At 38.9% G+C, this 288358-nt stretch overlaps 2 protein-coding genes, 2 long non-coding RNA genes, 1 other non-coding gene and 1 pseudogene across 6 annotated transcripts; 4 read left to right on the top strand and 2 right to left on the bottom strand.

Moving 5' to 3' along the window:
- Window positions 1-7418: 7418 nt before the first annotated feature.
- On the top strand, window positions 7419-7490 carry TRNAC-GCA (transfer RNA cysteine (anticodon GCA)). The gene has a single exon. It is a non-coding gene; the product is annotated as a tRNA-Cys (tRNA).
- A 70615-nt stretch (window positions 7491-78105) lies between these two features.
- On the bottom strand, window positions 78106-235311 carry MORC1 (MORC family CW-type zinc finger 1). The gene is made up of 27 exons (XM_081573662.1): window positions 235111-235311; window positions 230808-230861; window positions 227199-227233; window positions 220306-220374; window positions 217234-217324; window positions 216475-216583; window positions 211564-211723; window positions 209669-209774; window positions 193111-193236; window positions 183000-183079; window positions 180791-180864; window positions 176802-176866; window positions 173361-173504; window positions 170977-171131; window positions 149922-150050; window positions 146131-146236; window positions 140583-140721; window positions 129490-129555; window positions 128324-128569; window positions 122525-122626; window positions 106913-106982; window positions 104751-104817; window positions 101422-101583; window positions 91936-92023; window positions 90385-90438; window positions 84056-84250; window positions 78106-78852 (listed from the first exon to the last, which is right to left on the bottom strand). The coding sequence occupies exons 1-27, from the start codon at window positions 235173-235175 to the stop codon at window positions 78694-78696; spliced, it is 2916 nt and encodes a 971-aa protein (XP_081429788.1). The 5' UTR covers window positions 235176-235311; the 3' UTR covers window positions 78106-78693.
- On the top strand, window positions 208057-208713 carry LOC145539012 (dnaJ homolog subfamily C member 15 pseudogene; annotated as a pseudogene). The gene has a single exon (XR_014077503.1). The product of XR_014077503.1 is annotated as a dnaJ homolog subfamily C member 15 pseudogene (transcript).
- Window positions 235312-235315: 4 nt separating the features above from the next.
- On the top strand, window positions 235316-236459 carry LOC145539015 (uncharacterized). Its single transcript, XR_014077505.1, has 2 exons — window positions 235316-235456; window positions 235734-236459. It is a non-coding gene; the product is annotated as an uncharacterized LOC145539015 (long non-coding RNA).
- Window positions 236460-249645: 13186 nt separating this feature from the next.
- C2H3orf85 (chromosome 2 C3orf85 homolog) lies at window positions 249646-268990 on the top strand. The gene is made up of 4 exons (XM_081572249.1): window positions 249646-249722; window positions 250799-250851; window positions 267035-267168; window positions 268688-268990. Exons 2-4 carry the CDS (start codon window positions 250803-250805, stop codon window positions 268775-268777), a joined length of 273 nt encoding a protein of 90 aa, XP_081428375.1. The 5' UTR covers window positions 249646-249722; window positions 250799-250802; the 3' UTR covers window positions 268778-268990.
- Window positions 268991-278076: 9086 nt separating this feature from the next.
- Window positions 278077-287174, bottom strand: LOC145539017 (uncharacterized). The gene is made up of 2 exons (XR_014077507.1): window positions 287092-287174; window positions 278077-278266 (listed from the first exon to the last, which is right to left on the bottom strand). It is a non-coding gene; the product is annotated as an uncharacterized LOC145539017 (long non-coding RNA).
- Window positions 287175-288358: the final 1184 nt, after the last annotated feature.

Below are 288358 nucleotides of genomic sequence, written 5' to 3'. Positions count from 1 at the left end.
AATGTTGAGCTTTTAAGCCAACTTTTTCACTGTCCTCTCTCACTTTCATCAAGAAGCTTTTTAGTTCTTCTTCACTTTCTGCCATAAGGGTGGTGTCATCTGCATATCTGAGGTTATTGATATTTCTCCTGGCAATCTTGATTCCAGCTTGTGTTTCTTCCAGACCAGCGTTTCTTATGATGTACTCTGCATTGAAGTTAAATAAGCAGGGTGACATTATACAGCCTTGACGTACTCCTTTTCCTATTTGGAACCAGTCTGTTATTCCATGTCCGGTTCTAACTGTTGCTTCCTGACCTACATACAGGTTTCTCAACAGGCAGGTCAGGTGGTCTGGTATTCGCATCTTTTTCAGAATTTTCCACAGTTTATTGTGATCCACACAGTCAAAGGCTTTGGCTTTGACTTTGTTGCAAGAGGGCATCAGAGGACAGACACACTGAAACCATAATCACAGAAAACTAGCCAGTCTAATCACACGGACCATAACCTTGTCTAACTCAATGAAACTAAGCCATGCCGTGTGTGGCCACCCAAGACGGACGGGTCATGGTGGAGAGGTCTGACAGAATGTGGTCTGTCCCTGACAGAAGGGAATGGCAAACCACTTCAGTATTCTTGCCTTGAGAACCCCATGAACAGTATGAAAAGGCAAAATGATAGGATACTGAAAGAGGAACTCCCCAGGTCAGTAGGTGCCCAATATGCTACTGGAGATCAGTGGAGAAACAACTCCAGAAAGAATGAAGGGATGAAGCCAAAGCAAAAACAACACCCAGTTATAGATGTGACTGGTAATAGAAGCAAGGTCCGATGCTGTAAAGAGCAATATTGCATAGGAACCTGGGATGTTAGGTCCATGAATCAAGGTAAATTGGAAGTGGTCAAACAGCGTGCACTAGGACCCAGAGACCCCACAGAGACTGAGCTAGAACTGTGTTTCAGTGTCTCCTGTGAAGGTATGGGTCAGCAGTGGCCTGCCACAGGGGCGGGGGTAGGGGCTCTGGGTGCAGCAGAAATGGGTATGGCACAAGCCCTCTTGAAGGAGGTCACCATTAACCCCACTATAGAGCTGCCAGAACTTACAAAGGACTGGGAAAACCCTTAGAGGGCATAAATAGAACCTTGTGTACACCAGGACCCAGGAGAAAGGAGCAGTGACCACACAAGAGACTGACCAAGACTTGCCCATGAGTGTCCAGGAGTCTCTGGCAGAGGTCAACAGTGGCTAGCTGCAGGGTCAGGGACACTGAGAGCAGCAGTGCCTGCATGGGACCTTTTGAAGGAGGTCTCCATTATCTTCCTTACCTTCACCATAGTTTGGCCTCAAGTCAAATAACAGGGAGGGAACACAGCCCTGCCCATCAACAGAAAATTGGATTAAAGATTTACTGAGTATGGCCCCGCCCATCAGAACAAGACCCAGTTTCCCCCTCAGTCAGTCTCTCCAATCAGGAAGCTTCCAAAAACCTCATCCTTATTCATCAGAGGGCAGACAGAATGAAAACTACAATCACAGAAAACTAAACAAACTGATCACATGGACCACAGGCTTGTCTAACTTAGTGAAACTATGAGCCATGCCGTGTAGGGCCACCCAAGATGATGGTCATGGTGGAGAGTTCTGACAAAACGTGGTCCACTGGAGAAGGGAATGGCAAACCACTTCAGTATTCTTGTCTTGAGAACCCCATGAACAGTATGAAAAGGAAAAATGATAGGATACTGAAAGAGGAACTCCCCAGGTCAGTAGGTGCCAAATATGCTACTAGAGATTGGTGGAGAAACAACTCTAGAAAGAATGAAGAGATGGAGCCAAAGCAAAAGCAACACCCAATTGTGGATGTGACTGGTGATAGAAGCAAGGTCTGATGCTGTAAAGAGCAATATTGCATAGGAACCTGGAATGTTAGGTCCATGAATCAAGGCAAATTGGAAGGGATCAAAGAAGAGATGACAACAGTGAACATCGATATTTTAGGAATCAGTGAACTAAAATGGATTGGAATGGGTGAATTTAACTCAGATGACCATTATATCTACTACTGTGGGCAAGAATCCCTTAGAAGAAATGGAGTAGCCATCGTAAGAGTCCGAAGTACAGTACTTGGATGCAATCTCAAAAACGACAGGATGATTTCTGTTCGTTTCCAAGGCAAACCATTCAATATCACAGTAATCTAAGTCTATGCCCCAACCAGTAATGCTGAAGAAGCTGAAGTTGAACAGTCTAACACCCAAAAAAGATGTCCTTTTCATTACAGGGGAGTGGAATGCAAAAGCAGGAAGTCAAGAGATACCTGGAGTAATCTGCAAATTTGGCTTTGGAGTACAAAACGAAGCAGGTCAAAGGCTAACAGTTTTGCCAAGAGAACACACTGGTCATAGCAAACACCCTCTTCCAACAACACAAGAGAAGACTCTACATATGGACATCAACAGATGGTCAACACTGAAATCAGATTAATGATATTCTTTGCAGCCAAAGATGGAGAAGCTCTATACAGTCAGCAAAAACAAGACTGGGAGCTGACTGTGGCTCAGATCATGAACTCCTTATTGCCAAATTCAGACTGAAATTGAAGAAAGAAAGGAAAACCACTAGACCATTCAGGTATGACCTATATCAAATCCCTTAAGATTATACAGTGGAAGTGACAAATAGATTCAAGGGATTAGATCTGATAGACAGAGTGCCTGAAGAACTATGGACAGAGGTTTGTGACGTTGTACCAGAGGCAGAGATCAAGACCATCCCCAAGAAAAAGAAAGGCAAAAAGACAAAATGGTTGTCTGAGGAAGCCATACAAATACCTGAGAAAAGAAGACAAGCTAAAGGCAAAGGAGAAAAGGAAAGATACACCCATTTGAATGCAGAGTTCCAAAGAATAACAAGGAGAGATAAGAAAGCCTTTCTCAGTGATCAATGCAAAGAAATAGAGGAAAACAATAAAATGGGAAAGACTAGAGATCTCTTCAAGAAAATTAGAGATACCAAGGGAACATTTTATGCAAAGATGGACACAATAAAGGAGAGAAAGAGTATGGACCTAACAGAAGCAGAAGATACTAAGAGGTGGCAGGAATACACAAAAGAACTGTACAAAAAAGATCTTCCTGACCCAGATAATCACGATGGTGTGATCACTCACCTAGAGCCAGACATCCTGGAATGTGAAGTCAAGTGGGCCTTAGAAAGCATCACTATGAACAAAGCTAGTGGAGGTAATGGAATTCCTGATGAGCTATTTCAAATCCTAAAAGATGATGCTGTGAAAGTGCTGCACTGAATATGCCAGCAGATTTGAAAAACTCAGCAGTGGCCACAGGACTGCAAAAGGTCAGTTTTCATTCCAATCCCAAAGAAAGGCAATGCCAAAGAATCTTCAAGTTCAGTTCAGTTGCTCAGTTGTGTCCAACTCTGTGAACCCACAGACTGCAGTACGCCAGGCTTCCCTGTCCATCACCAACTCCTGGAGCCTACTCAAACTAATGTCCATTGCGTCAGTGATGCCATCCAACCATCTCAACATCTAGCATCCCCTTCTCCTCCCGCCTTCAATCTTTCCCAGCATCTTGGGCTTTTCCAATGAGTCAGCTCTTTGCATCAGGTAGCCAACGTACTGGAGTTTCAGTTTCAGCATCAGTCCTTCCAATGAATACTCAGGACTGATTTCCTTTAGGATGAACTGGTTGCATCTCCTTGCAGTCCAACGGACTCTCAAGAGTCTTCTCCAACACCACAGTTCAAATTACCGCACAATTGCACTCACTCACATGCTAGTAAAGTAATGCTCAAAATTCTCCAAGCCAGGCTTCAACAGTATGTAAACTGTGAACTTCCAGCTGTTCAAGCTGGATTTAGAAAAGGCAGAGGAACCAGAGATCAACTTGCCAACATCCGTTGGATCAACGAAAAAGCAAGAGAGTTCCCGAAAAATATCTACTTCTTCTTTATTGACTATGCTAAAGCCTTTGACTGTGTATATCACAACAAACAGTGGATAATTCTGAAAGAGATGGGAATACCAGACCACCTTATCTGCCCCGAGAAACCTGTATGCAGATCAGGAAGCAACAGTTAGAACTGGACATGGAACAACAGACTGGTTTCAAATCGGGAAAGGACTAAGTCAAGGCTGTATATTGTCACCCTGCTTATTTAACTTATATGCAGAATACATCATGCAAATTGCCAGGCTGGATGAAGCACAAGCTGGAATCAGGATTGCTAGGAGAAATATCAATAACCTCAGATATGCAGATGACACCACCTTTATGGCAGAAAGTGAAGAAGTACTCAAGAGCCTCTTGATGAAAGTGAGAGGAGAGTAGAAAAAGTTGGCTTAAAACTGAACATTCAGAAAACTAAAATCATGGAACCTGTTCCCATCCCTTCATGGCAAATAGATGTGGAAACAGTGTCAGACTTCATTTTTGGGGGCTCCAAAATCACTGAAGATGGTGACTGCAGCTATGAAATTGAAAGATGCTTGCTCCTTGGAAGAAAAGCTATGACCCATCTAGACAGAATATTAAAAAGCAGAGACATTAGTTTGCCCACAAAGGTCTGTCTAGTCAAAGCCATGGTTTCTCCAGTAGTCATGTATAGATGTGAGAGTTGGACTATAAAGAAAGCTGAGCACTGAAGAACTGATGCTTTTGAACTGTGGTGCTGGAGAAGACTCTTGAGAGTCCCTTGGATTGCAAGGAGATCCAACCAGTCCATCCTAAAGGAAATCAGTCCTGAATATTCATTGGAAGGACTGATGCTGAAGCTCCAATACTTTGGCCACTTGATGCAAAGAACTGACTCATTGGAAAAGACCTTGATACTGGGAAAGATTGAAGATGGGAGGAGAATAGGATGACAGAGGATGAGACTTTTGGATGGCATCAGTGACTCGATGAACATGAGTTTGAGTAAGCTCCGGGAGCTGCTGATGGACAGTGAAGTCTGGCATGCTGCAGTCCATGGGGTCGCAAAAAGTCGGACATGACTGAGCAAGTGAACTGAACTGAATTAGAATCTTACTAACAAATGTATACAGAAATGAATAGACATTTAGACAAAATGCGTAAATTTCTAGAAAAATACAAATTTACCAAAACTAAAGAAAAAAGAGAAAAACTAAATTATTCTATAACTGTTACAAAATTTACCTCAATAGTTTACAATCTTCCTAGTGGAAACAGATATTCTCTTGTATATGTGTTAGTCACTCTGTTGTGTCTGACTCTGTGCAATCTCATGGACTGTAGCCCACATGGCTCCTCTGTCCGTGATATTCTTCAAGCAAGAATACTGGAGTGGGTAGCCATTCCCTGCTCCAGGGGATCTTTCTGACCCAGGAATCAAACTCGGGTAACCCTCTTTGCAGCCAGATTCTTTACCACCTGAGCCACCAGGGAAGACCAGGTACTCTCATACTCTACTGGTAAAGAATATAATACAGTAAACAATGGAGGGCAATTTGGCAATATATTTAAAAATTACAAATTCATTTGCTCCTTGCTATATCACTACATTTTAAGGCATTCATTCTACAGGTACATTAGGACATATTAGGATATCTTTGAAATTATATTTCTACACAAAATTTATTGAAGAATTTGCAATAGCAAAAGTCTGAAAGCAATATGAATCTTTTAAATGAATTCTGATATAGTCACTAAATGGAATACTACGCAACTATAAAGAAGAATGAAGACACATTATGCATTGATATAAAAAGCTTTCAGGGTATAGTTTAAAAAAATTTTTTTAAAGTCTGTAATAGTGTAATCTGACTTGGCTCAGATCATGAACTCCTTATTGCCAAATTCAGACTGAAATTGAAGAAAGTGGAGAAAACCACTAGACCATTCAGGTATAACCTAAATCAAATCCCTTAAGATTATACAGTGGAAATGAGAAATAGATTAAAAAGACTAGATCTGATAGACAGAGTGCCTGATGAACTATGGACGGAGGTTCGCGACATTGTACAGAACAGAGATCAAGACCATCCCCAAGAAAAAGAAATGCAAAAAAGAAAATGGCTGTCTGAGGAGGCCTTACAAATAGCTGTGAAAAGAAGGGAAGCAAAAGCAATGGAGAAAAGGAAAGATATACCCATTTGAATGCAGAGTTCCAAAGAATAGCAAGGAGAGATAAGAAAGCCTTCCTCAGCGATCAATGCAAAGAAATAGAGGAAAACAATAGAATGGGAAAGACTAGATATCTCTTCACGAAAATTAGAGATACCAAGGGAACATTTCATGCAAAGATGGGCTCAATAAAGGACAGAAATGGTAGGGACCTAACAGAAGCAGAAGATATTAAGAAGAGGTGGCAAGAATACACAGAAGAACTGTACAAAAAAGATTTTCATGACCCAGATAATCACGAAGGTGTGATCACTCACCTAGAGCCAGACATCCTGGAATGTGAAGTCAAGTGGGCCTTAGGAAGCATTACTACGAACAAAGCTAGTGGAGGTGATGGAATTCCAGTTGAGCTATTTCAAATCCTAAAAGATGATGCTGTGAAAGTGCTGCACTGTATATGCCAGCAAATTTGGAAAACTCAGCAGTGGCCACAGGACTGGAAAAGGTCAGTTTTCATTCCAATCCCAAAGAAAGGCAATGCCAAAGAATGCTCAAACTACCGCACAACTGCACTCATCTCACATGCGAGTAAAGTAATGTTCAAAATTCTCTAAGCCAGACTTTCTCAGCAATATGTGAACCGTGAACTTCCAGATGTTCAAGCTGGTTTTAGAAAAGGCAAAGCAACCCGAGATCAAATTGCCAACATCCGATGGATCATCAAAAAAGCAAGAGAGTTCCAGAGAAACATCTATTTCTGCTTCATTGACTATGCCAAAGCCTTTGACTGTATGGATCACAATAAACTGTGGAAAATTCTGAAAGAGATGGGAATACCATACCTCCTGACCTGCCTCTTGAGAAACCTGTATGCAGGTCAGGAAGCAACAGTTAGAACTGGACATGGAACAACAGACTGGTTCCAAATAGGAAAAGGAGTACGTCAAGGCTGTATAATGTCACCCTGCTTATTTAACTTCTATGCAGAGTACATCATGAGAAATGCTGGGCTGGAGGAAACACAAGCTGGAATCAAGATTGCCAGGAGAAATATCAATAACCTCAGATATGCAGATGACACCACCCTTATGGCAGAAAGTGAAGAAGAACTAAAGAGCCTCTTGATGAAAGTGAAAGAGGAGAGTGAAAAGGTTGGCTTAAAGCTCAACATTCAGAAAACTAAGATCATGGCATCCGGTCCCATCACTTCATGGGAAATTGATGGGGAAACAGTGGAAACAGTGGCTGACTTTATTTTTGAGGGCTCCAAAATCACTGCAGATGGTGGTTGCAGCCATGAAATTAAAAGATGCTTACTCCTTGGGGCTTCCCTGGTGGCTCAGATGGTAAAGCGTCTGCCTGCAATGCAGGAGACCCGGGTTCAATCCCTGGGTTGGGAAGATACCTTGGAGAAGGAAATGGCAACCCACTCCAGTACTCTTGCCTGGAAAATTCCATGGACATAGGAGCCTGGTAGGCTACTGTCCATGGGGTCACAAAGAGTCAGACATGACTGAGTGACTTCACTTTCATTTTACTCCTTGGAAGGAAAGTTATGACCAACCTAGACAGCATATTGAAAAGCAGAGACATTACTTTGTCAACAAAGTCCATCTAGTCAAGGCTATGGTTTTTCCAGTGGTCATGTATGGATGTGAGAGTTGGACTATAAAGAAAGCTGAGCACACAAGAATTGATGCTTTTGAACTGTGGTATTGGAAAAGACTCGTGAGAGTCCCTTGGACTGCAAGGAGATCCAACCAGTCCATCCTAAAGGAAATCAGTCCTGAATATTCATTGGAAGGACTGATGCTGAAGCTTAAACTCCAATCCTTTGGCCACCTGACACAAAGAGCTAATTCATTTGAAATGACCCTGATGCTGGGAAAGATGAGGGCAGGAGGAGAAGGGGATGACAGAGGATGAGATGGTTGGATGGCATCACTGACTCAATGGACATGAGTTTGGGTGGACTTTGGGAGTTGGTGATGGACAGGGAGACCTGGTGTGCTGCGGTTCATGGGGTCGCAAAGAGTTGGACATGACTGAGCAACTGAACTGAACTGAATAGTGTATAATGTATGCTGCCTTTTGTGTAAGTCAAGGCTGAAGGAATAAAAATATGCATATTTTACATTTACTTATATTTGTATAAATAGAGATCTATTAGTGTTAGTTGCTCAATCATGTCCTATTCTTTTGTGACCCCATGGACTGGAGTCTGTTAGACTCCTCTGTCCATGAAATTCTCCAGGCAAATCTACTGGAGTGGGTTGCCATTTCCTACTCCAGAAGATCTTCCTGTCACATGGACTAAACCCTGTCTCCTGCATTGCAGGCAGATTCTTTACTGTTTGAGCCACAGTGTAATTCCATCCAAATCCCAACAGGCTCTTTTATGAAATTTAAAGGCTGATTCTAATATTTATATAGCAATGTAGATGCCAAGAATAGCCAAAATATTTTTGAAGGAGAATCAAGTTGGGGAGAGAAGTTGTTTCTGGGACATGAGACACATCAAAAAATGAGGTGGGTGGTCAAGGAGAAGGAGGAAGGAAGGAGGTGAGAGAGAGAGGAGAAAAAGACAGAGGGCTTTTGCAGGCATGTGGGAGATGGTGGGTGTTTAGGGGGTATGTTCAAAGGGCAGATATATATGTCTTACTTACTCTTGGGGCCCCATATTTGGTGTTGGCTGTGAAATGTCCCTGGAAGCAGGCTCTGAATCAGACATACTTGAGAGTGGTGTTAAAGATTTCTGAAACAGAACAGGGAGAGGACTCTAATGAGAAACAGGTCAACAGCAACAGGCAGCAGGAGCAAAGATGGTAGTAGGACCTCTTGTTCAGACAATATGAAAGACTCCCTCTAGAGAAGTGGAGGGGCTTCCAAAAACACTCCAGACTGAATTTCACACAATCTTAACAACTAAAGGAATGAAGCCAGAATTAATTTGATTCTCACAATAAAAGCAATTAAACTTTTGTTTCAGAGTCTGATCTACTTAGACACACCAACCCAAATGAACAGGGTTTCTCTTGCAGAAATAAATCACACCACTACAGCCATAGAAAAGGCAGAAAGGCAAAAATATGGAGCACAACTTCTTTCAAGGCTTTTGTTTAATTATTGTCCTTGCCTCAGATGGCCCCGACAGTAAGCGTACTAAATGCTAACAAAGCAATATCATAAAATTGACTTTTTAAATGTTAACATTTGTGTCCTGATCATTTTATTTGGTTGCTGTTTATTAGTATAAAGCTGTACAAAAGTGATACAAATTTGTCTTGAAAATTTTATTGGCCTTACTTTCCAACTAGGATAATTAAACAACGATAATTGAGCAAATGAAGATGAAAAAAGCATGGTAATTACTTGTCATTCTAATGTCATCAGAAGGTAATTCATGTAAGCTCAGACATGCTACTATTTATTCTGCCTCCTTTCAATTTGGGTAATGTTGCATTCTAATCAGGGGAACTAAAGCTTACTCAATTATAAAGGAGTGTTCCATAAGGTAGGAGAGCAGAAGCAGCTATCTGTATGTGCATTTTGCTTAATAGCACCTGCTTTGTGTCACCAACAAAAGGCAAACTCTGAGTTTACTTTCAAAGTCAACTGGTTGTTGAGTGAAAAATAAATAAATGTTTGCTTAATAATCAGTATCTTGTGTTCAATAAGGAAAAGGAAAAGATGTGAAGTGAAAACAAAAGTCTCTGTTAAAATTTGAAACTAGCCCCATTTTTCCAAAACTAAAATATACTCATCAAGTCATTCCATTGGTTCGTTGAGCTTTAATAATTTTATCATAATTTATTCATAATAGCTTTTTCCTTTCATCATTAGGTATGGCGGTGGGGAAGAAACCCACTAAACAGCATACTAACCAACAGCTGTTGGAGGTGATAGAAATTTCCTGGGAAAGAAAATATGTTTAATATTTTTTCTTATCTTTTTGTTGTGTTTTGAAAGCTGCTTGTCAGAGAACAGTTTGTATATGAAGTATTTTTATATTACATAAAGTGTGAGAGATTTTACACTGAGCCTAATTATGCCCTGTGTGTTGGAAACAGTTTTTGCCCGAGTAGAGCCAGAAAAGAATTCTTAACCAAAAATTCCAAATCCACACTGACTTCAGACTGCCGTCCCTGACCTATCATGCTTCTCAGTACGTAGTTCTGACATTTCTACTTTATTTATGTATGCTTCCAAAGAGCTCAGAGAGCTCAAAAAAGCACTGTAGTGGAGCCATAAGATCCGAAACATGGCCCCCCCTCCCCCAATAACTCTCAAGGGTTTTGTGGGATCCCTCCAGGATATACTGCAAAGCGAAGAGTGTTGTCACTTTTCTGACAATGCATAAACTCAAGAGGAAAGCCTTCTTCTGTTTGCTTTGTATTGAAATTCAATTTCCTTTCAAAAATAAAAGTTGAGTTAAATCAAACTATTTGTGATTTCTTGCACATAGATTCTTAAATTCTTCAAGGGGCAAAGTCCTCTACCAGGCAGAATATTGAGAAGGTCAGAGAGTTCTTTGATAAATGCAGAATCATAATCTGGTTTCCTTTTCTCTAATGTGTGGGCTAACCTGTAAACAGGTATAATAGTCAAGGAAAGAACTTAAGGATTTTAAACTTGTACAAGTTTTTGCAAATCGACAGAGTGGTTCAGCATATGAGAAAAGAATCTACTCCTCTCCGGGCCTCTGCCTTGCTCACTTGCTGCTTTTGAGAGAACTGCCCAAAGCAATTTATCCAGCTGAGGTGGTCACATACTATACCACTTGACCCACAACTGACCCAAGGGTAGGCCCTGGCCACTAACCTATAATGTGATCTGTTATAAGGATTTTTTCAAGCTAAGGTGTGATGATAATATCACTGGACCGAAAGCAATCTTGTTATTCTTTTAGGCTTGTAATTACTGAAAAATATTTGTAGTGGGTCTAGAATGAGGCAGATAGTAAGAAACAGAGGGAGGGTCTGAGAGACATAGTGGTAGAACACTAGAACGTGGATCTATGTATAAGTGCTCTAAAGGAAGATTTACTAGAATTCCTTTTGTATCACCAGAGCTCCCATCAATCGGATCATTAGAGCAATTTGCTGTGTCATGAAGATATCTGTCTCACTGAAACTTGGACACATAGGTCATTTATCCATTCAGCAGCTATTTATCAAGCACTTAGTATATGCAGGCACTGTTCTTGATGTGGACAACGCGGCAGTCAAATAGCAGACAAGACACCATGTCCCTTGTGGGGAGGGATATAACGGGGAGAGGAAGTGATGGGTAATTATAGTTTTAGGTGTGGTAGTCAAGAAAGGCCTAAGAAGGTAATATCTGGGATTTGCAGGAGGTGAAAGAGCTACTCATGAGGATAGCTGGGGCAAGAATGTTCCCAATGAAAGAAACTGTGTCCACCATGTGAGCAGTCTAGCTCTGATGGCCACTGTGGCAGCAACAGGGTGAGTAAGGGGAGAACAGGAGGAAAGGAGTCAGAGGTAAATGGAGGGGGAGGGAAGGAGAATGCACGGGACCATATAGGCCATTGGAATTTGGTTTTGGTGACAGGGAACCCTTGAAAGATTTTGAGCACACAATGATTAGTCTATGTTTTAATAGAGTCTCCCCAGTTTCTATATTAGATTTAATAGTAGGCAGTCAAGGGGAGAGTAACCTTGAGATAATTGCAACAGTTCTGATGGGAGATGTTGGTTTGAACCACAGCAGTAGCAGCAATGAAGAGTGCTTGGATTCTGGGTGTGTATTTTGAGAGTGTTCATGTTCCTGAGTTTTTTAGATCTTTCTATGTATGAAACTCAAGAAAACATTTGTTGAACGAAAATGCACTAATTGAAAAAAATGACATCTGCTTCCAGGAAGATGGATTATAAATAATTTTCCTATTTTTCCCATTAAGTACAACTAAAACCCCTGAGCATTATATAAGACAAACAGAAGAACTTGAGAGACTGAGGGAAGCAGCAAACCAGCTAAAAACCTAGCATCCCAAGAAACAGAGTAATGAGTTCTCTGGGTTTTCTTTTTATCTCATATGTCCCATGTTATTGATCAGTTGCCAAGTTGTGTTCAACTCTTTGCTACCCCATGGACTGCAACACTCCAGGCCTTCCTGTCCCTCACCATCTCCTGGAATTTGCCTATTTGGAACTAAAGAAGCCAAGCAACCTGAAAATGCCAATGAGCTCAAAACAAAAAACCTTACTCTCTTTAGCTAAAGGGCCAGGAAAGAGGCCACCTAACAAAACAAAAAACTTTTAGACAATAAGGGCTCAGCTCCAGTCAAATACCACAGAGGAAACTGCAGCCCCACCTCCAATCATGCAAGCGAAGACTGAGTGAGAAGCCTAGACTTCCACACTCGTGATGCTGTAAGACATATTCCCAAATCCCTACTAGGGTGGTGTCAAAGAAGCCAGTAGAGACCCAGGATTTTCATCCCCCTTCCACCCGCTACACTGTGAGGGCTCCATCCTGCAGTGTCAGTGGAAGTCATGGAGAACCTGGACTTCCACCTTTCATCCAGCCATTTTAAGGGAGCCCTTCTCATCACTTGGTAGAGGTAAGGGCATCAGAGGAGGCTTAGTGGAGAGTCAGGACCCTCAGCATTGCCCAGCTGTAATGAGACCACTCAAATAAACAAGACAAACAATAGGGGCCAACACTGAGATGACAGGTGTTACAATGAAAAGATTTTAGAACAGCCATGATTTTAAAAAAGCTTCAGTAAGAAATTATGAGCAGGCTTAAAGCAAATGAAAACACAGTCTTAGTAAAGAAATAGAAGACAAAGAACCAAAGAGAAATTTTAGAATTGAGGAATACAAACCTTAAAATGAAGCCTCAGCAGAGGGGTTCAACAGTAGAATGGATAGGACAGGAAAAAGAATCAGTGAACTAAAGACTGAAGAATAGAAATTACCCAGTACTTTTTGAACAAAAAAGAGAAAATAAACGAAAAAAAATAGAGTATCAGGGATCTGTAGGGTTATAACAGAATCTAACATTAATATCATTGGTGTTCCACAGAAAAGGAGGAAAAAGCCAGAGCCAAAAAAGTATACTTGGAAGAAAATTTCCCAAATTTAGCAAGACACAAATCTACATGATCAAAAAATGGACCAAACCTCAAACAGGATAAACCCAAAGATATTCATGTCATTAATGTGTGTTGAATTTTGTCAAATGTCTTCTCTGCATCAACTGATACTATCATGTGATCATATAATCGTTTTTCTTCAGTCCCTTAATAGGGAGAATTATATTGATTTTTTTTGAACACTGGACAAATGTCACCGCTGAAGTAAACTATGCTTGGTCATGGTTTATAATTTTTTTACTATATTGCCAAAACTCTATTGGTTAATATTTTACCAAGGTTTTTGTTTCTATATTCATGAGGGAAATAAAGACCTCTGCAATATTATTAGATATAAAAAAGTATATTCTAAAATTTATACAAAATTAAATATTTCTACAGCTATGAATATAGTTGGAACAATTTTGGAAAAGATAAAGGGATTATAATCAGTTTACTTAATTTCAAGACATATAGGTTACTCAAAATAGACTCACGTAAAGGGAACCCAAAATATATCCAACTATTTTTTTGACAAAGTTGTAAAAGCAATTCAATACAGGAAACACAGCCATTTCAATTAAACATGCCAGAGCAAATAGACATCTGTAGGCACAAAGACGAACTTTGACTCAAATCTCATCGTACGTAAAATTAATTCTAAACAGATAAGACTTAAATGTTAAATACTATAAACCATTAGGAAAAAAAATCATAGGAGAAAATGTTTAGGCTCTAGAGTTAGTCAAAGAATTCTTCAATGACACCAAAAGTACTGATCATAAAAGGAAAAATTGATAAATTAGTTTTATTAAATTAAAAACTTTGGACTATGAAAGATCCTATTAAAAAGAAATAGTCTACAAAGTGTTTGTAAAATATACATGACAAAAGATGAGTATCTAGAATACATAAAGGATGCTCAAAATTCAACTATTAAAAAAATCCAGTTGGAAAATAGGCAGAAGACATTCCACTAAATAGAATATACGGATGACAAATAAGCACATGAAAAGATGTTCAACCATTAACCATTAGGGAAATGCAAAACTATAAGTCAGTCAGTCCTCTCACAGGACTATTGCTTTGTCCCTTAAAGCAGTAACTGACATTGCTTTGTATTCCTCCTGGTGGGTGATAAGGAATGGGGTCCCCTCTGTATTCCAAGCACTACATTTTGGTCCCTGCCGCCTCTGGCGGGGCGCAGTGATGTTGTTGCTAGTGATTTTAGGACTTTGTTACTTACTCATGGTGCCGGCTTGGTCCTTACCAGGGCTACACCACTCCCTCTGTGCGCCAGACCTGATGTAGATCATGTGTAGACCTCAGTGTCCAAGTCCGGGCCAGCCTCTCGGGTCCAGCCCCGGGAAGACGGGAGACCGGAGGATGGAGCCTTGCTCCTCCTGGGCCTCTTGGGGAGAGGCACGCGCCCACGTGACTGGGCTGGGGCGTGTCAGGAGGGGCTGTTTTTCACTGCCTGTTTTCTCTTTTTGGTGTCATGTTTTACAAATCCTTTGGCTAGAGAACTAATATGCTAATTGCCTTAAATAAATTAATAAATCTAGCCCATTAGAAAAGGAAAAAATATATAATGAGTGGCTTAATAAAAAATAGTGGCAAACTACAAACTGGTGAGAATGTGGGAAAACTGGATTATTCACGTGTTGCTGGTGGGAATGTAAAATGGAACAGCTACTCTGGAAAACAACACGACAATTCCTTAAAAAAAAAAAACTAAGACAATTACTGTATGACCCAACAATAATTTTTGGATATTTATCCTAGACCTGTACGTAAACGTTTATAGCTAGCAGCTTTATTACATAATCTTTAAGAACCAGAAACAACTCAGATGGTTAAACAAACTGTAATATAGCCATACTCTAGAATGTCCATGCTCAGTCTCTTCAGTACTGTCTAACTCTTTGCAATCCCATGGCCTGTAGCCTGTCAGGTTCCTCTGTCCATGGGATTTCCCAGGCAAGAATACTGGAGTGGGTTGTCATTTCCTTCTCCAGGAGATCTTCCTGACCCAGGGATTGAACCTGGGTCTCCTGCATTGCAGGCAGATTTTTTATCACTGAGCCACCAGGATAGTCCTCAGCAATAGAAAGCAAACAGCTATTGACACACACAACAACCTGAATGCATCTCCAGAGAATTATGCTGAGCTTAAAAAGCCAGCTCAAAAGTGTTACATATACGGTTCCATTTGTATTATTCTTGAAATACCAAACTTAAAGAAATTAATGTTAGTGGTTACCAGAGTTTGGGGGGATGGAGGGAGGAGGAAAGAAGATGGGGCTATGAAAGTGCAAGGTGAGAGAGCCCATGGTCAGGCAAATATTCTGTACCTTGACTCTGTCAGTGTCAATGTCCTGGTGTGATATTACACTACAGTTTTACAAGATGTTACCATTAAGGAAACTGAGTAATGGTACAGAAAAAGTTACATCTTTTTCTTACAACTGCATGTGAATCTACAATTATCTAGAAATAAAAGTTTAACCAAAAACAAGTTGCTATGTGAAAATCAATATGGAAACATAAAATATGGTATCCAATCTGATTCCAAGGTTTGAGAAGTTATGCTGTGCCCGCACAAGTAGTGACTGATGTAATTTAAAATAAAATTAAAATATTTCTTTCCAGAGAATTTTATTTTCTTCCAGATAACATTAATAGCGAATCTACATAATTTCACCTCCTTGTACTTTTACAGCAATTCAACCACACGTGCTTCAAAGAAACAAGGAAAGGCAATGACATAACCCCCTTCCAAGATCTCAAAAGTTATTCTGATAGTGTAATGAAAACCCTTCACATCCACTGAATAATTGAATTACCATTGTTTGTAAAATGTTGAGTTGACTTGTCCTTGCTTTCTTTCACAGTGCTTCTCAAGACTTGCGGCTTTATATTCCTAATGTAATTTATTTGGTTAATAACTCCTACTGGCATGGAAACTCAAAGAAGCCATGGTCCATATCTGGTTTTATTGCCTCTTATCTCTGTAGTCTCTCTGAGTCCAACAAACAAGGGGTCTATAATAGATATTTTATGAATTAACCAAACTAATGAATATCTCTTTCTGTTTATGCCCATTTCATCAGTTCTACTCTCCTAGCAGCAAAGAGCCTCATGGACTTATCTTTCTATCCGGAGAATTCACTGGGCAGTAGGCTCGGGGGGGCCATGGTTAGATAAATGTAGATGCAACTTCATTTCAGCTGGTACATGGAAGGGATATCCAGCCCTACCTGGGGTGATGGCTGCTGCTCCTGCCTTCTAAAGAAGTGGTTGAAAAATGAAACAAAGGGAATGTGTAGAAAAGGTAACTCTCTGACTGGTGTGAAATGATACCTCATTGTGGTTTTGATTTGCATTTCTCTAATAATGAGTGATGTTGAGCATCTTTTCATGTGTTTGTTAGCCATCTGTATGTCTTCTTTGGAGAAATGTCTGTTTAGTTCTTTGGCCCATTTTTTGATTGGGTCATTTATTTTTCGGGAATTCAGCTGCAGGAGTTGCTTGTATATTTTTGACATTAATTGTTTGTCTGTTGCTTCATTTGCTATTATTTTCTCCCATTCTGAAGGCTGTCTTTTCACCTTGTTTATAGTTTCCTTTGTTGTGCAAAAGCTTTTAATTTTAATTAGGTCCCATTTGTTTATTTTTGCTTTTATTTCCAATATTCTGGGAGGTGGGTCATGGAGGATCCTGCTGTGATTTATGTCGGAGAGTGTTTTGCCTATGTTTTCCTCTAGGAGTTTTATTGTTTCTGGTCTTACATTTAGATCTTTAATCCATTTTGAGTTTATTTTTGTGTACGGTGTTAGGAAATGTTCTAGTTTCATTCTTTTACAAGTGGTTGACCAGTTTTCCCAGCACCACTTGTTAAAGAGATTGTCTTTTCTCCATTGAATATTCTTGCCTCCTTTGTCGAAGATAAGGTGTCCATAGGTGCGTGGGTTTATCTCTGGGCTTTCTATTTTGTTCCATTGATCTATATTTCTATCTTTGTGCCACTGCTGGGCATATACACCGAGGAAACCAGAATTGAAAGAGACGCGTGTACCCCAATGTTCATCGCAGCACTGTTTACAATAGCCAGGACATGGAAGCAACCTAGATGTCCATCAGCAGACGAATGGATAAGGAAGCTGTGGTACATATACAGAATGGAATATTACTCAGCCATTAAAAAAAAATACATTTGAATCGGTTCTACTGAGATGGATGAAACTGGAGCCCATTATACAGAGTGAAGTAAGCCAGAAAGAAAAACAACAATACAGTATACTAATGCATATATATGGAATTTGAAAGATGGTAACGAGAACCCTATATGCGAGACAGAATAAGAGACACAGATGCATGGAACAATTTTATGGACTCTGAGGGAGAAGGTGAGGGTGGGACGTTCTGGGAGAATAGCATTGAAACATGTATATTATCACATGTAAACCCATGGCTGATTCATGTCAATGTATGGCAAAAACTATTGCAATGTTGTGAAGTGATTGGCCCCCAACTAAAATAAATAAATTTATAAAAAAAAAAAAAAAAAAAGGTAACTCTCATGCACTGTTGGTGGGATTGTAAATTAGTACAGCCACTATGAGAAACAGTATGGAGGTTCCTCAAAATTAAAAATACTATATGATTCAGCCTTCAATTCTGTATGTTTGCTTATAATAAAAAACTAATTTGAAAAGATATATACACCCCAATGTTCATTGCTATATTATTAACAATAACCAAGATAAGCAAGCAACCTGTGTCCACTGATATTAATAAAAAATATGGTGTGTATGTATATATACATATACATACATACACACACACAGCTGATTCTAGAACAACATGAAGGTTAAGGGTGCTGACCCTAACTTCAGTTGTCCCTCAGTATTCTTGGTTCTATAGCCACATATTTAGTCAACCATAGATTGTGTAGTACTGAAGTATGCCTTTAGCAATGAAAAAAGTGTATAAGTGGATTTGCACAGTTCTAACCCATATTGTTCAAGGATCCATATACAATGGAGTATTACCCAGCCGTTAAAAACAGATATCTTGCCATTTGTGACAACATGGTAGATCAAGAGGGTTTTATACTAAGCGAAATAAGTCAAAGACAAATACCATGTGATTTCACTTAAGCAGAATCTAAAAAACAAAACGAAAAACAGACTCACAGACACAGAGAACAAATAGGTTCTTCCCAGAGGGGAGGGTGGTGGGGGTTTGGGAGAAATAGGTGAAGGAGATTAAGAGGCACAGACCTTCAGTTATGAAATAGATAAGCCATGGGGATGCAATTATTAATGTAATAAGGAATGTGGTCAATAATACTATAACAATTTCATATGGAACAGATGTTTACTAGACTTGTGGTGGTCATTTTGCAATGCATGCAAATGTACACAGCAATTTGACATCTGAAATTAACATAATATTGTACATCAACTACATAAATAAAGGAAAAACCCTTGGTTTCCACTCAGTTGAGAATAATACACTTGTGCATAATCACTTTGAGTCCTAGTTCATGTAATCTAGATTTGGTTAGGGACTTTTTCTTTGAGCTACATGACCATTGGTCTGGTTTTCCTCATGACTTCTTCAGTCTAAAGGTCATCCTAACAAATGGGAGAAAAATAATTGATCTTGTACTATAGTATCTGCATTTTAATGTTTCATGATCCAAAATAAACCACACATTTTTAATTACTTGATATGACCTTAGCATTTTAATCTCTTCAGTCAGTATAAAAAGGTATACTAGCTGTTATCACACTAGCTTTGTGGAAATATATTTCTGCCTAGAAGAATGTAGTTGGAAAATACTGAATAATTTTCAAATTAGGAAAACAAGCTGAGAGTGTGTATTTAATGGATAGTCTTAGCCTACATAGAAAAAAATACATTTCCTAACTTGAATCAGAACAGAGCACAGTGTAGAGAGCGACTAATTTTCATTTGTATAGACACCAATTATTTTACACCAAGAGGTCACTGCATTATCCATGTTATGTTAATTATGCTGGACATTCAATGGTACTGCACGAATTTCACATTTTTCACAACAGGGACTCGAGGGGTTGCCTAGAGAGAAACAGCAATTTAGAGCTTATGTAGGTATTGCATTTCCAATGCAACTATCTTCATTCTCTGTCTACTCTCCAGCTCCCTGTTTTCCCTTACTTCCAAAAACACACTTTCTTACTACTGGTTATAACTTTGCACACCTTTCCTAGCCCATCTCATATTAAATTGGAGGATGGATTTCAAAATGATGCAGTACAGTTAAGCCCCCCAAATTCATGGCTGGATCACAGACTATCTTTCATAGATTACTTCAGGAAAAATCCAATATTTTGAAATCAAACTATCTTACTTTCAACAGTGTCTTATCACTGAAAAAATTGCCATATCTTCTTTATGTAAGTTTAATACATTTTTTGCTAAGCATAAATATAAACCAAAGAAGTCTCTCCCCCAAATGAACAGTACTGGAAAAATTAAAGTGACCAGTGCTTCAGGTGGTGATTTTATGTCTTTACTCTTTTTTGTGTAATTGAATTATTTGCAGAAGAGTTTTCCATATCTAAACTTGTATGGATTCTTGGTAATGCAACTGATCTGCATGTCTGCATCATACATAAAATATCTGCCTCATTTTTTGTTATTCAGTTCCAAATAAGCTACTTTTAACTTACTTGAAGCCATCTTCCTGTAAACGTATATCTTATTTCTGAGTTTATCAACTTTAATTATAACTGTAGAAAATGAAGCTTGGATTGGCTTGACAGTAAACTGTTCATATTCAAATTGCCATCACTTATCAGGCTTAATTATTTTTGAGACCAATATGCAAGATTATCATTCAAAATTATGTCAACAGAATGTCTAATACCATCTTTCTAAGGAAACAAATGGTCAGAATAATATTGCCTGAATATTGTGCCTGGTAGGTTTCTAAAACTGTTGTTGGAAAGAAAGCATATGGAGAAAACATTACTAGTGATAAAAATGTAATCAAGAATTTGTTTAGGACTACTTTAAATGTTCAAATTAACATATCTGATTTCTGTGAAAAATGATATATTTCAGTAATATTTTGTGTAACCTGGTGGGCTACATCTGAAGGGAAATTATATGTCAAAGGATTTATAATGACATCCAAAGATATGTTACATTTTGGATAGGAAATATGAAAAAGAGTAGAGTTTTGTTACATCAACTTTGAGAGGATTCTGCCATTTCACCCTTTAATAGGCAGAATTCTTAACACGATATACTGCAAATAATACAAAGCAACATAAATGACATTTGAAAAATTTTTTTCACCATTTTCTTTTTCCAGCCTCTCTGCAATATTCAACTCAAACCCTGGGAAAAACTGTTTATCTATAGAATCATGTTGCTCATTGAGCGAGGTCTGGGTGACTCCATAGGATAATCATCACCATAGCCTGTGGTTAGCCTTAAGGAAAAAAACTACACACATTTCCCCATCTATTACATTCTATTCCATTTCATTTTTTCAGTGAAATAGGCACTGCAGTCAAAGAGAGAAAGGAAACATTTAGGGATAAAAAGAGCAGAGAGTGGCATGCGAGTTAGTGGCCTCAGGTTTAGCTTCACATATAGGTATGAACTTTTTGTTTATTCATTCAAGAACTATTTTGCAGCTCCTGCCATTTGCCAGCTGAATGATAACCCTGAGGGTAGAATGGGGGAAATCAATGATTATACAAATAAGTATAAATCAATGACTCTGAAAAAAGACAAACAAGGATTCTTGTTAGGGAATTTGGGGACATTTACTCAAGGATGTATCATTTGAAATGCTGAAGGAGAGTAGTACTGGATAAATAGGAAAAAAAAAAAACAAAAAACAAACAACATCTTTTCTGAGAGTAGTCACAGCAAAGCAAAGGCTGTGTAAGTCAAGAGGAAGCATGGTCTGAAGAGAAACTGAAAAATGACCAAAGTCCCAGTATGGAGAAAGCACAGAGGCAGAACAGTGTGAACTGTGAACTAAGACTCACAGACAAAGCCAGAAAAAGCAGAGCATTATAAAGCCTCATATGAATGACCTGTGGAGGTTTTGAATTCCAAGGATGGAAAAATTACCTCCCCTACACACAGGCCAACTAGGCTTGGAATTCTTTTCACTGGACAATAAGGAATGCTGATAAAGAACTGATAGCCCATACTGCTAATCAGGAAGCAGAGATCTGGAGCAGGAATTTAGATGGTAGAAAAGCCACACAAAACAGTGTGGTTGCAAAAAGTCAATTTTCCATCTCTGTGCTGGTGTTGGGATCTGCCCTCGGGTCATTAAAGTGGTGAACAGAACTGGTTATCTAAAGAGAGATCAAGAGAAAAGTGATAATGCCAAAGTGACTGGTTGTTTTCTCCTAAATAATTTGCAAAGTTATATACAGACAGATTTCCGACCGTTACAACAAATAACTTCCTAATATAGTGACCCAAAGGCTGGGTGGGCTGTCAAGGAGGAAGCCTGTTGCCATGCATGAGATGTAGAGACTTGACAGATGGATCAGATGCTTGAAGCTGATATGGTGGATTGGTATGCAGTAGCTGATCAGTTTTACCACTATGAGTTTTTTTTATTATGCTGTGAACATTTATTCTGTTTAATGGACAACATTTGTTGTCTCAGTAGGTGGGAAACAGAACAGAAAAATGACCCTTGTTTGCCAAAAGTCAAGGCAAAGAATTGTGAAGGACTCAGACCATAAAATTTTTGTCCTAAACAAAATTTTGGGTATATTTGAATATACATGAGGAGCCAGGCTACACTGTTTACTATTAAAGATTCTTTAGAAAGAACTTAATATGAAACAAAGTTAGAAATTGAGGATTTCTAAAAATTATCTTTGCCCAATTTCAAGTACCTGATCCCTGCCTCTAACCTGGTCCAAACCCAACTCAAATCCTGTCAAGGAAGGGGAAAGCAAGAGCAGGGTAACCCTCTGACACCAGCCTCCTCCAATTCTTGAGTAGAATTCATGAAGATGCAAGGCCCATAATTCCAAGAAGCAGTAAAGAAGGCACTTTCTATGACCAAAAGTGAGATGGGTATAGTATAATACATTTACTGCTCCCAAGAAGCACTTGAGTATGGCACAGAATCTTCTATGGGGACAAAATGATGAGCTTGGGTGAATCAGTAGTTGGAGACCAAAAAGGCAAGGGCATCAGTACATGCAGTTCATTTGTACTAATTAGTTACTATAGGCATCCATTTTGATTGTCTGTGCCTGTGACATTTTATTTGAAATATTTCTAATGTATTTATAATTATCCTTGATCAGTACAGAAGTCAGTTGGACATACGGCATCACACACCAGATTCCACACTCCCATACATCAGTGTCACCAGCAAAGCCCATTAACAAATCCTGAGAAATAAAAATAAAATCTGGGTGATAAAATCTAACCTTTTTCTTTCCTTTACTCTTAGTCTAGTTTCACTCGCTCACAGGGAGCCCTGTGTGGAGGCCTCAAAGCCAGCCCTTCAGATCAGGGTTCCTCCTGTAAAATGGCTGCTGTGCCCCACATAGCTCGCAGGGCAAGCGCAGATTCAAGATGGCAGCAGCCAGCCTTGTACAGAGACGCTGTAATCACACTGCTACCCGGAGCCTGAGCAGCACAGCTGCGCCAGCCCCATGAGAACCCCATTCTCTCCTTCCTCACTGATGGGATCCCTGCTTTATAAAGTAGACCCCAAGGGCCTTTCTCTGGGCAGGTGTGTCCTCTGGAGCTCAAGTCTGTCCGTACCTCTCCAGTCTTTTATCAAAACTTTCTTTGCTCCTGAGCCAAACTCTTGTTTCGCTTGCTTGAGTGATACTGCCCAGAAGGACCCTTGTAGAGTACCAGCTGGAAGGGTTGGTGATGTTAGTGTAAATTCACCTACTACAGGTGAAAGAATGGAAGAGTCTTTAAAATGAGACGACATGTCCATTACTAAGAATGGTAATCTTAAGTCCAGTTACAGAAAATTTATTACATTCTCCACATAGCTGACTCTGTGGACTAACTTCATGCATACATCAACATGTCACACACAGGAGAGTGTGCATGTGTAATATCATGTTGTTATTTCATTAGTGACTGTTTTTGTGTAGATTCACTTTCTGTGACATCTATCAATGAGACAGGCAGTGCTAATTCAAGACTCTGTTTACTATGTCTACTATCTAAAACAAAAATCTTTCCTCTTAGGAGAGGAAAAATTATCTGAGAAAAAAATTCAAAATGTAAACATATAAGCCAGAGACAACAAAAATGCTGAATCCAAATCAACTTAAGAATTCTCACTGTAAACTATTTAGATGTCAAGACTCAGCAAGGATGTTGTTTTTACAAACTTTCCACCAACAGCTCAAGTCTCACAGGCATTTCAAACCTAATAAACTGCTCACTAGAGTAGAACAGCCTAACCATCATCCTTTCCAAAACTGACTGTAGTCACTGTAAGTCAGCCAGAATTGGCAAGTTGTTCCCTGCTTCTAAGCCTGGCTGTCAGAACCATTTCAACTAAAACACAAAGTAGGTACACGCATCTTTTTAACCACATCAAGTTGGTCCTTACTACATACTTCCACGGTTTTTAACTTTGTCTTTCAGTTAAATGCTAGGGAAGTAAGTGTGGAAACAAGCTGTAGAAGTCAAAATTGGAAGCTATGTGGTGTGGTTGGTGTTTTAGAAGTAAGGGTGGTAGGTGATCAGGGGAGCACAGAAAGTTGCATCCATCAATCTTGCTAATTTTGTATCCATTCCTTATTCCACCTTTGAAGCCACATTGTTGGGGGCAGACCTAGGAAGAGAATCCAAGTCTTTTGACATCAAATCAAGGTTATTTCTATTGCACTAAACTACCTTCAGTCATGTTCAGCAATGTGGGATGTGGAAGCAACTTCGGGAAGCCTAAGAGAACGGAATCCTCACTCTGCCTGGTACCTTTTTCACCAAATGAACTGAAAATGCAAGAACAGTGTGTAAGACTAACTCAGCTGGTGACAGATCAGTAAACCTACAAGTAACAAATGCACAGTGAAGAACAGTTCTTATTAGAGGGATTAATGTCCAAAGAGGCAGGAGAAGTTGGAAAAAAATCACGTTGTATGTCTGTTTTATTACTCTTATTCTATACCAAAGTATCACTCATGTTTAGTTTCCCTTTCTCCAGAATGCCTCTTTCATATAGATACATGTAAAATTTTAATAGAGATAATATGTAATTAGAGTCTCTTTTTTCGAAATCTGACACAGTCTTATCTCTTTCTAGTCTTGAATTTGAAATGAGTCAGGGATTGATGTCAGTATAACACAGAAACTGCTTTGGTTCCTACATGAAATTTTCCATCTTATTAGTGTTTTGAAATGATCAAGGCAAGTTGTTTCACAATTTGAGAAAAAACCTTAACAATATATGAAAACTTAACCGAAAAAAACAAAAATTAAACATCTTGTAAGAGTGTCTTCTTTTAGTCAAATAGTGGCTGAACTGCCTCAGTTTCCATATCGTTAAGCTATCTGGTGAGGCTGTGAGTGCAGATAATCTGTGAAAGATGTATACTCCCCTTGGTTAAAAAAAGGTGATTGATAAAAGCTACCCTTTCATTTTAATTTTGATGAAGTTGGCCTCTACGAGAAGCAAATGCCGTCAGGGGTGCACATACTGATGGAGGAAGCCTGAGCTGGGGTTTAAGGTCTTTGGGGTCTACTGACTGTGACTGGAGATTTAACTGGTTAGTATTTCCTTACAATTTTTATTGGTTTTTATGCATGTGTGTGTTCTACTTAGATACTCACGTTGTTTAATACTTTCTGTCTAGCTCTATACTTTCCAAAAGCCTGGTAGTTTTTCAAGCACAATTTTTGCAGAATACGTGGCTTCTCGCTATTATATACTTTTATAATAGAAAGACTACACAGTCAAAGGCTTTGGTATAGTCTATAAAACAGAGGTAGATGTTTTCTGAATTCCCTAGCTTATTCTATGATCCAGCAAATGTTGGTAATTTGATATTTGGTTCCTCTTCCTTTTCTAAATCCAGCTGGGACATCTGGAAGTTGCTGATTCACAAAATGCTGAAGCCTAGCATGCAAGAATTTAAGCATGACACTACTCTCATGGGAGATGAGTGCAAGAGTCTCAGACTGAGTGGACCATAATAAGCTGTGGAAAGTTCTTTAAAAGATGGGAATACCAGACCATCTTACCTGTCTCCTGAGAAACCTGTATGTTGATCAAGAAGCAACAGTTAGAATCCTGTATGGAACAACTGATTGGTTTAAGATTGAGAAAAGAGTGTGACGAGGCTGCCTGTTACCCTGTTTATTCAATCTATATGCTGAGCACATCATGAGAAATGCTGGGCTGGAATCATGATAGGTGGGAGAAACATCAACAACCTCAGATATGCGGAGGATACCACCCTAACAACAGAAAGTGAAGAGAACTAATGGGCCTCTTGAGGGTGAAGCAGGAGAGTGAAAGCGCCGGCTTAAAACTAAATATTAAAAAAACTAAGATCACGGCATCCTGCCCCATTACTTCATGGCAAATAGAGGGGGGAAAAGGTGGAAGTAGTGACAGATTCGGAGAAGGCAATGGCAACCCACTCCAATACTATTGCCTGGAGAATCCCATGGACGGAGGAGCCTGGTGGGCTGCAGTCCATGGGGTCGTGAAGAGTTGGACACGACTAAACGACTTCACTTTCACTTTTCACTTTCATGCACTGGAGAAGGAAATGGCAACCCACTCCAGTGTTCTTGCCTGGAGAATCCCAGGGATGGCAGAGCCTGGTGGGCTGCCGTCTATGGGGTTGCACAGAGTTGGACACGACTGAAGCGACTTAGCAGCAGCAGTGGCCATGACAGATTTCCTCTTCTTGGGCTCTAAAATCGCTGTGAATGGTGACTAGAGCCATGAATCAGAAGACATTTTCTTCTTGGCAGGAAAGCTGTGATAAACTTAAGCAGTGTGTTGAACAGCAGATATATTACTCTGCCGATCAAGATCCGTTATAGTCAAGACTATGATTATCCCAGTGGTCATGAACAGTTGTGAGAGTCGGACCATAAAGAAGGCGGAGCTCTGAAGAATTGATTTCTTCGAAATATGTTGCTGGAGAAGACTCCTAAGAGTCCTTTGACAGCAAGATCATCAAACCAGTCAATCTTAAGGGAAATCAACCCTGAATACTTGTTGGAAGGACAGTTCTGAAGCTGAAACTTCAGTATTTTGGTCATCTGACGTGAACAGCTGACTCATTGGAAAAGTCCGTGATGCTGGGAAAGATTGAGGGTAGAAGGAGAAGAGGGCATCAGAGGATGCAATGGCTGGATGGCATCACCAGTGCAATGGACATGAACTCAGGCAAACTTCGGGAGATGGTGAGGGTCAGAGAGGCCTGACCTGCTACAGTCCATGGGGTTGCAAAGAGTTGGAGACAACTGGGCAACTGAAAAAACAATAGAAAGACCACTGTTGCAGGTTAGGCTGTCTGGAAAGCAGACTCTGAGATGGGATAGTGTGCAGAATGTTTATTATGGAGCACCTGTGAACAACACCGATGGAAAGCGAGGGAAAAGTCAGCTGTGATGCAGGCTGAACAGCCTCGTCTGACCCCACTGAGTCTCTCTGGAGCATAAGTGATCCTAGAGTGCTTATGCTTGGTCTGAAATGGCTGGGGCTTTCTCCCCTGCCCTTTATCAATTATTCTGTGTGGGACATCCCCTCCTACCACCAAGGGTATGACCTTGAATGAGGCTGCTCTCTGCAGCTGGCACAATTTCAGAAGACACTGACAGCTGGAGGTTGTCTAATGATAATACGCTCAGTGACTGGATCAATAAGTCTTTCCTTGAGAAGGAACCTGGGCAACATCATCATGTCCACCACACCCTGAATTTTAAATAAAACTGGAGACTCTCACTCCCTACACCCCCATAATTACTGATTCTTTGGAATTTTGTCTTAGTGGCGAAGCATTGAGATCTGCGTCCACCTCTTTTACGGCTCTTTGATAGTCATGGAAATTCTTGTTAAAGGCAAGATATCTCCAAGTACATACATGCATGCAAGATGTTTCAACATTAGCATTTGGGGTTTAGGAAACCTTTAGGGCTTCCCAGGTGGCACTAGTGGTAAAGAACTCACCTACCAATGCAAGAGATGTAAGAGACACGGGTTCAATCCTTGGGTTGGGAAGATCCCCTGGAGGAGGGCATGGAAACCCACTCCAGTATCTTGCCTGGAGAATCTCATGGACAGAGAAGCCTGGCAGGCCCCAGTTCATAGGGTTGCAAAGAGTCAGACATGACTGAAGTGACTAAGCACACACACAAGAACATGTGCATTGATATATCTCTATATATGGAACCTAGCATATCTCTATGACCTATAAAACACACCTTGTTACTGTGAGGCCTTTATTCCAGTGGGGAACCCAACTCTAGTGAGTTAGGTTGTCTTACATAAATAATTCCTTTTGCCCAGGTTATAGTGAGGACTTAGCATCTGGAAGTAGCCCTGAACTTAAATGCCCAGAAAGGCAACGCAGATCATTTTAACTTGTGAAGCTCTCTTTCTTTGGAATGGAGAGTTGTAAAAATAATTCAGGTTAGGTTCATTTGTGGCCTGAGGGGAGAATGAGGCCAAGTACAGAGACAAGTGGACATGAGATCCAGAGAACTGATATGTTCTTTGAGCCTTGTATTCAGCTGTCTGAATGTTTGTTGTGTGGGTAGATTCCCTTTTCTATTAAACACTTGAGCTATTTTGAGCTAGGTTTCTACTGCTGACTACTGCTTTGGAATTAATTAGCATCCTCTCCTCCTAAGGTGGTGTAGGTAGGGTCATCTATTTACTCTAAATTGGAGAAGGCAATGGTACCCCACTCCAGTATTCTTGCCTGGAAAATCCCATGGATGGAGGAGCCTGGTAGGCTACAGTCCATGGGGTCGCTAAGAGTCGGACACGACTGAGCGACTTCACTTTCACTTTTCCCTTTCATGCACTGGAGAAGGAAATGGCAACCCACTCCAGTATTCTTGCCTGGAGAAACCCAGGGAAGGCGGAGCCTGGTGGGCTGCCGTCTATGGGGTCGCACAGAGTCGGACACGACTGAAGCGACTTAGCAGCAGCAGCATGATACACATACCTGCTAAAACAGGACTTAGTTTAGAAAACAGAAAGAATATGCTTTATTTTCTATACCAGATTAAAATTTTATCAGAAGGGAATAATCCAGGTGGAAAAATATACCTATCAGACCAGCCAGTAAATCTGGAGAGATCTAAGCTCTGATCACGCTTCCCCAATGGCTCAGTGGTAAAGATGCCAGCAATGCAGGAGATCTGGTTTCGATCCCTGGGTTGGGAAGATCCCCTGGAGGGGAAAATGGCAACCCACTCCAGCATTCTTACCTGGAGAATAACATGGACTGAGGAGCCTGGCAGGGTATAACCTGAAGGGTCATAAAGAGTTGGACATGACTGAAGCAACTGAGCAACGCATGCAAGCTCTGATCAGATTCAGTTTTATTCCACATGCAGGACCTGGGAAAGGAGCTCAGGGAGCATTGATAGAGGAAGACATACATATCTTCTATCTTTCAGTTCATTCTCCCCAAATTGACCTGTAAGTTCAATGTAATTCTAGTGGAAAATCCCAACAGTGATTTTACACTGACCAGCTGATTTTGTGCTGTATATGGGAAAGGGTGAAGAATGCTGAGACAGCTGCAAAGAAGAAAGCAGATACCACATAAAGACTTATTACAACATTGTAGTAATTGAGAGTAAATCATTGCAGGGATAGAGACAGAGCAGAGCCATCTACTCTCTTTATAAACTTTGAGCTAATTTTAGATTTACAGAAAAGTTGCAAAATAGTACAAAAGGAATTACCTTATATCTAGTAGCCCACATCCCCAAATACTACCATTTCGTGATTGACTTTTAAAATAAACTTTAAGTTTGACACGTTAAATTGTTTTGTTCAAATCTGTGGTGCTTTTTCCTATTATCTGTGACCTTAAAAACTTTTCTTTGTGTTTGTTGATCAGTAATCAGTTGTATTTTCTCCTTTGCAGATTTTTTTTTGATAGCTTTCAAACTTCAGAGTTTGTGTTTTACCTATAAATGTCTGAACTTTTATATTTTAAATATGTTGTCACACTAGTACAAATACATTGTTTATCTTTTAATTTTTGATCTAATAGTTTAAATTTTTAACTGTTTAAAAATCTGTTCACATTTTGAGAGCCATTTTGCTCTCAATGATGACATATTCTACTCTTTGAGAATATATTTTTAATTCTAAAAAGAGCCAGAAACCATTCATAGCTAATTCAGGTAACCAGAGTACAGATACACGAATATCATTTTGGTAAGAAAATGAACTGAAAAACAAAAGCATTAGCCAGCTGTGATAATATGATAACATAATGATTTTCTTGTGTGATCAAGAAACTGCTTAAAAGCCTATTTCAAAAGCATTTTTTAAATGGCAGCAGCAGTTGGATTATATGAGCTCATACAGAAGTTAATTTGAAGGATGAAGGAAGAAGTTATTCCCTATTTTGGCTTCCATGACATAATGAAAGGACACATGGAGTGGAAGAAAGGCTCTGTAGAGAGATTCAGAAGAGCTCTGTTAGCACCAGTCACCGTTAAGATGCATAACCATTGGCAAGTTTCACATTCCTCCACTCATTCAACAAATACTTGTTGAGTGGTTACTATGTGTTGGGCTATGTCTTAAGTGCTGGAGATATGTTATAAACCAAACAACTGACAATCTCTGCCTTGTAGAATTTGTTTTAATGGGGTGAGGCCAAGAAACAAAATAAGCAATGAGATAGTAGGTTAGAAGATAAATTTATTCCATGTACTAGTTAAGTAGAGAAGGGGCCTAGGAAGTGTGGGGGTGGAGAGAAAAGATATTTGCAATTTTAGGTAGGTGGTCAAGGAAGACCTTATGGAGAAGGTGACAGTCAAGCATAAAGTTTGAAGCAGGTGAGAGAAAAAGCCATGTTGCTATCTGGGGAAAAGCATACCAGTCAGAGAGAAGAACGTCCCTGGGGATGGCTTGTGCCTGAGATGCGTTAGGAAGAGAAAGTGGCTACTGTGGCTGAGCAGAGGATGAAAGAGAGGAAGAGTAGCAGCAGAGGAGCTGAGAAAGGTGACAGGAGAGAGGAGGGCAGATTACGTAAAGGCCTGAAGGCCACTCCGAGAAGAGAACTGTGACTTTCATTTTAAGAGAAAGTAAAGAATCTGCCTGCAATGCAGGAGTCACAGGTTAGATTCCTGGGTCAGGAAAAACTTCCCCCATGGAGGAGGGCATAGCAACTTACTCCAGTATTCTTACCTGGAGAATCCCAAGGACAGAGGAGCCTGGCAGGCTACTGCTTATGGGGTCACAGAATTGGACATGACTGAAGTGGCTCAGCATGCAGCAGAAGCCACACTACATCTGAATTGACATGTTTTGCGTTTTGCTATAGTTGGAGCACTCTGGCTACTCTGTTAAGAAAAGATTTTGGAGGGTCGAGGGCGGGAGCAGAGAGTCTACTCAGGAGGTTCCTCTCATAATCCAGGGATGATGTAGCCTAGAGCAGCTGGTGATATGGGAGGTGGGAGCTTGGTAGCAAAGGGGGGGTCAAGTTCTGGACATTTTTACTCAGTATTCTCATACTATTGCCCACAAAATAATTTTAATATCTAAGTTATTAAACTTCTATTTATATTTCTTAAAATTTTCATAAAAGTATAGTGTTACAGAAATGTAAATTGCATGATCAGAAGGAATGAACATAAGTGTTAGAACAGGGACCAAGAGTACAGTCTAACTGTAAGACTCTTGTCTGAAAATGTACATGAGGGTTCATTGTCATCTGAAGAGCTTGGGCAAAATATTAAAGGTCTGCAGCTGACAGACAACCCATTCCATGTGGGTGTGTTAAAAGTTTTGCCTACCCAAATACTGAATAGTTGCTAGATGACGATTTTCTCAGACTTTATTAGAAGGGCCAATTAAATATAGCTAGAGAGGCGGCTTTCCTTATAGCTCAGTCAGTAAAGAATCCACCTGCAATGCAGGAGATGTGGGTTCCATCCCTGGGTCAGGAAGATTGGCAACCCACTCCAGTATTCTTGCCTGGAAAATCCCAAGGACAGAGGAGCCTGGTGGACTGTCAGCTGCATACCTTTAATAGCTAGAGAAGCAAGGGATTAAAATGTCTGGGAAAAGCATATAGTGTCCCTCTAGGCCAGAACGGAATCTATTACCTAAAAGGTAGCCTTAACTCCATATATCTAAGGCCTTAAATACTCTAGAAGTTAGAGGAACAAGCACATACTAAGCATATAGTAGGCCAGGCACTTTGCTAGGTGCTTACATATGGCCTCTCATGTCATCTTCATAACTCATTGGAGTGTTTTTAATCTCATTTCATGAGTGTGGAAACAGACTCACTGAGGGAAATACCCTGTATTGACAAGGGTAATACAGTTAGTGATGGAGGCAGTAGGTTTAAATTCGTCTGCATGCATGCATACAAGACTGATCTTTTTTGCTGTATGTATCATATAAATGAATTATGCAGGACTCCATGGCTCCAAAGAACTTAAAGGTCAATGCTGGGAGACAATGTGGATGGATGACCCTGGGGGTGGGTCTCTCAGATGTGAGCAGTTGTGGTTTCCATACCTGGTCATGCATTAGAATCACCAAGGATATAAAAACATTTATTTTGGAAAAGGCATTCAGGTGACGTCTATGTAGGCAGCCTGTCACTGGCCCTCCCTTCCATTCATGGAGAGGATCTTAGAATGAGAGACAGGACAAAAAGTAACAGCTGGAAACAGAGCCCATGGGTAGCAACCTGAAACTCACTGGCCATTGAGCCTAAAATGATCTGGGCTTCCTGAGATTTGTGTCAAACAAGTCTTCTTAAATTGTGTTTCTAAACAGCTAATCATTTTGAAGGACTGAGGTATCATTCCCTGCATTATGAAAGCTTCATGGAATCACAGAAAACTAGAGGTGGGACTTCAGAGATTTGCCCCCCACCCACACCCCTTTGTGAGCAGAGGGGACTGAGACGCTGAGGGATAAATGACTCGTCCAATGTCATAAGAACCCAGGTCTGAGTCTTAGTCCGGCGCTGTTTCTGCCAAGCAATTCTGCCTCCCGAAATGTTTTTCTCAATGTTGTCAATCATCCTACTGATAAACATGGCATTCCCTGGGTTTCATATGAATGTCCCTGAGTTTCATATGAATGTCCAAGTTTTGCCTACCTACGACTGTCCTCACAGACTCTCAATATTGAGACAGATATTCCCTGGCCACACTGTTTTAATGATTCAGGTTTCTGAAAGCATAAGACCCTAGCTTGGTTTTAAATGTCAGGACTTTCCTGTATTTCATTTTCATTTTTAAAGGTTATTTTAATATGAATTTGTTGGCGGTGGGGGGTGGGCAGGAAGAGAGTAGAGAAAGCAGGCTCTTTCCTGTCGGTTTCTTTAATGCAGTAATCCTTCCTTTAGGCCTCTTCATTTGCCTCTCAGACATAAATTTTAAACAAACCATATTTTCTCATTTATTCCATTACATTTATTCCAAAACATTTTGGAAAGAAAAATGAAGGGAATATTTGCCTCACCTAAAGGAGCCTGGCGGGCTACAGCCTAAGGGGTTGCCAAGGAGCTGGACATGACTTAGCAACTAAACAACAACAATCCAGTCTCCTGAGCCCTCCAGAGCCTACTCTTGTATTTTAAACCTCAGTTCCAGGTCAGTAGCTGCTCCTCTAGGGAGAATGTCCTCTCTCTGCCAGAAATAACCAAAACAAGGAACAGTAGACACAAGCCACTGACAAGGAGAAAGAAATTGCATTCGAGCCTGTCGTCACCCTGGACCAGCTGCCACTCAATCTGTTTTCCCTTTTCACTTCCTTTCTTTGTTGATATTGAGCCAAAGAATCAGGCCATCTTCCTTCTGGTGAGTCTTCAACTATGTAGGGAGATGTGAGTTATAGGATTTCTGCCTTCTTTAAAGGGGAGGGGTCCTTTTTATAAGGTAAATATTAGATCTTTTAATGCCTTTCATCTTTCTTAAAATAGTGTTCCTTTCCTTCAAAATGCCAAGGAATTATCTTTTTAAGAGGAAAATATATTGGAAGATCTAGGATCTCGTTAGATGGCTGTAATTCTGGTTGGGCTACTGCCTCTTGATTTCTGAGGCTGTCACTCCCATTTAATTAAAAGTTATTGAGGTTCTTCACAAACCAGGCCCTACTTGTCATGGGATTCTTTGCTTGAAATTTTACTGTAAAAACCACTGGGGGTGGGGAGCAGGAACTGAGAAATTCTGATATATACAGTAAAAATTCAAAATTAAAATCATTAGGCAGAAGTCTCCAATTAAAGCTTATCTAAAGGATGAATATAAATTTAATGAATGAGATATATTTTAAAGTAAAGTAATATGACTTCATATTTCAGTTAGGACTATTTCCTTGGACTCAGCATCACAATGCTAAGTTGCAGAAGAAATGATGAAGAATAAGACTTTGGAGGAATGTGGTATTAAGAGACAGAGTCCCAAAGGAAATAATATGGTTCTGTTTTTCCAGCCTCTTTTTCTACCTCACCTTTGTGTACCTAGATTTCATCTCATCTCCTTAGGACCACCCTCAGCAAACCTATGAAGTAGACATTACTTTATGATGTGTTCACTTATGACAAGCAACTAGCATTTTCACATCCTTCAACTGCACCCGCAAACCCATTTTCCTAAGAATCTGACAAGCGTGTGCTCTGTCTGCTATTCTCACATATGAGCAAAGCTATACTTTGGAAAGAGAATGGAGTACTGCTCTCACCTTTTGCATAAGCTGTGGGTCAACTTGAGAAGAGGTAGACCTGGAGTGAGTGTTGGGTATAGTGATGAAATCTAACAGGCAGCATCCAAGGAAAAAATTGAAAGCAAGCCTGGTAAACCATACAAAGCAGTCATGATTCCAAAGAGGGTGATGAGTGGAAGATCATCACCCAGGTAGGAGGCAACAGGGAGGCTGGAGCCTGGGAAGCCACCTGAGAACTATAGGGTTCAAAACAAAGTGGGAGATGAGACCTGAGATAAAGCAGGGCACGGATGTTCTTAGGGTCTCTATGGGTAGGGAGGTGTCCTTAAGTGTCTACTTGGCTCATCCTATCTATTACATCTGTGTTGATAATTAGGCTATAAACCCTCAGCTCCAAAACCCGTCTTTCCATATTTTACTCTGATGCCGGGCTGGGGTCCTACTGACTACATTGCTCTGTTGCCAGTTGTTTCCCTGTTATGCTCAACCTGGATCATATAATACTACCAGGCAGCTATCTGGGAAAATGATACCACTTCTTTGAGTCTCAGCTACCAGGCATAAAGCAGGGATAACAGCCACATCACTGGGCTGTCAGTATTAAATGATCCCACACAGACAATTCCATAGTAAGGACTTAGTAAATAGAGAGAAAAGGGCTTCCCAGGTGTCACAGTAGAAAAGAATCCACCTGGCAATGCAGGAGATGCAAGTTTGATTCCCTGGGTTGGGAAGATGCCCTGGGGGAGGAAATGGCAACCCACTCCAGTATTCTTGCCTGGGAAATCCCATGGACGGAGGAGCCTGGGAAGCTCCAGTCTGTGGGGTCACAGAGTTGGACATGACTGAGCATGCATGCATACACACACACAAAATATTTTAAATTCTCTGTTTAATACAAAGAATTGGTTAAGAGGACATTGGAGGACTGGAAAAGTCAAGCAAGACACTGAAGTAACACAGAAATGGCAAGGAGCAGCTCCCATCCTAGGCAAGGGAAATAAAAAGGAAGAGGCTGAGGTTATTAGAACATAGAAGCTTGGAAGCGGGAGCTGGGAGCCAGCTTTATGTGGAAAGGACACTAGGTGCCTCAGAGGAATGTGGTAGAAAAAATGAAATCAACTGCCACTGCTGGGATGGGGCTGCTGCTGGGGTAAGACTGTAATGATGTTTTCCTTTTCAATTCTACTGCTAGGAAGCTCAGAGTCTAGCAGGTAGCTAACCATTGGCAAATGAGCAGGACTTTGTGGCGTTACAGCTGCAATGATTTTTCTTGCCTTACTTTGTCCTTGATCATTTCATTTCAACATATTTCACATTACATTATGTATTTTGTAAATCTCAATCTTTTGAAGATCCTAGAAAACCTACTCCAGTGTTCTTGCCTGAAGAATTCCATGGAAAGAGGAGCCTGACAGGCTACAGTCCATGGGGTCACAAAGAGTCAGACACAACTGAGCAACTATCACTCACTCAGAATATTTCTACCTGCACCTATATGACCTTCAACTGCATCTTCATCAACTTGTTTACCTAAGTCTTCCTACCTCCGTTTATACTTCATTTCCATCGCCGTGTGCACCTCGTCTATCCCTCTCTATACTTGATCCACATCTGTAACTACAGGGAGACAGGGACAGTCCACTCTTTGTAGTTTGTGTGTTTTTAACCCAAATTTGAATATGAAAGAGTAATTAGGAAGCTTTTAACATAAAGACAGCTCACATCTGCTCTTCAACCTCCACTGTTTGCATAGCCTGGCATTGACAGAGGTACTAACAGGCCTGTGATATAGAACCCAAAACTTTAAAAGTTCTAACCCATCAAGAAATCCCATTCATCATTTCATTTTTGGGAAAAGGATATAAAAAATGAAATGTCAGAGCTATAATGTCAGGACCATTTAAAATGTCAAGTGCTTGTTGTTGCATAGCCTAGCTGTCTGCTGTTCTGATCAAACACCCAACTGGCATAATAATTACAGATGATGCATTGAATTTTCATGCACAACTGGACCCAGATTTATAACAAATCAGATGGAAACATTCTCATTGCCCAGTCAGAAATTTTCTCCTTTTACTACATAGTTTAAGACTTTTCCTTTGGAGCAGAACATTATTACTGATTCAAGACTGTTCAGGGTAAGGAATAAGAAAGAAGGGCAGAAAAAAAAGTTTTTTCAACAGACCAGAACTCAGTCATTTATAATATAGAGATGCAACAAGAGCCAAGAGGCAGCAAATACATTTGTCAAATGCGTGTTTAATCTAAGAATGTTAAATTGTTGAGACACTGTCTGAATAATCCAGTTTTATAAGATGCAGACTAATTTAGGTGGGCAGGAAAACATACATGCAAGCTTTAGTTTGCACTGATAGCCATGGAGGCAATCCTTCAGTTTACTCACGTTCTAATATGTGGACAGAGGACTGGTGTATACACAGAAGCAACAGTGCTTCTTTTTAGGATCTTTATGAGACTTCTCTGTGGAACTTAAGTGAGATATTCATAAGCGGATACCAATGATAATAAAAACATGTAATCAATAGCAGGTACATGCAGAAAATCACATTTCTTCTCCACTGAAGGTTTTCAATCCACCGAAACCCGAGTGCTTTGCTTTGCATCCATTCCACAGCTTCTCGACTTTCACTGTCCCTACACTATTCTTGCCAGTTGGTTTAGAAGAAGCCTTTCTCCGGTGTCTGGCTATTTCCCGCCACAGATTACTTTTAGTACATTGGAAAAGCCGAAGCTCTTGGAAACAATTTCCAGAAGGCCCTGATCTTTTTCTGTGCCATTGATAAATCCTTCTAAAGTCAATTCTTTCAGAAAATAAGAACAATTAGCAAAAGGATTTGTCTACACCACTCATTAACATACAATATATTCACTGGCATTTTTATTGGTATTCTTAGATCCTTTCATCTCAGACTCTTAATTCCTTGAATACCCTTCCATAGAAAAGCATTCAGTGCTAGGGATGTTCGGTGAAAATACAAGTGACAATCTCTTTTCAAGTGAGAACATCAGGTAATATATAATACTTGTGTTCACACAAATTTTTAACATCTCTATACAGTATTGATTATTTGACCTTCAATGCCGAAGAAAGGCAATGCCAAAGAATGCTCAAACTACTGCAAAATTGCACTCATCTCACACGTTAGCAAAGCAATGCTCAAAATTATCAAAGCCAGGCTTCGGTAATACGTGAACTGTGAACTTCTAGATGTTCAAGCTGGTTTTAGAAAAGATAGGGGAACCAGAGATCAAATTGCCAATATCCAATGGATCATCGAAAAAGCAAGAGTTCCAGAAAAACATCTATTTCTGCTTTATTGACTATGCCAAAGCCTTTGACTGTGTGGATCACAATAAACTGTGGAAAATTCTGAAAGAGATGGGAATACCAGACCTCCTGACCTGCCTCTTGAGAAATCTGTATGCAGGTCGGGAAGCGACAGTTGGAACTGGACATGGAACAGACTGGTTCCAAATATAGGAAAAAGAGTATGTCAAGGCTGTATATTGTCACCCTGCTTATTTAACTTATATGCAGAGTACATCATGAGAAATGCTGGGCTGGAGGAAGCACAAGATGTAATCAAGATTGCTGGCAGAAATATCAATAATCTCAGATATGCAGATGACACCACCCTTATAGCAGAAAGTGAAGAAGAACTAAAGAGCCTCTTGATGAAAGTGAAAGAGGAGAGTGAAAAAGTTGGCTTAAAGCTCAACATTCAGAAAACTAAGATGATGGCATCTGGTCCCATCACTTCATGGCAAATAGATGGGCAAACAGTGTAAACAGTGGCTGACTTTATTTTGGGGGGCTCCAAAATCACTGCAGATGGTGACTGCAGCTATGAAATTAAGAAACGCTTACTCCGTAGAAGGAAAATTATGACCAACCTAGACAGCATATTTAAAAGCAGAGACGTTACTTTGCCAACAAAGGTCTGTCTAGTCAAGGCTATGGTTTTTCCAGTAGGCATGTATGGATGTGAGAGTTAGACTGTGAAGAAAGCCGGGCACTGAAGAATTCCTTTTGAACTGTGGTGTTGGAGAAGACTCTTAAGAGTCCCTTGGACTGCAAGGAGATCCAACCAGTCCATCCTAAAGGAGACCAGTCCTGGGTGTTCATTGGAAGGACTGATGTTGAAGCTGAAACTCCAATATTTTGGCCACCTGATGTGAAGAGCTGACTCATTGGAAAAGACTCTGATGCTGGGAAAGGTTGAGGGCAGGAGGAGAAGGGGATGACAGAGGATGAGATGGTTGGATGGCATCACTGACTCAACAGACATGAGTTTGGGTGGACTCTGAGAGTTGGTGATGGACAGAGAGGTATGGCGTGCTGCAGTCCAGGGGGTCACAAAGAGTCAGACACGACTGAGCGACTAAAGTGAACTGAACTGAATCTTGAAGATATGGCCAAGTCATAGGGGCATGAAAACTTCTGATTTCTAATATTAGAAGGAAATGACTGTTTGCAAGGCTGTTTTTAATGTTCTTCTCCCTGAGGAAATGATTTCAAGGACTATCCAAAGCTGTACAGAAGGGTAAACATTTATTCATTCACTAGTTCTCTAATTCTCTCCTTTTCTGATTTTATATTCTCATTGTGTCACCTTGACTTAAGCCTTTGGTCTATGCTGACCAGCTTTTCCAGTTTAGCTATAAAACTATTGATATACCCGTGTGTACCAGCTCCCGTGTTTTCCACCACCCTCAGCCTACAAGACAAACTTTTCAACATTGGGCGGTGGGGGGTGGAGGAGGGGTTCTCTGTCAACTTAAGTCATTTGGATTATACCAATGGGTATACTCAGGTTGAAAAGCACAGATGAATTTCCAAATCTCAAGGAGATTGTACTTAATAGAGTGTGTGCCTTGGTGGGAGGTCAGTCAAAGTCAAGTGAAGTCACACTGAGTAACTTACTAGGGAATATGCACCTGAGGCAGAAAGCCAGCAGGAATTGAAAGCAAGTGTTTAACTGTTCAGTTCAGTTGCTCAGTCGTGTCGACTCTTTGCGACCCCCTGGACTGCAGCACGCCAGGCCTCTCTGTCCATCACCAACTGTACCTGTCCTTTAATGGATGAAGATAAATATCTAATGACCACAATTGTGGCTCAAATACAAACAAGCATAAATCACATTCTTATAAGATCCTTTCCTTTTGGTTTCCATGGTAAAATGAGATTTTTTTAAAGAGAGAAATCTAATCTTTGTTCCTTTATGTTTTCTTATGCCAAAGAAGTCTGTGCAAAATCCCAGTAACAGCAGGTTGGATCAGAATTCCCTATGCATCCCAGGAAAGTGCAACTGTGGAACAAACCAAAGAAAAGGAGGGAAATCTGAAACTCAAAAGGAGAAGTAAGTGTGCAGTGGGGAAGGTCACATGCTGTAGTGGTCATAGGGCAGGGGGCCATAAATAAGAATAAGTCTCCTTTGCAAAGGGAAAACACAGCCGCTAGGTTTACAACCCAAAAGACTTTTCAGATTTCTAGGGGCTCAGTATGACCGCAAGAGAGGTGGGAGTGAAGATAAAGGAGCTGAAATCTGTTTTGACCACTCAGTTGTAATAACACTTCTCCATTATCACTGTAGGCGATAGAAGAAGCCATGAGGTCGCAAAGTCGAACAAGACTGAGTGACTAAACACAGGATATAGTAGCATGTGTTTAAAAGCCATGCAAGTTATTGATGTGGAAATGAGAAAAAAAGATGAAACACTTATGGAATTTTAAAGATTTGCAATGTAACTGACATAATATATTACTTTAAGGGCTACAACTTGATGTAACACGGTAAGTTTAGTCAATATCTATCAACTTACATAGTTACAATTTTTCTTGTCACAACTTTTAAGACTTACTCTTAAGAATTTTTCACTGCTGTTATGCTTTTCAAAATACCTATGAATTCTGCATATTTGCTTTTTTCATGTTATCTAACCCACTTACCAAAAACATTCTCCCTTCCAAATTAAACCAACTTCTACCAAAAGAAACTTAAAATAGTATTTACTATTTCTAACATACTTACTTTGAAGTTTTCCTCACTCTTTTCCTCCCAAGACTGACCATTCAAACATTCATCAAGCCTTACTACAGTTCCCATTTCCTCTATTGCATGGCTCCACCAGCATGGCCAACCAGGGCTGCAAAGATGGGAGATGCTCTGAAAACCTCAGCTGATGAATTTCTTTTCTTTATCTGGTATTCTTAAACATTACTTCCTGGTCCTGTTTGATTTGTCTGTGGATTTATGCCCAAACAAAGTAAAAGGATGGTTCTGTGTCTCCCTGGAAAGAATTGTCTGTGCAGGTCCAGAAATTTCCTATCAAAAGATCAACCAGTCAAGAGTCTAAGTTGATGAGAAATGACCAAGCCAGAGCTCATGGGACTCAGGACCTAAAATAAAGCTTTGAGCTTTTATTTTTTTGTTTTCTACTTAGAAACACATTAATCTTTGTGGTGTATAATTCAGAAATTGCACAATTTTTATATATTGAAATATACATAATACACATTATATAGGGCTGCTTGGGACTCTGAAGGTGAGTGTTACAGGTGCTTTTCCATCATCACTTATGACCAGGTTCAGTGGTTTTATTGGCGATAGGACAATGACCCATGAATATTTAGTCTTGTTTCTGGAATCTGGTTGTTTTGCTGATATTTTGGATCATGTCTTTCTTCCCATTAATATTTTAACTGTCTATAAGCCCAAAATTGCCTCTTCCTTCCAAAATATCAAAATGTACTGAGTATGCCCCCATTAGTATTTTTTTCCCTCTAAAGAAGTCGGGTTGGTTAAGAAAAGAAATCAACCAGTGTCAAGGAACTGCTTTTCAATTCTTTCTAATAAGAACATGAAATTTTGTGCTGGGGCTGAGAAATTAGCAAAGATGGAATTGCAGAGTCTCAAGAGATGAAAATGACCAGATTTTCAAGGGAGGACGCAGGATTTTAAGTGACACAAGTTCTGTATTCGTTAGCAAGGTGGCACTAGAAACATTTAGTAGTATTTTATAGCTGAGTGTTATAAAAAAAAAGCTGCAATTTTTTGTCTCATGTAAAGAAACTTGATTTCCCTGTTCTTTCCTGGTAGTTCCCAGTTTCCCAGTTTGATTCCAGTGTTCCAGTCTAGAAACTGGTCTTTCTGGTTAGTCACTCAATAAAAGGTCTTCATGTTCCGTCTCTGTTTTCTTTTACCCCAAATTACCTCCTTAATAACCACCCTCTCATTTTCTCTTTGGCTTCGTTCTGTTTCTTTTCACTTTCACAGTTTATTATTAGCCACTTAAGTCTCCTTTATCCCTGGGATATTTGGTACTTTGTTGTCTGGACAGTTTCTGCACTTCTAGTTGTGAACAAGTGTCTATAAATCTTCCTAAATCATGTCAAGAATGAGTCCTAAGAGGCACGTGGTAGCATGCCGATTGCTATTCTTCCCGAAGTAAAGGCTGCAGAATTCCATGCTTGATCATTATCCTGACTTGTCTTGCTGTCCCTTCAGTTTTCATTCTTCAGTGATATTGAATGTTGAGCTTCAATTTTTCTGTCTTTGTGATTCTCTTCAAAATCTCCTTTCCTTGATGCTTTTGTTCATAATATAAGAATAAGCTAACTTGTTGAGTAATAGCAATGATACATACTCATGGTAAAAACAAAAAACAAAAAACAAAAAACACTACAGAGAAGTGTAATGAAAGAAAGAATCCACCTTTAACCTCTCTCTGTGCCTCATGTCTATTAATACTTTCCATTGGCAATTAAGGTCTGCTAATAGATATGTATTTATATCTTATGACATTTGTAATGCATGTTTGGGCTTCCCAGGTGGCTCAACTGTAAAGAATCTGCCTGCCATGCAGGAGACTCTGGTTCAATTCCTGGGTTGGGAAGATCCCCTGGGGAAGAAAATGGCAACCCATTCCAATATTCTTGCCTGGAAAATTCCATGGACAGAGGAGCCTGACGGGCTACAGTCCATGGGGCCACAAAAGAGTTGGATACAACTTAGTGACTAAACAAACCCATTTTCATATACGTTCATTTCCAAACTTGTCTCTTAGATGCCTTTCTTCCTACAGATAGCAATGCATACTGTGCTTACTCATTATTTCTTCCTTTGTTTTCCATGACATCTTATCAGATATTCATTATACAACTATTTACGGAGAACCTATTATGCGCCAGAAAGTGAGAGCATAAGAAACATCAAAGTACATTAAAAAACCAGAAATAGCTCTTGCCCTCATGGAGCTTATAGCTCTTTGTTGCTTTATTTTCTTAGCACTAAACCTATACCTCTCTTTTGATCTAACTTTGATTTGCTAACTACCATGATAATCATGTCTGGAATTAAAAATAGCCATTCTGTATTTTTCTGTTTCAGCATAATTGATGTTGGTCATCCTTTTGCAATTTTCAGTCAAATGGGGGTTTTTCGTATACATCCCTGAAGTTTTCTCTTTTTGTTTTTTTGTTTGTATCTGGGTGTGCTGGAGTCTTATCTTTGGCCTCAATATTCATTGGATCAGATACAAATACTGTGTTTGTTGCTTTTTATTTTGAGAAATCAGAAAAACATGTGTTGGCACATGGTCAACACTATTCTGCTACATTTAAACATCTCCATTTCTACCAACACCAATGTTTTTATAACAGTGATAATAAAAGTCTTATTCGATATATATATAACTTATAAAAATACGAATAGATATTTTCATCTGTGACACTCATTTCCCCCTTAGGTGTGAGTGAAGCACTGTATCCTCCTGTCAAATCCTGGCAAAATCCCTTTATACTTCCACAAATATCAACCATCTATGTCTTCATTACTTTCTCTTCCTTGTCCTTTGGTGCACTGGGCTGTCATTGTACAACAATTTTAATGCTTTATCTTGATACATGGAATGGCCCAGCTGTCCCTTGAGATGATATAACCACCTCCAATAATTTCCAAATAAAAGCAAATTCTATCAGTTTTAATTCTGTATATGCATTTGCCAAGAAAGAGTGGTTCATTGTTATTACAAAGTGTGACTAGTTTGGTATCTTCATTTTATAAAAGCCAATGATATTTAAGATGTGAGTTTTTATATCAGAGTAAATGATGTTATTAATTCTATAAGCTGTTCCAGAAACCATAAAGTATCCCCTTTCTTCTGAGTTATTACTACAGGTCAAAAATCCCAGTTCCCTAGTTGCAGGGGAACTCAGTTATTCCCTGAGCCCAACAACTTCTCTCTTCTAGATTTACATTGTTTTTCAACTCAACTCTATTTCTAGGCCCTTTCCAACCACACTCCCCATTTTACTGGTTTCTTTGTTCTTGAGGAGACTACATAAATAGTAAATGACTTCTGCATAATTTTCTGTTTTGTGGAACATGTTATCTGTCTCTTCAAACTGAGCCTCTTCTTAAGGATACCACCATCCTCTCATATTTCTCTATGGGGAGTCACTTTTTCCTATACCCCCTCCACCTATCACCAGCACTACAAGCAGGAGTCATGGATATTTTCAAACATTCTTGACCTGTCCTTTTGAAATTCACTTATGATGCTAAGTCTTAAGTATTCATGATGTTCCATCTACTTTCAGAACACTCACCCTTTGATCAACAATTTTGACTCTAAGTTGAACGGTTTATCCCTCTCTACTCCAATCCCTGTCACCCTGCAGTACCTCTAGGATTAAAGTCTAAAACAAAACACAATCTCCAGCATTTCTCCTGCTTGATGATTACCATTTCAGGTACATATTTCAAATCGTTTTTCACTGGCCTCATCAGGTCCTCCTCTTTCCATTTTTCTGGTTCTTTTCTAACTTCACTTAGCCTCCTTAGCGACTCTGGGCAATCTGAATCTGTTCCTTGCAGCTTTCACATGTACTGACTTACTTTCCTCTCCATCCATGTAGACTTATATAAAGTGATGACACCAAGTGGCTTTGATATTAGTTAACCAGTAAGTCAGCACACTGACTTGAGACTAAGAGGTAGATGCAGGACTTGGTCCTTAAGAGGAAGATCTTTGCTCTTGATACATTTTCAAGTTGTTTTTCCGAGAATTATTACTCTTGCCCAAATGTTTGGTTTGCTCATAGCAGTGCTTTCATTGGAACTCTCTCCCAGCCTCTTTCCCCTCATGTTCTGCAGAGTAAGCAGCCACGTTTGACTAAGCAAACTGCTACATTCAACATGAGCCTCTACTGCCCTCTAGTGTTCACTACAAGTGATCCACGGTGGGTAGGTTGATTCTGTGCAATGATGACAAACATGGCTCTCAATCCCTTATATCTATTCCCTTCCCCGACCCCCTTTTAAAATCTCTTACTAACATATTTTCCACAATTCCAAACTTACTTTTTCAAGATCATCCCTTGATTGAATCCATTTGGTGTAAGCCCCCTCCCTTTTCTCTTGGAATGTCTGTGTTGTGTCTTCTTGTTCCTGCCTCTGAAGAAATGCACCTTTTCTGAGATAAAGAGGAAACCAGGTTTTAAGGGTAGAAAGAATAGATGAACACGTGAACAGACAGTAGAAATACGGAAAGAGCAGAAATGGAGGCAAGTGTGGACAACTCTTTCCAGAAGTGTGTCATTAAGGAGAAGGAAAAATCTGATAGAAGATGGCATAATTGAAGTTAGGGAAAACTTAAGTTTATTCGTAATTTGATGAGAAGACTCCAGTAAGAAGAAATTCAGCCCTAAAACATATTCTAAAACAAACAGCAGAGAGTCCTGCATCCCCTACTCTCCCACCTTTTCCCCTTTTTATCTCCCTTCACTGTGTATATATACAGTGTCAGTCACTGTGCACTGAATATAAGTATGGTCAGTATGGGTTTCCCTGGTGGCTCAGATGGTAAAGAATCTGCCTGCAAAGTGGGAGACCCGGGTCCAGTCCTTGGGTTGGGAAGATCCCCTGGAGAGGAGCATGGCAACCCACTTCAGTATTCTTGCCTGAAGAATCCCATGGACAGAGGAGCCTGGCGAGCTACAGTCCATGGGGTCAGTAAATATTCAATCAAATTGTATCAGCTGCAGAACATTGAGCTGGTCAAATTATGAAGCCCAAGTGTTGAAGCTGAAACTCCAATACTTTGGCCACCTGATGTGAAGAGCTGACTCATTTGAAAAGACCCTGATGCTGGGAAAGATTGAGGGCAGGAGAAAGGGATGACAGAGGATGAGATGGTTGGATGGCATCACCGACTCAATGGACATAGGTTTGGGTAGACTCCGGCAGTTGGTGATGGATAGGGAGGCCTGGAGTGCTGCAGTTCATGGGGTCACAAAGAGTCGGATGCGATTGAGTGACTGAACTGAACTGATATCACAAGTATGTTTTCCTGAAAGGTTCATGCTTTTGTCTAAATCATCTATATCCTACACAATAAGGAAAGTGAGCCTGAGGTGAAGGGCTACTTTATCACTGTTTACATCTCTTACAAAACACCAGTGTGTTAAAAACTCTTCAGGACTCAGTTTGCTGGCCATTGAAGGCTTGCACCTTCTGCAAACTAAATCTAAGTTCAACTCTTCTGGAAGCAAATTCATTTTGCAACATTTCTTACCTCAGTGTGACAAAATTGAGGGAATTGTTTATTTCAGATTTGCTATCCAACCTGTTTCCAGTTCAAAAATAAATTAAAAGATTGTATGTCAGTTCTGGGTAATGAGACTTGGAAATTAAATGAACTGAGTTTAGTCTAAGGTATTATTTTACACAGAACAAAGGGATCCACTCAACATACTAAGTAACAAAAGATACTAACAGCTCACTGGAGAAAATATCAGTGGTTCTGGACCCAGAAAAGACAGCTTTCTCAAGTTTTCGAACTTATCTTTGATCTTATGATGAACATAAAAGGATGTTCTGTAAGCACCTAATGCTTTCTCGCTGACTTCTGCCACTGGTATGTTTGGTTTTTTTGTGCCCTTTTGCAGAGCCATCAACTGGAAAGACAGATATGCATGCCTTGGAAGGATCCTGAATTTCTCTCAGTCTGCCAGCATCTTTTCATCCATCATAATAGCTGTCAGGGGACATAAGGAAAAAGACATTTCCAGATTTCCTAGGGGGATGATTTAACCACTCTCCCTCCCCTGACTCTTGCGCCAGGTGACCCATATTGGATGTAGAAATTAATAAAATGAGAGAATGGATTAGCCATCTGGGAATTTGAATGTAACTATCTTGATTGAACCGGAGAAGGCAATGGCACCCCACTCCAGTACTCTTGCCTGGAAAATCCCATGGACGGAGGAGCCTGGTAGGCTACAGTCCATGGGGTCGCTAAGAGTCGGACACAACTGAGCAACTTCACTTTCACTTTCCCTTTCATGCACTGGAGAAGGAAATGGCAACCCACTCTAGTGTTCTTGCCTGGAGAATCCCAGGGACGGGGGAGCCTGGTGGGCTGCCGTCTATGGGGTCGCACAGAGTCGGACACGACTGAAGCGACTTAGCAGCAGCAGCAGCATCTTGATTGAACAGGAGAATCTTTAGAAAAACTGTTGGCAACATTTCAGTTAGAGGTATGTCAAATAGGATTCTCTCTTGCTGCTTCCCAAACATTACTAATCTCAAATCCTAGGATTAATCACAGTTAACAGTGGCAAAGCACCACTCTTGGCCTTAGCAAGTCGAGATCTCAGTTAGATAATACTTAATGCAATGATTAAGATACATGTAGTCAGTCTCCTATTAGATGAAAGTTTAAGATTTCTCAGTTGTCTTGACAGAGACCCCAGAAGCCTCAAAACTTTGGCGAGGCATCCGGCATTTCCACATCCTGAAGTGATACTCAACTGCATCATGTGTAAGTCACAGTAAGAGATTATGAGACTTTTAGAATTTGTCCATCACCCAACTCCAGGCAACATAAGTGGGAATGAAGGATTGACTGGAAGATTAAGGCCTAAGGGGATAGTAATTTGGAGGGAGTTGTCGGGTGCCTTGTGTTTTCCCTTTTCTTCGAGGAGAAGAATGGGGGGGGCAGCAAAGAGGCATAATTTGTTTTCTTTCCTTCCTCTTTTAGTACATATGTTTCTCCCCCACCTTGCAAAGCCCTTCTCTGACCTCTCTGAGTGTGAGCAGGAGGAAGGAGGAGAGCATGAGAGCCTTGACTTGGTAGATACCATCATGATCACTGTTGCAGAGCTCTCTGGATAGCAGCCGTTTAAAGCTCCCTCTTTCTCGGAAGCCTCAGTCTCATTACTGAGACTCTCCTGCAATTCCCTAGACAAGAAATCATGCACTTTGATCCCAGCCCTTGAGGCTCCTTCTTTAGAAACCCAAATCTGGATTTCTAAACATCTGCACCACTGACATTTTGGACTCAACAATTCTTTCTTGTCCTGTGTTGTGCTATGCATGGTAGAATGCTTAGCAGCATCCCTGGTCTCTAAACAATAGACAGTAGTAGCACCACACCCTCCCCCATTCTCCAGTTGAGAACCAATTGTCTCCAGACTTTGCCAGCCGTCCCTTGAGAGAGGAGTGTAAAATCACTCCTGGCTGAGAACCACTCTCCAACTCTCTTCTCAGGAGGATTCCTCGCTTCTCCAAGTGACTCAGCCGGACAAGATCCAAGAAAGCTCTCCACCAGCTTCCTCTCTCAGTGGCCCATATCTGATCCAAGGAAAAACCCAAACATCCTTGGTCCCAGCAGATTCCAGGGATGCAGACAGTACTTTACACCCCAATACTCTGTTGCCATGGTCTGCTTCTTTAGATTTCTCAGGTATGACTGGAGCAGTGTGTTCCCTAAACTCCACGGCACATCCACACCTTAACTGGTCTCCTTAAAACCTCATACAATTGATTTGAGGGCTCTTACATGAGAAATCCTCTCCAATAATCCTTCTCCCAAGCCCTCATCTTGACCGTTTTATACCCTTGAAGTGTGATTAAGATGTAACTACTTTCTTTGTAACTAATTCCTTAACTACTAGTAAATTCTGCCTATATTAGTACTTCCTTCAAATCTTGATGATACTTGGGCTGAATTTCATTTTAACATCCTGTTACGTATTGACAAAAATTATGCAGTATGTATTACTCCTTACCTTTGTGTTTTTCTTCCTTTGTCATTATGTAGAACGTATGTTTGTAGACCACCGATTTTTTATAATTATATATTTCATGGCATTAAAAGTTTTCCTCCTTTAGGTTTTTTTAATGTGTACTATTTTAAATGATTCTGTGGTGTAAATCAGAACTTTTATCTTTGGCAACATTGTTTTTTCTGATGAAAAGTAACTGTAAAACTGAAGAGAAATTTTAGTCTGTTACGCAGACCACATTTCCAAGAATGTTCTATCAATTTATGCTCCCTCCACAGTGCCTTTACCAGAATTATATCTTAATGTTTTTAATGCTTTATGAGAGACAAATAGCATCTAATTATTAATTTCTGCTCTGTGCTAATTATTTCAGTTTCCCTATTTTCATTTTTTTCTTTCTAAACATTTTAGGGAAAAACTCAAATTAGCTAGTTTTCTTTCCTTGGCTCACTAACTTAAGTTATACATTTTAAACTAAAACCTATGTAAACTTTCCTGTAAGATTTAGAACAACAACAAGTTAATCCTTTTATTCTTTTGCTCTTCCTAGCTCTTTTGCAAATCTGACCCCCCACCTCCCCTGGAAAAAAAAGTGGATCATGTACAAAATTTTGCACTTGATTCTAAGAGGGGCTAAGGATTCCTGAAGGCCATAGATCCATAGACCCCAGGATATAAACCTCATGACCAGAGCATTACTTTGAGGCACCTCTAGTATTTGTATGCCGTATTATATACTTAGTGTTTTTTAAAAATAGGTATATTTAAGATGTTATTTAAAAATTTATATTGTGTTGGGCACTCTATAGAACATTTTAGATTCCCAGTTTTGTACTGCAACATGTAATAAGTATGCAGAATTTCTGAATTTTAATGTTACAAAGTTCAATTATAAAATATCTTGGTACTCTTTTTGATGAGATTAAAGTAAAGCAATATTAGTATTATCATACTCTTGAATTCTTCCCATGTATTAATATTTACTAAATAGTGTAACAGCTTGTTGAAATAGTCATTATAGCCTTACCCATTGATTTTTTCCTCACAATTTTCCTCTTATACCATGCATTATGTGACTCATCTTCATCTATAAATGAGAGAATTTGGACCATATCATCTCTGTGACATTTGATCCTAGTTCTGACCGTTACAAACTCAGTGTATAATATTCATAATGTTTATTTTGCTTCATATCTTTATTCAGGCACAATGCCCCACTTAGTCACTTTTACTTGGGATACATTTCATCTCATACCATTATAATCACTATCCTCACTCCATTAGCAGAAAGTGGGGGGTTAAGACTTATAAAGGGAGTCTTTGAACTTCAGAGATGGAAAGGATCTGAGCTCCCTGAGCGATCTATTAGAAAACACTTTAGTCAAGTTCCCAGAAAGATTCATACCTTAGGACCTTTATTCTTCATCCATGTCTCTTGCTATATAAACCGTCTTATATTTCAGCTGCTCTCCACGAGACTTTCTGCACCAAGGCAGAGAAAAGATAACTTAAATTGTTGTCGTTCAGTCACTAAATTGTGTCCGACTCTCTGCGACCACATGGACTGCAACACGCCAGGCTCCCTTGATCTTCATTATCTCCCAGAGTTTGCTCAGATTCATGCTCATTGAGTCAGTGATGCCATCTAACCATTTTATCCCTCTGCTGCCCCCTTCTATTGCCTTCAATCTTTCCCAATGTCATTTCCCAATGACAAGTTGGCCCCTTGCATCAGGTGGCCAACCTATGTTTACTTTTCATTCTCAATACCCTTCTAAATTTGTAAACTTCAGAGTGGACTGCACCTAGAAGAAAATGCTCATATGCAGTTGCATATTCAGTAACCAACAGGATAGAGACTGACATTGCTTCAGCCATTCCAAATACATGTCCCAAGAATAGCCAACCACATAGGGAACTGTCACTGACTCCACAGGGAGGAAGATGGAGTTAACTCTAGAATGTCCTGCAAAGGATGCCTTACTACTTCACTTACCACAAAGATATTCCCTTTAGTCAACAGAACCATTTCCAACTACATCATATTGCTCAAAATACCACTTTAATTTTTGCTTCATTTTTCTTGTACTACTGGATTTACAACAGCAATAAACTCTTAAGTCAATAAATCTATCCTATGGAAAGCAAGGTGGAAAGGGAAATAAATATTTAAGACCACCAATTATGTTTTATTTGTGAAGTCATCATTCACGAGCAGGACCTTCAGAACAATTTAATACAACTGACAGGATTTTGGCATGAGACTTTTCCCTGGCACTTCATTAAAAAGAACTGGTGTAAGGTGAATAGAGACAAGTAATTATAAATAAGTGAGTACATTTTCAGAGAAAAGGTATACTTTTTCTTTTCTTTGGCCAAGCGCAGCAGGTGGGATCTTAGTTCCCTAATCAGATATCAAACCTATACCCCCCTTGCAGTGGAAGCATGGAGTCTTAACCACCGGAACACCAGGAAATTTCTGAAAATGTTTACTTCCTATGACAAAACAGTCTGAAATGCCACAATGGAAGGCTGAGTTCTCACAGTGAACACCCGACAGTGGTTTCTCCTGAACACATTCAGGTTTTGTCCTCCACTCAGAGAGAAGCCAGGTACCAATTTTCAATTACAGGGAAACATCCAGTATGTAGCTAAATTCCATACTGTTTTAGAGAAACTGGTTGAAATTTTTGAACTGCTAATCTGCAGGATTCCTTTTAATCTCATCATTTTTAGTATGAATCAAATTTTTTTTTTTTTTTAAAGATTTTGTTGTGTTCAATCTTAGAAAAGATTAAGGGTTGCAAGTTTAGGTAGTTCCCCTCATCCTGTTTTAATTTGGTAAAACATTCTCAGTTGAAAAGTAGCCTGTGCCATTCTTAGAATCATATACTTCAAACATCACTCAGCCAAATGCTCGACTATTTTAAGAAAGGTGGCCAGCTCTAGGGGAGGTGTCTGACCATTCTGTTTTCCTATGTGCTTTCAGCCTAGGAAAAGATGCTATCCGCTGATTCTATTTGGAATATTTGGGATGTCAAATTCTATTTACAAAAACAGGATGTGACAAAGTACCCTTTTTCCTTGGAAATAAATGACTTTAGGCTTACTGGTCTATAAAGTGATGTGTTTGAGTCTTTAAGACTTGAGACTTAATTCTACCAAGTCTAAGAAAAGTGAGAACCCACCAGTATTTATGGATATATCTATCACAAAGCCTGTTTGGCTGGTTAATGGCTTTTTTGAGATTCCCATGTTTAAATATTTTTTTCAAGTTAATTCAGTCATTTTTATTATTGATTTTACAATGTTGTTTTAGTTTCTGCTGTACAACTTGAATCAACCATAAGTATACATATATTCCCTCCCTCTTGAGCCTCCCTTCCACCTCCCGTCTTACCTCACCAGGTTGTCACAGAGTGCCAGGTTGGGCACCCTATGTTATTTAGCAGCTTCCCACTAGAAAAAAATGGTATTGATGAACGTATTTGCAGGGAAGGAATGGAGACAGATGTAGAGAACAGACTTAGGAACAGAGTCAGGGAAGGGGAGGATAAGACAAATTGAGAAAGCAGCACTGACATATATACACTATCATGGTTAGTGGCTTTTAAGTTTTGTTTTTTTAAAGACATCTCAGATATTGTAAGCTAGTGTGTTAATCACTATAGCATTTCTTCAAAATGTATTATACTTTAAATTTTTACTGATAGTCAGAAAAATATTTAAAAATCATTTCATTACCTTTAGGTTATTAGTTTTTTGTTTTTTTTTAATGACAGGCATCTTTATCCCATCAATAGTGAATGTCTTATAAGAGAGAAGACTTCTGCTAACAGATGGGTGTGGTAGAAGTGTCCTAAAGGAAGTCAGCTCAAATGTACCCAAAACATTAAGTGGTTTTACCTTTCCTCCACCTGCTTTTCCTACTGCTCACTTCCACTTCACTTGTTAATCCCTAGCAGAGCTATGGCTGAGACAAGGGAAATTATTAGAGAGTTGAAATGTAAGGTGACATCAAGGTATCATCTCCAGACTTGGTGGGACACAACCATTAGTTTTCAGAAGCAGGGCTGGCAGGTGTAGAGGATAGAAGGTGGGTGATACAGTGTGTAACCACAGGTGCATCTGCTTCTAGGTCTTGTTCCTGTGTCTCCAGGGCTGACCAATCAATAGTCATTTCTTGGGTAGTTATTGTGTATATTTACCAAAGGTCACAGAAGCATCTTCCCTGTGAAGACTGAGCTGGTTTGGTATAAGGCAGATAATCCAGTATTTCCATAAAACTTTATATTTTATGACATTTCATGAAGATTCGTTTTACGAGTCTTGCTTCAGTGATCACAATTTTCCGTGTCACCTGGGCATGATGGATGACAACAAGGTAGACTGAACAATGTTGTCTTTAGAACATTTGGTATTTTATGATAAGGCACAGTGGGTGGGTGGTCCTAACATATTTTCTTAACCAGGCTTCTAAAGCTCTAGGCAACCTCTACCAGGAGACAAACAAACGTATTTTCATTGTGTGGTTTTAAAATGGGCAACCTGGCTAATCTACAGCCAAAGTCAATGGTTATGGGTGAGGAGACCTTGTTACTTAAACAAGTACAGCCTCTTTCAAAGGCTCCTGCAAGCAAAACATCTCCTGTTTTCATTGGAGCATTCTGTTATGTAGTCAGGCAAATTAATCCTCACAATCTGAAGTCAGATCTCCCTTTCCAATTTTCATCCCATTAAAGATTTTGTATAAATTTGCATTGGTGAGACAATTCTGGTGAATGTAATTTAATAGTTTGTGTTCATCTTGGAGAGAGTTTTAAGTAAATGCTTGTTCTGCAAAAAAGAACAAATCTTGTCTTCAATTGATCTATAGAGAGAGGGGAAAAAGGAACTACAGAAAAGGCAAGATATTTCTCCAAATGTGACTAGGAGGCATGCAATGGAGAATGTCCAAACCAGCTTTTCTTTGGGGCAATCCAAAGGAAAACTTGTATTTCTGTGGTTGAACTATGGGAGCCCCCAAGGCACATAGAACTGTCTTAAGAAGTCTGACATTGGCCTTGAGCCAGAATGGGGTTCATAAATTCTATGTCAGAATCAAGTGTGGACATCAAAATACAGATTCCTAGACACCAACCTGAACAACAGCATCAAAAACTACTTGGGATGGAGTCCAAGAAGCTGCAGTTTAAGATGTTCCTCAGGTGATGTCTTAAATATCCTAAGATTTGGGAATCATGGACCTACACTATTTTTCTTATCCATGTCTATCTTTGTAGACAATGTTAACATCTAACAACTCTCCAAGTGGCTCTGCAATTGTGGCTTACTCTCAGATGAATTTATAAACTTTTATTCAGACTAATTAGAAAAATTATGACCCACCAGGTTCAGTCTCAGAATGAGTCATGAGTACAGTCTAGCCAAAAATTAATTTCAAAATAACAGCAAGCCTTTCATTTCTGGAACATGACTTACAAGACATTTATAGGTTTTGGCACAACACCCCCTTCCTCTCCCATCTGTTCCTCCACGTGCATCCTGATGCTCCATCTTCGGTCTCCACTGCCCCATTCCTTCACGTGCCTGTCCTACCATGAGAACATTTCATTCTTTTATTCCAATTTCTCATAATTTTGAATCACAAAACTCTAAAAAGTTTGCTAAGGGAAGGATCTTCCTTTGAGGTTGAAGTGTGGGGTGGAAATTGGATGAAGACAAAGCCATCTGGTGAGCCTCAGGAGAGTTTGAGAGCCTGTACAGTTTTACTCCCAAAACGTTTATAGATTTATATATCATGTTCTTAGGATGGAGTAGATTACAGGGAAGAGTTAAATGGGGGTCAAGATATGGCAGCATAAATTTCTGTTTCCTTAAGGGAGTTTGGTTCCATTACTATGTTGTTTTGTAGAGGGTGTTCAAATGAGGGGAAGAGAAATACATGGAAACTTAAGCTTTCTCATGGTCTCTCTCAAATGTGTGTGCCTCAGAAACTGAGGCACGCTTTTTACATCTATAAAGAAAGTTTAAGAAAAAAATTTTCCCTCAGGAGGTGAAATTTTAGAAGTATATGATAAAAACAAGGGAAACAAAGTCGTGTAGTACAAGTTCTGCTCAACAGAAAATACGCAGATGGAATATGATCTTCAGGTGATATTCATGACCTGCCATAAATCAGTTGTTTTAAAAGTAGGATCAGTTTGAAATGAAGGTAGAAAGTTAAAGCTGATATGCACACGAAAATAACTGATTTATTATTAATTAAAAGAACAACCGTTAGTGTATTTTAGGAAACGGTATGGGGGAGGCCCTCATCCCAAGCCCCGTGCTGGTCGCTCTCCATGCATTCTCTCTCATTCTAACAACAGCCTTACAGGTAGCATTATTCTTATTTTACCGAAGAGAAAACGGATTTTCAGAGTTTAAATAAACCAGCTAAAGCAGCAAAACTGGGATGTGGGTGGATCCAAGATTTAAGATCTAGTCAACCCTACTCGGGTTTCCCCAGTGGCTCAGTGGTAAAGAATCCACTGCAATGTAGGAGACGCAGGAGATGTGGGTTTGATCCCTGCGCTGGGAAGATCCCCTGGAGAAGGAAATGGCAACCCACTCCAGTATTCTTGCCTGGAGAATCCCATGGACAGAGGAGCCTGGTGGGCGACAGCTGTGGACTCGCAGAGTCAGACACGACTGAAGTAACTGAGCACGAGCTTACTCTGAGACTTTCCTTCATATCATGCAATATTGCCCTCAATTTATTCAAATTGAATTCTCTTTCTGGAACAGATGGAACAGGTTCAATGCAGTGGCTTGTTGTGGACTTCTATGTGTGAACAACTTGGCAGTGCAAGTGTGTAAGGTAAGGTAACTCAGTGTCTAAAGAGGCTGTGCCTGGGAGCCTGTGTTTCCTTCAGACCTGGTACTGCCCAAGGTAAAGCTGGCCATGGCCTCTAAGCCATTTAACCTCAGGAGACTTGAGCCTCTACTGTGGGCCCTCCCTCACTCTGCCACCATAGCCACCTGGCTAAGCAGGACAGGTGTTCATCCTCCTCTCAGCCCCTTCCTGCATCCAGGTGTGATGAACACTTCTGTCCATTCTGGAATCCTTGGTCCCTCCCTCCTGGCCCACAGTTTAGCCTCCAGCCCCCTATAGACAACAGGGCCTTCCCAGGTGGCTCAGTGTAAAGAATCTGCCTGCCAATGCAGGAGACGCAGGTTCAATCCCTGGGTCAGGAAGATCCCTGGAGAAAGAAATGGCAACTCACTCCAGTATTCTTGCCTGGAGAATTCCATGGACAGAGGAGCCTGGCAGGCTACAGTCGATGGGGTCGCAGAGAATCACACATGACTGAGTGAGCAAGCACACATATGTACCCCCATAGACAACAGCCTCTCACTGCTTATGGCTTCCCCCAGGGATATTCTCCTTCCAGGAGGGCCAATGAGATGAATCAGTACACACACTAGTTCTCTTCCAGCTGACCCTGTTATAGTCCTCACCCACGGTCTTGGCTAGGAAACTAGAGCCTTCCTTTATGACTGCTGTGGAGTTGGTCCTTGCTTTGGCTCATCATTTCCCCCTCTTCAGGGCCTCCCGCCTGCATTAAAACTCTCACTCCTCCATTTTCCCCACCTTTGAAAGTGAAAGTGAAGTCGCTCAGTTGTCTCCAACTCTTTGTGACCCCATGGACTGTAGCCTGCACCAGGCTTACTCCATCCATGGGATTTTCCAGGCAAGAATACTGGAGTGGATTGCCATTTCCTTCTCCAGGGGATCTTCCTTACCCAGGGATCAAACCCAGGTCTTCCGCCTTGCAGGCAGACGCTTTACCCTCTGAGCCACCAGGGAAGCTTCTAAAGCCTTTGGGTAAAATCTCACTGTCAGTATCATCCGAGAGGCTCAATATGGTCCCGTCACTCTGTTTGCTTGAGTGATCTTGAGATACAGATATTGAGATTTATCTTAGTGTATTTCAGAGACATCCTCTTCAGGGTTTTGTCCCAATGACAGAACCATGAATTTATGAACTGGGTAATATTACAAAAACTTGGCTTCATTTCATTGATTCAAAATCATGAAATTTCAGCTCTGGAAACAGTCCTTCATTTCAAATGATAAATGAGTTGGACTAGTAATAATAACCATGACAGCAGTGACAATTGTTGGTGTGATGCAATCCTTGTTATACATTTAGGGCTAGGATTGTGCTTTACACATATGGGCTCATTTAACCCTAACAAGGCCCTAAGAGTATTAACCAAGAAGCACAACATCTGAGTTCTAGTAACATTATCATGGAAATAGAAACGACTTGTTACAACTAGCTGTAAAGCCGCATTTGTTCGTGCTGAGTGGGCTTCCCAGGTGGCACCAGTGGTAAAGAACCCACTTACAAAAGCACAAGATGCAAGAGATTCAGGTTCAATCCCTGGGTCAGGAAGTTCCCCTGGAGAAAGGCATGGCAACCCACTCCAGTATTCTTGCCTGGAGAATCCCATGTACCCTGGTGGGCTACAGTCCATGGGGTTGCAAAGAGTCAGACCCAGCTAAAGCAACTCAGTATGGCACACACATCCTCATAGTCAGGAAAATAATCCAGATCCAGCAAAAAATCCAAACTTTTAGCCCAGATTAAGACTTATTTCCTCCCACAGTAATGACTTTCTACTATTTTTCACAGAATCACTGAGAAATTCATGAATGTCACAGTCCCTAACTTGGAGACATTGAGATGTTTTCATTCTTTTACATGTGACACTTCAGTGACATTTTGCCAGCTGTGGCAGGTCAGTAGCAACATATGAATTGAAATTTCTGCCTGAAAATGGTTCCTCAGATGGTCAGAAATAAACCCAAAGAGAAAGTGATAAGCACATTATATAGTGAATCAACAACTGGCAGTGATACTTAATTTGCATTTTAGGAACTGAAAAGAAAGTAGGTAATAAATGCTATCTCTTGTCACATCAAGTACCTGTGAATGCTTTAAAAAAATACTTTTGTGAATTTTTTAAATCTGTAAGGGAAACGATGTTCAGCATTTATAACCTAGCTCATTTTCACCTACTGACTTCCAACAGCAAACAAAACCTCTTTCAGCCATGAAATTGCTGGAACATCCTGAGGAGGCTTGCCTCTCTAAGATGAAAATATGCTGCTGGCCTGGGAAATGGATTCTATAATGTGATTGTTATGCAGATCAGATTCGGTTGTTCTTGACTCGGCCACAACTATACAAGATTCGAGGATTCTGGGACAAAGGTCTTCTCAAACTAGCTCCTGGTGTTCATAGGCTTCCTGGATATCTGGGAGCTGACCATCTGCCCCTAGAAAGCCGCCAACTCAGTGTGCCCTGCCCACCATAACTTGGAAGCCAGTCTCATATGCATTTCACAGAAGGCAAGACCATTGTCCAGGTTTGGTCACTTCTGGAGCTAAGTATGGGAGACCCATGCCAGACTATAATAGCTGCCTTTTGCAAGGAACTTCAAGTAGCTAATGTGGGTTTCTTATCAGCATCAGTCTCCTTAAACCAATATTACAATAGATAAAAATCTAGACTCACCCTAATTCAGTCAGCCTGTCTCCCAAGACTGCATTATTTCTTCTGGAAGAGTTGGATGCTTGCTCTTTAATTCTAGGAGAGGTGATGGGGGATGTGGACAATAGCAGACTAGATGGTGGAAAGTATGTAGTATATTCCGGGCATGTTTTATGCTTACTATAATTGTAACTAAAAGGTCAGAGGAATTGCTTCTGAATTATTAGTTTGGGACCCAGACTCCGCTTTTTATGTGTGTCCATTGTACACAGTTCTTTGGTGGGGGCAGAAATTGGCCGAGAAACCAGTTTTCTGTCACTTTGTGGTTTTTCTGGTGTAACAGTGCTGGCTACACATTTGAATCATCTGACAGCATAAACCAATTTTTGATTTAGTTGGACTGAGGTGGAGACTCAGTCCCTGGTATTAATATCCCCAGGTGCTTCTGTTCCGAATCAAGCTTGTGTCTACTCGCCTGCACACAGTAGGGCTGATCTACTGATGCCAGGCTGTGGTGAAGGCAAGTGCAGCGCTTGTTTGCGAGGCTGATCAGGGAGTATTAGCCTCTAATGCTCAAAAGACTCCAACTCCCCCGTGGTTTCAGGGAAAGGTTTATTAAAGACAGGGTGAGTGAGAGGTTTGCTGGGTGAGTGATCAGCTCATGGACAGTCTAATCAGTCAGGAGTCAACATCAACCTTCTGGTTCCAACCAATTTGGGATCTGCGTGCTTGTGGTCAGCATGCAGTTTAACTTCTTCCACCTGGTGGGGGTTACAGTATCTGCAAACAGCTCAAGGGTATGAGACTCAGGAAGAACTAAAGGTCCTTGATTGTATTTAACGGCTAAGCTATTGTTACTGTCTTACTTGATTGGTTTCCTTTGTTTCTGCATTTTCTCACTTTTCTGATTAAATTCGCTCTTTGGAATTTGGGGAAGGCCTCAGAAGCTAAGTTTTCTATAAGCAGAGGCCATGAGGTGGCCTTTCCTGGGAAGGTCCCATAGGGTCCTACTCAGTCACTTTAGCCAGAATTGAGATTCAGCAGGTTTTGTTAAAATATGAGTTACAACAGCTTAAATGTACAGCAGGTATAGTTTAACGGGTGAAAGTCTGAGAGGCTCAGCCAAAATGTTGACAATTGGCGGTATATGTGAAAATGCTTTGTAAATTATGAAGTGCTAAACAAATGAGATTTTTTATTAATCCCCAGCAAATGCTTCCTAAGAATGCCCATGCTCGTAGTTCTGAGGTTAGTAGCCTTGGTCTTTTCACCCTTAAGAGACTGTGGCCTAATTGTTTACAATCTAATAGATGGTCATGTTTCAATAAGTTTGTCTTATGAATAGTGGCAAGTAATTGCGGTCACCTTATTATAGGCCAGACAACCAGATACAGTGTTATAGCCTGCAGGGCAGCCAGGGGAGTAATGATGAGCAGCAATTATGACACGAGTTAAAAGGCAGGTTGCTTGCTGCAATTTTTAAGAGCTCTCACATGAAGAGAGACTAAGAAATCAGACAGCCAAAGGTCACTTCTGAATTTCGAGTAGAGCTAGGGCTTCCTTTCAGGTGTCGTGGGTTAGACAAGACAGTAAAACCTCAGATGATTCCCATGTAATTAATTGCATTCTGTGACTGGCAATCATTGCATGGAGCCAGTGTTGCCCCAAACAGCACAAATGAATGTCTGATGCACTCAGATCAATAAAAGACAAAAAACTGCAGGAAAGCAGCCCTGGTACTTCTAGGCATGTCTCATTTGGAAATATAATTTGAGCTCTGTAACAAGGAGAGAATCTCTGTGGAGGCTGAGGTCAGTGTTAACTACATTTTACCGGCTTCCCAGGTGGTGCTAGTGGAGAGTGGGGTCAGAGCCCAGAAATCCCACCCTTTCCCAGGTGCTGCCCCCACTGTTTCCATGGTGAACAGCTGGCGATGGAAGAGATTCACAGAAGGACTTATTGAGAATAGTCAGGACTTTTTGATATTAAAGCAAAGATTTGAATTGTATATATATTATTGGTAAACTCTCACGTTGTGATCATTCAGTCCCACAGCTTGCCCTTTTTCCTCAGTTTTCTTCCTGTAGACAGATTAATCACTCATATTTCTCAGAATTCCTCACCATTCCCCCACTCTTGAGTCCCAGGATTTGTCTGAGGTTGCATAATCTTAGAACTTGTGTTGGCTGTTTTGTTTTATCCTAGTGTTCCGATTATCTTTGCTGATGACTGTTTATCTGGCTCAAACCACCACTCTGGTTTTCGAAGAGACAAAACAGAATACACACCACACTGAAATGGTTTCCCTCATTCTTTAGCTTATGGATTTGACTACTTTAGCCCTGCATGTCAGGAGTTAAGCATTAGAGAAAAGATGTTTTCCTGTGCCCAAATAGCTCATTAAGTTCCCTTAAGAAAGTTCCCATCCCATAGTCCTTACTTTTAAGATACGATTCACTTCTAGCCTAGAAAGCTTTCATGTAAACAGAGGTGAGAGGTAAAGTAAAAGTAACTGCTAACAACTTGAATTTTTGCCAGAGCTGTGATCCAGCTCTTCTGAGTAAGAGGAGAAAGAAAGGTGATGCTTTCCTTCGAGGAGCGGGTGGTGCTCCAAGAGGTCTGCAGTCCCCTTCCTCCCTTTGCTGGGAGCCCTTCCCACTCCCCCTGTTTCCTTAGAAGAGAAGCCTGAATTAGGATAGTTCTTTAGGATATTAGCTCACCCTTTTCTTCATCTGTTGGCTTTTTGAAATCTCACCATTCCTTGCCTCAACATCTTATCTCCTAACTTCTTGCAGTGGGAAAGGCCTACGAACTTTGACTCGGTAACAGTTTGAATTCCAAATTCAAAGAAACTCTTCTATCTTCCTTGTAAGACCTTGGTCTTATGGGAGACAAAGCTTCTGACAAGTCTTTTAGGCCCATTTCCGCCCCTCCCCCATTCCTTCTGTACCAGCAGTCAGGCTTCTGTTACCCCACTTCCATTACCCTATTAGAAAACGGCCCCATCCCTGCCCTCAAGAAGGTATCTGACAAAAGATCATTTTCAGAGAAACTTAGATTCAGTTTGAGAGCTGAAAATGGCACTCCGCTTGGAGGACACCTCTATGGTTTGTTTTGCCCTAAGCACAGCAAGCCAAGATGCCGAGATTTGAGGCAAACAGAATTATTTGCAGCAAGAGAGCAGAACAAAGAGACAGAAAAACAGCTCAAATCTTTCTTTCGAAGGCCAGGGGCAGGGGTATTTATGGGATGAGGACTAGAGAAGCACGTCATTGGTCTGGGATGTGAGGGGCGTGGGGAAGTAGGGACAGGTGAGTGGGGAAAAGTGCGTCATCATCATTCTGCGCAGGTGTAGCTAGGCTATGGGCCTCTGTACCTTCAAAAGGTCACTGAGCGGACACTTACGCATGCCTAGTTGGAGGGTCAGTGGTCCTAGCTAGTCTTAATGGGCTCAGCTTGAACCAGGCACATCTGACTCCAAGAACCTGGACAACAACTCAGGCAAACATCTTATTGTTGAGGCTACATGCACCTTGGAGGACATGCAAGTTTTAAAATGATCTTGATTAGAGAAGGCAGGTGAAGTGGATTTAGCCCACAGTTTCATACACAGATGCCTAGGTGTGGCCCTGAGGGCTATTCATTGCCCTTCACACGTGTTACAGCAGGAGCAAAAATGTGGACCAGGAGCCACAGGGGACTGAGGGCTAGCTTTCTGCTTTGAGATTCTCCGGGCAAATCACTCCTGGCATCTAGGTGCTTTGAGTGCCTCATTTTTCAGCCATGATGTTATAATCAGTGTAGTCCCAGAAATTGACTGACTGTCTGCATGGAGCACAAGGTATAGGTGAGGCGCCTGGAGTGTGTGCTCCCCAGTCATGCTCCCACAGTAACCCTCTGTTTTAGCAAGAGCCTCATTGACCCTTCTCTCTTCTACCTTACACTTTAAGTTGAACTGTTTTCTTTGTAGAAATACTCAACTATTTTGTAAAAGGTGGGAAATACCAGAATAATTTAGAGTGCAACCTTTGGAGTCAGACTGTCAGCGTTCCAATTCTGCTGTGTAGTTTTAGGCAAGTTATTTAGCCCCTCTGTGCTTCAGTGTCCTGATCTGTAAAATGAGAAGGATAAAAATAGTATATACTCTTGTGTTACTGTTGTGAGAATTCTATAAAATAATAAAGTGTTTTAAGATAGTAACTGGTATGGAAATGTTCAGTAAGCGTTAGCTTTTATTAGCATAATTTAATCTCTTCATTTCTTTGAAGATCTCAAAATGCCTCCACAAAATTTTTCCTAGCTAACTCTACAATTTGGTTTTCAATGCATTTTCTGATCCCAGTAAATGTACCTTGAATAGCACAGCCCTGCTATAGTTTGCTGTATTATACTGACTTATTTTCAACTTAAGGCATTTCATTTCGACATGACTTTTATCCACTAGATTATCAACTCTTTCAGGGCACAGAAATCATGTCTTCTACTACTTACTCACCCCCACCTCCACAACCCTCCAAAACTTGAGTGTGATTTTTCTCCTGTTACTTGCCCTGCTGGGATGGAATTGAAGAGCTCCCTGGCCCTCCCAGTCAGATTGCCTAAGATTAGGCTGGACAAGTTTTAAAAGCAGCCCTGTGGTCCCAAGACCCATCATGAGCCTTGAAGCTAGAGAGTAAGTATAATGCTTTTCTTTCAGTCTTTGACTCTTTATTCACTTTTATTTTTATGAGGATGCATTTGTCATCTGGCTAGATTGTAAACACCTTTGAGGACAGGAATCAATTCCTATTCATCTTTGTGCCTACCTTCCTTACATCATGCCTCTCAGGAGCTCAATAAAATATTTGCAAATAGAGTGAGATAATAATATGGTGTATTAAGGATGTGACTTTGCTCTGGGTAATCCCTTCCATCATTTAGCCCTCCCACGTTCAGTAAAGACATTCACTGCCTGAGAGATAACACAGTGCAGCAGAAAAGCAGAAATCAAGAGGTCATTCTTAGCTCTTGAGTTTCAACTTTTTAAGCCATTTGGGATTCAAAGCATAAAATTTATGCCATAAACAAAAGATTTGGAAGAACGCATAATTAGAGTGAGTTTCTCTAGTTTCTCCTGGCTACTCTCAAGTTAAATAAGAATTCCATAGGCTGGGGAAGTGACAAATAGAGAAGGAAAGGAGAGTTGCAAGACAGTGGGAAGAAAGGCACTGCTCTGTGAGGGTCCAGACTAGTTGCAAGGGTACAGGAGAGACACATCAGGTGCAGTTGGCAGATGTAAGGGTAGAAGCAACAGGAATAGAGTAAAGGAACAAAGTAGGTGATTAAATATTGGTGATTAAATAGTTAATCCCACTAGTGGATTGTAAATAGAAAATGTATGAGTTGTTGTTTAGTCACTAAGTTGTGTCCAACTCTTTGCAACGCCATGGGCTGCAGCACGCCAGGCTTTCTTGTTCGCTATCTCTCTGAGTTTGCTCAAACTCATGTCTATTGAGTCAGTAATGCCATCTAACCATCTTATCCTCTGTCACCTCCTTCTCCTCTTGCCCTCAATCTTTCCCAGCATCAGGGTCTTTTCCAATGAGTTGGCTTTTCGCATCAGGGTGGCCAAAGCATTGGAGTTTCAGCTCTATCCCCAGTTCTTCCAATATCCAATAATAAATATTCAGGTTGATTTCTTTTAGGATTGACTAGTTTGATCTCCTTGCTATCCAAGGGACTCTCAAGAGTCTTCCCCAGCACTACAGTTCAAAAGCATCAATTCTTCGGTGCTTAGCTTTTTTTTATGGTCCAACTCTCACATCCATACATGACTCCTGGAAGGACCTTTGTCGGCAAAGTGATGTCTCTGCTTTTTAATACCTGTAAGTTAACAATCATTCAAGAAAGAAAGTTTGCTTAACCACAAAACCAAGCAGGCTTGCTCAGCAACAGAACCATGTAACAGAACCAAGAGACATGCCCCCAAACAATAAAACATTTGTAGCATGAGCCCCACCTCCTGCCCAGTGAGCTCAGTAAATTAGGACATGCTGTCAGCACACACAAAAAACAATAATTTGTGAACCTAGCTTGACCATATGGGGACAAGAAAACTCCCCTGCTCAGGAGAAGCTGATGAGGAAAGCATAATGTCCACTCAAGAATGATGAAGAAGGTCTTCTCCCTTCCTCGCTTGCTTTGATTACAAACATGTAACTCACTAAGTACTCAAGACAGCACCCTCTCACTTTATTCTAATAAATCATTTGTCTATGACTTTTCTTCCAGTTAAATTCTTTCTGTGCTGAGACACAAATGACCAGAGCTCTTCAGAGCCCCTGAAATGCTACCTAATAGTTTCAGAAGCACCTGTGATTTACTGGGTAGAACATATTGAGCTTGGGAGGAAAGGCTGTGAGGAGTGTCTGGCCAGACAATCCTGAGCCAGCCTAATAAGCTTCTGTGGCTAAGAGTAGAGACAAGCCAAGGGAGAGAATCCGACACAGCAGGCCTAGCCATGTGGAGACAGCGACGTTCTACGTGAAGCAGGAGATGAGGAGAGATTCTGTCTCAGCAAACACAAGGGTGGGACAGATGCTCCTCTGCCCTCTGTTAACTCCTTGAGTTTTAGAGGCACCCCTGGGGTTCATAGGCAACCCTGAAAAGTTGAGGGAGAAATCTCCTAGGTAAAATGGGGACTGAAAATAGAACTTAATTATGGAAAACTAAAGCAACATGTTTTAAATGCCTGAGTGTGTGAGCTGAAATTCTTACCAGCTACACAAATGAAAATATATTTAAAATTTGTGAGATAATTGAGATAATCACTCCAGTTGATCACTAGGTTAAAATTTGAAAGACACAGTAACCCTCCTTGGTGTAAATATGGGGAAAAGGAGGGAGGGTGAAGGAGAGAGAGGAATGGAAAGAAGTCCAGGTATAAAAGGCTACTAGAGTTGTCACTTCCCTTGTTATTTTATTCAATGACTCAGTAAATGTTTGTTCAACATCCATCTTATGCCACCTGGGCTTGGTGCCTCATCTTGGGAAACATGTGGGCCTTAAAGGGGATGATTAATTTTTCATTTTTATTGTTCATATTTCTGCACTTTTGTTTCATTAGGATGAATACATGCATCACTTGCATTTAAAAAGAGAACAGTGAAATGAAGTAGAGAAAACTGAAGGTGTAGCATGAAGAAAGCAGTGCAGCTGGAATGAAAGGAGTACAGGAGGAATAGCAGTGCAAGCTCTCTTCATTGCCAGGCTCTGCCTGCTAAGTCACCTCAGTTGTGTCCGACTCTGTGCGACCCCATAGACGGCAGCCCAGCAGGCTCTGCCGTCCCTGGGATTCTCCAGGCAAGAACACTGGAGTGGGTTGCCATTTCCTTCTCCAATGCATGAAAGTGAAAAGTGAAAGTGAAGTTGCTCAGTCGTGTCCGACTCTTAGCGACCCCATTGACTATAGCCTACCAGGCTCCTCCATCCATGGGATTTTCCAGGCAAGAGTACTGGAGTGGGGTTCCATTGCCTGGACCTCAGCCAGGCAGAAGTATTAAGAAGTTCAGTATCACCCACGCTGGATGCTTAGATCCCAGAGTGCAGGTTCATGTCTAGTTTAGGAAGTAGTTTCCAGGGAACTGGGTGTTTTGCATCCATCTCCAGGTGAAGCATGTGGATACTCAGGTAAGAACAGTGCAGCCATGTCCATTTTCACAGCCTCTTAGGAACTGATAGCCAGCAATAACATTTTTCATAATGGTTTTGGAATACTGGTGCTGGCCCAGACCCAGCTCAAATGCTCATCAGCCTTCCAACATCTTTTGCTTTGGCAAGGAGTTGTTAGATAAAGACTCATTCTCCCTAGCAAATCAATGGTGTACATGTGGGGAAGGAGGTGGCCCTGGTCAGTCCTTGGAGCCCACTTAACTTCAAGTCCTGCTGTCTCACCCTATGTGGGTTTATTACATGATTTCACTGTGTTGTATATTTTAATGGAGACTTCATGTTTTGATGAAGTTACTCACTACCAAGTTTGGGTCAGGCTGAAGCTAAAGCTCTACTAGTTTGGCCACCTGATGGGAAGAGCCAACTCATTGGAAAAGACCCTGATGCTGGAGAAAATTGAAGGCAAAAGGAGAAAGGGGGTGGCAGAGGATAGATGGCTTGATTGTATCACTGACTCAATAGACATCAATTTGAGCAAACTCCAGGAGATAGTGAAGGATAGAGGAGCCTGGTGTGCTGCAGTCCATGGGGTTGCAAAGAGTCTGACATGACTTAGCAACTGAACACCACTACCCTCAGCTTCGAGTCTATAGGATTTCCATAATGGAAGGGACAATTCCTAGTGGTAGAAATGAAGGAATCTATGTTGTGCCTTGCACAGAGACAGACTTTAGTTTGGAGGAGAGCAATTTCCATCACTGACCTCACCTACAAAGATTGGCTAATATAATAATACCTTTATTCCATTTCTTTTTGTTATAAAATTTTAAAAATCAGTTTTTATTTTTATCATATATATCATGCATGTACATATCTAAAATTAAAAGACTTATAGTTTAAAACTTTGAACTTTTTGTTTTTTTCCTAGCCTTTTATTTCCATGTTTACAATTGAGATGCTTATTCTGCTTATGTCTTGATTTATCAATTTTAGACTTTATCTACTTCCTGTTATAGCAAATGACAAGGATTTAACTCTATGACTCTTCTATCCATCCCAGTGGTGTGCTAGAGCTTATTCTACTTGCTGGTAGGGGCTAACAGTTAAATTTTCAGAAAATTTGCAAGCCAAGTATTAAATGATTGTTAGCTTGAAATTGGCCAGGGTGGACACATTTATACCATGGAAACCAGCAAATGTTACCAGGGCTATTTCCCCCCAGAACACTAGTTGTTATAAATTTCCCAGTATACCACTAGTCTTCCTCCTTACTCTCACAATTAGAGACTAATACAAAAATCAGAAGTTTCATTTTAGTGACTCTGGTAAATTTTGTTCTCTGCACAGCCCATTGGTATACTAAAATTCAATCCCTGGGTTGGGGAAAATCCCCTGGAGGAGAAAATGGCAACCCAATCCAGTATTCTTGCTGGGAAATCCCATGGACAGAGAAGCCTGGTGGGCTACAAGTCATGGGGCTGCAGAGTCGGACACAACTTAGCGACTGAACAACAAAATTTTTATTGAGTGTCAAATATTAGCTTACAAGGGAGTGTGATTAGCCAAAGGAATAAACCTGATACTCTAAATTTTGGAATCTATTTACTCTAAGCACTATTCTAATAGGCTTGAGTACAAGCCAAAGCCAGTCAGAAATGGCAGGGGAGAAAGAGATTGGAAGCTTTTTAGTGTAACAATCAGAAAGCTGGGTAAGGTATGTTTGACAGCAGGGAAAGGGACAGAAAAACAAACTCAACAAAAGCATGTACTTTCAGGATTTCTAACATTATGAAACTCAGCCACAGTAACTTCAGTAGGCATACGTACTTCTTGGCATTTCATAAATGTAACAATCAATGTTCATGTTGCTGCTGCTGCTAAGTCGCTTCAGTCATGTCTGACTCTGTGCGACCCCATAGACAGCAGCCCACCAGGCTCCCCTGTCCCTGGGATTCTCCAGGCAAGAACACTGGAGTGGGTTGCTATTTCCTTCTCCAATGCATGAAAGTGAAAAGTGAAAGTGAAGTTGCTCAGTCGTGTCCAACTCTTAGCGACCCCATGGACTGCAGCCTACCAGGCTCCTCCATCCATGGGATTTTCCAAGCAAGAGTACTGGAGTGGGGTGCCATTACCTTCTCTCAATGTTCATAATAATGGCTAATATCAAGAAAATGTTTACTGGCACTTTGAGGAAGTAGAAAAGTGTTCTAGAATGATTTCCATCCAGAACAGTAAAACTGCAGAGGAGCTCCAGTGAAAGAATAAATCCTTTGGGTTTCTGAACAGGTGATAGTTTTATTGATCTATTAAATATATGGCTTTTTTTGTTTTCCTGTGCATAACTGCATATCATTTCTTGCTATCACCTGAAAATGAGCAATTCTTACTCTTCTCATTTTATGACTTGATTTTATGTTGAGATCCTCACACCTTTTGTGGCATTAATCATCACGGCCTAGGTTTACTTGCTTCCTAAGCAAAATGGTATCTTTATGATAAATCATAAAAAGAGACAGAAATCATAAATATCTTTATGATAAATCAATAAAGGACAGAAATGGTATGGATCTAACAGAAGCAGAAGATATTAAGAAGAGGTGGCAAGAATACACAGAAGAACTGAACAAAAAATATCTTCATGACCCACATAACCATGTTGGTGTGATCACTCACCTAGAGCCAGACATCCTGAAATGTGAAGTCAAGTGGGCCTTAGGAAGCATCACTAACAAACAAAGGTAGTGGAGGTAATGGAATTCAAGTTGAGCTATTTCAGATACTAAAAGATGATGCTGTGAAAGTGCTGCACTCAATATGCTAATTTGGAAAACTTAGCAGTGGCCACAGGACTGGAAAAGGTCAGTTTTCATTCCAATCCCAAAGAAAGGCAATGCCAAAGAATGTTCAAACGACTGCACAATTGCACTCATCTCACATGCTAGCAAAGTAATGCTCAAAATTCTCCAAGACAGGCTTCAACAATATGTGAACTGTGAACTTCCAGATGTTCAAGCTGGATTTAGAAAAGGCAGAGGAACCAGAGATCAAATTGCCATCATCCACTGGATAATCAAAAAAGCAAGAGAGTTCCAGAAAGACATCTGCTTTATTGACTACACCAAAGCCTTTGGCTGTGTGGATCTAAACAAACTATGGGAATTTCTTTAAGAGATGGGAATACCAGACCACCTGACCTGCCTCTTGAGAAATCTGTATGCAGGTCAAGAAGCCACAGTTAGAACTGGACATGGAACAACATGGTTCCAAATTGGGAAAGGAGTATATCAAGGCTTATTTAACTTGTCACCTTGCTTATTTAACTTATATGCAGAGTACATCATGTGAAATGCCAGACTGGATGAAGCATAAGCTGGAATCAAGATTGCCAGGAGAAATATCAATAATCTCAGATATGCAGATGGCACCACCCTTATGGCACATAGTGAAGAACTAAAGAGCCTCTTGATGAAAGTGAAAGAGGAGAGTGAAAAAGTTGGCTTAAAGCTCAACATTCAGAAAACTGAGATCATGGCATCTGGTCCCATCACTTCATGGCAAATAGATGGGGAAACAATGGAAAGATTATTTTCTTGGGCTCCAAAATCACTGAAGATGGTGACTGCAGCCATGAAATTAAAAGACGCTTACTCCTTGGAAGAAAAGTTATGACCAATCTAGACAGCATATTAAAAAGCAGAGACATTACTTTGCCGACAAAGGTCTGTCTAATCAAAGCTATGGTTTTTCCAGTATTCATGTATGAATGTGAGAGTTGGACTATAATGAAAGCTGAGCGCTGAAGAATTGATGCTTTTGAACTGTGGTGTTGGAGAAGACTCTTGAGATTCCCTTGGACTGCAAGGAGATCCAACCAGTCCATCCTAAAGGGGATCAGTCCTGGGTGTTCATTGGAAGGACTGATGTTGAAGCTGAAACTCCAATACTTTGGCCACCTCATGTGAAGAGTTGACTCATTGGAAAAGACCCTAATGCTGGGAAGGATTGGGGGCAGGAGGAGAAGGGGACGACAGAGGATGAGATGGTTGGATGGCATCACTGACTCGATGGACACGGGTTTGGGTAAATTCCGGGAGTTGGTGATGGACAGGGAGGCCTGGCGTGCTGCGATTCATGGGGTCGCAAAGAGTTGGACACGACTGAGCAACTGAACTGAACTGAGGATAAATCACGAAGAGCAGAACTTCCAAGCCACTTCAGTTGAGCTCTGATATGGCCACCCCACAACTGTCACTGAGAGAATTCTCACTCCAATGGCACACACATCCCAGACAGTTTGGCCACTGTCCGCCTCCGCTTCCTTGACACCATGTTCCTGTTCTTGCATAGAAACCAATGACACCCACAGTGCTTTCACAAACACAGGGCTGACAACAAAACTGCTGGTCTGGGACATAACATCAACATCTTTGAAAAAAAACTAAAGTACTTGATAGCTTATTTTCTAAACTCTCAGGAATACCATCGTCAGAGTCTGAAAAGCTAGTCTATAGCAGCAGACATCCATTGGGAAGCTCACAGCAGGCACAGGGAGTAAGTCAGCAACAGCCACGTGAGTCAGACACAGCGAGTTATGAGGGGTGAGCGCATGAAGAAGCATGCAGAGAGAGGCAGAACACAGGCAGAGGCAAAGAGACACAACACGACAGTGTGCACAACAGGCTGCTACAACAAAAACACCAGACAGGAAGGTCTAAACAAACATTTATTCCTCCCAGTTCTTAGGCTGGGAAGTCCAAGATCAAAGGCACTGGCAGATTCAGTGTCTGGTGAGGGCCCACTTCCTGGTTTGCAGACAACCGTCTTCTCATCATGTCCACCCATGGACAAACGGGCTGGGAGCTCTCTGAGGTCTCTCTGTAAGGGTACTGATCCCATTCATGAAGCCTTTGCCCTCATGAGCTAATCACCCCCAAGATCCCTCACCTCCAAATACCATCACATTGGGGTCTGGGGTTTCAACATATGATTTGAGAAGGGATCATAAACATTTGGTCTATAGCATATCAAAACCCTTTTTCATAGTTAAGAACAAAAGCAGAATCTGCCTCATTTTCCTACTGACTTGTAAGCTCCTTGGGGGTAGAGCTGGGTTTGCTTGCATCTACACTAAGTTAAATTAATGAGGAAGAAAACACTGTCATGATAAGAAGCATGCAGTCCTTAATGCATATTTGAAAACAAAGAACAAAGGACAATAATGTCCTAAAAAAACTCTATTTCTGTCATTGCTACAAGGATTAAAATAGCTGTTAATTTTACTCAGGTTTAAAACTCCCCAATTCCTGGCTGTTACATCCAAGTCATCTGTGTTTTGTTTTTTGTTTTGGCTTGAAGGCTCTAAAAGCTGTATTTGATTCCATACATCCTAATGGACAGACAGTAGCTTTAACTGTACCGAGTTAATTATCTCTTCTTTATCTTCTATTATCATGCACAGTCTTCTAAAGTCATCTATTTTTCTACAAGTAGTATTTCCCTTGCCTTTTAGTCTAGATGGAATCAGTACATTTTGAAATATACAAATCTATCGGTAAAACAACTGAAATGTACAAGGAAAAGCAGATAGGAAGAACTTAGCCCAGTATTTCAGATTGTTACTTTTTTGTCTTATTTTTCCTATCCTATGCTTTTCTTTCCTCATTTTTCTATTTTTAAGACGTGTAATTAAATATGCAGTATCTCCTCAGGAATGAGTAAATTTGAGACAATAGTTGAGTAACAATCTTTAGAAACTAACATTTATCTGAATTTAAAACAGTACTTTTTTGGCTTTCCCCAAACTAACTTGGTCAGACATGAAAATAAGGTAAGGATTATGAAGCATTCTAACTTTTGATTTGAGTATGAACAACATGTTGGCTAATTTGTATTGATTTTATCTGCCAATCCAGATGCAATCACTCTTTTAAAAGTAGGTTCCTGTAATTTGCTTTTCTAGAAAATGTCACCAATGCATTAAATACTTTGAAAACAGTCTTTGTAAATCAATCTGTGCTTATTAGATTTGTTTAAACGATAGCATTAGAATTCCATGCTGAGATTTAATTTGGTTTTAAAATAACTCCCTACATGCAGAACATTTCCAAGGGTGGAGAGGCTAGTTCCCAATTATTTTCATGCCGGCAGTGCTAATGTGTTTAATGACTCACTTACCTACAAGCTGCGGGTTCTCTGAAGACCTCACAATTTGGTGGAACACACACATTTTACCTCAGGCTATTTTATTTATTGAAAAAAGGAGGAAATGCAGAACCATACCCAAATGATAAGTAAAAGTTTTTACCTTGTTCTTGTCCATGGTATTACAGACTTGATCAACATGTCGACTGGCTTTTTGATTCAGACCTTGCAGACCCAAGCATGTCAAACTCAGGCAGCGTTTGCAGACTGTTTGGCTATTCCATTGTAAGTTTTCTGTACCACAGGTCTCATTAGCAGGAACTGCTGTCTCACCACCAGCTACAGATTTGCTAGTCCCCATCCTGATTTACAGTCTACAGCTTTTTCTCTATTTTCATGTAAGGTCTTTCTGAATTTAGTCTCTCACTCTTCACTAAAACTTGAGGTTAACATGCCCTCAGAAAGCTCCTCTAAACCTCTTACAGGTATAGGCTAAATAAGAATAGAAAGCCAGTGAGAATAATTTATCTGTACAATTTTAAGACCAAGGTCATCAGTTAGTATCTGATAGGACTGTCGCTTACTACCATTCAGATAAATACTTATCTTTAAAGGACAGAGACAATATTTTCAAGGGTAATCCTTGCCATATTGTTAGCCATAAATTACACCTATATTTGGAGAAAGAAATGGCAACCTACTCGAGTATTCTTGTGTGGAAAATTCCATGGACAGAGGAGCCTAGAGGGCACAGTCCATGGGGTCACAAAGAGTCAGACACGATTGAGTATGTACACACACACACACACACACGCCTACATTATTGAGTAGTACAGTAGGGCTTAATGGAAGGAACTTATAATCAGGAAATGTGGGTTCTAGGCTTTATTCACCACTTATTAACTACACAGAACTATTACTTCGGTAAGACTCAAGTATCTCATCGGTAAAATCGTATCAAGAGTATTTTCCTTCTCAACTGTGAGAGAGACTGCTGAGGGCCCACCGAGGCCTGGCACAGGCTGGGGAGTCACTTTCAGTTTTCTACCAGTGCTCAGGTGGTACTAGTGGTAAAAGAGCCCAGGTGCCAACGCAGGAGATGTAAGAGACTCGGGTTTGATCCCTGGGTCAGGAAGATCCCTTGGAGGAGAAATTAGCAACCCACTCCAGTATTCTTGTCTGGAGAATCTCACGGGCAGAGGAACCTGGTGGATTACAGTCCACAGGGTCACAAGGAGTTAGACCCAACTGAGCGACTTAGCACACAGCACATTTTCCTTCTCACATCTGAATATTGTGAAGATAAATTTAGATGAAGAATGTGTTTTAAGCCATGGAAAAATGAAACATTCTGAGTATTGTTAAAATGAAAGGAATTCTATGTACAAGAGAGGGAAATAAGTAAATAATAAGTAGTAAGAAGAGTTGTAGATGTGATAGCTGTATAGTGTGGTCTGCAGAAAAAGGAAGATATTGAGCTGTGTCTTCTGGCGTTGTACTTGCCACTGCCTCTACCCCCTTTTCTGTTCTTGTCTCTTTTGTCTCTCAAATCTGCATCTACCATACTCTCTGCTGCTAGTTTTATCCCACTCTGGTCCCTGAGCTTATCTGGTCCCAGCCAAGCCCAAATTGCCAGTGGACTTCAAACCTGAGCCAATGGGGCTAAAAACTGTACCTAAGGTCTAACAATGGAAATGAATTGTCTGTGTGGTCCCCAAGCCATCTTGCTACAATCCATATTTACGAGTAACAGAATTACATTATTTCCTCCTAGAGTCATCTGGTCCCAAGATGAATCTCCTCTCCTAAACTTACTCCACTTTATTTCCCCAATTCCCATGTTGACTCAGTTCATAAGTCTAGTCACTGCTTTAGTCCCTATTCCTTAATCTTCACTATAAAACCCCACTGGAGCCTAAATGAACTGCCTTGACAGGAAGGGGGAGGTTATGATTAATTTTCTTTCAAACACATCAATGTAGACTTTCAACAGAAAATTTCGAGTTTATAATTAGAGTTAGATAACAGGTGTTCAATAAAGTCATAGAAATTTAGGACTTATTCATTTGGAAGTATTACTTGAACCATTAGAGTAGATGAGATTTCTTATGCTGAGTAAAAAGAGAAGGTGAGATACTGAGGACTCAGCCCTGAGGATTATTCAGTTAGGAAATATGAGGAATACTCTGTTAAAATTTTTAAAAACCATTCTCTAAGGAAGTCACATTTCCGAACCTTTCTAAATGTCTGCCAGAAAAATGATCAGAGGCACTGACTTCTTCTCACCATTAAAATTTATTAATCACCAATGCTTAGATTAAAGGAAGAATGGACACTGATGATGGCAGAGGAAGATAATGAAAGTTTTTAAGGGGCCAAGAATATCCCTTGTGGAAGGAAAATTTTGGATAGATCAAGAATGTAAGGACCTGAGATCCAGAAACTGTGTTTAGTCATACCAATTATGCTTTAGAAAATCTGTATAATGATTACTTGAGATAAAAAGAATTCTTACACAATGTTATATATAACATTTATATCTAAAAATCAGAAATCTTGCTATGTAAAACATTAACCAGTCAAAAGATAGTGGGGAAAAAACATTTCATTTATAATAGGTCATATAATAAATCTAATTAATTACAATAAATTAACTATAATATGCTAGATGTGTAGTTGAAGAAATTTAAAATTCTAATACAGGTTACTAGTGAAGAAGACTTGAACATAATAGAAAAGCCTATTTGGTCTTGAGTAGAAAGATATATATATATATGCTGCTGCTAAGTTGCTTCAGTCGTGTCCGACTCTGTGCGACCCCATAGACAGCAGCCCACCAGGCTCCCCCGTCCCTGGGATTCTCCAGGCAAGAACACTGGAGTGGGTTGTCATTTCCTTCTCCAATGCATGAAAGTGAAAAGTGAAAGTGAAGTCGCTCAGTTGTGTCTGACTCTTAGCGACCCCATGGACTGCAGCCTACCAAGCTCCTCCATCCATGGGATTTTCCAGGCAAGAGTACTGGAGTGGGGTGCCATTGCCTTCTCCCTATATTAAACCATAATATTACTACAAACCCAACAAAATACCAATAAAATTTGAGGGATATGTACTGAATGAAAACTTAATTCTCATTCTAAGTTTGAATGAGAATTGCACATGCAAGGATACAAAGGAATATTTCAAAAAATAAAATTATTAACTAGCCCTAGCAAAACAACATGGATCCAACAAGAAAATAAAAGATGAAATGATCAGTAGAGAAAATAGAAAATTTTTGTTTTTTATACCTCAGCACAAATACAAATAGGAAATTAACATGCAATAATATGGTATTGCAGATCACTGGGGAAAAGATTGATTATTCATTTGTTAATTCTGGTTCATTATTATGGCTATCTTGAAACATATACAACAAAGTCAGATTTCTAACTTACCCCTTACATCAAAATAAACTCTAGATTAATCAAAGATTTAGCAATATGATTATCAAAATTATTAGAGAAAGCAAGGTAAACTTTCTTTATAATTTTAGCATTGAAAAGTACTCTCTAAATATGACTAAAAACCCAGAAGCCATAAATGAAATTAAACCAAAAATTTCACGTGACTCAAAACACCATAAAAAATTAAAAAGTGAAAAACTGTGAGAAAATATTTGTGATACACATCATATAAAAAAAGATAAAAATATAAAATATTTAATATAAATATAAAAATAGCTCCTATAAATTAGCAGGGAAATATAGCCAAGTTGAGAAATGAACAAAGGACAAATTCTAAAATTCAAATGAATTCTAACCATGAAAAAGTGTTCAGTTTTACTTATAAGAAATGTGCATTAAAGCTACAAGTATATATCACTTTCAGCTATTTGATTAACAATATAAGAGAGTTTGATAATTCACGATTTTGGTGAAGGTGGGAGGAAATAGGCATTCATATATTGTTGGGGTGTTTATTAATACAATTTGCTATCAGGCAATATAGAAAATGTACATACACTCTGACCCAACAATTCATCTTCTGAAATTTTATTTAACAAGTACAATTGCACACACGTGAAATGAACCTATTTATAAGAATGTTCACTGTTGTGTGCATGTAAATCCAAAAGGATGAGAAAATATGAATGTGGAAAAAAGAATGAATACTAACAATGAGATATCAGAAAGGGAATATAAAAAAACAATCCCTTTTAAAATTGCATCAAAAAATATTTAGGAATAAACTTGATCAAGGAGGTGAAAGATTTATATGTTGAGAACTCTAAAATGTTAATAAGGGAAACAAAAGATGATTCAAAGAAATGGAAAGATATTCCACGCACTTGGACTGGAAGAATCAACATTGTTAAAATGGCCACACTACCCAAAGCAATCTACAGATTTAACACAATCCCTATCAAATTACCCATTACATTTTTCACAGAACTAGAATAATCCTAAAATTTATATGGAACCATAAAAGACCCAGAATTGGCAAAGCAATCCTAAGGAAAAAGAAGAAAGTAGGAGGCATAACCTCACAGATTCACACAATACTACAAGCTACAGTAATCAAAACAGTGTGTGACTGGCACGAAAACAGACATATGGATCAATGGAACAGAATAGATAGTGCAGAAATAAGCCCAAACATTTACAGTCAATTAACCTTTGACAAAGGAGGTAAGAATATACAATGGAGAAGAGACAGTCTCTTCAGAAAGTCATGCTGGGAAAGTCAATAAATGTAGTTAGAACACACCCTCACACCATACACAAAAATAATTCAAAATGGCTTAAAGACTTAAATATAAGACATGAGACAATACAACTTCTAGAAGAAAACATAAGCAAAACATTCTCTGACACAAATCTTACCAATGTTTTCTGAGGTCAGAATCCAGATGCAATAGAAATAAAAGGAAAAGTAAACAAATGGGACCTAATCATACTTATAAGCTTTTGCAGAGGAAAGTCAAGTGAAGTCGCTCAGTCGTGTCTGACTCTTTGCAACCCCATGGACTGTAGCCCACCACGCTCCTCCATTCATGGGATTTTCCAGGCAGGAGTATTGGAGTGGGTTGTCATTTCCTTCCCCAGGGGATCTTCCAGACCCAGGGATCGAACCCCGGTGTCCTGCATTGTAGGCAGACGCTTTACCGTCTGAGCCACCAGGGAAGTCCTTTGCAGAGCAAAGGAAACCATAAACAAAACAAAAAGAAAACCTATGGACTGGGAGAAAATATCTGCAAATGATGTGACCAACAATGGCTTAATTTCCAAAATATACAAACAGCTCATACAACTCAACAACAACAAAACTAAACAACCAATCAAAAAACGGGCAGAAGACCTAAATAGACATTTATCCAAAGAAGAAATACAGATGGCAATAGGCACATGAAAAGATACTCAACATCACTGATTATTAGAGATATGCAAATCAAAACTACAATGAAGTACCACCTCACACCAGTCAGAACAGCCATTACTAAAGAACAAATGCCAGAGAGGGTGTGGAGAAAAGGGAATCCTCCTACACTGCTGGAGGGAATGTAAATTGGTGCAGCCATTATGGAAAAACAGAATGGAGATTCCTCAAAAAACTAAAAATAGAATTGCCATATGGTCCAACAATCGCATTCCTGGGCATATATTCAGACACAACTATAATTCAAAAAGATACGCACACCTCCGTGTTCACAGCAGCACTATTTACAGTAACCAAGACATGGAATCAACCTAACTGTTTATCAACAGATGAATGGATAAAGAAGGTGTGCTACAAATATACACAATACTACTCAGCCATAAAAGAGTGCAATAAGGCCAACTGCAGCAACATGGATGGGCCTAGAGATTATTATACTAAGCAAAGTAAGTGAGAAAGAGAAGGACAGATATCATGTATCACTTATATGTGGAATCTGAAATATGAATTTACCTATGAAACAGAAACAGACATACAGACATACAGAACAGATCTATGGTTGCCAAGGGAGGAGAGAGGTGGGGAAGGAATGAATTGGGATTTGGGATTAACAAATGTTAACTATTATATATATGTATAACTGAATCACTTTGCTGTACACCAGAAACTAATAAAACTGTAAATCAACTATACTTTTAATAAAATTAATTAAAAAAAGAATGAAAAGCACAAGCCTTATAAAAGAGAAAAGAAGAAAAATGTAAATGTCCCTCATAAAATGTATATTTACATAAAATAAATTTTGGTGTGCCTGTAGAATGGAATAATAAGGAGCAGTTTAAAGATGAGATAGTCCTACATGTACTGATTCTGATACGGAATGATCTTGAAGATAAATTAAGTGGGAAAAAAACAACAGCATTTTTGGATGCTATTACATCCATATTTATATCCATATAATAATTTATAAAGTTTTATATACATTGACTGATTTTGGATGATAACTGTTAAAAGCATGCCTCTTAAGAAGAGTAATTAAGTAGCTAAAGACAAGAATGCAGTAAAAACTTTCACCATATTCCATTTCACCTGTTTTCAATTTTTTACTACATGCACGTACATAAAAATAAAATTATACAACTACACAAACTATTAAATGTTTTATTGCTTTTATCCAAAGTTGCAAACATTTCTAAACAAATAAAAGTCATCAAGGCAAACGTACAATTCTTACATATATGTGTAATATGTATTCACATTATACCTAGAAGATTGGTTCTTCCTGTAACTCAATAATAAAATTATCATATAAAATATATCTCAAAGTTGTTTTGGGAATGTATATTACTGCTTTACTGAGTGCTGGCTGTAGTGGAGAAGGGGTATAATGTCTTTCTTTTTCAACTGAAGTTTCATAAGGAGGTGATTCTGCAGTCCTTTGCGTATTGCTCTTAAGAACCATTGTTTTTACAATCTTTTTAGTGAAAACAAAATATAAGCCTAAACGACATATCTATCTTTCTTAGTATGGTTTTTGAAAGAACAGGAAGAGTTACAGAACAGAACTGGGAAATATGCAAATTGTAACTCAGTCTCCATTTTTAAAATACAAAATTTTCTTACCATTAAACAAGATGAACTTTACAATAACAAGAACAGAGGAGATTTCTCTTTTAGAGAATCTTCCTTTTTTTTCTTATTAGCATTTTAAAAAGGGGAATGCCTTTTCTGACTTCTAATTTTGAGAAAGACTTTCCTTTTCTTCTAAAGGGAGAGGATGCCGTGCATCTGTAGTCACTTTATTTATAAAAGCCTTCTGAAAAAGGAGATTATCTTCTTTCAGCAAAGCTTCTAAGTAAGTGTCAATCTGCTCCAGGTCTCCAGCTGGACCACCCTGGAAAAGAGAAGCAGCAGTCATAATAGGAGCAGAAGCTACGGGGTTGAGTCCGGTTGTCTGGGTGACCTTGGACCAGTCTTCCCTACAAATCATGTAGAGACAAAACCCAGTTTGCATCTGAATAATGCTTTTAACCTTTTGAAATGATTTTGCATTTAATCTCATTTTATGTTCACAAGTGGTTAGGACCTTGGATCTTTTTCTTTTTCTTCTTCTTCTTTACTGGAGGTTGTTTAACTGTGGTCTTTTTTTTTTTTTCCCTTTGATTTAATTACTTGTCATATTCCTAAAGCCCTCACTCATCTCTTTGTGTGTGTGTGTGTGTGTGTGTGTGTGTGTGTGTGTGGGTTAAGGCTCTCCTCTTCCATCTTAAAATTCATGAATTTTGAGCCTTAGAGGCAAAACAGATGGGTAGGCAAATTCTGACTTCTCTGTTTCTCCTTTTTCCCCTGCAGCATCTTTCCCCATTGCCTGGGGCTTGCTGCTGTGATCTGACCCCCTTTCCCTTTCTCTGTTTCTTTCTCTCAGTACTCTATTGGGGTAATATCAAGCTCTCCTTCCCTGAGTTTCTTGATACATGAACAGTTGGACAAATGCTCCCTCTTTCCCTAAATCTCAGTCCCCCAGGCCCAACCACAGGATCAACTTGCTCTCCAACTGAGCTCATGGATAGGAGAATTTTTAGGAAGGACCTTTCAGGAATAGTTTAGTTCAGTTCAGTTGCTCAGTCGTGTCCGACTCTTTACAACCCCATGAACCATAGCACGCCAGGCCTCCCTGTCCATCACCAACTCTCAGAGCCTACCCAAACCCATGTCCATCGAGTCGGTGATGCCACCCAACCATCTCATCCTCTGTCGTCCCCTTCTCCTCCTGCCCTCAATCTTCCCCAGCATCTGGGTCTTTTCAAATGAGTCAGCTCTTCGCATCAGGTGGCCAAAGTACTGGAGTTTCAGCTTTAATATCAGTCCTTCCAATGAACATCCAGGACTGATTTCCTTTAGGATGGACTGGTTGGATGTCCTTGCAGTCCAAAGGACTCTCAAGAGTCTTCTCCAACACCACAGTTCAAAAGCATCAATTCTTTGGTGTTCAACCTTTTTTGTAGTCCAATTCTCACATCCATACATGACCACTGGAAAAACCAAAGCCTTGACTAGATGGACCTTTGTTGACAAAGTAATGTCTCTGCTTTTCAATATGCTGTCTAGGTTGGTCATAACTTTCCTTCCAAGGAGTAAGCATCTTTTAATTTTATGGCTGCAGTCACCATCTGCAGTGATTTTGGAGCCCCCCAAAATAAAGTCAGCCACTGTTTTCACTGTTTCCCCATCTATTTCCCATGAAGTGATGGGACCAGATGCCATGATCTTAGTTTTCTGAATGTTGAGCTTTAAGCCAACATTTTCATTCTCCTCTTTCACTTTCATCAAGAGGCTCTTTAGTTCTTCTTCACTTTCTGCCATAATGGTGGTGTCATCTGCATATCTGAGATTATTGATATTTCTCCTGACAATCTTGATTCCAGCTTGTGCTTCATCCAGCCCAGCGTTTCTCATGATGTACTCTGCATATAAGTTAAATAAGCAGGGTGACAATATACAGCCTTGATGTACTCCTTTTCCTATTTGGAACCAGTCTGTTGTTCCATGTCTGGTTCTAACTGTTGCTTCCTGACCTGCATACAGGTTTCTCAAGAGGCAGGTCAGGTGGTCTGGTATTCCCATCTCTTTAAGAATTTTCCATAGTTTATTGTGATCCACACAGTCAAAGGCTTTGGCATAGTCAATAAAGCAGAAATATGGGTGAATTTAACTCAGATGAACATTATATATACTACTGTGGGCAGGAATCCCTTAGAAGAAATGGAGTAGCCTTCATAGTCAACAAAAAAGAGTCTGAAATGCAGTACTTGGATGCAATCTCAAAAATGACAGAATGATCACTGTTCATTTCCAGGGCAAACCATTCAATATCATGGTAATCCAAGTCTATGCCCCAACCAGTAACACCGAAGAAGCTGAAGTTGAATGGTTCTATGAAGACCTACAAGACCTTTTAGAACTAATACCCAAAAAAGATGTCCTTTTCATCATAGGGGACTGGAATGCAAAAGTAGGAAGTCAAGAAATACCTGGCATAACAGGCAAATTTGGCCTTGGAGTACAGAATGAAGCAGGGCAAAGGCTAATAGAGTTTTGCCAAGAGAACGCACTGGTCATAGCAAACACCCTCTTCCAACAATAGAAGAGAAGACTCTACACATGCACATCACCAGATGGTCAACACCGAGATCAGATTGATAATATTCTTTGCAGCCAAAGATGGAGAAGCTCTATACAGTCAAAACAAGACTGGGAGCGGACTGTGGCTCAGCTCATGAACTCCTTATTGCCAAATTCAGACTTAAATTGAAGAAAGTCGGGAAAACCACTAGACCATTGAGGTATGACCTAAATCAAATCCCTTATGATTATACAGTGGAAATGAGAAATAGATTTAAGGGACTAGGTCTGATAGAGTGCCTGATGAACTATGGATGGAGGTTCGTGACATTGTACAGGAGACAGGGATCAAGACTATCCCCAAGGAAAAGAAATGCAAAAAAGCAAAATGGCTGTCTGAGGAGGCCTTACAAATAGCTGTGAAAAGAAGAGAAGGGAAAAACAAAGGTTAAAAGGAAAGATACACCCATTTGCATGCAGAGTTCCAAAGAATAGCAAGGAGAGAAAAGAAAGCCTTCCTCAATGATCAATGCAAAGAAACAGAGGAAAACAATAGAATGGGAAAGACCAGAGATCTCTTCAAGAAAATTAGAGATACCAAGGGACCATTTCATGCAAAGATGGGCTCAATATAGGACAGAAATGGTATGGACATAACAGAAGCAGAAGATATTAAGAAGAGGTGGTAAGAATACACAGAAGAACTATACAAAAAAGATCTTCATGACCCAGATAATCACGATGGTGTGATCACTCACCTAGAGCCAGACATCCTGGAATGTGAAGTCAAGTGGGCCTTAGGAAGTATCACTACGAACAAAGCTAGTGGAGGTGATGGAATTCCAGTTGAGCTATTTCAAATCCTAAAAGATGATGCTGTGAAAGTGCTGCACTGTATATGCCAGCAAATTTGGAAAACTCAGCAGTGGCCACAGGACTGGAGAAGGTCAGTTTTCATTTCAATCCCAAAGAAAGGCAATGCCAAAGAATGCTCAAACTACCGCACAATTCAGGAATAATCTCGATGTTATTACTGTTTCTAAGTATCTGGCACTACTGTAGTTTCTCCATCCCTCATCTGGTTCCATTAAATGTGTTGTCTGCTTTTCTCCCTGTGCCCTAGATTTGTTCAGTCCTCTAACAAGTCTGCACTGTACTGCATCCCAGCTTTGTAACTAGGACCCTGTTTCTGCAGATGGGTTTCCATGATAGTGATATTCACTAGGATTTCAAACTATTCACAGACCCTGAGGCAAGCCCTGTGTGACCCTTTCTGACACTAACAGCTCTCAACCTGTTCAGTCTGGTCTAATTCTCTGGCTCCTGCTTTCTACCCAGCAGGCGAAACTTCCTCCTAGGACTCCAGGTTGGTTCTTGTCCTCAGCTTCTTCATAAGTCACCCCAACAGATTGCTCTAGGTCCATCTACCCTCTTGTCTCTGCACTATTCCATAGTAGTTGCTCAGGCAGAGGCAGTGAAAATGGAAATTTCAAGTAGGGAAAGCAGGAGCCCTTTGAGCACCTCTCCAATGATATTGGATAAAGCATTTCACATTATGTGGCTAAAGCCCTTCAACTCTTTACTAAAGTTTGTGAATAAAACAAATTAAGTTAGTGCTGATATAATTACTTTGGTTACTCTGAGGAAACCCAGGGTCTGACACAGAAAGAAGGGTAAACTTCTATTCTTTCATTTACTTTTTCCTAGCTGAACAGATTTGCTATTATGAGAACCAATAATTTTTATGAACTTTCTTGATAGAGAGTGGCATTCTATTACTGTGATAAAGAACTTCTTTGGCCTCTATAGTTTTTCTTGTTAGTGAAACAACAGGCATCACTGAAACCCTACCATGTGTGGACTCCGTTCACCAGTAAGGCCGTTTTCCAGGCCAAACTCTCTGTGGGAGACAGCTCCTGCCTTCTCACCCTGCATGGCCCAGGAAGGACCCATCTCCTGTCCCAGACTCAGGGCCTATGTCTGAATTTTCTGTGCATACCAAGACAATTTTCTCCCCCTTCAGACCCTGTTCTGTATATTTTTAAAAAGCAGGTTCGATGATATCTAAGGATCTTCCAGGTTACCATGACAATGAACTGAGCCAAAGTCTGGCTGTGAAGCAGCCCCGAGAGCACGCAGGTGTCTGCCCACAGTGCTGGGGAATCAACACAACGTGTGGGTGCTGAGTGTATGATGCCAAGTTGCTCCATACACAGACCTGCCCCTGAGGGCCTCCACAAAGCTCTCTGAACCCCTCTTAGGGATCTTTCCTAGGAGTTCCACTCAACAACTTTTGTTTATACCCCAAGAAAAGCTGAGCAACACAGACATAGTTCCTGGGCTCACTGTTGATCTCTCAAGTTATTTTTAGCATTTACAGAGAGACTTTTCAACATTGGCTATATATATTTGAATTTCTGATATATTCTCCCCAGCATTTCTATATACTGTAATAAAAGACAGACGGTTCCTTACTGACCCAATCTATCACAGAAGCCCAATTCTTTATGTATTTAAATATATAAAAAACAAGAGGAACAGTAATTCATACTTACATGATATTTCCTGATTTCTCTAACCTCGCTTCTAAGATTAGAAAAGTCTATTTTTTAACCTATATATTAGGATAAAAATTAAAATGTTTTGTTGTCTGGAATTTTTTTTTTTAAATTCCTACTAGAAATATGCTTTTGAGAAGACAGAATAATCGAAATACATCAACAGCCCAAAGCTTCTGATTTTTTTTTTTTAAGGGAAAAAATAATAGGCCTTTTAACAATGTTCTAACTTATACTTTGGAAGCTCATTTATTTGCGATTTCCAGGTCTTCTTAGGGAGAGAGAGGGACCCGTCCACTAAGCAAGTGGACGACGATGTCCGGAGAGGAACTCAGCTCAGGGCTCTCTCCACAATGAAGCCAGCCCAGGGCTCCACAACATGTGTTCCTACTACTCAAACAACACTTTATTACTTACCAGCTGAAGCTTCTGCATTAATACTGCCAATTTTACACGAAGCTTATTCAGTTTATCTTCAGTAAGTTTTCTTTTTTTTTCACATTGTGCCAGAGATACTTTGTTAGCCATTTCTCTTCTTTTTGCATCGCAGATAGCAGACTGTATCTTTCTCTTCAGTTTTTTTTCATACTGGACCATGTAAACATCACGGATCTGGGAACATTTTTAAAACAGTTTTAGCATATTTTAAAAATATTACTTTCCCCTTCATATCACAATCCTACACAGCTGTCCCTATATGTATATACTCTGGATAGTCTACGTTTAAGATACACTGATCCCTTAAGGAACTGACAATCTGATGGAAGAGGAAGAGAAAGGAGGAAAAATGTACAACAGTCTAGTAACTATTATATAAGCAGGCACACCAAGGTCGGCTCAGAAACCCTTGCTTTGAAATGAAGTAATGGGAGTTTGAATCCTGACAGTGGTGGTGGTTACACAAATTCACACACATGATAAAATGAGACACACATTCTACCAATATCAATTTCCTGATTTTGATATTGTACTATAATTATATAATTATGAAAGATATAAGCATTGGGAAAAATTGGATGAAGGGTACATGAGACCTCTCCACTATTCTATAATTTGCTGTGTATCTGTAATTAATTTTTTTAAGTTCAAAAGATAGCACTGTTAATAAAGTATAGCTTTAAGAATGTTTATATAGCACACTATATTCAAAATCATATTCAGTCTCTCAAAGTTCACTATTTTGTAACCAGCGAACTATATTTCCTTCAAACACTACTGGCCAACTTAGCCAGTTTCTTGATTTATGCTTCTTCCTTTCTCAGGCTAACATCTCCACAAGATTTCTATAAAAGGTGACAATTTTGACAACTTTTAAAGCTCAATGTAAAAGGACTTCTGGTTGTTTTAACATTTTAATTAAGGTAAGTAGAGAATTGTAATAAGATGAGAGGCTTAGTTCTGCTGGTTAAACTCATTCTTGTAGGGGTATTTGTGGTGGATCAAAAATGGAATTCTTCCAAACCCTATTAATTCAGGATGGAATTAGGATTTGAAAGAAAGGATATTCAACTGAGATTTAATTTTCTGCCTTGACTTTAAAAAGTCAAAGCTCTGGCAGCTCTGGAGCTCCAGAATCCTAACAAGTTTGCACAAAGTAAGGCAGGCCTACAAGAGCTATAGAATTTTGCCCTCTATTTATAAGAATATGCATGTGTTTGTGCAGGCAAGCACTACAGCAAAAATAATCAACTTTGATTTAATGCATGATAGTAAGGTCCAGATGCATCAAAGGTTCTTATTGATGTCTCTAGGATATAAGAGGATTGCTAATTTCAAGGATTCTATAATCTAATTCGGAGAAGGCGATGGCAACCCACTCCAGTACTCTCGCCTGGAAAATCCCATGGACGGAGGAGCCTGGTAGGCTGCAGTCCATGGGGTCGCAAAGAGTCGGGCACGACTGAGTGACTTCACTTTTCACTTTTATGCATTGGAGAAGGAAATGGCAACCCACTCCAGTATTCTTGCCTGGAGAATCCCAGGGATGGGAGAGCCTGGTGGGCTGCCGTCTACGGCACAGAGTCGGACACGACTGAAGCGACTTAGCAGCAGTATAATCTAATTGGGGAAAAAATGAAATACAAGAAACTACTGTAATATAAGGCAGAAATTTTAATTAATTAAATAGAGTTTTAAGGTTCTCTCAGAACACAGAAGTCAAGATTAGTTAGTTTCACGTGGAGAGACTAAGGTAGGCTTGAGATAGAAGGCAGCATTGGCTAAGCTCTACAAAGAGTGGGTAGGATTTCAGCAGGCCACATGTGGACTGGAGAAGTGGGAAAGAGTATTTGGGGGGATAGCATGGGCAAAGGCTCAGAGGCTGGCCAGTGGAGTAGGCTGGGGCAACTCCATTTTGGATGGAGCAGATGGCTTGCAAAAGGAAAGAATGAAAGATGGTAGTTCAAGTTAGGTTACACAGGACCACCAATGCTGTTATGAATCATCTGCTGTTCTAGTAGTTATGGAAATTGCTGATGCAGTTAGAGCAAGGTGACCAAAGAAGTTTGTAACTACCAGGGGTCCTCTCTTCATTAAACATACATACCTTAAAGCAAGGTGCATAGTTATCCCCTAATAGATTTCAACAAATGATTTTAATATTAATAGTTTTTATAGCCACGCACTTAAGATTACCAGACATTAACAAAGTCCCTAAGATCAGTTTCATGTGAGGAAACTCATGATTTCAATTGTTCTGTATTTTGCTTGTAATCTCAGTTTCAAAAGGAACTCGTGGTCTCCTGGCTCTTTATTTGCTTGGATTGTTTGAATCCCACTTGCCCTGAACATTAAGAGGATTCTACTCATCCTCTGTTACTACCTTGAATAAACACTTGTTCAGTCTGGCCTCCAAGACCCAACAACTTGGCTCCACTACCAAGTGTAGACACTGAAAAAATATCATTTAGAACAGACATGAAGGACACGTATAAACCTGGATATGCTGAGATGTATGACCAACTAATTCTTAGCAAATTTCTAAGTTTTACAGTGTAAATATTTAACACAGAGTTCCCTAACCAATAGATAAAGATCTGTTGAGAGATCCAGGAGCCTTACTGGCAATTTGTCAAGCTGGCTACCACAGAGTTGGGACAGTTCCTGGTGGGACACTGAACAACCTGCCTACCACACGCCCTTCCCACACCATATCTTATTGTCAGTATCTCCCCATGTACAACTCATCCTGTAATATCAAGGTGGCTAGTAAGTAAATAAGAATCTTTCATACCAATAGGCTGAGAAGCTGTAGTATACCTGTTATTGTTGCTGTTTAGTCACTAAGTCATATCCAACTCTTTGCAACCACATGGACTGTAGAGCCCATCAGGCTCCTCTGTCCATGGGATTTCCCAGGCAAGAATACTGGAGTGGGTTACCATTTCCTTCTCCAGGGGATCCTCCGGACTAGGGATTGAACCCATGTCTCCTACATAACAGGAGGATTCTTAACCACTGAGTCACCTGAGAAGCCGGTAATATACCCACTACAAGTAATACATGAAAGTTCTATAAGGATGAACTGTTACAGTCTGGATAAGAATGAGATGGAAGAAAGTGGGGTTGTGAAAAGAGCTCTGGAGTGGGACAAATCTGGGTTCCAACCCTGAATCTACTGCTTACTTGCATCATGACATTGGAATGTTATCTGATTCTCCATTTCCTTATTACTAACATGAAGACAGTGGCACCTACCTTCCAGGTGTTGTGAGAGTTAAATGAGGCAACATAAATAAAAGCCTAGTTTAGTGCCTGGCACTAGTGACTCTCAGTCAATCACAGTGTTAGATTCACTGATGAAAATATTAGTACTAGTGCTAGAATAAGATCAAAAATATGTTGGAAAAAAGACTTTTATTCTAATTAGGAAACGCTGACAGCTAAGTCTTCATACTGAAAATGTTCAATTGCAGCTTTCTCAAAAAAACATTATCCAGAAAATAAATTCATTTTTCAGTTGAACAATGATGAGAAATTAAGAGCTACAATATTCCTCCATTTCCAGTTGCTTATCACAGGCCAGCAGACACTCAGGGAGAGACATCAGAGGCAAATATATCAACAGGGGTATTACATTTAGATACACCCTAAAATTCAAACACTTTGTGACACAGCCTTTTTAGAAGAAATCTAGATTAGGTTCTAATTTTCACTTCAAGTCTGCCTAGTTACATGCTTCAGGGAACTTGCTTCCCAATTCTATTTCATTTATAAAACATGAATATTCAAATGTACTCCATTCCCTACAAAAGGGATAAGGAGATGCCTCTGCTTATAGTTATACTGAACGCAACTTCAGGGAGCATGATTCACCTCCCAATCTTTATAGATTTGCATGTTATTATGAGAGCTTTCCAGAAGATGGCTGTAAACATAAGCTCTTGGAAGAAGATGCTAGTATGTGTGCTATTGATGGAGCTGGCACAACTGTCGGAGCAAACACAGGTGAACTGTCAGTGGAGATCAAACAGCTCAACATTGATCCTGGTGCCATGAAAAGTTCTAGACTATTGTGGCCTCCATGAAGTATCTGGGAACTTCTGGGGTGGCACTGGCTCCAATGCTAACCCCTTGTATTGGCTGGGCCAAGTTCACACCTTGCAATCTCAGTTCCCTTGAGTGTGAATTAGGAAGTTGAGGGTATATGATTTTGAGATTTTTCTTCAGCAGAGCCAAAGGAATCTATGGACTCTCTTCCCCTGACCCACCAAGGGAATCTTTAAGAACTAGATACACAGTACTATAAGAAAACTTTAAAAAAAAGCATCTGCTGAGAGAAAGATTATAATGAAATACACCAAAAAATACCAGTGATCTCTGAATGGTTTGGGGCTATGGATGAATTTTTAAGATTTCTTTTAATTTCTTTTATTGCCATTAACTATTGAGCTATTTCAAATCCTAAAAGATGATGCTCTGAAAGTGCTGCACTCAATATGTCAGCAAATTTGGAAAACTCAGCAGTGGCCACAGGACTGGAAAAGGTCAGTTTTCATTCCAATCCCAAAGAAAGGCAATGCCAAAGAATGCTCAAACTACTGCACAATTGCACCCATCTCGCACACTAATAAAGTAATGCTCAAAATTCTCCAAGCCAGGCTTCAGCAATACATGAACTGTGAAATTCCAGATGTTCAAGCTGGTTTTAGAAAAGGCAGAGGAACCAGAGATCAAATTGCCAACATCCACTGGATCATCGAAAAAGCAAGAGAGTTCCAGAAAAACATCTATTTCTGCTTTATTGACTATGCCAAAGCCTTTGAATGTGTGGATCACAATAAACTATGGAAAATTCTGAAAGAGATGGGAATACCAGGCCACCTGACCTGCCTCTTGAGAAACCTGTATGCAGGTCAGGAAGCAACAGTTAGAACTGGCCATAGGACAGACTGGTTCCAAATAGGAAAAGGAGTACATCAAGGCTGTATATTGTCACCCTGCTTATTTAACTTATATGCAGTGTACATCATGAGAAATGCTGGGCTGAAAGAGACACAAACTGGAACCAAGATTGCTGGGAGAAATATCAATAATCTCAGATATGCAGATGACACCACCCTTATGGCAGAAAGTGAAGAACTAAAGAGCCTCTTGATGAAAGTGAAAGAGGAGAGTGAAAAAGTTGGCTTAAAGCTCAACATTCAGAAAACTAAGATCATGGCATCTGGTCCCATCACTTCATGGGAAATAGATGGGGAAACAGTGGAAACAGTGGCTGACTTTATTTTGGGGGGCTCAAAAATCGCTGCAGATGGTGATTGCAGCCATGAAATTAAAAGATGCTTACTCCGTGGAAGGAAAGTTATGGCCAACCTAGATAGCATATTAAAAAGCAGAGACATTACTTCGTCAACAAAGGTCCATCTAGCCAAGGCTGTGGTTTTTCCAGTAGTCATGTGTGGATGTGCGAGTTGGACTACAAAAAAGATTGAACACCAAAGAATTGATGCTTTTGAACTGTGGTGTTGGAGAAGACTCTTGAGAGTCCTTTGGACTGCAAGGAGATCCAACCAGTCCATCCTAAAGGAGATCAGTCCTGGGTATTCATTGGAAGGACTGATGTTGAAGCTGAAACTCCAATACTTTGGCCACCTGATGCGAACAGCTGACTCATTTGAAAAGATCCTGATGCTGGGAAAGATTAAGGGCAGGAGAAGAAGGGGACGACAGAGGATGACATGGTTGGATGGCATCACCGACTCAATGGACATGAGTTAGGGTAAACTCTGGGAGTTGGTGATGGACAGAGAGGCCTGGCGTGCTGCGGTTTATGGGGTTGCAAAGAGTCGGACATGACTGAGCGACTGAACTGAGCTGAACTGATAGCCACTTTTAAAATAGAAAAATCATAAATTTAAAAAACTGTTGATCGAATTTTAAAAACCCAGAGAGATATCATATTGTCCAAAATAAAGATGTTAACGTACAAATGATTTCTGATTTAGCACAGTGTATCAAAGATTCAATGACTCTATTTCTTAAAGACTCCGAATGTCATAGTTTTGTTCAAAATATAGTCCAATTCCAAGTGTTTCATTGCTTTATGGTTTGGAAACATTTGCATCTTCAAAATTCAAAAAGATGTTGCTTTGTGACATCTGATATGCTACACATTAATCTAAGTCTTGATAAGTGAATGCAAATTTGATTTTCTTTCAAATGTAACATTTAGAAATGTGTATTATTTCTCCTTTGGAATACAGGATCATTTAGAATATAAATGACTACACTGAAAGGAAGCTTACCTGGTTGAAACACATTTTCAGCTTTTTGTTTGTCTGTTCTGGGCACTGCTCCAGCTGTTTTCATAAATGATAACAGAACAGGATATTAACTTTTAGAGAATGAGTTGTCTACAGTAGAGTTATAGCATGTAAGTATCTAGTATAAACAAAGCATCAAAGTCTAGAACTTGCCAATATTGGTACTGTGGGTCTTTTAACTCCAAGTCTCATTAAATTAATTACCTACAGTAGACCTCACCTCATTCTAAAAAACGATTAAGGTGGCTTACATTATACAATATGGTTTACAAAATTTGCAGATGAAAAAGAAAATCAAGGTGAGGGAAAAGTAAATGATAAATAATAAAGAAGTTGGAGTTAGGATATCATGAATGGGGACACAACAGAAATAATCTGGGGAGAGACACTGACATATGGGTCAGTATTTAAAGTTAGAGACTAGTTGAGGTCACCTAGAAACATCTAGTAGAAGAAAGTGGTATAGGAACAAGCCCTCAGACATGCCAACGCCTAGCAAACAAATAGAGAATAAGTTGCCAGCACAGAGGATTAGAGGGAGGGAAGCAGGAAAATGAAAATTCTGTGCTGTCATGGAAGTTACACAAAGAAAGTGCTCCAAGAAAGAAAGAGTGGTCAACTGCACTGATGTCTCCAAGAGGTCAGGTAAGATAAGTGACTACTGCATTGGTCAGGAGAGTGGTCACTGGTGGCCTGACAAGACAGTCCCAGGGAAGTCGTGGTGTCAAGCTCCATGGGAGAGAATGAGGTGAGAGGAAATGGTGAAGAAACAGAAACAATGATGCAGGACTTCATCCAGGATCAGATGAAGGCATATGGCACCTCTGCAAATTATCATGTGCTGCTCTTTTCACTGATACCTTTTCATGTGCATCTATCCTTTCCACAAGCAACAGCAGGCATGAGATTAGAGATGGAGCCCCCTAACCTCGTGTACCCGGTGGGCCTCCTCCAGCCCCATGAGCAGCTCTGGTGGCCTCGGGCCCGCACCCCTCACTCAGCTTCAGCCCAGCCTGCCGGGACTCAGCAGCTCAGGGACTGCCTCCTGTGAGCCAGTGCCACGCTCATCCCGTATGACCCAGGAAGCTGCTGGTCAAAGTTTTCCTTCTCATCATATATAGTATTGCCCCTGAGAGGAGACTGTGTAAATATGGATACAATTTTCTTCATCCTTCCCTGTGATGTCTTAGTGATTCTAAACCAATCTTCTCCTTGGTTCCTCATAAAAGGTGGCTGAGGGAGAGTATCTAAGGAACAGGGACTATTTCTGGTGCAGGGAGGGAAGTCAAGGACTATGTCCTGTCTCTTTCCATCTCAGTGTCCAACTACTCTCAGTCTGTACAATCTTCCCAGAGTTTAATTAAACTTTGGCCACATTTGTTTGCAATGCAGCTTTAATTCTCAGCCACCCACTTGGTATAAAGTTTCTCATTCACTGAATCTATTCTAGGTAACCCTTTACATTTCTCTTCCCTGAAGATTCAATTCAGGGTATTATGTCATCTCCTCAAAGTTTAAACAAAGCCAGCTTACCTCAGAACTTGCTGTAAGTTCCTCCAGAGATGTGTGGCCAAACTCTGTTGGTAGCTGATACTCAGGAAGAAAATACAGAAGAATCTCCCTAGGAATGTAAGCACAGTAGAGACGGGAATGTACCAAGAAAAGAGACGCAGCACTCACCGGTCAGAAATAGATCTGTCTCCTCGGTTCTGTGAAATTATCTTGGCAAAGATAAACACTTATAACTGGAAAATAGTTAGTTTTTATCACTGGCGTCAAAGTGTTCTACAAAAGGCACCGACTGGGGAGAGGGAAGAGGCTGTGCTGTCAAAGGGCAGCAGGAGGAATCCTCTTGGGGATGGAAGTGTTGTGTATCTTGACTGTGTCAGTGCCAATATCCTAATTGTTATATTGTTCTATAGCTTTGCAAGATGTTACAAAACCAGATAAAGGGTACAGGGGACACCTCTGTACTATTTCTTATAATAGCACGTGAATCTGCATTTATCTTAAAATGAGAGTTGACTAAAGCAAGCGAGCATGGGCTCACAATGCCCATCACTAACCAAGCAGTCCAGGAGACCCTTGCACCTACTTGAATGTTCTCCCTGGCAGAGGTCCAAGCCAACACTGCAAATTTCCTGGAGGAAAAGAGGCTGACTACAGGCTGACTGATTTTTTTCCCCCTAAGAAAACCAAGGAACTTAACTCTCTGGAGTAATTTTTTCATCCAGGACTATTTCAAGAACTCATACATGGACTCAGCTCTTTCTAGACAGCAATGGTCATTGTTCTGACAGGTGCTTCATTTTGTCAAAAGGCAGTAGAATTCTGTCCTTCTAGTGTGATGACTTTTCTAGGATTAATCACATAGATGATACATATTTCATTCCTGGGAGAATGAAACAGGAAATCTAGAAATTTACAGCTACCACATCTTAAAAGTGAATAATATTTTATGTTGAAGTGTTCCAAGAACTTCCAAGGGATTTACAAATTTTTTCCATTATAAAATAACTTGGCACACAAAGCATCAAACAGCTCTTTCTTACATAATTTACACTCCCAGTATTTTAAGTATATTATTGGTGGCTATATTCATTTGTAATTTTAAGGAGACTTAATCTAAAAAATTAAAACTCCTCAGGATTCCACAGTAGTGAAATTAATACACACATATACAACACCTCAGAATTATTTGCCTGGCTAGTAAAAAGCTGAGTGGGTAGGAGGCAGGATGAAATGGAGTTTCTGGGTATCTGAGCTGAGCAGAAATCAGATGGCATAGAAAGAAAAGCTTCAACTGGACTCCCTGGGAAAGGGGGCCTGTGGTCAAGTTTATAGTGGGTTTGGTGGAGCAGAAGTGGTGAGAGGTTTTTAAATACAAACCACCCCTTTCCTTCCCTAAATCTAGCCTCCTTCCCTCCAATACGAACACAGGGTTGAAACCTTATCTAAGCATTGGTCCTTTTCATGGTGGGTATAAATTCTTTTGGGTTTAGATTTAGAGCTAATCAGCAATCTTCCAAGGAAATATTTCTAGCTAAACAAATATGTGGAGGTGGTGTCATGTGGTGAGGAGTGGGAGAGGGTAAAGGGGCAGGTTGGGGAGAGACAAAGTTCTGAATCAGTTTTGGATTATTCTCAATCTGTAAAATCTCTGCATCAAAATTTACATGAAACATCATTATAGTCTGAATAATGTCTCACACATGTGTACTATTATTTCTAAAGACAGAGAGGTAAAGAGACAGACAGACACACACACAGAAAGGTTATTTTTAAGTAAAACACTTTATATAAAGGTTTTATGGAATAATCGTTACAAATAGCTCTTGTCATGGTTGTATTTTCTCAATATCCTCAAGCTCATTCCTTCCACAGACATTTCCCAAACCTCTACTAAAACCCAGCCTTTATCTAGTGGCACTTTCCAGAGCCTGGCATCATGCCCCCATGCTAGGAACCCAATACAATCTTATTACACTGAATTCAGCCTAGTAGAGAATGCAGACATTCTCTGTGGAGGCAAACTATCCAATACAGTGTCACAGAGGCTAAAATGAGAATGCAGCCTCATGGTTACCTAAAGGAGGGGCCCAAACTTATGCTTGCGAAGTCCCAAAGGAAGAGCTGGAATTAGCCAGCTGGAGGGGCAGGGGGTTCAGCCTGTGAAAAAAGAATTGTAGGCCAAGTGCACTATATGCTGGAGAACTGAGTATTTTCTGATGGCATTGAAAGACTTGGTCAGATTCAACCATTCTTTCTAAAGTGCTAAAAATGTGCTAAATGTTGCTATAGGCTTTATATAAAAAACTTCATATAATACTTATAGAAGCTCTTTGATTGAGGACTTATTCCTACTTCAATCTCTCTGGTTCTCTAATTGTTAAGGACCCTCATCCCTACCCTGGGACTTCCCAGATGGATCAGTGGTAAAGAATCTGTCTGCCAGTGAAGGAGATGTAGGTGACGTGGGTTCAATCCCTGGGTAGGGATGATCCCCTGGAAGCAGAAATGGAAACCCACTCCAGCATTCTTGCCAGGAAAATCCCACGGACAGAGGAGCCTGGTGGGCTACAGTCCATGGGACCAGTAAGAGTCAGACACACCTGAGAAACTGAGCACATCCCCACCCCGACCTTTTAGTCTCTTTCTCTGCCCCTCTCCCTCTGGGACCTCAGTATCTAGCTTTGTGCCCTCTTCTTCGTATGGCTTCTGCTAAACAGTTCTTCCCTTGGGGATTCTGTCCTATGAGACTGACAAAGAAAACAAATTATTAATATCCTGCTCCTGCAGTTTGCAAGTACAAACACACAGATCTTCACATTTTCCTTTTCCTGAAAAATTAATTCAGGAAAACTGTTAGATACTACTGAAAAGAGGGTAAGCTACCAAAAATCACAAAGGTAGTGTCTGAATGTAGATGCTTAAGAGCTCTATAAAAATTCCTTTATTTATTGTCCTGAGTCCCTTTCTTCAATGATAATCTTCAATGACACCTCCTTTTGTTCCTGAGGATATGTCATCAAACCTCTCTCCACCCTCAAACTTTAGGTTCCCTTTAAGACAGAGATAGTGATCCTCTAATCCACAGAAGGGCCCACAAGGAGGTGCTCAGCACAAAACAATAGGAATAAACTGGTGTCTGGAGTATCCAGGTGGATGCTGTGTATTTTGAGGGGACTCATGAACTAAGTGGGCTTCCCTAGTAGCTCAGGCGGTAAAGCATCTGCCTGCAATGCAGGAGATCCGGGTTCGATCCTGGGTCGGGAAGATCCCCTGGAGAAGGAAATGGCAACCTACTCCAGTATCCTTGCCTGGAAAATCCCATGGACAGAGGAGCCTGGCAGGCTAGAGTCCATGGGGTCACAAAGAGTCGGACACAACTGAGTGACTAATACACGCACACATATGACCCAAGTGCCGCCATTCACGGGGAGTCTTTTTGCACCAGGAACATCCCTTCTTCCCTTGGAGCATTTACTCATAGTTCTACCCCCAAACTTGATAATAAAATCAGGAATTTGTCTTTAATAACATTATCTCTCTTCTTGGGAGCTCAAGAAATAAGTATCCTAAAGATCCTTCAGAGCTATTGTTTGCATCCAGGACTGTGATAGTTCTTGGCTATGATGCCCGTTTCTGCAGAAACCATATCTGTATCTGCAAGTTTGAGCTGCAAATTTTTATCGAGTTCAACTAGTTGAGCTACAACACTGAATTGGCTTTGTCTCCATATATATGATGACCACGCTTTGAAAAGCTCCAGCTTATGGCCATTTCCTTTTCTGTCCACGGTCATATCCTTTCTCAACAGAGTACTTTTTCCTTAAGAAAAATCTTTCTTGCATTAACACAGCTCCACTCTTTCTATATATGAGCAGAGATACATAGAGTTTCCACATTAGCTTGTTGTTCTCTTTGAAGTGTAAATTAGTTAATAATAAGCTTGGCCTTGGCTAAGCAGAAGAGCAAGCCTCCTACTTGAGGAAGAGTGAAACTCCCTTCTTCACCTCAGTGATAAGGCTACAGAAATGACATGGCTCCACTTTTCAAACCCAGGAGTCAAATCCTGATTTTTGACAGACCTCAATTGCTAATTAAAAAAAAAAAAAATTGTGATCTTTTCTTTTGCTTCCATTACTGGTAGGCGTACATGCTCAATTGCTCAGTCGTGTCTGACTCTATGCGACCCTATGGACTATAGCTTGTCAGGCTCCTCTGTCCATGGAGTTCTCCAGGCAAAAATACTGGAGGGGGTTGCCATAACTGGCAGCAACCTGTAAAAAGTGACTTTCTTTTTAAATTTTTTTTTGGTATCTTTATTTTATTTTATTTTTATTTATTTATTTATTTTTGGTATTTTTAAAAGTTAAGGTAACATAAAGCATATTTGTACTTTTGTACAGGTGAAATCAATGAAGTCTGACTTATTATCAAGTTTCCATAAACAATGATAAACTAAAAAGGCATTACAGGTTAGCATTTATGAGTAAAAACTGTGAGACCAGATTACCAAGATTTAAATCCCAGCTCTGCCACTTAAGAGTTATGTAATACTGGGCAAATTACTTAACCTCTGCATACCTCAATTTTCTCATCTGTAAAATAGGGATAATGAAAGTATCTATTTATAGGGTGGTTGTAACGTTTAAATGAGTTAACATAGGCAGACCCATTAGGACAATGCCTGGCACATAGTAAGTGGATAATAAATATTACTGTTGTCACTGAAAGTGATCTGAGATTTGATACTGCTTTAGGACCATTTGACAAAATTCAGCAATCTGGATCTCAGTTTACCTTATTTACCTCTTACTGACTAACACAACTCAGATGCACCCCATTATTTGAAAATACTTTAACATCCAGCAATATTATTCACTGCTTTTTACATTAATCCCTTTCAATTTAATTAAAAGCATTCTTTCAAAATCTACTAATATATGTTAGACACAGTGTGGAAGATTCAAACTGTTTTCAAAGGAGTTACTATATTTGCAGATTAAACAAATTAATACACATAAAACAAAAATAATGCAAGATAGGAAACTGCTAAACTGAGCATAATTGAGTGATAAAATGGACAATAAGAACTACCGTTTTTATTAATTTATAAAATGAACCTAATGGAAGAGGCCCACTTAGCAGTGTTGAAAAGGATAAAGATGATGTCACATTCAAAGTGACCCAAGTGGAGGGAACACTCCACACACTGCAAAGGAACTGACTGCTCTCTTATCTGTGACAAGCAAGGCAAGTCTGGTGGACAATCATGATTATAAAGAATATGGTGCCATCCACACTGTAGACAGGCCACCAAAACCTTCATGCCTGGAAGAATTTAAAGTATAGTTAACACAAGGACTAACATGTGGACCAAACAATAGAACAGTGCAGTATAAGGAGAAAAAAAAATTATAACACAGAAGACAAGAAATCTTTCCTTACTGGTGAAATGTAAGAAAACACACTACATTTTGCTAAAGGCAAAAGAGAAAATCAGTAAATGAGGAGCTTCTTTTATTCCAGTTAAAACCTTGTGTTGTGTACAATTCTTTTCCCAGTGAATATTTTTATAAAATAATCACCACAAAAAAATTCAAGCCAGTAGAGAAAGGAGCTTATTTGTTAATTCATTTGGCTTTCAGAGAATTCAGTTGACAGTAGTATGATGATTTTAAGTACTAAAGATTCTGCATGTTCATTAGGGAGATGGTTTCTGGGAAATTTTAATTTTCTACTGATGCCTAATTATAGAAGTGGATGCACCTTACAGTCTTAGTACTCTCAATCAGATCATCTCCTTTTTGATCACATGTAACTCATTAAAATGAACAGTAATGATACACTTAGATGCAGAACAAAAATTAGACAAGTAAAAAAATAAAATGATAATGTATAGTTGTACATCCAAACTCTGCTACAATACAACCAGGCAAGTCTCTCCAGGCTTACAGTGTAGAAATAGTAAAGCATGTGTGGTATCTGTATGTGTGTATGTATGTATTACAAAAAGTGTGTGTGTATATATGTAAGTGTATACATCTATATGTGTGTGTGTGTGTATGTGTGTGTGTGTGTATGTATACACTGTGATTAAGAAGATGAAATTCCAAATCAGGGAGCCTAGACTCAAACATAGCCCTGTCCTTGGTAGCTGTGTAATTATATCTATGACTTCAAGTGTTACTTAGTTTCTATCTCTCTTTTTTTTTTGGCCATACCACATACTGTGTGGGACTTTGGTTTCCTGACCAGGGATTGAGACCAGGCTCCCTGCACTGGAAGCTCAGTGTCTTAACTACTGAACCACTAGGGAATTCCCTAGTTTCTCTTTTTCAGTTTAACTTTTTAAAAAAAAAGTTAAAAATAATTCAGCTTTCTTGTGTAATGAGCTAATGTATACAAACCACTTGAGTGACTGAATAAAATATAATAATGATTTTTATTTTATATTTTTTTAACAGTCATATATATGTTTATTATTTGTGCAACATGCTCTCCTTAAATATCATATTGCCTAATTTATCAACGTTTTAAATTTAGGGATTTTATTTTAAATCAGAGAGAGCTGAAGATTTTCTTCTTTTTTTTAAATTAATTTATTTATTTTAGTTGGAGGCTAATTACTTTACAATAGTGTAGTGGTTTTTGCCATACACTGATATGAATCAGCCACGCGTTTACATGTGTTCCCCATCCTGAGCCCCCCTCCCACCTCCCTCCCCATCCCATCCCTCTGGGTCATCCCATTGCAACAGTCCTGAGCACTTGTCTCATGCATCGAACCTGGACTGGCAATCTGTTTCACATATGATAATATACATGTTTCAATGCTATTCTCTCAGATAGTCCCACCCTCACCTTCTCCCACAGAGTCCAAAAGACTGTTCTATGCATCTGTGTCTCTTTTTCTGTCTCGCATATAGGGTGATCGTTACCATCTTTCTAAATTCCATATATATGCGTTAGTATACTGTATTGGTGTTTTTCTTTCTGGCTTACTTCACTGTGTATAATGGGCTCCAGTTTCATTCACCTCATTAGAATTGATTCAAATGTATTCTTTTTAATGGCTGAGTAATATTCCATCGTGTCTATGTACCACATCTTTTTTATCCATTCATCTATTGATAGACATCTAGGTTGCTTCCATGTCCTGGCAATAATAATGATTTTTAAATGGTAGCTATTATTACCAAGAAGGCCTGGTTCACTTGAAGCAATGTTCCAGTCATTGGACATGTCATATACATTGTCCATACATTTAAAAATAATATGCACATATTTATTCAGATGTACACAGGCATATTCATATATAATTTATTGCATACTACCATGTCTTAGGGACCAATTGACATGCCTGAATCTTATAACTAGTAAGAATCCAGGATTCAAATTTATGGCTACCCAACATCAAAGATGAGGATCTTACATAAAACTTCTGATCAAGTACTGACAGAAGGCAATAAAATGGTTGGAGAATCCCATTCTTTAGGGACTATACTGTAGGCCATGGCAATATGACACTGACATCCACCATGTTATTGGGTGAATGGCCCTTTCAACCTCATAATATTGGTACTGTACTGAGGTCTGGTTTTCTTCTGTTCTATTCCCATGCTAGTACAAGCTTGCCAACCCAGGTACCATGCAGAGTTGGTGGTCATGACTTAGTGTTCAGGGATGCAGCACTCTGACTTCATTCCTTGGCCAACAACTTGTCACTGGGTTCCTACTGTCATTAGTAAAAATGTGTCCTGATTCAAAGTTCAAAGTGGATCCACCTACATGTAACAAGAGCGTCCCTCTTTCACCTGGGGTAGGATAGGCATTAGACATATGTTCCTAAAGGATAGCAGGTGGGCCTTCATGCTCATGTAGTACAGCCCCATGGCCCTGGACGCTGCCACAGAGACTTTCCTAAAGCCCAGGGCAACTACAGAATAGCATCCATGTCTTACAGTGGTTTGCAGTCTACTTTCACACACAGGACCCTAGACCCTATCCTGGGCCTGAGTAGGGGCCCTAGCTCCCTATATACATGCCCTACCTCTACCTTTCTCTTCCTTCCTGTTTGTATTCTTTGCCAACTCTCTTCTTCAGGAAGATTTTGTCAGTCTCTGATAAGAAAGTCAATGTGTCCTAAGGGAAAATACTATTCCAGCTAGAGCACGCTATATGTTTCCTTCTGTTGAAAGTCTCTTACCTTATACAGGCCGCTCACAGTCTGTGAAGCCTAACCAAACCAATTGGCTGTACTAATTTAGTGGTGTTTCTATGCCTGACCCCCACCCTCTCATATGACACCTATTTGAAGGCATTCTTCTGTATAGTAACTTCTCTGGCTTGATTGTAAAGCCCCTATCTTTGGTCCCTACTTGGAAATCTCTGAAACTTGAACTTTATGCTCATGTCTCCATCCTTGCCAGTAGTGCAGATGTGAGACTTGGGCCATAAAGAAGGCTGAGCACCAAAAAATTGATGCTTTCGAGTTGTAGTGCTGGAGAAGACTCTTGAGAGTCCTTTGGACAGTATGGAAATCAAACCAGTCAATCCTAAAGAAGATCAACCCTGAATATTCATTGGAAAGACTGACGCTGAAGCTAAAGTTCCAATTTTTGGCCACTGGATGTGAAGTGTGACTGATTAGAAAAGACCCTGATGCTTAGAAAGACTGAGGGCAGGAGGAGAAGGGGGCAACAGAGGCTGAGATGATTGGATGGCATCACCAGCTCAATGGACATGAATCTGAGCAAACTCCAGGAGGAGGCCATGGAAACTCACTCCAGTATTCTTGCCTGGAGAATCCCACGGACAGAGAAGTCTGGTAGGCTACAGTCCATAGGGTCTCAAAGAGTCGGACACAACACAGTGACTGAACAACAACTCCATCCTTTGAGAACTGAGATCCAGACATTTAAATCCCTCATTAACCATGCCCACGAATGTTAAGATTCTACACTGAAGCAAAAAGTAAAACTTAGTTTCTCTCAATAAGTTCAGTATCTAAAGCTACAAAAAAAGACTTCTTAGAAGGCCATAATGTCGTTAGGGTCTCAGTGAGGCAGAATTAAAAAAAAAAACAAAAAAGAAGGAAAACAAAGGAGGGAGGAAGAGAAGGAGGGAAGGAGGGAGAGGGGAAGGAAGAAGGAAGGAAGAAATCAGTAAGAACTGTCTTTTTCTCCTCCATGATAAATGTCCCTCATTCATTTGTTTTTAACAGCCCTTTCTGTCCTATCTTCTGTCCTTACAAATTCTGATTCTTTATTACACTGGAGAGAAAACTAACATCCACTATATTGCTGGACCATGTAGCAATAGGGCAGTTAGTGACAATAATTTGATTTCAAAAGACATGTAACCCACACTATATCCAAATCAGTGCAGTTAGGAGACAAGTCATAAAGTCATTCTATGGAATTTTCTCAATAATATTACCACTCAATAGAGAAAGAAAATCAGGAGTTGTCACTGCTTAGAAAATTCAACAAAGCAGGTAAATATCTTTACCTTAAATTAGATGTCAGTTTTCTTACTGTTTCCTTGACAGACGTGCTTTGAGAAGATTCTGTCAGTGAAGAAGCAACTTTACAACCACCACTCACAGAAACTCTGGCTTCGTATCCAGAACTTGGATTTAAATCTTCCACTGGCATACTGGGCAAAAACAAGCTAAGGTTTAGAATTTCTAAGTGGAAATCACATTAGATACTAACAAATGAAAAAATATTAATACACAACAAATGAGGTGTCAATACACAACAAATTAATGCATGGACATAAATGTAATGCTGAAAACTGTCCTTTACACAGCTATATAAAAGCAATTCTCAATTATATGAATACTATTTATTCCTGAAAAATCTTGTTTCACGGTTTTTGGGTAACCACAATTAAATAGAATTGGCAGTAATTTATTTTTAACAACAGCAGTCATCTACCACTTGCCTCTTATTTGTTAAAAGTTTTTAAACCCAAGTTCTAGTTTAGCCTGTGGGAGAGTGAAAATGTTAGCTGCTTCAGTCGTGTTCTGCTCTTTGCGGCCCCATGGACTGCAGCCTGCCAGGCTCCTCTGTCCGTGGAATTCTCCAGGCAAGAACACTGGAGTAGGTTGCCATTTCCTTCTCCAGAGGATCTTCCTGATCCAGGGATCAAACCCGGGTCTCCTGCATTGCAGGCAGATTCTTTACAGTCTGAGCCACCAGCCTGTGGGAGGGTAGGTACTAAAGGTAGGTCCAGAAATAAAGCAAAGTCAGTCGAAAGAAATATTTAGTCAAGATCTGATGGAAGAAGAGTGTTTCAGGCGAAGTGTAACGATACTAGGGTAGAAACAAAGTAGGGTCTTCGAGAGATACTTGCGAAGGCCAGGGCTGCAGGGGTGGGGCACACAGGAAGGTGCAGAGAGCGGACCTGAGAGGTACTGGCTAGGGCGTGGGGACTGGAGCTTGTTTTTTTTTTTTTTTTTTAATATATAATACTGACTTTATTTAGCTTTTTTTAAAAAAACAACACTGGTAAATAAAAAGACATGTTGAGAGTATACTGTTTGGGAAGTAAGATGAGGGTGATTGTTATTTTCTTCTTTCTGTTTATCTGTGTTTTTAAATTTTTCCAAAGGTGACACAGAAATGGGTGTTCTTTGAATAAGAAAAGTCTAAAATATACTTTTTTAAAAGCAAGGTGCCATGGCTGATTCATGTCAACGTACGGCAAAAACCACCACAATATTGCAAAGCAACCAGCCCCCAACCAAAACAAACAAATTCATAAAAAAATAAAATAAATAAATAAATAAAATAAAACAAAAAAAATAAAAGCAAGGTGATCTTAGCATGTTTGTGTCATTCTGATACTTCTCATTGCAATTCACCAGGATTTTTTTTAATTAATTAATTTAGTTTTGGCTGTGCTTGGGCTTTCTCTAGTTGTGACGAGTGGAGGCTACTGTCTAGTTGTAGTGCATGGACTTTTCATTTTGGTGGCTTCTCTTATTGCAGAGCACGGACTCCAGTTATGCAGGCTTCAGTAGTTGTGGCTCATGGGCTCTAGAGCATGGGCTCAGTAGCTGTTGTCCACAGACTTAGCTGCCCCGTGGCATGAGGGATCTTCCTGGACCAGGGATCAAACCCGTGTCCCCTACACTGGCAGGCGAATTCCCAACCACTGGACCACCAGGGAAATCCCAGTTTGCCAGTTTTTAAATGTGCTTTGAGAGTGAAGGTAGTGGAGCTTGTTTTAAGCAGAGCAGGTGCTCCCACTCCAGGGTGTCTTACGTGGGAGGGAGGTAATCTGATTAACACATGTTTTTAAAGGACAACTGGCTGCAGCATGGAGATTAACTAACAATGATGATTCATGAAGTAGTGTGTAGTATGTTAATGAGACCTACAGGTTTCAGTATTATGAAAATAAAAAAGCTTAAGAGGGCTGGGGGATACGCAACATGGGAGGCAAACCTGGGTAGGTAGGTTGGGGCCAGATGACACAGAGTCTTGTCTATCAAGTGAAAAGGAGATTTTTGTAATCCTTTCGTGCTAACATCCATGAATTAAGACCACAGCTCTAGAGTTTCCTGTATTCACACTATATGAGTCTTTTTTTAAAAAATTGGATAATAGTTTCTAGCAAATGGCAAGTGCTGCTACTGTCAACAGTTCTTTGGCGTTAATTATACTGTCTAACTTCAGCTGATACTTTATTTAAGATTACGAACATTATAACTAATGCTTAATTGTCCGTTAAAGAACATTCACACAGTGTCTGACACTTATTAATTATAAACTCCCTTATGCTGAAATTTTATTAGAGAAGTCCTTAAAGTTTTTTTTTTTTTATTTTACCATTTTGGGGATGCTGGAAACTCAGGCTGCTGTTGGCATAAATGCACTACACATAAATGCACTATTGAGGGTAAAATGCACTATACCAGAAGACAGACATTCCTCCCTGAACCTTTGTTTCTTTTCCTGCCACATAATAACAGAGCCTACTTCACAGAGCTGTGCCAAGGATTATACAAGATATACACAGAATTTATGCCTACTGTTATTAAGTCCCCAGTAGAGGGTACCTAGTTATCATTGTCATTATCATCATCTTTATGATTACTACCACTACTAAATGAATTTGATAAGATTCTTCCATTAAGATTTTCTTAACTGGATCATAGTTCTAACATTCATATTGTAGTTATGGTTCAAAGATTATTTTAAGAAAATCACAAGTTCATAAAAACCTAAAAGTAATATATGAAATAATACACAAACACACATATACTACATGTGTATACACATACACATACACATACACACATACAGACACATTCAGAGCAGAGTGAGATAAGAATTTGCTTCCTTGAAAACATTTTTTCCCTCTATCGGGTAGCCAAAATATTCAGCTGATTATATTTAAATGTGACAAAAGCCTCATGTCAAGAATATCCTAGCATACAATGATTATTACACTTACATATATGTATGGAGATAAGATTATAAGCCATACAAAAAAAAACTAGGTCATGATTTCATAGTCATACCTTACATATACATGATATTTTCATTCTTTGACTATATTAGAGTAATTGAGTTAGTTGCTTGCTGTGAGTAGGAAGTTAAGCCTGTACCATTCCTGAATTCTCACAAAAGAAAATGAAAAGGTTTGGGAAAAGAGTAAGAAATCTAGGGTATTCTATTCTTTCCTGTCTCCTTTAAAATTCTTCACTTTTAATTGCCTTTGCTTGTTGATATTATTTTCTTTCTTCTTGTATTTAAACACTGATAATTACTTTTCAACAGTATAATTGTACCCCTCTGGAGTTTGTATAATTGCAGCACACTCACCTTTCCCAGATAGCTGATGAAGAGTTTCTCTTTATTTCTGGAGTATCACTGCACAGTTCCTGTTTTCCTTCAAAAGAACACAGACAAAAATGAAGATAACCACATTTTGGCAATCACACATAAGAGTGAACTAAAAGAAGTGTTAGCAGCTCATTAACAACTTGCATGTAATTTGGCTTTGTATTCAAACACTCTTTTGTAAAACTGCACCAATATCTTCTCAAGACAATTTACAATAATCTCTTAATAAAGTGCACACAGTGTACAAGAATCTGAGAGCCTCTGTAGCGTGTGTTTTTGTAATTTCTTTCTAATGATGCTTCTTTTCTGTTATTGGTGTGCACGGGATGACTAACTGGAACTGTTTAGTGCCCCTTCTCTCAGCAGCCTCTGCACTCAGACAGCTACTTGTCTTCCCTAGTTTCTTACTCTCTTCCTTTGGGTTCAGGTTCAAAGACTTCCTGAAAGACCGCAGTCAGAAATGTGCCCCGAGAAGAGAGCAGGATTTTAAAGCAGTAAGAGACCTACAATCATTGAGTTTGTCTTCTCACTCAGGGAACCTCTGAATCAAGAGGTTCAGAGAAGTGAGTGCTTTGTTAACAGTCCATAGAAAAGCAGAAATGCTTTGATCCCCTTGGACTGGTTTCGAGAGGATCTTGGGGAAAGTCTAAGAAATAAGTCACCGTGTCCTTCTTCCATCTAACTCTAGAGATGTTTGTGATAACTGTGATATTGTTCCACCAAGTAAACCCTTGCTAGACAGTCCAGGGCCATTGAAGGCCAAGTGGAACAGGACAGCAACAAGGAATGTTTTAGATGGTGAGGACTTGCCTGACTACTCTAAGGAGACGTAAAAGAGAATAGACAAGAGAGGTTTTTCCGAGCACACTGCAGGCGCTGTTGGTTTTACTCATGATCTGCATGCAAAGTGAAATTTCTTAACCTAATAGCCAACTAATTCATAAGTACAGTCATTTGAAAATATTTCACAATTTGTTCCTTCCAAATCCAGGATGAGTATTTGAAATTAAATGTTAATTTTAGGATCAAAATTGTACTTACAATTTTTCTATTACAATTTGGAAATCCAACAGGCACATACTTGAAGGCACGTTAATAGTTTGAAACTTCTATAAAAGATTGGCTTTGAAATTAAGAGACTCTTACAAAAGAAATCTTGATTGTGTAATGGTAAATTATCCCAATTATGATGAAAAAGAAAAGTGTGATTTCTTATGGCCTGCACTAATGGGTTCAAATATAAAGGCTGATGTGAATGAATGACTGATTAGGTTACCTAAGCAACAAAGTATAAAGGAAAGGAGTGCTTACATCTAAGAGTGAACACGAAATGATGGCATGGATCAATACAAAAATGACTGGGAATGATTGAGTCAAAATGAACAGAGACCTATTTAGGAGACTAAGAAAGCCTTTAAAACTTATTTCAGATTAAGAAGATGACAATGAAAAAATAGTGGTTCTGCTGCTTAGGCCCAATGGCATAATATTACAATAAAGGAGACAATGGTATAATAATAATATGATACGTAATAAAAGAATTCTAGTAATAATGAATGAACACTAAAGAAAATAAAATTTTCTGAGTCTAGTTTGTTTCCAGCTTCTCTGTCCTGGGAAATTGTCTTTAGATTGAAAATTATAACATGGCAACTTTATGTTTAAAAAAAGGTCAAATCTCTCATCTGAGACAAATTACACCCGATGGATAATAAATGTGTTTGTTGAACTACTCTTAGTGATCTCAGAGGAATCATGCAAAATGGGGAAAGAACTAAATGATTAAAAACAGAGGAAGGTCATCATCATTTTCAAAAATAGCTTCTGAAAATGACAGACGTGATATCAATCCTCAGCAGATTCCTAAATAAAATTCAAAGAGGAGGTGACATCCGTGCACTCTTGGGAATTCCAGGCAGTGAGGTCATGCGGGGGGCATTATTCTCAGGCAGGAAGTGCCCCTTCAAAATGTGTGAGGCTGGCAGCTCAGTCTCTATTACCTCTCCTCTCACTGCTGGAACAACAGATTTATTTTTTCAAAATCCAAACTGCTACCATAAGATATGTCACATAAGTCAAACTGAAAACAACTCAAGACATTAAAAGTAGTATATATAAACTGAATTGTTTTTTTTTTTTACCTTTTTTCATAAGAGAAACTTCCTTTTTTTCTTGTTTCAATGGAACATCAGTGTTACTTTCATCTAAAATCTGAAAAACAAGCTCTTTATTTAAAGCTGTACCAAAACAAAGGGTATATTGTAAGGTGAAAAAATAACCTTGAACATCAATGCCCATATCAGAGACAGACCATAAAGTATACTTTAGAAACATATTACGAAGAGAGGCAAACATACGCGTTGTCAAAAATTATACTGGCATGCAGCTCAAGTATGGTTGCAATATAAATGTCATATTTACATCTATTTATCATTTCTTCAAGGGAATATTTACAGTCCTACCAATACTGCATTAGATTTTTTTAAAATCCAAATCTTAGGTGGATGTCATGATGACTGTAACACATGGGCCAAGTATTTGATCACCAGGAGCAACCATGGAGCCTCTGTTGTTTGGGAAGGGCAGTCCCAGCCCTAGTTGCTACAGAGCAGACACAGAGAATGAGCTCAACATCAGTGCAATGAGAAGCCTGGGGAGGCTGGGGCCAGGGGCCCCAGAATATGATGGGGAAGAACGTGTGGCCAAGACTGGGGAGCACACCTGGGAAGTTGAGGGAAGGGACACCTGGTCTTCTGACAAAACAGAAAATCTGCTTAAAGTGGGTTGCAGAGCCTTAATGTGTTGAATGCAGGAGTCAGGAGGGTTGGTGGCACTGAGAGTGAGGGGAGGGGTGTGTGTGTGTATGTGTGTGTGTGTGTGTGGTGGTGGTGGGGATGGGGGCTAAGTGGAGTTGGGAGAATTTGCAGGGTAGAATATGACAATCAGAAGCCAGGTATCCCATAACTTTGTGAATTGTGTAAGCCTATTTTTCAAGGCTCACACAAAATAAACTTGTATTTTGGGAATACACTTCTTTATATCAGAGAGATGGGGGGTTGGGAGGAGTAGAGAGAGAGAATTTGTTTATAAGTGTGAGTTGCTCAGTCGTGTCTACCTCTTTGCTACCCCATGGACTGTAGCCTGCCAGGCCCCTCTGTCCATGGAATTCTCTAGGCAAGAACACTGGAGTGGGTAGCCATTCTCTTCTCCAGGGGATCTTCCTGACCCAGGAATTGAACCCCGGTCTCTTGCATTGCAGGCAGATTCTTCACCATCTGAGCCACCAGGGAAGCCTGAGTTTGTTTATACCACTCAGGAAAATAGACCCAGAAGCTCCTTTCATGTATTTTCAAGTGTGTGAGAAGGTGGGGCAAAGACAGTAAAAAACGAATATGGAGAAGACAGGGGGCAAAGCAAAAGCTCTGTCTGATCCTTGATCTGAAAACCCCTGAACATGTGCTGAGATGCACCAGGCTGCCGACTACATCACCTGTGTGCGGCGTGGAGTTGTCAGTTTTCTGGAGCTCACCCTTTGTGTGTGTATCCTTCGCCTTTCCTGCCCCCTTAAACTGCTAAACAAATGTGGAACAGAGAGGCTATCAACCCTTCTTCTCTCCTCTCCCAGGAAACAAAGGCACATATTTTACATGGTGTTCAGGAAAAAGCGCTCTGTCAGGAAGCAGGTTAAATGGGCACACATGTAACCTAGCAACGAAACAGCAGTGAGGCTGTCCATCACCGTCATTTTCTATTCCACCCAAATCAAGAGAAAGCAAGCCTTGCAGATAGGGGAAATAAATAAAACTGATTCTAAGCTACTTTGATCTATTTCAAAATGTTTTTATTCTTACACTGTGAATAAATTCATGTGCCAGGAAGTAAATAAAATGCATATACTTTCAAAAGTTCATTTTGCAAAATGACTTTAAAATGGATATCTTATTTCTGATGTAACAGAAAATGTAAAGTTATCTTCTGATATGTTAGGAAGATCTACATACTTCAAGCATCTCTCCTTTGAACTGAATCTTTTTTGACTAGTTTATAAGCAGCATGGGCTTACCTGGTGGCTCAGATGGTAAAGAATTCACCCACAATGTGGGAGACCTGGGTTCGATCTTCGGTCAGGAAGATCCCCTGGAGGAGGGCATGGCTACCCACTCCAGTATTCTTGCCTGGAGAATTCCATGGACAGAGGAGCCTGGCAGGCTACAGTCCATGGGGTCGCAAAGAGTTGGACAGAACTGAGTGACTAACATTTTCACTTAAGCAGCACACACTATTTCCCACCACAGTTAACAGCAATCACAAGGGAAGCTCAGGAGAGGAATGAACTACTTAACGCCTTTAGTAATAACCACTTCGTAATAATCTATGATGATCCTGCTCAGATGTGTTCACTTTCTTTGGTAACTTCTCCTTATGATAGAAATCAGACAAGATAAAAGAATCCAAGCTTAACAAAAATGGCAGGACTCAGCAGGAACTCTTGGGGGTGGCATTATTAACTCAGTCTCCTGAAATTACTTTTGCATTTTATTATTTAGCTCTCTGCTTTGAACTTGCTATGTGTAGGGCTGTTTCCATGAGGATCAGATATGTCCACTCACCCCCCAAGATGTTACTTACACAAAAAAGCTCTACCATCTCTATTGCAGGAGAGACTTAAACTTTTCTTTTCCTTTCTCATATTTCCTTTATTTTTTAGCATAGGAATGTTGAAAATATTTTGGATAAATAATTCACAGCCTACAGTATTTCCTTTTGAATGATACTGTGTAAATATCTGAGTTCATAGGAAACTGTTTTTTGTTTGTTTACAATGTACTTGTAGTTTCGAAGGTCTGGATTTGTTCAAGCTGAGACAAAAAAACACGCAGTTGTCTTTTCAATGACACTATTTGTATACTTTGATACTTGCGGAGCTCTTTCACATACATCATTTCATTATAGGAATGTTCTTCAGTCTCTTAGGCTTAACTGTGTCTCATACTCTGCAGTCTGGGGATATCTCTTTCCTAAGATTTTACCTCTAGTCATGAAATAGATAACACTTCCCACACAGTAAATGAGATTACAGTTAAGTCTTAACGAGAGGTTTTAGATACCTTAATGAAAATTATGTTAACAATGAGTAGAGTGGGATTTGTCAGTTCTCCAAGGGGTGCAAAGGATCAGCATAATACCACATGCTCAGTTTTGTGAAGTATCTATTTAAGAGGATAAATAAATCATAAAAAAGTAGAGAGAGGAGAAAGAACACACCATAGTAAACTGTGTAACAATTTTCTCACTCAACTGTCCTTGAGGAAGCCTTGGACACTGCTGATATCACTTCGGTTTTTCTCTGTTTCTTGCCCCTCCACACCCATCTCAAACATCTAATCAAGGACCCATAAAGGCTACCCGGCCAGATTGTGCCCTCCTGCTAAGTTCCAAGACCCTTCCTGTTTTTACTCTCCCATAGTTAATGCTATGGAGAAGGCAATGGCACCCCACTCCAATACTCTTGCCTGGAAAATCCCGTGGACGGAGGAGCCTAGTGGGCTGCAGTCCATGGGGTCGCTAGGAATTGGACACGACTGAGCGACTTCACTTTCACTTTTCACTTTCATGCACTGGAGAAGGAAATGGCAACCACTCCAGTATTCTTCCCTGGAGAATCCCAGGGACGGGAAAGCCTGGTGGGCTGCCGTCTATGGGGTCGCACAGAGTCGGACATGACTGAAGTGACTTAGCAGCAGCAGCAGCAGTTAATGCTATGCTCTAGGTACCTCTCTTTGGTTTGTTAATTTATTCAATAAAATTGAGTTCCCTGTATGGGTCAGACACTGCTATGATGAAGACAACAAAGTCCTTCCTTTATGGAGTTTATTTTCTAGTGAGGCAGAAAGATACTAAATAAGTAAAATGACAGTTATGTAACTCTGCAAGTTCTGTGAAAAAAATTACGCAGGTAAGAGGAGAGTGAATCAAGTTACACAGCTTCCTCTCTGGGCTCACCGTTCTCTTCCACACCCTCCTTTTCCAGGTCTTGGACTTGCTGCAGATTTGTTTATTCCTCCAACTTTTTTCTAGTCTCTCCTCAAACACCCTCCTTCAGCTTGGCCTTGTTTGCCCCCTCTATATAAAACTGTTATCACTCTCACCATCTAACACTGACACTTTCTACCCCTTCCTCTGCTCTACTTCTCACCTCAGCACTTACCATTGTCCACCATGCAACACAGTTTACTTATTTACCTTGTATGTTGTCAGATTCCCCCACTAGAATGGAAGGACCATGAAGACAGGGAGTAGTGCCTAATTTTTACCTGCTATATCTCCAATATCTAGGTCACTGACTGATACTCCATACATTCATAGAAAGAAAGTGAGTTAAAAGCAAGTCAAGAAAATCCATGTGTGTCACTGAGGGTGGGGAGTTGTGAAGTCCAGGCATTATGAACAAGGCAAAAGGCTGTGAAGGAAAAATAAACTTAGAGAGTTGAAGGCCAAGGAAGATGAGGGTGACTAGAGTGAAGTGAGAGAAGGAATGAGTAGTAGGCAGTGAGGACAGAAAGGAGGTGAGGCCAGGTCATACAGGGCCTTGGAAGGCACTTCATTTTGTTCTAAATATGAGCAGAAGCCATCAGAGGGTTCACCTCCCATACTGTCAGTGGGAATGTAAACTGGTGTAGCCACTACGGAGAACAGTATGGAGGTTCCTTTAAAAACTAAAAATAGAGTTGCCATATGATCCAGCAATCCCACACCTGGGCACATATCCAGACAAAACTCAAATTTAAAAAGGTACATGAACCCTTATGTTCATGCAGCACTATTCACAGTAGCCAAGACAAGAAACAACCTAAATGTCCACTGACAGATGAACGGATTAAGAAGATGTGGTGGGATATTATTCATCTATAAAAAAGAATGGAATATTATTCATCCATAAAAAGGAATGAGATAATGCCATCTGCAGCAATGTGGATGGACCTAGATATTATCACACTAAGTGAAGTAAGTTAGAGAGAGAAAGACAAGTACACAAATGACATCATTTACATGTGAAATCTAAAATAACCACACAAATGAACATATGTATGAAACAACAGACTCACAGACATAGAGAACAGACTTGTGGGTGCCAAGGGGTAGGGGAGCAGGGGGAAGAAAGACTGAGAGTTTGGGATTAGCAGAGGCAAACTATGATATATAGGATGGATAAACAACAAGATACTACTGTATACCAGAGGGAACTACATTTAATATCCTGTGTCAAACCACAATGGAAAAGAATATGACAAAGAATATATATACGTGTGTGTACATATATATATGTGTATATATATATAACTGAGTCACTCTGTTATACAGAAGAAATTAACACACATTCTAAATCAACTACAATAATTTTTTTTTAAAAAAGAAGCCATGAGAAGGTTCTATCGGTAAGGAGGAGAAAAGTATAATCTGACATATTTTGGATGAGATACTCAGATTTTCACACTGTGGAGTCTAAAATAAGCAGTGGAATCATTTATAGGGCTATTATTGTGGTCCTGGTGACAGATGTCAGTGAATTGGCCAGGTTGGTAGCTATGGAGGTGACAGAACAGAGTAAATATTTGAAGGGCAGATCAGTCCTGAGTGTTCACTGGAAGGGCTGATGTTGAACCTGAAACTCCAATACTTTGGCCACCTGATGAGAACAGCTGACTCATTTGAAAAGACCCTGATGTTGGGAAAGATTGAGGGAAGGAGGAGAAGGGGACAACAGAGGATGAGATGGTTGGATGGCATCACCGACTCAATGGAGATGAGTTTGAGTAGACTCCAGGAGTTGGTGATGTTTAGGGAGGCCTGGCGTACCGTGGTCCATGGGGTCGCAAAGAGTCGGACACAACTGAGCGACTGAACTGATGCAAACAATGGCTTCACCGCATCACCCACCCTAACTCCTCATCTTTGCCCCAGTTATTTTCAACTGACTTAAGGACACTGACCCTTGCTCAAATCCTGAGTCCCACCCTTGCCCATTTAGAGTCCCCTGGTCAAGTCCTCTTTATATTTATAATGACATCACTGTTTCAGGTTTCCATCTCAAAACTGTCATCACTGTTTATGGTTTAATCTACCATACACCTTTCCAAATTGTGCTATTTTTCCTTCAAAATGTTTCATTTTCCCTTGTCTTCTTGTACTAAAATCTCCAGGCAGCAGAATTCAACTTTGTTTTTTCGTCCTTAGTTTCTCATCTTTGCAGTACTGCTTGACTATCACAACATTTTCATAACATAAAGAATTAATTCTTTAGAGAAAATCTCCACAATTCAACTTTCCTTCTCAAAACTGGGCTACAGGTCCTGACTACTTTCTCCTTCAAGTACAAACCCTTAACTGGTTTTCAAAGCTCTTTTCAATGTGATTCTAAGATATCTGGAAATATTTTCAGCCTCTAATAAGCATCCTCTGTAAGAACCAAAAAAGTTCTCTTCAGAATCCCCTGTGAGCACTAGGTAGCCTTCTGCCTCCATGCCTTTGCCTACACTGTCCTGTCTACCCGAAATACATTCTCTCCTCCTTTTCTTGTAAGTCTCTCCCACATTTTAAGACAAGTATAACTCCCACTCTTTCCAAAATGTCTTTTTTCATTTGCTCTAGCACATACTCTTTTCCCTCAAGAAGTATCAACGGTAAATTACAAATAGTTTTAATTATTTCCATATCTATGGGACCTAGACAAGAGTGGAATCCTGTAACAGCCTTGATTCTTATCAAGACACTTAAAAACAGAATTCAAAACCTGAGTCCATCTCCCAAAATCAAATCCAACTGTACAAAGCATTAATAAATATACAGGTTTTACTAAAATTGTGTTGAGAAAAGGAGGAAACATTTATACAAGGCAAAAATCAGCTTAAAATTACCATGAAAACACTCTAGCTTACTTCTTCAATTGCCAGCTGCCTCATCTCTCTCTACACACCTTCTCCTCCAGACTCTCCAATTCCGCAGCACCAGTGTTTTTCTGCTTGTGGGATTTCCTCTTTTCCCCTCCCTCCCACCTCTTCCCACATACACAGGGTCACTCTCCAGCTCTGGCTTCTTTTCCACATAGCACTGTCACTCTCTCAATTTGCATTCTTTCCTCCTACCTCCTGGCCCACCGGAAGGCAACTGCCTTCTTTTGGAATTACAAAAGGTGGTTTTTAAAACTGTTTTTCATAATATAAAGAATTATTTTCATTCTGTTACAAATCATCCCATTAATTCTCATAACAACCCTAAGAGTAGGTAATATAATTATTCTCCTTTTACAGGTAAGAAAACAGAAGACCATGAGTTGATACAACTGACATGTGGCATGCAGGGCTGAATGTGAACCTGGATCAATCTGTCAGAATTCACAGTCTGTCTCTTTTCCATAAAACAATGCTAACTCATGGTTTTGTAAAATTGTCTTCCAATTTTTCTGCTCCTTTAGGGTAGAGATAATGGTTTGTGTGTGTGTCTTTCCAAATCCCTAATGGAGATTCAATAAATGTGTCTTGAATTGGTGTATGGTTGCTGACAGTTCACAAACTGGCATTTGAATATTTAGATTCATTATAATTCACCCACGAGACTTTCCTCTAGGTCAAGGGCTGTATCACATATTGTCTTTGTGTCTGTCAATCTATTGGTGAGTTGATGAATGATGCTGCAGAGGGGGAGTATAGACAATTTTTCCTCCAAAGCCCTTGGGACAGCTCTCGTTTTTATCTCATAAAGGGGCTGGTATATCTGAAATCATCAGCAATAATCACAGGACAATACAGGCTCCTATAGAGGCAATGGTAACATCATCAACCAGGAAAACTGACTAAGAAATGGCCTGTTTTTGAAAGTAATACATTTTCAATCATCTGAAATCATATGCCAATATCAATACAGTTTCCTACTAAAATTTTTTTCTGTTAGAAGTCAGAAAAATTTATATATTTGATTTGTGTATTTAAAGTGTGAATGCGGCTGATTTAGGGACTAGCTATGCAGGTTGTTTACTTTTTTATCTTTTTTTGGGTTACTGAGTCATCTTTTCATTTTCACTGTCATATAGTACTGATGCTAAAACTTATTGTTGTCTTTTGTTTGCTTTTGGATTTGGGTTGCTTCTTGCGGGTACTACCATAGAGCATAAACCTAGACATGGGGAACTCATCAGCTCTTCCAGACCTTCCTCAGCTTCTGTGATCCCCCACAGAGGCCCTGTCAATGACCTCAGGGATTCAGAGTTGGTTGATGCCTTTCCTGGGCTGGCATCAGCGTCTTTTGAAAGATGCCATAAAGATCTAATCAAGTGTAACTGGTAAAGGATTTAATTTATGCTAAGACTGGAAGATGGTTCCACCCACTCATTCCTTTACTCATCAATCTTTCTTCAGCCCCAGAAAGTGCCACATTCTGAACTAAATGCTGGAGGTTACATCTTTCAGAGTAAACCCTGGAGACACCATAGCCAAATTCTTAAAATACATCTGTCAATGGTGATCTGGCCACTGAGTTTTTTAAATGTCTGTGGTTTTGAAAAATGAAAGGAATCCATCTGTCAGTCTGTTCCTAAGGCCAGGTACAAGGCAAAAAAGATCTAAATGACCACAGAGGACAAAAGGGCTAAGGCCAATCCAACCAAAAAGGTAGTAAGGTTCGTGGTTATTAAACAGGCAGGTCCAACCTGACTTAAAACAACCACACCATAGATATTCTTTCATTACCTTACCAAATGATATTCAGAGCAGTAACTGAAAGAAAGATTATTATAAAATATGGGAAAGCAACAAATACTGGTATAGGAAAAAGGTAAATGCTGTTTCATGTTAGAGTCAGAAAATTTGCATAATGTCAACTTGGAGTACATGTTGTGCCAAGATGAACAAGAGCATGCATGTAACAAAAAGTACTTTTATCACTCTGACTTGAGTCTCAGAAAATTATTCTTGCTGAAGTTTTCGAACTTACTGTTGGCATTGGTAATGTTATTCCCCTCAGGTTCCTGCATTGTGAAACATTCTTCTAATTGATCATTTGCTTGCCTGACCATCTGTTGTGGTTTGGCAACCTAATTTTCCCCATCAGCTTTCGGAATAGATCCCCTAGAATGTCTATTCCATAGAGTCACTTCTTATATCTCAACTGGTGACATAACTTGAGACTGCTTACCTCTTTGACAAGATGCTTGAGAATCTAGTCCTATTACTTCCTTTTTATTTTTATTGCTTCTATTTAGCATGGTGCAATGACAGCTGATCAGATCATATCACTTTGAGGGGCACTGGGGTCCTATGGAGCTCATATGCCAAATTTTTGCCTGGAATAAAGTTGAACTGCCAATTTATCGCAGAACAGTGCACAGGGAGCTTCTAATTGAACTCAGACAAACCCTTAATTACAACAGCACCACGGGGCATTGCTCCAGTAAAGCTGAACTGCCTAGCAAGTTTCACTCAGACTTGGATTCTTCAGACATCTGTGAAAGGTGCTGCAAAAGAATTTCTACTTCCTCCCCTTCTGGAGTTAACTGGGACATGTTTGAACTTTACACTTGGGTGTGTAAATGTCTGAGACAGAAATGGTTCAGAATAGCCAGTATTCATTAAAAGGGAGGGCAGGGTGTGTGTCTTGAGCACGGAAGATGGAAAATAATATTTTCTGGAGGCCAAGTGTCAGGAGACACCAGCTCATGGGAGGGGTTGACAGTACAGTTATGATCACAACTATATTATTAGACTTACAATCTTAGGAGAGGAGAAAACTCTGCTTTCTAGGAATCAATCCTGAGATGATGATCCTGATGATTACTATGAGATTCTAGGTTGACTGGAAAGAAAAGAGTCAGTCTTGCACACAAAAGGTCATATTTGGTGTGGGTAAGGTAAGAAATGGGTTAAAGGGAAGTTAGCTTAATCTGGGCAATGAATGGATGATGACTGGATTAAAAAAAAATGAATTCAAGACTCTTGGCTGGAGAACGCCCATCTATGAAACTTTGGAAACCTATCTAAGCCAAAATAGGCTGAATGTGAATCAATGCAGTATTTATCTGTGCCCTCAAATCCTGACCCCTGAGTAAGGAGTATTTGTGCACTCCAACCAATCTGTGTGGAACGGCCTGGCTGAACTGATGTGGGGTCAGCACACAGACATGAATGACAAATGCAGAAGTCCTAATGAGGAGGGGTTAAGGAAGCAGGAGCCAGTTGAAGGTGACCACTTCCTGAGAGTATGATCCTCAACAAGTTTATTTTCCTCATTTGTAAAAACAGGAATGAAAAGAGAACATATCCCTTCAGTTATTAAAAGGATTAGATGAGATGATACATGTGAAGTATTGTAGCTGAATTTCATCATGCTCACACAGAAAAAGGAAAGGCTAACTCCACGAAAACACACATAGTGCACACATACACAGAATAGAATTTCAGAAAACAATACAGTTTTGCAGGAGCTGAGATTAAAAAAATCTGGATTGCACTAGTTACCTTGAAATGGGGGAGGGAACCATGGCTGTGCTAACAAGATTGTGAAAAATAATGAAAGGAGTCTGCTGCAGTGCAGACTGGTGATCCCACAAATAATGTCTCTGAAGGTCCAATCGAATGGCTATGTAGGGCATTCTGAAGAGGGTTAAGATGTCCTTAAAAAAAAAAAATCTCCTCATTATTTTCATGACAGTTTTTTAATCTCTAAAAAATGCCTGGAGTTTTAACTGAATCCCAGTTGGATATTTCTGCAGCTCCAAATGACATGCAAGCAAGGTCTTACCAAGAATACTCTTACTGCATGGATTTTGAAAATGAAATGGCCCATGGTGGCTGAAAGGCCAAGCATAAATTAGTATCAAAAAGGAAAAAGTGAAGAGAAAGAAGGGAAATTGCCACAGAAATGACACCTGCAAACTATGTGATCAGAAGGAACTGGAGATAAGGAAAATGAAGTCCAACACCCCATGAAGGATTAGGGAGCATGTGAAATGTGATACACATGAGATGCTAACATTAAAAGTGACTCAAAAATAAGGATTACCCCACTGAGAAAGAATATTTTTTAAAAAAATAGCCTCCAGAGACTGTAGGCCTTGGAGAAAAGAAATATAAAAAGCATTCAGTCAAGGACTAAGGGGAGTAGGAGGAGGAAGAAGTTAGGAAACAGATCAAACTGCTGTAACCTTGAGCCCAGCAAATGAGGTGACTTTGGAGATTATGACAATATAACTGAAATAATCAGCGATGGTTGGATTCAATATAAATCTGAAAAGCAATCAATACTTATCATTTCACTTGAAATTGCACAACTGTTGGTACAAGAGCCAGAGTGACATGTGTCTGAAACTTGGAAGAGAGGAAAATGAAGTACCCTAATATGAAAAAAAAAAATTCTTTCCAAAGGCAGACTGACAGACATTAACAACACACAAAAGAAAGGATGTGCTGATCAGAATAAAGACGTTCTCAGTATTATTTATAATAGCCACGATATTAAAGCAAACTAAGTGTCCAATGACAGATAAATGGATAAAGAAGATGTGGTATATGTACAGTGGAATATTACTCAGCCATAAGGTAGAATGAAATCTTGCTGTTTGTGACAACCTGGATGTACATGAAGGTCATTATGTTTAGTGAAATAAGTCAGATAACTATTACAATATTGTAAAGTAATTAGCCCCCAACTAAAATAAATAAATTTATAAAATAATAATTAAAAAATAAATAAATAAAGATAAAAGTGCTATGTTATAGAAAAAAACATAGAAAAAAAAAAAAGACAAATGTTGTACGCCTTCACTTATATGTAAGCATATACATTCATTCATGCTTAGGGAGCATGCGAAATGTGATAGACATGATATGCAAACATCAAAAGTGACTCGAAAACAAGGATTATCCCACTGAGAAAGAATATTTTTTTTTAAATAGCCTCTGAGACTGTAGGCCTTGGATAAAAGAAATATAAAAGAATTCAATCAAGGATTAAGGGGAGTAGAAGAAGGAAAAAGTTAGGAAAACAGATCAAACTGCTGTAACCTTGAGCAGGTCATTCATTTGAACAAACGTAACAAAACAGAAACAGGTTCACAGATATAAGAACAAACCAGTGATTGCCAGAGGGAAGTAGGTGGGAGGAGTGGTGAAATAGGTGAAGGAGATTAAGAGATACAAATTACCATTTATAAAGTCAATAAGTTACAAAACATAATGTATAGCACAAGGGATGCATTCCATGTTTTATAATAGCTTTGTACTGTATATGATCTATGAAACTAGTGAATGACTATGTTATATACCTTAAACTAATGTCATGTTGTAAGTCAATAACTATTTCAATAAATATTAAAAAAGAGTGGATATAAAGCCTACTGTTGGGTACTAAAAAGAAAAAAAGAAGAGAGATGTTCTCCATGAAATGTGAAAAAAAAAAACAATACACAAGGAGAGCACAGGATGAGGGTGCTGGGGCAGTGCCCTTCCAAAGTTACAGTTACAACTGGTAACATCATTCCAGTCATCCTGCACAGGGAAGTGGACACAGCAGGCTGTCTTAGCTGGAAATTCTTTAAATATTCAGGCACATAGCTCACCAGCACTGTCAAACTGTACTGGCCAACCCATGCAGACTGGCATAAAGGGAGAAAACACATGGCCAAAATCAGAATGTGTCTTCCAATTGGACTGAGGCTGGGTTTATCTCTCAAATGACTGCTGCTATGATATTATACAACAGTCTCATGAGTTTGGATAATGTGAAATCATTCCTGTGAGATAAGACTTTCTTTGGTGAACTGAAGATATATTTTAGAGCCTATTACACCTGATGCTTTCAAACTGTGGTGCTGGAGAGTCTCATGGAGAGCAAGGATATCAAAACAGTTAATCCTAAAGGAAACCAACCCTGAATGGTCATTAGAAGGACTGATGCTGAAGCTCCAATACTTTGGCCAGTTGATGCGAAGAGCTGACTCATTGGAAAAGACCCTGATGCTGGGAAAGATTGAAGACAGGAGGAGAAAGGGACGACAGAGGATGAGATGGGTGGATGGCATCACTGACTCAATGGACATGAGTTTGAGCAAAGTCCAGGAGATGGTGAAGGACAGGGAACCCTGGCATGCTGCAGTCCATGGAATCACAAAGAGAAGGATACAACTTAGTGACTGAACAATAGCATGACACCTGAAAATAAGACCCTGGGCTGCAGTAAATTCACCAAAATAATAAAAACCACCTAACTGTGGCAAGTGATGGGTAGCCAATCACTCTTCCTTAAGTGATAACCCAATACAGCCCTGAGCACCCTCTTTCTTTAAATTTGACAGGTGCAGGGTCAGAATTAAAGCACATGCACACACACATGCATGCGCGTGCACACACACATGCATGTGTGTGCACACACACACACACAAGTACCACAGTTAGAAGATAACTGGGGAGGAGCCCAGGGGTTAAGAACAATCTTTTTTAATTTCTAAGTTTAAGAAAGTACAGGCAGACAAACATGCAGAAGCAATTATTTTCTACTTGAATTGCTGCAACCACAGCCAAACATAAAAATTAATGGGCCTCTCTGGATAATGTATAGTATTTATCCAGATTAATTAGATACCAAGAATTTGAAAACAAACTTCCTGCTAGGATCACAGGGACACAAATCAATCATACCACACACATTCATGCAAGTAACATAGGAACTTGAGAAATATTACATAAAAAGACAACAATTTTAACATAAATGTCATACTTAATTTGTGAAAAAGCACTTGCTAAAAGCTGCATGCAGAGGACAGAGAAGTGACAAAGCAATGGCTACATGAAAAACGCACAAAGACTTTGAAGATTCTGCAAAGCAGGTGGGGACTAGTAATATGCAGAGGTACAGTTCTATCACATTTGGCTTCAAAGAGGTACAGAGGCTGAGTTATTCACAACACTAGTTATATAGTCCTCTCTTCTTTTCTGGCCTCTGATTAAATGTTAACCCTTTTCCTTTTGAAAATATGTTGGTGCTCACTTCCTTCACATCCTATATTTAATTGTTCCTTACTGTCAATATGAAGGGTTTTTTTTCTTTTCCCATTCACAAATCATTTCTAGAGCTTTTCAACATCCTTTCAGATTTCTTCTTAAAACAATTATAACTTTGGAGGAAATGATATGATGTTTGGGAGTAAAGGGGATGGCTGGGGAGGGGGAGGATACAGATGAAACAAGATCAATCACGAATTGGTAACTGTTGGAACTAGAAAATGGGCACCCAGGGGTTGACTGTGCTGTTTGAAATGTTCCATCTTGGAAACTTTTAAAATAAAACTCCATTATTGTTATATCATGTACCTTGTGACAATGTTTTTCTGCTGAAGGGCACATAAATTAGGCTAAAATCAGAAGACATCGTGCTTCTCATTGACTCATTTGTAATTGAAACTTAATCCATAATCCTAAATTGCATTTTGAGATAACTTACCTAAAGACATGAAAAATGAGGCAGGCATTTGTCTAAATACTCTCATTTATATTATCATGTCAAAAAATTATCATCTAGGCAAAAATAGTTATTCTTATCTAGATTAAAGTTTAGTTATAATCAAGGTACAAAGAGAACTATAGTGGGTAATAAAATTCATATTCTGATAAAAGAAAGTATCAAATAGATTTTTTTTCATGACATTAAATTCTAATATTCAAATGAACCTTTTTATTATTAATATAACACAAGGGGAGCCCTATAACATAACAAAGTCTTCAACATGGCTTCACAGATAAAGTGTTTCTCATAATCCTTAAGTCAATTCTTCCCACACATGCATGATTAGTTGCTCAGTCATGTAGGACTCTGCGACCCCATGGACTGTAGCCTGCCAGGCTCCTCTGTGCATGGGACTATCCCAGTAACAATACCAGAGTGGGTTGCCATTTCCTCCTCCAGAGGATCTTCCTGACTCAGGGATCAAACTTGCATCTCCCTGCACTGGCAGGCAGATTCTTTACCACTGAGCCACCTGGGAAGCCCTCTTCCTACACACCAAGGAGTTTTACACTAGGTTCAGTGAGGAAAACGACCCCTGCTGGGGTCTATGGTAGAATAGTATGAATATGCAGGTCTTTGAGATTGACTACCAAGTTAGAATCAGGGACACACAATCTATAGAGAAGCACATGGGAAGTGTGTCCAGATTTCTTGAAGAGACTTCTCTTTGAAGGGTTTTTGGCAGTGTCCTAATTTAAGTCAATTTACAATTATACTTTATAGTAAGAATCCACACTATGAATTACAGAAAGGTACATATGCTTTGGATTTGGGCATGTAGGTAGGTTTTGAGATGGACTTCAAGTTTATATATATATATACATACATACACACACATACAGTTTATATATATATAATGTTATATACATATATGCATTAACACAATAGAATGGGGTCACAAAGAGTTGGACACAACTGGGAAACTGAACAACAACATTAAAGCTTTCTCACCCTGACAACTAAAATGAAAAACACTACAGATGAGTGGTCAGGAGGGATAAGTCCCAGTTGTATTTTTACTAATTTGTGTAGTTTTGGGCAAGTAACACTTTTCTGAGTCCTGTTTCTTCACCTAAAAGCAAAGTTATTCAATTAAATGTTTCAGTTACTTTGGGCACTAATGTGAAATAACTCTTGGGTTCCTCTAATCTTTACGAATGTGAATTAATTTCAAGGTATCATTTAGTCAGCAAAGTTTGTCTCACTTGGATTATATCTGAATTGCTGTTGCTGGTTTCAACTTCAATTGAAGTCTTACATTCCCACATAAGGTTTTGACTCCTCTTTCTCTTAATTTCCCAAGAGGCCTATAGCAAAGTATTAACAAAAAATATACAAGGATTAGTAGCAATCAATGGTACACATTAAACCACTGTCACTCTTTCTTTCCTTCAGCCTCTATTAAGTGCTGGCTTCTGTAGGATAAACAGAGGGAATTCAAAAAAATAACATCACAATTCAAGTTAAGTATGAAATGAGTGGTGTAGATTATGGCACCCAACAGTTAATCAAAGGGCTTGTAGTATTTTGCAAAGAATCTGCATGATACTGTCTATATACTGAATATATAATGTTTCATATGGATATATGTATGTGTATATACATTGTTCTTAAAATTTATGTAGATGTTGCTGGGAGGAATAAGATATATATTCATTTAAAAATATCTATGATGGCTTTCTTTTACTGCTGCTAAGTCGCTTCAGTCGTGTCCGACTCTGTGCGACCCCATAGACGGCAGCCCACCAGGCTCCGCCGTCATCCTTAATCAGTAGATACTGAATATGCCTAGTATGTGAGATATCTGCAGTCATTTAAATTTTTTTTGACCGTTTCAATGTACATTTTATAAAATATTGGCTATATTCCCAATGTTATACAATATATCTTTGTAGCTTATTTTATATATAATAGCTTGTATCTCTTAATTCCCTACACTTACATTGCCCCCTTCCCTTTCCTCACTGATAATGACTAGCTTGTTCTTTATATCTATATATCTGCTTCTTTATCCTTATATTTACTAGTTTGTTGTATTTTTTGCTTCCATATATAAGTGATATCATATAGTGTTTGCTGCAAATGGTAAATTTTCATTCTTTTCATGGCTAAGCAATACTCCATTGTATATACATGTCACCTCTTCTTTAGCCACTCATCTGTTGATGGACACTACGGTTGCTTCCATACCTTGGCAATCATAAATAATGCTGCTATGAAGTGCTATGAACACTGGGGTGCTTGTATCTTTTCAAACTAGAGTTTGAGTGTTTTTTTTAAATATATACCCAGGAGTGGACCTGCTGGATCATGGGCTAGTTCTTTTGTTTTTTCAGAGTCTACAATCAATTTCATTTTAATATAATCTAAACACATACCATTTAGAAAATACCAAGAAAAATTTCTGTACAAAAGTTGATATTATTGCATTTGGACAAAGCTGGCAAGTTCCTGCTATGAGCATAGCCCAGGAGACACCACTGAGGAAACCTAATATATTGGAGTAGATATTATGACATTTGGTCCACAGTTTGATAGCTCTTGGGGTTAACCTGATAGCTCTCAGGGTTAACCTGAAGTTTTCAATGTTTGGTACTAGATGTAAAATCTCACTGGTTACCCTGCAATCATTAAGACTTCCTAGACATATCTCAATTTTTAAGCAGACTTTCATCTAGAAGTCCAGGTCTTCTAGAATAGTCTGCAGTGCTAACCTTACAAACCAAATATCAGTCTCTATCCCATCAAAACACTATTTCTTGAGAAACCTCCATACTGTTTTCCACAGTGACTGCACCAATTTACATTCCCACCAATAGCGTATGAGGATTCTCTTTTCTCACCAACATTCATTTGTGTTCTTTTTAATGACAGCCATTCTGACAGATGTAAGGTGATATCTCAAAGGTTTTGATTTGTATTTCCCTGATGATTAGTGATGCCGAGCATCCTCTCGTGTGCCTTGTTGGCCTTCTGTATGTCTTCTTTGGAGAAATGCATATTTAGATCTTCTGCTCATCTTTTGACTAGGTTGTTTTATATATATATATATCTATATATATATATGCAGCTGTATATATATATATAGCTGTATTAAGTTGTTTGTATATTTTGGAGCTTAATCCCTTGTGGTTACATCATTTGCAATTTTTTTTTTTTTCCTTTGCTTTACAGAAGGAAATTGAACCTTAGGAAGATTTTTTTTTTTTTCCTTTTTTTTTTTTATAAATTTATTTATTTTAGTTGGGGGCTAATTACTTTACAATATTGTAATAGTTTTTGCCATACATTGACATGAATCAGCCATGGGTTTACATGTGTTCCCCTTCTATCCCATTCTGTAGGTTGTCTTTTCATTTGGTTTGTGGCTCCCTTTGTTATGCAAAAGCTTTTAAGTTTAATTAGGTTCCGTTTGTTTGTTTTTGTTTTGTTTTCCATTACTCTAGGGGACAGATCCAAAAAAAAAAATCTTGCTGCAATTTATGTCAGAGTGTTCTGCCTACGTTTTCCTCTAGGAGTTGTATAGTATCCAGTCTTACATTTAGGTCTTTCATCCCTTTTGATTTTATTTTATTATCAATTACAAGGAAAAAAACTGCAAAAAAAACCCCAACAAACCCAAAAAACCCCATATGGACGCTAAACAATATGCTACTAAACAACTAGTGGATCACTGAAGAGATAAAAAATACCTAAAAATAAATGAAAATAAAAACAAATTTTCCCAAAACAGAATATGCAGTTCTAGGAGGGAAGTTTATAGTGATACAAGCTTACCTCAAGAAACAAGAAAAATCCCAAATAACCTAAAAATTCTTCCCAAGAGTTGATGTACAACATGTCTTCATTTCTTCCCCTTCCAATTGCTAATCAATCCATTGTAACCTGGTTTCTACTCTCTCCAATTCAATAACAATGAAATTCTTCCTGTGATCATTCCTATTACCACTAAGTCATTAACTTAGTGGACTTTTTTGGCCTTTGGCCTGGTTGAGTTGACTTCTCAACAGAAGTCAACTTCTCTTCAGCCTCTCTGATCATCTACACCCAATATCTCAGCAAACAGGTTAGTGTTCTCTCCTCAAGCCAAGTACACAGGAAGAAATATATCCACTCCTCTCCCCACCACATGATCACCTCACCCACACCACCGTTATTTCTCCCCAAGGCTACTGCAATAGCCTTTTAACTGCTCTGCCCACATTCATTCTGTTTGCTGAGAATCCATTTTTCATGCTAACCTAAAGCAATCTTTTCTAAAGGATCTTTTCTATGATCTTTTTGATCATACCACTTCCCTGCTTAAAATCCTTCAGTGTTTTTCTGTTGCTTTCAGGATAAGTACAAAATCTCTTATCAAAGTATCAGCTTGCATGGTTCTGATCACTCCCTGCCCATCTCACACCACAGCCCCCTTTCCGTCACTGCCCCACCACACACAGCTTAGCTGTCTTCTTAGTGTCAGCGAAGTGTCAGTTGCTCAGTCATATCCCACTCTTTGCAACCCCATGGTCTGTAGCCTGCCAGGCTCCTCTGTCCATGGAATTCTCCAGGCAAGAATACTGGAGTGGGTTGCCATTCCCTTTTCCAGGGAGCTGTCTTCTTAAGGTACTTTGTATTCTATGTTCCCTCATTAGCAAATAATGTTTGCACTGATTGGAAATGATCTTCCTCTCCATTTAGCCATCTAATTGGAATTCAATACAAAAAGTTATGTCATCACTTTTTCAAGGAAGACTTCCCTGTCCTCCCAGGGTCAAATCTCCTGTTACAAGGACTCACACTACTATGTCATAAAAACTGCCTCAGTGTCAGTTCACATTTATCGTATAATCATTGGATTGTCTGTCTCTACCACTAGACTGTAAGTTCAGTGGGGACTTGGGACCATAGGTGGTTTTGCTCACAGCTGAATCCCCTGTAGCTGGCTAACATACTGAATGGCACATAACAGATGATTCTACACATATATACATATATATATATATATTCACATATACATATGTGAATCTCCATATTTAAGTTCTAAAATGTGCTAGTCTAACACAACTTTGTGATCACTTGTATATTGTCTTTGGAGCATGGAACCTACCCATAAAATAAGTCTACAAATCCCAAATCTTGAAATCCACAGTTAATAAATAGAAATCAGGAGTTAAAGGAGATACAATTATAAAGTGATAACAACTGCTTTTTATATTATAAGCATGCAAAAGTTGAGTATCTGCTGAATAGATGAATTTCTACACTCAAATATGATGCATAATTCAAACCAAAATTCTGAAGAAGGTAGACAGATTCAGTTTGGCCTCTACAGTCTCAAGAAAAGACTCAGGGCAAAGCTTCAAAATTATAGAGAACAGTCTTTCAAATAATCTAACAGAATGAGCTACCCAAAACGAAGTAAGAAAAGGCTGCCTTAGGAGGTAATGAGCCTGTATCACTAAAGATTTTCAAGAATCCACATACCATTTTCCAAAGATATTACAAAGGAATGTGTGAGATATTTCTGTAATGTAACTATTATTCAGAATAATTCTTTTTTAAAGAACCATGCCTGAAATCTTGTCTTCCACCATGCTTAGTACAATATCTTACACAGGGCAGAAGCTCAGTGGATATTTGCCAGTGAAATTAGTTCCTTGCTTTCAGAGATGATGGCAACTCATTTGAATATTTCCCATGTGACGCATATTCACTCTTTCAGGGTAAAGTTAACTTTTAGAAACAGTAAAAAGACATTAGTAATCAAGTTTCGTCAGCAAGGTAGATAAACTAAGCAATAAATTTTGGCTTATAAAAGATTTTTTAAAGGTAGTAAGATAACGAAGTGAAGTGAAGTGAAAGTGTTAGTCGCTCAGTGGTGTCCAACTCTTTGCTACCCCATGGACTGTAGCCCTTTGGGACCTCATGGACTGTACCTGCCAGGCTTCTCTGTCCATGGAATTCTCCAGACAAGAATACTGGAGTGTGTAGCCATTCCCTTCTCCAGAGGATCTTCCCAATCCAGGGATCAAACCTGGGTTCCCCACGTTACAGGCAGATTCTTTACCGTCTGAGCCGCCAGGGAAGACAGTGAGATAATACCTGTGGTCACTGAACACTGAATCAGGCACAGGGTAAAGGCCCACCCAATTTTAAGTGCTGTTATTATTATAGACTGAAACTAAGGGCAGATCCTCAAAGAGGAATTCAATAAATGTCAACACTGTAAGAATGAAAGTGTAATGTTTTTTTTAAAAAAAGAAACAAACTCATTTAGATATGGAGAAGGCAATGGCACCCCACTCCAGTACTCTTGCATGGGAAACTCCATGGAGGGAGGAGCCTGGTAGGCTGAAGCCCATGGGGTCACGAAGAGTCGGACATGACTGAGCGACTTCACTTTCACTTTTCACTTTCATGCACTGGAGGAGGAAATGGCAACCCACTCCAGTATTCTTGCCTGGAGAATCCCAGGGACGGAGGAGCCTGGTGGGCTGCTGTCTATGGGGTCGCACAGAGTCGGACACGACTGATGCGACTTAGCAGCATTTAGATACATGGAAATCCTAGGGTGTACATTCATTATAACCAAGCTCAGCACTTAGTTACATTATCAACATCACATTTTATTTTTCCAGAACTTGGAATACAGGGTTAACTACCTATGTAAAATTTGACCAAGCATTTTTGCTATAAAGCATTGAATGCAAAATTCTCAAGATTACAGGTTTATTCTATATGGATATTTCTCTCTTAAATACAGATTAAAATCTTTACCCCATAGAGGTGTTCTTTAGGAGCTCTTCAGTGCTGATATTAGCAATCTGACTTATCCTCCAAAAGAGACAATGTAGGGAAAAAATAGAAATTGGGACTTTATCCGGGGAACTCAGATCTCAATGTGTGTGCTATAATTAGAGTGCTTTAAAAATGTGAAATGAAGCAAAGCCTTTAAAAAATGCTATTTCTGGAAAAGTGAATTACTATACATTTTTGTGAAAAAGTAACAAAAAAATCACCTGGTCTCTGCTAGCTAGTTTGACATTTTCCAGTGGAACTGCTGGATCCCTCTGCTGTTGAGGTTTCACTTTCTTCTGCCTAGACTTTTTCATAATTTTAGTCCCTGAAATATACTCTACATCGGAGTCCGATCCTTCTGTGTTTCTTTCCCAGCCTCTGTGGTTGACCAAAAGCTCAAAGGATGAAAGAGACTCATGCTTCAAGTCATCACTGAAAGGTCTGATGCTCTGAATTTTCTTATTTCCCTCAAATAACAAAGAACATGCTTTTGATTTTGGGTAGCTGGCTTATTTATAATTAATTACCATTCCCTTATAATCTTATGACATTAGGTGATATTTATTACTAACAACAGTTTTAAAAATCAGAAGCTTAGAAAATAAACTTTGGCAAAGGTATACTGCTATAATGGTTCATTTAGAATTTGATTCAGCAGAGCTGGGCTGAGTCAAGAAGTCTGATCTTGAAGATGCAAAAGACTCCAAATTGGTAATACACTGTGCTTCCTGACTTACTCCCAGGCAGAGATTTTCTAGCTTTTGGATCCCTGGTACATGTAGGTCAGCTATCTATTAACTTAAAATTTGGTTGAGGTTTACAATCTCACCATTTGCCTGTTAAGAAATCTGAATAACAAAAATTGTAAAGAGTTTTCCATAATTTTTTGTGTGTGATTGATATAACTCTGAAGGTTAAAAAAAAATTAATTTTAGATAATAACAGACATTTGAGGAATAAAATGTAATATGACATTTAGCAAACATAAGAAACAATGTAGGAATTACATATAGAACATATTTCTAGGTAAATATATACCCACAGACTCACATACACACTCTCTTCTGATTTTATATGCATAATTTTATATAACACATATATATTATAAATAATATATTGGAAAGATACAATTATAAATACATTAAGATATCTAAAATGGTCATCATCTCCATGCAGTAAGACAATGGGTGGTTTAAATTTTCTTATTTATACTTTATTTTCCTAATAAACATGTATTGTTATAATAAAAAATGATGATGGTGAAAAAATATCTATGAGTGCATCACTTTCCGAACATATTAAACCATGATGACATTTGGCCCTTGGTAAGTCTTATCATTCATATGGGAAATGTCACAAATGACTCAATCCCACTGTAATTACTCACCTTAGATGTTGAAGTTTGGCGGGGGCTAGTGAACTCAGTGATCCTATTCACTGGTATAAACTGAAGCTATTATGGGAAAAAATCATTAGACAAATGTTAAGTAAAAGCAACCTTTAATTGGCATATTAATTCAGTGTTCTTCATTTTTTAAAGAAGTGCCAAGCTCACACACTCTCGCCAGTCATTAAGGTATCCCTTTCAGTTTAGACATACAGGAACGGTATATGATTGGTAGTGACTGAACAGTACAAGATAATCCAATGAAGTATTACAAGCAGTACAAGCAAAATTACAAGCAATTACAAGCAAAATGTCTTATGAGCAATACAAGGGTGCCATGGCATCAGAGATTGTCTCACAGCCCTCATCTCCCCTCTCTGGAGACCCTTTTTCTCCACGTGTAGTTCCCAGCATCTGGAACAAATCTTGACCTTTAGCAACAGCTCTGCACAGGTCAGAGCCCTGGGTCTGAGCTTCAAGGGACTGTTGAGGATCCACTGCCCTTAACTGTGTCCCTAATAACTGACATCCATATTTATACGGTGCTATATTCATATCTTACTGGGATATTCTTTTCTTTTTTAGATATTTAGCTGCTATCATGTACCTTAAACACATCATTATAAGAGTTTGGTTTTCCCGGACTATCTATTTGCCAGAATTTTCTATAGGAAGGGTAGGTGGAGGATAAGAGTCTAGGTGAGTTTTTCCTTTTTTTTTTCCATAAGCAAAATCTCTTTTCTCATCTCTCCCCAAGAAATTCCTTTTCTCATCTTCTGCAAACATGGATTTTTGAGTACTTTCATATGCACTCCACATCTTCTGTGAACCAAAGCATGTCCAGTAAGGTTCCTGTTACCTCCCAGCCATTGCAGATAAAGACTATACATTTTCCATCTCCAGATGAACCCTTCTTTAGTAAGTGTATTTGTGTTGATTCTTTAGAAGTGCTATTGCTGGGCTCTTTCTTCCATTTCTCTCCTTTTCCTCCTGTGGGATTCTTGCATTATCTTGACTGCCTTGGGCAGCCCTGGGGTATTCTGGTATATATTTCCTAGCTCAACTGAAACTGGAGTTTGCATTTTTGTTCTCTGTTTTCCTGTTGCTCTTACAAGACTCCCAGGAAAAGAACAGGAAGATGCTACATCTATACAGCCATATTTATAACAGAAATCATGGTATTTATCACATTGTCTCATAGTCATGGTAACACTTGTATCTCTCTCTGAAAGTCATTTTTTATCTGTAGTACCCATCACAGTGTTTAGCACTTTATAGGTACTCAATAAAATGTTGGTGATTAACAGGATAAACAGATGTTCCCAGAAACTATTGCTCATTTCTTTCTCTGTTGAAACACCACCACAGTTCTATTCTACACTCATAATGGACTACTTCTTCATTACCTGTCAGATGTTATCACATATTTGAGATGCTTTATATTAAATGTCAGTGTCTTGTTCCTGATATAGAGAAATGGATTAAGTGGCCTAGTAACAATGTATGATACACTTACATCATTTGGGTTTGTATCATTTTTGGTGCTAGCTTAAAGATAACTACTTTTTGATAAAAAGTTTTATTATAGTGAGTTTTGACCGAATGACTAATCACATCACTGAAGTTGTAATACAATTTTTTAATTCCATTCATTTTCCTCTTTTTATATTCATTTCAGAGTTGTGTTTCTACAAAAGAACTTCAGACATCATAGAAAAACACGGCAAAAATGTCTCAACTACATTTTGAATAGAAAAATACCACTAATGGTGGCACATCTTTGCATTTTTTTGTAAAACAGAAATCTAGGTAACATAGCTAATCCATTTCAAATTCTGTCTCAGTTACTTAATGAATAGTTGTTTACTAGTGGTAATATTTTTATCATCACCATCACCTCTTCAGATTTCAGAGACTCATCATCACCTTAGAAAGCTTGCTAATATTGGTATTTATTTTTATATGATACTCATAAACTCTCCCAGCAAGACTGTTACATTTCTTTCCATGTTTGGAAAGTCCTGAAAATCACAGATTCAATAGCAAAAGCTGCAGAACATGAAGTATCTCTGCCAGCAGGAAAACCAAAGGATCTTTAAGCCAGAAATAAAGGAGAAAAAGTCTGTGGTGCTTAAGAATCATGTGGAGAGCTGGACAGAAAAGCAGATTCCAAGGCTTCTGTCCCAGAACTCTTGTTGAGTCAGTCTGCTGTAGATCTCAGGAATCTGAATTTTGCAAACATGTGAAGTTCTTACACAAATGACCTGATCATTATAGACTCACGGCCCTGGAAGGCAGAGGATTCTACCTTTTAATTTTAGATTCATGCTTAGTGGGACTGTAGAGACAATATTTTTATGTTTCTGTACCATGAAGGTTTTCTGATCAAATTTTACCAAAACTTGAGACCTAGCCTAGAAGAACAAATTTTAGAATTTAATTTATGACTAATTATTAGTGAGAGAGTATCTGAAGAGATTTATCCCCCTAGAGGTATGTATTTACATGTTAAGGAAGGAATGAGATCTGAGGACACAGAAGCATAGCTAAAGAAGCTAGTCTTATCTTTCCCGTAAGAGATTTATTTATATTCCAAAGGGTAACAGTAAGAATCCAGGATCCTTCTCAAAGAGCAAAGAAGTGTGTGTGTGTCTGACAGGCAACAAGGTGGAGTTAGGGAGAAGGCTGTCCCTCTCCTATATAAATAACCAGATTCATTTTTTTTTCAACTTTCTCGCTGATGGTACAAATTCCAGTATATATAGGATAACATATGATCTGCCTCATCTCATCCATTGCCCCGGGGGTACAAATTAGGGCAAAAGGGAATCAGAGTAATTATTTGCTATAATTAAATAATAGATCTGCTCTGCTCCAGAAACCTCATGTTTGTATTCAGAATAAAACGAATATATATATAGGCATTTCAAACTTAACACCCTGTAAATGAAGATGGGAAACTAATACTCATAGGTTCTAAAATTGGACAAAAGTGAAAGTAAAAAGTAAAGTGTCAGTTGCTCAGCTGTGTCCAACTCTTTGCGACCCCATGGACTGTAGCCCACCAGGTTCCTCTGTCCATGGAATTCTCCAGGCAAGAATACTGGAGTGGGTTGCCATGCCCTCCTGCAGAGGATCTTCCTGACCCAGGGATCGAACCCAGGTCTCCTGCATTGCAAGCAGATAAAATTGAATGGGTCTTCACAAATATCTAGTTTAATCCCATTTTTACTGGGCTGAAGGGGGAAGGGTGTGCTAGGATCAAGGACTAGTGACATCAAAGAGACCTGAGGTCACTCAGCTTATAAACAACTCTTCCATAAAAAAGAATAAACTCTTGCCATCTGTGACAACGTGGATGGACCTACAGGATATAAAGCTAAGTGAAATAAGTCAGACAGAGGAAGACAAATATCAAATGATCTCACTTACATGTGGAATTTAAGAGGAAAAAAAAAAGAACAAACAAAGCAATTAAGAAACAGACTCATAGATATAAGTTAGTGGCTGTCAGAGGATAAAATGGTGAGGAAATGGGCAAAATAGGTGAAAGGGATTAGGAGGTACAAACTTCCAATTATAAAATAAATAAGTCAAGAGGATGCAATATACAGCATAAAAGATATAGTCAGTAATATTCTAATAACTCTGTATGGTGGCAGATGGTAGCTAAACAGCGTGGTGATCATTTTGTAACATATAAAAATATTGAATCATTATGGTATACACTTGAAACTACTATAACACTGTACGTTAATTAAAATTCAAGAGAAAAGAAAAGAATGTGGACAAGCAAATCAAGCTAAGGAGTTGAACAGCTACTGCTGGACATCTACTGTGCCCAATACTGAGCCAGATGTACTGATGGGAGATACATGAGAAAGTGAACTCATACCTGCTCTCAAGGAACTTCCACACTAGTTCCTCATGAGCAATAGTAGCTCGTTTGCTATACTGCGAACACAGGGCCTACAGATGTGACTGTATCATGCATTATCCCTTTTGGAATGACAGGCATCACCACAGAGAAATTAGATCTTTGTCACAAGAGTAATAAAGTAAAACATTTCAATTACAGTGAGCATCATCAGCCTCTTGTTAGACAGAGTGTAATAACAGCTTAGGTGTCATAAATTTTAGATCGTGGAAGTTTATGTAAGGAGGCTGAAATGCTTGATAAACAAATAGATTGTCTAAGGCAATTAGCTCCATAGTATACAGATTAGAAATCTCAGCATCCTACACAAGAATGACACATTAAAAAGATTACATTCTAAATGGGAATATGTGTTCACATTCTTCATTATAAAGTTGTGCTCAGATATACCATTTCATTTTGAAAAACACAGCTAAAATTTCAGCGAGCCTTCTCTGCCTTACATTTACTGCTAAAATGTATACTCACTGTGGGAACTGTCAGACCACACAGCCTCAGTTTTTGTGTCCATGCAAGCACCACAAAAGAGCAGAATGCTACTGAGTTTTCTCAACAGGCATGGAATTTTACAAAGGCCCTTCATGTGATGCAAAGACTATCAATGTGACAAATGAAATCCAAATATAGTCTCTATACTCCCACTCAAATGCAACACTTCATTTTGACCAAGTGTGAGAACATTATGGTGTCCAAGAATAGATGCAGACAGTTTTAAGTCTAACCTACATAGCTTCAACCAATCCAATGAAAAATATTTATCTTTGTATCTAATTGTGAAGAATTCTGCATAAACCAAATTGTTCCTTCAACCCTTCACTCATTTGGTGAACATCTACTATGTAAAAGGTCCAGGTCTAAGTGTTATTGGGAACACAAAGATGAATAAAAGTGTTCCCTTATTTCAAAAATCTTACAGTCAAACATAGGACACAGATCAGATACATGACTAACTATAAGACCAGGTAGAAAGTGAAACACGGGGACGTCCCTGGTGGTCCAGTGGTTAAGAATCTATCTTCCAAGGTAGGGGATGCAGGTTTGATCCCTGGCTGGGGTACTAAGATCCCACTTGACAGGGGGCAACGAAGCCAGTGCACCCCAACTAGAGAGAAGCCCACACGCCACAAGTAAGACACAACCTGGTCAAATATATAAAGGTTTTTAAAAAGTGAAATATGCCCTTAAGAAAGACACACATGAAGGGTAAAGGGAAGTGGAAGAAGGAAATATTTTTACAAGCAGGGAAATGAGAGAAGACTTCATACAGCAATGACATTAGTTTTGGACCTTGAAGGACTAGGGAAGGGGCAGGAACAAAGGCACTCAGACAAAGTGGCGGGAATGAAGGCACTCAGCATAATGGAAGTGGAGAACACAGAGGAACCTGGGGGAGCTCAGTGAGAGAATCCTGCAGAAGAGAAGAAACTTACACCAAAGGACTAGTGTCAGATTAGAGAGAGCCTGGACTGTGGCTCCAGATGGGAAATTAACAATAATCAGAGAAGGTTAACCCAGAAGGAAAATTATGATCAACCTAGACAGCATATTAAAAAGCAGAGACATTACTTTGCCAACAAACGTCCGTCTAGTCAAGGCTATGGTTTTTCCAGTGGTCATGTATGGATGTGAGAGTTGGACAGTGAAGAAAGCTGAGCGCCGAAGAATTGATGCTTTTGAACTGTGGTATTGGAGAAGACTCTTGAGAGTCCCTTGGACTGCAAGGAGATCCAACAAGTCCATCCTAAAGGAGATCAGTCCTGGGTGTTCATTGGAGGGACTGATGTTGAAGCTGAAACTCCAATACTTTGGCCACCTGATGTGAAGAGTTGACTCATTGGAAAAGACAGTGATGCTGGGAAAGATTGACAGTGGGAGGAGAAGGGGACAACAGACGATGAGATGGTTGGACGGTATCACCAACTCGATTGACATGAGTTTGGGCAGACTCCAGGCGTTGGTGGACAGGGAGGCCTGCTGTGCTGTGATTCATGGGGTTGCACAGAGTCGGACACGACTGAGCGACTGAACTGAACTGAACTGAACCTAGAAGGACCCAGAGAATACATAAGCAACACAGTATGTCTGCACAAATGAACTGATTATGTAAATATACTATACTACCCACTGACTTTGAAAAAAGTGAAAGTATTAGTCAGTCAGTCATGTCTGACTATGTGAGACCCTATGGTCTGTACTCGCCAGGCTCTTCTGGCCATGGAATTCTCCAGGCAGTGGATTGTTAATGGATTCTCCAATGGAGTGGGTTACCATTCCCTTCTCCAGGGAATCATCCCGATGGTACAAACGGGTAAACACAGAGTAGGCTTCATTCAAGGAATCAAGTTATCATTTGCCTTATAATGATTTGAAGGCATTAAGTGGATTTAAAGTAGTACCAAAAATCCCTGAATGAAATGGACCTAAAACAATACTCCATGTGTGTGATTATGACACAACTGTCCTGCTGAATAACAGAAAGTAGAAAAGACTGTAAATTGTGACATTAAAACCGAGAAAAGGGCAAAATTGAGTACTGCCAAGTCCTCAAATGCAGAGGACTTGATTCTATAACTCTGTCTTATGGTTTTAAAATTCTTGTCTAGGTTTACTGAAAAACAGAATGACAATTATCTAGCTGATGGGCCAATTAGTAGCAATACAATCAAGAGTGACAATGAAAACGAAAATGCTTCATTACTTGGCCAGAAGGTGTCACTCGGTATACAAAACAGCAGGTGATGAGGAATGAGGGGAAATGCACAGTGAGGAACACTCATTCATCTATTCAGAGAGGAAAGGGAGCAGAATGGGCTGCTTCAGAAGCACAATTTGTAAAGTGACTCTTGGCTCGCTGACACAACTTAGCAATTACATCTTGGATTTGAGCCCTCCTACTAGGTTTATGAACTTATACATTTCTCTTAACAAATGTGATTTGCATTACATCAGCTGGTTGCCTTTGTAAATATTTTCATATCCTTTTTGACTGCATTTATCATATGAGATTGTGAGCAGATTGTGTTGGAATTAGGCAAAAAGGAAACCAAAGTTAACTTCACCATTTAAAGATGTATGACTAATTCAACTTACTGAACTGCTCTGAAATTCACTCTCCTTCTGATGTTATAATTCTTATAACTGTAATGTGAGGATTAAATACGATACCACCTGTGGAAATGATAGTAGCTTTGAACCAACATGTTTAATTTTCTCCTAGAGGACAAGATCTAATCACTGAGGTACCTCTTCTACCAACAGTTTTCTGACCCACTGTGAATCTTCTCTAACTAGGGCATCCTGCAGTGGGGTGCCTAGAATCTAGACTTTGTCACTCTGCATGCCAGTAATATGTATAAAGGGTGGAGAAGACACTGCAGCTGCTGATTTCTGGTACTAGTACCATCATACTAACCTTCCTACCATTATTCCATCCTCCCTGGTTGTCAGTGCCATAAAACCAAGAACCAAAGAATCTAAGATCCTGAAAGGCTTTTGATTTACCAAGTCAACTCTTTGTTTTCCAGATCAGGATGCCTTCTGCCATTAAAATGGAAATGCAAGAGAGTAAGAAATGAGGTATGCAGATTTGGGCCATTTTTATATTTGCTCCCCAGATTTAATCAATGAATAAGTGAACATTGGTATTCAGAGGCAGGAAGAGAGAACAGGAGTTGGGTAAACCATAATTTCATGGTATGCAACTCATTATTTCCTGATATTGAGAGAATGGGCATCACTGATAGATATAGTGAAATGATGGTAATACACTAGCCCTTACTTGATTTTCCAGTGGTGTCTATCCTACACCTGAATCGTGTGTGCACTGGATTTGAATGGCACCAATGCCTGTTCTTCCGAATTTTCCACCCTTCCCATGTCATCGTCTAACAGCACTTCTTCTAAAAAGCAGTCAGGAACAAAGTAATTCTCATTGAATATTGGATGGTTTTGAGAATTTTTTTCTGGCATCAGGCAGCTATCACCAAATTAGTTTTCGAATACTTCCATAAATAATTTTTGTGAAAGGGGAACTGAGCTCACCTTTCAGAGGTCCTCTATTCAGTAATTACCATATCTTATAATGATTTATACAGTTTTTAAAAGACAAGTATGTCACAGAAATGCTGAGTTTATTTTTAAAAATACATAAGTTTAGCATGTAATTTAAAAGACTGGTTCCACGAAGGAAAAAGCCCGTGCTCATCTCCAAGTCTTTGTTTATAACATTCTTCTCACCTAGAATGCCCTGCTCTTTCCCTTTATTTACCCTAAGTAGACTTTAAGATACAAGTTGTGTCACTTCCTCTATGAAACTTTTTTGAATGAAGGCGCCCTCCCTACCTCCTTGTAATAAACTTCTGATTTAGTTTCAGCTATGGTAAAGAATCTGCCTGCAATTCGGGAGACCTGGGTTTAATCCCTGGGTTGGGAAGATCTCCTGGAGGAGGGCATGGCAACCCACTCCACTATTCTTGTCTGGAGAAACCCCATGGACAGAGGAGCCTGATGGGCTATAGTCCTTTGGGTCACAAGGAGTCAGACACAACTGAGCAACTAAGCACAGCACAGCACATGATCAGACAAATACTGAACTAGTACTGTTTTACAGTGGCTGTTAATTTTTAAATAGCTGTCAGACTTGGTTCTCGAAGGGACTGTATATTATCCAAGGTCATGTTTTATTTCATGGTTTAACAACCATCTGTTGAAAACTACTACATGCCAGGCAGTGTTTTTGGTAACAGAGAACAAAACCAAAACTATCCTTGCAATCATGGGGCTTACATTCTCGTATTAGAGTTACTCTATTCCCCACCATGCCAAGCACAGGACAGATCCAAGGGCAAGTAAGTATTTAATGACCACCTCAAAATTATGCCAACAACAGAGGAATGGATATAGAAGATGTGGTATATATATATATATACATATATATATATATATATATATATATACAATGGAATATTACTCAGCCATAAAAAATAAAGAAATAATGCCATCTGCAGCAACATGGATGCACCTAGAGATTGCCACACTGACTGAAGTAAGCCAGACAGAAAAGAACAAATATATATGATTTTGCTTATGTGTGAAATCTAAAAAAAAAGGTGTAAATGTTATTGACAAACCAGAAGTAGAGCCATGGATATAGCAAACAAACTTATGGTTACTAGAGGATAAGGGGCAGAGAGGATAAATTGGATGACTGGGATTGACGTATACACAATACTATATATAAAACAGACAACTAATGAGAATCTACTGACTAGCATAGGAACCTCTAGTCAATACTCTGTAATGTCCTATATGGAAATAGAATCTTACAAAGAGTGGATATGTGGATATATTCGATCGATTCACTTTGCTGTACAGCAGAAACTAACACACTACTGCAACTAAACTATACTTCAATGAAACAAAAAATTAACTGGTTGCCCATGGTTAGGTGAACCCTAACCAAACTTTTCCTTGATTACCACAAAAACAGGATCAGTTAAGGACCCTGAACCCTGGAACCGTGTTAAAGACGTGAGGATTGTTTTCACAAAAGCAGGCAAGGGGAAGATGGTGAGGAGTCTTAATGTCCTTTGAACTGTTTGGAGTAGGTTTCTATTTAAGTACTGCTACACTTTTTTTGTTTACGTCTGAAACAGACTGAATCTATAAACCTGGCTCAAATTTTTATGTAAAAACTACCAAGAAAGAAGAATAAGTAGAATGGATGGCTCAAATCTGTTATTCCATCAGCCTCCATCAAGCTCTCTACCTTGATGATGAATACAACATCCAATCCTAAACAGAAAAAACTAATTAAGACTTCATGACTGACACTCTCACTATCCAAGGGTCAGTGCTGACCTCCATAGGAAAAAAATATCCAGAGACTGCAATAAAGATAAAACCAGTTCAAGATGTGCTGAATGCCTTCACAAAAATACAAGGGGTGGTAAGCAAAATAAGAAATAAAACAAATAAAGATTTTAACATTGAAAAGATCTTTCACATAATTGCTTATTAAAATAACAACCAGTATATCTTTATGTCTGACCTGTTATAAAACCCAGAAGCAGACACTCTAAGATATGTAAAAAGTTGAGCAGCTTTGAGGATTTTGGACTGGTTAGGTGAATATGTTTCCAAATGACTTTCACTCTCTTCCCCAAAGAAACTCTGAGACTTCAGGCTAAAAGGGGAGAGTCAGTGTTTGTTGTCTGTGACCCCAGGTGGTGGCTGACCTGCATGGCAGATCCTCAGCAAAGTGAGAGAGGTAAGATGAAGCTGAGGTAGAAAAGAAAGTTTATTTTCCATGAACCCAGGAATACACATAATACTCAAGTAGTAAGCCTGAGTGTCTTAATTTCCAATTCAGGAAGGGAATTTTCTACTCAAACGAGCATTTTATTTTCTGACATCCGCAAAGGAGTCAACACATTTGGACATATGCTGCTGACCTCCTCAATTTCCATTTGAGGAACTTGACAGGCAACACAATTAAAAAATGCTGAACTTGGGTGCTAAATCTATACAAAGGGATGCAATTACTTTATTAGTTACAAGATTAAAACAGTAATTCTGCACGCCACTTTTTCTTTCACTTGCAATTGTCATGGTTATCTACATTTACTGATACTGTTTTATTTATTGAATTTTCCTAACAATTAAATAAGACTTTAAGTTCCTGTATTAATAGGCTAATTTTTTTTAAAGACTAACTCTTTACCTCAAAACATCTACCCTCAGGGAAGAAGCCTAATGAGCCAAAAATAGCATAATCTTTGCAGTCATATACATCTGTGTCCCAAACTTGACTCTGTGACCTTTGACATACTGGCTGACCTCTACAAGGTTGTACTCACACCCTAGAATGGAAATATATTCCCCTATTTCTCACACACTGTTGTGGAGCTGGACTTAGATTATCACATATAAAAATATAGTATTATTTGAAGAAGTCCTTTCCCTTTCTGGATCCCTGGAGTACCTGTGATCACCTCTAGAACAGTCTTTAGATACAAAATGAAAAGGAGGTGACGAAAAAAAGAAGAAAAAAAGAGGCTACACATTTACTTGGGTAAACCACTTTAGTCAATCTGTATGCATGAAATCAACAGCTCAAGAATCTGGGTAGCTTTGGAAAGGATCACTAACAGCTCACCTGTTGACGTGGTTCTACCAGTTGATTTTGATACCTCTGGACTGACTCTTGAAGCTGCTTCTCTCTCTCATTTTTTGATTGTGTTACTGTGCTCGTAGTGCCCAGGGGTATGGAAGGTAGATGCTCTGCCTGATGACAGCTTTTCACAATCAAGTACAAGAGAGAACATCAGGAAGAAGTATAAAACTATTTACTGCCTGCAAAAGATTATTTACTTCGACAAGGAATTGTCTCTGGCTTATACCCAAAACTCAAATACAGCATTATATTGAGAATTTAGGTAATACATTAAATCTCCACTTTTCTTGGAAAAGAACTTAATGGAAAATGTGGAGGGTACTATAGATTTATGAGAAAGGGAGAATATTCATTATTTACCAATGTTTCATTTACCCTGAGTTATCACCAAATGATAACTTTTGCAAAAATGTTTTTTAGATAACTGAAGCTTAATTCATTACTACCGTGCATTATTCTTTTCCAAAAATATCTGGGATAGAAATCTGTGGTGGTGGTTTAGTCACTCAGTTGTGTCCAACTCTTTGCAACCCCATGGACTGTAGCCCTCCAGACTCCTCTGCCCATGTAATTCTCCAGTCAAGACTAGTGGAGTGGGTTGCCATTTCCTTCTCCAATATGTCTCTGTAAAACACACCAAATAATCCTGTTTCGGAAGCACACAGATCCTTCATTTGAGGATTGAGACTTACTATGAAGACCAGTGAGTACTATGATGGGAGGCAGCACCCTGTGATCACCTCAGGTTTATGGAGCCATATGGTGGAGCCCCATCGAGCAGTCCAGCACCCTATCTTCCACTCCCTGCTGCTGGAGGCACACCAGCTGCTAGTGGACTCTCAGCTTCCTAGCCTTACTGATGGGCTGTCTCCAGTCACCAGTGTGTTAATACATGCGTTACATAATCAAGCAGAATTGTCTATCAATTGCAATAAACAGGCTGTGCCTGAGGGCTTCCTGTCTTTATGGTTACAAAGAATACTAATGATTTTTGAGACATATGCTTGGGAAGGTTTGAGGCCTTTTTTCCACCCTACTTCTGGTTTCATGGCTATGTTCTAGGGAGCTGAGCTAGCCAAACTGCTGAAAAATGGAGATACCATCTTATTTTACTTTGGTATGGAGGCCTGGCAGGGACAAGAAGTTCCATTCCCATTGGACATGGCCTCAATCCAGGGCATGGCTGAGGACATGCAATATGGGACGGGGGTACAAAATGCTGAAGTTGATTCTTAGAGCCTTACACAAGAGTTTTTCTACCACTGGTAGGTACCAAAAAGAGGGGGAAGTGTGTGTCATAAAATACACGGGTGCTAAGCTAGGAAAGGGAGGAGGAGGTTGAGAATAGAGAGAAGGGCTTCTTCAATCTGAAACAGTGCAGGGAAAGCTAAGCATCTCACTCCTACTACATTTCTCTATTTCCCAGGGTTTAGCATATATTTTTCTTGCCCCCACCAACAGAAAAGAGTGAGGACTACAATCAAACTCAAGTACTGCTGTGAAAAAACACTTAGTTCCACCCACATATGGTATTTGTTTTTATTGTTATTTTCAAAGAAAGGTGGTAGATAAATCAGGGGGACACCTACCCATAAATAAATAAATAAATAAATATATAACCACATGTAGTGTTCATCTGAAGACATCTGTGGGATAGTACCCACACAGGTTTCTATTTCATTTGAGAAAAGAACCTTGTGGTAACATTCAGTTTTTATTTAGAAAAGAAAAACCTCAATTAATTTATTAAAATGCAATCTGTTGATTGTCCTCAAAGATTTTTATAAACAAATCTTAATATGCAATATAAGCCATATTTCAAATATTTTTAAATATCCTTTCCAAAACTCAGACTTTTGGGTCTTGTCAAATGATAGGTATCATTTTTACCCTGCTGGTGATCCCTGTTCTAATATATACAAATACACAGAATGAACGTAATGGAAGCACACTGATATTTATTTCTTGGGTACTGTGACCAAAATTTGTAGCCTCCCTCTGTGCTTAAGGTGAAAAACAAAAATAAAAAAGGTGACTTGAGAAAGAATGACTCCATTTTAAGCTGCCTGAGTCACCAATGCAGAACACTATCATTTGTAAAATGGTATGTTTTACCACCATAAAATATTTGCCTGGAATTAGGCTTCCTGAGCTAAAGATCCCTACAGAATTGGGGGAGTAGTAAGGCAGAAAGAGCACAGGTTTTGAATCAAAGTGCTTGGATTCAAGTTTCAGGCTTAGGGAGGAATTGTGGACAGGTAACTGAACCTCCCTTAGCTTCACCATTTTCTCCTCTGAGAAATGGAGAAAGCTCACATGATTATTGTAATGAAATGACATAACATGTAACTGCAATGTATGAGGGAGCTATTATTATGTTTCCTGTCCCAGTTCCGGTTACACAGACATTGTTCATTCAAATGCTGTTCATTGGTTTTAACCCTGCTGATAATTGGCAATTAACTGCTGACAATAAACTGCATTTTCTGTAAATACAGATGATGCCACTTTTCACCCTGTATTGCTGTCCTTTCACTCATCCAGTATTGCCTAATAAATAACTATACTTCCCTTCTCATCACTTTAACACACATTTTATCCAAGTCTAAGTCTAAGTCGCTTCAGTCGTGTCCGACTCTGTGTGACCCCATAGACGGCAGCCCACCAGGCTCCGCCGTCCCTGGGATTCTCCAGGCAAGAATACTGGAGCTGGTTGCCATTTCCTTCTCCAGCGCATGAAAGGGAAAAGTGAAAGTGAAGTCACTCAGTCGTGTCCGACTCTTAGCGACCCCATGGACTGTAGCCTACCAGGCTCCTCCGTCCATGGGATTTTCCAGGCAAGAGTACTGGAGTGGGGTGCCATTGCCTTCTCCCTATCCAAGTCTAACAGTGCATATATATCAGGGTTTTGCTATTTCATGACAAAGTCTCAAAGTATGCATGGTCCATTTAAACATACTGAATCAGAGGACTGAATGAGGTCATCAGATCAACTTCTCTTCCCATGGGAATCTTCATCTGCATTGCTGTTGATAATCTCCCTTAAAGGAAGTATCAACTTTTAAGTAAAGTGCCCTTATTATAATCAAGAGTTTCTCTCCATAGCTCCCATTTCTAAATCTCTTGCTATCACTTTAACCATTGTTTTTGTCCTCATCTTTTCAGTGGAAATGAAATGCAGATGGTCAAAATTATGTCAGTATATTTAAAGAATCAAGGACTTAAGAAATTATAAATATAAGAATTTTTGCATTTCATGATTTTAAGGGCCATCCGTTTTCTGTGAACATGGCAAATTTATCTTGCCTGTCATCAGAAATGGCAGTGTTTTGATGTATAAAAGAGACAGAATTATATGGCTTTGAAACTAATTTTATAACACTCAGTGATGGCATCACCACTTTTCAAGGAGAAGGGACAAGCATGTCAATTCAAGGATAATGGTTAGCTGGAGAAAAGGGAATCTATAAAGGTCAGATCCCCAGTTCTGTGGATCTGAGATGGCCTAAGGCTGGAGTGAGAAGTCATAGACATATGGCTAAAATATAATGGAAAAAAAAGTGAAAGTGTTAGTTGCTCAGCTGTGTCTGACTCTTTGTGATCCCATGGACTGTAGACCGCCAGGCTCCTTTTTCCATGGAATTCTCCAGGCAAGAATACTGGAGTGGGTTGCCATTCCCTTCTCCAGGGGATCTTTCCAACCCAGGTCTCTTGCATTGGAGGCAGATTCTTTACCATCTGAGCCACCAGAGGAATCTAAATTCTCATGGCTTATTACTAAGAGGCCCCCAGTGACTAGGGACTTAAGACTGTCCTTAACAAGGGGTTCAGCTGGACCTAGAAAAGATGCAGAGGGCACTATTATTGCACTCTATTCTAGGTGATGGGAAGATGAGTTAAAGAGAGGTTTTATCATTTGTCCAAGGCTTCACAGGCTAAAGGAGCCAGGAGTCAAACCTAGGCAGTCTGGCCCCAGAGTCTAAACTTTAAACACTATCCTACATCGCGTGAAAGTTTTGAGCTCACAGAAAGTGATCAATATTATCACCTTTTTTCTTTGTTTGGACAATTGGGGGGTGGGACCAATTTTATTTACATTTCCAAGCACAAGTCTTTCCACAGAGAATTCTGGAAGGGGAAAACATGTACACCCATGGTGAATTCATGTCAATGTATGGCAAAACAAATACAATTGTAAAGTTCAAAAATAGATAAATAAACTAATTAAAAAAAAAAAAAAACTAAAAAACTTCCTTTAAACAACACATGGGTGAAAATAATGACAGTAACAATGAAAACACTATCCATCAGACTATTCTTAATATTGAAACTGAGCCACTACTGTGTTCCTATTTGGGAGATAGTCAAGTTACAGGTTAGGATTAGAATCAGGTTGGCAGTCAGAAGACCAAGGCCAGCAGCTTCATAAACAGTTTTCTCAATCCCTGTTTGGGCTTCAATTTCCACTTCTCTTAAATGAAGAAGTGAGTCTAGACCAGTGTTTTATAATCATGCTCCCTGGAGCTCTAGGCTTTTTACAGAGAGCAGGAGACAGAAATGAGAAGTAGATACCTCTGGCCCCAAGATTCTCAGCCTCCAATTCAATCAGGACAGTTCTGTTTTTATCTGTTTTATATACCTGAGGTCAGAGACAAATTTTATTTTGGGATTAAAAAAAAAGGTTCTGCTGCAAACCAAGAAAGGGAGACTGAAAAACCCCTTGGGCCATGTGAAATCTAAGAGCCCTGTCACCTATGACATTTTTCATTAATCTCTAAATATGATTAACTTGAAGACTTCAGGTTGAAGAGATTTTAGTAGCAGTTTCTAAATGTTTTCTTCCTTCTTATTTTTTTTCAATTGCTCTTTTTTTTCAGGGCTGGATAAAAATAAACAAGAATTATTACCCTAATGTCTATATTAGCAATATTGATCCACTCATCCAGGTCAAAGAACTTAGAATAAACTCCATGGAAAAGTGATGCTTCACTTAAGGGTGCCTCTGTTAAAGGGGTGTATTAACTCTTTAGCCCACAAGGAAAGGTAATTCAAAAAGGGTTTGCAATAACGTTGACATCGATCAATATTTAATTGACCTTTTTCCTGTTTTAGTCTGAAGTTCTTCCTCCAAAAGCACAAAGCAATGAAATCAATATATGACTTAAACAGAAAAAGCACATGGTCTAACACTTAAGGATCTAGATAAGACTCCCGCACTATAAGATTGTACATTGCATGAAAATGAACTGGAAGGCAGAACTCTTAAACAGCGAGGTAAGGTCTTCTGCAGTGGAAGTGCAGAGCTGCACACCCAACATTAACAAAAGCTTACACCCAAGTGTCTTTTAACTTGAGGGAAAAGAGCACTAATGAAATATCATTCTGGAGGTGGCAATAGGCTAGAAGGAGTTAGAAGGGATGACAACTGCTAAGCTAAAATTTATCTATGGCTGACATTTTTCAGCTTCATACATATAAATTATAGGAATTAAAAACGAATAAAGAATTTTAGAAAACTATAAAAAACTACCTGTTTTCCGAGAGGTTAGGGTTATTAGCACAAATCCAAATGTCAAAGAATCCTTTTTCCTGGTAATTAGTAGAAGGAGGCAAGACTCTCCATTTAAGGCAAAGATCTAAAATCATCAAAACAAAAACCACATACAAGTAAGACCACAATCAGAAGTGAATCTACCATAGTAAGATGTCAGGTCGCATATACAGAAAGTATGAAGCTATCTTTCAGTCCAAAGACAAGTGAATTCTTGACCATATGCCATTATATTTGATGGCACAAATAGTCCAGGATTCTAAGCTACCTAGGATACCATCAATAAATTATTATTGTTGCTGTCATTATTATTATTATTACTGCCATCATTGCTTAAGTTCTTTCCAGTTGGTTTCTACTGGTTCCAGCCAAAAGAATATGAAGTAATAGGTCCCTCTTCACCTTTTCTTAAACCACAGGAAGGCATCCAGACTGACTCTTCCATTTTTCCTGACCCACTATTTATCTGCCAACACCACCATCCATCTCCAACCACATGACTAAGATAAGGAAGAAAATCAAACTCTATCATTTACACAGTTCCTTGTTCTGCATTTCTTATAGCTCTTATTCTGCTCCCCAGTCTACAGTTCTTGACTTGTCTCTTTCCCCCTTTCAGTCCCTCCTCATTTTCAGGCACTCCACTCTTCAGGCTACTCCTCACTTGAATCCTGAATCCTGTCCACACCCTTTGTTAGTGGCTCTTGGGTAAATACTTCTTTCTCTCTGTTCATCTAAAATGGAGACAGTTTGCACAGTGGTTAAGAATATGAATAGTTTCACTACCTACCAAAAGGGATTCCTGAGGCTTATAAGATATAATAATAATGATTAAAAAGACAACATTAGAAGCCATTTGTGATGGTTAATTTTATGTGCCAATTTGACAGGGCCATTGGGTACCTGGATATTTAGACAAACGTTATTCTGACTGTGTCTGTGCTTTGGATTAGATTAACATTTGAGTTGGTAGAATGAATAGAGCAGGTTATCTTTCCTAATATGGTGGGCCTCAACAAATCAGTTGAAGGCCTGAATAGGGGGAAAAAAGTTGACCCTCTTGCAAATAAGAGACAGTTCTTTCTGTCTTGAACTGAGACATTAGTTTTTCCTGTCTCCAAACTAGAACTAAACATCAGCTCTTCTTGGGTATCAAATCTGTCAATATTTAGATTGGAACGATATTACCAGGCCTCCTGGTTCTCAGGCCTTAAAGCTCTGGAATTAAACCAATGGCTCACCCAGGTCCTTAGCCTGCTGACTAAGATCTTGGGACTTGTCAGCCTCCTCAATCATCTAAGCCAATTCCCTATGATTAATATCTATCTATCCATCCATCCATAAATCTATCTATCCTATTGGTTCTCTTTCTCTGGAGAACCATAATACACTATTCTAAGCACTGAGTAAAATTTACATGTGTTAATTAATTGTATTTTCACAAAACTGCATAATGTAACTACAAATATTAACTTCATTTTATAAAAAAGAAAATCAAAGCTTAGAGAAGTTAAATAATTCGCCCAATTTCACATAGCTTTCACTAGAGATTGGATTCTGGCAATAAGTTGCACATATCAAATACACACAGTCATTTTTAACCAGTAATATTATCATCCAATAGGTTGTTGCATATAGTCATCAATTTTCTCAATTATACCTTCTAAGTGCCTGTCATGTGTGTTCCTCTTAAATCTCACTGCCATAGCTTTATTCAGTTCAGTTCAGTTCAGTTCAGTCTCTCAGTTGTGTCCGACTCTTTGCGACCCCATGAATCGCAGCATGCCAGGCCTCCCTGTCCATCACCAACTCCCAGAGTTTACCAAAACCCATGTCCATTGAGTCGGTGATGCCATCCAACCATCTCATCCTCTGTCGTCCCCTTCTCCTCCTGCCCTCAATCTTTCCCAGCATTAGGGTCTTTTCCAATGAGTCAACTCTTTGCATGAGGTGGCCAAAGTATTGGAGTTTCAGCTTCAACATCAGTCCTTCCAATGAACACCCAGGACTGATCTCCTTTAGGATGGACTGGTTGGATCTCCTTGCAGTCCAAGGGACTCTCAAGAGTCTTCTCCAACACCACAGTTCAAAAGCATCAATTCTGTGGCGCTCAGCTTTCTTCACCGTCCAACTCTCACATCCATACATGACCACTGGAAAAACCATAGCCTTGACTAGACGGACATTTGTTGGCAAAGTAATGTCTCTGCTTTTAAATGTGCTATCTGGGTTGGTCATAACCTTCCTTCCAAGGAGTAAGCGTCTTTTAATTTCATGGCTGCAATCACCATCAGCAGTGATTTTGCAGCCCAAAAAAATAAAGTCTGACAGTTTCCACTGTTTCCCCATCTATTTCCCATGAAGTGATGGGACCAGATGCCATGATCTTAGTTTTCTGAATGTTGAGCTTTAAGCCAACTTTTTCACTCTCCTCTTTCACTTTCGTCAAGAGGCTTTTTAGTTCTTCTTGGCTTTCTGCCATAAGGGTGGTGTCATCTGCATATCTGAGGTTATTGATATTTCTCCCGGCAATCTTGATTCCAGCTTGTGTTTCTTCCAGCCCAGTGTTTCTCATGATGTACTCCACATATAAGTTAAATAAGCAGGGTGACAATATACAGCCTTGACGTACTCCTTTTCCTATTTGGAACCAGTCTGTTGTTCCATGTCCAGTTCTAACTGTTGCTTCCTGACCTGCATATAGGTTTCTCAAGAGACCCGTGTAATTCCTCACCTGGATCCTGGATTATGCCAGAAATCTTGTCTGCAGAGGTATGACCCTAGCTTTTGCTTTAGGCCTTCTCCAAATCATCTTGCACTGAGCTGCCAGAGCAACATTACTACAAGTGACATCTAACCAGTCAGGTCCCCTTTGGACCACCCCAGGCTCAAGGTTGGGGTGGTGTTCCCTTGTTGTTGTTCGGTTGCTAACTTATGTCTGACTCTTTGAGACCCCATGAATTGCAGCATGCCAGGCTCCCTTGTTCTTCACTATTTCCCAAAGCTTGCTCAAATTCATGTTCAAGGGGTTCCCTTGGCCCTGTATAAGGAGCTACAGTGTGATTTTTTTTTTTTTTTTTGGTTTGCTTGACTCCTTCCCCCACTGGAGGGCAGATTCCCTGCACACAGTAGAGACCCATAATAAGTGTTCAATGCTTCAGTGATATTTCTCTCTTTTTGAAAAACTTCCAATGCCTCTCCATTGCTTGTTAAAGTTAAAACTCCTTATCCTGGCATTCAAGGCCATTGAACATGTTTACACAACCTAATAACTTTATCTTTTATTATTCACTCATTATTGATTCACTCAGTAGTCAATTGCTAAGTATCTACTATTATTTAACACAGTGTTAAGTACTAAAAATAGGAGAATGACTGTTTCTATTATTCACCACAATAATATTAGCTGAAGGGCACAGTATATATTAACACATATTTCCAACTATACGTCTGCTTTCAAAAACTGACTTTAAAGACCATGGCAAAGGGTACCTTGTCATGAAGACTTGCTTCACTTTTCTCTCCTCCCTTTCTTTGAAACCTCCAATAATTGTGGGTCTCTTTGACATCATTTACATTTAGATTATTTTCACCTCTATTACAATTATTTTCATGCTTTCTCCTAGACCCAAATCTCTTGGAAAGCAAGAACCCTGTCTTACCTCATCTTTGTCTTCCTTTTTTTTTTTTTTTTTTTTTTTTAACATAGTGACTTGCAATATTAGGCTCTTACTAAAAGTTTGCTAACTTGGATGGAATTTAACACTCACCACACTGAATCATGCATGGGATAGCCATGGCTTGTCTTCTTTGATACTGAATAGAATCTGAAGGTCTTTCCATGTCCTTATTATCTTGGTATCCAAATTCATTCCAAAATAATGTTAGATTTCTGTTACCTAGAAAAAAAGAAAGGAAAAAAGGCAGAAAGAAAATAATGAGAGAAAATAAAACCAATAAAATCAAGATGATAAGTAAAGGGAAATTTGGATACAAACACATGTACATATAATATGATTTCAAATATGAAAAAACCAATAACATAGAGAAACAAGTGATTAAGATGTTTAACACTGGTTTTCTTTGAGTATGGATGAAATTGGTTTTCTACTTTCCACTTTCTTGCATTTTTCAAAACTATATACAATAGACATGCATTATATTTATAATAAAACTAAACACAATTATAGTTATAAAATATATCTATACTTTTATTGTTACAATAAAATACACTGACATTTAAAACTTTTTTCTTAAATACTCCTCGGAGAGACTGATTAAAAAGCCACCCTTAAGACTAGTGGTACAAATATTTATCATCTTATTTCACAGCCAGTTTCTATTTTATCTCTGGCTCCCTTTTCTTTCAGGCTCTATTGTTTATGCCCTACCCTTGCCCCAGATTCTAAACTGCTTCCTTGTTTAGAAACAGCACTTGTCATGGCGGTATTTCAGGCATCCTCCTTAAGAGGCTGTGTTCTTATCCATTGATCCAGCAATAGAACTGTTAGGAATCTTCCTACAAAACATACAGCACAAAGGCCATATATATGAGAGCGCTGTTTGAATAGGAAAACAAAACAAAAAACCCCTGGAAACAAAGTAAAAGCCTAGAATTGTTGTTGTTTAGTCACTAAGTTGTGCCCGACTCTTTTATGTAGCCCACCGGGCTTCTCTGTCCATGGGATTTCCCAGGCAAGAATACTGGAGTGGGTTGCCATTTCCTTCTCCAGGGGATCTTTTTGACCAGGGATCTTTTTTTTTTTTTTTTTTTTCAATTTAAATAAATTTATTTATTTTAGTTGGGGGCTAATTACTTTACAATATTGTAGTAGTTTTTGCCATACATTGACATGAATCAGCCATGGGTTTACACATGTTCCCCTTCCTGGACCCCCCACCCACCTCCCTCCCCATCCCATCCCTCTGGGTCATCCCATTGCCCCTCGACCAGGGATCAAACTCATGGCTCCTGCATTGGCAGGTGGATTCTTAGGAACTAATAAATCCCATTTTCAAACAAGGGGACACTAGGCAACCTTTAAAATAGAAAGTTAGAGCTAAATATATTATTGTGTCAAGACCTCCAAGACAGAGTTTTAATAATATTTTTTTAAAAGATGTAGAACAGCAAATCTAGCATAGTGAACTTTTGTAACGTGAAAAAGAGTATATACACATAAAAGGTGGATAGCCATGCTTTTCTTTTCCTAAAAGGATACAAAGAAAGTGTTAACAGTGGATGCCACTGGGAAAAGGATAGAGAGCAAGGCAGGGAAAGGTATTTTTAATTTTCATTTTTTTGCTTTCTGAACACTTGAGTATTTTCACATGTGCATTTATCACTCTAAAAATACTTTTTTGAAAAAGAATCCAAATTTAACATTCTGTCCAATATGGTAATCAACTGGCCACATGTAGCTACTGAGTGCTTGAAATGTGGAAGACACAGAATATTTCATCAAAGTACAAGGTTCAAAAAGTAAGCTTCTAAAATATATACCTTGGAAATAAAATATATAAAATAGGGCCAGCCTTATATCAACCTTAATATATGACCAAGTAATCCAAGCAAGGGAAAGGACTTCGTCAAGGCTGTATATTGTCACCCTGCTTATTCAACTTATATGCAGAGGACATCATGAGAAATGTTGGGCTGGATGAAGCACAAGGTGGAATCAAGATTGCCGGGAGAAATATCAATAACCTCAGATATGCAGATGACACCATCCTTATGGCAGAAAGCTAAGAAGAACTAAAGAGTCTCTTGATGGCAGTAAAAGAGGAGAGTGAAAAAGTTGGCTTAAAGCTCAACATTCAGAAAACTAAGATCATGGCATCCAGTCCCATCACTTCATGGCAAATAGATAGGGAAACAGTGGAAACAGTGACAGACTCTATTTGGGGGGGCTCCAAAATCACTGCAGATGGTGACTGCAGCCATGAAATTAAAAGACACTTGCTCCTTGGAAGGAAAGTTATGACCAACCTAGACAGCATATTAAAAAGCAGAGACATTACTTTGCCAACAAAAGTCTGTCTAGTCAAGGCTATGGTTTTTCCAGTAGTCATACATGATGTGATACATGGAGTCATACATGGATGTGAGAGTTGGACTATAAAGAAAGCTGAGCACCGAAGAATTGATGCTTCTGAACTGTGGTGTTGGAGAAGACTCTTGAGAGTCCCTTGAACTGCAAGGAGATCCAACCAGTCCATCCTAAAGGAGATCAGTCCTGCCTGTTCATTGGAAGGACTGATGCTGAAGCTGAAACTCCAATATTTTGGCCACCTTATGTGAAGAACTGACTCCCCTGGAAAGACCCTGATGCTGGGAAAGATTGAAGGAAGGAGGAGAAGGGGATGACAGAGGATGAAATGGTTGGACGGCATCACAAAATCAATGGAAATGAGTTTGGGTAAACTCCGGGAGTTGATGATGGACAGGGAGGCCTGGTGTGCTGCGGTCCATGGGGTCGCAGAGAGTCGGACACAACTGAGCAACTGAACTGAACTGAATCCAAGCAAAACACCAATAAACACCTTTACACTTTCCTATACATGTTAAGATTTAGGTTCAGAATGCTATATGCCTTTAAGACCAGCAGGGAAGGGACTCAGTCTTGAAAAGGTGCTTTGCAGTTGGGTGGGTTGACAAGTGCCCCACAAATTTCCTTGTCTCCTACCTTGTCTCTTCACCAAATCTCTACCAGTTCTTGCCTAAATTTCCCTTTGTATTCTGCTTCCCCAGCTTTTCTCAACTCAGACTTTCAGTTTTCTGCTTTTTGCTCAGCATGTGGTTTTGGCCCAGTCCAGACGTTACTCTTTAACTGTACACCAGAGCTTGATATACTCTTTGGTGTCTGGACAGGACTCATGAGATCTTGTTCTCTGATTTCCACAAGAACTACTCAATTCTTGCTATGTTAAGGCAGGAAGAGCTGTATTTTAACATCAGGTGACTTTGAGTGTTGTCTCTCACACATACTTATTGTGTAATTGTGGGAAGTCAGTAAAGTTTCTTATCCATAAAGTGAGTGTCTACAATAACTTGCCTCACATGGTTATCACTAAGAATAAACATGCTGCTGCTGCTAAGTCGCTTCAGTTGTGTCCGACTCTGTGCGACCCATAGGTGGCAGCCCACCAGGCTCCCCAGTCCCTAGGATTCTCCAGGTAAGAACACTGGAGTGGGTTGCCATTTCCTTCTCCAATGCATGAAAGTGAAAAGTGAGAGTGAAGTCACTCAGTTGTGTCCAACTCTTTGCGACCCCATGAACTGCAGCCTACCAGGCTCCTCCCTCCATGGGATTTTCCAGGCAGGAGTACTGGAGTGGGTTGCCATTGCCTTCTCCCAAGAATAAATATGAACGTGCGTTAAAAATTATAGTGCTGTGTAGAAACTTAAGTTGCTGCTGTATCGTATTTGTTCTTTCTTTAAATGTTACTTCCCCAAGAACACCTCACCTTCTCAAAAAAGGAACTGTGTTTATTAGGTACTGCACCCTGTACCTAATAAATTCACAAGAAATTTTGCTGCCATTCTTAACAAAATAGCTCCTTAATGTGTCCTTTGGGATAAAATCAAAGTGAAATAATGTCTCTCCCTGAAAATATTAACTAATCACAGCTAATACAACCCAGCAAACTTATAAAACAAGTATCAACTGTGAAGCCCAATATAAACATCTTAAGAGAAAGAAAATGACTAGGATGTTAAAAACACAAGCACATGCCTCTCAAGGGTGAGTGACACCTGCTCTGTGATCATATCACTCTTACACATTATATTTCAGTTCACTTTATGCCTCCCTCTAAAAGGAAAAATTCTTAAAGATAATGGCTGTGTTTAGGATCTTGTTTTCACTAGCTGACACTCAGGGCTTAATGTTTACTTATAAAACTGAATAATTCTAAAGAATTACTGGCTATCAAAGGCATGAGAACACTCAGTAGCCCAATATCTAATGACCAGGACTGACAGAAGATATGCCATTTGAAGTCAGTATCAGGGCAAAAGAAACAACCAAGTATATTCAATCTGGGAATCAGAAATGGTTTTCCCTAATTGCCAATGCAATCTTGACTTTTTTTCCCATCAGACATAAGCTATGCCAATATGCACAATTTCTAATGTGTTAATAAAACAAATTTCCATTGAATGAACCCCGAAGACTATATAGATGCTTCAGCAAGTGGGTAAGTTAGCTAAAGAAATGTCCATGGGAGGAAACATACCACAATTTTTTCTTATCACGTGTTATTCGGTCTACAGAGATTTATGCAACTATCCTGAGAGGAAAAAAATTTCTCCCATACAAAAAAATAACCCCAAAAGGCTATCAGTGGATTTTCAGCAGAAACCTTATAGATGAGGAGAGAATGGTATAATATAATCAAAGTGCCAAAAGGAGAAACAAAAACCTGCCAACCAAGAATACATTACCAATATTGAAGCTGTCCTCCAGAAATGAGGTAGAGATAAAGAATTTACAAAACAAACAAAATTGAGGGAGTTCATTACTAGATCTGCCTTACATGAAATGCTATAGGAAATTCTTTAAGCTGAAATGAAAGGAAACTAGTAACTTAAAAATGTGAAAATACAAAACTCACTGGTAAGGGTAAGTATACAGTCAAATTCATAATATTCTAATTCTGTAATGATGGTATATAAGTCACTTAACTCTAGTATTAATATGAAGGTTAAAAGACAAGGTTTAAAAAACAACCATAGCTACAATAATTTCTTAATGAGCACAATATTAAAATATGTAAATTGTGAAATCAGTCAGTCAGTTCAGTCACTCAGTTGTGTCCGACTCTTTGCGACTCCATGGACTGCAGCACACCAGGCTTCCCTGTCCATCACCAACTCCCAGAGCTTACTGAAACTCAAAAGAGAAAGTACTCAAAGCATAGCACTACAGGAAATGATCATACCACAAAGGAAGAGACCAAGAGAGAAAGAAAAAAAACAAACTACAAAAAGCCAGAAAACAACTGATAAGATGGCAATAGTAAGTCCTTATCTATCAATAATTATTTTAAATATAAATGGATTACATTCTCTAATCAAAAGATGTAAAGTGACTGAATAGATAAAAACCAAGACCCAACTATATGCTGTCAATAAAAGACTCACATCAGTTTTAAGAATATACATAGCCTCAAAGTGAAAGGATGGAAAAAAACATACCATGCAAATGAAAACCAAGAGAGTGGGTAGCTATATCAGACAAAACATACTTTAAGTATGTTGGAGGAGAAAAGAAGGTTATTATTTAATGATAAAGAAGCTGATTCACCAAGAGGCTATTAACATCATGTAAATACATACACTAAACGTCAGAGCACCTAAATATATTATGCAAATATTAACAGACCTAAAGGTAGAAATAGAGAGCAATGCAATAATAGTAGGGGACTGCAATACTCTTTTTTTAACAATGGACAGACCATCCAGAGAGAAAATTATAAGGAAAAATGGACATTAAATACATTAAATATAAATATACATTAAATCCAACGTTAGAAAATACAATATTTTATCCAAAAGAAATAAAATTCACATTCTTCTTAAATGCACATGGAATATTTTCCAGGACAGATCATATATTAGGTCACAAAACAAGTCTTAACAAATTTACAAAGACGGAATTGTATCAAGTATCTTTTCTGACCATAATGGTATAAACCTAAAATCAACAAGAAGAAGAAAGCTGGAAAATTCACAAATATGTGGAAATTAAACATCAGACTGCTGAAAAACCAATGACTCAAAGAGGAAATCAAAAGGGCAATTTTAAATATATTGAGGTAAAATTAAGGAAACAATCCTATTTACTACTGCATCAAAAAGAATGAAATACATAGGAATAAATCTGCCAAAGAGGCAAAAGACCTATACTCTGAAAACTGTAAGACACTGATGAAGGAAACCAAAGACAACAAAAACAAATGAAAGATATACTGTGTTCTTGGACTGGAAGAATCAATATTGTTAAAATAACCGTACTACCCAAGGTGATTTGTAGATTCAATGCAATCCCTATCAAATTACCAATAGCATTTTTCACGGAACTAGAACAAGTAATTTTAAAATATTTATGGAAATATAAAAGAGCCTGGATAGCCAAAAGAATCTTGAGTAGAAAAAGAATAGAGCTAGAGGAATCAGACTCCCTGACTTCAGACTATACTACAAAGCTATAGTCATCAAAATAGTATTGTACTGGTCCCAAAACAGAAATATAGATCAATGGAACAGGACAGAAAGCCCAGGAATAAATCAATGCATAGTGATAAACACCTCCATTAAGAAATAAACAAGAATGATAACAACAAATAACATTAAATTAAATACCTCAATGAACTAGAAAAAGAAGAACTAAGTCCCAAGTTAGCAGAAGGAAAGAAATGGCAAAGATCAGAGAAGAAATAAATGAAATAGAGAATAGGAAAAACAATAAAAAAGATTAATCAAACTAAGAGCCTCTTTTTTGAAAAGATGAACAAAATTGTAAAACCCTTAATAAGACTTGGGTTTCCCTGGTGGCTCAGATGGTAAAGAATCTGCCTGTAATGCAGGAGACCTGGGTTTGATCCCTGGGTCAGGAAGATCCCCTGGAGAAGGAAATGGCATCCCACTCCAGTATTCTTGCCTCGACAATCCCATGTACAGAGGAGTCTGGCATGCTACAACCCATGGGGTCACAAAGAGTTGGACATGACTGAGAGATTAGCACTTAATTAGACTAGATAAGAATAACTAGATAAGAATAACAGTGAAGGCTCAAATAAATAAGATCAGAAATGAAAAACGGGACATTACTGTGGATACAACAGAAATACAAAGGATCTTAAGACACAACAGTGAAAAATTATATTCCAACGAATTATATAACATAGAAGAAATGGGTAAATTCCTAGAAACATACAACCTACCAAGACTGAATCATGAGGAAATGGAAAATATGAACAGACCAAGAGTGAGTAAAGATACTGAATCAGTCATTAAAAATCTCCCAACAAAGAAAAACCCAAGACCAGATGGCATCAGTGGTGAGTTTTACCAAACATAATAATAATAATAAAAATAATAATGCCTATCAATCTCTTCCAAAAAACTATTCCTAAAAAATTTTTCTTCTTTAAAGAAAGAAAATTTCCAAACTCTTTTGATGAGGTCTGCATTATTCTGATTCCAAAACCAGATAAGGGTATTATAAGGAAAGAAAAACACAGGCTAGACTCACTGGTGAACATAGATGCTAAAATCCTCAATAAATGGAGAGGGGGATGGCAACCCACTCCAGTATTCCTGCCTGGAGAATCTCATGGACAGAGGAGCCTGGCGGGCCACAGTCCATGGGGTCACAAAGAGTTGGACACAACTGAGCAGCTAACACATACACATACAGTCTTTTTAATAAATGGTGGGAAAATTGGATGCACACATAAAAGAATAAAGCTGGACCCTATTTCATACCACTCATAAACATTAACCCAAAATGAATTAATGGTTTAAATGTAAGACCTGAAACCATAAAGTTCCTAGAAGAAAAATATACAAAAAGTTCCTTAACATTGGTCCAGGCAATGAATTTTGTTGTCATTGTTGTTTTTGATATAACACTGAAAGCACAAGGGAAAAAAAAAAGTGGAAGTATATCAAACTGCAAAGCTTTTGTATAGCAAAGGAAACATTCCAAAAAAAAAAAAATTAAAAAGCAGCATACAGAAAGGGAGAAAATATCTGCAAATAATTTATATGATAAAGGATTAATGTCTAAAATATATAAACAACTCAAATAATTGGATAGTAAAAAGAAAAAAAACACCCTGTTATTGAAAAGTGGCCTGAAGACCCAAATAGACAGTTTTCCAAAAAAGACATACAAATGGTCAACAAGTACATGAAAAGGTGTTCAACATCACTAATAATCAAGGAAAGCAAATTGAAATCACAGTAACTTATGACTTCACACCTATTAGGGTGTATATTGTCAAAAATAGAAGTGATAGTGTTGTTGAGGATGTGGAGAAAAAGGAATCCTTGTACACTGTTGGTGGGAATGTAATGGTACAACCACTATAGAAAACAGTGCGGAATTTCCTCAAAAATTAAAAATGTAGCTATTATATGATCCAGAAACCCACTTCTGGGTATATATCTGAAGAAAATGAAAACAGTATCTTGAAGAGATATCTGCACTCTCATCTTCCCTGCAACATTAGTCAGTATAGGCAAGATATGGAAATATGGACTCAACCTAAGTGTCCAATGATGGATGAAAGGCTGAAGAAAGTATGCATGTATGTGTGTGTATGTGAGAGAGAGGGAGGATAGAGTAGAATATTATTTAGCCATAAAAGAGTTGAAGATCCTCCATTTGTTATAAGAATGAAACTGGAGGGCATTATACTAAGTGAAATAAGCCAGACAGAGAAACACATAATATGATTTACATGTGGAATCCAATAATACTACTAATAAAGTTAAATTCATAAAAACAGAAAGTAGAATCATGGTTGCCGGCAACTGTGGGCCAGAGATAATGGGGAGATGTCAGTCAAAGGGTACAAGTTTTCAGTTATAAGCTCAATAAGTTCTGAGGATCTAATGCACAGCATGGTGACTGTAGTAAATAATACTGTGTTGTATACTTGAATGTGCTAAGAGAGTAAATCTGAAGCATTCTCACACCTACATAAGCAACATGGTAACTGGGTGAGGTGATAGATGGTTTAATTAACTTGACTGTGGTAAATATTTCACAATGTATATGTATAGTGAATCATCATGTTGTTCACTTTAAGCATATATAATTTTTAGTCAATTATACCCCAAGAAACCTGGAAAAAAATTATCGTCTATCCTAGTCTGGCAAGAAAGAGTAAAACTAACAATAAAATTCACTAAATTAGGTAGGCCTTAACACATGAAAGTGAAAGCATTAGTTGCTACGTCATGTCCAACTCTTTGTGACCCATAGCTGGTAGCCCGCCAGACTCCTCTGTCCATGGAATTCTCCAGGCAAGAATACTTGAGTGGGTTGCCATTCCCTTCTCCAGGGGGTCTTCCTAAGCCAGGTTTGGGTCTCCTGCATTGCAGGCAGATTCTTTACCATCTGAGCCACCAGGGAAGCTCAAAAGGTTTCAATAAACCACATTTTGTTAATGTGTATTAACGAAGTTTTTAAAATTTCTCTTTGATTCAGAAGTCAATTAAGAACAAAAAATCGTGTCTTAAATATTTCCCCCCACCTATGGAGAATGCTATTTCCCTTGTGATTTGGACAGTAAAGAATCTGCCTACAACGTAGGAAACCTAGGTTGACCCGTGGGTCAGGAAGATCCCCTGGAGAAGAGAATGGCAACGCACTACAGTATTTCTGCCTGGAAAATCCCATGGACAGAGGAACCTGGTGAGCTACAGTCCATGGGGTCGCAAAGAGTTGGACAGGACTGAGTGTATATTGTCACCCTGCTTATTTAACTTATATGCAGAGTACATCATGAGAAACGCTGGGCTTGAACAAACACAAGCTGGAATCAAGATTGCTGGGAGAAATATCAATAACCTCAGATATGTGGATGACACCACCCTTATGGCAGAAAGTGAAGAAGAACTAAAGAGCCTCTTGATGAAAGTGAAAGAGGAGAGTGAAAAAGTTGGCTTAAAGCTCAACATTCAGAAAGCTAAGATCATGGCATCTGGTCCCATCACTTCATGGGAAATAGATGGGGAAACAGTGGAAACAGTGTCAGACTTTATTTTGGGGGGCTCCAGAATCACTGCTGATGGTGACTGCAGCCATGAAATTAAAAGACGCTTACTCCTTGGAAGGAAGGTTATGGCCAACCTAGATAGCATATTTAAAAGCAGAGACATTACTTTGCCAACAAAAGTCCATCTAGTCAAGGCTATGGTTTTTCCAGTGGTCATGTATGGATGTGAGAATTGGATGGTGAAGAAAGCTGAGCGCTGTAGAATTGATGCTTTTGAGCTGTGGTGTTGGAGAAGACTCTTGAGAGTCCCTTGGACTGCAAGGAGATCCAATCAACCCATCCTAAAAGAGATCAATCCTGGGTGTTCATTGGAAGGACTGATGTTGAAGCTGAAACTACAATACTTTGGCCACCTCATGCGAAGATTTGACTCATTGGAAAAGACCCTAATGCTGGGTGGGATTGGCGGCAGGAGGAGAAGGGGACGACAGAGGATGAGATGGTTGGATGGCATCACCAACTCGATCGACATGGGTTTGGGTGAACTCCGGGAGTTGGTGATGGACAGAGAGGCCTGGCGTGCTGCAATTCATGGGGTGGCAAAGAGTCGGACACGACTGAGCGACTGAACTGAACTGAACTGAACTGACTGAGTGACTAACACTCATGGAGAATGCTACATAGATAACCCAAAAATGATTAATTTCATAATTATATTAACATCCTCAAGGTATTCTGATTTTAAAATCCATTTTACTTTTGTGAACAGGAAATAGAGGAGTACATATTTTGAGACTTTTGTCTGAATAATCAACAAGCTTGTTAAACTAATGGAATAATCAGGGTTTAATGCACATAGACAATTAAAGTGCTAATTTCTAGAATAAGTATCTGAGACAAGCTGTGAAAATCTAATTTACTGATAGCTAGGTACGGAGTACTGTATTCAGAAGATTCCTGATGTTTAAATTAATCTGATTAATTTTTTAGGAAAAAATAATGGGAACTACTGCAATAACTTACTAAAAAATTGTCAAAAACCAGTAACCAAAAGAGCAGTTCACATAGATTTTGCCTCTTAAAAGGGAATGAAATCTAATAGCCTCCTAGAGGTCTGTTTCATAGCTATTTATAGAATGTACAATGACATCCAGGGAATCAATCAACCAAGTGGAAAAGTAATAAAATTCAGTAATAAACTACCAAAGCAAAGTTTGATGTTTCCAATCAAATAATAAAACCTAAAACAGTTTTTGAAAACAAAGCACCAAGAAAATCTGAAGATGGCAATGGTATTTAAATGAGGTTCCTGCCTTCAGGTAGTTCTGCATCTAAATAGATATTTATGTTCTACTTTTAAAGATCTCATGATCTGAACCACAGTCAGGTCCCGGTCTAGTCAAGGCTATGGTTTTTCCAGTAGTCAGGTATGGATGTGAGAGTTGAAGTATAAAGAAAGCTGAGTGCTGAAGAATTGTTGCTTTTGAACTGTGGTATTGGAGAAGACTTTTGAGAGTCCCTTGGACAGCAAGGAGATTCAACCAGTCCATCCTAAAGGAGATCAGTCCTGGGTGTTCATTGGAAGGACTGATGTTGAAGCTGAAACTCCAATACTTTGGCCACCTGATACGAAGAACTGACTCATTGGAAAAAACACTCATGCTGGGAAAGATTGAAGTCTGGAGGATAAGGGGATGACAGAGAATGAGATGGTTGGATGGCATCACTGACTTGATGAACATGAGTCTGAGAAAACTCTGGGAGTCCATGATGGACAGGGAAGCCTGGGGTACTGCAGTCCACAGGGTCACAAGAGTTGGACACGACTGAGCAACTGAACTGAACTGAACTTCAAAGATCTCAAATAGAAATTACATATCCATTCTTGGGGGACTGTAGATCACACTTTCTCCTGTGGTGAATATTGTCCTGTTTGTCCTTATCTTTGTAATTCTTAGCCAAGCCAGATATGAGACCCTTGCTAAGCTGATCCCTTGTGTGATCATTTATCATTTATGGTCTCGATAGCATCTCTGGGTTAGGGATAGGACACTGGTTTCAAGTCACACGTCAACTCCAGTCAGCTGGTAGTGATGCCTATACACTCTCGAGGCCAACTACCACTTATCAGGAAGAACTTCCAAGATGGCTTAGAGAATGCGTGGTGTATGTGAGATGAGAGAGGCCCTATATGATCACTTCCCAAAGAACTTGATTTGAATTGAAGGAAAATAAGGTGAGATGTCTTCAGCAGTGGTGAAAGTGTTTCCAGTGCCCTTCTTTCTCTTGGCTCCTGGATGTGGTTGAGGCAGTCGGGTCCATCTCCCAGTACAGTACAGTCAATGGTACAAGTAGGTGGCAGCTGCACACAGCAGGCTCCATAGCAAAACTCCAGGAATCTGCAGAGTTGGTCCAACTTTGCAGTAACGTCATGACTTCACCTGACAATGGAGCATCATTTTCTTTCATTCCATATTACCTGCTTCCCACGAGGATCTCCTTAAGCTAAAAAAAATGATTTTAGAACCACCACCATCCCAACTTGAGAAAATACATGATGACAAAATAAATAAATAAATCATGAATTCAATCTTACTTTTATGTGATTTTATGTCTTACTACTCACAACTATATCTCTATATTTGAAAAAATGTAGCACATACATGAACAAGACATAATGCCGTCTTAGACAATCATCAGTAGCCAGGGATTCAAGAATTCCAAGCCACACTCTAAGGTCCCCTAGGCTTCGTGACTCTTCCCAGTTTAGAACCACACCATCTGTGCAGGAAGATGGAGGGAAGCCTTATGATGACATCTTTAAAAACAAACTTAAGGAAAGTTAGGTTTCTACCGAGTTCTTCCTTATAGAGAAACAATTTCACTTTCCCTTTTTTGGTTATATTTTTATTTAGTCATGTTCATAGCTTTTCTATATATGCACTAATTTTTTCCTATTTTTTTCTAAAGAATGGAAATCAAAATTAGACATAATAATATAAATATATTCATAAAACATTCTGTGTTATCATGGGCAATAGCCTAGTCAGCTACCTAAGTCTCCCCAACACCTAGGTTAGCAAAATTTTTCTTTCTACCAGGATTCTCTTTACCTTCAGTTCAGTTCAGTCGCTCAGTTGTGTCCAACTCTTTGCGACCCCATGAACCACAGCACGCCAGGCCTCCCTGTCCATCACCAACTCCTGGAGCTTACCCAAACTCATGTCCATTGAGTCGGTGATGCCATCCAACCGTTTCATCCTCTATTGTCCCCTTCTCCTCCCGCTTTCAATCTTTCCCAGCATCAGGGTCTTTTCAAATGAGTCAGTTCTTCGCATCAGGTGGACAAAGTATTGAAGTTTCAGCTTCAGCATCAGTCCTTCCAATGAATGTTCAGGACTGATTTCCTTTAGGATGGACTGGTTGGATCTCCTTGCAGTCCAAGGGACTTTCAAGAGTCTTCTCCAACGCCACAGTTCAAAAGCATCAATTCTTCGGCACTCAGCTTTCTTTATAGTCCAACTCTCACATCCATACACGACTACTGGAAAAACCACAGCCTTGACTAGATGGACCTTTGTTGATAAAGTAATGTCTCTTCTTTTTAATATGCTGTCTAGGTTGGTCATAACTTTCCTTCCAAGGAGTAAGCGTCTTTTAATTTCATGGCTGCAATCACCATCAGCAGTGATTTTGGAACCCCAAAAAATAAAGTCACCCACTGTTTCCCCATGTATTTGCTATGAAGTGATGGGACCGGATGCCATGATCTTAGTTTTCTTAGACATACACAAAGCACCGTGACTTAACGGTCTCAAAAGTCTAAAGATTCTTTGTTGTTGTTGTTAATACAACTTATGTTTAATTGTTTAATTCTGATTTCCCTGTCTTAAATTCAGTCATTAGATACAACTTATTCTTTTTTCTAAAGTACACACATTCAGACTAATGAAGAGTGTTGAGGCCTTGCTTCTTGTATGGCAGGGAAAAATAAAACTATAAGACTCAAAGTGTATTTAATTCTAGACAAAAGAAGAAGGGCTGGCTTTTTCATATTTTATTTGCAATACAGGTGAGATCTTCTGAGATATTTTAGCAAGAAATTTCCTTGTAGATGTTAAAAATATCATTATCACGATCATAATACTAGTGCAGTCAGAAAGAAAAAGAAGCATTAAGTGCTGTCAATGGTGATAATTTCAATTATCAGGTGAAAGCAGTGTAAATGGATAAAATCTAAGAATGTGATATTTTTTAAAAGACAGAAGTCAATCCATTGAACTTCTGAACCATTCTGCTATTTTCTGGGAACTGGCACAAAGTAACAATTTTAAAGAGAATATATATTTATACAATAAAAATCAAGCAAAAATGTCTCTAATGTTTTTTGATATTTTATCTCCAATTCCTCTCACATAAGGCTTTTAGCCAATGGAATTTTTTTAGTGGTACAGAGTTCTACTGTTGCTGCTGTCAACAGTAAGGTCCCAGCAAACATGGGTAATCAAACAGTTGATAAAAGAAGTTCTTTATAGAAGTATTACTTAATAAGCAATGAAAATATGATTGAATTAGAATGCAAGATTTTGGGACTCTTAAGGGATATGAGTTTTGATCACTAATTGTTAACATTATTAAAAGAGAGACAATCGAACAATTTATGGCTCCTGATGGAACACTCTACAACCTACGAAACATCTTGATAAAACAGCAACAAAAGAACACACCTGAATTTGGTCAAGCTGCTAGATTCTACCAATTTACAGAGAAATAAAATAAACAGAATGGAAGAATCTGTTAAACTACACCCAGTAATGCAGTCAGAAAACTTTAAACTGTGAAAACTGTAAGACAACCAATTCTTCCTACAAATAAATTGCCAAAAAAAAAAAGAGAGAAAGAGAGCAAGAGGGAGCAATAAAGAGAAATATGAGGATAGGGTAGAGGGGCTATGAAATATAACAGAAAATTCAAAATATAAACAAGAGATAGGATATTTTTATGATAGTAAGAAAGTATTGATTAGTTTTAGGTATGATATTTGTATTGTGGTCATGTTTTTAAACAGAGTTTTTTCTTTAAGAATACATGCTAAAATATATACAGCTATGAAGTGGCTGGAATTTCCCTCACATTCCAGTTGTGAGGGCGTAGGTGGGAGTACGGAGAAGGCAATGGCACCCCACTCCAGTACTCTTGCCTGGAAAATCCCATGGAGGCAGGAGCCTGGTAGGCTGTAGTCCATGGGGTCGCTAAGAGTCAGACATGACTGAGCGACTTCACTTCACTTTTCCTGTTCATGCACTGGAGAAGGAAATGGCAACCCACTCCAGTATTCTTGCCTGGAGAATCCCAGGGATGGCGGAGCCTGGTGGGCTGCCGTCTATGGGGTCGCACAGAGTCGGACACGACTGAAGCGACTTAGCAGCAGCAGCAGCAGCAGGTGGGAGTATGGATAAAACCAGTTTGCTTAGGAGTTGATCATCGTTAGGGTTGGATGATGGGTTTATGGATTTCATAATATTGTCTCTAAATCTGTCTAATTTTGCAATTTACCATGTATATTAGTTTACTAGGGTTGTTATAACAAAACACCACAGACTGGGTGGCTTAAACAACACAAATTTATCTCCTCTCAGCTCTGGAGCCTGGAAGTCCAAGATCAAGGTGTCAGCAGGCTTGACTTCTCCTGAGGCCTCTCTCCTTGGCTTGCACACGGCCACCTTCTCCCTCTGTCCTCCCTGGTCTGTTCTCTGTGCACACTCATCCCTGGTGTATCTTTCTGAGTCCACATTTCCTCTTCTTATAAGGACACCAGTCACATTAGATTAGGGCTCACCATAATGGCCTCATTTAAACATAATCAACTCTTTAAAGGTCCTGTCTCCAAATATAATCACATTCTGGGGGTTCTGGGAATTTGGACTAAAACATATGAATTCAGAGGAGACACAGTTCAGCCCCTAACACCAGAATGAAAATGTTTTTAAATAAAAGATAAAATACAATATTGTTAAAATAGAATACACAAAATTCATAACTTCAAAAACTGAATTTAAAAAAATATGACTTGCTGGGGATTCCCTGGTGGTTCAGTGGTAAAGAATCGGCCTGCCAAGGCAAGAGACACAGGTTGGATCCCTGGTCCGGGAAGATCTCACATGCCATGCAGCAACTAGGCCCATACCCCACAGCTACTGAGCCTGTGCTCGAGAGCCTGGGAACCACAACCAGTGAGCCCATGCACAGCAACTAATCAAGCCCGTGAGCCCTAGAGCCCAAGCTCTGCATCAAGAGAAGCCATCACAATGAGAAGCCTGCATACTGCAATTAGAGAGTAGGCCCCGCTCCCTGAAACTAGAGAATAGTCTGCATAGCAATAACCCGGAATAGCCATAAATAAATAAATCTAAATATATATATATATATATATATATATATATGACTTGCTTCTCAGCCGACATCTTTAAATAAATTTGTCTCATAGTCTCACCTTTTAATACTTTCACAGGCCTCCTCACTCAGTGTGGATTCCTAGAAGAATGTTGTGTTTCACTTTTCTTAAAGTACTTTCCTGTGATCTCAGAGACTTAAATATATTGTAAGAGAAACAAAATTTTGCTGTAGGCAGCTAACTCTAGCAAGCTACTGGACAGTTACCGGCTGAATGCTTGTGTACCTCCTAAATTTCTATTTGACACCTAATTTCTAATATGATGGTATTTAGAGGTAGGGCCTTTGGGAGGCAATGAGATTATGAGGGAAACCCACTGTGAATCGCATCGGGGCCCTTATAAGAAGAGGCCAGAGAGCTTGCTCACACTGTTTCCACCATAGGAGGATACAAGATGTCAGCAGTTTGCAAACCAGAAAAAGGGTTCTCACCAGAACCCAGCCATGCCGGTACCCTGATCTTGGACTTCCAACCTCCAAAGCTATGAAAAATAAATTTATGATGTTCATAAACTGGTCAGTTTATGGTATCTAGCTATAGCAGCTCAAGCTAAGGCATAAAGAATGATCCGTTTTAAAAAGAATTATTCATTTAACAAATATCATACCTTACTTTCAAAATTATACAGACTGAGAAATTGATAATATGGCTAACTGTCCTCACCCAGTGTCCCATTTCTACCTCACTGGAGGTCATCAGTAGAAGGCCAAATGTTTGCTTTCTGTATCCTGTGCAACAGGATTTAAATAAAATTCACAGAGAAAATACTGGCCAAACCTAACATACCAGGAAAAACAGCACATTAGGTAAAAGCCAACATCAGATTCCAAAAAAGCTCCCATTTTTTCATATGAAAAACTGAGGCCTAATAAAGTGATAACATTTAATAGGAATAAATGTAAGATTCTACTCTAGTGTCCAAAAACACTTACTGTAAAAACATAAAAGAGATATGACTTAACACATATTAAACATTTTATTAAGAATTTTAATTGCTACTAAAGACACTGAGGGTCAATAATGTGCTTACTGAAATGAATATATTAGGCTACAGCAACAGAATTACAACTTAAAGAAATGATTATCCCATTTTACACAAGATTTCATCTGAAATATTTGTTTCTAGGTGATACACTTTATAAAGAATAATGTTAAAATGGTGAATATATTTAATGCCTTGTCAAAGAAAGAGTAACAACAGAACTTGGAAGTGTTGGAGTAAAATAAGACAGAAAAGAGAGACAAAAGACTTCAAACACCTGAAGGGTTGTCATTTGAAAAGGCTTTAGGCCTATCCTTCCTGCCCCAAGGGGAAAGAAGGATGTTAGCCTTGCTAACTCCTTCTCATCCTTCAGGAAGTATCTCTTCCTCAGGGAGGACTTCCCTGGCTTCTACACTGTGAGCTCCTGATTGCTGGCTCCTACACTCATTCTTCTCTCTTGGGCACCAATCCCATTACTAATTGTCAAACTGTGTTAGCCCTACTAAACTGTAAATTCCCAGAGAGGGTGGACCACGTCAGATTTATTGGTCCTGTAACATTCTGCACCTGGCACTGATGAATGAATAAAAGAACACATGAGAAATAGATTTGACATTAATATAAAAATGTATTTTCTAATACAGTCGTGCAAAGATTCATGGCTGCCTCAAGAAGTAGCAATTTTTCTTTCATGAGAAAATTTTTACCCTGTTTAGGCATAAAATGACTTCCACTTGTTTGGGACTTCCCAAGTGGCTCAGTGGTAAAGAACCTGCTTGCCGATGCAAGAGATGTGGGTCTGATCCCTGGGTCAGGAAGATCCCATGGAGGAGGAAATGGCAACCCACTTCAGTATTCTTGCCTGGGAAATTCCATGGACAGAGGAGCCTGGTGGGTGATAGTTCATGGGGTTGCAGAGAGGCGGACATGATTGACATGACTGAACAGACACACATACAGAGTGCCTGGGGCAGGGGTGGGTGAAGTAAAGGGGATTCATGCATGGTGGGGGTGGGTGACTGGATTAAACAACTTTTAACCTTATTGCCAACCCAGGCCCTATGATTTGAGTTCTGCTGGTAAAGGTTGTGTTTATTACATCATAAATTTCATTTTAGCTGATCAGCTATATTCTGATTTGTTTGGAAAAATTTTAGTGGTACATTTCTATGTAGTTACTTCTGTTCAAATTCAAATTTCATTTGCTATTTCTCCCTATCTTTTCCTTCTTCTTCTCTCTCCATTCTAAAAAGCTGATGATTAACTCCAGTATTCTTGCCTGGAAAAGTCCATGGACAGAGAAGCCTGGTGGGCTGCAGTCCATGGGGTTACATGACTGAGCATGCGTGCATGAGGGTGGAGGGAGATGGGTTGGTAGCAATAAACTAGTAGAACTAAAAAAAAAAAAGCTGATGATTAATATTTCCATTTTACTGTAAGGATGCATAAAGTTTCAGAAAACACAGTAGCAGACAGTGATGTGAGGACAGACTCAGAGACAAGAAAAATACTTCTGAGATTCTTAGCATCAACTGTGCCAAAAGTAAATGCAGATCTGACAAATGACACAAAATCATTACCTCGCCATTTCCTTTTCTGCTGATTGGATTTTTAAATACAAGGGCCCAGTTTTCCATAGAAACAGATCAGATTTACAGCAAATAAAAAATTGCATCTTTTATGTATAAGGTAAAAAATCTACTGAAATACTTTTCATTAAAATTGTGTGTCTGTAATATTGACTTTCAGAGGATTAGTCAAGCATTACATAACTTTGCTTCTTCCTGTGGGAATTAATAAGCAGAGACCTTGAAGGTCAATCTCCTCAACACAGTTCCTGAGACTACCAATTCTGACCTTGATTACTTGATTCAGTTTGATACTGAAGTCTGGGGATGAAGTTGTGAGATATGTGAGGAAATAAACATGCTCACTCTCCTTTCTCCACTCTCTGCTTTCTTTCAAGAGGAACATCTTTTGTGAGAGCAACCTCTAGCCCTAACTCCACTCATGGACAATTATGGAACTAGGACATCAACATGTTTTTAACCATTAGTGATGAATATACAAATATAACTTACTTATTTTGAATCATACTACATCTTCTGTTGAGAAGACTTTGAAAAAGTTAGGTAGGTAAAATAGGGATAGGAAGTTACACAGAGGGGAGAAACCTGGCAAGTCACACTCTGTGGAGTCGACAGTACCATGTTGGGAGGGCCTTAGATTCTGCATGTACACCAAGCTCTCAGGTGATGCTGATGCTGCTAGTCTACAGACCACACTCTGAGGAGGCTTTAGACTATGACAGGAAAATGCAGCATTGGCAGGAAATTAATACCCTCGATGTCATTCCCACCTTTATATATTTTTCCCCTGAGTTCTTTCACTCTTTCCTGTTTGACTGGTATGAGACAATTTCAGGACCGAGCAGAGTGGGCACAAATGGAAAAAAAAATTCTAAAACTACAACTTCAATTGAAACAATAATAAGATTTTAAGTTGTCTCAAGGGTAGGACACAATTTTTGATATGCATGAATTATACATACTTCATGCAATTCACTGAACAAATACACAATAGCCTATGTCTTTCCATAAATGAAGCAATATGTCTGCAAAATTTAAAGGAAGCTTAATTAATGCACAGCACACCACTTCATGTGGCTTCCCTCATAGCTCAGTTGGTAAAGAATCTGCCTGCAATGCAGGAGACCTGGGTTTGATTCCTGGGTTGGGAAGATCCCCTGGAGAAGGAAATGGTAACCAACTCCAGAATTCTTGCCTGGAGAATTCCATGGACAGAGGAGCCCGGCAGGCTACAGTCCATGGACTTGCAAGAGTTAGACACGACTTAGCAACTGAATCACTTATCATCATCACACCACTTCATTGTCCAGCATCTCTGGAGAGTGAGGTGATCTGAATAAATCAAATTTTCTAGATAAGTTCAGTTTATCTTTTTACATTTCCAAGTGTATGTAGTGACTTTTCTTCTAAATCTTTCTATAATTAACATATTCAAGACTTGTCAGATATACAAAACAAGGTTTAACATATCTACAATTATTCAGGGTCAACAATGATTACTCTATAGAAAGATTGAGGGGAAGAGAAGGAGGCGGTGACAGAGGATGAGATGGTTGGGTGGCATTACCGACTCAATGGATATGAGTTTGAGCAAACTCCAGGAGACAGTGAGGGACAGGGAAGCCTGGCGTGCTGTAGTTCATGGAGATGCAAAGAGCTGGACACAACTTAGCTACTGAACAACAACAATAGGAGATGCTTAGGTCTGTGTGGGACTCTGCACTCCTATACACTAGAGTCCTAGAGTGTCCTTTGGGTGGTTCTCAGCTTATTTCCAGCAAACTTCTGCCCCCTTCCTACACGATCAGCTGCCATTGCATACTGCTCTCTGATCGCCCTCCTCTTATAATTTTTAATCTGCTGCTTTATTTTTCACGTAATATTCTAGGGAAGATTCTGAGACTAATTTCTTTCCTATTTTCCCTTTGTTTGTTTTATTAATTCAGGTGCTCTCTTTCAGGCTTTTGGGTTACTGTTTATCTGAATCAGTACAATCATTCCAGCTTACAGACGTTATCAATTTAATCCCCATTAAGCATCTCTTATCATGGCTACTGAATACTCACTGATCCCGGTGTCCTTACAGTATTGGACCAAGTATTGTCCCATAACTTTTAGAAGATGATTATACTCATGGACATTGAGAAATTCCTGCTTATTATGGGATGGTTCCATGATCTCCAAGGGTATATTAACAATTCCAACCATACCTGCACCAAGTCTGGAAGAATAAATGTATATATAAATTACATGAAACTGAGCTAAGAAAACAGAAAAGGCTAGTATTCATCTTTCAAAATCAGTTAAAAAAATAAATTCAGTCATTTGGTCCAAAGCATGTCAAAGTTAACAAGTTATAACTGTACTTTTTAATGTAAGTGTATGGTCATTCCAGTTGTGTTTGGTCCCATAATACAAAATCTCTTAATATGTCATTACTGAATTAATATGACTCCTTTCCTAAACCTATAACCTGACATGGGAAGTCAGGGTGAGTAGGAAAATGAGGCCTTGAAGCAGTAAACACCCCTAACAATTCCTTGCAGAGATAAACTGACACAATCCTCTTAACAATACAGGCCAGACAGTCGTTTTTTTTCATCCTTGTTTCACCTGTCAGGTTGGATTTCTCCTCATCATTGCAGAGGTCCACGGGTGCTCAGTGAAATCTATTAAGGGAATATACAGGCTGTACTATCTGAGAAAGGAATAGCCTGATGGATAAACTTGATTTTTTTTCACATTTCAGCAGCTCATGATGTATGTGGCTGGGCTCTTCTGCTCAGTGCTATAACCTGTTTGGGGAAAAGGCGTCCAGAAATCGGGCTCTTCAGGGGCTCCCAGGGCTTGCTGCCTGTGACTGGTGCACAAGCCATGTCTTCCCAATTTGGGGCTGCTGCCTATCATGTTTTCCATCTCTTTCCCTTTCCACCCTGCTCTTCCTTCAACTATTCATTCTGTAAGCCTAAATTTGGGCATCATTTCTTCCAGGAGACCTAACTTAACTTTCCCAGGTTTGGTTTACTGCCCCTCCTAAGGGGCTCTTTTTGCACCTGGTCCTTGCCTATAACAGATATTTGTTTGTTCATTTATCAATTCATTCATGCTCAGCACCTGGTCCGATTCCAGAAACCAGGAATACGTTATGAATAAGGAAGATAAGGTCCCTGTTTATGAGGTTTCTCTTCTATTAAAGGCTGAAAGCCATTACGGGTGACAAGATAATTTCAGATGGTGTAAGCAGTGTAAGCAAAATACAGCAGGTGCCATAATATGTGAAGAGAGATAAGGTGGAAGGCGTGATGTCAGAGGCTAATTTTAATTGGATAGTCCAAGAAGACCTTCCTGTGGAGCAGACTTCAGAGCTGATTCCTGAGCGACATGCTAGGACCATCAGTAAGAAGATCTGAGGACAGCAGGTTCAATGCAGAAGGAATAGCAAATGTCAAGGCCCAAAGGCAGAAAAGTGCTTAGGATGTTTGAGAAACAAAATGCCTGCCAGTGTGCAGGGAATGCTGTCAGAGGGTGGGTATTGGAGTGGGTGTTGCAGAGCCAGGCAGAAGCCAGATCACTGGCAGAATATGAAAACCATTGCTATTCTACATGCACTGGGATTTTAAGCAAGCGAGTAAACTAATTTATATTTTAAAAGATCATTCTCACTGTTTCCACACAATATAAAAAATATGTATTTATACACTTGTCCTTCTCACAGGACTATAAGTTCCTTAGCAAAAGGTAGTAGTTCTCCACCATTTTGTCTGCAGAGCTTAGTACAGTGTCTGGCATATGGTACTGTAATACCAGTGCTTGCTGAATAAACAAATGAATGAATCATGATCTCCTTGAGAGTGAGGGGACAAGATGAAGAAATGTTCCCCTGAGCTATCCTATTGCTCATGGTTATCCTGTCTGATTCTGTAATTTTCTACAGTCTCTCTTCAGGGCTCTACGTAATTCGTGAGAGCAGCTTGTGGAGCTTCACACCGACCACTGGGAAAGCACCAGAATGTATTCCTTTGGAATCCAGACAGGATGGAGAATTCTAAGAATACACGCTCATGCAGGTAACTGGCAGGAACTCACACATGCTGGGGTTACACAAAATGTTGAAAGGGTTGTGTTACAAGACTATGGATTTTTCTTTTCTAAAATTTCTTTACTCTGCTTGCATTATTTTTAATTGGAGAAATATCACCAACTTCACCCGAGTAGATGGCACAAGAAATGGTAAAATCTCCAAAAGTGTGCTTTTTCCTTAGGAGCAGGCATGTGATCCCACTGATATTATAAATTAGGCAGATGAATGCCTGCACGTTAATGGGAAGGGTGGATGGAGGACATGACACCTGCTCCTATTATGATTAATTACTCATCTAACTCCACAGACAGGATCCTACCACATCTTCCCTCATCCTGCCTGTGCCTTTGAAAACAAAAACATACTTACAAGGACTTCAGTTTCAACTGTGGGCCCACTTTCTCGTGCATTTTGATCAAGCGGTTATTACTGTAAATGAACATCCCAGCTTGGCTTCGGTTTTCTATGTTCACACCAAAGAACAGGGTGAATGTCCTTGCTTTTTTCAATTCTCTAGCATTACATTTAGAAAGTGAAAAAAAATCATTAAGTAAAAATATACATTTTACAAACTAATAGTAATTAAATAACTCAGAAGGTAAATATCAAAGGAAATATATATATATATATATATATATATATATATAATATCCAGATATTTTGCAAAACCTAGTTGGTGCAGTCAGTATCTCTCTATAGCCAAGTATTTTGCATAAACATGATCAGCAATAACCATACCAGTCAAACATAAGCATTCCTCGATTCACAAATGAGTTTGCCAATTTAAATTTATAAGAACTAGAAAGTGCAGCGGAATTGTGAAACATTAACTGGTCTAATATGTACATTGCAGCATTTTTGAAAAATGATGATCTGACTATGTGAAAATGTAGGTATTTCTAACACTGAATGTGATTTCTAACTTTCAGCATGTTCTCAAACCTCCAGATATTCTACACAGATTCAGTTCAGTTCAGTTCAGTTGCTCAGTCACGTCCAACTCTGCGACCCCATGGAGCTCAGTACACCAGGCCCCCCTGTCCATCATCAACTCCCAGAATTTACCCAAATTCATGTCCATTGAGTCAGTGATGCCATATAACCATCTCATCCTCTGTCATCCCCTTCTCCTCCTGCCTTCAATCTTTCCCAACATCAGGGTCTTCTCAAGTGAGTCAGCTCTTTGCATCAGGTGGCCAAAGGATTGGAGTTTCAGCTTCAACATCAGTCCTTCCAATGAACACTCAGGACCGATTTCCTTTAGGATAGACTGGTTGGATCTCCTTGCAGTCCAAGGGACTCTCAAGAGTCTTCTCCAACACCACAGTTCAAAAGCATCAATTCTTCAGTGCTCAGCTTTCTTCACCGTCCAACTCTCACATCCATACATGACCACTGGAAAAACCACAGCCTTGACTAGACGGATTTTTGTTGGCAAAGTAATGTCTCTGCTTTTTAATATGCTGTCTAGGTTGGTCATAACTTTCCTTCCAAGGAGTAAGCATCTTTTAATTTCATGGCTGCAGTCACCATCTGCAGTGATTTTGGAGCCCCCAAAAATAAAGTCAGCCACTGTTTCCACTGTTTCCCCATCAATTTCCCATGAAGTGATGGGACTGGATGCCATGATCTTTGTTTTCTGAATGTTGAGCTTTAAGCCAACTTTTTCACTCTCCTCTTTCACTTTCGTCAAGAGGTTCTTTAGTTCTTCTTCACTTTCTGCCATAAGGGTGGTGTCATCTGCATATCTGAGGTTATTGATATTTCTCCCGGCAATCTTGATTCCAGCTTGTGCTTCCTCCAGCCCAGCATTTCTCATGATGTACTCTGTATATAAGTTAAATAAGCAGGGTGACAATATACAGCCTTGACGTACTCTTTTTCCTATTTGGAACCAGTCTGTTGTTCCATGTCTAGTTCTAACTGTTGCTTCCTGACCTGCACAGATTGGAATGTGCCAAAAGATACTCTTCAGTTTTCTTTTTCCAAATTCAAAAGTAATCAAAGTTAATGAAGCAAGTTTACAAGGACAACAGCTTTTGTTTTTCTGACTCTGCTGTACTATGTTTTATGTGACATTTGCATTAAAAGTATAAAAGCAGAAATTAAGAGACAGCAGAATATGCAAGAAACAGTCGTAGGAGCAGGAGGTTGAAAAGCACTTGCATGTAAGAGCCAGAAAGAGGGGTGTGACTTCACGTACAACCTCATATTTGTAATAACCATATGACTATGGATGAGCCACTTCAACTTTTCATCTCATCTGAAAAATGGGAATTGTATCCATCTAGCCACTTGGGATGCCATGAGGATTAAAAGAGATGATATTCAGCATGAATCTGGAAGACTTTGGTGTGTGGCAAATGTCATTCTCCTTTTCCACCAAGAATGGTATCAAATGTAGTTCTTTCCCTCCACTCATCCCGTAGCTCCCCCCATTCCACAGAAAAAGCTTCTTTCTTTTCAAATTCATGATTATGGGCTATTACAACTAATATAATATACTTGCTGGGCTGATTAAATATATCTATCATTAAAGGACAATAATAAAGCTTCAGCAGTCCTTCTATGTGGATGTAATGACAGAGTATGTTAGACTTTCTGAGGGAGTTACTGACATGAATTAATATATATTTTTCAATGCACATACATGTAGGGTTAAATATATATGAATCAAACTTTTTCTCAAAAATGTCTATTCTATAATTAGATCCCTGCTGTTTAACTAAAAAGCATGCTGATTTTGTAAGGAACCCCAAAACGGAATATTAGAGGGTATGACATAATCACTCTGTGATATGGCATACTGATTGTCTTCAAATTTTAAAAAAAGCATTTTGCTATAAAAACAAGTTCACCCCAATGAGCATTATTATAAAATATAGGTTGCTCACCTTTTATGTCTATCACTGTGATAACAAAAAAGTCATTAACCAGCTCTTTCTTTCTGAACACTTTAAAGTGGACTTTGCTTTTCAGTAAAGAATTCTATGGCAGTTATTTAATATTTATTTTGATACATGCATAATTAACAGTTCAAATTTAAGTTGTGAGGAAAGTTATGGTTATATAGTGGGCTTCCCTGGTGGCTCAGATGGTGAAGAATCTGCCTACAATGCAGGAGACCCAGGTTCAATCCCTGGGTTAGGAAGATCCCCTGGAGAAGGGAATGGCAGCCCACTCCAGTATTCTTGCCTGGAGAATTCCATGGACAGAGGAGCCTGGTGGGCTATAATCCATGGGGTTGCAAAGAATCGGACATGACTGAGCAACTAACACATACATGGTTATATAGCACATCATAGTTCACACGTACCAAAAAATGCTGAAAACCAGTAACACTTCCCTAAAAATTTGTTTCTAAAAGTTACCAGTTTTCAAAGTCTGGCTTAACTTGGACAATAGCTGTTATTTTCAGGTTAATTTGTTTAACACCCGAGCTGGACAGCAAGTCAACCAATGTAAACAATGGTTTTGTAATACAGGCTTGCTATTTTTATTTTAATTGCACATAAGTGACACTTTTACCTGAAATATCGTCCATCTTAAATTGAAAGCAGTAATGGAAGATGGAATAAACTGGGACTAACCATTCAGAGTTCAAATAGCAAAGGACACAGAGAAAGTGAAGTTGCCAGGTGACCCCTTGAGCAGTTCACTTCTTCATCATAAAATGATGAATATCATAAAATGTCACAGGCTAAGGAAGAGAAACTGTCATAATAATCACCATATCTGTCTACAGTGAAATCAGAGTTTGTTTTAACATAGTGCAGAGGGTTCCAACAAACAGAAAATCCTCTGTCTTACCTCTGCTTCTCTTGAAGAATCTTCTGCTTTGCTTTAACATCTTCCAGAGCTTTCTGTAATACATCCTAGAAAAGTACATTTGGTGAGGAGAGAACATAATGCCACTAAATTAATGAGAGCTGAGTTGATATTTATTATCCTATTATCCAGAGGTTTCACAAGGGTAACAGTGATAAGTCACACTGCCTAATGCAGTTCTACCACAGCAAATACTCAATAAATACTTGATAGATATGAAGTTCCAATAGCTAAGAAGACAAACCAAATCCAAACCCACAGTTCTCTTTTTGTGCATATTCCAATGTCCTCTCTGTCTTTAGAGAAAGAGCCACCGCTCCCTTTAAAGTCACAGTGGCTTTCACACAAACAACGTGAAAGCTTGGGAAAGTCATTCAGTGTACCTGGCCTTTGTCTGTGAGAATGGACAATACTTCATCATGTGATCCATCACTAAGGCCTTTTTCAGGAAAAAAAGAAATTGTGACTACAAAACTTTATCAAAGCCAAAAGAAAATGTCTCCTCTATATCAAGTTCCATACAGTCCTTACTAATACTCCCCAAACTTTCCCCTTATAAGATATCCCATCCCTGGATTTTCTCCCTTTCAGAGTGCCTCAATACAAGTGCCCGCATGTCTTTCTTTCCTTCTAACTTGATATATCAGCTCATTCATAACTCTGTCTCTAGTAGCTTCCCTACAGTCAGGCAGAAAAGAAATAATGCATCATCACTATTTACAAATAAGAACAAACTTTTAATGTGCTCCATCCACCTGATGTGAAAGATGGGCATCTCATTTGATGGGTAGACCACAGAGTGAACCTATTTTCACTGACTTGTAAAAGAAAATGCTAAATGCTTGGTAAGTATTTCACTTCAAATTCAACCACTCAACTGCCCAGAGGAATTTAAGAGGTCAAAAGCTGAGGTCATTCTGCTTAGCTCTCTTCTCTGAGTTAAAAGAAGTCAGCGCACATCAGAGCAACAAAGCAAGTTGCTCAAAGACGTCCCCGCCCTTCCTGACAATGGACTTCCAGCACAGAGCAGAGAGGCGGTGAGAAGTAACCGGCTGAGGCAGGAAGAAAGGAAGGTCCTCACCCATTAGAAACAGTCTGTTTCTCTTGTCTTGCAAATACATAAAGCCAAGGAAATTGATTTTTTTTTAGAGACAAAATAAAGCTTAAACTTTTCTTTAAAAAATCTGTAACAATAAGATAGGTCTACATTTACCTTAAAAAAAGTGAAAAGAAAAAGGTAAAAGAGTTTTGGGAAAACCATGGAGTGCTTTGGGGAATTACCATGTGCTACTCTCTGATTTCATCCCATATTCATGACAGTTAGATATGAGAGCTCTTCCTCACGCACAGCCTCAGTCCTTGAAAGTTTAAGAGCAAATTACAGAAAGAATTCCTACACTGAGACTGCAGAAGAGGAAGAAGGAAGGATGAAGTAAAGCATTTTTTTCTCCAAATACCTCCTTACCCCATGCAAGCAAAGAAATACGCCAAATGATAAATATGCACTACAGTAGAAAGTCTGGTACCGTATTTTTGGTAAAAGTTAGCAAACTTACATGTCCTGCAGCAACATTCTTTTTCTCTTAGTTGCTATGTATTATAATTAATAATAATAGTTCTTTATAACCTATCTTACTCATGGGCATATTGCAAGGATTACAGAGAATGTTTACGAACTGTGTGGAATAACTCATAAGAAAAGAGCTTTGCAAGCTGGAAGCATTGTTATTAATATTCATAATTATAGTATATAACTCCTGGCAATAGAAAGAAGGATTGCTTATTAGTGTTCTCTTTGCTCTCTCCACTCATTTAGGTCCATAGGGAGCTATAATTTGAAGAGATATTTTCAGGGAGACTTGATAGGCTAGTTTTTTCTTTTAGCTTTTCATTATTTTCTCCCTTTCTTTATACTTTTCCCTTCATTTTAAAGAAATGAGTTGTGATGCCCTTCCCCACTGTTCCCAATTCATCCCATGTTTAGTTCATCTTTGCTCTCAATCTCAGCCTTTCCCCGACTTGCTGAGTTTCCTCCCCTTTCTCTGCACTCATCTGTTTCAGTCAGTCAGTTCAGTTCAGTCGCTCAGTTGTGTCTGACTGTTTGCGACCCCATGAATCGCAGCATGCCAGGCCTCCCTGTCCATCATCAACTCCCGGAGTTTACCCAAACCCATGTGCATCACGTCAGTGATGCCATCCAACCATCTCATCCTCTGTCGTCCCCTTCTCCTCCTGCCCCCAATCATTCCCAGCATTAGGGTCTTTTCCAGTGAGTCAACTCTTTGCATGAGGTGGCCAAAGTTTTGGAGTTTCAGCTTCAACATCAGTCCTTCCAATGAACACCCAGGATTGATCTCCTATAGATGGACTGGTTGGATCTTCTTGCAGTCCAAGGGACTCTCAAGAGTCTTCTCCAACACCACAGTTCAAAAGCATCAATTCTTTGGCGCTCAGCTTTCTTCACCATCCAACTCTCACATCCATACATGACCACTGGAAAAACCACAGCCTTGACTAGACGGACCTTTGTTGGCAAAGTAATGTCTCTGCTTTCAAATATGCTGTCTAGGTTGGTCATAACCTTCCTTCCAGGGAGTAAGCGTCTTTTAATTTCATGGCTGCAATCACCATCTGCAGTGGTTCTGGAGCCCCCCAAAATTAAGTCTGACACTGTTTCCACTGTTTCCCCATCTACTTCCCATGAAGTAATGGGACCAGATGCCATGATCTTAGTTTTCTGAATGTTGAGCTTTAAGCCAACTTTTTTACTCTCCTCTTTCACTTTCATCAAGAGGCTCTTTAGTTCTTCTTCACTTTCTGCCAGAAGGGTGGTGTCATCTGCATATCTGAGGTTATTGATATTTCTCCTGGCAATCTTGATTCCAGCTTGTGTTTCTTCCAGCCCAACATTTCTCATGATGTACTCTGTATATAAGTTGAATAAGCAGGGTGACAATATACAGCCTTGACGTACTCCTTTTCCTATTTGGAACCAGTCTGTGGTTCCAAGTCCAGTTCTAACTGTTGCTTCCTGACCTGAATACAGGTTTCTCAAGAGACAGGTCAGATGGTCTGGTATTTCCATCTCTTTCAGAATTTTCCACAGTTTATAGTGATCCACACAGTCAAAGGCTTTGGCATAGTCAATAAAGCAGAAATAGATGTTTTTCTGGAACTCTCTTGCTTTTTCGATGATCCAGCGGATGTTGGCAATTTGATCTCTCATTCCTCTGACTTTTCTAAAATCATCTTGAACATCTGGAATTTCACGGTTCACGTATTGCTGAAGCCTGGCTTGGAGAATTTTGAGCATTACTTTACTAGCATGTGAGATGAGTGCAATTGTGCAGTAGTTTAAGCATTCTTTGGCATTGCCTTTCTTTGGGATTGAAATGAAAACTGACCTTTTCCAGTCCTGTGGCCACTGCTGAGTTTTCCAGATTTGTTGGCATATCGAGTGCAGCACTTTCACAGCATCACCTTTGAGGATTTGAAATAGCTCAACTGGAATTCCATCACCTCCACTAGCTTTGTTTGTAGTGATGTTTTCTAAGGCCCACTTGACTTCACATTCCAGGATGTCTGGCTCTAGGTGAGTGATCACACCATCGTGATTATCTGGGTCGTGAAGATCTTTTTTGTACAGTTCTTCTGTGTATTCTTGCCACCTCTTCTTAATATCTTCTGCTTCTGTTAGGTCCATACCATTTCTGTCCTTTATCGAGCCCATCGTTGCATGAAATGTTCCCTTGGTATCTCTAATTTTCTTGAAGAGATCTCTAGTCTTTCCCATTCTGTTGTTTTCCTCTATTTCTTTGCATTGATAGCTGAGGAATCTGTTTACCTTGTGTTAAAAGGAACTTAATCTCCTCAGCTTGTTTAAAGGTTTAGGAAGTAAGTGATAAGAGACAACTATGTACAAGAGAAAGCAAACAACCCCGTTTGTCCTTTAAGAAGACTGTATGTCATACCTTGGCAGAGGAAGACAAGGAAGTGCTGTCAGAGTAGTTTACTTTGATTTGTGCTTCTTTCAGGATGAGTTCAGCTAGAAACAGAAGCAAGATAATTTAATAAAATAAAATTCTTTCAAACATCTTTAAATGAATATTACATATACATCATACATACATGACCAGTAAGAATGGCTTACAGATAATAATTTCAGAAAATTCTATATTCCTTCTACAGTTTTCACAGATTCCAAGATTAGGTAGCTGTATAGTGTTTCCTCTAAGGCATGACAACTTACAGAGCATACACTTGTTGTTGTTTAGCTGCCAACTCACGTCAGACTCTTTGCAACCCCACGGACTGTAGCCCACCAGGCTCTCTCTGTCCATGGGATTTCCTGAATACTAGAGTGGGTTGCCAGTTCCTCCTCCTGATCTAGAAATCAAACCTATGGCTCCTGCCACCATCTCCAGCATTGCAGGTGGGTTGTCTATGTCTGAGCCACCTATACACATACAGACAAATTCAAAAGTCATGACTGAATGTTCGGTTGACTGAAACTCTCTAAAGTCCATGAAATATGGATTCAGAGCTGCTCCTCACTCCTGGATCACTGGAGAAGGATGACTTTGTCCTTTTGTGGGAGGACAGATTGTGTATAGCATTCTGTCTTAAAGTGGATGTAACATCAGTCTCTAAAATTATCTAACTCTGCAACGGAACAATGGGGGTTTCTTTTATTTTTTTTTTATTTGGCTGTGCTGGGTTTTGGTTGTGGCATGTGGGATCTTTAGCTATGGCATGTGAACTCTTAGTTGTGGCATGTGGGATCTAGTTCCCTGACCAGGGATCGAACCCAAGCCCCCTGCAGCGGCAACACGGAGTCTTAACCACTGGACCACCAGGGAAGTCTCTGGGGTTTTCTGATGTACATCAATCTAGTTTCAAGTATGTCTTTAGAACTTAGTTATTTTTGTAATAATAAGTAACATCATATTTAGACAAAACCAAAGATGGAAAATGTGTTATAAAGTTCCTGAGAGGGAGGCATTACATTTGACTAATTGTGGTTATTCCTTCAATGGTGAGAGCAGCATTCAGTTCAGTTCAGTTGCTCAGTTGTGTCCAACTCTTGCCACCCCATGGACTGCAGCACGCTAGCCTCCCCGTCCATCACCAACTTACTCACACTCATCTCCATTGAGTCAGTGATGCCATCCAACCATCTCATCCTCTGTCGTCCATCCCCTTCTCCTCCTGCCTTCAGTCTTTCCCAGCATCAAGGTCTTTTCCAGTGAATCAGTTCTTTTCATCAGGTAGCCAAAGTACTGGAGTTTCAGCTTCAGCATCAGTTGCTCCAGTGAATGTTCAGGACTGGTTGGGTCTCCTTACAGTCCAAGGGATTCTCAAGAGTCTTCTCCAACACCACAGTTCAAAAGCATCAATTCTTAGGTGCTCAGCTTTCTTTATAGTCCAACTCTCACATCCATACATGACTACTGGAAAAACCATAGCTTTGACTAGACAGACCTTTGTTGGCAAAGTCAAGTCTCTGCTTTTTAATATGCTGTCTAGGTTGGTCATAAATTTTCTTCCAAGGAGCAAGTGTCTTTTAATTTCATGGCTGCAGTCACCATCTGCAGTGATTTTGGAGCCCAGAAAAATAAAGTCAGCCACTGTTTCCCCATCTATTTGCCGTGAAGTGATGGGACCAGATGCCATGATCTTCGTTTTCTGAATGTTGAGCTTTAAGCCAACTTTTTCACTCTCCTCTTTCACTTTCATCAAGAGGCTCGTCAGTTCTTCTTATCTTTCTGCCATAAGGGTGGTGTCATCTGCATATCTGAGGTTATTGATATTTCTCCAGGCAAGCTTGATTACAGCTTGTGCTTCCTCCACCCCAGCGTTTCTCATGATGTACTCTGCATATAAGTTAAATAAGCAGGGTGACAATATACAGCCCTGATGTACTCCTTTCCAGATTTGGAATCAGTCTGTTGTTTCATGTCCAGTTCTAACTGTTGCTTCCTGACCTGCATACAGGTTTCTCAGGAGGCCAGTCAGGTGTTCTCGTATTCCCATCTCTTTAAGAATTTTCCAGTTTGTTGTGATCCACACACTGCAGTATATGTCTCAGAATAATTGCTCAATGAATGTTTGCTGAATAAATGGACAATAATGATGTAGGCCATATAACAATAATGACACAGGTCACAAGTAATTACATACCTCTCTTTACTGCTTCTTCTGCCTTTTTAACTTCACATTTAAATGCTCCTTTAAAAGAAGATGTGACATACAGATACTTTCTGAAACAAAACAGGAAAGAACATAATCAAGTCAGATTATCATTTTAAAGTTCACAATATAAAAATATTCTCTAATAAGACTATATACTCCAGAGATACATTATTATTAAGAAAAATTCATCAAGTAAGTTACATTCAGCTAGTAAATCAGCAAAGTTTATAACTAAGAAAAATTTCTTGCTCTGTAATACTGAGCAATTTTGTTTCTGTAGAGAAACTTAAGGAGAGAGATAGGAAAATCTGTGCCCACACAAATATTCATTTAAACATGTAAAATGTGATAATTTCCTTAAAAGGAAAATTTTCTATTGAACTGCTTCATTATCAAAGTTTCTGGTTAATATACCCATCCTTCTTACCCAGAGCACCATTGACATGGGTAAACTGCTTCTCCCCATCTGTAAACAATTATCTCTAACTCAAATGCCCAAAAACACACATTAATGTATCATTTTAAACTACTAAAACATATTTTCTAATTTTTTGCTCAAGCCTGTTTTCAAGGCTCAGGGTTTTACTGAAAGCAAAGACACTCTAGAACAATCACGGAGAAATAAATGTATATATATTTTATCCTCACTCAAAGTGAGCAAAACAGAGATGAGACAGGCTCTGTAGAATCAGAGGTTCTCTGAAAGCAGCTGAAACTATGTTTTTCTATAATAGAGGATTTCTAGAATACGGGTTTTAAATGCTGGTTTAAATCATCATGGAGAGAAAAACTCCAGATCAATATTTGGTCTGAGAATACTCAAAGCTCTGTATACTTCATTCTATAACTTTTGCCTCTCATATCCATGTAGACTTGGAAGCTTACAATTCTCTGACAAGGCAAGGTTTAGAAAGGTAGTGAGAGGCAGATGGAGAATTCTAGAGCATCTTTTGAAGCCAAAACATTTTAAGACATATAAAAAGAGGAATTTGTTCATGCAGAGGAGAGAGTCTAAATCTATTAATATATGCCCAATGAGTCTATGCCAGGGATAGGCAAAATACTGCTCATGGGCCAAATTAAGCCAGCAGCTTGTTTCTATTACAGCCTAAGACCTAAGAATGTTTTTTTTTTTTTCCATTTTAAAGGATTAAAAAAAAAAAAGGAAAAATTAAAATATGCAAAAGAGACAGAATATGTCCAGATATCTACACTCAGACCCTTTACAGAAAAAGTTGACCAATCCCTAGAATCTAGGCTAATATTAATGGTTTTTGAATAAGAGCTTGATCTAGAATTGCTTTTCTATGCTCTGGTTTTGAAACAATGTAAGCAGTAGTGCAAATTCTTCACAATACAAACAGGTCACATATAATTTACATGGCTTTTAGCTGGAGTCTGTTTTAAGACTCTTCCATTATCTCAGAGGCTGTACAGATATACTCTGAACAGAACACCATCATGATTAATCAAGATTTGGGCTACTTGGGCCCCTTCTATGTGGGTTAAAGGCCTTGGTTTGTCCCTTATTAGAAGTACAAATTACAAAAGACTTGGCAAATGACTTCATTTTCTGTGATTCCATTTCCTTATCTGTAAATGGAGATAAAAACAATGATGTCTGTCTCACAGGACTGCTAAGAGAATTAAAGATATCAGCATAGCAAAAGAACTTAGAATAATGCTGGTTCATAGTAAATTGACTTAATAGGATGTGTTTTACCTAATAAACACCTTATAAGTTGTGTCTATTAGATGTATGGTATAGAGGAAATATTAGTATGTATTTTAGAGATAATATACATTGGGAATATGAAATAAAATGAGTAGTTGAATCAGTTCTTTTTCTTTTAAAAATCTGAAAAACTTGTGGAAGCATGCCTAATTACCTACATAAAAAGGCTTAATGCTAAAAAAAATTAATGAAAACAAAAAAATCTCACTAAATGACATCCTAAATTCATCTACTGCAATGGTGTAATGAATGATTCAAGCTATAATAACTATGTACCTTTACCTCTGACTTCATTGTTCATTTTCCAAGAAGATTTACACAGTTAATAAAAGAAAGGAACACTCATAAAAATCTAAGGTAAAGCAATTTTCAATTTGTTCCCTTGATTTTCTTTTACAATAAACATTGTTCATTTAAGTCATAACCAAGGTGTATTTCAAATGAGTCTCTGTTACATCGAGAAAACAACAAAACCTAAGTTTTAAAGTAGGAAATCAGTGATCACTATATACTGGAACTATTATTTGCTTTTAAAAACAAAATCACGTATTAATCACATAATTATTTTTATTTGAATCACTTAAATCAAACATTAATTTAAAAAATCAAAGTGAAATTAAGGAGGAACTGAACAATGAGGTAATCATTCAAAGATGATGTGAATTATACTACTCAAGCGTTTTTAGAGACTACATGCTTACAGACAAGAAAATATAGGTGGCATAAAAAGTGCCAACTGTACATTAGTGCTTAATTTTAAACAACAAAGGCAAAAAAATGCTCTCTCTTCATGACGTGGGCCATTCAGATAACCTGGTCTCAGATAATGTGTACATCTCAGATGACAGTTTAAATTTTATTATTCCATGGATAGAGGAGCCTGGCAGGCTGCAATGCATGGGGTCACAAAGAGTCTGACATGACTGAGCGACTAACACACACACACACACACTGCTCACAACAATTAACGAAAGCTACGAAATATATGTGATTTTGTAAATCTGGTGATAAATCTGCCTGTTTTCATAAAAGAATGAATCTTTGTTCAAATCCCCATCCATAATCAGAAGTCCCCATCAGCCTCACACATTATTTTTTCCTACTCGTGGACTCTTGAAGATAAAAATGCTTCTGAGTGTCAGAGTAATACTGGAGGAAAAGGAAGAGAATCCATCCAGTTCTACTCCTCAGTCCTTGCAACATTCCCTACAAGGGAATGTTGTCCCCTCTAGAACTGGGCTTCCAGTTTCTCAGTGGTTAGAATGGTTTCAACACCATCTCCCAAACTCTGAATATACCTGACCTCTGCCCACACTGGAGGTCGTGGTCTCTGTTTTCACCCTGTTTCTGCCTTCTCTCTCTGCCTCATTCTGCCTCATTTTAGGTCTCCACGCTTCCTCACACATTTCACCTTCTACGTCCCTACTTTCTTCCATCAATGAAATTGCATTCAAATGTTTTGTTATGTCCACTTTTTATATAAATCAATTTATTGAATATTTTCTTTCCAAAAGAGCTTAAAAACATAAGGTCAATGAAAAGTATTGAGGGAAAATGAAAACTAACACAATAAAAAATAAATAATAAAAGTTTTGTTCCTTAGAATGGCAAAAATAAAATAAGAAAATACTATTAATAACACATATGGATTTGGAACCACAGAAAAGCTCACTTACACAACTGTTGGTATAAAAATAAATTGGTCTCTACTTCTCGGAGAGTAAATTAACAGGACCCCTCAAAATTAACAGTGTATCTATCTTCTGACTCATAATTTACTTCTATAATCCAGTCTACAGAAATAACCATATTTGAGCATAAATGTCAAATGATGCTCAAGCATATCCAGTTTAGCACTGTAACAATCAAAACGCTGCTTTACTGTCTGGTGGCTTAGATGGTAAAGAACCTGCCTGCAGTGCAGGAGATCCAGGTTCGATCCATGGGTCGGGAAGATTCCCTGGAGAAGAGAATGGCAATCCACTCCAGTATTCTTGCCTGGAGAATCTCAGGCACAGAGGAGCCCGACAAGCTACAGTCCATGGGGTCACAAAGAGTCAGACACAACTGAACAAGTAACAAACACACCCAATGAAAACCCTAAAATCTAACTATACATCAATAGGTAGTTAAACCACAGAGTACTATACAGTGTATCTAACAGTGCCAAAGAAAGATTTCCAAGAGACCTTTTGTAAATAAAAAAAAAAAGTTCCATATAATTTTATGTTTAAAAATTGTGTGTATGGTTTATGTGTATGTAAATATGCAGAAGACGATCTGGAAAGGTATTTATTAAACTCCAGGCAGAGATTCTCCTTTGGGGAGATTACAGATTGCTAGAGCATGGAGTGAATGACAAGTGGTAAAGGGGGCTTTTAGTTATTTGATCTTCTGCAGTATCTAACTCCGTACTGTTTGAGTTTTAAATTTATTTTTAATTTAACTTTTTTGCTGTGGTGGGTCTTTGTTGCTATGCACGGGCTTTCTCTAGGTGCGGCAAGTGGTGTGCGGGCTCAGCAGTGTGACACGTGGGCCCAGTCGCCCCGCGGCAGGTGTGATCTTCCCTGACCAGGAATCGAACTCGTGTCCCCTGCACTGACAGGCGAATTCTTACCCCAGGGAAGCCCTTGTTTGAGTTTTAATTAATAAATTTTACTATTTTAGGAGCAAAATGGAACCATATCCCCTAGAGAGAAATAACCCCTAAAGAGAAGTCAAAATATGAAAAAATATTGAGGAATTTTTAAGACTTTCTGTGGCAAAACTATAGCCTATAGCATAGTACAGCACTTTGAGTGTCTGTTTTAATCAGAATCACCTGCAAAAAATTTAAATTTTCATTGGTTTTTAATGCTCATACTTACAAAATTGGTCTAAAACATGTTGGCTAATATAAAACAAAATATTTTTTTAAATTTTAAGTTGAAAAAACAGACTACAAGAAAATTAAAGTTCTAAACTTCTGGTTATGCAGAAAAAAATCAGCCCACAGTTATGAATCACAACGTTATAGTACTCACAACCACAATTTTTCTTTTTTTTTTAAGTGAAAGTTTGCCTGATTAGTCATACTATAAAATAGTTATAGTCCTACATTATTTATCAAAACATCTAATGAGGAATGATCAAGAATTTTCTGGCTAGTCTAATGCTGACAGCGAGACCTGGGTGTCAGATAGACTTTTCAAACTTAGTATGTCCAGTACAAGTGGAAAGAACCCCATCACCATTCTCCCTGACCCCCACATGTGCACCTCCCGTATCATCAGAAGGCTTCCATGGCTCCTTGTCTTCACCTCACATCCAATCCATAAGCAGGTCTTGTGGACTCCTATCTTTACAATGTATCTGTAATCTAAACACGTTTCATTATTTCTACCACTACCACCTCAGCTCAAGCCACTGTAATTTCTCACCTAGAATACAGTAATGGTATTCTACTAATTTCCCTTCCTCCCTTCTCGCCCCATAAAATCAATTCTCTACTAAGCGGCCACAGTAATCTTCTAAAATAATAAATTAAGTAATGTTGCTCTTCTCAAAAGACTTTACATTCTCAATACAACTTCCTCTTATTACCATCTTGGTCAAGCCCTGCAGGACTTGTCGCCATCTTCCTCGCCTCTTTTCAATCACCATGCTCTAGCTCTACTGTCCCCCCTGCCTCTACCTGTTCTTCTCTTCCTGGAAACATCATCCCATAAAATTCTTATATGACTCATAGTGGTATCCACCCTCCAAGATGTCCTCTAATGGTTCTTACTTCCTGGTGTTCATGTCTTTATGTAGTCCCCTCCCACACTGAATCTGTATAACCAAAACATGGAAGAAGTGATGGTAGATGACTCTTGAGCCTAACATTGAAAAGACTGCAGTTTCCACTCTGTTCTCTTGAATTGCCCACTCCAGTGAAAACCAACCCCTGTACAAATACTCAGGCAGTCCTGTGTAGTGGTTGAGGTAAAGAGGAACCAAAGTGCCAGCCAGCCATGTGAGTCAGCCAGTTTGGAAGTGTGCTTTCTACCTCCCATCAAGCTCCATAGCAACCCTGGCCAAAATCTCTTGTCAACTTCATGGGAGATCCCAAAACCAAGCTACACTACAAAACCACTATCAAATTACTGACTCACAGACATTGAGCAATAACAGATGGCTACTTTATTATTAAGTCACTCAATCTGTAGGTGATTTGCTTATACAGGGTTAGATACATTCACTTTCTCAGTTTGTTCAGCTGTCTGCTCAAAAGTTCTTTATTTAAAAAGTAACTTCCCTAATTTTCTGTCTAAAATAGTCATCCAAAACCCCTCAGTCCATGAATCTCTGTCTATTCACAAATGTGTGGGAACTATGTTGATCATTATGTTTAAAATAAATGTATTTTTATTTTAATCCTTTCAACCACCCTGAGGGAGAGAGGAATTTTCAAAACACAGTGGAGAAGCGTCAGGTTTAAGCAACTGCTGAAGGTCCACAACTAGTGAAAGGCAAAATCAAAACTCAAAGTGTCACTGATCCACATTTTGCTTTCAACTACTTTCAGATATTGAAAGATTAAATGATTTAAGATAATACAAACTCACGAAGGAATACATAAGATGCGCAGTTTACAAAAGAGACACTTTTAAAACATTGTTAGTCTGTCCCAGTGGGTGGGAGGTGAGCAGCTGGGGAATATCCCTAAAAAATGAAGACTGTCCCAGAATCACAGCATTACAAGATATTCAACAGCAGACCATAAATTCAATGTCCCTGAATATCTTTAAAAGGATCATGCTGCTCCTATGAAAACAGGGGACTCCAACCCCATACCATTTGGGCTCCTTTCAGTGCTATGAATCCACAGCAAAGCAGTGATAATGAGGAATGGAGATCTTCAAACAGATACTTTGGCTCTATCTCCCTTAAGGAGCTTTCAAAAGTGTCCTTCCTTAGTCCTAATGTGCAGAGATTTAATGCCTGCATAAATCTGAGAGTTATTTCTCTACTAAACCTAAAGAATCCAAAGCCAAAGGAAATCAGTAATGTCTGTTGCTGAAGATCAAATAATACAGCCATGTATTAGCCTGTCTATATTATACAGATAAACAATATTTAAGACCCTAAGACTTCTAAAATCTTTACACTGAAAAACGTAAAGAAATCACCTAGCTGAAATTCTTACCTAAACAATAATTCTTTCTACAATCTAGGCTCTTTTAGGGACAAATTTGTTTTCATCTTGAATGAGAGTGCCTTTCACTACTTCATTAATTTCATGCCACACTCACAACTCTGAGTTGCTATATTATACCTTTTGTCATATGTCTGGAGAAACTAAACTTCCCATCCTGGACATACTGGATTTAGTATTCTGGACATCAAAGCCTGCTAACTGGACCAGGGACTGGTTCAATCAAAGGAAGCTATGTGAGGGATCAAACCTTCCCAAACTCTTGTCTTGTCCCTAGACTCTGTCCAATAAGGAAGCTTTGAATTTGATGGTGGAAAATTTACCCTTTGTGAAGCAAATACTAAATATACATGGCAAAGTCAGCTCATCAGAGCTCAGGCATAACCTGTGCAACACTGGGCTGTTGCTTCAGTTCTCCAGAACACCCCAGCCATGGAGAAAACACTGAGACAAAAGTGACAGTGAGCATGCTGTACAGTGCCCTGCTCTGTGACTTCTCTGAGTATCCTTATCTTAAACATCAATGGAAAAAGGTAATCTGTGTGTCTCTGCAAAAAAAAACAGCACAACACTCTCATGCTGAGCTAGTCTCTTACTTCTATCCAGCCATTCAAGTTCTGCCCTCAAGAATTTCAATCATCACATGGCAGCCTTTCAAGTTTTCACTTACTCTTCTCTCATTTACAACATGATGTTCAATTCCATTAATTAGCCCCTACCAGATAGTTACCTTACTATGAGCCAGGAAGTCCCCTTCCCTTCTAAAGCATCCTCATCTGAAGATCATCCTCCAGACATGGTGTAAGCAGGACACGGTTTATTAACATCTTGTTCTGTTCACTAAGTTCTATAAACATTTTCAGCAACCCCATCATCCTATCAGCTCGTATCAGGCTTGTGGTCAATGAAATATCTAGTTTTTTCATGTAAATCAGTATCTAGTCTAGTATTAATATATTAACACAAATAGATTTTTAAAATCTAAATTCAGGACTGTACGTATTTATATTACGTTTATCTTTTGTACTTCAACTCATATTCATATTGTGCCGGATATAAGATATTCCTCCTAGTTAAGGGTCAATTATGAACTCAAAATTGATTTTTATCCAAATTATTGATAAACATACCAAACAGAATATGATTAAGGGATTAAAAATTCCCCTCAGTCCCTTTTTTAACTTGTTAGAGACATCGGGGTAAAGAAGCTACAGTAATTGTAAGTCAATTCACACCGCTAAAATCCAGTGTTCTTTTTTCTGTTTGCAATAAAAGCACAGAGAAATGACTGATGTATAGATACGTATTCTTACAAATAATATCCAGTGTTCATTTCTAGAAGTATACTGGAGCTTGGGTGGTCAAGTGGACAGAGAATTTAAACATTTTTAACATATGTTAAATGTTTCTATTCTGGTCACATAGGGTCATTCCCAGCTTTTAATTTGTTATGATACGGCCATTAGAGATAGAGTGCCTTTCAGGGAAGAAATAAAGTAAGGGTGACCCCACAAGTGGTGAGATAACAAGGATAGAGCTCCACATATTTCTTACATAAAAATTTGCCACTAGAGAACCTGTGAGGAAAATAATATGCAAAAATAAAAGGAAAATGGAGAGAAAGTTAACCCTAAGGGATAAAGCCATGGAAAAGTAAATCTGTCCTTACTGTAGATACCAAATATCAGATTTAACAGTTTATCAGAGCCCCGTGTAACACATGGCAAAGGTTCAAGCCTCCTTAAGTATCTTTTAAGGAATAAAATAAATAGTTATATTATATCTATTCCTGGTAAGATATATCTAAAAATAGTACACTGAAATGTGCATTTAAAACTACACTAGGATGGGAAACAGCCATCACTTGATTTAAGTAATTTAGGTAGACAAAATTCAATTTAATAAAATTCCCCCAGAAAATAGAAACAAACCCACATTTTCCATTGGCTTAAACCATTTTTTATCCAAACTCCCTAAGAGAGAAATAATTTAATTTGAAAAGATCAGCTACATTGATTGATCCAGGAGACTCTTGGTACTTCCCAGAAGAATGAGGCTGATGAAAAGAAGTATCACTTTGATATTAAATAGGGAACGAATAGATTTATAGAGTAAGTCTCAGGCTTGGTATACTTCATTTTTCAAAATATGACCTGCAGTATAACCAGAAATCAAAAGTAAAGCTTTTGAGGAATCCATCGGTGTGTGGTCACCTCATTTAATTCAGAGATCCACAGTTTTTAATATCAATATTGACATGAGTGATTGCAAGGCCTCAGGACAGCAACTACTTTTTCAAGAAAATAAGACAACATAACAAATGTGGGTCTATTATATAGAATTAGTGTGCTGCTGGGGAAGGAGCATGGAATTTGAATTGATAAAGAATTCAGAGTAAGAAAATTTGAGTTCTTATCCAGTTCTGACATTTATTTATTTCTAAATAATGATAAAACATAACCCACAGTGTCACTGCAAAAGTCAACTAAAATAATGCATATCAAAGGGCATATACATACATATATACACACACACACAATGTACACCCATTAAATGTTCCTCCCAGTAGATAGTAAACTGAAAGCTAGAGCTAATCTTATCTTTCCAGCACAATCTCAGACTCACAGAAGGTTTTGATAACTGTTTAGTAAATAAATGAATGACCACCCACATATCACACACTAAAAAAACAGGCTGTCTTGATTGCACACATAGTTGTACAAGGTAAGTTATAAAATATGCAAATATAAGCTTAAAAAAAAAGCTTATGCTAAAATATAAATGAATTAGATGCACATTTATACATATATTCTTTCTATATATAAAATATACATATACATATATGTATATGATTTAATAGTTCAAATACATTGTATAAAAAGAAAATGTAAGAGAACTTATTTTTTTTTAATAGAACCTATCACAATCAAAGCACCTAGGATTCAGTGCAGTAAATAACAAAATCCTACTTGAGGGGGACCATCTGACTGAGAGTGTTCACTACAGCATATTGCTATTATGGCCAAATATTTGTTTCATATGATTTACTCTTCAGCAAACCTTTCAGAATGCAGTTCAAACTTTATTTGCCATTGTAAAACTCTTCCAATCAAATTAACAATTGGAGTGTGGGGGGGTTATTTTACAAATGAAAACTCCATGAACACAACTGAACGAAGGTGAATTACCTGGGTCTGTAGAGGCAATAGCATAGGTATTTTGTTCTAACTCTTTTGGCCTGAATGAATATTCTCATCCGAGGATCAAAATATAGAACAGATGCATAGGCTCTGAATGACCATCTCTCTGGAAAACTAGGAAAGAAAAAAATTGAATATAATAATGACATTATGTGAGAAGAAACAAATAAGACTACCAAGTCATAATGATTACTACTAGCAACTCCAGAAAGTTTTTTCCTAAACCTAACGACATGACAAATACCAGCAAATCTTATAACACTCACAAACCCCTAAATACAAGGGCTTACCTGAATAACCTACACTTAGATTAGAACTGCCTGCAACGCAGGAGACCTGGGTTGGGATGAGCACCTGGAGGAGGATGTGGCAACCCACTCCAGTATACTTGCCTGGAGAATACCCATGGACAGAGAAGCCTACAGGGCTATAGTCCATGGGGTCGCAAAAAGTTGGACACGACTGAGCGACGAAGCACACAGATTACTACTGAACTCTGGTTGGCAACTAATTGATTCTAAGTAGACTTATATCAGTGGAGAAGGAAATGGCAACCAACTCCAGTACTCCTGCCTGGAGAATTCCTTAGACAGAGGAGCCTGGTGGGCTACAGTTCATGGGGTTGCAGTCCCACGTGACTGAGCAACTGACACAGACACACACAGACTTACATCAGCAATAGAAAAGATACCTTTCATAAAAACTATCAGCCCAGAAGGACAAAATCACATCAAACAAACAAAATAATTCCCTTGCTTAAGCATAACAAAAAAGAATCTAGGCCCACTTGAATGAAATACATTTCCATGAAGTTACTGTGCAGAGAGAAATACAATAAAATGTTTCATTTGTCTTGAAAATTATGGACAAGAAACATAAAACTTCATTCTATAACTGAAGTAAGTATTAACATAAGGATTAAAATAAATATTAATGGCCAGTTGAAGGGAGGAATCCAACAATGGAAGTGAAAAATAAAAAGAGAAAAGTAAAGGATGGAAAGGCAATGAAATCGAAGCGGAACAACGTAAACAGCCCATGAAGAAAACTGCTCTTGTAAAACCACATGGTGTTGAGAAGTCTTTGTGTTGCCGTATACCAACAACTCCAGGGAACTTCAATATTAAAGTATATTTACAAACTGTAAATCCTCTCCAAACAGACAAGAAATAAAGATCAAAAAAGGCCTAGCCATGCTGAAGAAGTAGCACTCTTCATCTACTAGGTCCCAGAAAAGACTACTATGAAGGCTATATGGCACAAACAGAAAGCAGGGAGTAGTAAACCTATCATTTTTACATTCCCACCTCAGTCCAGAGGGAGGCAAGCTGATGGAAAAGAAATATAAAGCCTGTCTGGGTGGGGGTATTGCTGCTCAATGGGTCACAATGTTGGCAGTTACTCAGTGAGAAAGAACAGAACTCCAAGGAATTTATAAAAATGACGACAAAGCCCACAGGCTTGCAGTCTAAGGATTTCCTGGTTGGTTGTAAGCTCCTCCAGGCAGGATCTGAAGCTCATTATAAATCCATTAATTGTTTAAAAACAAATTCTTTTAAAGTAAGCCTTCAGTAGAATTTCCCAATATTAATTATATAAAAGTATCTAGTTATGGCTGTTGTTGTTTAGTCACTAAGTTGTGTCTGACTCTTTGCGACCACGTGGATTGTAGCCTGCCAGGCTCCTCTGACCATGGTATTCTCCAGACAAGAATACTGGAGTGGATTGCCATTTCCTTCTCCAGGGGATCTTCCTGACCCAGGGATCGAACATGGGTCTCCTGCATTGCAGGCAGATTCTTTACCATCTGAACCACCAGGGAAACCCAAGGTTAATCACAGCGGTCATTAAATGGCAAACATGAGTGTAGCTTTAACATGACAAGAAAGGCTATGTGCATGAAGTTATATCATTGCAATAATGAAGTTGATTATTAGTATACCAGAAGCTGTACAAGCAAGTTAAATCCTCACCTGTAAAGAGAAAAAAAAAGTCACCCTGGGACACTAGAAAAATTCTGAGTCCTTTTCCCATTATTCAAATCCTTTCTGGATCTCCTGATTTGAAATTGCCCTTACAGCTAGAAGTGTTCTTTTAACTTTCCTCAAAGTTAACACTTCTCTGTCATTTGAAAGTAAAAGTCAAAAGTAATTCAGAGCCAAGTTTGAGAGTTTGAGAAATGGGGTAAGAGATCAAACTGGGTTAGACAAGTTTTGATTAAAAAAACATCACAAATATAAAATAAGGACACGAATCCTTCTGCCTCTTAATAGGTCATTTTCTAGTCATTCAATAAATATTCAATGAACATTCACAGCATGTGTGTAGGGGATCCTCAAGACCTTCCTCTGTGAGGAGGGGAATGCACTAGAAAGTCTCATGGGACTCAGCATATAACTGTACTCAAGGCTACGATTTATCATGGAGATGTATAAGGATATACAGGGACTCTTACAGAAAAGATAATGGTGTCTGGAAGAATCTTTGCCTGGCTTTCTCATGTTCTCTCCCTCTCATGAAGGGTCACACAGACAATACTCTTGCGCAGCTATGAATATGTAGCAACATGTGTGTGATGCTTCTGCCTAAGGAAGCCTGTTAAGAGAGTGAGAACTCAAGGTTTTTTTGTCTTTGTTTGTTGTTTCTGTGTTTGTTTTTTTCCTGGGGCTGGTCATACAAGCACCCTCTGCCTAGCATGTATTAAAATTCCAGACTCCCAGAAATAATGTGGATCTTCAGCATAAATCAGGTTATTTGCACAGTCTGCACACAGTGAGCCGTCTTTATCTGTTAGAGAAAATTCTGTATCAGTGATGGGGGACTGTTTACCAGCTAAGTTCCCAAAAGCCAGCCAAGGGTCAATCTGGTAAACAAACCTTTTAATATTAACTTCCCATTTACTTGTGACTAACAGAATGGCAATAATTCTTATGCTATTATGATGTTTCAGAGATAGAAAAAGAAGGCTAAATAGGAAATCTGCATATGAAATAGGCCAATCAATGTCATTTTCAAATGCTTTTATATGATTCATAAGGTCCTTCATGACCCTGACCCCACTTAATTTTCTAGCCTCATCTCCCGCCAGCTTCAGTCTAGCCATTCAGGACTACTGACTTCTCCAGATATGGGATCAAGCTTTATAATCCTTAAGCCTTGGCACATTTCAATTCATTGGCCATTTTCAGTTACCTCCTCCTCACGCTTCAGGAGATCTCATTTGCTGTCAAAGCCTTCCCTCACTCCCCAAGATTGGGTGAATCACTCTCTTCCAGTGCTTCCCTCCTTCTGTACCTCCTTTTCATAGCACCTGGGCTTCCCAGTGACTCAGCAGTAAAGAATTTGCCTGCAATGCAGGAGACCTGGGTCCACAGAGGAGTCTCTGTTGTTTTTCAGTTGCTAAATTGGATCTGACATTTTTCAATCTCATGGATTACAGCACACCAGGTTCCTCTTTCCTCCACTATCTCCCGGAGTTTGCTCAAATTCATGTCCATTGAGTTGGTGATGTTATCTAACCATTTCATCCTCAGCTGTCCCCTTCTCCTCCTGCCTTCAATCTTTTCCAGCATCAGGATCTTTTCCAATGAGTCACCTCTTTGCACCTGGTGGCCAAAGTATTGGAGCTTCAGCTTCAGCATCAGTCCTTCCAATGTATATCCAGGGTTAATTTCCTTTAGGATTAACTGGTTTGACTTGATCTCCTTGCAGCCCAAGAGACTCTCAAGAGTCTTCTCCAACACCACAATTCAAAAGTATCAATTCTTTGGGTTGTTGGAAAAGGGTGTTTGCTATGACCAGCATGCTCTCTTGCCAAAACTCAGTTAGCCTTTGCCTTGCTTCATTTTGTACTCCAGGGCCTAAACTTGCCTGTTACTCCATGTATCTCTTGACTTCCTACTTTTGTATTCCAATCCTCTTTGATGAAAAGGACAACTTTTTCTGGTCTTAGTTCTAGAAGGTCTTGTAGGTCTTCATACCACTGTTCAGCTTCTTTGGCATCAGTGGTTGGGGCACGGACTTGGATTACTATGATGTTAAATGGTTTGCTTTGGAAATGAACTGAGATCATTCTATCATTTTTGAGGCTGCACACAAGTACTGCATTTCAGACTCTTTTGTGGATTATGAGGGCTTATCTGTCTCTTCTAAGGGATTCTTGCCCACAGTAGTAGATAAAATGGTCATCTGAATTAAATTCACCTGTTCCCATCCATTTTAATTCACTGATTCCTAATATGCCAATGTTCAATCTTGCCATCTCCTGCTTGACCACTTCCAATTAACCTTGATTCATGGAACCAACATTCCAGGTTCCTATGCAATATTGTTCCTTACAGCATCAGATTTTACTTTCACCACCATACACATCCACAACTGAGCGTCGTTTCTGCTTTGGCCCAGCTGCTTCATTCTTACTGGAGGATTAGTAATCACCCTCCACTCTTCCCCAGTAGTATACTGGACACCTCCCATCCTGGGGGGCTCATGTTTCAGCATCATATCTTTTTGCCTCTTCATACTGTCCACGGGGTTCTCCAAGCAAGAATATTGGAGTGAGTATCCTTCCACAGATCAGAAAATGACTCTAAAATCCAGGTACTGGACTAAATTAGATCCCTTCTGGAATATCTCAGAGGTGCCATATTTCTACTCATGAAAACACTGTATGTTATAACCAAGACAGTTTTCTAAATTTACTGCCAAAGTCCCTAAAAAAATCTCTGAAGATTTTTTGAAGTTAAAATTAACAAGGCCTAAATTATCTTGAATATATAGAAGTGCATAAGGGTTTTTAACTAGTTTAAGTTCTGAACTATAAAGGGGATAACCAAATTTAACCTTAGGGTAGATTATACCTAAGAGAAATGTCAACTCAAAGAGGTAATTTAAAAGGAAAGTTATAAGCTTCGCAAAGTAATGAAAGTGCTTCTACCATAACCATAGTACAGTAAGAAGCAAATTATAACAATTTGAAGCTGTAACTTTTGATGTGTTCCCAGGCAGCTCAGTTAAGACATAAACTGGAGACATTACAGAATGCTGCACAATGACTGTCAATTTAGAAATACACTGACAATATGGCACCTAATTTCAAAACATTACTTAGTACAAAATTTCAACTCTGTGACTCTGTATTATACCACTGCTTTAAGAACTGCTTTGTTGGATGGGTTCCTCTAGTTGCCTGAGATCTGGAACTGTGATGGATTCCAGGGGTACGAAAGGCACTTTTGATGTCAGTCAATTCCATGACATGCCTTTTTTTGTCATGAATCTGTGACAAGAGTCCATGCTGTCTTCCATTTTCTCATAAGGGTTGAGTATGTTAAGAAGATAATAAGTAACTGAAAGCAACATGGGTACAAGGAAATCACGTGCACAACAGACCAGATGAAATGGTCATATGATCCCAGCCCCCACCAAAAGGGAATCAGGAAAAATGCTGCAGGAGCGATTAAGCCTTCACAATTTGAAAACGTAATTCACAAAGACACATACACCCCAATGTTCATTGCAGCACTATTTACAATAGCCAGGACATGGAAGCAACCTAAATGTCCAGCAACAAATGAATGGATTAAGAAGATGTGTTACACTTATATACAATGCAGTATTACTCAGCCATGAAAAGGAACAAATGTGAACCAGTTCTAGTGAGGTGGCAGAACCTAGAGTCTGTCATACAGAGTAAAGTAAGCCAGAAAGAGAAAAACAAATATCATATAGTTATGCATATATATGGAATCTAGAAAAATGGTATTGATGAACCTATTTGTGAGGCAAGAATAGAGACACAGATGATGAGACAGACTTGTGGACACAGGGCGGGAAGGAGAGGATGGGACGAACTGAGATAGTGACACTGACATACATACACTACCATATGTGGGAAGCTGCTGTATAGCACAGGAAGCTCAACTTGGTGCTCTGTGATGACTTAGAGGGGTGGGATTGGTGGGGGGGTTGGGAGGGAGGCTCAAGAGGAAGAGGACACACATATACATATAGCTGCTTCCCTTGTGGCTCAGCTGGTAAAGAATCCACCTGCAATGCAGGAGACCTGAGTTCGATCCCTGGGTTGAGAAGAACCCCTGGAGAAGAGAAGGCTACCTACTCCAGTATTCTGGTCTGGAGAATTCCACGGACTGGTATAGTCCCTGGGGTTGCAAAGAGTCAGACTCGACTGAGCAACTTTCACTCCATAACTGATTCACGTTGTTGTACAGCAGAAACTAGTACAGCACTGTAAAGCAACTGTATTTCAATTAAAAAAAAAAGAATATTTTACATAAAACTCCATATCAACAAATTTGAAAATCTAAACAAAATGAGTATTTTTAATAAGAAATTATAAATGATAAATTTGCCTTAAGAATTTTAAATTTTGAATTGATTAACAGTTATAACCCAATTGAAGAGTAAAAAAAGTAGTAATAGGCCCACAAAATTTTCAGGGAACTTCTATCCAACCTATAGGTAAACAAAAGATTCATTTTATATAAACTCTTTTAAACTAACAAAAGAGGTGAAAAACTTTCCAGCTCATTCTACTATAGACTATACACCAATACTAAGATAAAGATAATAAAAGCACAACTATAGCCAGTCTCATACGTAAACATAGAGACAAAGAAACATTAAATAAAATACTAGCAAAATTAACACAGTGACTAATACATCATAAACTAGTTGGGTTTATTTGAACAAAGCAAGGATGGTTCAACATTATAAACGCTAATATAATAATACATTGCTTTACCAGATTAAAGGAGAAAAACAAATCTAAATCACTTCAACACATATCAGAAAGCACTGACTACAATTTAATACCCATTTTCTGATGTAAAAAATAGATAAAAGGAACTCAATAAACTAGAAATAACTGCCTTCCTGAAACTGAAAAGGCATTGATTTGAAGGAATAATAACTAGAATAATCATCATACCTAACAGTCAAATGTAAAAAAAACTCTATTAAGACAAAAACAAGGCAAAAAAGCATGTCTGCTATTACCACTTCTATTTAACTAGCTAATTAGTGAAAACAAAGAATAAAGAAATAATAAGTAGATGGTTGGAAGGCATCACTGACTCAATGGACATGAGTTTGAACAAACTCAGGGAGATAGTGAAGGACAGGGAAGCCTGGCATTCTGCAGTTCATGGGGTCGCAAAGAGTCAGATATGACTTAGCAAATGAACAACAGAAATGAAGACATAAAACCATCACTGTTTGAAAATAAAAACTACACATAAAATTTAACTGAAAACTATTAGAATAAAATAGTTCAGTAAATGGTGAGATATAATATCAACAGGCAAAAAGTCAATGCTTTGCCATCAGTAAACTAACAAATAAATAATTTGAAAAAGCAATGAAGAAAAAAATAAGTCTTATCTGAATGCTAAGAAGAGTCAGAAAATGCCCAAGAATAAACCTAACAAGAAACATACAAGACCTAAGTGAAGAAATAATAATAGCTAACAATTACTGGGTATGTACAACGTGACAAAGAAGAATTTAAGCACTTTTTACATCATATGTCATTTAATCTTCACAGCAACCCTGTGATATAATACCATTACTATCATTACCATTACTATCATTACCATTTACAAATGAGTAAATTAAGGCTCTGTGAGGTTAACTACCTTCCCCATAAAAACACAGCAGGTAGAACTATAAATTGAACTCAGTCTAACTACCAAAGCTCTGTTCTTAATTAGTATGATATACTATGCTGTTATAAAACTCCACTCAACTATATAAAAGTAGACAGGAATAAGGACCAAAACATAAATATGCTAGTTATCCCCCAATTAATCCATAAATTCAATGGACTACCAGTTTAAAAAACCCAAGAATTTTTTATAATAAAACTTGAAAAGCTTATTTTAAATATTCATATAAAAAAGAACATCTACAAGTATAGGCAATTTATAAAAAGTTTAGGGGTAGCCTTACCAAATAACAAAATGCATTATAAGGGCTGTAGCAATTAAGAAATTCTAATGGAGCAGGAATAAAAAATTATATCAGTGAAAAGGGACAGACTGTCTAGAAATAGATCCATGAATGGTGGCAATCTAGTTTATATTAACAATACACTTCAAATAAGTAAAAAAGGCTGGATTATTTGTTAAATTCTATATCCTTTAGGAAAGCACGAAATTAATCTATCCTTCCCCATGCATATATACTTCAAAAATAAACCCCAGATGGATTAAAAGGCTATATGAAAATAAATTACAAATATTAAAAGAAATTATAAGAAAACATATTTGGCTAAGGACGGACTTTCTGAGTTCAGAATGCAAAAGAAGCAGAGAAAGGAAAGTATTAGTATTAACAGATGTGACCTCAAAAAATCAAATATTTCTGTAAGACAAAGGACAATACTAACAATGTTAAAAGTCAAGGGTGGAGCTTCCCTGGTGGCTCAGAAGTAAAGAATCTGGCTGCAAATACAGGAGACACAGGTTCGATACCTGGTCCAGGAAGATCCCAGATGCCATGGAGCAATTAAACCCTCACACCACAGTTACTGAGCCTATGCTTTAGAGCCTAGGAGCCACAACTACTGAGCCCAGGTTCTGCAACTACTGAAGACCGCATGGCCTAGAGGCCGTGCTCTGCAACAAGCAAAGCCACCACATGAGAAGACTGTGCACTGCAACTAGAGAGTAGCCCCCACTAGATGCAGCTGGAGAAAGCCCGCATGCAGCAATGAAGACCCAGCACAGTCATAAATAAATAAATAAATACGTTTTTTTAAAAAGTCAAGTGGGGAAAAGGAATGGAGATGTGTGTTTATAAAAAGCAAAAGGAAGCGTCTTTGTGCTGATGCACTGGTGAATTTGCATCAAAGTTTGTTCATTGTATTAATGTCGATAACCTAGTTATGATATTACACTATAGTTTTGCAAAATGCCACCACTGGGAAAGGGTACACAGCCTCTCCGTATTGTGTCTTATTATTGCATGTGAGTCTACAATTATCTCAATAAACATTTCAATTTAAAAAAGGCCAAGTGTCATTCTGTGTGTGTTCAGTCAATTCAGTAGTGTCTGACTCCTTGTGACCTCAAGGACTGTAGCCCACCAGGTTCTCTGTCCATGTGATTCTCCAGGAAAGAATACTGGAGTGGGTTGCCATTTCCTCCTCCAGGGGATCTTCCTGACTTAGGGACTGAACCCACGCCTCTTGCTTCTCTTGCACTGGTAGGCAGATTCTTTACCACTGCACCACCTGGGAAGAATGTCAGACTAGAGGAAAATGTTTTCTTCATATTTAACACCCAAAGCATTAATAGCTATACTACATTAAATATTCCTAAAAATCAACAAGAAAAACTATATAAAAGAAATATAAGCAAAACACACAAGCAAATTATGGAATTAAGTGTCAAAAAACATGAAAATATACTCAATTTTTTTAATAATTAGGAGGAAACTGGAGTGCAAAGAAATATTTAATCTACCTGCTAAATTTTTTTAAGTAACAAAAATTCATTATCTCACAGTTCTAGAAGCTAGAAATGTGAGACAAAGATGTCAGCATAGTTAGTTTTTCTGTGTGAGCTGTGAAGAAAAATCTGTTTCATGAGTTTTGCCTAGGTTCTGAGAATTTGCTACTTGGCAAAATTTTTAAAGACTGATTACATCAAATCATGGTAAGAATCAGGGCACTGAGAAAATTCAGACCATTGGTTAGGTGCATAGAAATGTAAGCATTTCACACAGCACTTTAGCACTATTTAAATTTAAAATTACTACCACTTAATCCAGCAATAATTTTTCTAAGAATACGAAAGAAGTATTTGTACATGTGCCCTAAAATAAAACAATCAGCATTGTTGAAAAAGTGAAAAAAATGAAGTTTAATCAATAAAGGAGCATTGATATATAAATCACATTATACATTATATAGTAGTGTATAGTAACTGAATATTACACAAAATTGTTATATACCAATATACAGTAATTGATCACTTTATAGCCATTTCAAAAATTAGGTATAGCATTTTTAAAAGAGTCATCTTTTAGTATGAAGTGCAGCATTATCTTCTAAAGGGAACCAGGGTCTCTTGGAGAAATGATTGCAGTGCTACAACAGGGAAAAAAGGAAAGTAATATGATCCCAGAACATCTTGTGGTTCCAGCAAGTACAAAAGTGTTTTAACATGATGGTGACATGAAAAGAACATAAGATTCAGCTTGAACAGGCTCCCACTAGCCAAAGCCAAATTTAGAAAAACTTTAGCCAAATAACTTATATAGACAGTAACAGATTATGACCCTTAAAATAGAAAGAATAAACAAGAATCCAAGGATCCAAACTACATATAAAAAGAGGAAGAGCAAGAGGTTGAAAGATAAAGCAAGTGTGGTAAAACACCAACATTTGTGGAATCCTTGGTATTATCTTTGCAACCCTTTTGAAAAGTCTAAATTATTTCAAAAAAAATCTGCATTAAATCTAATACAAATTGACAATTACTGAAAAGAAAACTAGATGATATATTTAAAAACTCAAGGTGCAGAATAATTTCTATAGAAGAGAGATTAAAAGGACCTAGGGTGGAAAATGAGGAAGCACTATTACACTGATCTGTATGGTTATGAAGTTTGATTGGTTTTCAATAAATTAATATATGTGTACTACTTGAAGCCCCTCCCATCATACACACTTCATCTTCTGCCCCAAAGATTAATGCCCCTGGAACAGGTGATAGACAACCAGGTAAACAAGCAAGAGTGAGATGTAGCAAAGAGTAAAGAAAACTAATACACGGATCCAGGATTCATTGGCATATTTTACATGTAACAGCAAAGTCTTTATTATAAAATTATAATTTCATACCAGTATCCACATAATGGGCTTCCCTGGTGGTTCAGGTGGTAAATCATCTGCCTGCAATGTGGGAGACCTGGGTTCTATCCCTGGGTCGGGAAAATCCCCTAGTGAAGGTGATGGCAACCTACTTCAGTATTCTTGTCTGGAGAATTCCATAGACAGAGGAGCCTGGAAGGTTACAGTCCAGGGGGTCACAAAGAGTCAGACACAACTGAACGGCTGACACATCCACATAATAAGGTTATATGTCTTATTAATGAAATTTAAAACATCCAAATTACAGAACTGCAATTCCACACCTGGTATCTACATAAACTCTCTGAGTAAGGAATGTCAAAGCAGAATGACAACGCTGTAGATTCTGTATATGCCAGTTTACACTAACCACATATGAGGTTAATGATGGGCAGTGACTCATTTTAAAACCTTCCACCAGTCTGTCATCTTGCACTTGCTTAGTCCTACTACCCTCCATCAATATACAACCTTTGAAAATGACTTTTAATTTTAATAATCTGTGTGACTGTGATTGAAGGCTACTAACAACCACCAGTGAGAAGGTAAAAATGGATTAACCTGATTCTGTCTTGATTCTATTCTGCACAAATAGACTACTTCAAGGAAAAAACAGTTTGGTGGGGGAAAACTTTACAAAGGTTTGAGGTGTGGGATTTGGTTCAGAGTTCCAAAAACTTCCATAACGTAAATTAATAAACAAAAATTGGGGTGTCCCTGGTGGCTCATTGGTAAAGAATCCACCTACCAATGCAGGAAATGTGGGTTCAATCCCTGATCTGGGAAGATCCCACATGCTGCAGAGCAACCAAGCCCATGCACCACATCTATTGCGCCTGTGCTGTAGGGCCTGGGAACTGCAACTACTGAGCCCACGTGTCACAACTACTGAAGCCCACGGGTCCTAAAGACTGTGTTCTGCAACAAGAGAAGCCACAGCAAAGAGAAGCCCCCACAACACAACTTGAGAGTTGCCCCCTCTCACCTCAACTAGAGAAAAGCCCGCACAGCAGCATAGACTCAGCACAGCTAAAAATAAATAATAAATTTTTAAAAATTTGTCTAAACAGGCCCAAAAGAGACATCTTGTTTTCTGTTATTAGTTCACTTTTATTTCTTTAATATTTAGTATTCTCAGCGCTCTCCGGCCCCTCCATTTTGTTCCAAATTTTGATTTGTTACAAAGCTATATATATTTCATACCATCTTCTTCCCTTTCGAGAACTCTGCCTAAATTTAACATGATATAATTCAACGCTATTCTTTTTCTGTAGCTACAACTCTTTCTGCATGTTGCCCTGGAACCTCTGCACCCTTCTCTTGCACTCTCCACATACCACAATCACAGATCCAAACTCCAGTATAATATATCACACATTAAATGCAAACTTATGCCTCATCTGCATTCTGAAATTGTGAGATGACTGTTATATACCTACACATAATTTTTCTTAAGTGAAAGCAGTTTATCTGTAGACTGATACTGCCAAAGCTCAAGCCACCGCCCTGTGCTTGAACATCAGACTGTTATATACCTACACATAATTTTTCTTAAGTGAAAGCAGTTTATCTGTAGACTGATACTGCCAAAGCTCAAGCCACCGCCCTGTGCTTGAACATCACACTTAAAGAAATTTTCATGAGACTATTGTCATCTTGAAACAAGACCTTGCCAATGGTCAGATTACTACTGTTAGAGCCTCAGCCCAAGGTAAAATGATGAAGGAGTTTGATTGCTAAGTTTAAAATAATAAATTAAAATATTGGTGATGCCAAATATTCACAAGAACTATATGAAAGTTCAGAGCCTTTGACTTACTGGTTCCCTTCCTGGGAATCTGTCTTAAGAAAATAATTCAAAAAATAAAAAAATATATGTTTACAAATATGTTTATTTCAACATTACCCACAAATAATGTGAAACACTGAGACCAATGTTACTGTACAAAAATGCAGGAATTGTTATGTAACTTATGATGAATCAATGCAATGGCCACTTATCAAGAAATCATGAAACGAGGCTTATTAAGACTATACATATAACTTAGGATAAAGTTTAGAAGCAAATCATAAATGAAAAAAGAAAAATGAGAAATTGCACTTAAAAACACAATGGACAAATATAAATTAATAATCATGATATAGAAATTCTTTTCCTTAAAAAGTTTTAAAATATTGTTTTACTTTTGATTTTACAATAAGAAAAATTGGAAGACAATAAATTATATCAGAAAATCAATTCTCTGAAGCCAAACAGAAGCCTGAAAGCTTGGGTTTTCCTATCCCTATGTAGAAAATTAAATTATTTTCAGAATTGGAAAGACCACACCATCTAAGACTAAAGGTGAAAATTAGTTCAACACCTTGAAACTTGTTTTTGGACAGATGTCAAATCATGCCCTGTGGCTTCTAAGAGATACAATAGCCAGAATAGAAAGAAATAGTGAAAAAGTTGTTTTATTACAAACCACTTATTCTCAAAACCAACATATGTAAACTGTACTTGATTAGAAGTTCAAAGATCAGAAGTCATAAATGGAAGAGGAGTCAGAAAAGATCCATCTTGGACCAGATGTATTCTTTCAGTCTCAAGATTTAATGGCTTTACTAATCCCTTAGTGAAGAGGAATTAGATGTTATTGTCAGAATCCACTGACTTTTTAGGAGAGGTAACTGTGACATTATTACTGTCTCCCCAGGAAGTAGTATTGCTCTCTCTACTTGGCACCAGCTGGTACTTACAAAAGAAGCCATGAAATGTATTGCATCTTTGGTACAGAAGTTATGCCACCTCTTTACAATAAATCCTTCCTCATAAAATCCCATCCTTGTCTTTAGAAAACTTTTCTTGTGATTGAAATGTGAAAAATTTTGTTGAAAAATCAATCAAATAAAAATTCCAGGGTGGTCAATGTTCCAAAGTGAAATTGTATATTTCCTAGGTCTGATCCATTTTCTTTATTTTGTAATTAACTGCCTAAATGCTTTAAGAGGGCTTCCCTGGTGGCTCAGATGGTAAAGAATCTGCCTGCAATGTGGGAGACCTGGGTTGGGAAGACCCTCGTGAAGGAGAGTATGGCAACCCACTCCAGTATGCTTGCCTGGAGGATCCCCACGGACAAAGGAGCCTGGGGGGCTAATAGTCCATGGGGTCGCAAAGAGTTGGACATGACTGAGCAACTAAGCACAGCACAGCAAATGCCTTAAGAAGCTTCTAGCTTCATTAAACAATCTGGGAACAGAAGGAATTTTCCCCTAAGAATTAGCTGTCAAATTATTCCTCTAATAATATATTATTTCCTAATGCTAGTGTTGAAATGCTAAGGCATTCTGACAGATAATTGTTTGAAAATTTGAGCTCAAAGCTGTTAAGTAGTATGAAATATTGGTTTTGGAACCAGTTCTTAACTAGAGGACAAGGCCAGCAAGAGAGGAGGAGACAGTAATGAAGGTGCCAGTAACAGTTCTGGGTACCCTTTCTGATATTGGCATATTAATGTGGGCAAAGGGGTTCCCAACACTTGTAGAACAGTAATTAGGCTAGATATTTTTTAAAAAAAAACAACAACCTTCATTTCTGTGCAAAATGAGAATTCCACATTTTAGAATGAGATGAGAAAAAAATATACATTAGAAAAATGTAGAAAAGATAATTTAAAGTGGGTTATCATATGTTAAAGTCTCTAACTGGGAAAAGAACTTTCAAAATTTCACCTCCAAGGAAAAAGGAAAAGTTGTCTAACCTGATGTGCTTACTTGGGTCTCAATATCTTAGCCTAAAACTTCACTGTCCAATACCATAGCTTCTGGCCATACGTGGCTATTGAGCACTAGTACAAGTTGATATGTGGTACACGTGTAAACCACACTGGATTTCAAAGATTTGGAATGAAAAAAAATTGAATGGAAAATGTCTTAATATTTTTCACACTGAAATTGAAATTATAATGTTTTATATATACTAGATGAAATAAAAACATTGTTAAATTAATTACACCCATTTCTTTTTACTTTTCCTAATGCAGCTATTCATAAATTTAAGATGACATATAGGTAGGCAGCGCGGCGCTCCGAGGGCCCCGAGCCGCGCCGTCATGGCTGCCCGGGTCGGCGTCGCGCCAGCCGGCGAGGGCCTGCGCTACGCCGGGTCCTTGCAGCCCCCCGCCCAGCCGTCGGACGCCGACCTCGACCGCCGGCTGGCAAGAAGTTTGATAGCTGTGGGACTGGGTATTGCAGCTCTTGGCTTTGCAGGTCGCTATGCATTTCAGATCTGGAAACCTCTAGGACAAGTAATCACAGAAACTGTGAAGAAGATTTCAACTTCTAGCTTTTCATCCTACTATAAAGGAGGATTTTACCAGAAAATGAGTCGGCGAGAAGCGAGTCTCATTTTGGGTGTAAGCCCATCTGCCAGCAAGGCCAAGATTAGAGCAGCTCACAGGAGAATCATGATTTTGAATCACCCCGATAAAGGTGGCTCTCCTTACTTGGCAACCAAAATTAATGAAGCAAAAGACTTGCTAGAAGCAACCACCAAACACTGATGGATGCTCAAGGACCACTCGAAGGAGAAAAAGGGGGACCTTATAAAAATTGTCTTGCCAATTAATCTAAACCACGGCCTTCATAATTTTCCTACATGTACCAACCACAGTCATTTCTTCCATGACTAAGCTATCTCATAATAAAAGCTGAGCAGTCAAAAAAAAAAAAAAGATGACATATATTGTTCATATTTTTGGCTTTCACTATATTTCTACTGAACCACAATTGTTCATTGAATGAATCAGTCCAGATTAAATTCCTTTAAAATCCCTTCTAACTGTAGCATTTTAACACTAACAGAATAAAGGTTTTAGCTAATAAGCTTTTTTTTCCTTCTTCCTTTTTCATTAAAAGTTTTTTATTATTGGAGTATAATTGCTTTACATGTTACATTCATTTCTGCTGTACAACATCAGTTATATGTATACATATATCTCCTCTCTCTTGAGCCTTCCTCCCATGCCAGCACTCGAGGTCTTCACACCAAGACTGGTGCTCAGTACCAAGCACCAAGCCCAGCTCCCTGTGTTATACAGTACCTTCCCAGTAGCTACTTATTTCACACTTGGTAGTATATACATGTCAATGCTACTCTCCCAATTTGTCTGCTAATAAGTCTTAAATACAAAGTGAAATACAAAGTTACTTTCGAGAAATCTAGGTTTAACCACTATTTCATATTTCTCCACACTTTTTCACCCATGCCCCCTACTAATTTCTCATTCTGTTCCCTATGGATCCCCAATGGCCAAGAAAAATGAATATCCATTTATTTGTTTACAAACTGCCAGTAAGCAGTTCATATGAACTGTCATTCAGCGATATTCCTCTGAATCACCTCTGAAATACATGAAAAATATTGATTCCTAGGCTTGATATCCAGAGATTCTGACTCAGTACATGTGGGGTAAGACAGGATCTTGTACTTCTCAAGAAGCTGTCTCACAGGCGCAGCGAGGTTTGGGAATCAGTGGTCCAGCCTAACAGACTTTATCCGTAATTGGGGTAAAATGGCTCTAGTGCTGAGGCCCAGTGGCCTCGGACCTGGAACCAGGATGCAGGTTTCCTAACCCCAGCTCACTGGCATTGTTGACACATGTTCTAACACACACTCATATTACTCACTCTTCAAGAGCTCCAGCCATCAGTATATCTTCTTTGTCAGTTTTAACATCCAACTCAGGTTCTCCACTAAGTAGAAGCTTCAAGTTATAAATAACCAGCAAAGTACCTAGTGGAAAAATAGATGTTTGACTTTTGTCAATATTTAACTATACTAAGCATTAGTCATGGTGTTATTATCTCACCTAGGGAGTTAAGCCTGCTATAGACTAAATTTTCTTTTGTACTTCAGTAAATAAAATGCCTTGGTAAGTTCCAATATATATGTCTTATACATGTCTTATAACAAATTCCACTTTCTGCCAAGGAGCATTGAGTTTCTATAGCATCGTGCTTCTTTTTAACTATTCAACTTATTATGTCTTTCAGTGTGGATTCTTCTCATAATTTGCACTATAAAAACTGTTAGAAGCCTGAGCCAAATTTGTATTATAGGTAAAGCTTTCATTGCTAGAAATGAAATCAATGCACATAAGAACAAAGATGAATTTTTACCATTTGTATAAATATAAAGTATTGCTTTTGTATAAATGTGTATAAATATGAAGTAGACACTAACAGAGGTGTTGGTAAACTTTTCCTGTAAAGGGCCAGAAAACAAATATTTCAGACTTTGCAGGCCTCTTACAACTACTCACAACTCAGCTCTACAGTGTAGCATGAAAGCTGCTGCAGGGAAAATACAAATGAATGATGTAGCTATGTTCCAGTAAATGTTAATTAAGAAAAACAGCCATGGGGCCGATTTGACCTGCAGGCCCTACCTTGTTGATCCCTGCTCTAAAGCACAGTAAACAAAAACAAGCCAAATTGTTTATCAAGTTGATTATAATATAAAGACAAACAGCACTGTCAGAGAAATTTGAAGAACAACCAATTACACTTTTCTTTTTGATAATACTAAAATGGAGGGGAGAAAAGCAGAGTGACTAAGAATCTGGACTTGGACTTGGGAGCCTAAATACATGTGTCAATACCCTGGACCAACCATTTACTATCACAATGACTTCAGGTAAGTTTCCTGATCTATATGATAGAGCTCATGAGGCACTTAAAACACAAGAGTTGTTTTGAGGATTAAATGAGTCAATTTTTATAAAGCATTTAGAAAAGTGTTCAGGAAATAGTATTATCTTTCAGTAGTATATATATATCAGTATTTCACAATTAGAAGGCAACTAAAGAGATGATACATTAACCTTCCTTAGAGTACACCATGTATCTTAATGAAATATTTAAGTGCCATTATTTTTCTTCTATGAGAAAGAGAAAAGGATGACATAAAACATTACTTTTAAACAAACTGCCACAAGTTACAGGAGAAATTTGCTATAAATATAACATAAAACAGAATTTTAATATAAACAGAATAGAATTTTACACGTTAACATTAGAAAAAGCAGAACGCAAATAGCTTTCTCTAGAGCAGGAACCTTTTTGCTTCTAGATATGAAAAGTGGTAGAAATCTGGAGATAGACTGGCACAGAAGCCTAGACTTGTTACTTTATAAACTACTAACTCTCTTATAAACCCTGGGATCATCTAGTCTTGGATGCTATAGTAAAGCATCTCCTGACGCAGAGAGATGGGGAGAGAGACTGTCTCTTGCACTGAGATTGTGATTCCCTACGATCATAGCCTGTGTCAACCTCTCCTTACCTGGTTTCACCAGGCTCTTACAAGTACGAACATTTCTCCCAGTGCCAGTGACTTAAGAGTTATTCCTGTTTGGATTCTCTCAGACAAAATTTATATAAATAAAATGAATAACTGCCCCATACGAGATTCCACATGGTATTTTAAATAGAAACAAGTATAAAATCATATTTACAGTCTTTTGTATGACACTGAAAACAAACATTTCCACATTAAAATTTCAGGGTTGTGATGATCTTACCACATTTGCCGTAGATCATATTAAACTGCTGCATCAATTCAGCTTCAGTTTTAAATGGAGAATATTTATAAATTATAGACAATTCTGTTGAGAATTTTTGAGGATCATCTGTGACAGATTCTCTGGTTCTTGTTAACCATGAAGGTATTGGAACCACAAGCTATTAAAAAAAACACATCAATTTACTATGAAATATACAAATAAATAACATCATTTTTTTTTGTCTGACCCTAATTCAGTCCTTTTACCATCCAGCCAAATTATACAACACTAAGTTAAGAGTGTACTTGCCCAGGTATTCTAGCTTGATAAGGAAGAGGCACAAAACAAAAATGTATACTTAAGAGTTTTATTCTAAAATGTTCCACTACAGAACATGGTGATGGAATCTACCTCAGCCCCCTACAGAATTATGGGTCAAATGGCAGAGGGAACAACAGTATCAGCATTTCAGAAGTTGAAAAGTATGACAGCATATCCAAGTTACAAATCCAAAGCCCATGCCAGAAATGAGAAGCACCAGACTGGTTTACAATTCAGGGCTCCCTCAAAGTCTCAGAGATTGATGGCATAAATTAGCTCTCGAGGTGGGCGTGAAAGGAAAAGAGAGCTACAAGTAGTCCAGCTCCCCATCTGGCATTAGCTCCTCCCCCTCCTCCACAGGGACTGGATGTTTACTCTTTGGAAAGAGTGGAACAAAGTATGTCTGGATTAGAGGATATGTCAGGCACAGTTGGCAGGTGACCTTACTGAGACTGTGTGCTTAGTCACTCAGTCATGTCTGACATTTTGGGACCCCATGGACTGTAGCCCACCAGGCTCCTGTGTCCCTTGCGTGGGGATTGTCCAGGCAAGAATACTGGAGTGAGTTGCCATGGCCCTCCTCCAGGGGATCTTCTCAACCCAGGGATAGAACCTAGGTCTCCCGCTTTGCAGGCAGATTCTTTACCTTCTGAGCCACCAGGGAAGCCATGAATACTGGAGTGGGTAGCCTATCCCTCCTCCCAGGAATTGAACTGGGGTCTCCTGCGTTGCAGGCAGATTCTTTACCAGTTGAGATACCATGGAAACCCTTACTGAGATTAGAGGGATTCAGTGAAAGTATACATATTGGATGCTGAGAACTGCAGGTCTCATCTCTCATTTGGCTCCCAGGTTCTGCTAGCTAGGCCTTCAGGTATAAGACTATAGGAGTCTTCTTTGAGATACCTGACCAGTCCAGAGGGAAAGACATAAGGAAAATTATATTGAAGATTTCCCAATAAAACAGCCCAGTATGTATTATTGCGACCTGCATGGCTGCCAAGCCCCACCCACACTCTCAATTGGCATTTTATTGGACTAATCTTAAAAGTATTCAAGATTAACAGTCATCTAAGAAAAGTCTCTGATGTGACAGACAGAGACCAAATAAACAAACACAAACAAAGCAACTCAAAAACCATAAGAGGAAGATGAAAATCTCAGGGGAAAAATTAATCACAGTTAATATCTTCAGAGCTCTAAGCAGAAATATTGTATCTATGAAATAAGAACTATGTATCTTTCAGAAGGAATATTGAGAGACTAAAAAGACTCTTTAGAAATAAAGAACATGATTACAAAAAAATGTCTATAAGAGGGTTGGAAGATAAATGTCAGAAAATCTCACAGAGAACAAAGCAAAAATTTAAGGACGGAAGATAGGAGAAAAAGGATAAGAAAATTAAAACCACCTCCAGACATCCACAAGCTAAGAACAAGTGTTGTAAAATGAGAGAAAAGATAATATAGATGGAAGAAAATCATCAAATATTATAGGAAAACAGCACAGAATTAAAGGACATGAATTTTCAGACTGAAACATTCAACAAGCACCCAGCGCAATGGGTACAAATAAACTCACCCAAAGGCAAAACACTGAAATCAGAACACTGGAGAGAAAGACCCTCAGAAAACAGAGGGCGAGGGGAGAAGAATGGGTCACACAGAAGACCCAGGAATTAGGATGGCTTCAGACTTCTCACTAACACTAGAAATCATATGATAATGGAGCAATCCCTTCAAAATCATGAAAGAAAATTCATTTGAAGAAAAAACCATCAAGACAAACTATCATTAAGTGTTTGGGTAGGAAAAAAACATCTTCATGCATGTGAAGTCTCAACATGTTTTACCTCTTATACACCCTTGTTGAGAAAGCTAATGGAGGATGTGTTACACCAAGAAGAGGGAGAAAGCTAGGGAACTAGCTTTCTCTGGAACTAGAAAGATGAAGAGAATTGCCAGGATGATGGCAGGGGCAGATCCCAGGATGTCAGCTGAACACCAACCACGGAAGGGGCAGCATTTAAGAAGATTGCAGAGCAGAGTCCTTCAGGAAAGTGGAAGTGACAAAACAGCAGGTGAAACTGTCCCGCAGGAGACTAGCTTGCCGACTGGGATTAACACAGTGACAAAGACACATAAAACTGAGCAAATATTCAGTGACAGTGATAAGTACACAGACACTAAGCAAACAATTGTTAACTGTCAATTAAAGTAAAAAGTTCTGCAGGAAAAGGAAAAATAGCTTATGATGTGGTATAATTGTGTACAGTATAGTGCTTATATAGTCTCATAATAAAAATACTGAATATTGACACAACCAAAATTACAATCAAGTTATATTGAAGGTAGAGAATTGGAAGGGTGTAGATGTGTGATAGGAGCAAAGAAAAAGTAACAGATAAATCCTCGTCTTTTATACTGGGAGCTTAACAGGTAATGCTGAAATCAAATCAAGAAGTAACAATACAAGCATGTTACATAGAGATTTGCAGGAAAATATCAAAATAATCAGCTAACATTGTTAGCTGCTGTATATTGTCACCCTGCTTATTTAATTTATATGCACAGTACATCATGAGAAATGCCAGGCTGGATGAAGCACAAGCTGGAATCAAGATTGCCAGGAGAAATATCAATAACCTCAGATATGCAGATGACACCACCCTATGGCAGAAAGCGAAGAAGAACTGACAAGCCTTGTGATGAAAGTGAAAGAGGAGAGTGAAAAAGTTGACTTAAAACTCAACATTCAGAAAATTAGGATCATGCATCTGGTCCCATCATGTTATGGCAAATAGATGGGGAAACAGTGACAGACTTTATTTTGGGGGGCTTCAAAATCACTGTAAATGGTGACTGCAGCCATGAAATTAAAACATGCTTGGTCTTTGGAAGAAAAGTTATGACCAACCTAGACAGCATATTAAAAAGCAGAGACATTACTTTGCCAACAAAGGTCTGTCTACTCAAAGCTACGGTTTTTCCAGTAGTCATGTATGGATGTGAGAGTTGGACTGTAAAGAAAGCTGAGTGCCGAAGAATTGATGCTTTTGAACTGTGGTGTTGGAGAAGACTATTGAGAGTCCCTTGGACTGCAAGGAGATCCAACCAGTCCATCCTAAAGGAAATCAGTCCTGAATATTCATTGGAGGGACTGATGCTGAAGCTGAAACTCCAATACTTTAGCCACCTGATGTGAAGAACTGACTCACTGGAAAAGACCCTGATGCTGGGAAAGATGGAAGGCGGGAGGAGAAGGGGATGACAGAGGATGGGATGGTTGGATGGCATCACTGACTCGACGGACATGAGTTTGAGCAGGCTCCGGGAGTTGGTGATGGAAAGGGAAGCCTGGCGTGCTGCAGTCCATGGGGTGGCAAAGAGTTGGACATGAATGAGCGACTTAACCAAACATTGTTGAAAGTCATCGCCATTATATAAGTGGAAATGGGAAGGTCACTGGTTTTATTTTAAAAAAGAAAAAAGGAAATGGCTCATTTTAGGAAAGCTAGAATCGAAGCTTTGGCCCAATTTCCCATGTCTTTACACACAGAAAGTACAACACAAATGCTTAACATATTGCTTTTCCTCATGTCAGAATCCCACTCAGCTACTCTCTGTTGCTTCTAGACTATTCCTATTAACTAGACAGACTCCAGCACTGCCAGCGGGCATGCTGGGCTCCTGCTGGACAACCCCACATTTCCATACTATCCTCCAAACCCCACAGTTATCTCAGGTCTGAGACTTGCCACATGCCATTTCTCACCACTCCAGCCTTTACGGATGCAAATGGTCTTTTCCCCATAAACTCTCACTCAAGGCTCTCTAGTCTCTTCATCCATATCATGCTTTTGACATTTTACTAATAGCAGGAATAGATACTCACTGAACAGCATGCTTTTAAAACACCTTCATTTTGTTATTTATCCAATTCATACATGTCTGCTTTATTTTGTGACTAAACTGAAAACACTCTGATGGTCAGGGGGTCTTCTCCTTGTTTTCTACCTTCCACAGGGTATATCCAGAACTGGGCAGACAGCAGTTACTCAACATGTATTTGTTATACTGAATTATAACTGATGTTCATAATACCAAAACTCAAACGCTGCAAATTAATAAAATGTCCCTGGGTCAGAAAAGGGAGTTAAAATTATGGCCAAGAGAGTAATATTTTTAAAATCTATTTTGCATTCAGTTTCTTCAGATGTTATTTTCCTAGTCTTCTGAATTCAATATTCTATTTACTTTAAAAGTGACAACCTATTTATGGATAGGTGGTGGAAATGTTTTGCAGGCTTCTTCCAAAAAGCTCACAGTGCCAAAGGGAGCCTCTTATTCTGGAAGATATGTGTACATGGATAATAAAAATAATGTTCTGAAAACAGGCTAGGATTAGAAAAACTACTCAAAAAAAGATCAATAGGACAGGCCTCCAATGACCCCAAAATGGCCAGCCACCCTCTATATATTTCCCAGATGTATTCCTAAATTTCTAAATCATAATAGGAAAGCACCCATGATAGACTTTACCTTCTGAAATGGTAAATTAAAATAACTTTATTACCATGGAAACCAAAGGAAACTCTCAACCCTTACCTCATTCAGACCTTCTCTTTCACAGAATGTCTGAGAAAAAAATACACAGGTCATCGTTTCTTCCTTCTTTGTAAAAAGAATAAAGTCTTTTCCAACCCTCATGGATCCGCTATATTAAAAATCAAGAATATAATGGTTTATATCTCAAACATTAGAGAGAAGGGACAGGGGAGCACAATATTGTTCTTTTCACTGAAATAACTCCACTGTTTTGCTGACTCTTAACTAAGGAAGTGTAAGAATGATTTTTTTTGTTTGTTTTCTCAAAACAGAGCAGAGTTTGAACTAATCCAGCCCCACATTCTCACTTAAGATATGACTGCTGAGACAAGGTGCTGTCCAGGGCTGCAGCAAAGAAGGATCATCTAGCAGGTGCCACACAGGTGGCCGTGGCCTCATGTCCTCACTTTTCATTGAGCAGACTAATCACATAAGCTCTGGACACATGTAACACCAATGCAAAGACGTGCATTAAGAAACAAACACAGAAATGCAATGAAGCTCTACAGTACACAGGTGCTACTTCACCCATCTCTGAAAAAGAGATTCATCCTCTCTTTGAGAATTAAATTTTAAAAGACTGTAAAGATTTAAGTCATTTTGGGCATGGAAATTATAAAACAAGCTAGGACTCTTGGGTTTATATTCTTTTTTTATTTTCTCAAACTTGGATCATTCTCAGTAAGACTTCCTTTAACCAAATATCATTCCTGATAATCAGTATCAATAATACTTACATTATAAGAAAGAAGTCCTCACCTTTTAAGGCCATTGCCATATTGCCCAATAAACTTCAAGGTTGATAACTGTTTCTTGGATGTTCCAAAGTAAATGATATCTGATGCTTCCTCTACAATTGACGAAGACAATATAAGTAGTTAGGACATAGGAGTCTTCACATTGGCCAGAGATCCAGTTGTCAGGATGTCACACATATATTAGGGCAGATCCATACTTCTTGCGTGAGTGTAGATAAAATGATCCTTGTCAGGCTCCACAATCTCTGACCAGGATCTTAAGAGCAATGCACTGACAAGAGGTCAGAGAGACCTAGCTGTGTGACCCTGGGAAGTAGAGCCTTAATTTCCTTGACCCTAAATGGGAGCTATTAACACATCACAGAGTTGCTGACAAAGATAAAAGGAATAAATGAGATGATGTGTCAACCTTGAGAACAATACATGCCATTTGATAAATGCTAATAAATTAAAGATGCTATAATTATTTGTACCACTAGTAATTATTCCATGATTTTGGCCCTTATCCAGCCCCATGTGAGGTTGCTAACTGGGGAAGAAGGGCTCTCTATTTCTGACTTTGAGAGTTATTCTGCTGATCTCTCCAGGCATTCTGGAATTCTGGAAAAGAATCCTCTTAACTTCAAAACACACATACCTCTAAGAAACAGGCATGCTCCAAGGGAAAGGAAAAGACAGAAATGGGTCTCCCAATTGGGCTACCTGAATACACACCCCAAATCTGTCCTTACGACCCTGTGTCAGGCTGGGTGCAGACATGCTATAGTGCAGTGGCATGGTTGTGTAAAGCCACTCCGCTTGTCTGAAGCTAACTGGACATTTTGTCACATGCTTTTATTAAGGGTTGACTATTAGATGAGGGTATCAATAATGATAGTATTAGCTACCCCTTATTGATCATTCAGTATATGCCAGGGACTACAGCATTTACTTTATTTGCACCACCTATTTAATATTTACAACAAGCCTACAAGGAACATATTATCTGCATGTTACAGATGAGGAAATTTAAGTTTCAGAAGTTTATGTAACCTTCCCAAGGTCACACTGATATATGGTACCCCCAGAACTACAACTCAGAGTTGTAGAAGACTAAATCCTACAGCTTTTATCACATACCTCACAGACTCTCGTGTATGGTGGCCAGAGTGCTGAGCACACAGACAGAACACTGAACAGGACAGACATGATCCCTGTCCTCAATAACCTTATGTCATGGAATGAGAAAAAAGCAGACAAACAAGATCCTTTCAGAGAGTATTAAGTGAAGGAAACAAAACCAGGAGAATGTTACAGGGAATGAACAAGAATGTAGTTTGCAGACAGAATGCTCAGGAAAGGCCTCCTTCATAAGGTGTCCTCTGACTTGAGATTCAAATGATGGAGGGCCAGCCAGGTGTGGCTGGGGTGCTATAAGCAAGGGAGTGCAAGATACAAGAAAAGGTCAAGGAGGTGGAAAGAGGCCAAGTAATGCAAGAAATTGAAAGTGTTGGGGAGTATGAATTTTACTGAAAAGTAATGAGAAACGACTAAGGGCTTTAATCAAGGGCATCACTATGATCTATTAAAAGAAAAAAATCCACTCAGGATTGCTGTGTGAGGAATGCACTAGAAAGAGGGCAAGGCTGGAAGTGGAAAGAGTTTGGACATCACCTCTTCCAAAAGGTTGAGACTGCTCCAACTCAGCTTGGACAACTGATAGATTCTATTTTCAGTCAACACTTGAGTTCCAATGTTAATAAAGAATTGCTCTCAACACTAGTGACCCTTCTTAAAATACAGCTGTATCTGTCAGCTGAAGTGTGGATTTCTTCTGAAGAGTTCAATATTTGTCACTTGTCTGTGTTTTGATTATTTTGTTTTTGGACCCATGTAAAGGAGTTGCTTCTTTTTTAAAGAATTGCCTTAGAATATATCACACATAGTCTTTGACTATTTAGACCAAGGGGGCCTTTCGAGACTTGAACATAATTGCTTTAGTTTTTATTCTGAGCTTCTATTAGCACTGATGATCATTCTTTCCTCTGGTGTGGAACTGACCAGAACACTTCCATATTATTTGAACTCCCTAACCGTTTGTTAAATCTGGCTTGTGGGATATACACAACTGTTATAAGAATTCTAGGAGGACTTCCCTGGTGGTCTAGTGGTTAAGAATCTTCCTGCCAAATCAGAGGACACAGATTCAATCCCTAGTCCAGGAAGATTCCACATGCTTCGGGGCAACTAAGCCCAGGTGCCATAACTACTGAGCCTGCACACCCTAGAGCCTGTGCCTTGCAACAAGAAAAGCCACCGCAATGAGTAAGCCCACACACCACTACCCTCACTTGCCACAACTAGAAGAAGCCTGCACACAGCAACGAAGACCAAGCACAGTCCAAAATAAAATAAATAAAACAAAGAATCAAGGATAAGGTATCTCAATTCATGAAAATCCTTTCCCTAAAGGAATAATATCTCAATTCCACAGCAAACAGTAATTTGTACCTACTATGTGCTGCCTTTTACTAGCCTTGAAGATACAAAGATAAATCATGCAATGCATAGCAGATGCTTTCACTATGATGAGAACATTCGATTGAAGCCACTAAACCTTTGAACACGCAGGGAAGAAACACAAACCACTAAAAACAAGGAAAGGTGACCTCTACACCTCAAGGTTAAGCAGAAAATTTTAAACAGCATAAAGCCACTTGAAACTGCCTCGGGTCTCTTGCAAGTAGTACCTGCAGGGTGTGCTATAGATAATCTCAGAGTCCATCCAATTACTGTTCGGTTCATTCATTCCCAGATGCTTTTCCTTATAAGAAATCTGTACCTTGCGTCTGTCATTTTTCCAGCAACACTGATTTACGTTCACTTTTGGTCTTGCTTCAGATGGTTACAATGAATTTACTCTGTCAGTGGGAACACGTAAGCCTAAAAAGCTCAACAATAAGTCTGGGGTTTATTTTCCCTAATAGCTCTATACCAGTTTTTACATAGATAGCTCAATTTATTCTTATTTATTTTATGGGTTTTCAGACTGTTTGTTCTAACAGGCAGGTAGGAATCTAGATAATTAACTTACCAGGGCTCATACCACATCCATCATCCAGGAAGCACAACATGAATCCACCCTGCAGTTCTTCATTATCCACTGTAAGGGAAAGCAGTTATTACTAATAAATAGTAGGCTTAATTTGTTCATCAGAAAGGCATGCTGCTCACATAATTATTTGTTCTCCCCAAATGCAGCCACTGAGTGACAAAGTTATGGCACAAGGAAGAAGCTCAGAAAGTCATCATGGCTATAGTTTCATGAGAAACTGCAGAGGGAAAACAATTATGCAACAAAAAGGCCTTAAACTGACTTAAAACATGTTAATAAACTACATATACAGCATGCGTGCAGCAGTCCATGGGGGCGCAAGGAGTCGGACACAGCTGTGTGACCACACAGCTGAACTGACCACATGACATGCCCTGTTTTGGAATCGGACTGGTCCTTTAAACTTCAGGTGTTTTCTCCCTGGAGGAGGGAATAAAAGGAGCCAGGGATGTGACTCCAGGATCTCTCTATCAAATTGATCAATACTGATACTCTTCCACCAAAGCACTAATTTTAAAGTCAATCCAGGTCATTCTTATTAAACTCACCAGGCTCTCTTCCAAGTAGCTAATTCCTGTAAGAGCCATTTGTGGCTGCTTTTTAGTAGCAGCAGATATTTACCTCTTGAAAATGTAAATATTTTTGAAAATACCTAAGTTATTTGGAATCAACTTTGATGATGAAGAGATATCATTCAATTACATAATATAATCTCTTATTTAAAAATTTTGAAGGTGTAACTGAAACTAATGAAGACTAATTTCAATGCACAGTTTGTAATGTGGCTCTCAAAGTAATTTCAACATTTGGATATATGAATTCTAGCAAGCCTCTCTCTTTCAATAACAACTTTATTGAGAAATAGATTATACACCAAAAAAGCTACACATATTTAACATGTACAGTCTGACACATTCTGACACAGGTAAATATCTGTGGAACCATCACATCAAGGTAGTGAACATAACCATCATCCCAGGCACCTCCTCCTGCCCCCTGAGGTCTCTCCCTTCTGACCCTTTCATGCTCTGTCACCCCCGCCCCATCTCCAGGCAGCCACTGATTTACTAATTCCATCTTTACAGATTCATTTCTAGCACACCAGTTAAGTCAACTCTGTGTTCAATGGTTACCTCTAATCTACATTTTTTAAATGTTCAAGATAATCTATAAATAAGTACCTAAAAATCTTACCTGAGCTTTCTGGGTTCATAATGTTATAGTCATGTGTCCACTTGTAATACCTCCCCTCCTCCAATTCACTTCCTGTTTACAAACCCTTTGGATCTCCCCAACCATCTCATTTCTGCAGCTCTTCTCTCTGTCTGATTTCTGGTCTGCTTACCTCAACTTCTGTGTCAGAATATTCCTACCCTCTTTACAAATTTGCTCTGTTCAGCCCTCCCCTGACTAAGGCTGATACTTCTCCACCATTCAACTCCAGTTGACTTCTCTGCACAATGCAGTAGTTCTCAACCTTGGCTGCACATGTGAATCATCAGGAGATAGTTTAACTGATCTCGGATGGAGTTTAGGAATAAAAGCTCTTCCTGATTACCCTAAGGTTTATCAGAACTGGGAACCACCTGACGCAAGTCTCAGGCTGTGCAGTTGCGACAACTGATTTTGCAGCTGCTGGTATATAGTTCTCATCTAAGAAAGCAAGGCATTTCTTTGGTGAATGGTAGAAAAGACTCAAAATTTCCAAGAGTTACATATGCATGCTCAGTTGCTCAGTGATTTCCAACTCTTTGCAACCCCAGAGGAGCCTGCCAGGTTTCTCTATCCATGGGATTTCCCAGGCATGAATGCTGGAGTAGGTTTCCATTTCCTTCTCCAAGGGATCTTCCTGATCCAGGGATCCAATCTGCATCACCTGCACTGGCAGGTGGCATCTTTACCACTGGTCCACCTTGGAAGTCCATACAATGCTTAATTGTTCTATAAATTCCAATGAGGGCTTATAGACAATCACAACTTCAAAATGTAATATTCCCTCCCCTAGTACTCACTCTGTGGAGAAGGCAATGGCAACCCACTCCAGTACTCTTGCCTGGAAAATCCCATGGACGGAGAAGCCTGGTAGGCTGCAGTCCATGGGGTCGCAAAGAGTCAGACACGACTGAGCGACTTCACTTTCACTTTTCACTTTCATGCACTGGAGAAGGAAATGGCAACCCACTCCAGTGTTCTTGTTTGGAGAATCCCAGGGATGGCGGAGCCTGGTGGGCTGTCATCTGTGGGGTTGCACAGAGTCAGACATGACTGAAGTGGTTTAGCAGCAGCAGCAGCAGCAGTACTCACTCTGAGGCTTGGCCTTGTTTACTTCAGTCCCTTAAAACTATGGATCCCAGATTGATTTCTACTATCGGTTAAGAGTGTGTGTGTGTATGTGCATGCGCACATGCACGCTTAGCCACTCAGTCATGTCCGACTGTTTGCGACCCCACGGACTGCAGCCTGCCAGGCTCCTCTGTCCATGGGATTCCCTAGGCAAGAATTCTGAGTGGGTTGTCATACCCTCCTCCAGGGGATCTTCTTCCTGACCCAGGGATCGAACCTAGGTCTCCTGCATTGCAGGCAGATTCTTCGTCATCTGAGCCATTGGGTAAGTATGCATGTCCAAAGCAAACCACATCACCTTCTCCCTCATCAGACTACCTTCTTCTTCTGGTGCTTCCTGCTCAATAAATGGCATCACTCTGCCATTAGGCTTTGGCTGCCTAAGTCAAAGTCTCAGGATCAAGTTCTCCACTTCCTTACCTGATGTAGAGACATGTCTTCTCAATTCCACCTCCTCATGTTTCTCAAATTTGACCACTTTCTCCATCCCCACGATACTAGCTTGGTTCAGGAAACCACCATCTCTCTTCTGGATTTCAGCAGCAGTCTCCACCCCCTCTACTCCTTGCTCCCACAAATGAGAGAGTACAGCCAGTCTGCAGCCAATCATATGTTTCACTGCTCTCCTGCTTATAACCCTTGCATGCCTTCCCACTGCCCATAGGATGAAAGCCAAATCAGTTAACAAATCTAGCTTGTCTTTCACAACCTGACCCTCCTACCTCTCTAGGATGGTTAATTTTATGTGTCAACCTGGTTAAGCTATGGTGTCAGTTGTTTGGTCAACTAGATATTGCTATGAAAGTATCTGAATATAATTAACATTTACAATCAGCTAACTGTAAGTAAAGCAGGTACCCTCTATAATGTGGGTTGGCCTCATCCATTTGGTTACAGGTTGTAAAAGCAAAGACTGAGGTTTCCCAAAGAAGTATCAATTTTCTGCCTCAAGACTATAGTATAGAAACCCTGCTTGAGTGTACAGGCTGTTGCCCTGCCTAAAGATTTATAACTCAAGACTGCATCATCAACTCTCACCTGGATTTCCAACCTGCCAGTTGCCCTGCAGATTTCACACCTGCCAGCCCCCATAATCAAGTCAGTCAACTCCTTAAAATAATGCTCCTCCTCCTCTTCCTCTCTCTCTACTATATGTCTATCAGATAGAATGAGAGAGACTGAGATAGACAGATAGATAGAGAGGGCAGAGAGAGTACGGGGTTGACAGAGATCTCTGTCTACCTACCAATGGTTCTGTTCCTCTGAAGAACCCTAATGCACCCTCCACCCACGCTCATCTCCTGCCGTCCTCTCCCCTGTCCATACTGCATTCTTCCACTTCCATACAAATAATCACCTTGGGCTTAATCTCGAACATCTCAAACAATTCTGCAACACTATCAGTGTCCTGTGTTCTCTCCAGATTCAAGCAACTATATATTTTTCTCCTTCACACTTTCCATGCTTGATTCTCCAGGCTCAGGCCTATTTTCCTTTCAGTCTCTAGTTCACATACTATTTCTTCTAGGAAGACTTCCTAATTCTTCCACATCATCAGATGGCCATAATGAATGTTTTCCTTGTAACTCATGTTTCCTACTTTTCAAAGTATATTCAAACACCTGTTGATGCATCCATTTCTCTTCCAGACAAGTGGTGGTTCTACTTTTTGGAACTCAGATAACTCAGAGATATGATGAAAGCTAAGGGCCTTCTACTCATAAAAGTGAAAGTGCATACTGTATTTTCCACAGATCCTTTACTAGGATGGTGATTTCTTAAAAGGAGGCACTGTGTATATTCATCACTTAGCCCAGAGCCTGCCACTTGGTAAGCACTAAAAAATGTACGGAATGAGTATCCATGTTTACTAGAACTAGCACACACAGACAGATAAAACAGCCATGTCTGAACAATTCAGCTTGGATTTTATAGCCCTAAAGTTAAAGGAAACTTAAGATTCGAAAGAAATTCACATGCCTCAGTAAATAATTTAAAAACTAGTCCAGTGCTTAATTTTGCACCCTGATATCAATTCTATCTATTGATGCATAAGCCTTTGCCCTAGTTTATTTTTTTCATTTTTTTAAGAAAAATCAATTTGCTAGGTTGATAGCCACATTATGGTTTGCAGCAATAAAAAGTTTTATAACATGAATAGGTAATTTTAAATTAAAAAACCATAAGTTCAGTTTTTCACAAAACACATAAAACCTAAATACAGAAAAAAGTGCCCCTTTTAATGCAAGCTGCAAAGATTCTTGTTTATTTTTTGTAATAATGCCAAGTGCTAGAGAAAGTGGGGTGAAGTGAAGACTGCCATGCCCCGCTGGTGTCCTGTACTCCCCCAAAAGAACATACTGTGTGAATTCTGATCATTTGATCACATTTGCTGAACTCTGTGATTCCAGATAATTCTTCTCAAGCCTTCAATCCTTTATCAATCATCTGTGTGCTCTGAATGAAATTCAGCTTGAATGTTTTCTCCCTTCTCCACCGTGAGGACCACTGCCTTTGTTTGAATCCTCATGAAATCTTCTGTAGATCATTCCACAGCCCCCCTTGTCCGCTATCCTTTCACACTTCTGCAAACCATCTACAAGCCATCCTGTAATCTCTTGCTGGAGTAGCTTTCTTTAAAAAGAAAAGAGCACATTTCTAATTTGCCAAATGACATTGCTCTAGACTATTGAATGGTCCACTAGCTACAGAAAGAAAATAACCTTAGCATGGTATTCAAGGTGCTCATCCATTTGGCTCTAAATCTTAGCTCTAGTCAACCTAGCCCAGTCATTGTCTCCTGGATGCTTTTTCTCCAAATATACATATGGCTCACTCCCTCATTGTCATTCAGGTCTTGACTGGCTTATTACCTATTTACAGTAAACTTCCCTAATCACCCCGTGAAAAATAGTACATCTTTCCCATCACTCTCTGTGCTCTTATTCTCCTTCTTTTTTTTTAAGCACTTATTATGGTCTGGTATATTATTTACTTGTCCACTTCTTTATTGCCTAGCTATCCTCACTAGAATGCATGTTCCATGAGTGCACAGGCTTCATCAAACATGGTGCTCCTTGCTTTGTCCCTAGCACCCAGAAAAACCGCTTGGCTCATTCGTAATAGACACTCAATAAGTTGTTATTGAATAAATGAATGAGTCTCCGAACTAGTCTACCTCCATTCTTTTTCTCACAATTATTCCTCAGACAGGAAAATTCTTCTCTTCCTACACTACTTCACACAAATCACATCCATATTTCAAACCCTGGCTCTTTAGTAAGAGGCATTCTTTCTCTGTGTTCCTACCATGCTTTGAGTTTTTCCTAGGCAAGAGACATTTATCCCATTTTCACTTATATAATTGGATATGGATAGAAGATCACTTTTTCTCCACTGCTGACATTTCCTCCTATGGGGAATGGAGTTCAATCAGCAGTGGTAAGGGGCCCACCCTTCTCTGTCCCTTGATCACCTTCTCCTGGAGCAATGAGCACATTCATCTGACTAGTAATCTGGGGAAGAATAACCTATGAGAAGGTGCAGCTCAAAACTCTCCTGTTCCCTCTGAGAGTGAGCTGCCTGCAGAGAGCACGGTGCCACTATAAAAGCGAGTGACTGGCGCTCTCCCACACCGAGCTCCACACTCCACCTAGAATTTATCAGCAATGAAGACCAACACTCTTATTTTATTTCTCAAACTTCTCAGAACCAGGGAGTAGAAAGGGAAAAAGAGTGGCATTTACTTTGTTTCCTCCAATCTTTCAAGATGTCCATGAACCAGAACCAAAACCTCTTCCTCATGGGCCAGAAGCACCCACTTAGCACAAAATCTTAAACACTTAGAAAACTGAATTGAACTGAGTCGTTTTTTAAATACTGATAAGGATTTACATCATGAACCACATCCTCTGGCCTGTGACCAACAGCCAATATTTACAGGAGAGCTGACAGAATCTGGATTGGGGATCAGCTTTAACACAACAGGTGTTTCTCCAGGTAGTGTTAACTACAGGACCGGATCACAAACCTAACTTCCTCTGTGTTCTAATGAAAAAAAACTAGTAAGTGAAACAAATATTTGGTGACTGAAAATTAAGTCAGTAAAGAAAGTATGCTTGGTTTGAATTTTATGGCCTTCCAACATTCATACTGCACATTCAGTTATGCACTTTAAAACTGTGATAAGTTAGGAATGACATATAGTTAATTATGAATACCCATCAAGTTAATATTCATTTTAAAATAAAACAGTTTTCCCGTGGCAGACAAACTGCTCCAAATCACTCTGCTGCTTTCACAAAACCCTGGAAGATCTAATTTTGTAAATGAGTCCCCTAACAAGTGAACAATTTCACTTAGAGTGTACTGTTCTCAACCTGGCTCCCCACAGGGTCCCTGAATTCACGAAGCACTTAGATTGCATTAATAATCTATAGAATGTGGTTTGATTTTCATGAAATAAAAGAAAATCAAAATAACTATGGGTTTTCCATTAGAAGAAAAAATAGAAAAGCAAATATGCTCACCTGAAAACACATCAAGTCTCGCAGCCCCTGCATCTCTGAAAACAATATAAAAATATTATTGCTTCAGATTGATATTGTGTTTTTGAAAATTACATTAATCTGAATTGCTCATGTGACAGATGATCTACTGTCAGATAACAAACAATGGAGAAATCCACTTAAATTTCTTTAAAAACAATTACTAAAATATTCTTCCCTGCATTTGTAGACTAAGATTTATGATCACTCATAATTTGAGAATGTTACAAAGCCTAAAACTCAGAAATTTAAAAGAAGAGATAGAATTTAGTGGTAGTTACATACAAGAAGCTCAAGAAAATGGATATGAACATTAAAAAAGTTGGTTGGAAAATAATCCAGAAATCATACAAAAATTTTCATATATTTTAAAACCAAAAAAATTGCTTATGTGTACCATATAATCACATTTTAAAAGAATATATATGATATACATGTGTGTATCTATAAGGAAAGAAATCAAATGTTAACAGTGGTTTTCTCTAGGTCAGAGGTTGACAATCTATGGTCTATGGGCCAAATCTTGACCATAACTATTTTTGTGAGTAAATTTAATGGAACACAATCATGACCACTTATTTACATATTGTCATTTACATATTTGTTTACATGTTGTCTACAGTCTGCCTTCACACTGTAATGGTACATCTGAATGGCTTCAACAGAGGACATGTGGCCTGCAAAGGTGAAAATACTTAATACCTGGCCTTTTACAGAGAAATAAGTTGTATACACTACCCGCCCCCGCCATGATGAGTTTACTACTGCCTTAGTTTTTTTCTTAGTTGTCTACAGTTCAAGGATACTATTTGTGTATTTTCATAAATTAATTTTTAAAGTAAAAACTTTAAAAGGCAAGGAAAAAGAGCCAGAAAATCCAGGTTTCCACATGAAAGCTGTGAGAGGAAGGAGGAAGACAATGAGGTCTTAACTGATGAGGAAGTGAGGATGTTGAGGAAATGGGGAATCTAGAAGGAAGCTCAGAATAGTAACAACCAATGGGACTCAGCCAGGGAAACCTAAGTGTCTCCCAAAATTTCTGTCAGTCTCAACCCAAAACCAGCCTAGGTCAATCAAGTCGGTACACTGTCCTCATTATACAAAGCTGGCCCCTTAGCTCCTTTCTCTACCCAACTGCTACTTCTAATGCCTCCTCCACAGAAATTCTGGAGTTACCATGGCAGTTTCTTGAGCATTTTCTATGTGACAAATTCTGAATGAGGTATTCTTAAACCTTCCCATCTAATCCTTACCACAACTCATGACACACAGGTATCATAATCTCCATTATATAAGCATACATTATACAAGGTACCATGTATACAATAATTGCTCAATAAATGCCACTGTCCTAAAATTATTTTCATAGAAACAGTTTCTTCACAGAGAAATTCCATGGGGTAAGACAAAGAAAAGTCATTCACCTTTATAACATGTTAAGACATTCATAGTATGCTTTGTACTTAAACCCAGGTACTTTCTCTCTGAACACCTGTTGTATTAGGAGTCCCCTAAGGATTTTCTTCTTGTCCCATTATATTTTTTCCTACTCTTTCCACAACATTCTTTTAATACCTTATAGTTCTAATTTAGACAAGTATAAGAAACCATCAAAATCTTGAATACAATGACATGAAATAACATCTCAGAGTAACACAGGGACTTTAAGAAGACCTTCATAAGATCGACAGAGTGTCTTGAGTAAGTCTGTTAAATAGCTTTATTTGTTGTCAATCACTGGCATCTAAGCCGTGGTGACAAACTCCAGTATCCCCTGAAGACAGACAAGTTGAGGAGTTCTGGCTGGCCACGGAGAATCCTGGGAATGGCAAAGCTGAAGACACAGGCTGGTCCCAAGAGAGCACCTGCTTACATGCCTGATCCTATTGAGTTGGTCTCAAAGTTGCTACATATAATCTCGGGGAATAAAAAGCATGGGATCCAGTTTGTTTGTTTGTTTGTTTGTTTCACATGGCACTGCATCTTCTCAAACTTTATAAACAATTTCTTCCTCTTATTCTTTATAAATACTGTACAAAGTTTCACTATGAGTCAAACATGAGGCAAGCTAGACTTGGTCAAGGTGCTACCAGATTACAAGTGCTGCTCAAAGAACTGCTCAATTGATCATATTTCTACCACTCCCCTGAGTCTGCAGTCAATCTTTCTTTGCCAGTCACTCTCCATAAACTAGTCCCATTGTTTGATTTCTTCTATACTCTGATATTACTTGCCTCCTTTGTTAAAATGAATAAGTGAAACAACTTTATAGGAGAAAAGACAGTTGGCAAAATGGGACCAGTACATTCTTTCACAGTTACAGGTATCAAGTTGCTGAAAACAGAACTTTGGTAGGACAGAGGGTTAGTGGATACAGGAATATTGCTTCAGAGCTTGAGCAGAAGCAAACAGCAGAAACCCTGCCCTCCTGTAGAGACTAACCACGAACATTCATGTGCAGTGGCCAAATCCCTGTTAACTCTATCTAAGTTGAGTTCACAGCTCTTCTGACCAACCAACTTTATGTTTTTCTTCTTTTCCCTCATTTTTTTGATTCCATTTGTTCTGCAGAGTTTCACGAAAAGAGGTGGTAGTGACTTTTTACTTAGTGTTGAGCTTTGCTGAACAGGAAGGAGGTCTTGATGGCTGGTTAAATGGCTACACCCTATGGTCACAGTCACCTCCCTTCTAAAGCTAAAAATGAGGGGAAAATGTAAAACACTGAAATACAGTCATCAATCAGTGGCAGAGAATATATTTATTAAATAAATAATATATAATATATACTGTGCTGTTGTCTTTAGTTGCTAAGTCATCTCCAACTCTTTACAACCTCATGGGCTATAGCCCACCAGGCTCCTCTGTCCGTGGGATTCTCCAGGCAAGAATACTGGACGGGGTTGCCATTTCCTCTTCCAGGGGATCTTCCTGACCCAGGGATCAAACCCACCTCTCCTGCACTGGCAGCAGATTCTTTACCACTGAGCCACCAGGGGAGCCCTGTGCTGTGCTGTTCTTAATCGTTCAGTACTGTGCGACAAATTGTGACCCCATGGACTGTAGCCCACCAGGATCCTCTATCCATGGGGATTCTCCAGGAAAGAATACTGGAGTGGGTTGCCTTACCCTCCTCCAAGGGATCTTCCCAACCCAGGGATCAAACCCAGGTCTCCCGCATTGCAGGAGGATTCTTTACCATCTGAGCCAACAGGGAAGCCCAAGAATACTGGAGTGGGTAGCCTTTCTCTTTTTCAGGAGATCTTCCTGACCCAGGAATCGAGCCAGGGTCTCCTGAATTGCAGGTGGATTCCCAGCTGAGCTACCAGGGAAGCCCCATTACATGGTTATTAACACAAAAACAGATGTCCAATTTACCAGCACTTCAAGTCTAATCATAAATACAAACTGAATAAAAATGAATAATTTCTCCCTTCAACTGTTCTTTTTCATATCATACCTTGATTTTATAGGAAATCAACTCATGAAGCATTCCAAGTGGAGAAAATAACATCATATTTTCATCTAATATGGCTAGACTTTATTAATGTCACAAAATTCCTTTGAATAAGCTTTGTTTACAATAAGCCTTACCTTGCATTGTCCAGCAACTCAGCTAGTGCTCCAAAAAGGAAACTGTGAGTGGTGCTAATGAAGAAATAGAGGGAAAATAAAAGTTAAACCAACTCTGTAATCAATGTAAAAGGTTCAAGACACATGCAGTGTTCTCTAGTTTGAGGCAGCTAATCAATTAAGAAGTTATTCTAGAAATTTCTCAGTACAGTCAAGATTTTGAAGTACACGTACTCCACGACAAATCCAGGGCTAAGAATCCTATCACCAAAATATCTCAGTTACTCCTAATAAAACAAAGACTTCAAGGACCTGACTGTACTTAGAGTTTGACATTTTAATATTGCTTTAGAAGCATTTAAGTTTTTCAGAGAATGTTTCATTAAAACTATATTATTTAAGGCCAAATAATTTCTGAAAAACCTTGACCAAAATCCAGACTTACTGAAAGACCTTAAGATTTCATCTGCGGACACACGTATTGGCAGGGTACCCCTGTCTGCACCACTAACCTACATTTTTCTGCGGAATCTTTTCACCTCGGAAAAGCCCACGCCTTAAATAATTTCACAGATGACCAGCATTCACTCTCCCCTGTATCCCTCCTGACAAGTCCTAGGCACAGAAAGCACTAGATAGCCATCACTGTTTCTACTTCGAAGGCTGAATGTTTCTCTGTGGGTGGAATCAAATCGCCTGCAGGTTCCCACATTTGCTTTCCATTTCCTGATGTGGATATTTCAATCGGCAACCTTAACACAGCATGAAGGGAAGATTCAGTCAGCAATTTCCTTTTTATATATAGGAAACAGGTAGCAGAAGCAGGAGAAACACATTTATCAACAAACATTTGCTCATTTGTCTAATATTATATCCTTCTCCGTTTCACTCTAATCTGTGAGTAGTTCAGAAGGGCCACTCACTGGTCTTTTTATGCCACTCCTGCATTATTAGAGAGAAATTAAGTTTGGCCCTATTTGCCAGATTTGGGATAGTTAGGATGACGGAAAAAGGAATCCTCAGGTTCTTGCTTCAATTTTATAAAACTCTCCAGTTTTGTTTGGATAACTAAATTGGAATTTAAAATGGAATTAAATTTTTTTTTAATTTAAACCTTTAAAAAACCTTAAATTCGTTAATTTTCAAAGACTTTGTTAATCCCCTCTAGTTTGAAAATATTATCTTCTTATGATAAGAGTGAAAAGCTTGGGTGCAAGTTTTAAAAAAACAAACAGCATAGATTGCAATTTTTGCTTTAATGACACAGAAATTAATAGACTGTCTTATATACAGCTATCATAGAGTGTTCTGTGATTTTTTTTTTTTCCCTGCAGAGTTGTTATGCATACTCACTGATTTCATTGTTTGACTTACAAACATCTACCTTTGCTTTCAAAATGTTAGTATTTTAACATTTTGATATGTTAAAATATGGTTAGTATTAACCATCTGTAATTTCCTTCATTTCTCAATAAAGAAATAGCATAGGATGGTCAACAATTAAAAAAACCAAACCTGTTCATTTGTACAGGAGAAAGGATCATCTGCAATGTCTCAGCAACCCCAAATACCCCAGACCACAGGACAACACTGTAGCCAAAAATTTATTTTTTAAAAATGCACACATATATCTATTTTGGGAATCTTAAATTATAAACCCATGCTGGTGACAGCGGGATCTCTTGACTCTAGTCAGCTTTCAAATTTTTCATTAAAATAAACCCACTAATACAATTGTTGCAAAAAGGTGTCCTTCAATCAAAAGAAATTTAGTACTTAAAAATCTAAAATACAGCAAAAGAAAAGTGTCAGTGATATGCTTTACAAAAGCAGTACTTCAAACCATAAGCCTTTCTAAACAATCCTTCAGAAAAGTAACTTCAATCATTCTGACCAAAAAAAAAGAAAGCCATATAAGCTTCTGTACTATTTCACTCAAGACTTTTACTGACTTTCTGCCATGTGCCAATGTGGGCAGACATGGTCTCTACACTTTAGGGGCTCAAGCTAGTGGGGGATATGAAAAATACACAAGTAAAACATATAAAGATGATAACACAGATTATGATTTGGTGCCATAGAGGAAGAGTGATGCGGAAGAGTCTGCTGAGGAAGGCAGAGCCTCTCCCACAGAAGACATGGACTGAACCCTGGAAGATGAGAATTCAGTCCCTTGCAGAGCTAGAGTGGAAACCCTCTAGCAAGAACAGGAAGTGCAAAGTCCTTGAAGCAGAAAAGAGCAAAGGAGGCCAGTCTGCTCTCGCCACAGTAAACCTAGGAGATCACACTGAGAAGTAGGATGGTCAGGTCATGTAGTACCTCCTTCTCCACAGTTAGGAGCTCATACTTAGTCCACACACAACTGGAACCCATCTTTGTGCTTTAATAAAGTGACGTATCTGGTGTAAGTTTTTAAAAGCTCACTCTGGCAGCTTTCAGAAAAACTGATCACAGGGGAGCAAGAACAGGAAGCAGAGAATCTAGTTTAGAGCCTGTGTGATATCCAGAAAGGAGATGGCATTAAATATGAAGAGAAACAGATGAATTTGAGACACAAGAGATAGCATGAAGAGGACTTGAGGAAGGATTGGATTTGAGGGTGACGCAAAGGAGGAATAAAAAAAAAATCACTGCTGTTTTACTGAGGTAAGTCTCAGTAAAGGCAAGTCTCAATCAAAAAATCAACTCGAACTACTGTATGATGACCCTTATATGTAGAATCTAAAAAGAAATGATACAAATGAACTTATTTACAAAACAGAAACAGAGACTCACAGACTTAGAAAACAAACTTATGGTTGCCTGGAAGTAAAGGATAGTTAGGGAGTTTGGGATGGACGTATACACATTGCCATATTTAAAATGGATAACCAACAAGAACATACTGTATAGCACACAGAACTCTGCTCAATGTTAATGTGGCAGCCTGGATGGGAAGGGAGTTTAAGGGAGAATGGATACATGTATATGTATGGCTAAACCCCTTCACTATTCACCTGGAACAATCATAACATTATTACTCGGCTATACCCCAATACAAAATAAAAAGTTAAAAAAAAATCTTATCCCAGGGACCTGAGAGCAGGCCAAGTTGTGGCTGATTTTGTTGCTGCTGCTTCATGCTGCTGTCACTTTTGTTATTAAGTTAACAGACCACCAACTGATAATGGGGTGGTTTGAGGGAGGTAGTTTGGGGATGAGGAGGTGGCTAGGGAGCAAAATAGCTGCAGAAACTATACAAAAACGAGGCTAAAGAACTTTCTAAGGTAAAATCCAGCCTTTCCAGCACTCGTAATTTTTCTTCCACTTACTCAAAATTACTAGCTCTTCATCTGACTTCTACCTCAGCTAACGTTTAACATTTTGTACCATCCTTTCCAGCTTAAATCATTCTCCATCTCCACGATAACAAGTTAAAACTAAGTACCTGCTGAATACTGCCTGGGTGTTTTCTTTTGTGGTCTGTAAGAAGTACACTGTTTGTCCCAAGCAGCAAGGCCTGGTTTCTTCACACTTCCATTGCTGTTGCTTCAGTTCTACTACATTCTTTCTATCAACCAGGACTTTTGGTAAACCCAAATTACTAAAAAGGTTCCCCAAAATCAACCTAGCACTCACTGCTAGGCTTTGTACTGGAAATAACAGATGAGAAAAACACTGTCATTTGCCTCTGCCATGTGAATATTCGAAATAAACTCTAAGAGTATTCAAAAAGGATACTGGCCTGACAGAAGAAAAGTGTCCTAGTAAGAACTGGAATGTGAGATTCCTGTCTTTAAAGAGGTTACACTTTCAGAAAGACTCAGAGGCAACAGAAGCTGGAATCAATAAACACAAATTGCTCTCTGGCTTTAGTCACTCAGTCGTGTCCGACTCTTTGTGACCCCATGGACTGTAGTCCCCCAGGCTCCTCTGTCCATGGAATTCTCCAGGCAAGAATACTGGAGTGGGTTGCCATTGCTCTCTGGGGGGCAACTTTAATCTTTAAAATGTCAGCGTGTTCGGTAGAGAAATGACTATAGACAGGCCAAGTTGGTAGAATGAGGCTTCTGCTGACCTACAATTAAATAGTTTTGTTTAGTGATTAATGTGGGGCCTTCCTACCACTTGGTGTTCATTGAAGAGTGCCACAGGAGTTCTGCCTGGTTTAGAATATACATCTTCATCACTTTTTCATTGCTTAAAAAAAAAAAAGCATATACATTTTAAATAAATCCATAAATCAGTGATACCGAGTTCCTTTTTTTTTTAAAGGGCACTTGGCGAGGAGATGGGCATTGTGTGGAAAGCCTCCCCACCAATTCGGCTACACGGGGGCACTCACGAGTTGGCGTGGATGAAATCCAGATGCAGCTGGGCCCTGAGCAGAGCAGCATACTTGTCGCCCATGTCCTGGAACGCGACCTGCGCGGCCCTCGGAGCCCAAGCCTAGGGGCCCAGCAGCGTTCTGCGCAGCTCCACGCCCACGTCCAGGCCCACGCCCACGCGCGGACTCCCTGTGCTGCGAGCACGTGCTCCCCCTGGCGGCCAGACCGCGAGGCTCACCCTGCCCTGGGTGTCTCCCAGACGTTAGGCGAGCGTCTGGTAAGGGAAGCCTGTTGCTGATATTGGATCCACCTGGTGAGGCTAAGGAGGCTGAGCTAGACTCCTCTTCCCGAATTGAGGTTTAGGTAACCATACTAAACACTCGTTCTCTGTTATTCTCCAACTGGGAAATAGAGCCCAAGGCTGGGGCTATAATTCGATCAGAAATGATCACACACAGAGACACACAAAACCACACAGAACTGGAAGAACGTGTGGCGAGGTCGGTAAAGGAGCAGGAAAGGCAGGCGAGAACAAGGGTAGTCTCCCTTGTGTGGCTGTCACACAGCAGAGGTAAAGGCGCTTGTGTTCTCACTCAGCACTTAACCTGTGTCACTTGGGCTGTGTTTTCTTCACTTGAAGGAAAGAAAGAAGAAAAGAGATCCGCCAGAGACAGAAAGGAAAGAACTAAAAGCCGTCAGAACAGAATGCTGAGACTTGTATCCCGAGGGAACCGTTTTCACTCGTCAGCTGACATTCAGCTCAACTATTTGACATCCTGGCTGGGCTTAAAGAACAGACATTCTGTATTGTTCCAAACGACAGAACTGGGAAAGTGGGAGGTGGAAAGAGAGAGGTTGGGGATAAATATAAGGAAGGGCTGTGTATGCCAGCTGTCCAAAAGGGGACACAAAGCAGAGTTGCCAATACCCAAGCTGAAACAGGATTTCTCAGTGATGTGTTATGGAAAGGTCCTGCTGCAATGAGAAATTAATAGAACTGGTTGGCCTCTAATTGCTCAAACTCATTTATTCTAACACAATATGACTTGCAAATAAGGTAGTTCAATAGTACTAGCCAGGAGTTTTATATGAGAGTTTTAAAATCAGAAACAAGTATCTATGGAATAAGAAAGTTGAACTAGATGTGTTGGTGATTTAAAGGCATTACACAAGCAATGAGGCTCACAAAAAAGAAAAAAACAATATCAGCTTTGGGGTGCTCATTCTACTTCTAGAGAAAGAAGTTTATCGGTTACTACATTTATAAGACTCAATAGAGGAAGAAAGAATTTGAATGGCAACCCAAGGACACATGATGCTCCACTTTAATTTGAAAACTGCAAGTAAATATAAACATTTCAAGTAATCTTCCTGATTGCATTTTTGTTTTAACAGTGGCTATGATGGTGTTTTGATAGCAAAATTCTCTTTACTAAGCAACGTGAACTATCTTTCCAATTTTTCCTTTCATAGAACTTCAGTGAAATATGACATTTTATTTTCATTTTATGGGTAAGAAAAGCTTGACGAGCCTCTTCTGGATTTATTTTACTACCCCAATTTCCAGCTGCTACCTCAAAGCAATTTACTATTGGGAGGGCACCAGAACCACAAGCCTGTAATTAGTAAAGGGCTGTGATACCTAATTTCTACCAGAGGGAAGGATGTGATTATCACAGAAGCACTCGTTCTAATAATCTGAGCAGAGCAGTGAGTGGGCAGTCCTAAAACACTAGACAGTACTAGACAGTACTGTTGGCCCAGATGACAGGAACACAGGGGGATCTGTTAGACGGTGCTAATAAGAGTCCTGAGATCACTGTATGTGCGTGCTCAGTCACTCAGTCATGTCTGAGTCTCTGCAACCCCGTGGACTGTAGCCCGCCAGGCTCCTCTGTCCATGAGATTTTCCTGCCAAGAATACTGGAGTGGGTTGCCATTTCCTCCTCCAGGGGATCTTCCCGACTGTACACAATCCACCAAAAGTCTTTTCCCCATTTCAATTCCACTTCACCACACTGCTGCCATAGAGGACATTCCTGTTCCTCTTTAAGGTATACTTTTGGAATTGCCTCTCTTAGTCACCTCCTGCAGCCCTGCCTCAAGATTCATTTTAACATTCAGTTCAGTTCAGTCGCTCAGTCGTGTCCGACTCTTTGTGACCCCATGAACTGCAGCACACCAGGCCTCCCTATCCACCACCAACTCCCAGAGTCCACCCAAACCCATGTCCATCGAGTCGATGCTATCCAACCATCTCATCCTCTGTCTTCCTCTTCTCCTGCCCTCAATCTTTCCCAACATCAGGTTCTTTTCAAATGAGTCCACTCTTCGCATGAGGTGGCCAAAGTATTGGAGTTTCAGCTTCAACATCAGTCCTTCCAATGAACAACCAGGACTGATCTCCTTTAGGATGGACTGGTTGGATCTCCTTGCAGTCCAAGGGACTCTCAAGAGTCTTTTCCAGCACCACAGTTCTTAAAGCATCAATTCTTCAGTGCTCAGCTTTCTTTATAGTCTAACTCTCACATTCATACATGACCACTGGAAAAACCATAGCCTTGACTAGATGGACCTTTGTTGGCAAAGTAATGTCTCTACTTTTTAATATGCTGTCTAGGTTGGTCGTAACTTTCCTTCCAAGGAGTAAGCGTCTTTTAATTTCATGGCTGCTATCACCATCTGCAGTGATTTTGGAGCCCAGAAAAATAGTCAGCCACTGATTCCACTGTTTCCCTGTCTATCTGCCATCAAGTGATGGGACCAGATGCCATGGTCTTAGTTTTCTGAATGTTGAGCTTTAAGCCAACTTTTTCACTCTCCTCTTTCACTTTATTTCATGATAAAAATAAATACCAGGGAAATAGCAGAGAGGCGAGATCTTAAATGAGAACATCATCTGCTCATCTTATGGTTGATCCTGATGTTAAGGACAGTCAATCTGGGATAACTAAACATTTCAACTTTGCAACATTCATGTACTAGTCACAAACGATGGATCAAATCTTTCAGACTCCACTTTCTCCCTATAACTTAAATAGTTGTGTATGAACCAGCATTTAATTACACAAACATGTTTAAACTCAAGACAAAGTTAATAAACATAAAAAAAAAATGCTTGTGCCTATCAACCATGCACACTGTTATGCCATCTCCAAAGAACTGTAAGAAATAAGTTCAGCATATGATGATAAACACAGAAAGCAAATGCCATTTAGGTGCTACTATTTAAAGAGGCTAATGACCCTCAACTGATAATAGTGAAATATCTCTGGAAGCAATTCACACCCTTCTTTCTCATTTTCTTGCTTTTGTGTGAATCTAGTCAGTGTATTTTCATCTCTTCCAGTCTACTCCATGTTAGACAGTGGTGGAGTTTTCATTACAGAAATTCTGTTATGCATATAATTGACCACCTTTATATTCCAGGTATTCAGCCCTGCGATAAGCACCCCTGGAGATGGTGGCAAATATGAGGCCCAAAGCGTGCCCAGAGAATAATGATGGTATTAAATAAGTTAGAAAATACAGTATTCACTCTGGGTTGGCTAACCCAGTAGCCATTTTCCCAATTTTCCTCTTTCTATTCTCAAAGCTGAAAATATGCTTTTCTAGACTCCCCTATAGCAAGAGTGGCCATCTGACTCAGTACTCATAAATAAGATAAAAGCAGACCACATGCTGAGTGGTTTCTAGAAAACCACTAGATAAAAGGCAGAGGCGGGGCTGGTTCTACCTTTCTTTCCTGTTTCTGCCTTAAGCACAGGCACAACACCAGAATTTGTGTTGTCATTTGCATCCATGAGGGGAAGTTCAAGAGAACTGTATGAAGCAGTCCCAAGCATTCTTGAATTACTAAACCAAAGCCAGAAGTCACTCACCTTGTTTTTTCATTATGAAATAAAACTTAATCTTTATTAGTTTGAGTAATTATAATTGGATTTTCTTTTAGTTGTAGCCAAAACTGTTACTAACCAATAGAGAGACAAAGATTAATGCTAGAAAGCACCAGAAGCATAACTTCTTTCCATCATTGGGCAGATTATTGATTATGATCTGTTATTTATGTCTTTTCATGCCAGAAGTGGTAAATGTGAGTTGAGAAGAAGACATTTGCAGGAGCCATTAGAACAAAGAGATAGAAAGGGGGGAGATGTGTGTGTGTGTGTGTATACAGAATATTGTAACTAGAACTGTTAGATTGAATCACAGGAAGAGACAGTGTTGGCCAGACCAGTAAGGAGAACATTAAAGAGAAGTTGGAGCGTCAGTGTGAGATTTATGTTTAGTATGATGTATAATTTGGAGCTGTTATTGCCTCATGTAATGAATCACTTATTTGGTGAGAGCCAACTCCATGGAAAGCTCCAAAAACATAAAAGTGAAAATACCTTGCTTCTTCCTTCGAGGTGTTACAGTTTAATACAGGCAGACTGTATCAGATTTCAATGTAGGAAAAAGAAACTATTCCAGGTACACCAGACACCAAGAAATATAATAAAGGGAAATAGATATTGACAGAACCCATGGAGCAGATAGAAGGGCCCGAATTAGGGATCCACCACAGGAGAGCTGAGTTCAACCTTGCACCGTGAAGCAGAACAGAGGGCAGCAGTCTCCTGATGCCGCTGCTACGAGTGTCTCCAGCTACCCACGAGTATGGTTTCCACATACAGGAATACTAAGGCTGGTCATTGCCTCTGTGCACTCGCATCTCATGTCCTGCAGGATAGCAGCCAAACAAAGCAATATTTTTCACATCCAGAATCTAAGAATATTTTCTAGTTTTTTAATCTCTCTAACTGGAGATATTAGAGAAAAGATACATGGTGACTAAGGGAGACAATGCACAGTTTCCACCACATTGATGAACTTTTAAAGCCTCTATTAGTGCATTAAAGTGTTACAGGTCCTTTGAGAGAAGTTCCGACTGCAGGAAGGGAGGTGGGTTAGGAAAGATTTCAAAGAAGTGGTGGGACTTGAACAGTACTTTGAAAGATGATCTTACATCTGCTAGATGAACAGAATCAGGATTGCCATGCTAGGTAGAGTGCTCAGTTGAAAAAAGGAAAAGCGTGAGGCTACGCAGACATTCAATAAACAGCTCATCATGTCTGGAGTGTGGGGTGCAAGCTGTAAGAATACTGGGGAGGAAGTGGGAGTCAGATCATGGTGGACTCTGAATCTGCACCGAAGAATTTGGAATGGCTCCTATGGGGGTGGGAAACCAGAGTCAGGCCTTCAGGAATGGAGTGCTATGAGTGAATTTGTGGTTCATAAGGATCACTCTGGATGCATGTGAATACTAGGTTGGAGGAGTTCAAGCCTAGAAGAAGGAAGGCCAGTTAGCAGAGTATTGCAATAGCAAGTGAGGAATAACATCTTGAGCTGGGGAGAATTTGATGTTACAGGGAAAAGCAATGGACTGGTTGCCCTGGTAGCTTCGATAGCTATAAAGGTCATCTCTAGAAGATTTGCAATAAAGTGGAGAAGAAATCATGGAGATAAGGACTAGAGAGAAAGGGATGAATATGAAAGGCCTTGATTAGGAAAATGTGGAAATTGAATTTCTAAGTAAGATCACAAGATACTAGCAAATGCAGGGAGAAAATACAAATTTGGTTGGCTTAACTTAGTTCTTCAGGTGTCTGAGTGAAGCAGGAAAAAATAAAAGGGCAAGTTACTCCATGGTTTGGTTTTAAAGTTGAAGTCCTGGGGAGATGGTCTTGCTCCTGCCAGTATTAGGTAAGTCACCCAAAATTACCAGTTTGAAAGGTAGACGAGAATAAGTTCATGTTTGTGATGTTAGGATTTCGCATTACACAGCATATCCAAGTAGAGGATTGTCTGTTCATTTTAAATAAATATGTGTTTTTTCTGTCTTAAATGGAGTTAGCTAACAATAGGTTATCATTTTTCAATGTAATATAATTTTGTGTTATGAAAGATATTAGTGGAATTATTGAGCTTTGTGTGCCTCTGAAGTCAGAGGCTGAGGAGCTCATGGGACTGGAAGAAACTGGTTAAAGACACCAGAGAAAAAAAAAAAAAACACACTTAGGGAAATGTATAGAGAAATGTGGCTTTTTTTAAAACATGAGTTAATACTGTCAAAACTGATTCAAAACAATCTGCAAATAACTTTTCTGTACCGAACCCCCATTTAAACGTGGATGTCTAATTTCTGAATTGAGACTGCATATCAACTCAATAGGCTTCTAAGAATTATACACTAGCCTCACCCTGAAAAAACAAGACAATGTTTTCTAGAATTGTATTTCCTGGGATTTGTTCATAGAAAATGAAGGGGAAATAATGCATCCAGATCCCTCTCAAACTTGTTCTGCCTTCTTTCAACAAAACTGGTTTTAGCTACAAAACAAAATTAAAGTTACAGATACAGAAAACAGACTAACAGTTACCAGGGGAAAAGGGAGGGGGAGAGGTAAATTAGCAGACTGGGATTGACATATACACACTAATATATATAAAATAGATAGTTAATAAGAACCTGCTGCATAGCACAGAGAACTCTACTCAATACTCTGTAATGGCCTATGTGGAAAAAGAATCTAAAAAAGAGTGGATACATGTATGTGTATAACTGATTCACTTTGCTGTACAAAACAAACACAGTATTGTAAATCAACTATACCCCAATAAAAATTAAAAAGAGAAAAAAGTCACTGCAAATAGCCAAATTTGGAATGCAAAGTGATGAAACAACACACACTGATCTTTGAGACACTCTAATAAAAGCCTTTAAAAGTTCAAAGGTAGGAAAAACCTTCACATATGTAAGTAAGACTTGTACCCTGACCTTTGGGAGCACAGCACTTACAGATGTGCAATGAATCACTGACAGATCAGAAGTAAGCACACGTTTCCTGCTGTGGCAAAAAAAGAACCAACTCTTAAAATTTCTTATCTAACTCAAACTTCAGACCTTTGAAATGAAACAAATTATCCCCTATGGTCTCCAGCAGACAATTTTCAGTCTGGGGACCTTCCATACCCATAATTGTATTAACTTCCCCTCATATCATACCACCGTAACATCCAGAAAATGCCTGGTATATTTCAGATACTTAAACTTTTGCTTCTAATGTAAAATGTGCTATTTTTACTATTATTATATCTCTCCCATATCAAATTGCCAGGCTTCTGTTATTTGAGGTAAGCTCAAAGAATATCGTAATAATAAAAAACGTTTTTAGAGCAGGGACAAATTTTGTCTATAATCAAAGCTGCACAACAGTGTTAGAATAGTTTTTGGTTTTATTTCTTTTACTGTTGAACTTCAGTTATCTTTGTTCTACCATAAATACAAAAACAAAGTAATGCAAAAAAATCCAACACATAAAAGAAATGAGCCTGTGATGTGTTATCAGGGATCTTCTATCACCAGCCTAACAATCCACCATCTTGTTATTTGTAGCCTGAAATTTCCTCAACAAGGTGTGAAACCTTTCATTTCACAGATACTGCTGGGGAAAATAATAGGGTGTGGTGGAGAAGAATTACTGAATGTGGGCTGAATACAGGAGTAGCTAGTCTCAGGGTTCCCTGTTCAAACACTGATGCCATCCTGCTCAGATGTACTCGCCAGATACCCCTCCCTTGGATGGGGACTGGAGCATTGTCCAAAAGGGGCAACTTGCTCTCTTCACCCCAGTAACATGGTTTAATGATGGAGCACCTTCCTGAGTGTGGTGACTGATAACACGAAATGCTACTGGAAAATTATCTATACACAAAAAATGTCAACAGGCTTTGATATGAAGTGTGCACATGGGGATTGAGAGTGAACAACATCTCTCAAGTTTCCAAATTCCATACATACCCTTTCACCCCAAATCATTCAGTCTGGGTGTGGCACAAAGGTTGGGGGTGGGAAGTGAGTCATTTGTTCAGAGCCTGAATCCTTTTCACAGTGGCTTCCTGACTTTGTGTCAGTTTGTGTAACATGCTTCTCTCAGTCTCTCTTTCTTTAGGGATTATCTCTTTCTTATTAATTTTCTCACTTGTTCCTCCACATTTCCAGAAGAAGCACTGTTACCCTCTGATCACTAACCACCAAATTGGCCAACTGGTTGTTGTCTCTATTCAAAACATCACCTGCTGCCAAAGCTAATCACCGCATCTTTTAAGGGACTCTTATCATGAGGTAGTCTGTCACCAATGAAAAGTCATATTTGCAATAGATATCACCACTCCAAAAGTGGCATTTCCTTTTTTCTTGTTGTTGTTGGTCAGTTACTAAGTAATGTCTGACTCTTTGTGACTCCTTGGATTGCAGCACTCCAGGCTTCCGTGTCCTTCACTATTACCCAGAGTTTGCTAAAAATTCATGTCCATTGAGTCAGTGATGCTATCTATATCTAACTCTTATAGATAAAAATACCCATAATACCAGAGGTGATGAATAATTATTATTATCAACTTTCTACTGGTGGGATCTTCTCCCACAAAGAGGCATGCCTTCAAACACTGAGGAGTTCAAGGGAGTGGGTACATTAAACTTGGCTGGATTTATTAAATATTGCCTCACTCTATTTAATAACTTAGAGACTCAAAAGTTCCTTCAAGAGCTAGGTGCATGATATAATAGTATAGAGTTGGACATTTACCTACCCCTTCTCTGTCTTTCAGTTTCTCCTAGAGCACAAACATACCCCAATCTCTGTCATAGTCTTGTCTTTATAGTGTATCAGGCAGACCATAAAATATCTTTAATAATCTTAGTCTGAGTCCTAATGCTTATTATTTTTTGAGTTTGGAGTTTCTCCCTTTTTCTCATCCTTCTTTGCAAGACCACCTCTCTGTTCTTATCTTCACTTAAAGTTCCCCTCTTTCCAGCATCATAATTCTCATCTAGAGTAACTAGAGGATTATCAATCCGGAGCAGAGTCTCAGGATGACAGTGGAGAATAAGACAACTCTCTGACCTAAAGGGTGCTGGCGCATTGAAAGAGGCTGAGATTCTATAGCCATTATCCCTCTATTAAAAGTTAAACCTCTGTTCCTTATAGCAACCCTCTGTATGGGGATAATCACAATTTCAAGAGCCCTGGAACCTAAAGTAAAATTTGGTTTTTTAGTTCCAAAAGATAATATTCTCAAGATTTCTTGAGAATGATATTACAGTGAATAACCAAAAAAAAAAAAAAAGACTATAATAATGTACTTAATGCCTATTATATGACCAGGAATAAACCAAATAATCTGGTTTTAGTGCTTATAAGAAACTTGTGAATTCTATCTGCATAACTTCCTAAAAATGAAACCAATGCTCCCATGGTATGAAGGCCTCTTCCCAAGCTCCCTAACTCTTTCCCATTTATACCTGATCCCATACACTTTTGTTTCCATGAAAAAGAAATGCACCCATCAACCTGGTTGGTGGTCAACCTTTGTGGGAATAGGAACTAAAATTTCACATTAGCCTCAACATGTTGACCCAGAAATATAAATCACTCAACAATTTAAAAATTCCTGGGATGGAAACTGAATCAGGAAAGACAGTGAGGGAAACCTGCGAGAGAGGTTTATCATTAAACTTCTCTTCTACTGAAGAGTGAAAAACAATTTCACCATGCCAGATATCATCAGCTGATAGAGCCTTATGGGACTCTTCTTCCATCTACTATTTTCCATCAACTTTCCAAATACTCTTTCCTATTCCTTATGGACAAGCAAGAGTTGGGAGAAGCAAAACTACCCAAGTTTGAAGGTTTTTTTCTTTGTTAACTTGTTATGGAGTGAATTGCAAACCGCCCTCCCATTCATATGTATTCATAAGGCCAGTACCTAAGAATGTGACTGTATTTGGAAATAAGGCCTTTGAAGGGGTGATTAAGTTAAAATGAGAATATTAGGGAGTACTCTAATTCTATCTGATTGCTGTCCTCGTAAGAAGAGGAGATTAGGACAGAGACATCAGGGATGTGTGCATGCACAGAGGGAAAACTGTGAAGAGGCAGCAAGGAGGAGGCCAAAGAAGAGCTGAAAGGAGGGGCCTCAGAGGAACCAAATCTCTCAACACCTTGATCTTGGATTTACAACCTCCAGTACATTGAGAAATAAATTTCTATTGCTTGTGCCACCCATTCTGAGATATTTGCTATGGCAACTCTAGCAAGTTAATACCCCCTTGTTCTTGTTTAGTTGCTCAGTTGTGACCAACTCTTTCACAACCCTGTGGACTGCAGCCTGCCAGACTTCTGCGTCCATGGGATTTCCCAGGCAGGAAGACTGGAGTGGGTTGCCATTTCTGTCTCCATAGGGTCTTCCCAACCCAGGGATCAAACCCACATCTCTTACATTGGCAGGCAGATTCTTTACCGTTGAGCAACCAGGGAAAGTAAAAGTATTAGTCGCTCAGTCATGTCTGACTCTTTGCAACCCCATGGACTGCAGCTTGCCAGGCTCCTCTGTCCATGGAATTCTCCAGACAAGAATACTGGAGTGGGTTGTCATTCCCTTCTCCAACAACAATTAATGGGAAGCAGCTTCTGCCACTCTTATCCAGCCACTGCACCAACCAATGTTCTCCTTTTAAACTCTTGTCCCTCCACCCCAGGACTCAAGATTCTCTGAATGCTCCCCACCCATGGCACTTTCAAATGTCTTCACCCATAACCTTCTCCAATATCTTAACTCCCCCATCTTTTCCTCAAGGAACAAGGCATTACAAACAATAAGTTAAATCCTTTAAAGCTAATCCTTTCCTGGAGAATCCATCTGGTTGTTTTTATTTATTTATTTATTTATTTATTTATTTAAATAAATTTATTTATTTTAGTTGGGGGCTAATTACTTTACAATATTGTAATAGTTTTTGCCATACATTGACATGAATCAGCCATGGGTTTACATGTGTTCCCCTTCCTGGACCCCCCACCCACCTCCCTCCCCATCCCATCCCTCTGGGTCATCCCATTGCCCCGGCCCTGAGCCCTTGTCTCATGCATCGAACATGGTTGTTTTTATACAGTAGACGGAAGCACATGCCTTTACATTTTCAGTAAGTCACACTGGGAAGGGCTCCATTAGAGGCTGCAGCAGAAAAACAGCATCATAAAATGGTAGAACAGCCTTTATGTCGAATCTGTGCTAGATTACTGAGTTTATCTTCTGAGATTACCAGAACCACGGGAACAGATTGCTTCCCTATGGAACTAATACTAATGCCCACACAGCCCCTGCAGAGAAAAATCTGGCCCCATTCACTACTGCAGTGATTCTTAAAAAATGCTTTCTTTGCTTTTGGTTTAGTGTAGCATGGAAGACTTAGCAAATGACAGACTGTGTTTTGATAGTAAGCCAACTGGGCAAGATCTCTTGATAGTTTTGTGCTCTGTAAACTAGCTAGCACATTGCTGATGCTCAATAAATGTCACATATTATCAACTATCAATTATTCAGTGTATAATGAGGAAGATGCCTTGGCATGCATTACCTCAAAGCTTAACCAAAAAGCGTGTGATTCCAACACCATATCATAAAACAGATTGGCATTTTTACTTAAACTGTTAGACTGTCTCCATTTGTATTAGTGACACATCTTTAAATTATTCCAAGTATTTGTTTATAGTGACAACCAACAGAAATCACTGAAATTACTGAACATCAATAACAGAGAATTGCTTTAGTAGGTCAGTAGAATATTCCTAAATGTTTTGTGATAGCCTCAAATGTGTTGTCTCCATTCCAGCACCTTGATCTGTACCCATTTTCTTTCCTTTTCTGGAATTTTCTTCCTCCATCAGCTGGATTCGTCCTCATGAAAAAATCCAACTGACCTCACTGGGAAACTTTCCCTGAAATGATCTTCTCCCACAGAAGAAACAATGTTTGATACATCTTTGTAACTCTAGTACTTGGAACAATGTATATGGAATGTGTTCAAAATAGACTGATTTTGAAAAGTGCTTGGATCATAGGAAAGACTCAGTAAATAGCTGAGTGAAGGAATACCTGAGGGATAAATCTGTAAATTCCCCATTGTCTTCACACCGCCCTGTGGCCAGTGTCCAGATTTGGGGAAAGAAGGAGAAGAAACCCTTGCACAATAGGGGCAGCCTAGCTCTCAAGAGGACAGTGAGCCCTAATCATGGGGCGCTCTCTCCTTTCCAAACCAGGATCAGTTCAGTCTTTCAAAGACCCTGAACCACCCACATCTGGTAAAAGAGAAGTCTATTAGGCAAATACTTAATTTTACTAAACCACATTAAACCTAAGGCATCTCAAGCTGTCAGTTCAGTTCAGTTCAGTCACTCAGTCATGTCTGACTCTTTGAGACCCCATGAACCGCAGCACGCCAGGCCTCCCTGTCCATCACCAACTCCCTGAGTCCACCCAAACCCATGTCCAGCAAGTCGGTGATGCCATCCAGCCATCTCATCCTCTGTCGTCCCCTTCTCCTCCCGCCCTCAATCTTTCCCAGCATCAGGGTCTTTTCCAATGAGTCAGCCCTTCACATCTCAAGCTGTAGCAAGTTTTAAAATCTATAGCAGTCACATTGAAAATGAATACAAAAACAGAATACTTTTCTCCAACATTTTGGCTAATTTCTCCAAGTGAACCCAACTCCTACAATTACTACATGGTGGGAGGGTCGTGTATGCCCCCATGTCCTGACAACAGCATTGGAAAGTAAACAGTTAAGATGGTAAGAGGAATATACTGCACTTAAGTGGAGGGGGAAGATTAAAGGAAAACTATACTTTTTATTTGCCTTCAACAGGGCTTCGTTTTACTCACAAACTGAGAAAAATAAAATAAAAGTAAAGACCCCAGCTTCCAAGGCAAAACAATATTCTACCTAAGTAATTCAAAAATGGTTTCTGCATTTTTCCAACTGAGTCTAAATCTGACATCTTGTGCCTCACTAAACCACTTAATGCCTGCAGGACAGACTACAGAAGCTCTCATTCATTCTTGGGATACAGATGCTGTGACATTCTCTGCCTAAATGTCAAATAAAACTGTAAACTGTGATGGGCTATTCCCTCAGTACTAGGAGGGAAATAGTACCTCTAAGAGGTTTGACCTGACAATAATGACATGTTATTATTATGACATATACTCTGTCTTATAATATAAGCTATACCAAACCCATTAGCAGTCCAATCAGTGTAAAACTGACCCCTTTACCAGGTACTATGGTAAAATTTTGTTCTCAGGTAGTAACTCTTTGAGACTCTCAAATAACTTCACAAAACCAAGTGCTATCACCAGCTTATTTTCAATAGGTTGAATATCACCAAAGGCTTAGTACAGTGGTTATAAGGAATAGTATTCTCTCCTCCTTCAACACATGGACTAACCCTCCACCTTTTCTTGATGCTGATGATGTCATTGAATCATACAGGCTGCACTATGCCCTCCCTATGAGCACTGCATTCTCCAAAGCTTTGCAGTTTTTTGTATCTGATTGCATTGGCAGCATGACTCAAGCAGAAATTAAAGTCAGCTTTCTCCGTGGTAGAATAAAGTTTTCTTTCTTTTCTTTTTTTTATTAAAAAAAAAAACTTTTATAGTATTAGATCTGATTTCACACTTTTTCCTTCTAACATGTATATTACATTGATATGAAAGAGACCAAGGGAGGTTACCAGGTCTGTCAAATCACATTAAAGTAATACTTTCTAAAAATAAAGCATCAAAGAGATAAACAGACTCCATTGATGAGTTTCATTAATTCGTGTCACTTGATATTTCTATTTTTCAAATACAGATATTCAAATTTCATTTCAAAGAAAGTTTCATGTCTTTATAATTAAGACTACCAATTTTTATGGATCTGACTTTTTTCTTTCATAGATCATAAGAAGAGAAAAGTTATAGGGAACACTGTTTAAGCTTAACATAAAAACAGAACTGCTATATTTTAGTTGTATTTTTTTTGTTTGTTTGTTTTTGTTTTGTTTTGCTGCCAGTAGGATAAGTCTGTATATTGATAGACTAGTGCAGGAAAATGCTGACTCAGTTTAATGCAGTTAAGTTTAATTTGAATTGGTTGATTCATTTAAGTTCAACAATGTTTATTGGGGGCTATTATATGAGGCTGTTGTATGAAAGGTCCTGTGCCTGGTGCTGAAGGCACACAAATAGGAGCAAGATGCAGCACTAGCCTTCAGGCAGCATGTAATCCACTCCAGAACACTGAAATGTACACACAGACCCATAATACAGGGAAGCATGACCTAAGTACTGCTCCCGTCCTCCTCATTTTAGGTCCTAGAAGTTGAGTGATGAAAGGAAGAGAAGACAGGAAGATGAATCTTTCCTTTGGTCCTGTAAACTTTAAATAAACAAGAAAGTACATAGTTTGCTGTTAAGAATAAATTGTATAATAAGGAATTTATTCATTTAACTGTTAATCATACCACTGAAGAAGGGAATTGTTTGAAAAATAAAAATGAAAAAAGTATTCTGATTTTATCATTGTATTAAATGATACATAGTTTGTTTGCTTTGTTGGAAACAAACAAATTTACCATGCAGTTGAACACTCCTTTTTCTTTAATTAAAATTTTTATTTTTAGATCTGTAGAATTATTTGAACTTGTAAGAGTGCAATACAGAGAGATCCTGGGTGCCCTTCACTGAGCTTCGCCCAAAGGTAACATTTTGCAAAACTACAATGCAGTGCAATATCACAACCAGGATACTGACATTGATATATCTACTAATCCTACTCAGATTTCTCCAGTCTCATACGTACTCATTTGTGTGTATGTGCATGTGTGTATGTGTGTGTGTGTGCAAGAGAGAGAGAGATATTTAGTTCTATGGTATTTTATCACGTTTATGTTCACATATCCACCACCACAGTTAAGATATAGAATAGTTCCATCACAAGTGTCCCTTGCATTGCTTTTATATAACCACACATACCTACCTTATTCTATCCCTAAGCCCTAGCAACTAATAAAATGTTCTTAATCTATAATCTTGTCATCTCAAGAAGCTTATATAAACGGAATCATACACGTAAGTAACCAGTTGAGATTGGCTATTTTTACTCATCATAAGTCCTTTGAGATTCATCCAAATTGCTGTGTCTATCAATAATTTTTATCAAATTATTATTGAGTAGAAATTCATGGTGTAGATGTACCTCAATGCGTTTAACTTTCAGTTGTTGAAGACATCTAGGTTGTTTCCACTTGTTTTCCAGTTTTTGCCTATTATTAATAAAGCTGCTAGGAACATCCTTATACAGGTTTTTGTATGAACATAAGTTTTTATTTCCCCAAGATGAATGTCCAATAGTGCAATTGCTGGGTTGTATAGGAATTAATTGTATACTCAGATTTATAAGAAACTGCCAAACTGTTTTCCAACTTGACTGTACCATTTTATATCCCCCAGCAAGGTTTGAGTGATCCAGTTTTTCTACCTTCTTTGTTTTGTTTTGGTTTTTTAGATAACATTAGTCTGTGTGGATGGTAAAATTAGTAAATAAATACATGGCCCATATAAGAACAGCCTGTAAAGAGTCAGTCCAAAGAGTCCAAAGGGTAAAAAGGCAGGAGTCATATAAAAAAAGTCATCTCAAGCAACAGGCTCTCTGACTGAGGTCGTAGGGCTTCCAGGTATGCAGGAAATGCTTCATATTCTTCGAAAGTAACCAGTATGCCCTAAAGCTCTGATCAGTCTAAATTAAAATAAATAAATCTTTTGTTTCCAAAACAGGATAATGGCCTGTAAAATGCTTCAAGCTGCCCTGTGTTCAACATTGCTTATAGGTAAGAACCTATTTCTTTTTTTTCTTTATCATGTCTTTTACAACTGCTAGATTGATAGATAACCTCTTTTGACTTTTTAAAGAAATGGACAAGAATGTTTTATTCATAGGCCAACTATAAAGCACTGGGGAAGCCAAACTATTGTGTCATGCTGTGGTTTTGAATATGTCAGTGTTAATTGTATGTGTGATCATTCTATTCCTAATTATGTATTAACATGTTACTATTGCTAAACAGTCTATTTAACTGCTGCCTCTAAAGAAGTGCTCTGGTGTCCTTGAACAAAGAAAAATTTTTAATGTCTTTTAGAAAATGTAATAAGTACATGATACAATTATGTGGAAACCTCAAGATACTTTGATAGTGTGAATTCATTAACCTTTTAGGCAAGCTGTAGGTCAGAGAAGTGCTGAAGGCACCAAAGGCCAGATGATTTGCTGCCAGATTGACCCAGTAACTCAGTGGCTTATATCTGAATTGAACTGAGAGGTCATTTCGTATACAAAACTGCAAATACTTAGAAAGGTATAAATTATTTTCATGCTTAAATGTTTATAATTTATAAACACTTCTGATGAAGATGTTTAAATCACAATTTCTACTTTTATAAGCTTGAGACCCAACCAAAAGAAATGTGTATTTCCCTTGAGATACACACACAGATGAATAGTTATAGATACATATCTATATCTAGAGTATGAATCTAGATATATGTGTTTATATATATGTGTGTGTGCATAATTAGCCCTTTATTCCTAAGCACATGAATAATTTTGACAAAGAGTTTTAATAATCTATATTGAACTTTGCATTTAGGACATGTTTAAGCAAATGATTTAGCAAGTTTTAGCAAAGTTCTTATTAAGCCATTGTCCGCAAGGCATATACAGCTATACCCAGCTACAGCCCACACCTCCAGACGAAGAAAGTGAGGTTGGTTCCATTTAAGAGGTTGATTATAATCCAGTGGTACAATGCTTTGCCTGGACTGCTCATCCACACAGTTGACTTCAGAGTGGGTGATAGTGGGTGACTGCAAGGCTAAAAGCACTTCTATTGGTCCACATTCCATCTGTGAACACAGCAAGGTCAAAAATACCAGCCAAAAAAGAAAATGGTTCTGTAAATGGACTTTTATAGACTTTCTTTAAAAACAAGTTAGAATTAACTTTAAGTCCAGCTGAAAAGAAAGTATGTTTACCTATAAAGACAACTGGTTTGACTAACTGTACTTGATAGATAAATAAATAAGTAAAATTAAGTAGTCAAAGTTTGTGAAAGAACAAATTGAGGATCAGAATCCAAGGATGGAGGGATGTTGACACTGCTGGATTAACCCTTCAGATCTCAGGAAAGAAGCTTTTACTGCTTGCAAGTGGAGGAGACTGCAGTCATTAGAACCAGATGCATGTGTTCCACTAAAAACTAGCTCAACTGACATTTTCTAAATCATATAGCTCTAAAGTAGGAAACAATAGCTTGAATCAACTTTCTTTGTTTTTTCCTCACCCACCCATGCCCCCTTTCTCATTTAAGAACATAGCCTATTCATCTGCACTTCCCTGGAGCCCTTCTTCTTGCCATAAGAAAACAACGATTTTTTAAAGTTTGTTTTTATTATTAAAAAAAAGTTTTCTCTGTTACAGATTAGTTGTCTAATAAATTACTTTTGTCTAGAACTTAATTTGAAGTAAGTAGGGAAGAGATCTCATTATCTATTTCCCTAGTGGGAATGCTGAAGAGCCTACTCAAGTAATTAAATTTCTGAGCAGAGTCCCCAAATTATTTTACTGATTTTCTCAAAATAGTAACTTATACACCTTGGGGCTGATTCCCTGGTCAGAGAATTAGAAGTCCAAGTGTCACAATTTCATTAAAAAACAAAACAAAACAAAATCCTCTCTTTAGCATTTAGGTCAAAAATTGCTTTCTTCTATAATAAGACAGTAAGTATTAATATTACTATTTTAAATATTTATTGTGTGTCAGGGGCTTTCCATATGTTACCTTAGTTCAAATCTCATAATCACTCTGAAAATAGGTGTTATGAGTCTCGTTGTATAAAGAGGAAACTGAGGCTTAGAGAAGTTAAATGACCAAGATACACAGTCAGTCAATGGTCGATGCCAGATTCATAGGGGCATCGGATAGGCAGCACAGCACACAACAACTCCTCCCAAAAAAGTGATAGAGCCTAAATCATAGCCACTGGTTCCCAAGAAAAGGTCAGAAGTTAGGGAGCTGGGGAATTTTATCAGGGAAAATAGAGCCAAACAAGGACATAACTAAGAACTGTTCCTAGTTATACCGATTTAAAGAAAAATCCCAAACCCAACATGTTCCTCCTCAACAGGGCATACTACAATGTGAATCAGCCATAAGTATACATATATTCCCTCCCTCTTGAGATGCCACAAAGAAAGTGATATCATATGATGTTTATCTTTCTCTGTCTTATTTACTTAGTATGATAATCTGTAGGTCCAACCATGTTGCGTCAAATGGCATTATTTCACTCTTTTTTATGGCTGAGTAATACTCCATCACATATGTGTATAGGTATGTAGCACCTCTTCTTTGTTCATTCATTTATCGATGGAAACAGGCTGCTTCCATGTCTTGGCTGTTGTAAATAGTGCTGCTATGAACACTGGGGTGCAGGTATCTTTTTGAATTAGAGTTTTCTCTGGAAGTCCAGGAGTGGACTTCTGAATTGCTGAATCATATGGTAATTCTATTGTTGTTTAAGAGACTGTTCTCCATAGTGGCTACACCAAGTTACACTCCTGCCAATTGTCTAGGAGGGTTCCCTTTCTCTATACCTTCTCTAGTGTTGGTTATTTGTAGACTTCCTGATCATGGCTCTCTTAACTGGTGTGAGGTGATTTGGATTTGCATTTCTCTAATAATTAGCAATGCTGAGCACCTTTCCATGTGCCTGTTGGCCATCTGTATGTCTTCTTCAGAGAAATATCAACATAGGTCTTCTGTCCATTTTTTGACTGTGTTGTTAGGTTATTATTTTTTTTAATTGAGTTATATGAGTTGTTTGTATATTTTGGAAATTAAGCCCTTGTTAGTGGCACAGTTTGCAACTGTTTTTCTCCCAATCCATAGGTTGACTTTTCATCTGGTTTATGGCTTCCTTTGCTGTGCAAAAGTTTTTAAGTTTCATTAGGTCTCCTTTGTTTGTTTCTGCTTTTATTTCCTTTGCCTTGAGAGACTAACCAAGAATCATTGCTACAATTTATGTCAGAATGTTTTGCCTAGGTTCCCTTCTAGGAGTTTTATGGTGTCATGTCTTATATTTAAATCTTTAAAACATTTTGGGTTTTATTTTTGCATATGGTGTGAGAGAGTGTTCTCACGTCACTGATTTACATGTGGCAGTCCAGCTCTCCCAATACCATTTGCTGAAGAGACTGTACTTTTTTCCCATTGTATATGCTTACCTCTTTTGTCAAAGATTAATTGACTGTAAGTGTGTGGGTTTATTTCTGGGCTCTCTATTCTGTTTTCCTTTGATCCATATGTCTGTTTTTGTACTAATAATATGCTGTTTTGATTATTATAGTTTTGCAGTATTGTAACAGGGCACTTTAAAAACTGAAACAGCCCCACTTCACATTAAGAGGAAATATGGAAAGAGCATATATTTGGAAAGTGCTTCACTAAGTAAACCAATCCTTGGGGCTGACCCATCCATTAAAGAATTTGGGGGTTCGTGCCCTTATTGTTGGCTATGGTCAGATCTATCCATAAAATGCAAGCATTCTTTCTGGTTTTATACAGGGTGAAAAATAAACTGCCTGTGGTCTGTTTCTCTAGCATAGTTCCAGCTCTTGTTTTTCAATCCAGAGTTAGTGAGTGAGTGAGTGAAGTCGCTCAGTCGTGTCCGACTCTTTGCGACCCCATGGACTGTAGCCTACCAGGCTCCTCCGTCCATGGGATTCTCCAGGCAAGAGTACTGGAGTGGGTTGCCATTTCCTTCTCCAAGGGATCTTCCCGACCCAGGGATCGAACCAGAGTTAGTAACCAAGGGCAATTTGTCTTGAAAGGTTTTTTTGTTTGTTTTTGTTTTGACAAGAGCCTTTAAGCCCACAGTTCTTCCGCCTAACCCTGTCAGCACCTCCAGTCCTTGCCTTTGCCTTCTTCTCTGCATAGAAGGAATGGACCTTCTCAATCATCACTGCAAATGCTCCACTTCCTCGGAAAGCCTATATTCCCTGCTATAGTTTTAGTTTATTATATAAGATTTTGTTCTTAATTTTACCTACTCACTTTGGCTTAAGATTGACTGGTGCTCTCAAGAAAGTGAGCAGTGAGAATAAACTCACTGGTTATGATCAGATTCACTGAGCACTCTGTGTGTTGTAGAAATCTGTTAACCTACCCACATGTGAACATCAGTTATGGCTCTAGGATTGGGACTCCCATCCACGTATGTAGGCAGTGACCGAGGAGTCATTACCGATTGAATCACATAAAAAGGTGCCTTTTGTGAGTCACAGATGTCTCTGTCCACAGATTAAAAACTAATAAAAGACCTGCCAGCTTCAAAAATACTCCCCAGGAAATTACGTGGTCATGTGTGGGAGCGTGGTCATGCGTGGTCATATGGGTGTATGTTAGTGTGCTGAGAGTGGGTTAAAACAGATTGAAGTTAAACTCAAGTAATACCAGTTGCTGTTTGCTTTTCAAAGTACTCGATTACATCAGCAATGGTAATATCAATAAAGCCAAAGTTCCCGAGTTAAAAGTTCAGTTTCGAAAGCGTTTTATTAACAGACAGATTAATCATGAGGATCTGTAAGCTGGTCCTGCAGTTTAGCACCTCTTTCTTTTCTCCAGTTCACTCCCATTGACCCTCTTTGTTTTCCTGCCTTTACTTCCCCTGTTTGCCTTGCCCCTTTCCCCATGATTTTTCACCTTTTGTAACTTTTGTAACCCCCCTTCTTCTGTCTTTCCTTCCTTTGATTTCTTTTCTTGATTTCTCTCTTCTCCTTCTTCCTTCTTTTCTCATCTTCACCATTTTCCCCTCACAATCCAAATTTCTCATCTCTTTCTCTCTTCCCCTTCCCTTCTCTTTCTCAATTTTATGTGAACTGCAGCAAAGTGAGAGAATATATTATACTAAAATACAATTCTTCAATCTTCTACCATGAAGTTTTGGGTTAGTGACCAAAGTTTAGAGTGGGAAGAAAAAAACAATAATTTCACTATTTGTAAAGAAAATTCTTTACTTACAGAATTTTCAAATCCAAAAATATGAACGTAAACATGGGTATTTTAATCTCTCACAAAATTATAAAATTTGTCCTACAGTTAGAGAGATCTCTGAAAATTTTATCATATTGCCAAAACATCTGTGTATTCTTTTCTCCTCATCTTCTTTTGTACTTAATTCTTAATGATCATTTATACTTTATGCTAGTACTTAATTTACAACCAAACATAATTGCCTGGGCACCTATTTCATCTTTTTTTTTTTTTTTTTGACTATATAAACATTTTAAGGACAAGAGCTGAGACACAGTCCAAAAAAAAAAAAAAATAGCAAATAATAAATATTCTTAATACTGGAGTCAGTTGCCCTTCCCTTTTCCAGGGAATCTTTCCAACCCAGGGATTGAACCCAGGTCTTCAACACTGCAGGCAGATTCTTTACCATCTAAGCCACCAGGGAAGCCCTTAATTGCTTATATTGAGTTCTAAGTGCTCTACTTCCAGAATCCCATTCCTAAGTATTTTTGAGCTTGTGGCAGGACTGTAGTGCTTATCTCCATGTTCAGCATGAACATCAGTATCCCCTACCACCTGAGGGAAGTAGCTCACTGAAGGCCTAGCCTATGAAACTGCCAGACTTTTAGTCTGTCAGTCTTTCTGTCCCCACTGAATCTCTTCGCATTTACTTACTAGACAGTGAATCAGCAGTGACAAGCTACCACTGGCTGGAGTGCCCTTGTCTGTGCTCTTTTTTTTGTTTGTTTCCTGTTTCTTAGTGAGGCTCTGAGACAACTGACCTGTTGGGTTCTCTGACACCTTCTAACACATAGCACTCCACTTCTTGGTCCTGGTTTTGATCAAGTTGAGAAATAAATCAGAGTTGATTATGGAAGGCAGCCCATTTATTACTGAGAAAGGCTAATGAGGCAAATGGAACATAGTCGGATCCCAAAATTTGGCAAATTTCATATACAATTTCAGCTTGTAGAAAAAGAACAAAAAGTGTGCCCTCTGAAGGCAGCTCACTCTCAAGAGGAAGAAGGATGAATGAGTTGGACATGCCAAGTTATGCCTCTTGAATCTACCAAGAGGGAGCTCTTAGTGAGCCCCCTCTGCACAGAAAGAAAGGGAGTCTGCCATCAGACTCTGCCCTTCCATTCTGCATCTTGCATTTCACATCAAGCTTTCTGAGCTTTTCAGTGTATGTGCTATGCTTAGTTGTTCAGTCATGTCCAACTCTTTGTGACCCCATGGACTGTAGCCTGCCAGCCTCCTCTGTCCATGGAGATTCTCCAGGCAAGAATACTGGAGTGGGTTACCATGCCCTTCTTCAGGGGATCTTCCCAACCCAGAGATCGAACTCAGGTCTCCCGCATTGCAGGCGGATTCTTTACTATCTGAGCCCCCAAGGAAGCTCTTCCTATTACAAGTACCATTTTCATAGTCATGAGCATAGTATATAGACCATTTAGTCATTTCTCCATTATCAAATTTAAAGATTCTTTTTCAACTTCTCCTAGGTAATGGCAATATGGGGAGTCTTTCCACTTCTGACTATACAGCTTCCCTTTTTAATATTTATTTTATTTATTATTTATTTATTTGGATGCACCATGTCTTAGTTGCAGCTCATGGGATTTTTAGTTGAGGCACGTGAACTGTTGGCTGCAGTACATGGGATCTAGTTCCCTGATCAGGGATGGAACCTGGGCCCCATGCATTGGGAGCAGGGATTCTTAGTCACCGGACCACCAGGAAGTACTATGTAGCTTCCCTTACTTCCACACTGCCTATCAATCCATGATGGGCACTCATCTGTTTGTGCATAATGTGAATACATTTTTATTTGTCTTGCTTTAACTGGCCAGGTCTACTTTGATTTCCCTTTCACTTATTTCCATCTGTCTCAGTTTGAACAGAACTAAGTCTCAGTAAATTCCTTGACAATAGTAGGGGCTGTGCTCACTTACCATATTCTATACACTTTCAATAATATAATACCGTAGAGAGAAAGTAATTTTCAGTTAATGACCTATTTGTTATGAACATATTCCAGTTCAAAATGTTAGAGCTGAAAAAGACCTTAGAGACCATATGATCCAGGCTTGTTTTGCAGAGCAGAAAATGGAGATCCAGGAGAAAGAATTGGCTTAGCGATCTAAGTTATTGCAGGGCCAGAGCAAGACTCCAGATCTCTGACCCTTCTTAGCCTGAGCAGGGAGAGCTGTGATCTCAAATATCTCCGTATTCTGAAGTGACTGCCTTATTTCTACCATATAGGCTTTTCTGCAGAAGATATTCCACAAATGTTTAGATGATAGGTTGAGCTTGACAGGTCCTATTAAAACTGACTATAATACAGGATGAAAGCAAGGAGGGTAGGTAGGGAGTTGGAAAGAAAGAGAGGAAGATTTTTCTCATAGCTTATGATTATAAAGTTTAAAACTAACCTGGCTGATACTGCCTACATTAAAACACACACACACACACACACACACACACACACATATTTAAAAACCAAAAGAGTAATAGAACTCAGGGTTCAGTTTTCAATCCCTAGCAGTATTATATAGGTTTGCAAACACAACAGTCTGATCTTGCTCTCACTAACTTTCAAGGTTGATCAGACAGAATGAAGAAGGGAGGGGAAACTTCTCAAGCAGAGAGGATAATAGCATGCCTTTCTATATTACTTGCATTTTATTTACCGCCCTGCCACTGACTTACTATGTGACCTTGAGTGAGTCATTTCATCTCCAGATGTCAATTTTATCATTTGTAAAGTAGGATAATAAATACTGCTTTCTGTCTTTCTCATGGGTGATGTTATTATCACCACCGATTAATATTTATTGGGTGCCTGTTGGGTGCATAATGCTGAGGTAGGAGCTTTGTTCTGGAAGGTGGGAAGAAGAGGAGATGAAACATTTTCCATAAGCATAGAGATTTACAAAAGACAGAATTATCAGAGCTTAAAATAGCTATGGCTTATATTTTAAAGCATGCCTCTCTGCCAAGATTTATGTAACAGCATTTTTTCTTAGTTATTTATTGTACAATACACCAGGATAATTATGGTACAGAATATTGGTTTTACTTTTGGATGTTATGTTTCATATAACATTATTTTAAGCAATTACTATACTTTCTTATGTAGCTGTTATTTATATTCTAAACATAATTTATTTAGAAATATTTATTAGATATGGATGTCATTAGATCTATTTGCCTAGCCACTACCTCTGTTTCTCTTTTTTTTTAAAGAAAAAATCTACATTAAACAGGTAACACTATAATTAACACCTTTTCAAAGAGAATGAAGAGAAATCTGAAAAGTCACTTATTAACACATCTCAGCTAAAACCAAAATTTTAATGCTGGTTCATCCCCAGAAATCAGTCTGAATGAATGAGTTTCCCATTCTCTATAAATCAATCCAGTCTTCTCATTCATGCTGTCACTTACCAGATCCAAGTCCTACTAATCTCTCATCTGGACTATTTGATGAGCCTCCTACTTTGTGTCTCTCACTCTGCTCTCTTCCTTTTACCACCTGTTCTCCACAGCCCTGACAAAGGAATTTTCCAAGGTTAATCTGTGAATAGATAAACAAAATGTTGGCATATACATACACAATATTATTCAGCCTTAAAAAGGAATGAAATGCTGACATATGCTACAACATGGATAAACCCTGAACACTAAGTGAAGTCTGTCAGATACAAAAGGACAAATGTTTCATGGCTCCTCTTAAGATACCTAGAATAAGCAAATTCATAAAGACAGAAAGTAAATGGTGGTTACCAGGGGTTCGGGAGGCGGTAATGGGAGTTATTGCTTAAAGAGTAAAGAGTTTCTATTGGGAATGATGAAAACATCTGGAGATGGGATGTTTGCATGACACTGCAAATATATTTGATGCCACTGAATCATACAATAAAAGATGGTTCAAATGATATCACAATAAAAAGATGTCAAAAGTACATCTAGTCTTATCATTTTCCCTGTTCAGAAAAGATAATTTACAGAGTAAAGTCCAAATTCCTTGGTATGATGGTAAGATCTTCCTGAATGTAGCTCCAGCTTGTCTTTCCAACATTAACTCTGACACATCTATAGCACAAACAATCCTCCCTTTCAAGCGTGTTGGCAAAGTGAGGGTCATTGAGTCACATAACATCAAGCAGAAGAGTTCCCTGTGCCTTACTCTGCTCCTCTGCTCCTCGGCTCTCCAGGTTTCTTCAGCCTGGAATGTGTGTTCTTTGCTTCCCCTCCCTTCCTCCTAACTGTGGAAACCTCATCCTTTGAAGCTTAACTCAGAACCAACTTCTCTGTGAGACCTTCCTTCCAGTATCGGAATTAATCACTACCCCTTCAGATAATCTAGTCAAAATATATCTTCTTATAATTATTTTTCAATTCTGAATATAATATGGGTTTCCTAGTGGCAAGAGTTATTTACTGTTTATCTTTTCATGCAGTGACGATTATAAGAGTAGGAATTAGGGTGAGGCAAGTAGAGGTCTTATGGCACAAAATTTGTATAACCCTAAGAGAGAATTCCTTCTTTTTTAATACTTTTTAAATTAAGGTATAATTCATTCACAATGTCGTGTTAGTTTCAAATGGGGCTTCCCTGGTGGCTCAGATGGTAAAGAATCTGCCTGCAATATGGGAGACCTAGGTCTAATCCCTGGGTCTGGAAGATCCCCTGGAGAAGAGAATGGCAACCCACTCCAGTATTCTTGCCTGGAAAATGCCATGGACAGAGGAGCCTGGTGGGTTCTAGTCCATGGGGTTGCAACTTATCAAATAACACAAGAGTGAATTCTTTACTTCTTTGTATATTTTTAATTGAGATATAGTTCATTTACAAGGTTGTGTTAGTTTCAAGTATACAACAAAGTGATTCGTTTATACATATATATGTATATATATACACATTTTTTCAGATTCTTTCCCATTATAGGTTTTTATAAGATACTGAATATAGTTCCCTGGGCTATACAGTAGGTCCTTATTGTTTTATCTCTCTGCCCCTCACTCCCCCACTATCCCCTTTAGTAATGGTAAGTTTGTTTTCTATGTCAGTTCATTCCTTCTTATATTTTATGCCCTACTGACTTCACTTGCCTTATCTAATCTCAACTCTGGTATTTAGCAGTTTATATTGACACTAGTTAGTGCTTATAATGCATTGTTTTAGTTATCTACTACAGCATAACTAATTCCCCAAACTTTAGCAGCTTAAAACATTAAATACTTATTATTTCACGATTTCTACGTGTCAGCAATTTGGGAGTGTCTCAGATTCTGACTGAGGAGCTCTCATGAGTTTGCAGTAAAGATACTAATGGGAGCTGTGGTCCTCTTAAGGTTTGACTGGAGCAAAAGCATCAAGTTGCCAGGTGATTCACTTACATGACTGTTGATGGAACACATCACTTTCTTGATGTGTTGGCCTCTCCTTCAGGGCTGCTTGAGTGTCCTCACAACATGGCAGGTGACTGCCTTTAGTGTAAGCCATCCAAGAGCAGGGCACAGCAGGAGCTGTAATGTCTTTTATGTCATAGCCACAGAAATCACACACCGCCATTGCCTCAGTAGTCTGTGATTACACAGGTCAGCCCTACTAAGAGAAAGAGGGGACCACATGAATACTTGCAGGCAGGGATCTTTGGGGATCATCTTAGAGGATGGCTTTCATAGACATGTTACTTTGATTATATTGATTAGATTACCTAGCAGCAGGTTAGTAACTACTACCTTCTGAAGTCAACATTTGCTTTTTACTTTTAAATCATTGAATAAATAAAACTGCTAATTTTTTATAAATGGAGAATATGTCTAAGTCATTTTTTTTGTGTGTGTGTGTGTGTTTACAAAACTCATTTTATTTATTTATTTATTTTTTATAAATTTATTTATTTTAGTTGGGGGCTAATTACTTTACAATATTGTAATAGTTTTTGCCATACATTGATATGAATCAGCCATGGGTTTACATGTGTTCCCCTTCCTGGACCCCCCACCCACCTCCCTCCCCATCCCATCCTTCTGGATCATCCCATTGCCCTGGCCCTGAGCCCTTGTCACATGCATCGAACATGGAATGGTGCTCTGTTTCACATATGACAATACACATGTCTCAATGCCATTCTCCGAGAACGTCCCACCCTCCTCCCTCAGAGTCCATAAAATTGTTCCATGCATCTGTGTCTCTTATTCTGTCTCGCATATAGGGTTATCGTTACCATCTTTCAAATTCCATATATATGCATTAGTATACTGTATTGTTGTTTTTCTTTCTGGCTTACTTCACTCTGTATAATGGGCTCCAGTTTCATCCATCTCAGTAGAACCGATTCAAATGTATTTTTTTTAATGGCTGAGTAATATTCCATTGTGTATATGTACCACAGCTTCCTTATCCATTCATCTGCTGATGGACATCTAGGTTGCTTCCATGTCCTGGCTATTGTAAACAGTGCTGCGATGAACATTGGGGTACACGCGTCTCTTTCAATTCTGGTTTCCTCGGTGTATGTGCCCAGCAGTGGGATTGCTGGGTTATATGGCAGTTCTATTCCCAGTTTTTTAAGGAATCTCCACACTGTTCTCCATAGTGGCTGTACTAGTTTGCATTCCCACCAACAGTGTAAGAGGGTTCCCTTTTCTCCACACCCTCTCCAGCATTTATTGCTTGTAGACTTTTGGATAGCAGCCATTCTGACTGGTGTGAAATGATACCTCATTGTGGTTTTGATTTGCATTTCTCTAATAATGAGTGATGTTGAGCATCTTTTCATGTGTTTGTTAGCCATCTGTATGTCTTCTTTGGAGAAATGTCTGTTTAGTTCTTTGGCCCATTTTTTGATTGGGTTGTTTATTTTTCGGGAATTCAGCTGCAGAAGTTGCTTGTATATTTTTGAGATTAATTGTTTGTCTGTTGCTTCATTTGCTATTATTTTCTCCCATTCTGAAGGCTGTCTTTTCACCTTGTTTATAGTTTCCTTTGTTGTGCAAAAGCTTTTAATTTTAATTAGGTCCCATTTGTTTATTTTTGCTTTTATTTCCAATATTCTGGGAGGTGGGTCATGGAGGATCCTGCTGTGATTTATGTCGGAGAGTGTTTTGCCTATGTTTTCCTCTAGGAGTTTTATTGTTTCTGGTCTTACGTTTAGATCTTTAATCCATTTTGAGTTTATTTTTGTGTACGGTGTTAGGAAGTGTTCTAGTTTCATTCTTTTACAAGTGGTTGACCAGTTTTCCCAGCACCACTTGTTAAAGAGATTGTCTTTTCTCCATTGTATATTCTTGCCTCCTTTGTCGAAGATAAGGTGTCCATATGTGCGTGGGTTTATCTCTGGGCTTTCTATTTTGTTCCATTGATCTATATTTCTATCTTTGTGCCAGTACCATACTGTCTAGTTTTGGAAGTTTTGGCCACAGCAATCAGAGCTGAAAAAGAAATAAAAGGAATACAGATAGGAAAAGAAGAAGTAAAACTCTCACTGTTTGCAGATGACATGATCCTCTACATAGAAAACCCTAAAGACTCTACTAGAAAATTACTAGAGTTGATCAATGAATATAGTAAAGTTGCAGGATATAAAATTAACACACAGAAATCCCTTGCATTCCTATACTCCAATAATGAGAAAACAGAAAGAGAAATTAAGGAAACAATACCATTCACCATTGCATCAAAAAGAATAAAATACTTAGGAATATATCTACCTAAAGAAACAAAAGACTTATATATAGAAAACTATAAAACACTGATGAAAGAAATCAAAGAGGACACAAACAGATGGAGAAATATACCGTGTTCATGGATTGGAAGAATTAATATAGTGAAAATGAGTATTCTACCCAAAGCAATCTACAGATTCAATGCAATCCCTATCAAGCTACCAATGGTATTTTTCACAGAACTAGAACAAATCATCTCACAATTTGTATGGAAATATAAGAAACCTCGAATAGCCAAAGCAATCTTGAGGAAGAAGAATGGAACTGGAGGAATCAACCTGCCTGACTTCAGGCTCTACTACAAAGCCACAGTCATCAAGACAGTATGGTACTGGCACAAAGATAGAAATATAGATCAATGGAACAAAATAAGTCATTTTTTGATCCTCTGTTAGTAGTACTGTGTTTTGCACCCAAAGGCATCTTGACTGATGTATAATATCCAGAGAGGCTGTTGTTTTCTTTTTTAAAAACTATTACATTGAAGTATTGCTGATTAGCAATGTTGTGATAGTTTCAGGTGGAGAGCAAATGGACTCAACAATATATGTACATGTATCCATTCTCCCCTAAACATCCCTCCCATCCAGGCTGTCACATAACATTAAGCAGAGTTCCCTGTGCTACACAGTAGGTCCTTGCTGGTTATCCATTTAAAATAAAGTAGTGGGTGCATGTTGATCCTAAACTCCCTAACTATACCATCCTCCCACCCTTCCCCACTGGTAACCATAGTTTGTTCTCTAAGTCTCTGAGTCTTTTTGTTTTGTAAATAAGTTCATTTGTATCATCTCTTTTTCTTTCCTCACATAAGGGATATCATATGATACTTAAGGGACATCATATGATATTTCTCTTTCTTTGTCTGCCTTACTTCACTCCCTGTGACAATCTCTAGTTCCACCCATGTTGCTGCACATGGCATTATTTCACTCTTTTTAATGACTGAGTAGTATTCTATTGTGTATATGTACCACATCCTCCTTATCCATTCGATAGACTATCATTTTCAACACCTGTTTGGAACCAGAGCTTACTAGATTGACAAACTAAACTAGAAATAAAAGAGCTGATAACTAGAATCCTGCTTAGAACTCAAGGCCAATCTTGGGAAAGCATGAGATCATAAGGAATGTGTAAGTAATGATTATTTCCTTTTTTTCCATAAACATAAAATATTTTTATAATCTGACCCCAAGCAACCCTCCCTCTTAGTAATAATATAGTGCAATGGCTCTGAAGGGAGAATTCTATCTCCCTCTCCCACTAGCTCTGTGGCCTTAGACCTATTATTTAACTTTTTTGTGCTTTAGTTCCCTTGTATACAAAATAAAGCGATTAACAGTACCGCTCCTTAGGTTTGTTGTGAGTATTAAATAAGGGCTTCCCTGATAGCTCAGTTGCTAAAGAATCTGCCTGCAATGCAGGAGACCCCGGTTTGATTCCTGAGTCAGGAAGAACTGCTTAGAAAGGCTACCCACTCCAGTAAACAAGGTAATTCAGGTATAATATTTAGCACAATGTTCAATAAATGTTAACCAAATTTATATAAAACTCTAATCCAGCCACCTCTAACCACTGTTTTCAGACATTGGTCTTGCAGATTCCTAATGCCATACTTTTGTTCACATCACTTTTTAAGCTTCAAATTAAAAGACTTTCCCTCTTCTTTCATTATGCTAGACATATACTCTTTCCTTATGCTAGACATAATCTTCCTTTCACAGAATAGGTTAAGCAATTTCCCTGACCATGAAAATATCTGCTTGTGCTCTGGTACTCCAATGCTTCCTAAGCTCCCTTGAAAGTAAGTGAAGGTAGTGAAAGTTTTAGTTGCTCAGTCGTGTCTGACTCTTTGCAGCCCAATAGACAATAGCCTGCCAGGTTCATCTGTTCATGGAATTCTCCAGGCAAGAATACTGGAGTGGGTTGCCATTTCCTCTTCCAGGGGATCTTCCCAACCGAGGGATCAAACCCGGGTCTCTTGGATTACAGGCAGATTCTTTACCATCTGAGCCACCAGGGAAGCTCCCTTAGCACAGTCAAATCCTGTGTATCCTTGTTTTGTTTTGATCTTGGACCCTTCATCCCCTCTCCTATAGAAGGGAGGTTTCATATTTATAGATCACTGTAACCCTAACCTATACAGATTATTGGTCAATGAAGGCTTGTTAATAATGAAGATATAAAGTGTCTAATGTAACATTACTTACAATTTTATTCATAATAAATGCTTCTTTGTCACAAACAATGAACAGATTATATTGTTACCATGAATAAGTCAGGAGTATGTTCTTCCTTTATAACATGATTGTGTTTTATTCAAGAATGAAAGCATAATATAGACTGTTAAAATTTCAAGATCCTAAGAAGTATGGGTTTTTTAAATTACTTTTTTCTTCATTCTAGAGTGAGAAGAAGATAGAAAATGCAAGCCTGCTTGCATTTAAAGAAGGCTCTCTCAATGTTAACAATTTTAACTCCAGTTTCAGGTTTGGGATCAGTCTACTTCAAAATGAAAGATATGTTCTATTTTAACAGGCTGAGAAAGCAAAAATAACATTGCAGACTTATAGGTTTGAACCAAGTGGTTTACATCTATTAATTTATCCAATCTTTATAGTAAGCCTGTTATTGTCTGTGTTATTATTGTTTTTATTATTATTATATCTCCTTAGAGACAGGAAAACTAGAGCTCAGAGAAAAACTAAGCAACTTGCCTAAAAAAGGGATAGAGCTGAAATTTGAATTTAAGTCTGCAGTCTCCCATACATGAACAGAAACTCTGAAACTCTTCTCCATCCACCACACAGCAGGCTGCATGCTGTGTGATACCCAGGTCACATAGGGTGATGAAGGACAAAGATGCCAAAGGACTAAGGAGCAGCCATTGGCCCCAGGGCATAAATTTTCCAGAATTTCCTTCTTCTTTTTTTTTTTTTTTTTTAATTTTTTAAAAAATGTATTTATTTATCTATTTTTTAACTTTACAATATTGTATTGGCTTTGCCATACATTGACATGAATCCACCATGGGTGTACATGTGTTCCCCTTCCAGAACCCCCCTCGAGAGTTTCCTTCTTAGGTGCCCTTCCTCTCAAACACCATGGCTGCTTTAAGAGGACACAATTTCTTTAAGAGGAAACATTGAGATGTAAACTATTGCCTTAAAAGATGCTGTGCTGTTGGACTCAATTACAGGAGTACTGGGAGCACCATTTTTATTGGAGGACCCAGCAAACCAGTTCCTACGTCTCAAAAGACACATATATTTGCAGGATTACTGGAACCCAGATCACAGTCCGAATACGTGGGGAAACACACTGGTTGACCAGGTATTTGCATTACAAACAAAAGGCCCTTCATTATCTCCCTTTTTAAGAAAAATGAAATTTTTATATTATATTGGCATACAGTTGATTAACAATGTGTTAGCTTCAGGTGTACAACAAAGTGATTCAGTTATACATATGCACCATCTCTATTTTTAAATAAGCATGGTAGCAACTGGCATTAACACTCCACCAGCCCAATTCCTATTTTTTTTCTCTCTAGCTGTCCTGAGCTATACCTGCTCTTTCCTCCATGAAGAGGCTTTCATCTGGTAAATTCCACCTCCTCCTTCAAGACTAAGATCAAATGTTCCCTTCTTTCTGAAGCCTTTTCTTTCTTTCCAGGAAGGCATCTGTCCTTCCTTCTTCTCTCATCTTTGCAAGCTGTTCACATGTGAATAGTTCTCAGATGTCACCCTGGAATTATTTGTTGTATGCACCTGATCTCCCTACCTAGACTAAAAATATAAGGTGCTTGTCTTATCCATCAAGGTCATTATTCTCAAGTTTCAGTGACTTAATTATTACACGGTTGGGCAGGTGGATGGAGGGATCATGGTCATATTTTAGTTCCCTCTTAGCAGTTCACTAGCTACATTTTCTCTGTGATAATTGTCCAACCCTTTACTTTCATGCCTGCATTTGCTTGCTTTTTGTTCATTATTCTATTTATTTGTATTCTCACCCCAAGAGAAATGAAGAAATTTTCATTACCCAGTTTTATTTCATTCTTTCTTTTTTGATGGAAGACGACATTGAAACTCCAGGCCAAATGAAATTGCTGAATTATCTGAGGATCTCAATTATTCTTGACTTTTCGCTATAATTTTACAATTTAGGAAATAAAGATGTACAATTAATTGATTGATTAATTAATTCCTTCACTTATTTATTCTTTCTTTTCACTGTATCAGGCTCTGATTAGCACCAGTCATAAGGGTATATAAATAATATATTTAAATAACATAAAGTTAGAAAGAAATTGAATGTCCTTGTTTTGCTGGGGTCTGGGTCTCATTCTTACTCTGCTTGGCTGGATTTTAACTGGTTTACTAGGATCAGCTTGTTTCTGCTTAGCATTTGTTGGTGAAAAACACCAGCTTGAATAATGCATTTAGTTTTATGCCTGTTTTTCAACAACAGGCATCATTTAGAGGTATTAAAACAAGACATTTGTTTATTTGGCAAATGAAATAATTACATAAGCTGGTAGACTGGGTCTTCTTTATAGAATATTGAAATTTTCAAGCACACTGCCTATAATTGTAGACTATTGCTATAATCAACTGACAGTTACCATATGTAGCAAGACTCTACTGCATTGGTTCACCCTGTGGCCCCATATGTACTGAAAAATATTTGAGCACTTAAGTAAACAGATCATTGAAAGTGTGAAAACCAAACCTTACTCTTCCATAGTATTTCTCTCAGTCTCTCAGGAATATCTGCATGATAATCAGAATAATTGATGAGACATGTTCTAAATACTAAGAGATCATGACTTAAGTTTCTCTTGTTACAGGCTCATGAAACATGGACTGCTTTGAAAACGACAGCACAGTATTATCTGAATCTGAATACTTTCTCCCTTGACATGTCTACTGCCCAGTAAATGTACCTTGCTGGTTAAACCAGGATAACAAGAATAGTGGGACCCAAAAAGTGGCAATGTACCCCAACCACCAGCTTTGGGGACCTGAGGGCAAATCCACACCACTTACTATGTTATTTATGTCTGCCTCATGGAGCTGTCGAAAGGAGTAAATATGGAAATCAACACTGATATCTCGAATTAGAGGTTCTCAATAAATGGTAGCTCTTAAAATGAGAACTGAAATAAAGACTGTAGTAATAACATTTACCAAAAAGGAGCTTTTATGGGAACAGGAAATATAAAGCAAAACATAGTGTCATTAAAACTCTGTCCAGGGACTTCCTTGGTGGTCCAATGGTTAAGAATCTGCCTTCCAATGCAGGGGATGAGAGGTCAATCCCTGATCAGAGAACTAATATCTCACATGCCGCAGGGAAGTCTGGGCACCACAACTACAGAGCCTGAGTGCTATAGAGCCCAAGAGCTGCACCTGGAGAAAAGCCTGTGCACCTTAATGAAAGGTGCCACATTCCACAGTAAAGATCCTGCGTGCTGCAACTAAGTCCAGATGCAGCCAAATTTTTAAAAAATAATTAAAATTTAAAAAACTGTCCAAAAAGGAAACAAAACAAAACAAACCTCCTGTTGGTAACTCTTGCTTTCTACTGCCTTTTCTTTGAGAGAGTCAGTTCACTTTTCATTCAAGGAAGTAAATGGAATCTCTCAAATGGAGCTGGTCCTCGCCTCTTTTCTTCAATATTTGTCACTTCCTGAACAACAACAAAGCCAATCTATTCCAAGACCATACTTTTTTTTAATCAAAGCTGTACTGCTATGGGCAATAGAGAACAAAATCTTAACTCATTTTGGGAAATAGATGATGACTAGGAATCCAGTGGAACCCACAAATCTGTAAGCCTTCCTTAGAAATTTTGTAAAATTTGTGCAATTTTTGTATTCTGGTTTATAATATATTTATGACTGTTTCAATATGAAACAACAATTTTAAAGAAGTCTCACATCCACTATCAGTCACTCCCCATCCCCACCACGCCTCAGCCCCTAATAACCACTAGTAAACTTTCTGAAGCTATTTTTTTTTAAAAAAAAAGAAGAAAGAAATAATATTTTAAACTTACCATTCATGTGCTTTTATTCATCTTTCCAATAAATCTGAAAAATTGACTCTACAGACAAGTGGCCTACATTTATCCTATAGTTTTCCATATATCCACGGAATACTTCAGCAGCCTAGTTTGAGAAGGACTGAGAGATGATATAACCAACCATCAAGACACTTCCCAAAATCACAGATAAGTGGATTTGCCTTCAAAAGTCCATTTCTCTGTACACCTGCATCGATCGTTCTCTGCAGAGATTTCTTTTGGTAAATAGAAGCATCCCCTGCAAGACCATAGTTGATCTAATGGTCTTAAAACAGTCTTGAACACTTTTTCAGCAGCAAAAATCAGATGCCAAGAGCTGCACTGTAAAGACTCTGCCCAGCACTTTCTTCTCCAAAAGGGCACCGGCAGCTACTCAGTATTCCACATTTCTTATCCCATCCCTTAGAGATATTTTCAGTGAGAAATTTGAAGCTAATGCATAATTTATTGTGTTAACTGTTATCCTTTTCTAATACAGATAAACAGATGTTTTAATCAAAGCACAACCAAATTAAAGAAAATAAATCATTTGGTTTTATACTAAGAAATAAATTTGACAACAATAACATACATTTTGCTACCACAAAGTTCTACACTTTCATTGTTTAATAAAAAAAATAGAGAATGTCTATGTATTGCTCAGGGATCCTCAGAGTCATAATCAATAGACTGGGTATATAAATAGAAAGAGATTAAGGAATCCACTCATGTTTACAAATGCTGCAGAGTCCAAAATTACAGGATAGGTTGGCAGACTGGGGACCAGAGAAGAATCAATGTTACAATTCAAGTCTAAAGACCACTAGGCTAGAAAACCAGAGAAAAGCTAATCTTGCGGTCCTAGTCCTAAAGCCATCTGCTGGCAGAATTCCCTCTTCCTCAGGAGGCCAGCCTGTTCTATTCAGGCCTTTAACTGATTGGATGAGTTACAGAGGGCAATCTGCTTTACTCAAAGTCCACTAATTTAAGTGTTAATCTCATACAAAAGCACCCTCACTGAAACACGCAGAATAATGTTTGAAGACATATCTGAGCAGAGTGACCCAGCCAAGTTGACACATAAAATTAACCATTACAACCTATTTTAAGTGATTAAATTGATTACACACACACACACTCAGTTGTGACTGGAGCAATATATGGTAGGGAAAAAAGAAAAAGATTTTGATTCATTTTATTCAGTATAACATAAGAAAGAATCTTGGTGGATTGTGAGGCACTAATAATGGGAAGTTATGTTAGCTACCATGTTGATTTTGAAGCAGGTTAACATTAAGAAACAATTCTACAATTAGATTGTTATCTGATCAAACAAGTATGGAAAGAAGGTTTCTTATTTAAAGATAGCTTTATGAGAAATCATTACAAATTAATATATCAGAAAATGAAAAAGAAAACCTAGGTCTACCTAAAATAATTTATCTAGAAATCTAGTGGTTAACTTCCACATAGCTGAGCAGGAAGTGAGTAGTCAGTTGTATAGACAGATTTTAAGAAAACCCAGATATCACATATTTAGCATCCACATACAAAATTGGCTTAGAATACAACAACTCTGAATTCAGTGTTTAAAGAAATTGATTATATTGAGATACCAATTATCTGGTTGACTCCATTTAACTGATTATTCTCCCAATGGTATGTGAACTGATATAGTGATTTTTTTTCATTTTTGGTGGGGGAAAGGGAGTATTTTTTAAGTCTGTATCTAATTTATAAACCTTACGTAAAAGTCTGCCTATTTAAAGACTGAAGACTCTCAACATTTTTAAGAGCCCAGAACAACCTAAAGCAATCTGGACAATATTAGGAAAAATAGAGAGGATCAGAGACTATCCTTCTGCTCCCTTACTTCCTGAGACTCTACACGACCTCTGTGGCTGGGGTGTTTACATGTTCTATTGCAGCATTAAGAACATACATGCTGTGGTGACTCTGAATTCTTCTAACTAGAAAGTTTACATTTTAGGGCTTAGAGGGAACCATGTTGATTTACTCTCTTTGTCTGATTGATTAAAAAGGCCAGTATTTAAGTGGAAGTGGCTGGTAATGATATTACCACTAAATTCAGACTCCACTGAGACTTTGGCGCAAATTTGAGGCTCACCAACTTCACTCTCATTACATAAACATTATCTGCTAAGTTTTCAGCAATTTTTTTTATAGAACCAGTTAACCAATATGCCAAAAATCAGACTGATCCTTTTGATGGTCTCTTGGAAGACCATCCCTCCAGAATTCCTGAAATGCTGTTTCATATGGTTTCCCATTAGACGTTCCAATGCTAAACTAGTCCAAGGAAACAATTCTAAGTCTTCCTCAAGGCAATTCATAAGATGTATGGCTCTAATATTGTTATGTATCCAAAAAACCTGCCATTGTTTTAAAACTTTGGGCTGATTAAGAGGGGAGAAAATAATTTTTTTACTGACATAGTCTTTCTTGTGTACTATACTGGACAGTTTATATACTTTATTGTATTAAATTAGGATAGCATTCTGATAAGACAGGTCCTGCAGATCCTACCTTAAAGAAAAAAATTAAGGCTTAGATATATTCTGCTGATACAGCTGACTTAGAGGTAGCTCTAAAGTGGTAATTAGAATGTCTACACTTAAATACTGGCTTCACCATTGCTAGCTATGCCGTCTTGTGCAAGTATGGGCCTTACCTCTCTGGGCCTCAGTTTTCTCTTCTGTAATGTGGTAATAACTGAACATAGTTAATGTGAGGAATACTTAAAATGGTATGCATAAAGCACTTAGAACATTGCCTGGCATGTACATAAACACTCAGTAAAAATTAGCTATTACTCTTAAGAAAAAAAGTGAGCTATTATTCTTACGTTGCCAAAGGTTACATGAAATTTCATGCTCTTTTCACTTACCACAATTTTGCTCTAGAACTCTGTAGCCCAGAACTCAAACCTCCCCATGGTCTGGCTGGCCTCTTTCCTATTTATTTCCTCTACTCCCCTGAAATACTCCTGCTACTTTGCATCATTTATTGATTCATTTATTTACTTATCTAACAAACACTATGGCCATCTCTCTCTGGCCTAGTCAAGGTAGAGATACAAAGAGGACTGAGACATAGTCCCTTCTCCACAGAGCATTATGTTCAGGAAAAGTGTTAAATATCCATTGTATTTATTCAAATGAATTGTGCTGTGCTCAGTCACTCAGTCATGGCTGACTCTGCAACCCCATGGACTGCAGTCCGCCAGGCTGTCTGTCTATGGAATTCCCCAGGCAAGAATACTGGAGTGGGTTGCCATTTCCTCCTCCAGGGGATCTTCCTGACCAGGGATCAAACCCGCGTCTCCTGTGTCTCCTGCATTGGCAGGCAGATTCTGTACCACAGAGCCTCCTGGGAAGCCCCATACGTGAATTACAGAAACTCAAATGACAAACCATGTGTGCACAAAGGACAGACAGCTTAATCAGCCTGGGGGAATTAGGGAAATGTTCACTGAGAAGATAGCTTTAGATTCAGGTTTTAAAGGATGCATAAAAATAGTATGTTTATGCCATCTCTATAATAACAGCTTTTCTATGATACTACATTTTATACTTACAGTATATAGTTATACTATTATAGTATAAATTTATACTATTACACTATTGTAGTATAAGCTTTTTAAGATCAAGATTTACAAGAGATTTATATTTGTAACTCCACCAATATCCAGGATGGTCATGTGTATGCAGTGAGAATTTGATGAGTAAATTGGTATTATTTAGGAAGATGCTTATCAAGGAGGTAAGTGGTATACACAAGATTTTCCTGCTACCCTTTACTATAGACCAAATGTTTGCAACTCCCCCAAAATACATATATTGCACTCTAATCTCCAATGTAATGGGTTTGGAAGGGGGAACTTTGGGGTGATTAGGTCAGAGAGTGGACCTTTCATGAATGGGATTAGTGCCTTTATGAAAAAGACCCTAGAGAGCTTCTTTGCCCTTTCTGCCATGTGAGGACACATCTAGGAACCAGGAAGCAGGCCCTCAACAGACACCAAAGCTACTGGCACCTTGATTTTGAACTTCGCAGCCTCCAGTATTATGGGAAATAAATCTCTGTTGTTTATGGTATCCTGTTATAAAAGCACAAACGAATTAAGGCACATTCTTATATCAGTGGTCAGACAAACTAATAAGATGCAGTATAATTTATCCACATGCTGTCCAGTGAATCAATAAGAGAACTAAGAACTCAATAATATTTTTTTTCATTTCTGGCCTTTAGTTTCATCTACACAGCAGATCCAATCTCAAAAGACATCCATCCTCCTATTTCAATTCATTATAATTTAAATAGAATAACTAATGGATGGGAGTACTGTACATATAGAACAAATTAAAAATGAAGTTATTTATTTTCATGTGTTGATTTTACTTATTCCATTTATTTTCTTCAAATTGATCTAAAACATCTTAGGCAATAGAACCAGCAGAGAAATATATATATATATATATATATATATATCTCACACTATTATCTTCAATGATAGAGAGAGCCTGAATGAATTTTATTGAAAGTAATTTAACATTGACTGGTTAAACATATAAACTACCCATCTGAAGCAGAGATACTGCCAGACTCCTTCAAATTAGAGACAAAAAATAAATGTCTGGAGATAACATCACAAATTGGAACTGTCTTAGACGGCAGTTCATATGTAAAAATAAAATAAATTATATAATTCAAAATATTTTATATCATCCATCACAGTGACAAAAGCAGCTGCATTTTCTCCTTCTGATCATAATGTTTTTTTAACAGACAATTTCAGGAAAGGTACGTCTTCTTAGCTCTACCCTCTTTTACTCCATCAAAAGTACATTTTTAAAAGAAATTCCTTGATGATCTTTAATCCAGGCGATAACTACAGAGAAAAAAAATGACTTGTGGTATCATTGAAATTTTAAAAACCTTTAAACTTACCATACACAGACTCTCTGACATTTTTCTTGAGAGGCCTAAAGTTTAACTCCTGGTTCTGCCCCTTTGTTGAGGGATGAGGAGGATGCAGTCTGGTATTGAAGAATGTGGGCTTCCCTGGTGGCTCAGACAGTAAAGAAACTTCCTGCAACTCAGGAGACTTGGGTTCAGTCCTGGGTCGGGAAGATCCCTTGCAGAAGGGAATGACTTCCCACTCAAATATTCTTGCCTAGAGAATTCCATGGACAGAGGAGCCTGGTGGGCTACAGTTCATGAGGTTGCAAAGAGTCAGACACAACTGAGTGACTAACACACACACACATACTGAAGGTTGCAGTCTCTGGAGCCAGAGGCCTGGGCCATAATTCCCTTCCTAGCATATTCTCCTTGGTTGCATTCCTTGGGCCCATTGTGGCTAAGTTTGCCATTGTGAAACAGCAATGATAAGTGCCCTGACTTCAGTGGGGTGGAGTGGGGCTTGCAGGAGATACGCTTCTGGAACATAATAGGCTCTACAAATAGAATGCACATATCTCCACTTTGGTTTTCAAAATGGTTTAACTATAAGGAAAATTATTCATCTTATAAGCACACAGGGGGTACTTTTTTTAAGCTAGAAATATACCTGATTATGACAACAGTGTTGAAGAAACTTCCCCTAGGGGCCCCAGTCAACAGTTTTGTTTTATCACCTGAATTTCTGTTTTTTAGTTCACATACCAGCACAGATTATTTTCCCTTAATGTACCATAAAATGGTTACCGAAATGATGACTAGCAGGAAGAAATTAAAACTTAGGGAGCTCCCAAGTGTGGATATTTCCAAAACAACAGAGATGAATCTTACTAATGCTCTGTTTTTCTGAAGAATCTCAAACACTGACCCCACAGTCATACATTTGTGACTTGTTATGTTTGAGCCCACTCCAGGACTCCTGTCTGGAAAATTCCATGGACGGAGAAGCCTGATAGGCTACAGTCCATGGGGTTGCAAAGAGTCGGACATGACTGAGCAACTTCATGTTTGAGCCACCACAATACTTTGTGCTGAGGGTCAAAGATGAATGGGAGCAGTCCCTGCTCTAAAGGATCTTGAGGGCCTCAAGTGTAGTGAGAGGTTTCCTTATGTGTCCATTATGGTAATGAAAGTACCACATTGGAAGTTACAGCAGCAAAAGGCATTTGATGGCCTGCAACTGCCTTTAGCTCAGACCTCATCCTGGGCTCCCTCCCATGACATGTTCCAGTCACATTGGCTTTCACCATGACTTAAAACATGCCAAGTCTGTCCTATCCTCACAGACTTACATTTCCCCCACCTGAACTCTTCTTCCCATGAGGTTCACAATGTTGATTTCTTCTTCCCACTCAGATCTCAGTTCAAGCGTTCCTCAGTGAAAGCATCCTGGGCCAACAGGTGTTAAGTAGCTTACTGCATTAGTTTACTCCTGCCATTGGCACAAATTACCACAAACAGAGAGGACTCAACAATATGAATTTATAATCTTACAGCTCAGCAGGTCAGAAGTCCAACATCCATCTCACAGGAATCAAATGTCAGCAGGGCTGTGTTTCTTTCAGAACAATCTTGGTGAGATATCTGTTTCCTTGTCTTTCCCAGATTCAGGAAATCTTTGGTTCATAGTCCCTTTCCTCTATCGCCAAAACCAGCAATATTGCATCTTTTGCCCCTTTATCTATCACCATTCATTCTCTCTCCCCCTTTCTTTCTCTCTCTCTTCCCTTCCCCACCCCCCACCACCGCCATCACTTCTCTCTCTTCCCTGCCCCCTCATCACTTCTGTCTCTCCCTCTGTCTGACCAGAGCTAGGCAAGGTTCTCCTTTTGTAAGGACTTGTGATTAGATTCAACCCACTTGACCAACCCAGCATTGTCGTTGTTGCTGTTCAGTTGCTCAGTTGTGTCTGACTCTTTGCGACCCCATGGACCGCAGCATGCCAGACTTCCCTATCCTTCACCATCTCCTGGAGCTTGCTCAAACTCAAATCCATTGAGTCAGTGATGCCATCCAACCAACTCGTCCCCCATCGTCCCCTTCTCCTCCCACCTTCAATCTTTCCTAGCATCAGGGTCTTTTCTAAGGAGTCAGTTCTTCGCATCAGATGGCCAAAGTATTGGAGTTTCAGCTTCAGCATCAGTCCTTCCAATGAATATTCAGGACTGATTTCCTTTAGTATTGACGGGTTTGATCTCCTTGCAGTCCAAGAGACTCTCAAGAGTCTTCTCCAACACCACAGTTCAAAAGCATCAATTCTTCGGCATTCAGCTTTCTTTATGTTCTAACTCTCACATCCATACATGACCACTGGAAAAACCACACCTTTGACTAGAGGAACCTTTGTCAGCAAAGTAATGTCTCTGCTTTTTAATATGCTGTCTAGGTTGGTCATAACTTTTCTTCCAAGGAATAAGCATCTTTTAATTTCATGGCTTCAATCACCATCTGCAGTGATTTTGGAGCCCAACAAAATAAAGTCTGTCACTCTTTCCATTGTTTCCCCATCTATTTGCTATGAAGTGATGGGACCGAATGCCATGATCTTAGTTTTTTTGAGTTTTAAGCCAGCCAGCATAATCTCCCCATATCAAGGTTCTTAATCTTAACATATCTGCAACATCCCTTTTGCCATGGAAGATAATATACTCACAGATTTCGAGGATTACCATGTGGACATCTTAGGGTCTCATAGTTCTGGCTACCACAGTACTACACTTCACTTTCCCTTAATCTCTTGCCTTTTCTTATTATTTTTTGTAGCACCATATGAAATCCTCTTAATTATTTATTTACTTAAATTTATTCATTTTTATATATTTCTTTATTATATGAAAATCCCTCCACTCACTTCCCTGACACTATTCTGTAATACTGAGAAAAGAATTTGATCTACCTGATGACCGCACCAACCCCAACCCCAAAGCAGCATGACGGAGGCACTGAATGAATTATTTTTAAATGAATAAACTCAGCTTTGGTAACTGAGGTAAGCTTTAGAGAAAAATGCTTCCTAGATTAAGTCTTGAAGATATGTAAGGAGATTATGGAGTGAAAATCAGGGGTTGGACTTTCTGACCTGTGCAAGAGACAGCAGAGTCACTGCAGAAAGACAACAGTGCTCTTGGAGAACTGGCCAAGGATGAGAGAGGCTGGAAAAAAATGAGTCACAGGCAAATCACCAAAACCTTTTCAGATTTCATCTTGCATGTATTAAGAGCCATTGAAGGGTTTTGTATGGAGGCATAACTTGATTAGCTCTGCATTTAGGAAGACAATACCACTGGTGTCATTGTCAAAGGAGATTATTTGCAGGAGGGCCAAATGGGAGGCTGAGAAGTGAGTTTTGTCCTTTCTTCCAAGGTTTACGCTGATTAATCTGATAAATGAAAGAATGCAAAGTGTTAGTAGAAAATCTCTTTATTACACCAAGTAAGGCATATTATAATAATTGACCATTGGAGATAATTTTCTTCTTTCTCTTAGCAACTGTGAAAGGTTTTGGAAGCATACTGGACTGCCTTCTTAAGATTTTCTTGAAATCTTAAAGAAGATAGGTTATGTAAAATCTAACTGCTATAATAATTTTTAAAAAACCTTTAAAGATTCAGTTTTGTATGTTCCAGTCTATCAGTGTCATGTAAAGTTACACTTGGCATGGTGGTCCAGTTGTCTTTTTCTCATTTGCTCCAAGTGTACAATGGTATAAACAAAACAAAACACTGCTATGTGATGATGGCTTATAACTAAGTGGTAAGAAACAAGAAAGAGTCAAAGATGATGCCCAAGTTTCAAATGTGGGTGACGTGGGTAATGAAGCCTTCAGAAAAGGTTGATGACAGGAGGAAAATCTGATAGGTTCATGAGGTCAGGAGATGCCACGTTTGATTTTAAAAACATTTAATTTCATGGTCCATCCTCATTTCATTGTCCTTTACATTCAGATCATATTACGTACAAACACAGCTGTTCTATTTGGGAAATATGGACTCATTTCTTAATGAAGATTTTTATGTGAAAAAGATAGTGCTACTCTGGAAAAAAACGCAAAACAGACATCAAATAAGTAAATAGTCAAAAAATCCGTAGTATTTGGTAAATTGCAAAATGCTTCCCTCACTTCTCTTTTTGTCTCTCATTTCTTCAGTGATTACTTTTGAATACATGGCAATTTAAATATTAATAGTCATAGATTATATTACTTTCCAGTTTAAAAAAAATTTTAAATAATACTTTAACAGAAAATACTATCTTTTATGTAAATTCTTTATCTGACCAAAAATAATCATGACCTTCTTCCTTATTGTTGATGGTTAAGACTGTCTCTTTAGATTAATCATATTTGATGCATTTTAGGGGACCCAAATTGGAAAAAATGATTCAATTACTTTAACATATGCACAAAATGACTTACATAATTAAGGAAATTCTGTTTGTATATGGAGGCCTACATGAATTACTGATGAGTTGAGAGAAACAAAAAGAATTTCAAAACTGCCCATATCTAATGTAGCAACAATGCAGAGCAAAGGAAAGTCATTCATTGCTGGTAATACAAAATGGTACAACCACTTTGAAGACAGTTGGATAGTTTCTTACAAAGCTTACACACAGTCTTATCATAGGATCCAGTAATCACACTCGTAGGTGTTTACCCAATTAAGTTGAAAACTTACATTCACCCAAAAGCCTGCATATAAATATTTATAGCATCACCATTCATAATGGCCCAAAACAGGAAGCAACCAAGATAACCTTCAACAGGTGAATAAATAAACTGTGGTACATCCGTACAGTGCAATATTATTTAGCAATAAAAATATATACACTATCTAGCCATGAAAAGACATAGAGAAACCTTGCATGGATACAACTAAGTTAAAGAAGCCAGTGTGAAAACAGTACATACTGTATGACTCCAACTATACCACCTTTCAGAAAATGCAAAACTAGCAAGAATAAACAGATTAATGGTTGCCAAAGGATTGGGTGATAAATAGGGAGGGATAAATAGGTCAAGTACAGGGGATTTTTAGAAGGTAAAACAATTCTGTATGTTACAGTGATGGTAGATTCATGACACTGTCAAAACTCATAGAATACTCATTACAGGATAAACTTTAGTGTAAACCATGTACTTTAACTAATAAAAATGTCTAAATATGGGTTCATTACTTGTAACAAATGTACCATACTAATGCCAGATATTAATAGGGGAAATTGTATGTGTAGGGGTTGCAGTACATGGGAACTCCACGTACTGCCTCCTCAATTTTCTGTAAATCTAAAACTATACTAAAAATAAAGCTTATTAATTTATTAATGAAGAAGAAAAAAGCACTATACTGACATTTTATAAACTATTTAAGTGCCAACAAACACACCTACCTTCCAGAAGATTTTACTTGGAGGAAGAGTGATCATGCACCTGATTTGCCTGGGATGGTCCCAGGTCATGTCACTTAATTCAGTTATAATTATTAACTGAGCCTCTCTTTGTTCCCAAAAGCGCTTCATTTGGGATGATAAATTACATGATCACTGTACTTAGGAAAAAGGGAAGTAACATCTTTGTAACATCTGTCTTTGAATGCAAGGAACTGGACCATGCCCTTTCCTTAGTGTCTCATTCAAGACTCAACAATGTTCCTATGAAGATGACTTTGTCCTCCCCAATTTGTAGATGGAAAACTTGAAGCTTAGAAGCTCACTTACTTAACCATACACGTAGTCACTGGCAAATCCTGCAGTTAAACCTTCATCTCTAGGACTCCAAAGATTTTGCCCTTTCTACTGCACTATCTGAATGTTGAAGAAAAGCCAGGTCATCTTTGGACTTCTTTCCAAACTTTGTAATTCTTTAAAGAATTCTATGGTAGTTATACCTAAGAAGCTCATATGCATGGTACTGAGCTAGTATAAAGTAGAGATTTTTAGAGTTTCATTTATAAAACTCCTGAGGAGTTTTTTCAATAAATGATAATGATGTTACATGTTATTTTCTGTTTATCCCCAGGTATCTGACAATGACTCATAAGTACAATGCTAGGTAGCACCCAGATCTACTGTCTGATCTGAGTAGAGAAAACCTACTGGCCTGTGCCACCATATGTCTGCAGCAGGAATGAATTTTTGGGGAAGCAGAGAATCCTGTGGATCATGGCATCTCACTCTTCTGACCGGCTGAAAACAACAAACTGACCTTTTTCTTTTTTTTACTCTCAGTACAGCTAGGCTTGGTTCAAAGCAGTTTCCTAGTAAGTCTTCCATACAGATTCTTCTCCATCACTTCCATATTCTTCTCAGAGTGTATCAGCCATCTCAGGCACTTGCTATCTTTCCAAAAAAGAAAGGCCTGCCTTGGGATATCATTTTCAGTTGTGACAGAATACACTGGAATGGAAGTTGTTTCATAAAGGATCTCTTCAAAAGACGATTAAACTTTCCTACCTAGGTGAAACTTTTGAAAAGTGGGTAAGAACTTCACTATGTGTCATGCTTTAGGAAGCAGGTTGTGTAGTAGATGCGAGTATCATCTCTAGATTGGGTATGAGGTCTGCCATCTTGAATCCTGCCAGTAGTACCTCTTCTCTGGTCCTCAGTTTTCTCAGGTGAGACATGGAAGCAATAAAGCAGACATTTCATAGGGATGAGCTTGTTATGAGCTTAAACAGGTATATAAGAGACTTAGCCTTGCAATGTAAGTTCTGTGAGAGTAGGAGAGATTTGACTCCATTCATACAGTTCCAGAAGTTTTTAAAGTATGATCTAAGGACTCGGGCAGGGGGCAGTCCTAAGGTCAAAACTATTTTATTAAAAACACTAAGACATAGACTTATGGACATGGAGATAGGGGAAGAGAGGATGAGATGAAAACAAAAACAAAAACACTAAGACATTATTTACCTTTTTAACTCTCATTCTCAAATGAGTGCAGAATGGAATTTTCCAGAATCTACATGGTGAGAGATATTGTAATACATAGAATGCATAAGCAGATATGAGAAAACCTAGCTGCCTTTTATTGAAGAGATTTGTAAAATTATAAAACAATAACACTCTTCTCACTAACATTTTTTTGCTAAAAATAGTTGTTCACATAAAAATATGTTTTATGTTAACATGTAATAGATTTATATTATTATTGGTAAGAGAATAAATGAATGCAAATTTTTAAATATTCCAGTTGAACTTTCTAATATAGTAAATATCAATGGCTATACCTCACATAGTCAAAGTTTCTTTGAGGCCTAAAACAATTTGTAAGAGTGTGAGGGGGTCGTGAGACCAAGAAAAGCAAGAGCCACTAATTTAGCCCAAGCACGGCACATGGTAACCACTTACTAAAATAATGATCGAATCTCTAGGGCCTGGCTTAGTGTAACTGCTCAATAAATGAGATTGCTGTTGCTGCTGCTGATGTGTTGATGGTGGTGATGAAAATCATGATGTGAAGTTTGTTGGGAGCCTTTTATATGACTGGAGTAAATATAACAGTAATTTTTAATGGAAATCTTCTCTTGCCTTAGGCATAGCAGATGTTAGAGTTTAAAGTAATACCAAAGTATTTTCAGTGTTTAGACTCCTTTTTTTGTTCATTCTCTTCCTAATGGGGTTACTCATTCTCATTCTACCAGAAGCACTTTGGAATTGAGCCAAGGTCTTAAAAATTCAAAATACTATGTTTGGCACCAGACTGAGTGATATGAAGGTCAGGATCTTTGTGTTTCACAAATTAAGGAGTCATGGGCATGTACTTAATATTTACTACAAAAACTAGAGGGAGAACATGCCTCTAAAATTTCTCAACAAACAGGGTGATGGAGGGTTCCATGCCCCCAGTCCTCCTCTCAATTTCCCCTTCCTAGGAGAAATTGTCTAGTCTAGCTACTAGAACACACACTTATATTTTGTCTAGATATGCTGCTACACTGGCTCACCAGGAAGAAAAACATTTCTGGGTAGTGTTCACTGATTTCCATGGTATAAATACAGGGCTTCTCAGGTGGCTCAGTGGTAAAGAATCTGCCTGCCAATGCTAGGAGTCATTGAGTCGGTGCTCTAAAGCCCGGGAGCCACAACTACTGAACCCACGTGCCACACCTGCTGAAGCCTGCGTGCCCTAGAGCCCACGCTCCACAAGAGAAGTCACAGCAATGAGAAGCCAGTGAGTTGCAACTGGAGAGTAGTCCCCACTCAATACACCTGAAAAGTCCAAGCAGTGATAAAGGACCAGCACAGCCAAAAATATATAAATTATTTTTTTAAAAGTTTATGACTCTTAAATATTTTCAACATACTACAAATTAAGTATTTTGTATATGATCTCAAGGTCTAAAAGGAACCATTAGGAAAAAATAATTTGAGAAAATATTTTGTTCACATGTAGCTTCATGGGAATTATATGATGATGTAGTCTCAAAATTCAGAAAACTAAGATCATGGCATCTGGTCCCATCACTTCATGGCAAATAGATAATGAAACAGTGGAAACAGTGGCAGACTTTATTTTTGGGGGGCTCCAAAATCACTGCAGATGGTGACTGCAGCCATGAAATTAAAAGACGCTTACTCCTTGGAAGAAAAGTTATGACCAATATAGACAGCATATTAAAAAGCAGAAACGTTACTTTGCCAACAAAGGTCCATCTAGTCAAGGCTATGGTTTTTCCAGTAGTCATGTATGGATGTGAGAGTTGGACTATAAAGAAAGCTGAGCACCGCAGAATGGATGCTTTTGAAATGTGTTGGAGAAGACTCTTGAGAGTCCCTTGGACTGCAAGGAGATCCAATCAATCCATCCTAAAGGAGATTAATCCTGGGTGTTCATTGGAAGGACGGACTTTGAAGCTGAAACTCCAATACTTTGGCCACCTCATGTGAAGAACTGACTCCTTAGAAAAGACCCTGATGCTAGGAAAGATTGAAGGTGGGAGGAGAAGGGAACGACAGAGGATGAGGTGGTCAGATGGCATCACTGACTCGATGGACATGAGTTTGGGTAAACTCCGGGAGTTGGTGATGGACAGGGAGGCCTGGCGTGTTGCAGTCCATGGGGTTGCAGAGTTGGACACTACTGAGCGACTGTACTGAACTGTACTGAACTGAACTGAACTGAATGGTGGGATTAATTTTTATATTGACTGGTAATACTAAATGATTCATTTTAAAATTTCAGCTTTGTTGAGGTATAACTGACATACAAAACTGCATGATTTTTAAAGTGTACATGCATGCCACAACTAGAGAGTGCACATACCACAACTTCTGAGTGCACATGCCCTAGAGCCCGTGCTCCACAACAAGAGAAGCCTGCCAGCCACAACTTGAGAAAATCCATGCATCACAACCTAGAGCCCGCACACCACAGTGAAGACTCAGAACAGCCAAATAAAAGTAAACAAATACATAAAGTGTACACTGTGGTGATTTGATATAGGTCTACATTGTGAAAGAATCCCCCCATTCAGTTAATAAATATATCCATCACTTCACACAGTTCTGTTTTGTGTGTGTGTGTGGGTGAACATTTAAGTTCTACCCTCTTAGCAAATACCAATTGTGCAAAATAGTATTACCAACAATAGCCACCATGTTATACATTAGATGCTTAGAACTTATTCATCCTATAGCTATATAATAAAAGTTCGCACCTGCTTACCCCCCTTTCCCTGTTTCCCCCGTCCTCCAGCCCCTGGTAACTATTTTTAAGTTCTCTGTTTTTATGTTTGATTTTTGTTTTAGATTCCACATAGCTAAACTGTATTCTTAAACAAAACAAAACTAATCTAGGATTACGTCCCACAGTTCTTTCTTTAGTATCTTTCATCACTAAACTCAAGTCTAGCTCCAATCTTTTCAGAATCGTGTGCTTATTTTCTCCTTGCTCTTGTTAACTCACAGTGTGTGGTGAGGTAATTGGAAGGCAAGGAGCTGTGTTTAATCCTTTTTTGCATGGTTTGACTTGGCATTCCAGAATGCACAATTTCACGAAGAGAGACAAGCAGAATGACTCAAGCTAATATCAAATGCAAATTTCTAGCCTGTTTCTCAGCATGCTAGGTAGTAAAATCAAGGAACTATAGGTTGTAAATGAATTTAGAGGTCATTCATTTCCTTGAAACTTACAATATAGTTAGGAACCAGCAGCATTAGCAGCATCAGTTTGTTCAAAATGTAAAACCACAGATCTCACCTCAGACCTGCTGAATCAGACTCTATTTTAACAAGACCCCAGGTAATTTGGTTACCTGCAATACACCAATTTTGAAGTGGCAAACCAGCCTCTCCTTGAGTGTGTGCAGTCACAGGAACTCATTCCAATTTCTTTTTCCTCCAAAGCATTTTAGCCAGTACTTAGATTAATTTGAAACTATTGGGTTTTTTCTTTATTTTTAATTGAAGGATAATTGTTTTACAAAATTCTGTTTTCTGTAAAACCTCAACATGAATCAGCCATAGGTATACATATATCTCCTCCCTTTTGAACCTCCCTCCCATCTCCCTGCCCATCCCACCCTTCTAGGTTGATACAGAGCCCCTGTTTGGGTTTCCTGAGACATACAGAAAATTCCCATTGGCTATCTATTTTACACATGGTAATGTAAGTTTCCATGCTACTCTCTCCATACATCTCATCCTCTCCTTCCCTCTTCCCATATCCATAAGTCTATTTTCTGTGTCTGTTTCTCCATTGCTGCCCTGCAAATAAATTCTTTAGTGCCATTTTTCTCGATTTCATATATATGCATTAGTATACAATATTTATCTTTCTCTTTCTGACTTACTTCACTCTGTATAATAGGCTCTAAGTTCATCCACCTCATTAGAACTGACTCAAATATGTTCCTTTTTATGGCTGAGTAATATTCCATTGTGTATATGTACCACAACTTCTTTATCTATTCATCTGTCGATAGACATCTAGGTTGCTTCCATGTTCTAGCTGATGTAAATAGTGCTGCAATGAACAATGGGATACATGTGTCTTTTTCAATTTTTGTTTCCTCAGGGTATATGCCTAGGAGTGGAATTGCTGGGTCATATGGTGGTTTTATTCCTAGTTTTTTAAGGAATCTCCATACCGTCTTCCATAGTGGCTGTATCAATTTACATTCCTATCAACACTGTAAGAGCATTCCCTTTTCTCCACACCCTCTCCAGCATTCATTGTTTGTAGACTTTTTGATGATGGCCATTCTGACCAGTGTGAGGTGATAGATACCTCATTGTAGTTTTGATTTGAATTTCTCTAATAATAAGCAATGTTGAGCATCTTTTCTTGTGTTTGTTTGTCATCTGTATGTCTTTGGAGAAATGTCTGTTTAGGTCTTTTTCCCACTTTTTGATTGGGTTGTTTGTTTTTCTGGTATTGAGTTGTATGAGCTGCTTGTATATTTTGGAAATTAATCCTTTGTCAGTTGTTTCATTTGCTATTATTTTCTCCCATTCTGAGGGTTGTCTTTTCACCTTGCTTAGAGTTTCCTTTGCTGCGTAAAAGCTTTTAAGTTTAATCAGGTCCCATTTGTTTACTTTTGTTTTTATTTCCATTACTCTAGGAGATGGGTAATAGAGGTTCTTGCTTTGATTTATGTCATCGAGTGTTCTGCCTATGTTTTCCTCTAAGAGTTTTATATTTTCTGCCTTACATTTAGGTCTTTAATCCATTTTGAGTTTATCTTTGTGTATGGTGTTAGGAAGTGTTCTAACTTCATTCTTTTACATGTGGCTGTCCAGTTTTCCCAGCACCATTTATTGAAGAGGCTGTCTTTGCCCCATTGTGTATTCTTGCCTCCTTTGTCAAAAATAAGGTACCAATAGGTTCATCGGTTTATTTCTGGACTTTCTATTTTATAATTTGGAACTACTGTTTTAGTGGTAGCTTTCACTTGCTCAAATTAATCACTGGATGTCCACAAGTATTACTCCAGAATTTGTAGCCAAACACAATCTAGACCTTTCCATTCTTATTTTCCAGTTTAGTTTATATGGTGCTTCTATTCCAGCAAAATTGACTATCTTAAAAGTACCCTGGAAATTGACCTACCTGTGTCACATAACAAACCTAGCAGTCAGTTCTGTAGGTACCATGTTCTATATCACTCTTCCTCTCTGGAACCATCTTTCCACATTGATTTGCTTGTGTAGATTCTATTCACCCACAAAAGCCCACCTCAGGGCTCTCCAGAGGACAATCCGACTCACCTGTACTTCCAAAGACATTCACTGGAGCAGGGCCAAAGGACCAGTGCCTTATCATTGTGTTCCATTTAACCTGTTTGGGGGCTTTAGAAAATTAGAATTTCAGTGCCCTTAAACAGGACATGCACTGTCTGGTTTGACCACAGTTCTCACTTTCTGTATCATCCTTGAACAGATTCATACATTTACAATAACAACTTTTCATTTAGCATACTCTGACCTGGTAATTCTTCCCTAAACAGAGGGCTCCTCCAATGCTCTGAGCCAATTCCCAAATTATACACAATTTTTCTTTCTACATTTAATCTCTTGACCATGCTCTTTCATCTGTATTACTCTGCATAGGCAACAATAACAAAATACCACAGACTGGGTGGCTTAAATAACATAATTTACTTTCTCACATTTCTGAAAACTAGAAGTCCAAGATGAGCTGCTGTCAGGGTTGGTATCTGGTAAGACCCCTCTTCTCAGCTTACAGGTAGTCATCTTCTCACTGTGCCCTCACGGGGCTCTTCTCTGTGTATGCACACGGAGAGAGATCTCTGTCTCTCCCTATAAGGACACCAGTTGTATCAAATTAGGATCCCACCTTTATGACCTCATTTACTTTAGTACCTCCTTAAAGGCGCTGTTTCCTACTACAGTCACATTGGCAGGGGTTAGAGCTTCAACATATAAATTTGGTGGTTGTGGGGTGCATAATTCAGTCCATAACATTATCAAAACACATTTGTATCCTGAAGAATCACACATGATATTGTACAAATTTCCTCTGTCTTTATCATCTAAGGACTTTATCATCAAAGACATTCACCTAAACTTGCCAGCTGAACTGAATGCAGTATCAGAACTGCTTTCTACCCCAGCAGCAATTCACAAGAAACAGAACCCGGCTGATATCAGCTTAGTTGCCACTGACATAGAGGCAACAACATAACACCTGATCACAGAGAGTTTCCTATGTACTAGACACTGATGTAAGCATTTTCACGGATACTTGTAGACTTTTGGCCTCATGACACTGTATGCTAAAAGTATTGCTTATACTGTTCCCATTTTCCTGATGAGAAAGCCAACACACACTAAGTAAATAGACTGCCCAAGGTTACACATTAGAACGTGCTCAGCTGGGATTCAAGACCAGGCTGTTTGGCTCCTATGTCTGTGCTCTCAGCCACTGTACCATACTCTGTTTTGACAGTGAAGACAAAGGGATGAGGTGGATCTTACGGGAAAGGATTATAGCACAGTCCCAAAATAATTGCAT

The sequence above is a fragment of the Giraffa tippelskirchi genome, chromosome 2, assembly GCF_054371585.1.
Source record: "Giraffa tippelskirchi isolate mGirTip1 chromosome 2, T2T-mGirTip1v1.2.pri, whole genome shotgun sequence".
Classification (NCBI taxonomy): domain Eukaryota; kingdom Metazoa; phylum Chordata; class Mammalia; order Artiodactyla; family Giraffidae; genus Giraffa; species Giraffa tippelskirchi.
This window is presented reverse-complemented; position numbering and strand designations above follow the sequence as displayed.

Excerpts from the sequence above, each read along its gene's own strand:
- MORC1 (XM_081573662.1), bottom strand. The coding sequence starts at position 235,175 with ATGGGCGACAAGTATGCTGCTCTGCTCAGGGCCCAGCTGCATCTGGAT. Across the intron at positions 227,234-230,807 it reads GAGTTGCTGGACAATGCAAG|AGATGCAGGGGCTGCGAGAC; the intron begins GTAAGGCTTATT and ends TATTGTTTTCAG. Across the intron at positions 129,556-140,582 it reads TGGTAGAACCACGTCAACAG|CTTCAGTTTATACCAGTGAA; the intron begins GTGAGCTGTTAG and ends TTCCCATAATAG.
- C2H3orf85 (XM_081572249.1), top strand. The coding sequence starts at position 250,803 with ATGGCCTGTAAAATGCTTCAAGCTGCCCTGTGTTCAACATTGCTTATA. Across the intron at positions 250,852-267,034 it reads GTGTTCAACATTGCTTATAG|GAGTACTGGGAGCACCATTT; the intron begins GTAAGAACCTAT and ends ACTCAATTACAG. Across the intron at positions 267,169-268,687 it reads GAAACACACTGGTTGACCAG|GCTCATGAAACATGGACTGC; the intron begins GTATTTGCATTA and ends CTCTTGTTACAG.